The following is a 288358-nucleotide window of genomic DNA, read 5'->3' on the forward strand; positions in this document are numbered from 1 at the left end:
TATAAAAAATAATTATTTTTGTATCGCTTTATTCTGCGAGCTATAACTTTTTTATTTTTTTGCGGATGATGCTGTATGGTGGCTCGTTTTTTGCGGGACAAGATGACGTTTTCAGCGGTACCATGGATATTTATATGCGTCTTTTTGATCGCGCGTTATTGCACTTTTTGTTGGGTGGTATGATAATAAATCATTATTTTTTGCTTCGTTTTTTATTTTTATTTTTTAAGGGGTTCGCTAAAGGGGTTAACTAATGGGACAGTTTTATAGGGCAGGTCGTTACGGACGCGGCGATACCAAATATGTGTACTTTTATTGTTTTGTTTTTTTTTATTTTCAAAAAATGGATTTATTGGGGAATATTTTTTTTTTTTTTAACTAATTTATTTAGCGATTTTTTTTAAATTATTTTTAACACTTTTTTTTTTTTTTTTTTTACTTTATTACCTTGTCCCAGGTGGGACATCACTGTCCTGTGACAGATCGCTGATCTGTCACATCACAGATCACTGTGACAGATCAGCGATCTGTCACAGGCACTGCTGCAGACTTCCTCATGCCTGCGCTTTGCAGGCACTGAGGAAGCCAGCTTCCTCAGGCCCCCGAAGGCCCCCGTCGCCATCTTGGATTCGGGGGCCTGGAGGAAGGGAGTCCCCCGCAGCAGCGCTGCACATTGCGCTGCCGTGGGGGGCTCAGGGAAGCACGGAGGGAGCCCCCTCCCTGCCGATGCTTCCCTTTAACCCCCGGTACACCGCGATCGCGTTTGATCGCGGTGTGCAAGGGGTTAACGTGTCGGGGGCGGTCCGTGACCGCCCCTGACACATTGTGCCGGGTGTCAGCTATGATAATTAGCTGACACTCGGCCGCGATCAGCGGCGCTCACCACGTGGGCGCCGCTGATCGCGATGACGTAATATTCCGTCCATGGTAATTAGGTCCATGGTCACATGGACGGAATATTACGTCAATTGTAGGTAAGGGGTTAAAGCTTCTTGCTACCGGGCACAAAAAAATTCTCACGTCCTTGTAGATAGCTTCTTCTTAGTTACTCATCTTTTTATAGTCTTTTTCTTTGTCCGTGGTTTTCTTATAAAAAAATCGGGCAGGCGGTCTCGGAGCGATCACGAGAGGTTCTCCTTCAGGCTGGCTTACTTTGATCGGTTTCACGTGTGGCCACACGCGTTTCTTTTATTTTTTCTCTTCCTCTTCCCACCTCCAAGCCCTCATCTGCAGCCTCTTCCGGTGGATCTTCTGGAGGCAGCTCTCCGGAGCTGCTCCTCCTGGCTGGCAATCGCCACTTGTAAGAAAAAGTCCTACTGAGAGCTGGAAGAGTCGGGAAGAAGTTCCACAGACGATCTCTTATCAAGCTGAGGTTGAAGGTTTATTCAGAGATACACAGCAAAACAGATACAGAATAACAGAGGAGTTGGAATATGCGGGCAAAAACAGGAATTCAGACGGGCAGAGATTTGCTAGGAGGTCTAGCGGTGATAAGGCTCTGTGCCCTGGCCATGGTGAGGCACAGTGGCATGATGGCGATGGAATGGCCCCGATCGACAGTAACAGGGGCTTCTTATACATTATCAGAACAAAGAAAGCTGCATTTTGCCGCAAAGGGCGTTAACATTATAATTCTAAGGAGTTTTCATGGTAATCTACAGAAACGTGGTTTAGAACAGAGAATATAATGACATAATATGAAGATATTAATTAACATTTCTTCAAGCAACACTAAAACCCATAAGTCATTGGTATCTATGGCTACTGTCTTAAAATCTTATCATTGTCTCCAGTCTAGGTCCATAAATTCTTACATCCTGACATTTTAACTACTCTACACTTCGCTACCACACTATCACGTATAAGCATACTGGCCATATATTTGGTGACCTGTGATCCTATTGATTGATCCAATCTTCCTCTACGCACATCGGCTGAGGTTGCTAGGAGACATGATCTCATTTTCCATCCTCCATTTAATACATTTTATCAGCTCTTTTGTAAAAGTTGAATCTTCTCTAACTTTCAACAAAATGGCTGCTAGAGACAACATGGCCGCTCAGTATATTATGACTGACCATTCTCTTACACGGGGGTCCCTTTTTAGGATCTGCAAGGCATAATCTGACATGTGGGCCAATGTTCCCGGTGTCAATGATGCACTGCGAGTGCTGGTTGGAGGAGCACTTTCTGGCAAATCCACATCCCTCCAGTCACGCACAAACCCTGTACCAGACCTTGCCACGCCAACATTTTCACTTGCCCCACGAGATGCATCCTCCTCCCCTAAGTAATCATCCCCATCATCCTCCTCCTCCTCTTCTTCCTCCACCTCGTCCAGGAGAGGTCCCTGAGCAGACAATGGCTGAATGTCATCAAGGATTCCCTCCTCCTCTTCCTCCTCATCAACATTGGCTGCAGAAGCCTGCTCCTTAAGGTGCGTCAAAGTTTGCATGAGCAGACACATAAATGGGATGCTCATGCTTAGGATGGCGTCGTCTGCACTTACCAGCCGTGTGCATTCCTCAAAACACTGAAGGACTTTACAGAGGTCTTTCAGCTTCGACCACTGCACACCGGTCAACTCCATGTCTGCTCTCAAAGTGCCTGGCCGTGTATCCTCCCACAAATGCATTATGGCCTGCCTCTGCTCGCACAGTCGCTCCACCATGTGCAGGGTGGAGTTCCACCTTGTTGCAATGTCGATAATGAGGCGGTGGTTGGGAAGGTGGAGCAATCGCTGCAGCTTCTGCATACGAACGGAGTGTACAGGCGACCGGCGGATGTGCGCGCACAGTCTTCGCACCTTCTGGAGCAGGGCTGTTAACTCCGCATAATTTTTGAGGAAGCACTGCACCACCAGGTTCAAGGTGTGAGCCAAGCAAGGTATGTGGCTGAGTTTTGAAAGGGCTATGGCTGCCACAAAATTACGGCCGTTATCACTAACTACCTTGCCTGCCTCAAGATGTACACTGCCCAGCCATGACTCAGTTTGTCGCTGAAAGTACTCGGCCAGCACCTCGGCGGTGTGTCTGTTGCCCAAACACATCATCTGCAACACAGCCTGTTGACGCTTTCCACTAGCTGCTCGATAGGGGGACACCTCGTGTGCAACAGTGGCAGCTGCAGATGGAGTGCTCGTACGACTGCGCTCTGTGGACGAGCTTTCACTTCTGGAGGAGGAGGAGGAGGGTCGAACGCCTACAGCCAACTGTTTACTATACCGTGGGCTAGGCAGCACTGTCCCACCACCGCTGTCCCCTGTGGACCCTGCATCCACCACATTAACCCAGTGCGCAGTGATGGACACGTAACGGCCCTGGCCATGCCGACTGGACCATGCATCAGTTGTGAGGTGCACCTTTCCGCTCACTGACTGCTTGAGTGCATGGACAATGCGGTCTTTCACATGATGGTGGAGGGCTGGGATGGCTTTGCGAGAGAAGTGGCGACTGGGTAGGTCATAGCGTGGTACTGCATAGGCCATGAGTTCGCGGAAAGCTGCGCTTTCCACCAACCGAAAGGGCATCATCTCAAACGAGATTAGTTTGGCAATGTGGGCGTTCAAACCCAGTGTACGCGGATGAGAGACTGAGTACTTTCTTGACCTACTCATAGTGTCTGGGAGGGTGAGCTGGACTTGAGAGCTGCATATGGTGGAAGAAGCGGTGGACAGGGCGGACTGAGAGAGGGTTGATGATGGTGATGGAGTTGGTGTTCTTTCTGATGGCCTAGAATCAGTCTTTCGTTGATATAACAGTGGGATTCCCTGACTGCTGTGGCCTTGCAACGACACCTCAACATTTGCTGCTGTGCTAACCGGTGGGCTTACAGTGGGGGAAACAATGTAGCGTTGCTGACTACCTTCGTTGTGATCAGTTGCACATGAGGTTTGGTGTTGTGTCCACGCTTGCAAGTGCATGCTGGTTAAATGTCTAAGCATGCAACTGGTATTCAAATTTTTCAGATTTTTCCCTCGGCTAAAGGTCTTTGCGCACTTCTTACAGATAACCTTGGCCTGATCATTAGGGTTTTGTTCAAAAAAGTGCCACACTGCACTCTTTCTACTATGGAAGACATTTTGCGTCCTTGCACGCTGTGCTATTTTGACCGTCTGGCCAAGCAGTCCAGCAACTTTTCGGCTTTTTGTAACCCGTTTTTGGACTGCTCCGTGCCTGCCAGATAACAGCTGTTGCGATGTCGATGCCTGCGGCGGATGCTCCTCCTCCTCTTCTGAGCTATTGGCAGCGGCACCCTCTTCCCCCAATGGATGCCAATCTGGGTCAACACCTGGGTCATCCATCACCTCCTCTTCAATGTCATGTGCACCTTCCTCTGTGTCACCGTGTATGGTGGTATAGTGTGCGGGAAGGGGCACCTGAGTCTCATCAGGGTCAGAATCTGGCTCTGTACACTGCGAGGACAATGTAGTGCTCTGAGTGAATGTACCAGCAGAATCATCCATCAGCGGCTGTGCATCAGTGCACTCCATGTCAGATTCATCTTGGCCTGGGTAATTCACCATTTCACTTGATAATCCAGGCATGGTATGTGAAAACAGCTCCATGGAGTAATCAGTAGTATGGCCTGCATCATCCTTCAATCTTGGTTGGGGTGAAGGACACAAGGAAAGGTGTGGTTCATGAACATAAGCCTCCAATGACGACTCAGTGCTTTTACTTTTTACAACTGAAGAAGAGGAGGCGATAGAGCTGGAGGCTGAGTCAGCAATGTAAGACAAAACTTTTTCCTGATGCTCTGGCTTTAAAAGCGGTTTGCCAACTCCTAGAAAACTAAGCCTTCGAAGCCTTATGGAGCCAGACGATGACGCAGGCTCAACACCTCCTGCATTCAGTCCTATTTTGCTCTTGCCACTACCATAAGATCCACCACCAACACCATCATTACCAGCTGCCAACCCCCGCCCAATTCCATGGCCTCTTCCACCAGCCTTCCTCATTTTTGGTAAAAATGTAGACAAAATCCAACAAACTATATAGTAATGTAAAACAAGGTGCAAGGTGTCTATAGGACAGGGGAGATTTTGAATTTCTGCTCACACTAGTGGACACTGGACACTTTTGGATTGTGTGAGGCCCAATGAATATCTGAGCGCTATGTGACAGGCTCGATGGCACATCTGTGACCAAAGTGACTAGAGGATAAGTGAGATTTTGAATTTCAGCAGACACTTGTGGACACTGGACACTTTTGGATTGTGTGAGGCCCAATGAATATCTGAGCGCTATGTGACAGGCTCGATGGCACAGCTGTGACCAAAGTGACTAGAGGATAAGTGAGATTTTGAATTTCAGCAGACACTTGTGGACACTGGACACTTTTGGATTGTGTGAGGCCCAATGAATATCTGAACGCTATGTGACAGGCTCGATGGCACAGCTGTGACCAAAGTGACTAGAGGATAAGGGAGATTTTGAATTTCTGCAGACACTCGTGGACACTGGACACTTTTGGATTGTGTGAGGCCCACTGAATATCTGAGCGCTATGTCACAGGCTCGATGGCACAGCTGTGACAAAAGTGACTAGAGGATAAGGGAGATTTTGAATTTCTGCAGACACTTGTGGACACTGGACGCTTTTGGATTGTGTGAGGCCCACTGATATCTGAGCGCTATGTGACAGGCTCGATGGCACAGCTGTGACAAAAGTGACTAGAGGATAAGGGAGATTTTGAATTTCTGCAGACACTTGTGGACACTGGACACTTTTGGATTGTGTGAGGCCCACTGATATCTGAGCGCTATGTCACAGGCTCGATGGCACAGCTGTGACAAAAGTGACTAGAGGATAAGGGAGATTGGATTGCTTTTAAAAAAGCAGTTTGCAGAGCAGTGGGTAAACAGCAATGCCAGCCTGTCAGGAAGCCTTAAAAGGCAGCCCAACAACCAACACCACTGATACACCACAATATAGCCTCCCCTTGCACTGCACACACAGTGACTGGTGTGTTGTGCAGGCCAAATTGCTAGCAGCAGAAGCAGTTTTTTGTCTTCTTCCCTGCATAACGCTCTCCCTACAGAATCAGCAGCAACCTCTCCCTATACTATGATCGGCAGAAGTAAGATGGCGGTCGGCGTGCACGCCCTTTTATACCCCCTGTGACGCCCACCAAAGCAAGCCAATCACTTGCATGCCCTTCTGAAAGATGGTGGTGACCCGTGCCTATGTCATCACGTTGCCCACAGTGTCCGTGGATCCTGATTGGCTGAAAAAGAGCGCAAAATAAACTTTTGAAACGCGACTTTGGCACGTAAGTCGCCGACCTCGTGGCCGACCTCATCCTAGGGTCGGGTTTCGTTTCATGAAACCCGACTTTGCCAAAAGTCGTCGACTTTTGAAATTTTTCCACCCGTTTCGCTCATCCCTAGTCTGAACTCGTTTCATAGGCAGTATACTCACTTAGGGGAGGTTCAAGTTAAATCCAGAGATATAGATGTAGTACATACAGGGTTACTAGAGATAGATCTAGCAGTACCTTCATCAGGAGGGGATAAAGAGAGAATTAAAAAGCCCCTGTATATAGATTAATGTGGGATATTATGGGATAGCTGTTTGAATATAGGGAAAAGAAAAAGGGTCTGTATAAAGATAAAATGTGAACTATTTGTATAAAGTTTGTGTTTGAAAAAAAGCTTTATTATACCACAGTGCATAGTGCTACGAAATAGAATAATTAAATTAAGTATAGAGATTTTAATTTGAAAATATTATTGTATGTAAAAAACAGGAGAAGATCCAAAAAAATAAAGATGAGAGGAGTTCGATCATACTGGTGTGTATGTGAAATTGAAAGCATTATAGCTGCCTGAGAACAAACTCCATGCGGCGCTTTCTCCAGGAGTATTGTCATCATGGGCGCACGTGAGAAAGGAATCCGGCACGTACACACTTCTGGAGTATGCAAAGTGGGGTTATGGGAGTTCATGCCCTGAGGAGAACGGCCCAAAAATAGAAGTGCGTAAGGTCTGTTTCACACTTCCGTTTGTCTCCATCAGTCAAGATCCGCCGTTTTGCAAAAAATCCTTGGCGGATCCGTTTTTTTCCCCATAGACTTGCATTACTCTCTCCTTCTATCTCTTTCTCTCTCCTTTAAAATTGTGATATGTGAAACAGGCCTAATGGAAAGGAATGTAGCTGGGGATTTAATGTTATTAAAGAGGTGAGTGTAAAGAGTTTTATTACTTAAAAAAAGGGAATGTTAATATATCTAAAATGGGAATGACATTGTAACTTATTTAGTTTGTAATGCAGAAGAATGTTTGCGCTACCATTATTCAGCACCACCATATCTGTGTGAGCAATCACATCATTATACATAAAACCTAGTTTTGAATGACAGATAAAATGCATAAAATTAGTAAAATATATTTCCCAAAATGGATATATATATATTTTCAAATGAAGTGAGAGTATGAAAAAACTAAACGAGTTATCATTTCCTTTAAATGGAAGGTAAAAAAGGAGCATGGGAAAAAAAGGGAGGGGGGAACAAAAAATAACTAAAAAGGTCAGATATCTCATTAAGACCAAAGGGTTTAAAAGTATATTCAGTCTATAAAGCCAATAGATTTATTTTCTGTTTAGTTGCTGAATATGATTATTTACTCTGTAAGGCCTCTTTCACACATCAATTTTTTAGAATCAGTCACCATCCGTCAAAGTGTGCAAAAAACGGATTCAGCGCAGATTGTAAAAAACTGATGCACCGGATCCTGCGCCCATAGGCTTCCATTATAGCCAGCGATGGACGGCGCTGGATCCGTCGCTGTCCGACTTTTCGACGTACACATAAAACGTTCCTTTGTCCGTTGTCTCCGGCTGACAGACAAAGAATTTCCAACGGATGAATCGTGTGGTCATCCGTCGCAATCCGTCGCTAATACAAGTCTATGAGAAAAAAACAAGTCCAGCAGCATCAGTTGCTGGATCCGTTTTGTTCAAAAAATGACGGATTGTGACTGATGGCAATAAAAATGACGTGTGAAAGAGGCCTTAGGAATGTGCAAAACCTTATAGTCCTTGTTGTTAAATAATGCACGATGGTGTCATAAACCATGTGGCTGGAAAACTTTTGAAATATTCGTTCTGTGGGTTTTCAGCCTTCTATGCAGTTGTTGAATTGTTTTACTCTGTTTTCCATTTGTAAACACCATTGCGGGGACTATGAATAATTAGGCTGGTTTCACATTAGCATTTTTATTGTGTGCATCCATGCGCGTGCGTCATGTGCACTTATGTTTAACGCATGGTCTAGCGTTTTGTATGTGTTAGGTGGGCACCACAATATTTGACACATGAATAACTTAGCTGGGTGCAGCACAGTGCCAAAGATACCAAAGAAAAAAAAAAGAGAAAAAGAAGCACAGAAAAAGCGCACTCACAGCCAGATGTGGATATGCAAAAAGGACTTTTATTGATCAAACAAATGCCAGGAAGGCCGAATACATGATAAAAACAATTAAAAAACACCAAAATGGAGAAGGTGGGCAGGTGAAATAAGAGCTTGCATATGTAAATAAAGCATACAAGACATGATATAACAGATAACATTAAATCTCAACAATGCTCTTTTCTCCCAGCAAGTGTGAAAGTTGATATATTGAATTACTTAATTTATTTATTTGTCTCTTATCTCCAAAAGAAAGAAGGTCCAAACTATAGCCAATATATAATATATGATTTCACAATAAAGTGAACAATTATGTCAGGTGGACCTGAATCTTAATACACAAGAGGCATTGTGCCTGATACACATATGTGGGTGAAAAGAGACAATGTCAATTTACTAGAGTTGAGCGAAACGGGTCGAAAAAATTCAAAAGTCGCCGACTTTTGGCAAAGTCGGGTTTCATGAAACGAAACCCGACCCTAGGATGAGGTCGGCCACGAGGTCGGCGACTTACGCGCCAAAGTCGGGTTTCAAAAGTTTGTTTTGCGCTCTTTTTCAGCCAATCAGGATCCACGGACACTGTGGGCAACGTGATGACATAGGCACGGGTCACCACCATCTTTCAGAAGGGCATGCAAGTGATTGGCTTGCTTTGGTGGGCGTCACAGGGGGTATAAAAGGGCGTGCACGCCGACCGCCATCTTACTTCTGCCGATCTTAGTATAGGGAGAGGTTGCTGCTGATTCTGTAGGGAGAGCGTTAGGCAGGGAAGAAGACAAAAAACTGCTTCTGCTGCTAGCGATTTGGCCTGCACAACACACCAGTCACTGTGTGTGCAGTGCAAGGGGAGGCTATATAGTGGTGTATCAGTGGTGTTGGTTGTTGGGCTGCCTTTTAAGGCTTCCTGACAGGCTGGCATTGCTGTTTACCCACTGCTCCACAAACTGCTTTTTTAAAAGCAATCCCAATTTTTTTTTTTTGCCCTGCTGAGAAGAAAAAAAACCTGCTTCTGCTGCTAGCAATTTGGCCTGCACAACAGACCAGTCACTGTGTGTGCAGTGCAAGGGGAGGCTATATAGTGGTGTATCAGTGGTGTTGGTTGTTGGGCTGCCTTATAAGGCTTCCTGACAGGCTGGCATTGCTGTTTACCCACTGCTCCGCAAACTGCTTTTTTAAAAGCAATCCAATCTCCCTTATCCTCTAGTCACTTTTGTCACAGCTGTGTCATCGAGCCTGTCACATAGCGCTCAGATATCAGTGGGCCTCACACAATCCAAAAGTGTCCACTGTCCACAAGTGTGTGCAGAAATTCAAAATCTCCCTTATCCTCTAGTCACTTTTGTCACAGCAGTGCTATCGAGCCTGTCACATAGCGCTCAGATATCAGTGGGCCTCACACAATCCAAAAGTGTCCAGTGTCCAAAAGTGTGTGCAGAGATTCAAAATCTCCCTAATCCTCTAGTCACTTTTGTCACAGCAGTGCCATCGAGCCTGTCACATAGCGCTCAGATATCAGTGGGCCTCACACAATCCAAAAGTGTCCACTGTCCACAAGTGTGTGCAGAAATTCAAAATCTCCCTTATCCTCTAGTCACTTTTGTCACAGCAGTGCCATCGAGCCTGTCACATAGCGCTCAGATATCAGTGGGCCTCACACAATCCAAAAGTGTCCAGTGTCCAAAAGTGTGTGCAGAGATTCAAAATCTCCCTTATCCTCTAGTCACTTTTGTCACAGCAGTGCCATCGAGCCTGTCACATAGCGCTCAGATATCAGTGGGCCTCACACAATCCAAAAGTGTCCACTGTCCACAAGTGTGTGCAGAAATTCAAAATCTCCCTTATCCTCTAGTCACTTTTGTCACAGCAGTGCCATCGAGCCTGTCACATAGCGCTCAGATATCAGTGGGCCTCACACAATCCAAAAGTGTCCAGTGTCCAAAAGTGTGTGCAGAGATTCAAAATCTCCCTTATCCTCTAGTCACTTTTGTCACAGCAGTGCCATCGAGCCTGTCACATAGCGCTCAGATATCAGTGGGCCTCACACAATCCAAAAGTGTCCAGTGTCCAAAAGTGTGTGCAGAGATTCAAAACCTCCCTTATCCTCTAGTCACTTTTGTCACAGCAATGCCATCGAGCCTGTCACATAGCGCTCAGATATCAGTGGGCCTCACACAATCCAAAAGTGTCCACTGTCCACAAGTGTGTGCAGAAATTCAAAATCTCCCTTATCCTCTAGTCACTTTTGTCACAGCAGTGCCATCGAGCCTGTCACATAGCGCTCAGATATCAGTGGGCCTCACACAATCCAAAAGTGTCCAGTGTCCAAAAGTGTGTGCAGAGATTCAAAATCTCCCTTATCCTCTAGTCACTTTTGTCACAGCAGTGCCATCGAGCCTGTCACATAGCGCTCAGATATCAGTGGGCCTCACACAATCCAAAAGTGTCCACTGTCCACAAGTGTGTGCAGAAATTCAAAATCTCCCTTATCCTCTAGTCACTTTTGTCACAGTAGTGCCATCGAGCCTGTCACATAGCGCTCAGATATCAGTGGGCCTCACACAATCCAAAAGTGTCCAGTGTCCAAAAGTGTGTGCAGAGATTCAAAATCTCCCTTATCCTCTAGTCACTTTTGTCACAGCAGTGCCATCGAGCCTGTCACATAGCGCTCAGATATCAGTGGGCCTCACACAATCCAAAAGTGTCCACTGTCCACAAGTATGTGCAGAAATTCAAAATCTCCCTTATCCTCTAGTCACTTTTGTCACAGCTGTGCCATCGAGCCTGTCACATAGCGCTCAGATATCAGTGGGCCTCACACAATCCAAAAGTGTCCAGTGTCCAAAAGTGTGTGCAGAAATTCAAAATCTCCCCTGTCCTATAGACACCTTGTACCTTGTTTTACATTACTATATAGTTTGTTGGATTTTGTCTACATTTCTACTAAAAATGAGGAAGGCTGGTGGAAGAGGCCGTGGAATTGGGCGGGGGTTGGCAGCTGGTAATGATGGTGTTGGTGGTGGATCTGATGGTAGTGGCAAGAGCAAAATAGGACCGAATGCAGGAGGTGCTGACCCTGCGTCATCGTCTGGCTACATAAGGCCTCGAGCGTTTAGTTTTCTAGGAGTTGGCAAACCGCTTTTAAAGGCAGAGCATCAGGAAAAAGTTTTGTCTTACATTGCTGACTCAGCCTCCAGCTCTATCGCCTCCTCTTCTTCAGTTGTAAAAAGTAAAAGCACTGAGTCGTCATTGGAGGCTCATGTTCATGAACCACACCTTTCCTTGTGTCCTTCACCCCAACCAAGATTGAAGGATGACGCAGGCCATACTACTGATTACTCCATGGAGCTGTTTTCACATACCATGCCTGGATTATCAAGTGAAATGGTGAATTTCCCAGGCCAAGATGAATCTGACATGGAGTGCACTGATGCACAGCCGCTGATGGATGATTCTGCTGGTACATTCACTCAGAGCACTACATTGTCCTCGCAGTGTACAGAGCTAGATTCTGACCCTGATGAGACTCAGGTGCCCCTTCCCGCACACTATACCACCATACACGGTGACACAGAGGAAGGTGCACATGACATAGAAGAGGAGGTGATGGATGACCCAGTTGTTGACCCAGATTGGCATCCATTGGGGGAAGAGGGTGCTGCTTCCAATAGCTCAGATGAGGATCATCCACAGCAGACATCGACATCACAACAGCTGTTATCTGGCAGGCCCGGAGCACTCCAAAGACAGGTTCCAAACATCAAAAGAGTTGCTGGACAGCTTGTCCAGAGGGTCAAAAGATCACAGCGTGCTAGGCCGCAAAATGTCTGCCAAAGTAGGAAGAGTGCAGTGTGGCACTTTTTTGAACAAAATCCTCATGATCAGGCCAAGGTTGTCTGTAAGAAGTGCGCAAAGACCTTTAGCCGAGGGAAAAATCTGAAAAATTTGAATACCAGTTGCATGCTTAGACATTTAACCAGCATGCACTTGCAAGCGTGGACACAACACCAAACCTCAAGTGCCACATGTGCAACTGATCACAACGAAGGTAGTCAGCAACGCTACATTGTTTCCCCCACTGTAAGCCCACCGGTTAGCACAGCAGCAAATGTTGAGGTGTCGTTGCAAGGCCACAGCAGTCAGGGAATCCCACTGTTATATCAACGAAAGACTGATTCTAGGCCATCAGAAAGAACACCAACTCCATCACCATCATCAACCCTCTCTCAGTCCGCCCTGTCCACCGCTACTTCCACCATATGCAGCTCTCAAGTCCAGCTCACCCTCCCAGACACTATGAGTAGGTCAAGAAAGTACTCAGTCTCTCATCCGCGTACAATGGGTTTGAACGCCCACATTGCCAAACTAATCTCGTTTGAGATGATGCCCTTTCGGTTGGTGGAAAGCACAGCTTTCCGCGAACTCATGGCCTATGCAGTACCACGCTATGACCTACCCAGTCGCCACTTCTTCTCTCGCAAAGCCATCCCAGCCCTCCACCATCATGTGAAAGACCGCATTGTCCATGCACTCAAGCAGTCAGTGAGCGGAAAGGTGCACCTCACAACTGATGCATGGTCCAGTCGCCATGGCCAGGGCCGTTACGTGTCCATCACTGCGCACTGGGTTAATGTGGTGGATGCAGGGTCCACAGGGGACAGCGGTGGTGGGACAGTGCTGCCTAGCCCACGGTATAGTAAACAGTTGGCTCTAGGCGTTCGACCCTCCTCCTCCTCCTCCTCCTCCTCCAGAAGCGAAAGCTCGTCCACAGAGCGCAGTCGTACGAGCACTCCATCTGCAGCTGCCACTGTTGCACACGATGTGTCCCCCTATCGAGCAGCTAGTGGAAAGCGTCAGCAGGCTTTGTTGCAGATGATGTGTTTGGGCGACAGACACACCGCCAAGGTGCTGGCCGAGTACTTGAAGCGACAAACTGAGTCATGGCTGGGCAGTGTACATCTTGAGGCAGGCAAGGTAGTTAGTGATAACGGGCGTAATTTTGTGGCAGCCATAGCCCTTTCAAAACTCAGCCCCATACCTTGCTTGGCTCACACCTTGAACCTGGTGGTGCAGTGCTTCCTCAAAAATTATCCGGAGTTAACAGCCCTGCTCCAGAAGGTGCGAAGACTGTGCGCGCACATCCGCCGGTCGCCTGTACACTCCGTTCGTATGCAGAAGCTGCAGCGATTGCTCCACCTTCCCAACCACCGCCTCATTATCGACATTGCAACAAGGTGGAACTCCACCCTGCACATGGTGTAGCGACTGTGCGAGCAGAGGCAGGCCATAATGCATTTGTGGGAGGATACACGGCCAGGCACTTTGAGAGCAGACATGGAGTTGACAGGTGTGCAGTGGTTGAAGCTGAAAGACTTTTGTAAAGACCTTCAGTGTTTTGAGGAATGCACATGGCTGGTAAGCGCAGACGACGCCATCCTAAGCATGAGCATCCCACTTATGCGTCTGCTCATGCAAACTTTGACGCACCTTAAGGAGCAGGCGTCTGCAGCCAATGTTGATGAGGACGAAGAGGAGGAGGGAATCCTTGATGACATTCAGCCATTGTCTGCTCAGGGACCTCTCCTGGACGAGGTGGAGGAAGAAGAGGAGGAGGAGGATGATGATGGGGATGATTACTTAGGGGAGGAGGATGCATCTCGTGGGGCAAGTGAAAATGTTGGCGTGGCAAGATCTGGTACAGGGTTTGTGCGTGACTGGAGGGATGTGGATTTGCCAGAAAGTGCTCCTCCACCCAGCACTCGCAGTGCATCATTGACACCGGGAACATTGGCCCACATGTCAGATTATGCCTTGCGGATCCTAAAAAGGGACCCCCGCATTGCCAAAATGATGAACGATGACGACTACTGGTTGGCCAGCATCCTGGATCCACGCTATAAAGGCAAATTACAAAACATCATGCCACAGGAGAACCTTGACCTAATATTGGCTAATAAACAAGCAACTCTGGTAAATCGGTTGCTTGAGGCATTCCCAGCACACAGCAGCGGTGATGGTTCTCACACGAGCCGTACGGGCCGGGGGCAGCTTGGCAGAGGTGTTGGTGGTGCACACAGCAGAAGTGGCGTTGGAGACAGGGGTTTCATGACAATGTTGTGGACTGATTTTTCAAATACCGCTCACACAACTGGTAATACTGCATCGATGGAAAGTGACAGGAGACAGCAGTTGTCAACTATGGTTACAAACTACTTTTCCTCCCATATCGATGTTCTCCCACACAGGTCATTCCCCTTTGACTATTGGGCCGCTAAACTGGACACCTGGCCTGAATTGGCACAATATGCCTTACAGGAGCTCGCTTGCCCAGCTGCAAGTGTGCTATCGGAAAGAGTCTTCAGTGCAGCTGGATCAATCCTGACAGAAAAAAGGACCCGTCTGTCAACCCAAAATGTGGATGATCTAACCTTCATTAAAATGAACCACGCATGGGTTTCCAAGGATTTTGTCCCACCTTCCCCTGATGACACATAGGGTGACAGAAAAATGGCTTGCTTTGGTCCACCTCTTCCTGGTACTTCACCTATTTCGCCTTTTGCATCAGCTGAATGTCCAACATCAACATATGCCACTTTCTAAAACTCCCTAACTGTGCTGCCTCCCCCCCCATGGCCGGGGTCACCACCTAGCGCACGACACCGTGCGAGTGCCGTTGCCCTGGACAGGTGGGTAGGCCGACTCTTCGGCGCGGGCACTGGCACAGGGTCCCTCATAGTGCAATCAAGTGTCTCTGACGGTGGTGGTGCACACCCGCCGTCAGACACACCGCTGTACTATGAGGGGCCCAGTGCCAGTACCGACGCCCACGAGTGGGCCCCCCTTGCTTGGGCAGGGCCCCAGCATTTGCAATCTTTACCTCTCCCTGCTCCTCCGCTGTGTAATCTGGGCCGTCAAATCCATACTGTGCCTGACACCGTCTGAGCCTGCCTCCTGAGACATATATTTTAAATGTGTACGCTATCCATACATGTTATCCGGGGATACGGTACCCTTTCTAACCTTTGTGCAATCACGTGCAATCCATACTGGGCCTAACACCGTCTGAGCCTGCCTCCTGAGACATATATTTTGAATGTGTACGCTATCCATACATGTTATCTGGGGATACGGTACCCTTTCTAACCTTTGTGCAATCACGTGCAATCCATACTGGGCCTAACACCGTCTGAGCCTGCCTCCTGAGACATATATTTTGAATGTGTACTCTATCCATACATGTTATCTGGGGATACGGTACCCTTTCTAACCTTTGTGCAATCACGTGCAATCCATACTGGGCCTAACACCGTCTGAGCCTGCCTCCTGAGACATATATTTTGAATGTGTACGCTATCCATACATGTTATCTGGGGATACCGTACCCTTTCTAACCTTTGTGCAATCACGTGCAATTTATACTGGGCCTAACACCGTCTGAGCCTGCCTCCTGAGACATATATTTTGAATGTGTACGCTATCCATACATGTTATCTGGGGATACGGTACCCTTTCTAACCTTTGTGCAATCACGTGCAATCCATACTGGGCCTAACACCGTCTGAGCCTGCATCCTGAGACATATATTTTGAATGTGTACGCTATCCATACATGTTATCTGGGGATACGGTACCCTTTCTAACCTTTGTGCAATCACGTGCAATCCATACTGGGCCTGACACCATCTGAGCCTGCCTCCTGAGACATATATTTTGAATGTGTACGCTATCCATACATGTTATCCGGGGATACGGTACCCTTTCTAACCTTTGTGCAATCACGTGTAATCCATACTGGGCGTGAGAACGGCTGGCGAGCTGTTAAGCAAGCTACAGCACCTGTGGTTTGCACATGTAAGTTTTTCATTTTTTCAGGAATGACGGTTAGGCCTAATTCCGGAACTGCGGTTGACCTGCACTTACTGGGAAATCATTGTTCGCGGTAATAATTGTAATCAGTGATCCCCATCACTAACGTTGTTCAGCGGGTTATCTGCACCTGTAAGCGACAAACGCTGGCCTTTTCAGTGTAGCGCACATGCAGCCACTGACATGTAAGGGCATGACACACCAGTTATTGGCCAATCTCATGTGCCAGAGCCTCACGTGTCCCTCTAGTAAGCCGGACTCGGACCACGGGGCATGACGGAGTCTCGTTCGTTAACGGAATTAAGCTTGCAATGTGTGCATCTGTTCTGTAGCTGGCATGGTTGAGGTTTCCCAGGTGGAGTCGAATTTAACCGTAGGCTCCACTCCTGGTGGTGCCCTTCTGGACATTCCTTTAAGGTTCAGCTTTGCAACCATACTGCCCACGTAAAACAAACACTTTGCCTTCATGAACGCTGTTTGGAGGGTCATGACTCGTGGGAATAGCGCCGCCCAATCAGTTAACCTGCTAGAGAGATCCTTCGTTGCTCCCAAGCATGACATCACACTCCCTACGAAGAAGGTAATGCCACTGTGGCGACCGTACTCCTGGGGGCGACACAAGTGCACTGATGCCCAGCCACTGCTCGATGAATCTGCTGGTACATTGACCCAGACCACTACATTCCCCTCACACGCTACACGACCTGAATCTGACCCTGATGAAACTCAGGTTACCCTTCCCATATACAGTTCCATCTTACACGGTGACAAAGAGGAAGCTGCAGATGAAAGTGCAGGTTCGGCCCACCCGCCATCAGACACACCACCGTACTATCAGGGGCCCTGTGCCAGTGCCGTCGCCAACGAGTGGGCCCCCCCTGCTTGCCCAGGATCACAGCACTTGCAAAGTTGAAATACTGTGCAGTGAGATGGAAGATGGGGACGACGAGGAGTCCAGACAAGTACAGGGATTCCCTAGCGAGGAGACTTATTTGATTGTTTTCAATGTTGGGACAGCAATTTTTGGGGAGCACTATACTCTGGAGAATGATAGATGGGGCCCACCATACACTGGAACATTCCAAAGGTGGACATCAGACACTGGAGCAGCATTTACAGGGCCCATTATACACTAGAGCATTAGAAATGGGGCCCATTATGTTTGGAGCATTATTTGGGCACATAAGACAGTGGAGCTTCATCCATGGGGACCAACATATACTGTAGCATTATGTGGAGCTCATCATATACTGTTTCAAACATTATATGGGACCAATGATTCTGTATGGAGAAATAGATGGGCCTCGTCATGAGATGTAAAAAGTGAGGTATTTTTCATTGTACTATACCGCTATTTCTCTGCCGTATCGGAGCATGATGAGTTGTGGTATGTGTTAAAGGGGCGCTCTTTCGCCCAGGGCACATGAAAATCTGGAGCCAACCCTCCCCCCCACAGTCTGTAGCCAAATAACCCCCATTTTTCAGTGCGTAACTTGTATTATGAAGTTAATTAAGGTTGACAAGCTTAAGTAAGAAGAATTGATGCTTTTGGCATTCAAATGGGCACTGTTGGTGTGTTTCCTGTCCTCCTCTCACTGCCGACTTTTATTCCCCATTGACTTACATTGGGTTTCGTGTTTCGGGACGACCCCGACTTTTCCCTATAATCGGACGATCTTGCTCGACCCGACTTTTGGAAAAGTCGGGTTTCACGAAACGAAACGCGACCCTAAAAAAACAAAAGTCGCTCAACTCTAGTCATTAGCCATTCAGGTTGATCGGCGTTTGCGCGAACGCAAAGCTGCACGAGAGGTGTTGCCACCTGTTGAACAAATGTCTGAACCTATGCAATGTGATAGAGTTTTGTCCAGAGAGCAGCGTCAGGAGTTCAGAAGGCGTAATAAGTTGTGTTTTTTCTGTGGAGATGCCTCGCATATTATTTCTGTCTGTCCTAAACGAGAGAAACGCTTTGCAAACACGTTTTCTGTTGGTGGTGTTCAACCTAAGTTTCTTCTGGCTATTACTCTGATCTGCTCCCTGTCCACATTTTCCGCCAAGGCTTTTGTGGATTCGGGAGCAGCTCTAAACCTAATGGACTTGGATTTTGCTAAACGTTGTGGATTTCCGATGACACCTCTGCAGACGCCTATCCCTTTGAGGGGGATTGATGCTACTCCTTTGGCTAAAAATAAACCTCAGTTTTGGACCCAGGTGGTCATGTGGGTCGCCCCAGACCATCAAGAAAATTGCAGATTTTTGGTGTTGCATAATCTTCATGATACTATTGTTCTGGGGTTTCCCTGGTTACAAATTCATAATCCAGTTTTGGATTGGAAATCTGTGTCTGTGGTGAGTTGGGGTTGTCGGTGTGCCTTTAGTGAGGGTCCGGTGTTTTCCACCTCTCCTCAGTCACATGATGTTCCTGATTATTTGGCGGACTTTTATGATGTATTTAGTGAGAATGAGTCTGCGTCTCTGCCTCCTCATAGGAGTTATGACTGTGCAATTGAACTGAGCCCGGGGTGTAAATTTCCCAAGGGTCGGCTCTTCAATTTATCTGTACCCGAGTACGAGGCTATGCGATCCTATATCACGGAGGCGTTGGAGAAGGGTCATATTAGACCATCCTCGTCACCCTTAGGTGCCGGGTTTTTTTTTGTAGTCAAAAAGGATGGATCATTAAGACCTTGTATTGATTATCGTGCCCTCAACAAAATTACTGTTAAATATCAGTATCCGTTACCCCTGATTTCTAATCTATTCTCCAGAGTTAAAGGTGCTTGCTGGTTTACCAAGCTTGACCTCAGGGGGGCGTATAATCTTATTCGCATTAAGCATGGGGATGAATGGAAGACGGCGTTTAATACTCCGGAGGGACATTTTGAGTACCTGGTGATGCTGTTATGCGGGGCTTAGGTAAAAGGAGACAGACATACCCGGGCCCCTGCGGAGTCCCTCAAACTAGGGAAAACCCTGTCTGACCCTCAACCCAGGGTTTTTGCTAAAGGTGCAAATGCCTGAGCCTCCAGCCTCTCCTTATCTCCTGCTCAGCCCTAAGCTGAACCCTCCACCCTCCACCCAGTGAGTTGTAAAACCTCCAAAGCCCACACAGTAATGACAGACAGGGAGAACTCAAACCACACCGTGCCGCAACCACACAGGACAATACTAAAATGTGAACAGGGCAAAACAAAGCACAAATATAGGAAGGCGAAAAGGTAACAACGGATCATACGACACCAGATATGAATTTCTCTCTCCAACACCTCCTCTCCAGACCGGAACCACTTGGCACAAAACACAAGCTATAATTGGCGACGCCCACAGGCCAGCATGACTATTTAAAGACCGTGGGCGTGACCAAACATCCCACCTGATTTCCAGCTAGATTAACCCCAGATAACCTGAGTAAAATCAAGCCGGCGCCACTGAGGCTATAGTGGACGGAGATGGAACCACCGCTGCCTGCCGGACGCTGTGGTGTGAACAGCGTCCGACATGACAGATGCCTTTTGGGCTCACTAATGCCCCTTCTGTCTTCCAGTGATTCATGAACGATATTTTCCGAGATTTTGTCGATAAATTTTTGATTATCTATCTGGATGATATTTTGATCTTCTCCAAGGATTGGGATTCTCATGTGGAACATATTCGGACTGTGTTCCGGATCTTGAGGGAGAATTCCCTGTATGTCAAAGGATCTAAATGCCTTTTTGGAGTACAGAGGATTTCTTTTTTGGGATTTATTTTGTCCCCGTCAACTATTGAAATGGACCCGGCCAAGGTACAGGCCATTTACGATTGGGTTCAGCCCACTTCTTTGAAGGCCCTCCAGAAGTTTTTGGGTTTTGCTAATTTTTATCGGAAATTTATAGCAAAATTTTCTAGTATTGCCAAGCCATTGACTGATTTGACTAAGAAGGGTGCTGATGTGTTAAATTGGTCTCCGGAGGCTGTTTCTTCCTTTCAGGAGCTGAAGCGAAGATTCACCTCCGCCCCAGTTTTGCGGCAACCTGATGTCTCACTTCCGTTCCAGGTAGAGGTGGATGCTTCTGAGATTGGTGCAGGAGCTGTTTTGTCCCAAAAGGATCCTGTAACATCTAAAATGAATCCCTGTGCTTTCTTTTCCCGAAAGTTCTCTCCATCTGAACGTAACTATGATGTGGGGAATCGGGAACTGTTGGCCAGGAAATGGGCATTTGAGGAGTGGAGACATTGGTTGGAGGGAGCTAAGCATCAAGTCGTGGTCCTCACTGACCACAAGAATTTGATTTACCTAGAGTCGGCTAAGCGCTTGAACCCTAGACAGGCTAGGTGGGCCTTGTTTTTTACACGTTTTGATTTTGTGGTTTCTTTTCTTCCTGGAACTAAGAATGTCAAGGCTGATGCCCTCTCTAGGAGCTTCTTTGCTGATTCTCCTGTGGTGACCAAGCCTGCTACCATCTTAGGCGATGGGGTAGTTCTTTCTGCCATCTCGCCCGATTTGAGACGTGCTCTGGAAGAGTTCCAGGAGGACAAACCTGAGCGTTGTCCCAGTGGAAAGTTGTATGTTCCTGACCAGTGGAAGAAGAGAGTGATGTCTGAAGTTCGTTGCTCTGCTTTGGCTGGTCATCCAGGTATTTTTGGTACTAGAGATCTGGTGAGTCGGTCTTTTTGGTGGCCCTCCTTGTCTCGTGATGTCAGGAATTTTGTGCAGTCCTGTGGGACGTGCTCCCGGTCTAAATCGTGTTCTCGCTCTAGTGGGTTGTTGATGCCTTTGCCTGTCCCCAAGAGGCCATGGATCCATATTTCAATGGATTTCATCTCTGATATGCCTGTCTCTCAAAGGATGACTGTTATTTGGGTGATTTGTGATAGGTTCTCTAAGATGGTTCATCTTGTACCACTGCCTAAGTTGCCGTCTTCCTCTGAGTTGGTGCCCCTGTTTTTGCAACAGGTGGTTCGCTTGCACAGGATTCCTGAGAACATTATCTGACAGAGGAGTTCAGTTTGTGTCTAGATTTTGGAGAACTTTCTGTTCCAAGCTGGGATTTCAGTTGTCCTTCTCCTCTGATTTTCACCCTCAGACCAATGGGCAGACAGAGAGAACAAACCAGACCTTGGAGTCGTATTTGAGATGTTTTATTTCCGCTGATCAGGATGATTGGGTTTCATTTTTGCCCTTGGCCGAATTTGCTTTACAGTAAATAATAGAGCTAGTTCTGCCACTTTGATGTCACCTTTTTTTTGCAACTTTGGGTTTCATCCTCGATTTTCTTCAGGGCAGGTGGAGCCCTCTGCCTGCCCAGGTGTTGACACTGTGGTGGAGAGAATGCACCAGATCTGGGACCAAGTGGTGGATAAGTTCTCTCTCTCCCAGAAAAGGCCCAGCGGTTTTCCAACCGACATAGGACCATTGGTCCCCAGTTTAAGGTTGGTGATATGGTGTGGTTATCATCAAAAAATATTGCTATGAAGGTGGCTTCTCCTAAGTTTAAGCCTAGATTTATTGGACCTTACAAGATTTTGGAGATTATTAATCCGGTCTCTTTTCGTTTGGCTCTTCCTGTCACATTTAAAATCCATAATGTGTTCCATAAATCTTTGTTGAAGAGGTTTGTTGAACCTGTTGTTCCGGGGGTGGCACCTCCAGACCCTGTATTGGTTGAAGATAACATGGAATATGAGGTAGAGAAAGTACTGGATTCCCGTCTGGCTAGACGGAGACTCCAGTATTTGGTTAAGTGGAAGGGTTATGGTCAGGAGGATAATTCCTGGGTCTCTGCCTCTGATATTCATGCCAAAAGATTGGAGCGTGCCTTTCATCTGGCTCACCCTGATCGCCCTGGTGGCGTGGTTGAGGGTTCGGTGACCCCTCCTCAAGGGGGAGGTACTGTTGTGAGTTCATTTTCCCCTTCACTACTGAGGCCCGAGGAACTCCCTCTTCTGGTAAAGAAAGGTAGTGAGCCTGATTATCAAACACCTGAGCCTAATGATGATGACTGGCTGAGTGGAGTTACTGACTGGATATAAGGCTGCCAACCCCCTTCTGCCCTGCGGGTGATTTCTCTGTGGGATCCTTGGAGACCAGTCTGAATTCCTGCTCTTCTAAAGCTAAGTTTTCTGCTCGGCCTTTTGCATTTGTGCTTTGACTTTGTTTTGCTTTGTTTTTCTGGATTTCTGCCATTCCCTGCTGGGGTGAGCTGAATTCCTTTAGCTCTGTCTTCTGAAAATACCTGAGTGCTGATTTAGTTTTTGAAGCCTAGCTGCTTCAGAGTCTTTTTCCATATCAGCTTGTTGGCTTATGTCTTTGATAGGGTTTTGGCAGATTGCAGACAGCAACCTTCCTTTCCTGTTCTGTTTAGTTAGCTTGGGCCCCATCGTTTGCTCAGCCTATCTTTCTATCTTGCTTCACCGTCATTATATGTTGGGGGCTGCCTTTTACTTTGGTGTCTGCTCTGGGGCAGTTTAGATTTCCTTTTTTGTCTTTAGGCTATTTAGCTCTCCGGCTGTGATCGAGGGGTCTAGGGCACCGTAGGAACCCCCCACGGCTACGGCTAGTTGTGTTGATAGGTTCAGGGGTCTGCAATCTGATAGTTGCCAAGTTCTCTGGTTTTCTGGACGTAGCTTCTATTTTTGTGTCTGCCTCCTACGGTGACTCAATCATAACAGGAGACACACTGTAGCTCTCTGGAATCTGGGTAATTATGCCTAAACACCTGTTATACCGCATGTACTATATAGCCAGGATTTGGCAATATATTCCTTTATTCTGTATTTTACTATTATCTGTTTAAACCACAATTCTTGTAATGTTATTTCTGGGTCTCTCTGGTACAGTCACTTTTATGATGATATCCTCAAATCATTTATTAATAACTATCTATGTCTGCAGGAGACACCAGAGATAACCATCAAAAATGGGAGAAATTCAGCGAGGAAGCTTGTGGATAATTATTAAAACTTTTAATTTAGCAATATAAAATATGCTCCAAACAATCTTGATGGCAATATGATGCAACAAGGAGGACTTATACCTACGCGTTTCGACAAAGAGTCTTAATCATGGTCTACTTGCTGTCTGAACAGTCTGGCATATAACTGAAAGTCAGGTAATAGACGTTGGCATACATGTGTGTGGTATCCAATTAGGGAACATCAAATGCCATACAAAAATAAAGACAAATGCTTGTCCAAAATAGAAATACAAAAAAAATTATTAAAATCAGATACTAAGCATAGCAAGTAAAAACAAACCCATTTGCATGTAAAAATATCATTAATATTGAAGAATGAGATCTTTCCTTAAATTCAACCCAACAGGAGATCTGGATTCTAACATAAATATCCAAAAGGATTCTCTATTAAGCAGTTTCCATTTATGGTCTCCACCATGTATGGGTTTATACTCTTTTTTGATCCCTGAAAATCTTAAACTACAGACTTCTCCCCTATTGATCCTAGAAAAATGTTTAGAAACCACAGAGCAATTAACCACCTGGGGATTAACCGTCTGAGATAAATGCCTGCGGATCCACGTTTTTAATTTCCGTGTCATGCAACTCACATACTGAACTTTACATGTGGCACATTCTACTACGTACCTAAGGTTGGTGCTTTTTTTAATCAGCAAAGTACCCCACATTCCCTACCACCCCCCCATCCCGTTCCCTGGTCCAATGCTGTTATACCAAAATAGAAACAAAGCATACATAGATAAGGCACACATCCTAAGGCGCATAGTATGATAATGTACACATTTTAGCTACAAATCTCATGTCATCACTAAGAATTTATTTTTACACCAGAGATAAACTTCCGCACCTTCCAGCATTACTCTCTTCGGTTTGTTTCCTGACTAGCTGTCTGTCTGCACTTTACTGATTAAGGGTTTGCCGATCACATCAATATAACTTTGCTTATACACTGATTCGTCTATATATTCATCTGTATACTTTTAATAACCCATTCCCTTTTCAGTGTGCAATCTCTGACACAAAACATACAGAAATTATGGTATTTCACGCTTGCTCAGTGTTAGTTTTTCTTGTATGGTTTGTAAGCATCTCGGCAATTTTAATTGTTTCTATTGGTTTTTGTATCAATAAAATTGAATATTTATATTACTTTTATATTACAATTTGCAGCCTGGAGGACCTTTCTTTCTTCATAGCCTTTGATATTAGTTAAAGAAACATTGATTTCATCCATTCACTTCATTTTCACCTTCATCCATATTACATAGTTCACTTCACAATGTCTTGTTTCGCTAATATTTTGCTCCAGCAATCATAATTCCACTTATCATACTCTCACATAGATTTCTCCACACATTCACATACAGGTCATTATTTATTTGGCCCTACACTTTCAAAAATCCAGGCTCTCATTTTTTTTTTTAATTTTTCTTTATTTTATGTTAGCCTTTAATGCACCCATCAACTATTCATCACTGCACCTCATCGGGTTCACAGTATGAGTTTTAGGACACCTTTGAAGAATTGAGACAAAATGCGGGTTGTACCCTGTTTATTTCCCCATCTTTTTGGCAGGCACTGCACTGGTTAAGCAGGGTGCCTCTGGCGGCGGCGCCGCCCTTTTCCTTTTTCCTTCATGGTGGTGGCGTGCTTCTGCCTGCCCATCCTTTTGGAGTAATGGGGGGGGGAATTTTCATGGGTATGGGGGCCAATAGGATCAGGAAGGGGATGGCACAGCCCCTTCCTGTGGGTATAAAATACACGTACACAGCCAGCCCTCCCTCTTCCCCCGGATATCTAGGGTCCTGGAGGTGCTTGTGTCAGGCTGGTTTCACACTTGCGTTTTTTTTCGCGGTATTTTAGGGCTAAAAAATGCATGCGTTTTTTTCCTATACTTTGCATGGGATGCGCTTATGTGCGCATACACATGCGTTTGTATGCGTTTTTCCGCGCATGCGTTTTTTTGCGGTATGCGCTCGGGCGCACAAAATGCATCCTGTTGCATTTTTTGGGCGTCCGACTTGCCTCAAAAAAACGCATGCGCACGCAATGCGTTTTTTTACAGCAAGACTCCCATTATAAGTCTATGGGTGCGCATATGTGCGCATTGGCATGCTTATGTATGCGTTTTTTTGCGCATGCATTTTTTTTTTTACCATTAGTTGGACAATGGAATTTAGGGGTTTGGGTTAGAGTTAGGGTTAGTTAAGGGGGTTTAGGGCTAGGGTTAGGGTTAGCTAGGGTTTAGGGTTAGGGTTAGGGTTAGTATGGTTTGGTTAAGGGTTAGGGTTAGGGTCAGGGTTAGGGTCAGGGTTAGGGTCAAGGTTAGGGTTAGGGTCAGGGTCAGGGTTAGGGTTAGTAAAGTCATGGTTTGGGTTAGTGTGAGGGGCCACCTAATGTTGGAAAAAAACGCAAACGCGGTAAAAACGCACTAAAACCGCATACAAACGCATAAAAACGCTGCGTTTTTTTCATGCATGCTCATAAAAATGCTTGAAAAAAACGCAGCATTTGTATGCATTTGTATGCGTTTTTTCAATGCGTTTTTTTGCGGGAAAAACGCGCTGCAAAAAAAATCAAGTGTGAAATTAGCCTCAAGCACTGTCTGGAGGAAGATATGGCAGACCCTCTCATTGATGCCCTGTGTTTGTGGGTGGAGCAAGAAAGCGAGCCTTGGTTACATGCGGTAGTTATGGGGCTCAGCGGTCACCTTGCCACCTCTCAGTCACCTGTTTCCCCGATACTGCCCGGCTCCGTTTCGTGTGATTCGCCGGCTGAGCTGCCCGCCGTGTCGCTGTATTAGGTAAAGCCAGCGGCGGTGGGTCAGCGAGGAGGCAGGCAGTCTGCACGGCGATCCCACCCTCCTGCGCGGCTCCGGGATGCTTCGCCGACGGCGTCGCTCGGCGAGGAGGAAGTCCCCACCCCCTAACTTCTGGTCTCATGGTCGGACGCACGGGGCGGCAGCTGCACAGAGGAGCGGTTCGCTCCAGGCAGTCGCGGCTCCACTTCAGCTCCCTGGGCCTCCCAGTCAGCCTCCGCCGGTGCCCAGTGTTACCGCGGCCACCCGCCGTTGATTTTACTAGAGCCCAGCAATTCGGTGGGGATCGCCATGAGGGGTAGGCAGAACTCATCATCGGCTGGTTCTGCGGAGGAGCCTATTGCCTCACAGCCAGGCCTGGCACAGGATGGGGATCAGCGTAATGTTCCCTCTATACAGGCGCAAGTTAATTCTGCTGGCGCCAATCAGCCTCCAATGCCCTCTGCAGAGAGTCTTGCTCCGCATAGTGCGGGGCTTGCCCCATCACCGCATGTAGGTAGCATGGCACAGGCACATGGGCAGTCTGACCTGTTATGATTGAGTCACCGTAGGAGGCAAAAATAGAAATGCTAGCTAAGTCCAGAAAACCAGAGAAGTTGGCAACTATCAGATTGCAGACCCCTGAACCTATCAACACAACTAGCAGTAGCCGTGGGGGGTTCCTACAATGACCTAGACCCCTCGATCACAGCCGGAGAGCTAAATAGCCTAAAGACAGAAAAGGAAATCTAAACTGCCCCAGAGCCGACCCCAAAGCAAAAGGCAGCCCCCAACATATAATGACGGTGAAGCAAGATGAAAAAACACTTACACAGACAGAAAGACAGGCTGAGCAAAGACGGGGCCCAAAAACTACCTAGATAGGAACGGATAGGAAGGCTGCTGTCTGCAATCTGCCAAAACCCTATCAGAGACAAAAGCCAATAAGCTGATATAAAAATGGCCCTGAAGCAACTAAGCTTCAAAAACTAAATCAGCACTCAGGAACTTTCAGAAGACAGAGCTAACGGAACACTGCACACTCCAGCAGGGAGTGGCAGAATCCAAAAAGCAAGAAAAACAAAAACAAATCTTAGATGCAAAAAGGCAAAACAGAAAACTTAGCTTTAGGAGAGCAGGAATCAGACTGGTGTCCAAGAGTCCACAGAGAAATCACCCGCAGGGCAGAAAGGGCATAGGCTGCCTTAAATCCAGTCAGTGACTCCACTCAGCCAATCGTCTTCATTAGTCCCAGGTGCCTGATAATCAGGCTCACTACCTTCCTTCACTAGAATAGGGAGTTCACCAGGCCTCAGTGACGGAGGGGAAAATGAACTCACAACACTGACCTTTATTTGGCCCCTGCTACTGCAGGGGCGGCCACGAGCAGGGAAGCCTCAGTGGCTCCTGCCTTGGTTGATCATTCTCACAGGAGTAGACAGGACAAGCGTAGATTCTACAGATCCTCCTCCTCCTACTCTTCATTCCCCCAGTCCCGCCGTGGTCATCACGCGCCAGATCGGCGTCATAAGAGATCTAAACATTCAGGCCATGGGGCCTCATCCCATAGACATGGTCAATCTCGGTGCTCGAGGCATGGCTCTCCATTTTCAGTATCGGAGGTGTCCGGCGAGTCTGAGAGACCCGAGCATGTTCATCGTCCTCCTCTTGAATGCAGGGAGTTGAGGACTCAATCAAGGACTTCCAGCCTGGTCGAGCCAAGGGCACCCCCAGAGGCTACAAGTCATGGCAATTTCCAGGCGGCTTATACTGGAGCTGGAGTTCCTCCATCTTTGGGAGTCCCTTCTCCGGCAATGGATTTGGGTGAGTGTTCCTTGTCTGGGTTGCAAAATATGGACTGTGCTGCTATTGTCTCGGCGCTGAGGGCGTTGGTCGGGCAGTTATCTGATCCTACCGGTATGGGGAAGGAAGGTAATAGAGCCGATTCCTCGCTAGCGGGAGTACATAAGGGCGCCATGTTTTGCAGGGTGAGTGTACTTGGGTCACACGTGGATGAGGAGACAAAAAATAAAATTTGGAACAACGATTATATTGATATTTGGTCATTGATCTCAGTGGATCAACACACGGTCGATAAGGAAAGGAGACCCGCTGAGAGGTTTTCAGACCGAGTACACCAAAAAGTGGCGAAAACCATGAATAACTAGTTACAGGCATTTGCTGTTTTGAGTTGCATTATGGGGCAGAGGCATCCAAACAGTTGTTCAGAATTGTTTATATACCAGGATATGATTTACAATTCATACAAGGCGCACGGTGGGTCCGCTTGGTGGCGGTACGACGAAGAATTTAGGAGACGGTTGGCTTTACACCCAGAAATAGGTTGGGGCGTGAAAGCGACTGAGGTTTGGTTGCGCCTTATGATGACACAAAAACAATACCCCTTTCCAGCAGCGACTACTGGACTAAACTTGACAGGCCCGAATTCAGTGGTCGTACGTAGACCCGGCGCCTGTTGGTTGTTTAATGAGGGACATTGTCGACTTTACGGCCTCTGCAAATTCAAACATGAATGTTCTGCATGCGGAGGTTCCCACCCAGCAGCCAAGTGCACCGTCCAGTTGGAAAGCTGCCAGTTAAGTCGCAGCAAAATGAGCGGAAGGACATCGGTGAGCGTGGTCGTGATGGGACTGTGGCTAAACCTGTACACTAACAAGGATGCAGCTGGTCAATTGCGTTTTGGGTTTTCAGATGGGTTTTTCATTCTGTTTACATTGCAAAGTTCCCCGAGTTTTCCATCTAATTTAAAATCTGCTCGTGAGCATCCTGAGGTTCTTATAGCTAAAATCCAGAAGGAAGTAGCGCTTGGCAGGATGGCCGGCCCCTTTTTATTTCCGCCATTTCAGATTTTCAGAGTGTCGCCTTTAGGCGTTGTTCCAAAAAAAGACCTGGGTTCGTTTCGCCTGATTTACCATTTATCTCATCCTAAGGGGTTTTCGGTCAATGATGGGATTTCATCTGAGGATACGTCAGTGTCTTATGCATCTTTTGATAGGGCGGTTGCATTGGTCAGAGAGGCGGGTGAAGGGGCCTTGCTGGCTAAATCAGACATTGATTCTGTTTTCCGCTTGTTACCGGTGCATCCGGATTGCTTTCATCTTTTAGGTTGTCAGGTGCAGGGTGAGTACTACTATATGTGCCTCCCCATGGGATGTTCCATCTCTTGTTATTATTTTGAGCTTTTCAGAGTGGGTGGTGAGATGGGAATCCGGAAACAGATCCGTGACGCATTACTTAGACAATTTCCTTTTTGTTGGTGCTCAGGATTCGGATTTATGTCTCAAATTGCTTACAACGTTTACATCAGTTGCACAGGAATTTGGCGTGCCTCTGTCACCGGAGAAGACCATCAGGCCGGTTCAGAATTTATCGTTTTTAGGCATTGAGATTGATACGGTAGAAATGGTTTACCATTTGCCCAGTAAAAAGATTCAAAAATTGGTTGTGTTGATTGAAGGGTTCATGGCGGTTCGGAAGGTTACCCTTTTACAGATGCAATCGCTGTTGGGCTTGTTGGTCTTTGCGAGTAGAGTCATGCCAGTGGGCAGGGTTTTTTCCCGGCGGTAGTCGTTGACTACCCAAGGCATGTCTAGTTCACACCACAGGGTGCGGATTACAAGGGCCATGAAGGCAGATTTGGAGGTGTGGTTGGCCTTTTTGCAGTCGTTGAATGGATAAACTTGTTTCATGTTGCCTCATCGTACGATGAAGGATTTGGAATTGTTTACGGCAGGGGACTCTGTCACTGGTTTTCTTGCAGTTTTTGGAAATCACGTGTGTCGGGATTCTTGGCCAGAGTTTTGGTGTCGATCGGGTTGGTGTCACGATGCGATCCTGTGTGAGATTTTCACGGTTGTCGTTTTGTTCGAATTGTGGGGCGATTGGTTGTGCAGTGATGACAATTTTAAAAATTTTGCAAAACGAAAATGAAACCCTTACATTGGAGGAACAATTGCATTCAAATGACATTAGTATCATCAAATTTGTAAAATATTCAAAGTTCCCCCTCTTTTTCAAAAGATTTTTCGTCTTTTAATTTTAATCTTTAAAGAAAATAACAAAAAGTGGTATTTTATTCACATCTAGAACATTCTGGAATATTTTAAAATATTTTGGAACTTAGTATTATCTTTTCATTTTCAGTGCAAAGCTTCAAGTTTTACGATCAAGAAGTGCATTCAGAAAAGGTCTTCTAGAAATTCCAGCAATAGTGTAAAAGCAAACAGGTCTATCTGGACGAGGAATATGCCCTCCTATTGTCAACATAAAAGATAATAATGCAAAATTGCATGTCCTTTTTTGGCAGAAAAATACCATTTTTGCCTTATTTCATTTGAATGAAAGGGGGAACTTTTTTTTAAAAAACAAAAAAAAGCAATACTTATTCTTAAATAACCCATAAAAGTTCCTCCATTGCACATGGTTTCATAAAATTTTTTTTTTTGTCATTACACTAGTGTGCAATCAGTAAATTCACTTGCAGACGTCTAATTTAGGAGTGTCGCATTGTATCAACCACATGTCGTCCAAATCTTTGCCGGTGTTGAGCCTGCTTCGGAGACGCACGTTATGTCTGAAGTTCAATATTTGGCTTCGGCTCAGTTATTGCAGGAACTCGATACGGCTCAGTTATTGCAGGAACTCGGTACCTCAATGTTTAATTCCCTCCTCCATTCTGATTCACAGGCTTTCGCAGATATTTTTCCCAATGCCCCCCCAGTGGTCTTCCTTTGCCCGTTGCTCCTGTGGGATGTGGTTGCGAGCAGCTGATGTCGCTCGCCCGTTCTTCAGTGTCTCCATCAACTTGGCAAGCTTACGGTAAGGCTTGGGAAGAATGGTGTCTGTTGGTGGGTCGCAGACTGGTTCAGGTTTGTGAGCATTCGCAGTTACAAGTTACGATAGAATATCTATGTCAGCTGAACAATAAAGGTTTGTCGGGTACATCAGTACAGCAGCGGTTGTCGGGTTTGGCTTTTCATTTTCAGCTGTTGGGTTGGGCGGATGTTACTAAATCCTTTATTATTAGGCAGGCCGTTAAAGGGTGGAGGAGGATTCAGCCTAGCAATGAGTGTAGGCGCCCCATTTCCCTTGTTTTACTTGGGCGCATCATAGCCTGTACGGAAAATGTGTAGTTCTTCTTTTGAATCGGCTCTCATATCTGCGGCGTTTGGTTTGGCATTTTTTGGGGCTGTAAGAATTAGTGAGTTGGTTCCGCAGTTGAAATTTAGCTTGAGGCGTGGCTTGCTACTTGAGGATGTGGTTTTTCTGGAAGCAGCGGTTCGTGTCCGGATTCGAAGGTCGAAGACTGCTCCATTGGGTCGTGGTACGTGGGTTTTGTTGCATGCTTCGAACCCCCCGACATGCCCGATCGCGTTACTTACTGCTTATGCGGCTGTTAGGCAAGGGAGCAGTTTTTTCTTAACTCATGCAGATTTTTCACCTTTAGCTAGGTACCAATTTCAGGTCATATTTAACAATTGCTTATCGGGTGTGGGAGTTGCGGCTGGTGACTATGGTACTCATTCATTCCGCATTGGAGCTGCCACCGAGGCTGCTAAGGCAGGTTTGCCTGATGCTGAAGTACAGAGGATAGGGAGGTGGCGTTCAGTGTGCTTTGCTCTATATATTCGGCCGGATTTGTTATACTAACGTTTTATTTTACCCACAGATGCAGTTAGACCGACGGTCTGGTTGCTTGGACACTCGTATATGTTTTGGGCAGCGCAACGGGCCGAGTGCTGTCCAGGTGGGAGGCACCTGGGTTTTCGTGATGTGACCTTTATGTGGCGGGGCATCTGGGGCTTGCGATGGCCACAAGTCTTACCGGAAGTGGTGACCATCTCAAGAGGAGCCTGGGGACCGGTAATATTGGTCTTAGATGCGGGGGGAAATGACCTGTGTTCGTACAAGGTTGCGGAGCTCATAACCATTATGCGGGCGGATATTGAGCGCTTTCATAGTTTTTTTCTGAAGTTGGTTCTGGTCTGGTTCAAAATTGTTGTGAGGGCAGTGTGGCAAGGATCCAGAGACGGGATGGCCGTCGGACGCACTAGGAGGACAATTAACGCCCGCATTTCGAAGTTCGTGCGTGAGAGATTTGGAGTGGTCAGACACAGGCAATTGGAAGGGGAGAACGCGGCCCTATTAAGGCCAGATGGGGTGCATTTGAATGATATTGGGCTCGATATCTTTTTATCTGGGTTTCAAGATTGGGTAGAGCAAGCATTACTATTGATGGGTGGGGGTCGGAGTCCTGTTTGAGAACAGGATCCTCCGTGGCGGTGAAAGGATGAAAGACATAAGGTTACGGCTCGCTGGCTGACTTGCCTGTGAATATGCAGCAGGGCATTAGGCGGTGAGTGCGTTTTAAAAAAAGTTAAGTGCCATTCAAATGGCTTTTAAAAAATAAAAAAAAAAAGCATTTAATAAAAGCTGTGACCAACCTTCACCCATCATTTGGTATCAGAGTCTGTTTTGTTGCGGTTGGTGGGGTGGGTAGCGTGGGGTTAGCCCTTAGGTCACCGCAGTCTAAGTTATTTGTACTTCATTACTGATAACTGTCTGTGATGTTAAGAACTGCTCATAGAGATCAGATGCCATACATACAGGACAGGTGGTGACTTACATCAAGTTGCAGGCTCGGACTGGCCCATAGGGGATTTCCCCGGTAGGCCTCTGTGCAGATCTGGGCAACCAACACCATTTTATGGGCAGTACTTGGTATAATTCACTTGATTCACTCTGTATAGAAAAAAGCAGCATCTCATTATTCATTAACCAAACCACCCAGTTTATTATTATATAGAGACATAGGTAAATTTTAACAAGGGTAGTGTAAAATTTATATGCAGGTGAAAAGTGGGCCCTCCAAGGTCAATGTTACTGGTGGGCCCTTGGCACTCCAGTCCGACATTGTCTAGTTGAGTTGCTAACTTGTTAGACCTCTTCTGCTAGTTCTGTTTTCCCTCCTCTTCGATTTTCTTTCATTTTTTCTAATCTTTCATCATTGCTATTACAGCTCTGGAACTGCCCAAACTTGTCTGAAATGTCTCTTTAGATTTAGAACACAATTCTGCGTGACGAGAAGAATACAGCAACCCTAACCCCTAATGAGATATTTGGAATTTTATTAAAAAAAGTCAGAAAAGTAAAATAAAATTTGCTGCATACTAAAAGAGTTAACTTCATATAAGAGCTTGTAGCAATCATTAGAGCAATGATGAGGAAGCCTTAGACTAATATAATATCTCCACTAAGATCCGACTCTGACGGTTCCAGCTCAGTCTTATGTGCAGTCAGGTGACAGCTAATGTCAGTGAATAGAACACTGCAGACATGACTAACACTGTAGTCAGCACGTGTGAAAAAAAGTTTCCAGCTCACCGCTTCTGCATCTTGGTAATGCCTGGAGCACGGACCTGCTGTGTCAGGGCATGGGAAATCCAAATGAAGAAAAATGTCCAGCTCAACAGCGTAGTGAAAAGCAGAGTTTTTTATTCACTACAAACACATTCCATAGAGAGGATAAAACATCAGCACGACACCTTACACATCGTCGGATTGACGCGTTTCTGGAGACCAATCTCCCTTGATCCAGCCTTGGAGCCTGAAGGGGGTCAGGAGACCCCTTACATGAGGTCTGCTATGGGTTACATCTTGAACCAGACTCTCCATGGAACCTTCCAGAACCCTGCCTTGTCTAGACATACACTAGAGGTAGCTCCTCCCATTGACCCATGGTGACAGAGTCACTGACCAATAGGATAACTCTCAATTCTTGTGTCAGACTTCACATTGTGAGAATAATATAAATCATGACTATATGAGATTAGTGAGTAATGGATTCATTTAAACCATATAACAGTAAAAGGATAACGTAGGGGTGAGTTGAGGTGTACAAAAGCTACTCACGTTCCATGGTTACTTAAAGGGACATACCCAGTCTGGACTGGGTCACTACATACTCCCCCTCTTAAAGTGAGCCGTCCTCGGCGATTGTGCGAGTAGAGGGCTACTAAGAAAGGAAGGCAAAGTACATGCAATGCTAAGTAATGACAAGGCAAAAATATTCAGACACATGGAATAAATAACTGTAAAACATGACGGTGGTGTCAATGTGGAATAGAGTCTCTTTCCGCAGTATACACTGCTCAAAAAAAATAAAAGGGATCAATTAAACAGAATCTAACTCCAAGTAAATCAAACTTCTGTGAAATCAATCTGTCCACTTAGGAAGCAACAGTGATTGACAATCAATTTCACATGCTGTTGTGCAAAAGGAATAGACAACGGATGGAAAATATTGGCAATTATCAAGACACACTCAATAAAGGAGCGGTTCTGCAGGTGGGGACCACAGACGACATCTCAGTACCAATGCTTTCTGGCTGATGTTTTGGTCACGTTTGAAAGTTGGTTGCGCTTTCACATTCATGGTAGCATGAGACGGACTCTACAACCCACACAAGTGGCTCAGGTAGTGCAGCTCATCCAGGATGGCACATCAATGCAAGCTGTGGCAAGAAGGTTTGCTGTGTCTGTCAGCGTAGTGTCCAGAGGCTGGAGGCGCTACCAGGAGACAGGCCAGTGCAAAAGGAGACGTGGAGGGGGCATTATGAGGGCAACAACCCAGCAGCAGGACAAACAGGAGGAGCACTGCCAGAGCCCTGCAAAATAACCACCAGCAGGCCACAAATGTGCATGTGTGTGCACAAATGATTAGAAACCAACTCCATGAGGATGGTCTGAGTGCCCGATGTCCACAAATGGGGGTTGTGCTCACAGCCCAAAACCATGCAGGATGCTTGGCATTTGCCACAGAAGACAGATTGGCAAATTCGCCACTGGTGCACTGTGCTCTTCACAGATGAAAGCAGGTTCACAATGAGCACATGTGACAGACATGACAGAGTCTGGAGACGCTGTGGAGAGCAATCTGCTGCCTGCAACATCCTTCAGCATGACCGATTTGGCAGTGGGTCAGTAACGGTGTGGGGTGGCATTTCTTTGGAGGGCCACACGGCCATCCATGTGCTCACCAGAGGTAGCCTGACTGCCATTAGGTACTGAGATGAGATCCTCAGACCCCTTGTGAAACCATATGCTGGTGCGGTTGGCCCTGGGTTCCTCCTAATGCAGTCCCTCGGTCCTGTTTCCGGGTCATTATGTGCCCAGCTGGAGAATTTGACATCCCCACCTGCTGAGAGGGCAGCACAGACTCCTTGTGATCAGTTCCAACAGTGTGCGGCTCTGCAGGTGGAGGGGAATTCACAGCAACTTTAGACTTTTCCATGCTGCAATAAGAGCTTAGTTGAACGGAGATTTATGGAAGTTACAAGCTTGTAGATGTCTCCTTTTGGTCAGTAGAAAACAGTAGAAGTTGCCTTGGGGTCCAGAATGAATTCAGTCAGGATGAGGTTAACATTTCTTTTTACTGTCTGTTCTCAGCACACATGCTCTGAGATAAAATCCAAAGACACTTTTTTTTCCTTTCTTCATTGTACTGAGCTTTCTGCAGCAGTCCTGCCTACTGGGGGCAGGATTAGGCCGGGGTCACACTGTCGAGGAATACGGACGAGTGAGAGGCGTTAAAAGCACGCATTACACACGGACCAATGATTCTCTATGGGGCAGCTCCCAACAGACGTATATTTCTCGTCCGTATTCTACAGTCCGTGCCAATCGCAGCATGCTGCGATTGTCAGCATACTACGCCCGTAATACGCCAATGCAAGTCTATGGGTGCGCAAAAAATACGGATTACACACGGACCACACATGTGACTTGCGAGAAATACGCACCCGGTGTCTTTTAGCAAAGCCGGCAATTCAGTGCGCTATACAGTAAACTCACACTGACAGTTTTAATAAAGAAACGAAGGAGTAGATATATACACATAGAATACACACTATACTGTATATATAAAAAATAGGGTAATGACAATTTTTAAAATTTTGCAAAACGAAAATGAAACCCCTTACATTGGAGGAACAATTGCATTCAAATGACATTAGTATCATCAAATTTGTAAAATATTCAAAAAAGTTCCCCCTCTTTTTCAAAAGATTTTTCGTCTTTTAATTTTAATCTTTAAAGAAAATATCTTTCTAAGTTGTAACAAAAAGAGGTATTTTATTCACATCTAGAACATTCTGGAATATTTTAAAATATTTTGGAACTTAGTATTATCTTTTCATTTTCAGTGCAAAGCTTCAAGTTTTACGATCAAGAAGTGCATTCAGAAAATGTCTTCTAGAAATTCCAGCAACAGTGTAAAAGCAAACAGGTCTATCTGGACGAGGAATCTGCCCTCCTATTGTCAACATAAAAGATAATAATGCAAAATTGCATGTCCTTTTTTGGCAGAAAAATACCATTTTTGCCTTATTTCATTTGAATGAAAGGGGGAACTTTTTTTAAAAAACAAAAAAAAGCAATAGTTATCCTTAAATAACCCATAAAAGTTCCTCCATTGCACATGGTTTCATAAAAATTTTTTTTCTCGTTATATATATATATATATATATATATATATATATATATATATATACACACACACACACACACACACACACGTCATTGTGACAAACATTATATATATATATTTTTTTATTCGGACTCCCATGACAGCACCACGAGAGAGGGGATCCGCCCTTTAGGAACAGGAAACCTACGGATACAAAAGGGCGGCACCTCTCCCACACATCAGTTGGTTTCCAGTTCCTGAGGGGACGGGATCCTACAGAAGACCGGATCCCAGGCCGGCCGGCCGATACAGGTAGCGAGGGGGGTCTCCTACCTCGGCCTGGTGCGGAACTCCTGGAAGACGCCACGGTGGCCCAGGATGGGTGGCACGGCGGTGGCGTATGCAGCAGGGAGCGGCGTCCGGAGGAGGTCCGTCTCCAGGGTAAGGTCGCCGCCGGTGAGTATGCCCCCCCGGGGGCTCCCGGCTCCGGCGGCGCAAGTGCGGTAGTAACGGGGGCCGGCGCGGCTGCGGGGTGCTGAAACCGGTGAGCGCTGAATTCCGGAGCGCCCGGGCGTCCCGCGTGACTTCCGGTCACGTCGGGGTCGCGGTGACGTCAGGGGGCGGGCGGAGGATGCGCTTCCGGGTCGGCGGCGCCACTGCGCAGGCGCGAGAAACCAAGATGGCGGCGCCCATCGTAAACGCCGATAAGCGTCGGCTCTCCGGCCAGGTGCGGCGCCAGCTGGGGAAGGGAGACCTATTAAGGGGGGAGGGGCGCGGCAGGAATACTGCTGTCCGGAGGAGGAGTATATAGGCAGGACCCTGGCAGGGTGCCTTGCCTTGGCCACATTATTGCGAGCAGTAATGGAGAGCGATCAGGAGCAGCAACAGCAGCGGCAGCAGCAACAAGCATCACTGCCGCCCCTGGATGACCTTCGGCAGGTCAAGCAGAAAAAGAAAGAGTCCCGTGACAGTAAGGAACGTGCGGGACGAAATGACCAATCCAGTCATAAAAGCTCCTCTAGGCAGACAGGAGCATCGACTGAGAAGAATCCCCCTCATTCTCCGGTACTTGATTGTGGCACTGGTAAGTGATCTTCGTGAAAGTTCACTCAGTGACGGGACCCCCCTTCTGTGTTTTATTCTAGGGGAAGAAGGCTACAAGTAAAACTAAACACAGGGAACGCGCACTCTGTGCATGCCCATTACCAGACTCATGCCCCAAAAAATTGTGCCCCCCCTGTATTCAGCAGACAGTGGCGGAAGAGTCGCCCGCGGTAGCGGTGAGTTTAAGGGACATAGTCAGGGCAGAGATGAAGGAAACCCTAAAGTCTTTGTCCCAGCTGGAAAGTCTAAGGGGCGGGGTCCCGGTGGAGTCCGATTCCTCGGCAGAATGGAGGAGAAGTAGAGACTCCCAGGCTTCATCTCCCTCGTCCTCCTCAGGAGAAGAGGACTCTGGGCGGTTTTGCTTGCCACTTGACCGAGTAGACAAGCTGGTCAAAGCAGTCAGAGGGACAATGGAAGTAGAGGAGCCTAAGCCCCAGTTATCCATGCAGGATGTCATGTTCGGGGGGCTGGAGCAGAGGAAGCGTAGAGTCTTCCCATTAAAATCAGAAAATCCAGGATCTGATCCACAGAGAGTGGAAAAAACTGGATAAAAGAGGGTCGCTACCACCAGCCCTCAAATGCAGATATCCCTTCGACGATCCGGCAGTGAATACTTGGGACAAGGCCCCCAAATTAGATGCAGCAATTGCGAAGGCATCGAAAAGATCCTCGCTATCCTTTGAGGACATGGGATCCCTTAAAGATCCCCTAGACAGGAAGGCAGATACCTTCCTTAAGAATACCTGGGAAATGGCTGCCGGGTCCTTAAGACCAGCAGTGGCATCAACATGCACGGCCAGGTCCATGATGGTCTGGTTGGACCAGTTGGAGTCGCAATTAAAACAGGGTACGTCGAGGCAAACAATTCTTGGGGCCCTACCAACAATCCAAGAGGGAGCAGCCTTCCTAGCAGATGCCTCGGCGGATGCAGTAAGAATGGCCGCCAGGGCAGCAGGTCTCTCTAATGCGGCTCGTAGAGCCCTGTGGCTAAAGTGCTGGCAGGGAGACATTCAGTCCAGGGCGAAGCTCTGTACTATTCCGTGTGAGGGTGAATATTTGTTCGGCGCAGTCCTGGACGAACTGCTTGAGAAGGCTGGGGACGACAAGAAAAAATTCCCAAATCTCTGGTCTGCGTCCTACCGACGTCCATTTGGTAGAAGGAGATTCGGTCAGGGGAGAAGGCACAATTCTTCGCCTATTAGAGACCGTCCCAGATGGGAAGATAGAAGGAGAAGAGGTATGGGCTACATGTTCAGACGCTCGTCGAGAGATCGAAAGAGACAGAATCAATGACTAATAATTCCCGTGGGGGGTAGACTGTCATCCTTCCTCCCGGCATGGTTACAGATTACAAATAGTGACTGGGTGCGCAAGGTAATATCCACCGGGCTTAGATTGGAGTTTACCCAGGTCCCGCGGGATACCTTTAAACCAACTCCTTTAAGATCTTCACCCCTCGAACAAGCAGCTTTAGAAGCAGAGGTCTTGAGCCTATGCCAGAAAAACGTCCTGATAGAGGTTCCAGAATCTGAGAGAGGAAGAGGGTTCTACTCTCCCTTATTCCTAATCCAAAAACCTGATACAACATTTAGAACGATTATTAATTTACGTTTCCTTAATGAGTTTTTGGTTAATCGTACTTTTAAGATAGAGTCCATCAATACAACAATAAAAATATTGTTTAAAGGGTGTTTTATGGCAGTCATAGATTTGAAAGATGCGTACTATCATGTACCTATCCATGCAGATTTCCAGCAGTACCTGAGAGTGGCGGTTTCAGTAGACGGCGCAGTCCATCATTATCAGTATAGAGCCCTTCCCTTTGGTCTCTCAGCAGCGCCCCAGGTATTTACAAAAATAGTGGCCGAAGTTATGGCTCATTTACGGGAAGTTGACATGTTAATTGTTCCATATTTAGATGATTTTTTGATTGTGGGAAAATCGGTGGGCCATTGTATATCCCAGATAGAAAGAGCTAAGTCCAGGTTAGAAAACCTCGGATGGATATTAAACTACGAGAAATCCCGACTCCAGCCCTTAAAGATACAGAAGTTTCTAGGCTTACTATTAAATTCAGAAACTCAGCAATGTCTGTTGCCATTCGATAAATTGCAAAAGATACAGCAGCAGGTTCTTCGGGCGATTGATAATCCTTCTATGACCCTGAGACAGGCCATGTCCCTGTTAGGTTCTCTAACCTCATGCATCCCAGCAGTCAGGTGGGCACAATTCCATACTAGAGCCCTTCAGAAGGACATCCTGGTTAATAGCAGGGCTTTGGAAGGCTCCTTACAGGGTCGAGTGTTGCTAAGCCCCTCAGCTGTTACATCGCTTAGATGGTGGCTCGATGACGAGAACCTAGCCTCAGGGGTGCCCTGGATAACGCAGATAACCCGTATTATAACCACAGACGATAGTCCCTTCAGTTGGGGGGCCCATATGGGGGACATAGTGGTACAGGGACATTGGGATTCTGATGCTGAGATCTCATCCAACCAGAGAGAGCTATTGGCGATAGAGCGGGCAGTCAAAAAACTCATTATGTACCTACAGGGCTATCACGTGAGGATACTCTGACAACCAGGTAGACCACCAAGGTGGAACCCGCTCCGACGCCCTGATGCGGATAACAGAACGTCTCCTTCAGATAGCAGAGGAAAGTTTTCTATCTTTAACGGCGCTCCACATCAGAGGAAAGGACAACGTGAAGGCAGACTTTCTAAGCCGCAAGGCTCTAAAGCAAGGAGAATGGGCTTTGAACAGGGATATTTACCACCAGATTGTCCGCAGATGAGGTCAGCCAGAGGTAGACCTCTTTGCCACCAGAGAAAACAGGAAAGAAAAATCGTTCTGCTCTCTGAATCCAAGGGAAAATCCACTGGCAGTGGATGCCCTCCTGATAAGATGGAACTTTTCTCTGGCATACGCCTTCCCGCCATTAAATCTTCTACCTCTGGTAGTAAGGAAGATCAGGGAAGATCGGGCAAGAGTCATATTAATTGCCCCCTTTTGGCCCAGGAGGACCTGGTTCGCATGGTTGAGGACCATATCGGTATGCGATCCCTGGGTACTGCCGAACCTTCCGGATCTCCTCTACCAGGGCCAGACAGCCACCTACAGGTAGCAGGGCTCCATTTGACAGCGTGGTGTTTGAGAGGACACTATTAAAGGATAGAGGGTTCTCCAAGAATTTAATTGATACCCTCCTAAAAAGCAGGAAACTAACTACCACTAACATCTATGCTAGGACCTGGAAGCGATTCCTGTCCACCTTTCAGTTTGATGTCAGAGACGGAATTCCCTCGAAACATATTCTGAAATTTCTCCAGAAGGGTCTCGAATTGGGTCTCTCCACAAGTACATTAAAAGTACAGGTTTCAGCCTTAGGAGCCTTGTTTGCATGTGATATTGCCAATAACTATTGGGTAGCAAGGTTCATCAAAGCGGCGGCTAGATCGAGACCCATACACAAGGACAGATGTGTGCCTTGGGACTTAAACTTAGTCCTTACAGCCATGACAGAAAGCCCGTTTGAACCTTTGGATTCTGCCTCATTAAAGATTATATCTCTTAAGGCAGCATTTCTGGTAGCGATAACATCCGCACGTAGAGTGAGCGACATACAGGCACTTTCCAGATTGCCCCCTTACACAGAGTTCTTACAGGATAGACTAATCCTAAGGCCAGATCCAGCATACCTTCCCAAGGTAGCATCACAATTTCACAGGACACAAGAGATAGTTCTGCCTTCCTTCCTCCCTAATCCGACCAACCCTAAGGAGCAAAAACTTCAGGCATTAGATATTAGGAGATGCTTACTTAAATATTTAGCAGCCACGGATCCATGGAAGAAGGAGAATGCATTATTCCTATCCTTCCAAGGTCCCAGGAAAGGTTGTAGGGTATCGAAATGCACATTAGCAAGGTGGATTAGGGAGGCTATCTCTCTTGCCTACACAGCAGGTGGAGGTCCGGCTCCGCAGAACCTGAGGGCGCATTCCACTCGTGCCATGGCATCATCTTGGGCAGAAAGATCTGGAGTGTCAATTGATCAGATATGTAAGGCGGCCACCTGGTCATCTCCTTCCACCTTTTTTAACCACTACCGGTTAGACATGGGTGCCTCCTCAGATCTCACCTTTGGGCTAAGGGTACTGCAGGCTGTAGTCCCTCCCTAAGTTAGTTTACATCTCTGTAATTCTCTCGTGGTGCTGTCATGGGAGTCCGAATAAAGTATTAAGTTACGTACCGGTAACGGTATTTTTCGGAAGCCCATGACAGCACCCTTAGTTCCCTCCCTTGTTCACATATAGGGGTGCACTCCTTTAGAAGATTGTCTACAATTTACTGTATGTGGGAGATGGTATAAAAATATTTCTGGTAAATAGGGCAGATAGGTTGTATATATTATATGTTGTGTACTAACCATGGTAGCCTCTCAAGCTCTGTAATCCAACTGATGTGTGGGAGAGGTGCCACCCTTTTGTATCTGTAGGTTTCCTGTTCCTAAACGGCGGATCCCCTCTCTCGTGGTGCTGTCATGGGCTTCCGAAAAATACCGTTACCGGTACGTAACTTAATACTATATATGCATTCTATGTGTCTATATCTATTCTTTCGTTTCTGTTAGAAACCCTGTCATAGGGCTCCATTATATGTCCATTTTGCAAGCCTGCGAGAAAATCTCAGCATACGGATGCCACATGGATTCCATACGGATGCTGACATGCGCAAAATACGCAACCACACCTTGCTTACGGATGACCTACAGAGCACTATTTAGGGGTCATTCATCCGTATTACGCCTGTAAACTACGGACCGTATTTTGCGTCGTTTAGTGTGACCCCGGCCTCACAACTCTTCACTGAAGAGGGGCGCCACCTCCTGGCAGGAGATTGACAGCATATACTAGTCTATGCAAGTGGGAGGGGCCAATTTTGGCACCATTTCCAAAGCTCCGCCCACCATGGAGCCATCTTTGCAGTATATTACAGTACAGTTCAATACACAGTGTTAAATGAACGGCTCCCCCTCTTGAATAAAGCACTGCTATGGCTGAGAATCTGCACTTATCTTTGCTCCACAGGCAGCAGCAGCACTGCATATACCAGGAAACAGTCTTTAGAAATATTCACTGGCAAGATAGGGGTTAATGAGCAGTTCTGAGCCTTGTAGTGCCACAATAGTAGAAAGGCACAGAGGAATATATCCTGTTTGTGACACCACATTATGCAGCAGCCCTGGTATGGGGCCATTCCGTTCACTGTTAGCCACCCCCCATGCAGTGTCCACAGCCGATTGAATAACCACAGACAACAGGTCTCAGGGATAACAGCTGCTTTACTTCAGCAGAACGGGGAGATATAACATGGAAGTAGTAGTTTACAGTTCACGTGGGGAATCCACGGCCAATACAGTTCAGGATTAACCCCTGAGTGCTGCGATCGCATTGTTCGGGGGGGGGGACCCTCTCCCTCTGCCTCAGGTCTGCGTCTCCATGATGTAATCGCGGGGCCCGTCCTGTGCCATGTTGACCCGCTGGTTGTCATGGCAACCTCTGGGTCATTCAGCTATGGAAAGCCTCTGAGACCATGCTCATAGCATGGTCTCAGAAGCTTTCTGCACAGGTATAATGCATTGCGTTCCAGTGTTATAACCTCATAAAGGGACAGTGGTCCGATTTCAAAATTAAGACCTGGTCCTAAGGCTGGGGTCACACTAACCGACGCAAAATACGGTCTGCAGTTTACAGGCGTAATATGGATTTTGTGTATGTCAGCATCCGTATGCAGTCCGTATGGCGAGATTTTCTCGCCGCCTTGCAAAATGGACATAGAAAAACCCTGTCATAGGGCTCCATTTTAACAGAAACAAAATAGATATAGACACATAGAATGCATATATATATATATATATATATATATATACACACACACAGTATATACACACACATATATATATATATATACAGTGGGGAAAAAAGTATTTAGTCAGTCAGCAATAGTGCAAGTTCCACCACTTAAAAAGATGAGAGGCGTCTGTAATTTACATCATAGGTAGACCTCAACTATGGGAGACAAACTGAGAAAAAAAATCCAGAAAATCACATTGTCTGGTTTTTTTTCATTTTATTTGCATATTATGGTGGAAAATAAGTATTTGGTCAGAAACAAGCAATCAAGATTTCTGGCTCTCACAGACCTGTAACTTCTTCTTTAAGAGTCTCCTCTTTCCTCCACTCATTACCTGTAGTAATGGCACCTGTTTAAACTTGTTATCAGTATAAAAAGACACCTGTGCACACCCTCAAACAGTCTGACTCCAAACTCCACTATGGTGAAGACCAAAGAGCTGTCAAAGGACACCAGAAACAAAATTGTAGCCCTGCACCAGGCTGGGAAGACTGAATCTGCAATAGCCAACCAGCTTGGAGTGAAGAAATCAACTGTGGGAGCAATAATTAGAAAATGGAAGACATACAAGACCACTGATAATCTCCCTCGATCTGGTGCTCCACGCAAAATCCCACCCCGTGGGGTCAGAATGATCACAAGAACGGTGAGCAAAAATCCCAGAACCACGCGGGGGGACCTAGTGAATGAACTGCAGAGAGCTGGGACCAATGTAACAAGGCCTACCATAAGTAACACACTACGCCACCATGGACTCAGATCCTGCAGTGCCAGACGTGTCCCACTGCTTAAGCCTGTACAGGTCCGGGCCCGTCTGAAGTTTGCTAGAGAGCATTTGGATGATCCAGAGGAGTTTTGGGAGAATGTCCTATGGTCTGATGAAACCAAACTGGAACTGTTTGGTAGAAACACAACTTGTCGTGTTTGGAGGAAAAAGAATACTGAGTTGCATCCATCAAACACCATACCTACTGTAAAGCATGGTGGTGGAAACATCATGCTTTGGGGCTGTTTCTCTGCAAAGGGGCCAGGACGACTGATCCGGGTACATGAAAGAATGAATGGGGCCATGTATCGTGAGATTTTGAGTGCAAACCTCCTTCCATCAGCAAGGGCATTGAAGATGAAAAGTGGCTGGGTCTTTCAACATGACAATGATCCAAAGCACACCGCCAGGGCAACGAAGGAGTGGCTTCGTAAGAAGCATTTCAAGGTCCTGGAGTGGCCTAGCCAGTCTCCAGATCTCAACCCTATAGAAAACCTTTGGAGGGAGTTGAAAGTCCGTGTTGCCAAGCGAAAAGCCAAAAACATCACTGCTCTAGAGGAGATCTGCATGGAGGAATGGGCCAACATACCAACAACAGTGTGTGGCAACCTTGTGAAGACTTACAGAAAACTTTTGACCTCTGTCATTGCCAACAAAGGATATATCACAAAGTATTGAGATGAAATTTTGTTTCTGACCAAATACTTATTTTCCACCATAATATGCAAATAAAATGAAAAAAAAACAGACAATGTGATTTTCTGGATTTTTTTTTCTCAGTTTGTCTCCCATAGTTGAGGTCTACCTATGATGTAAATTACAGACGCCTCTCATCTTTTTAAGTGGTGGAACTTGCACTATTGCTGACTGACTAAATACTTTTTTTCCCCACTGTATATATATATATATACACACACACACACAAGTCATTGAGATAAATATATATATTCATATTAGCTGAAGAGCCCGGCGCTGCCCGGGCATAATAACTAACTGTGGTTAGTTACAACAAATTATCCTCCATCCCATAGTCCCGTCCCATATAAACTTCATACATATCCTCCATCCCATAGTCGAGTGCCCATATACCCATCACACATCCTCCATCCCATAGTCCCATGCCCATATACCCATCATACATATTCTCCATCCCATAGTCCCATGCCCATATACCCATCATACATATTCGCCATCCCATAGTTGAGTGCCCATATACCCATCATACATATTCGCCATCCCATAGTCCAATGCCCATATACATATCCGCCATCCCATAGTCCTGTGCCCATATGCCCATCATACATATTCTCCATCCCATAGTCCAGTGCCCATATACCCGTCATACACATCCTCCATCCCATAGTCAACCATTATGACATCATAATGAGCGGCGGCAGGGCTTGCAACCTATGATGACATCAGCGTCGCCATGGCAACCTTTGTGACATAATGAGGGGCGGGGCTTGATATGCACACACTGCTTCCCCAGTATGCAAATAGGGGCATTATGACATCGTAATGAGGGGCGGGGCTTGACGCACACACACTTTTTCCCCAGTATGTAGATGGGGCAAAATTGTTTGGTGAGTTAGTGAACGTGCGGGGTTAAAATTTTGCCTCACGTGCGACTGTGCCAAATTTTGTGGCTGTAGCTGCGACGGTGTGGATGCCTATCCCGGACATACACACATACATACACACTTTGAGCTTTATATATTAGACTAGCTGGACAGCCCGGCGCTGCCCGGGCATAGTAACTAACTGTGGTTAGTTATAGCAAATTATAATTATCCTCCATCCCATAGTCCCGTGCCCATATACCCATCATACATATCCACCATCCCATAGTCCCATGCCCATATACCCATCACACATCCTCCGTCCCATAGTCCCATGCCATATACCCATCATACATATTCGCCATCCCATGCCCATATACCCATCACACATCCTCCATCCCATAGTCCCGTGCCCATATACCCATCACACATATCCTCCATCCCATAGTCCCGTGCCCATATACCCATCACACATCCTCCACCCCATAGGCCCGGGTTAATCTAACAAAGGGTTAATGTCACCTTACAATCGAGTGGTGACATTAACCCTCTGTTAGATTAACCCACTAACCACCACTATAGGGCAATGGGAAGCCCAGACATTTATTAACAACGAATTAACCCCTTAAAACAACAACTACAACTCCCAAATTTTGCACATAAACCCTCATCTAATTATTAGTCAGGGACATCTAAAAAAACATGAAATTAAATGCTTTAGGCTAGTTTCACACTTGCTTTTTTTTGCAGCGCGTTTTTCCCGCAAAAAAACGCATTGAAAAAACGCATACAAAAGCATACAACTGCTGCGATTTTTTCAAGCATTTTTATGAGCATGCATGAAAAAAACGCAGCGTTTTTAAGCGTTTGTATGCGTTTTTAGTGCATTTTTACCGCGTTTGCGTTTTTTTCCAACATTTTTAGGTGGCCCCTCACACTACCCAAACCATGACTTTACTAACCCTAACCCTGACCCTAACCCTAACCCTAACCCTGACCCTAACCCTAACCCTAACCCTGACCCTAACCCTTAACCAAATCATACTTAACCCTAACCCAAACCCTAAACCCTAACTAACCCTAACCCTAACCCTGACCCTAACCCTAACCCTAACCCTGACCCTAACCCTAACCCTAACCCTGACCCTAACCCTTAACAAAACCATACTTAACCCTAACCCTGACCCTAACCCTAACCCTAACCCTAACCCTGACCCTAACCCTTAACCAAACCATACTTAACCCTAATCCTGACCCTAACCCTGACCCTAATCCTTAACAAAACCATACTTAACCCTAACCCTGACCCTAACCCTAACCCTGACCCTAACCCTAACCCTAACCCTGACCCTAACCCTAACCCTAACCCTAACCCTGACCCTAACCCTTAACAAAACCATACTTAACCCTAATCCTGACCCTAACCCTGACCCTAACCCTTAACCAAACCATACTTAACCCTAACCCTGACCCAAAACCCAACCCTAACCCTGACCCTGACCCTAACCCTAACCCTAAACCCCCTTAACTAACCCTAACTCTAACCCAAACCCCTAAATTCCATGGTTAAAAAAAAAAACGCATATGCAAAAAAACGCTTACATGAGCATGCCAGTGCGCACATATGCGCATCCATAGGCTATAATGGCCATTTTTAGCGCAAAACGTGCGCATATGTGCGCATGCGCTTTTTTGCAGGGCCAAAAAATGCAACATGATGCGTCTGGAAAATCCAATCGCACACCCCAAAAAAACGCAGCGCATGAAAATCGCATACATGCGCTTACAAGCGCGCAGGTATGCGCACCCATGTTAAATATAGGGGAAAAAACGCATGCGCAGGTTAGCGTTTTTTTCCAGCGCTAAAAAACGCAAATGTGAAACCAGCCTTACTGAATGTAAACCATGTGTCATTTCATGTCGGGTTGGGGAATGATTTGATAGAAGCCGACAATCTAATTAGCGGCTATTCTGCTATGAAGAACTCTGTGAAATATATATATATATATTTGTCACAATGACATGTGTGTGTATATATATATATATATATATATATATATGTGTATTCTATGTGTATATATCTATTCTTTTGTTTCTTTATTAAACCTGTCAGTGTGAGTTTACTGTATAGTGCACTGAATTGCCGGCTTTGCTAAGAGACACCGGGTGCGTATTTCTCGCAAGTCACATGTGTGTTCCGTGTGTAATCCATATTTTTTGCGCACCCATAGACTTGCATTGGCGTACTACGGGCGTAGTACGCTGACAATCACAGCATGCTGCGATTGGCACAGACCGTAGAATACGGATGAGAAATATACGTCTGTTGGGAGCTGCCCCATAGAGAATCATTGGTCCGTGTGTAATGCGTGCTTTTAGCGCCTCTCACTCGTCCGTATTCCTCGCCAGTGTGACCTTAACCTACAAAATGGCTTGGTCCTTAAGGAGCTAACCTCACAACTCCTGAGGCAAAATAGAGAACAGTGCAGGAGCCCTAGCCAGAAAGAGCAGAAATTGTGAGCCTGAATTGTTCCTTCCCCTACAGGTAGACTGAAAGTTATGAATTCCTCTGGAATTCCTGTTATGAGGCAGGGCGTGTCTCGACTGCTCTGTATAGAATCTCTGTACTGAATCTAGGTAGGTATTCAGTCAGAGGAGCGCTGCCTGAGGAGTACACCAAGTCTAAACTCTGCAATGTATGAAGCTTTACTAAAACCATGGGGGGGAGCGAAGAAGACGGAATGTTAGACCATGAGACCGTGAGCAACAAAGAGAAATCTGGTGAGGATGGCAGGATATTTTATATTAATTATTATCAGTCCTGTTACTATAATCTCACAGTCCCCAGACCTAGAGGCGGACACTGACAGTGAAGGACTTGTGTCTGGGCCCCTCCATCAAGCGCCATCCACATAAATATTTACATTAAGAACAATATAAAAAGATATGCACATGCCGATTTAAGAATTACTCACATATACATAGTAGACACATGCAGAAAAGAAATATACCGTATTTATTATGCACACAGTGACATTTTTGTGATACACTTGTTAACATCACATAAGCTATTTTTTTTTTCCGCTCACCCATTCATATCTGTAACAGTCACAGCTTTTATTTGTGTATTGTTCGCCCTGTAAGACTTGCTTTTAGTGACCACTACTATGTGTTTATCCCTATGTTAACACCCTGCCTAAGACCAGGTGCAAACACTGAGCATTTGGCAATTTGTTATATATCAGTATTTGTAATTCAAGACCAGGAATGGGTGAAGTGGTGATTAGTGATGGGCGACCACTAAAATGCTCAGTGCTCGCCGAGTACACCGAGTAGCTGCGGGCACGTTCGCTCTTCACTAGTGGTGATTGGTTTCTATTATACGTTTCCTCTGATTGTTCCTCTACTGGTTTTGTTTTACAAATACTGATGCAAAATACTCACCAAATACTGAACGTGTGAACGTGGCCTAACAAGCCCTATGCACGGTATAAGTAATTTCAGTGTATGAAAAAAAAAAAATTCTAAAAATCCGTTTCCATTTTGCTAATTAGTTTCAGATTAATTAGGGGAGGCATTGGTTTCCCTAGAATAGTTACTCCGCTAATCATGTTACAGCGACCCTTTAGAAGCAGCACCATATATAAGTGCTTTTTTTCTTTAGTTCTAATGGGGTAAAAAAGGGTTATTTGAATGTTTGTATTAATGAAACTTAAATAAAAAAAAAAAAGCTCACTTGTACTATACATTGTAATGCTGGAGTATTGTAATATATAGACAAATTATATTCTATAAAGCCAGACCATGGACTGATCTTCATAGGAGGACAAAGGTGGAAGCCATAGGGGCGTTTAGTAGGCCCATGGCTGCCATCACAACCCAGTGATACCCTGCAATCAACAGCAATATTTAAAATGGTAAGACAGCAGTGATCAGGGCACGGTACGGCTGCTGCTTTACAGGCAAATGCTGGCTGTGTAATGAAGGCTGCATCTGCCGGACAGGGACGGACACTGACAGCTTGGGGACCCTGTGCAAGAAATGTGTGAGCCCCCCTCCTTTTGTAGTGACAAAGATATAATTTTACTTACTGCCCTCTCTTGTCCTTTACATATCGGATTCTTGTTATTTTTAGCACCTGCCTTTATTTCATTGCGTCCGCTCTTATTAGATATAAATGACGGCTGATGGAGCATGGGAAAGCTTCTTTTCTGATGAAGGCGACTGGTGGACTGATCTTCTAGTCACCGACTGCTCCATCAGCGGTCATTTTATATCTAACAAGAGAGGACTATGTAATAAAGAGGGCACTGTGAATAACAAAAATAGCAAGAATATGTAAGGAACGGTGCTATATATAACAAGAGATAATACTTAGGGATGAGCGAGCATTATTGTGGGTATTCGGTACTCGGCAAGTAATGAAGTACTCGCGGCACTCGGAACATAGCTAGTATTTCACTACTTGCCTCGCACTATTCGGATCTCCCGACCAGCATTTGCCAATCACAGAAATGCCGCAGTCTTCTTGGTTGTGGGCGGCATTACTATGATTGCCTGGCCGCCCAGCATCATACATGAGTCATAGCCTGGCTCTAAGCCCTGCCGCCGCCATTTTCTGCACATTGCATGCAGAACACAGGTAGTGCAGGGAGAGTGAGCAGCTGCTAGGGAGAGTTGTGTTTGTTTGTGTAAATCGTCCAGAAATTCTCTGTAAAACCCAAAAGCTCTTTTCAGAGCTGAATGTATAAGGTCAGGGACTGAGTAGTGACCGTTTTCCCAGCTATTTTTGGGGTCACATTTACCCCTGCAGGGCACTTTTTTTTGTGCTGTTGCGGTGCTGTGTTCACGGTACTGCACAATTGACACGCAGCCAGCACCGCTGTCTTGTGTGGTGACTGGGGTCCGTAATCTCGCCTTAAACCTCAGGGCAATTTTTTAGTGGCAGCATCGCTGTCTTGTGTGGTGGCTGGGGTGCGTAATCTCGCCTTAAACCTCAGGGCAATATTTTTGTGCTGTTGCGGTGCTGTTTGTAAAACACAAAGCAGTACTAGGCTGTAGTGCTACCTTCCACAAAGCACCAACTGCTCCTTGTTCCCCAATATCTGCATCTGAACACCTGCAACTATGGCAGAAAAATCCAAAATTCCTAAAAAGGCTGTTGTGAAGGGACAGGGACGTGGACGTGGGGTCATTGGTGCCCAACAAGGCACAGAGTCTGGGAGATCGAAGAAGGTTGATGCATCTAGGTTTCTGGCGAAATTTCCCGGTCTAGAACATAAACAGGTCTGGAAGTCAGAAGAACAAGAGCAGACACTGTCTTGGATGGCTGATAAGGCCTCAATGAAATTTTCTAGCAGCAGTGGCACCCAATTGTCCATGACAAAACAGTCTCCTGTCCTTACAGAGACCGCTGGGTCATCCTATTCTCAACCTGTTCCTAGTTCATCACCTCATCAGGAGTCACAGGAAACATTTGACCCCAACCTTGGCCACTCTGAGGATCTGTTTGGTCCATTTCCTTTCGTTGCCTCTGGTCTCTCACTGCGTGACATTGAAGAGGAACGTGAGGGGGTATCGTCTGTTGAGGATTGACAAATATTTGAAACCTCACGGTCAGAAGAAAGCCACTTTCATCCACGTGATATACCGGGTGAAGAGGTGGAGGCTGATGGTGATGACACACATTTGCCATCTGGCCAGTCACAAATATCAACACGGAAGGAGGATGACATGGACGACGAGGTGGTTGATGATGAGACCACCGATCCGACCTGGACCGTTGGCACGCATAGCCAGCACAGCAGCACAGAGGAAGAAGGTGGATACATAGCACCAACAAAGGCACCAAGGGCTACTGGTTTGAGCAGAGTGCGAAGTGTGTCAACTGTTGCCAAGAGCAATCCCTCTGTGCCCCAAGTCAAGGCAAGGGTGCGTTCAGCCGCTGTCTGGAAATTTTTTTCCGATAGTCCTTCTGAACCATCTGTTGTCATCTGTAGCATCTGTCATACGAAGCTGAGCAGAGGCCAGGGTAAAGGCAACCAAAGCACCGCCAGTATGCAGAAACACATGGCAGGCAAGCACTCTAGTCATTGGCTGAACAACAGGGTACCAAATTGGTGTCTGCGGGTCAAACCACTGCCATATCGCCTGTGGTACATCCTTCCCAATCTGCTGGGCAGGAAGCAGGTGATCATCATACCTCTTGCTCACAAGCTGCGGTTGCACAGACACAGGACACAACAAGCTCATCCACTTGTTTGTCCCAGGAAAGCGTCCAATTGTCCGTGCCACAGATGTATGAAAGGACGCGTAAATATCAAGCCACGCACCCACAAGCACAAATACTGAACGCGCACATTGCCAAGTTGCTAGCCATGGAGATGTTGCCGTTTAGGCTTGTGGGGACACAGTCTTTCCGTGATCTTTTGGCTGTGGCTGCCCCAGGATACTCGGTTCCCAGCCAGCACTATTTTTCCCCAGTGTGCTGTCCCCGCGTTACACCAGCACATCTTAAACAATCTAAAGCATGCTCTCACCAACTCTGTAACTGGGAAGGTCCACCTTACAACAGACACGTGGACAAGTACTTGTGGCCAGGGACGATACATCTGTCACGGTACACTGGCTCAACCTGGTGGAGGGTGGGACAAAGTCTCAAACTGGACCATCACATATCCTACCCACGCCATGAATAGTGGACTCAACCTCAATCAGGGTTTCCGCCTCATCATATACGTCCAGTCTCCCCTCTTCCTCCTCCTCCGCCTCGTCATCCTATGCTGAATTACCCTTCACATCACTCCCAAGTTGGGAGCTGTGCAGTAGTGCATCGGCAAAGCGGCAAAATGCTCTGCTGAAGCTGATCTGCTTAGGTGAAACACCACACACTGCAGCACAGCTGTGCCAAGGACTAAAACAACAGACCGATCAGTGGCTCTCCCCACTGCAACTCCAACCCAGTCTGGTTGTCTGCTACAATGGGCGTAACCTGGTGGTGGCTTTAAAGCTCGGGAAGCTGGTACATGTGCCATGCATGGCTCACGTGCTGAACCTGGTGGTGCAGAAATTTATAAAAACATGCCCTGACTTTTCGTACCTATACTGCCGTTCAAAAGTTTGGGGTCACCTAGACAATTTTGTGTTTTCCATGAAAACTCATACTTTTATTAATCAAATGAGTTGCCAAAAGAATTTAAAATCTAGTCCAAACATTGACAAGGTTCAAAAAAAAGATTTTTATTTGAAATAATAATTTTCTCCTTCAAACTTTGCTTTCGTCAAAGAATGCTCCCTTTGCAGCAATTCCAGCATTGCAGACCTTTGGCATTCTAGCAGTTAATTTGTTGAGGTAATCTGCAGACATTTCACCCCATGCTTCGAGAAGCCCCTCCCACATGTTGGTTTGGCTTGATGGGAACTTTTTGCTCCCACAACAGCTCAATGGGGTTGAGATCTGGTGACTGCGCTGGCCACTCCATTACAGATAGAACACCAGCTGCCTGCTTCCTGCCTAAATAGTTCTTGCATAATTTGGAGGTGTGCTTTGGGTCAGTGTCCTATTGTAGTATGAAATTGGCTCCAATCAAGCGCTGTCCACAGGGTCTGGCATGGCGTTGCAAAATGGAGTGATAGCCTTCCTTATTCAAAATCCCTTTTACCTTGTACAAATCTCTCACTTTACCAGCACCAAAGCAACCCCAGACCATTACATTACCTCTCTTCGCCCTTTCCCCAGAGCATTACCTCCCCACCACACACACACTCAGTGACTCACACTTCCGTTCCCCACACTTCCGTTCCCCACAGCAGCATAACTTTCTTCTCCTCGCAGTGAACTTTTTGAATTACACATTCGCACAGAGAGACTGAGGACGTGTTCCTGCGGCTCCTCTGTCATTTTCTACTGTAGGCAGCGGAGAAGCAAGAACGATCCCGGCCTGGCATGTCCCTTATAATGAGGGCAATCTGGCCATTGGCCTCTCAGAGCCTCGGGTCAGATTTCTCTCATTATTAATCGCCCTGCAAGCTTGAAAATGAAAAGTTCAAAAGATTGTTACCCTTTTAATCAGTGTATGTCTGATATAGTCAGTGACACTGAGTAAGGATCTCTTCTCCCTGAGCTCGGTGTCTCCTCTGTACTCTGCTCAGACAGGAGAGGTCACAGATCCTCCATAATATCATGGATCTGATCTACATGAAGAGGACAAATCTCCAGATCAGGACTGACACATTGTACCCAGCAGGAGCTGACGCTTTGTTTCCCACTTTATAACATGTTTCCCCTCTCCACATACTGTGGTAACACTGAAGGATCAGTGATAGTCACTGGCAAAGATCCAACATCACCATCATAGCCAAGATCCTCTCCACATAACTAAGCTACACCCCACAACTAAAGCCCCCGTTACACACTGCGATATTGCTAGCAATATCGCTGTAAAGTCACCGATTTTGTGACGTTACAGCGATATTACTAGCGATATCGCTGCATGTGATACTTATCTCCGACCGGCTCCCCCGCTGGTTATCGCTGATCGCGCGAGAAGCTGCTGGACCATTCCTCGTCGATCACTTCCTGCGGCGCTTCCTGCTGTGAAGACGAGAGACGCGTGGAACCGGGCTGGAGGACACAGGATCGCCGCGTCTGACAGGTATGTAGCGACCCCCGTCCCCAGCGATGTCGCTGGTGAGATCTGCCTGTGTGGCAGCTTACTAGCGACCATCTAGCGATCCACCAGCGATCCTGACCGCGTCATATCGCTGGTCAGGATCGCTGCTGCATCGCTAGGTGTAACGGTACCCTAAGATTCTCCCCACCCCTCACTTGTTTACCAGTTATATATTGATCCCGCCTGATTTTCTGCCTCCTGCAATAATTGCTGCAGACAATGGATTCTTTATCTCCTGTTCACCTTTATCAGTCATTTCTAGCTATTGTAACTTTACCATTGGAAATGATCTGATGAACACAAATCTGTCATTCATACCCTGATATTTATTACTATTATTCCTCATTAATCTTTATTGCTGCTTTCTACATTAGAATATTTTCATATATGCTTTTATTTTTTTTTTTAGCTACTCCACAACGTATTACAAGAAAGAAGCTTACAACTTTGTTCGAAAAGAATAAAGCAGGTAATAATATGTGATACACTTATCCGCTCTTTATACGCTATTGAATTCACACAATAATTATAACCAAAACCCAGGATGATCTTCCCCAGACAAGACTTTATAATTGTGAGCTAAGCCTCTATCCTTTCGCTCCCCATCCATATGAGGCTGGTTTGGCACATGGGGAGGCAGGACATTAGTGACAGGGACCAGCTGTATTTCGGTGCCTCATGATGTGGTTGGCGGCTTCTGTGCTCTTATGTTTCTTGTATCTGTAACATTTGTAGTAATATTGGATTTCATGTGCTCAGTAGTCGCAGTGTGCGGACACATCTGTGTGTAGATGATGGCGGTCACTTCACTACTTACAACTAGAGTTGAGCGACTTTGGTCGGATCGGGTTTCGTGAAACCCGAATGAAACAAAATAAGTTTCAGATGAAACTCGTCCGACTAGAGCAAAACAAAGTCGGAGTTTCGTCCGAAACCCGACCCCAATGCAAGTCAATGGGAAATAAAAGTCGGATGAAACTCCGACTTTTTTTGCTCTAGTCGGACGAGTTTCATCTGAAACTTATTTTGTTTCATTCGGGTTTCACGAAACCCGATCCGACCAAAGTCGCTCAACTCTACTTACAACCAGTGAGTGGATCCAAATACAGGAGGAGCGGCCTCATAATCTCTGGTATATTAAGCTGGAGTCACACATAGCGACTTACCAGCGATCCCGACAACGATATCAACGTGTCAGGATCGCTGGTAAGTCGCTATGTGATCGCTGGTGAGCTGTCAAACAGACAGCTTCACCAGCGATCAGCACCAGCGATGCCGAGCGCGCGGCATCGCTGTGTTCGTTAGTGCTGATGCCATATTCATGTCAAAAATAGAATTAAAATAAAAAATAGTTATTCTCACCTTCCGACGTCCCGCGCAGCATTCCCGCCTCTCTCCACGCTCCGGTCCCAGTAATCCTTTGCGAGAATTACCGCGATGACGTCCGTTCTCGCAGGATCACGAAGTCTCGCGGTCATTCTTGCAAAGGATTACTGGGACCGGGAGCGTGGAGAGAGGCGGGATGGCTGCGTGGGACGTCAGAAGGTGAGAACAACAATATTTTTTTTTTTTTTTTATTATTTTACAGCTGATCGCTGGTCTCCCGCCTGTCACATGCAGCGATGCGTGCTGGCCAGCGGGAGATCAGCGACGAAAAATATGTCCAGAGGTTTCTAGCAGCGATCAGCGATACCGGCAGGGAGGCCGGTCGCTGATCGCTGTCACACACAGCGATCTCACTGGTGAGATCACTGTTGTGTCACAAAAGTTGTGACTCAGCAGAGATCTCGCTAGTGAGATCTCTATGTGTGACGGGGCCCTAACTCATACCTGTATTTCCAGTGCTGACAATCTCCATATTCATTTCATGGCGCTTTACATGTGGCTGAGGGAATGCAGAGACATTAGTGTATGATGAGCTTGTGTTAGTCGCTTGTCTAATGATCCCTGGTACGTAGGAGTTAGGCTGTGGAGAAATTTGATCTGCTGCTGACCCTAAGGAGAGAAACATGGCCGAATCTCGCATGTTAACCCCTTCATGACTGGAGCTTTTTTCAATTTTTCGTTTTTCACTCCTCTCCTTCCCAGAGCCATAACTTTTTTATATTTCCATCAATATGGCCATGTGAGGGCTTATTTTTTGCAGGACGTGTTGTACTTTTGAATGACATCATTGGTTTTCGCATGTTGTGTACTCCAAAACGGGAAAAAATTCCAAGTGAGGTTAAAATGCAAAAAAAAAGCGCAATCCCACACTTGTTTTTTGTTTGGCTTTTTTGCTAGGTTCATTAAATACTAAAAATTCCCTGCCATTATGATTCTCCAGATCATTACAAGTTCATAGACATCAAACATGTCTATGTCCTCTTTTATCTAAGTGGTGAAAAATAATTCCAAAGTTTTGCTAAAAAAAAAAAAAAGGGCGCAATTTTCTGAGACCCGCAGTGTCTCCATGTTTCGTGATCTGGGGTCGGGTGAGGGCTTATTTTTTGTGTGCCGGACTGACGCTTTTAATGATACCACTTTTGTGCAAATGTTCTTTTGATCGCCTGTTATTGCATTTTAATGCAATGTCGCGGCAATAATACGTAATTCTGGCATTTTGAATTTTATTCTCGCTACTCCATTTAGCGATCGGGTTAATCCTTTTTATTGATAGATCGGGCGATTCTGAACGCGGCAATGCCCAATATGTGTGATTTTTTTTATTATTATTGTTTTATTTTGATTGGGGTGATTTGAATTTTTTTTTTTAATTTTTAAACACTTTTTTTTTTTACTTTTGGCATGCTTCAATAGCCTCCATAGGAAGCTAAAAGCATGCACAACCCGATCAGCTCTGCTACATATGGGTGATGAACAGATTGCCCATATGTAGCAATGTGCCGGTGACAACCATAGAGGTCTCTATGAGACCCCTGGTTGTCAAGGCAACGTGTTGCCGACCCCCGATCAGGTGACGGGGGTCGGCGATGCGCTCACTTCCGGTCCGGTGGCCGGAAATGCTATGTAAATGCTCGCTGTCAGCGTTTGACAGCGGGATTTAACTTGCTAATAGGCGCGAGCGGATCGTGATTCCACTCGCGCCAATTGCAGGCACAGGTCAGCCATTTAGGCTGTGTGCACACGCTGCGGATTTTGCTGCGGTTCCGCAGCGGTTTTGGCCGCTGCGGACCCCCGGCAGCAGTTTTTGCTGCGGTGTACAGTACCATGATTCCCTATGGGAATCAAAAACCGCAGTGCAGATGGTGCGGAATTTTCCGCGCGGATTATCTGCGGTTTTCAATCCGCAGAAAGAATTGACATGTCAATTCTTTCTGCGGATTCCCCTGCGGTTTGCCATCTCCTCCATTGAGGAGATGAAAAACCGCAGGGCAATCCGCAGGTAAAACCGCAGGTATTTTGACCTGCGGTTTCACCTGCGGATTTTATAAAATCCGCGCGGATGAATCCGCACCTAATCCGCAGCGTGTGCACACAGCCTTATAACAACTGACATGTCGCGGCTTTGAGGTGGGCTCACCTCCGGAGCCCACCTCAAAGCAGGGGAGTCTGACCACTGACGTACTATCCTGTCAGCGGTCAGAAAGGGGTTAATACCCGGCACTGCCGCTGGCATTCAGAAGCGGAGCGTGCGGCTGTATGTCTTTCTATGCAGCTGCACGCTCTGATTGGAGTGCCGGGTATTGACATGTGAGACTCGGCCCTGTTTCTCGCATGTGTGATCCTGGACCAAGATTCTGAATGGTGGGCACTGATCTCATTAAGGAAAGTGCCCCTGACTGGGTGTGCCTTTCCTACCCTCCCCTTACCCCTGATTGGTTCGGGCATGACAGCTGCCCTTCCATGATTTAATGAAGGTGAGATTTAAGTATGGGGAGCCAATTGGGATAAAGAAGGGATTAGCACAGCCCCTTCCTATGTACATAAAATCCTGGGATTTTAGCAGCCCTTCCTCTTCCTCCGTTCACTGCGGTCCTGGAAGTGCTTTTCCCACCCTCCCTCCCCTTTTTGTTACAAATTTGCTGATGTTATGTTATTTCGTTCTCTTATTCGTAGTTATTACAAGTCACGGCGTTGGAGAAGTTATTGCACGAAGCTACGGCTTGCCGGCTGACTTGCCTGCGTCTATGGAGCGGGGCATTGAGCGGCTAGCGCGTTTTAAGAAAGCTAAGTGCCTGTTTACAAAAGGTTGTTAAATTTTATAAAAGAAGTTTAATAAAGCTGTGACCGACTTTCACCCATCATTTGTTTTCAGTGTCTTTAATAGTGGTTAAGAGGGGCTGAGGAAATGCGTTAAGGGGTTACCTTCCCCTCCTTTTAGGTCAACACAGTCTTATACAAGAATCAGTTACTGCCCGTCACTGCCCCCTGCTGGTCCGTCCTGTAGTTACTGTGGTGCAGCAATCCTTCATGAGTCATATACAGTAATTATAGTCACTTGTTTGCTGTTTTATAAGATGAATCCGGCTCAGCTTCTTTATTCTGTTTGGTCTGTGATATTGCATTTTTCAGTGTTCACAAACTGAATGATATATCCGGCACTTCTCTTGGTTTCTGTCCTATTCATATCCACACATAAGGTATCGTCAGATGTAACTACTCATATACTGACATTTACCTGTCATTTATATCACAGCGAATGACATAGAATAATAATATTACAGGGTAATCAGTCATTTACAAATGCTCCAAATTAGTTCTGTTTTTAAGTTAAAAGCAAAACAAAACAAAAAAGCACAAAGCAAAATACACATAAGAGGTTAATGTCAGGAAGGGGAGAACCAAGAGAGAACCGACAGATACAACATCGAATAATTCAGTATCAGATTCCTCAAAAATTTCAGCAATGAAGAAGAATAAATAATTCCCCTCATAATCCCAATACTGCAGTCTTCCATTTCATAAGAGTCACGCTCCGCTGTAACAATGTCATCATACAGGAACTGGCCGTGGATTCTCCTATAAGAATAGTTGCTATTTCTGCAGTGAATTGCAGTTTTATATCTCATGTTACAGTTTATTCACATGTGGCAGATTTGTTTCAGAAATGTCTCCCTCTATCACATTCATCTGAATGGAGCGTCCAGAAAATTACGAGCTGTAAATCAATCACAATTGCTGTTTGTAAAGTCAGCCATCCTTAGGAGAATAATATTAGATACATTTGCTGTGCAATAACCAGTGACTGTGAAAAAAGCAAAATATTCCCGTAATAACAGTCTAAACGATCACCTACACTCACATCTTCTTAAAATTACTGCTTCACTGATCCAGTAGTATAAAAAACACAACAGAAAAAAATATTAAAACGGCAAAAAGAACTATCCGCTGCGCTCCCAGGCAACATGTTTCAGACCTGCATGATTATTTGAGACCAGAAAAAAAACACAGGAATGGCAAGTTGATACAGAGTGCAAGAGTGCCCGCACTGAGAAAAGATAAAATCTAACCAATAAAAATAATACCATAGACACTTAAAAAGTCAGGAACTGCCCAGAAAAATCATAAAATAATAAAAAAATATATATATATTTTTATTGATTAGATTTTGTCTTGTCAGTGCGGGCACTCTTGCACTCTGTATCAACTTGCCATTCACTTTAATAAAGGCCTTTGTTTTATAATATCCCATCCTTTTTTGTTCCTTTTATCTCATTATATTTCACATGTCCTGTGTTTTTCTTTTGGTCTCAATTCCAAATGGTTTCCCATTCAAATCTCTGGACGTAGACGCCTACACTGTTTTAAGTATGTCCTGGATGTCGCATTACTTATGTCACCGCTCAGCAGTGTATCCAGATGTAGCAGAATTGGGGTTCGTTATGGGACATATGGGTTACAAGAGGACAGGTGAGGAATACTTTTATTGTTTATTTTGATCTTAATAAATGGGTAAAAGAAATTTGTTGGGGAAGTGCTTTGTTCAGTTTGCTTTTGCATTTGCTTTTTTTCTGTCTGTAGTAATGGGGATGTCTTACAGATGCCTATCCATTATTAACCTCTGGGCTTGATGTCAGCTGACATTACAAAACTGACATCAACCCCAAAATATTACCCCACTAGACAATGCACCAGGACAAGTGGGAAGAGTCGAGGCTAAGTTCCAGAATTGGTGCATTGAATAGATGTTTTTAGTCTGGGTGGGGGCCAATATCCTTTGCTTATACTCAGCCTATTAATATCAGCCCGCAGCCATCTGTTTAGCCTTTGATGGTTATTAAATACAGGGGGGACCCCCACATCTTTTTTCAATTTTTTTTTTAACATACTGCGCCAGCCAATCACAGCCATGCCAATACTTCAACAACCCTTCAACAAGCTTTGTTCGGGCTGCCGAAACTGAACAGTAACACGGACTTCAGAGAGAAGTCCACATTCCGGGTCATTGCATGGACGCTAGGTGTCTGGTACGGACCTCAAACTTTACCGTTAGAGTTCACCCATCATTAACAATGCCCAACTGTCTCTTCTATCCAAAGGTTTAAATTTTGCACTCTAATTTGTATAATACTATTTGTGATGTGAATAGGTTCACCAGGTCTTTGTCAGTAAAAAATCATTTTTTTCATGAAGATTCTCCAATTCTCATTCATGTTTCTCTGCTGGTGAGCAGACTCGATTGTGTGATCAAAGCATCAGCATCAATTTATTTGTTTTGGAACTGGAATCCAAACATAATAATACCACTATTAGCCAATCTGAACATTTTATCAGAACAAAAATCTCATTTCTATCCTATTAACTCCAGGTCAAATACCATAGACAGATTCCAGGAATTAGTACAGCAAGACCCCGTAGTTACATAGATCAACTAATCGCAATAATATGAGTAATGCGCCACCAGAGGAGAGGAAAACTATTCTTTTAATAGAAAATTACGGTACCAGGACATGACAATTCGTTCTGTAGACAGGGGGATCTGCTGTTATTCCAGGTTATTCTAAATACTTCACTATATATCAAATTAAATAAATCGATATTAACCCCTTCACCCCCAAGGGTGGTTTGCACGTTCATGACCGGGCCAATTTTTACAATTCTGACCACTGTCTCTTTATGAGGTAATAACTCTGGAACGCTTCCATGGATCCCGGTGATTCTGACATTGTTTTCTCGTGTCATATTGTACTTCATGTTAGTGGTAAAATTTCAAACAACTTGCGTTTATTTGTGGAAAAAAAATGGAAATTTGATGAAAATTTTGCAATATTCCAACTTTGAATTTTTATGCCCTTAAATCACAGAGATACGGCACACAAAAAACTTGATAAGTAACATTTCCCACATGTTTACGTTACATCAGCACAATTTTGGAACCAAAATTTTTTTTTGTTAGAAAGTTATAAGGGTTAAAAATTGACCAGAAATTTCTCATTTTTGCAACACCATTTTATTTTTACGGACCACATCACATTTGAAGCCACTTTGAGGGGTCTATATGATAGAAAATACCCAAAAGTGACACCATTCCAAAAACTGCACCCCTCAAGGTGCTCAAAACCACATTCAAGAAGTTTATTAACCCTTTAGGCTATGTGTACACTTTGCAGATTCACCTGTGTTTTTTTCCGCGCGGAACCGCAGGTAAAGTGACCTGCAGTTTGGTCTGCGGTTTTGCCTTGCGGTTTCACACCTCTACTATGTTAAAGGTGTGAAACCACCCAAACAATTGACATGCTGCGGTTTGTAAACCGCGCGGAAAAAAAACGCACCGTCAGCACATCGTTTTTGAAAACCCATAGGGTTTCATTGTACTGTACTTGGTCTGCCGAACTGCTGCATTTCCACAGGGCCAAAACCGCTGCGGAAACGCAGCAGAATCCGCACCATGTGCACATAGCCTTAAGTGCGCTACAGGAGTTTTTTGAATATTTAAAAAAAAAAAAAAAATGAACATCTAACTTTTTTTCACAAAAAATATTTCAGGTTCAATTTTTTTTATTTTACCAAGGGTAACAGGAGAAATTGGACAGCAAAAGTTATTGTGCAATTTGTCCTGAGTACGCAGATACCTGATATGTGGGGGGAACCACTGTTTCGGCGCATGAGAGCTCAGAAGGGAAGGAGCACCGTTTGACTTTTTCAATGCAAAATTGGCTGGAATTCAGATCGGACGCCATGTCACGTTTGGAGAGCCCCTGATGTACCTAAACAGTGGAAACCCCCCCAAGTGCCCCCATTTTGGAAACTAGACCCCCCCAAGGAACTTATCTAGATATGTGGTGAGAACTTTGAACCCACAAGGGCTTCACAGAAGTTTATAACGTACAGCGGTACAATTATAAAATCATATTTTTTCCCACAAAAATTATCTTTTCACCCCTAATTTTTATTTTCCCAAGGGTAACAGGACCCTAAAAGTTATTGTGTAATTTGTCCTGAGTACGCTGATACCCCACATGTGGGGGTAAACCACTATTTGGGCGCATGGCAGAGCTCGGAAGCAGCGCCATTTGACGTTTTTGGCTGGAATTGAGATCGGACACCATGTCACGATTGGAAAACCCCTGATGTACCAAAACAGTGGAAACCCCCCACAAGTGACCCCATTTTGGAAACTAGACCCCCCAAGGAACTTATCTAGATATGTGGTGAGCACTTTGAACCCCCCAGTGCTTCACAGAAGTTTATAACGCCCGGGCGTGAAAATAAAAAATTCGTATTTTTTCCACAAACATTATCTTTTAGTCACCAATTTTTTTTATTTTCCCAAGGGTAACAGGAGAAATTGGACCCCAAAAGTTGTTGTCCAATTTGTCCTGAGTACGCTGATACCCCATATGTGGGAGAAAACTACTGTATGAGCACACGTCGGGGCTTGGAAGGGAAGGAGCACCATTTGACTTTTTCAACTCAGAATTGGCTGGAATTGAGATCAGACGCCATGTTGCATTTGGAGAGCCCCTGATGTGCCCAAACAGTGCAGACCCCCCAATTCTAACTCCAACCCGAACACCAACACACCCCTAACCCTAATCCTAGCCCTAACCCTAGCCCTAACCCTAGCCCTACCCTAATGGGAAAATGGAAGTAAATACATTTTTTTTATTTTATTATTTTTCCCTAACTAAGGGGGTGATAACGGGGGGTTTGATTTACTATTTATGGCGGTTTTTATGTTTGGCAGCTGTCGCACGCTAAAAGACGCTTTTTATTGTAAAAATAGTTTTTGCATCACCATATATTGAGAGCTATAATTTTTCTGTATTTTGACCCACAGAGTCATGTGAGGTCTTATTTTTTGCGGGACAAGTTGACGTTTTTATTGGTACCATTTTCAGGCACGTGACTTTTTTTGATCGCTTTTTATTCCGATTTTTGGGACGCAGAATGAACAAAAACCAGCGTTTCATGAATTTCTTTTGGGGGGGTGCGTTTACACCGTTCTGCGTGCGGTAAAATTGATAAAGCGGTTTTATTCTTCGGGTCAGTACGTTTACAGCGATACCTCATTTAGGTTTTTTTTATGTTTTGTCGGTTTTATGCAATGAAAACTATTTTATATATTTTTGCATCGCTTTATTCTGCGAGCTACAACTTTTTTATTTTTTCGCTGATGAGCCGCCATACAGCATCGTTTTTTGCGGGACAAGATGACGTTTTCAGCGGTACCATGGATATTTATATGCGTCTTTTTGATCGCGCGTTATTGCACTTTTTGTTTGGCGGTATGATAATAAGTTATTATTTTTTGCTTCTTTTTTTATTTTTTTTAAGGGGTTCGCTAAAGGGGTTAACTAATGGGAAAGTTATGGACGCGGCGATACCTAATATGTGTACTTTTATGGTTTTTCTTTTTATTTCCAAAAAATGGATTTATTGGGGGAATGTTTTTTTTTTTCTAATTTATTTGGCGATTTTTTTAAAATTATTTTAACACTTTTTTTTAACTTTATTACATAGTCCCAGGTGGGACATCACTGTCCTGTGACAGATCGCTGATCTGTCACATCACAGGCACTGCTGCAGACTTCCTCATGCCTGCGCTTTGCAGGCACTGAGGAAGTCAGCTCCCTGCAGGCCTCCGAAGGCCCCCGTCGCCATATTGGATTTGGGGGCCTGCAGGGAAGGAGCCCCCCGCAGCAGCGCTGCACATTGCGCTGCCGTGGGGGGCTCAGGGAAGCACGGAGGGAGCCCCCTCCCTGCCGATGCTTCCCTTTAACCCCCGGTACACCGCGATCATGTTTGATCGCGGTGTGCAAGGGGTTAACGTGTCGGGGCGGTCCGTGACCGCCCCTGACACATTGTGCTGTGTGTCAGCTGTGATAATCAGCTGACACCCGGCCGCGATCAGCGGCGCTCACCACGTGGGCGCCGCTGATCGCGCTAGACGTACTATTCCGTCCATGGGCATAGGGGCCCGGGTCCCATGGACGGGATAGTACGTCTGATGTCAGAAAGGGGTTAAATGATTGTGTTACATATAGAAAGTTACCTATGGATCCCACATGTGCTTTTCAGGACAAACTGAAAACTCTTTAACCCCTTTCCTACATTAGACGTACTATTCTGTCCATGTGACCTGGGACCTAAGTCCCAAGGAAGGAATAGTACGTCTAGCGCGATCAGCTGCGCTCACGGGGGGAGCGCAGCTGATCGCGGCCGGGTGTCAGCTGATTATCACAGCTGACACCTGACATTATGTGTCATGGCCAGTCACTGATCGCCCTGACACGTTAACTGGCACACCGTGATCAAACATGATTGCGGTGTACCGGGGGGCATAGGAGAGAAGCGCGCAGGGAGGGGGCTCCCTCGGTGCATCTCTAAGACCCCCGCAGCAGCGCGATGTGCAGCGCTGCTGCGGGGGTATCCTTCCCTGTAGGTCCCCAGATCCAATATGGCGCCGGGGACCTTCGGGGGCCTGCAGGGAGCCGGCTTCCTCATGCCTGCAAAGCGCAGGCATGAGGAAGCCTTCTGTACTGCCTGTGACAGATCGCTGATCTGTCACAGAGATCTGTGATGTGACAGATCAGCGATCTGTCACATAACAGTGATGTCCCCCTTGGGACATTGTAATAAAGTTAAAAAAAAGTGTAAAAATAATTTAAATAAAATGGCTAAATTAAAAAATAGCGTAAAACAAACAAAAAAACCCACCACATTCCCTAATAAATTCGTTTTTTGAAAAAAAACAATAAAAGTACACATATTTGGTATTGCCGCGTCCGTAACGACCCGCCCTATAAAACTGTCCCACCAGTTAACCCCTTAATTGAACCCCGTAAAAAATAAATATAAAAAATGAAGCAAAAAACAATGGTTTATTATCATACCGCCGAACAAAAAGTGCAATCACGCGCGATCAAAAAGACGGATATAAATAAACATGATATCGCTGAAAACATCATCTTGTCCCGCAAAAAACAAGTCACCATACAGCATCATCAGCGAAAAAATAAAAAGTTATAGGCAGTGATGCAAAAATAATTATTTTTTATAAAAAATTGTTTTCATTGCATAAAAGCGCCAAAACATAAAAATACGATGTAAATGAGGTATCGCTGTAACCGTACTGACCCGAAGAATAAAACCGCTTTATCAATTTTACTGCATGCAGAACAGTGTAAACGCACCCCCCCAAAAGAAATTCATGAAACGCTGGTTTTTGTTCATTCTGCGGCCCAAAAATCGGAATAAACAGTGATCAAAAAATGTCACGTGCCCGAAAATAGTAACAATAAAAACGTCAACTCGTCCCGCAAAAAATAATACCTCACATGACTCAGTGGGTCAAAATATGGAAAAATTATAGCTCTTAATACGTGGTGATGCAGAAACTATTTTTACAATAAAAAGCGTCTTTTAGTGTGTGACAGCTGCCAAACATAAAAACCGCCATAAATAGTAAATCAAACCCCCCGTTATCACCCCCTTAGTTAGGGAAAAATAAAAAAATTATTTATTTCCATTTTCCCATTAGGGTTAGGGTTGGAGTTAGAATTGGGGGATTTCCGCTGTTTTGGTACATCAGGGGTTTTCCAATCGCGACATGGCGTCCGATCTCAAATCCAGCCAAAAAAGTCAAATGGCGCTGCTTCCCTTCCGAGCTCTGCCATGCACCCAAATAGTGGTTTACCCCCACATATGGGGTATCAGCGTACTCAGGACAAATTGCACAATAACTTTTGGGGTCCTCTTACTCTTGGGAAAATAAAAATTGGGGGTGAAAAGATCATTTTTGTGGAAAAAATATGATTTTTTAATTGTACGGCTGTACGTTATAAACTTCTATGAAGCCCTTGGGGGTTCAAAGTGCTCAACACATATCTAGAGAAGTTCCTTGGGGGGTCTAGTTTCCAAAATGGGGTCCACTGTTTAGGCACATCAGTTCTTCAAACTTGACATGGCGTCCGATGTGAATTCCAGCCAATTTTGCAGTGAAAAAGTCAATCGGCGCTCCTTCCCTTCCGAGCTCTGCCACGCGCCCAAACAGTGGTTCCCCCCCACATATCAGGTATTGGCGTACTCAGGACAAATTGCACAATAACTTTTGCAGTCCAATTTCTCCTGTTACCCTTGTTAAAATAAAAAAATTGAACCTGAAATAATTTTTTTTGAGAAAAAAAGTTAAATGTTTATTTTTTTTTTAAACATTTAAAAAATTCCTGTGAAGCACCTGAAGGGTTAATAAACTTCTTGAATGTGGTTTTGAGCACCTTGAGGGGTGCAGTTTTTGGAATGGTGTCACTTTTGGGTATTTTCTATCATATAGACCCCTCAAAGTGACTTCAAATGTGATGTGGTCCTAAAAATAAAATGGTGTTGTAAAAATGAGAAATCGCTGGTCAACTTTTAACCCTTATAACTTCCTAACAAAAAAAAATTTTGGTTCCAAAATTGTGCTGATGTAAAGTAAACATGTGGGAAATGTTAGTTATCAAGTTTATTGTGTGCCGTATCTCTGTGATTTAAGGGCATAAAAATTCAAAGATGGAAAATTGTGAAATTTTCAAAATTTTCGCCAAATTTCCATTTTTTTCACAAATAAACACAAGTTATATGAATGAAATTTTACCACTATCATGAAGTACAATATGTCACGAGAAAACATTGTCAGAATCAACGGGATCCATGGAAGCATTCCAGAGTTATCACCTCATAAAGGGACAGTGGTCAGAATTGTAAAAATTGGCCCGGGCGTTAATGTGCAAACCACCTTTGGTAGTAAAGGGGTTAATGAGCTTTTGTCTATCTATCTATATATATATAAAAATGAAAGTATGTATGTGTGTATCGGCCATGCCCACTCCATATAGCCCCAAACAATCACTAAGCAAGTGTGTGTATTAGCCACGCCCACTCCACGTAACCCCAACCAATCACTGAGCATCTTTCATTTCACCACAGCTGTTTAAAAGAAACTGTAAGATTCTCAGTCTTTTTTTACATGTTTTTGAAATTCAGTTTTTTCCATCGGCCATTTTACCGTCACATTTAGCGATGCACCAGCGATCCCGACCAGCGATACGACCCGGTCAGGATCGCTGGTGCATCGCTAAGTGGTCGCTAGTGAGCTGCCAAATAGGCAGATCTCACCAGCGACGTAGCAGCGGTCGGCGGTCGTTACTTACCTGTCAGACGTGACGATGATGACATCTTCCGCCTGCGTCCACACTTCGCTCGTCGGCGCCAGCGGGAAGCAGTCGACAAGAAACGGCCCAGGACGTTCTCGTGTGATCAGCGATAACCAGCGGGGGAGCGGTCGGAGGTAAGTATCAGACATTGCGATATCACTAGCAATATCGCCGCTGCGTCATAAAATCGGTGATCCTTAGGCTGTGTGCCCACGTAGCGATTTTTAAGCGTTTTTGCCGCGATTTTTGGCACGAAAACGCTGCGAAAACGTTTAAAAATCGTGTACAGAACGCCCCCCATGCATTCCTATGGCATTCCGCACATGCTGTGCTAATGCTGCGCTTTTTTCCGCGGCGGAATCGCATCGCGGAAAAAAATCGCAGCATGCTCATTCTTTTGTGTGGAATCGCAAAGAATTGCCGCGATTCCACACCCATAGGAATGCATGAGAATCGCTTACTTCCCGCATGTGGCTGTGCCCACCATACGGGAAGTTAAGCGTCTCATGTGCGGTTGGTACCCACGGTGTGGAGGAGAGGAGACTGTCCTCCAGGCCCTGGGTACCATACCCCTGTAAAAAAAAGAATAAAAAATAAAAAAATCGGGGTATATTTACCTTCCGGCGTCCCGCGCTGCATTCCCGGCCTCAGCGTTCCCAGTAATGCCTTGCGCAAGGTCCTGTAATGACGTGGTCTCGCGAGATCGCTATAGCAACGCAAGACTACGTCATCACAGGTCTCGCAAGGCATTATTGGGAACGCTGAGGCCCGGGATGGCAGCGCGGGACGCCGGAAGGTAAATATACCCCGATTTTTTTTTTAGCATTTTAACATTCTATCTTTTACTATTGATGCCGCATAGGCGGCCTCAATAGTAAAAACCTGGTCACACTTGTCAAACACTATGTTTGACGAGTGTGACCAACCTGTCAATCACTTTCCAAGCGATGCTTCAAATCGCTTGGAAAGTGCTTGAATATCGCACGCGAAAATCGCGATCATAATCGCGGTGAAATCGCGCGGAAAAAGCCGCGTGATTTCTGGGAAGGAGTCCGGTTTTTAGTGAGCGTTTTAAAACGCTACGTGGGCACATAGCCTTAAGCGATATCGCTAGCGATCTCGTTTAGTGTGTCGGGGCCTTAAGCCAAAAGGGTTCACACAGTTTGCAGATACAGAGGCAGGAGACACAGCAAGCCAGAGTAAACATTAAGCACAGCAGAACTTCCACAACAGGTTCATTGTCTCTGTTACTTCACTTGCAACTGTGGATTTATCAGGCAGCAGGTTTCCAGTGTCCACAAGTGTTCAAAAGTTCCTCAGCAGGAAATGGCTGGAGTACCAAGTCCAAGACTTTCAGGAGCCAGGTCACAGGCTAACTGCAGACTTGATTCTGAAGCACTGATTGCTCAGCTGAGGCTGCTTAAGAGGCAAGAGGGAGAGAATCAGGGTGGGAACATGAAAGCTAGAAACTCCATATTAACTGAGGGCAAGATAGCTGCAGCAGGACAGAAAGCAAAATGGCCGACGTAAAAAAACTGAATTTCAAAAACATGTCAAAAAAGAACCTTACAGAAACTGAGCTGTGATTGGTTGCTATGAGCAACAGTTTTCCTTGTAGACAGTTGTGGTAACTGAGGCCTATTATTCTTATCATTTCTATGGTGTTATCTTCCTTCTGTAAAGCTGGAAATAACACAATTTATTACTGTGATGACACAGACCACCCTCTGCCACAGACTCCAGGGGGAGCCCAGAAACCGGAACTTCTCTTTGTCTGGCATGAAGCATCTCATTAACTTAAACCTTCAAACACAGATTAAAAAAAGAAACACAAGACAAATTTCTCCAACCCAGGTATCATTTTAATCAGTGTAACAGTGCCAACCTGACAATGTTGGCTCTGACGGGATGATGTGGGATATAAGGGGTAGTAGTCCGGTGGCTCTGGCTGACGGGATGATGTGGGATATTAGGAGTAGTAGTCCGGTAGCTCTGGCTGACGGGATGATGTGGGATATTAGGGGTAGTAGTCTGGTGGCTCTGGCTGATGGGATGATGTGGGATATTAGGGGTAGTTGTCTGGTGGCTCTGGCTGATGCAATGATGTGGGATATTAGGGGTAGTTGTCTGGTGGCTCTGGCTGACGGAATGATGTGAGATATTAGGGCTAGTAGTCCAGTGGCTCTGGCTGACGGGATGATGTGGGATATTAGGGGTAGTTGTCCGTTGGCTCTGACAGGATGATATGGGATATTAGGGGTAGTAGTCCGGTGGCTCTGGCTGACGGGATGATGTGGGATATTAGGAGTAGTAGTCCGGTAGCTCTGGCTGACGGGATGATGTGGGATATTAGGGGTAGTAGTCCGGTGGCTCTGGCTGATGGGATGATGTGGGATATTAGGAGTAGTAGTCCGGTGGCTCTGGCTGACGGGATAATGTGGGATATTAGTGGTAGTAGTCCGGTGGCTCTGGCTGATGGGATGATGTGGGTTATTAGGGGTAGTTGTCTGGTGGCTCTGGCTGACTGGAGGATGATGTGGGATATTAGGAGTAGTAGTCCGGTGGCTCTGGCTGACGGAATGATGTGGGATATTAAGGGTAGTAGTGCGGTGGCTCTGGCTGATGGGATGATGTGGGATATTAGGGGTAGTTGTCTGGTGGCTCTGGCTGACTGGAGGATGATGTGGGATATTAGGAGTAGTAGTCCGGTGGCTCTGGCTGACGGGATGATGTGGGATATTAGTGGTAGTAGTCCGGTGGCTCTGGCTGACGGGATGATGTGGGATATTAGTGGTAGTAGTCCGGTGGCTCTGGCTGATGGGATGATGTGGGTTATTAGGGGTAGTTGTCTGGTGGCTCTGGCTGACTGGAGGATGATGTGGGATATTAGGGGTAGTAGTCCGGTGGCTCTGGCTGACGGAATGATGTGGGATATTAGTGGTAGTCCGGTGGCTCTGGCTGATGGGATGATGTGGGATATTAGTGGTAGTCCGGTGGCTCTGGCTGATGGGATGATGTGGGATATTAGGGGTAGTAATCCGGTGGCTCTGGCTGACGGGATGATGTGGGAGATTAGTGGTAGTGCGATGGCTCTGGCTGATGGGATGATGTGAGATATTAGGGGTAGTAGTGCGGTGGCTCTGGCTGATGGGAGGATGTGGGATATTAGGGGTAGTAGTGCGATGGCTCTGGCTGATGGGATGATGTGGGATATTATAGTGAATGTGGAGTGGGCGGGGCTATACACTCAGCTTTATATTTATAGATATAATCATTATAATTTGTTATAACTTACCGTAGTTAGTTACTATGCCTGGGCAGCGCCGGGCTCTTCAGCTAATTTGAATATATTTTTGTTTATAATCCTGTTGTACCGATTTTTCATTCTATCCTTAATCTTTGTAAGGACTGATTCCTGTCACCCATGAGACCTATTGTGACTGAAATTGGTTTGTTAAATGAAAATTTCTGCCAGTGTGTGGACGACTCTCTCCTCCAATCTTTGATACCCCATTGTCCTGGATTTCTACAGAATAGTAAACAAGTTTTAAAAATAATGGCGTAAATCCCATGGAAAACAGAATATTCTTGGCTAAGTTGTGATATTGAATCTTTACATTCCTGCATACCACACCACATGGGTCTTAACCCCCTCACGTCTTGTCATCGGCCGTGTCCCTGCTTTTTTTGATGTGGACTCCGGCGCTGAGCCCATATGACATCTGATCCGATCAGCTGTCGTGTGCCTCTTAACAGCCACTGGTGGATCCGAGATCAACCCACGGTTGTTATTAAGGTGAATGCTGCAGTCTATTACTGACAGCGGTATTTAAAACGCGCCAGCTGGAAGTGCATTACATGTCCAGCCCATCGTCGCCCTGCAATGACATGAGGGGCACCGATGACAGCAGCCAGGGATCTGCAGAAGACCTCTGTGTCTGTCATTGTGATTTTCACATGAACACCGGCCCATAGCCAATGTTCATATGAGATTGTGATTTTTGTTGAAGCCCTGCTATGTATAGCGCAATTGATCAGATAATCGCAGCTTCAAGTCTCCAAAGGGGACTATTGACGCAAGCAGACATTCCCCAATTACATATTGCGCAAGCGGTGTCAGTGCCTGTACCAGACCCCCCTCCTCCCGTCAATACCCGTGCTGCCCGCCCGCACATAATGATGGCGGTGGAAGCGTTTGCTGACACTCCCTACTCCACTAACGGGTAGAGGAGAGGCTCCGACTGTCAGCACTAGCAATGATAAAGCAGGAAGGAGCATCAGCTGACTCTTCCACTTCCATCATTCTGCATCGGAGTCTAAAGTCTCAGTGCTGCGGGCACAATATTTTCATTATCGTGAGCCGGGAAGTGCCTTATACTATGTGGAGTATTATGAGGGGCACATTATATTATATGGAAGGTTATGAGGGGCCATTATAATATTTGGAGGGCTATGTGGGGGGTCATTATACTGTATCCAAGCTATTATACAGTGTGAAGGTTTGTGTGGAGTCCATCATACTGTTTGAAGGGCTAGTACGAGCCATTACACAGAGTGGAAAGGTGTGGGGGCCATTATACTATATGTAGGCCCATTATACTGCATGGAGGGCTGTGTGGGGGTCACAGTTCAGGATCATACTGTGTTGCGGTCACCATACTTTGCCTTGGCAGACGAGATGGAGTACAGCAGGGTCATCATACTGTGTGTGTGGAGGGTACGTTGGAGGAATTCACCAAGGGGTATAATACTGCGTTTGGGGGGCACTTTTGTTGGCATCATACTTTATGTGGGCAATGAAAGAGGAATCTAGGACATCTTCAGGAGGAAAATTACTATGTAAAGGCTGGAAAGTTGTGAGATCTGCTCTTCTGTAACCCCGACAATTATTACATTTTTTTTTTTTTTTTTTTTTTGGGGGGGGGCAATCTGAACTTCTGCTATGTGGTCCCATGCTTGCTATGTATGCCCCTGGGTACAGGATGTGGGTTGGGGTCGTGCTTCAAGGAATGGAGATGGCCAGTGTGGTGAGCACACCATAAACCCAGTGACTCGCATATTGAGCACTTATGGGCTAGCGGGAAATACCGGTGACCCCCGCTAGGGCCGGTGTAACGATCAGGGGTATTTATAGAGACTACAACGAGGACAGACCTAGTACTGAGAGTGACGCCCATGAAGTTGAAACATAAAGGCATTAACAGTCATTTAATTGCTTGATAACTAGTGCGAAAAAGAGACAGTAAGCCACATTACTTTTTAATCCTCCCTACAATAGAAACCAACCACACAGACTCCTGTTTCTAAAAGGGCACCCACCCAGACTAAATTCATCCTCATAAATAAAGATAATAACCCCCTTTCTCACAATCATGTGTCTCCGTCACTTAGTACCTTGGGGGGTCTAATACAGTGCCTTGCGAAAGTATTCGGCCCCCTGGACTTTTCAACCTTTTCCCACATATCATGCTTCAAACATAAAGATACCAAATGTAAATTTTTGGTGAAGAATCAACAACAAGCGGGACACAATTGTGAAGTTGAATGAAATGTATTGGTTATTTTATTTTTTTTGTGGAAACTCAAAAACTGAAAAGTGGGGCGTGCAATATTATTTGGCCCCTTTACTTTCAGTGCAGCAAACTCACTCCAGAAGTTCATTGTGGATCTCTGAATGATCTAATGTGGTCCTAAATGACTAATGATGATAAATATAATCCACCTGTGTGTAATCAAGTCTCCGTATAAATGCACCTGCTCTGTGATAGTCTCAGGGTTCTGTTTGATGCACAGAGAGCATCATGAAGATCAAGGAATACAACAGGCAGGTCCGTGATACTGTTGTGGAGAAGTTTAAAGCTGGACTTGGATACAAAATGATTTCCAAAACTTTAAACATCCCAAGGAGCACTGTGCAAGTGATCATATTGAAATGGAAGGAGTATCCTACCACTGCAAATCTACCAAGACCCGGCCGTCCCTCTAAACTTTCATCTCAAACAAGGAGAAGACTGATCAGAGATGCAGCCAAGAGGCCCATGATCACTCTGGATGAACTGCAGAGATCTACAGCTGAGGTGGGACAGTCTGTCCATAGGACAACAATCAGTCGTACACTGCACAAATCTGGCCTTTATGGAAGAGTGGCAAGAAAAAAGCCATTTCTCAAAGATATCCATAAAAAGTGTCATTTAAAGTTTGCAACAAGCCACCTGGGAGACACACCAAACATGTGGAAGAAGGTGCTCTGGTCAAACCAAAATCGAACTTTTTGGCAACAATGCCAAACGATATGTTTGGCGTAAAGGCAACACCGCTCATCACCCTGAACACACCATCCCCACTGTCAAACATGGTGGTGGCAGCATCATGGTTTTGGCCTGCTTTTCTTCAGCAGGTACAGGGAAGATGGTTAAAATTGATGGGAAGATGGATGGAGCCAAATACAGGACCATTCTTGAAGAAAACCTGTTGGAGTCTGCAAAAGACCTGAGACTGGGACGGAGATTTGTCTTCCAACAAGACAATGATCCCAAACATAAAGCTAACTCTACAATGGAATGGTTCACAAATAAACGTATCCAAGTGTTAGAATGGCCAAGTCAAAGTCCAGACCTGAATCTGTGGAAAGAGCTGAAAACTGCTGTTCACAAACGATCTCCATCCAACCTCACTGAGCTCGAGCTGTTTGCCAAGGAAGAATGGGCAAGAATTTCAGTCTCTCGATGTACAAAACTGATAGAGACATACCCCAAGCTACTTGCAGCTGTAGTCGCAGCAAAAGGTGGCGCAACAAAGTATTAAGTTAAAGGGGCCGAATAATATTGCACGCCCCACTTTTCAGTTTTTGAATTTCCACAAAAATTTAAATTAACCAATAAATTTCGTTCAACTTCACAATTGTGTCCCACTTGTTGTTGATTCTTTACCAAAAATTTACATTTGGTATCTTTATGCTTGAAGCAAAATATGTGGGAAAAGGTTGAAAAGTTCCAGAGTGCCGAATACTTTCGCAAGGCAATGTACTTATGCTGCAGTTCAGAGAATAGACAAAAGAAGTAATATGGTTGCAGTACCAAGAATGACCACTAGATGCTGGAGCAGAAGACAAAAATGTGATCTAGAGCAGTGGTCCCCAACATTTCTGACCTTGAGAGCCACATCCAGCTCCCACCCCCTTCAAAGTACCATCAACCAACGCCCCCATTACAGCTATAATGATAACCAAAGCTTTTCCACAGAAATCACTCCAAAGCAGTACACTCAGATCCAGGGGTTCCCACAATCCCCCCATTCAGTATTCTCTCATCAAGGACTCCCATCACACTGTCACAGCCAGCTTTGAGCACCTCCTCTAACAGGTAGTACCATCCTCCAGCGTACCATACCGAAAACATCTCTAAACCCCTAAGACCAGTATATGTGCATCCATATCTGCACTTCTGTGCAGGGCTACTCACAAAATTCACCATTTTGAGATGTGCTCCTCATACCTGTTTGCTAGACCTGGAGCTAATGCACCAAGCTGGTAGATAGTCGCGAGCCACAATTCCTGGGACCACGAGCCACATGTGGCTCCTGAGCTACAGGTTGGGGACCCCTGATCTAGGGAATTAAGAAAAGATTGCACAATATCTTCCGGCTCAGCATTTCTCCCACCTGAGACACTTTGAAATCTTTTACTTGTAGGCGAGACAAGTATTATCCTGCAGGGCCAGGAGCAGCCGGCGGCATCATCACCCAATGTCTCCAAAGTGTAAAGATCGGCCATCATTAGTGATAGGAGAGAGAAGTTCTCTGCACACAGCACACGGCCCCTGACATGTCGCCTCCTCAGTGACGTCTGGAGATTCTGCTCCGCAGTTGTCGGGGTGTTACATTGGGTCATTGTGTTCTCTTCTCTTATTGATCCACAAGTGACAATCGGTCTCCACATTGTGTCTCCTGCAGAGCGTCACCGGACTGTTGGTTTGATATCAGTGATAATCGTATTGATAGCGGCTCTCATCATTGTCGGGACTCGTAAGTATCAATATTTTATAACCTAAAGCTAAAATAATGTGACTATTTGGGGTCTTCACTTTACCATTTAAAGAGACTTTTTACATGATGGAGAAACCTAATTGGGGGGAATCAAAGCAAAATGTGCAGAAAATCTGTCCGAAATTGTGTAAAAAATATTGGTGTCCTTGCTGTGAACAAGATCTATTCTGTATTGTAGACATTTTTGCTCCAAACTAAACCATTTACAAAAGTGAGTAAAAATAGTCTGTGTAACTAGCGCTGTACATTACACATTTATTAGAGTTGAGCGATACCATCCGATACTTCAAAGTATCGTATCGGATGGTATCGGCCGATCTTTAAAAAAAGTATCGGTATCGCCGATTCCGATACCGGAAGTCCCATTCAAGTCTATGGGACTTCCGGTATCGGAATAAGAAAAACCCTTTCCTGCCCTTGTACAGCCTCTCTGGGGTCTGTACGGGCCTTTCGGGGGGCTGTGCCGGCCTGCCAGGGGGTCTGTGCAGGCTCCGGTGGTCTGTGCCGGCCTGCCGGTGGTCTGTGCAGGCTCCGGGGGGCTGTGCCGGCCTGCCGGGGGGCTGTGCCGGCCTGCCGGGGGGCTGTGCCGGCCTGCCAGGGGGTCTGTGCAGGCTCCGGTGGTCTGTGCCGGCCTGCCGGTGGTCTGTGCAGGCTCCGGGGGGCTGTGCCGGCCTGCCGGGGGGCTGTGCCGGCCTGCCGGGGGGCTGTGCCGGCCTGCCGGTGGTCTGTGCAGGCTCCGGGGGTCTGTGCAGGCATCGTCCGATGGGACTACAAGTCCCATCTGGCGATGCCTGCTACCATGACAGTGATTGACACATTAGCCAATGATGGGACAGTAGTAGTCCCATCATCCGGCTAATGTGTTAAATGTAAAAAAAAAAAAAAAAAAAAAAATTACATGCTACATTCATACTACATACTACATACATGCTACATTCATACTACATACTACATACATGCTACATTCATACTACATGCAACATACATACTACATATATACTACATGCATGCTACATATATACTACATGCATGCTACATACATACTACATGATACATACTACATATATACTACATGCATGCTACATACATACTACATATATACTACATGCATGCTACATACATACTACATGCTACATGCATGCTACATACATACTACATGCTACATGCATGCTACATACATACTACATACATGCTACATATATACTACATACATACTACATATATACTACATGCATGCTACATATATACTACATGCATGCTACATATATACTACATGCATGCTACATACATACTACATATATACTACATGCATGCTACATATATACTACATGCATGCTACATACATACTACATATATACTACATGCATGCTACATACATACTACATGCTACATGCATGCTACATATATACTACATACATGCTACATATATACTACATACATACTACATATATACTACATGCATGCTACATACATACTACATATATACTACATGCATGCTACATACATACTACATGCTACATGCATGCTACATACATACTACATACATGCTACATATATACTACATACATACTACATATATACTACATACATACCACATACATACTACATGCATGCTACATATATACTACATGCATGCTACATACATACTACATATATACTACATGCATGCTACATACATACTACATGCTACATGCATGCTACATACATACTACATGCTACATACATACCACATATATACTACATACATACAATACATTCATACAATACATACATAGACATACAGTACATATAACATAGAGTAACATACTTACCAATACTTGTCACATTGTTCCCCGAAGCCATTGTCGTCTACGGAATAAATATTAACATAACAAACCACAAAAATACTCACCCACGATCCGAAGCAGTCCACGAGTGTGTCCCACGACGATCTTGGGTAGAGAACTGCAGCATCAGCTGATGCTGCCGTTCTCTACGGGCTGCAGGAATCCAATGACGGAAGGTAGGTATCCTTCCGCACTGTATTCCTCCGCCACTTAAAAAAAAAAAAAGTCCCTAGTCTCACTTTATGCCATTGCTGTGTGGGAATTTCCCACACAGCAATGGCATAAAGTGAGACTAGGGACTTTTTTTTTTTTAAGTGGCGGAGGAATACAGTGCGGAAGGATACCTACCTTCCGTCATTGGATTCCTGCAGCCCGTAGAGAACGGCAGCATCATCTGATGCTGCAGTTCTCTACCCAAGATCGTCGTGGGACACACTCGTGGACTGCTTCGGATCGTGGGTGAGTATTTTTGTGGTTTGTTATGTTAATATTTATTCCGGAAAGACAATGGCTTCGGGGAACAATGTGACAAGTATTGGTAAGTATGTTACTCTATGTTATATGTACTGTATGTCTATGTATGTATTGTATGAATGTATTGTATGTATGTAGTATATATGTGGTATGTATGTAGCATGTAGTATGTATGTAGTATGTATGTAGCATGCATGTAGCATGTAGTATGTATGTAGCATGCATGTAGTATATATGTAGTATGTATGTAGCATGCATGTAGTATATATGTAGCATGTATGTAGTATGTATGTGGTATGTATGTAGCATGTAGTATATATGTAGCATGCATGTAGTATATATGTAGTATGTATGTAGTATGTATGTAGCATGTATGTAGTATATATGTAGTATGTATGTAGTATATATGTAGCATGTATGTAGTATATATGTAGTATGTATGTAGTATATATGTAGCATGCATGTAGTATATATGTAGTATGTATGTAGTATATATGTAGCATGCATGTAGTATATATGTAGTATGTATGTAGTATATATGTAGCATGTATGTAGTATGTATGTAGCATGCATGTAGCATGTAGTATGTATGTAGCATGCATGTAGTATATATGTAGTATGTATGTAGCATGCATGTAGTATATATGTAGCATGCATGTAGTATGTATGTGGTATGTATGTAGCATGTAGTATATATGTAGCATGCATGTAGTATGTATGTAGTATGTATGTAGTATGTATGTAGCATGCAGTATGTATGTAGTATGTATGTAGTATATATGTAGTATGTATGTAGCATGCATGTAGTATGTATGTAGTATGTATGTAGTATGTATGTAGTATATATGTAGTATGTATGTAGCATGTAGTATGTATGTAGTATTTTTTTTTTTTTTTTTTTTTTTTTTAACATTTAACACATTAGCCGGATGATGGGACTACTACTGTCCCATCATTGGCTAATGTGTCAATCACTGTCATGGTAGCAGGCATCGCCCGATGGGACTTGTAGTCCCATCGGACGATGCTTGCACAGACCCCCGGACTTCAGCACAGCCCCCCGGCAGGCCGGCACAGCCCCCCGGCAGGCCGGTACAGACCCCCACAGGGTGCACAGCCCCCCGGCAGGCCGGCACAGCCCCCCGGCAGGCCGGCAGAGACCCCGGGCAGTCCACACAGCCCCCCGGCAGGCCGGCACAGCCCCCCGGCAGGCCGGCAGAGACCCCCGGAAGGCCCGAAATGACGGCGCATCATGATGCGCACACACCGCGCATCATGATGACGTCAGGCCGTCAATCAACTGAACTTCCGATTCCGATGCCGAATTCCGATATTGAAAAAATATCGGAAGTCGGTATCGGAATTCCGATACAGCAAGTATCGGCCGATACCCGATACTTGCGGTATCGGAATGCTCAACACTACTGATCAGTGCCGATATTCTGCCTCTAATCTTGGTGCAACGTGACCCGACTAAGAGGGGAAGTGAAAAAGAAAGTGTCGCACATGTCCAGCAGGGGTCTAATTACTGATTGAAGGGCCCAAGATTTCACCTCTCCCCAAACTATTTATATGCCCGTGTAGCTATTGCAGAAACAAGTCCAGCGAAACCTTTACACGGCCGGACCCTTCCTCCATTACTGAGAAATCAGGCTTTGAATTTATATGCAAATGAGTGAAGAGCTATGGTAGACCTGAAGCCTCTGTCACCCCATCTCTATTCCCCGCCCAGTGCTGCCTCCTCCTTCTTTGACTGACGTCTCTTTTGCCTGAAGTAAAGCCCCCGTCACACATAGTGATCTCGCTAGCGAGATCGCTGCTGAGTCACAAGTTTTGTGACGCAACAGCAATCTCACCAGCGAGATCGCTGTGTGTGACACTTACCAGTGACCGGCCCCCCTGCCGGTATCGCTGATCGTCCTGGAATGGCCAGGACATTTTTTTGATCGCTGGTCTCCCGCTGGCCAGAACGCATCGCTGCGTGTGACAGGCGGGAGACCAGCGATCAGCGAGCTGCCGCTGGCAACTAAGGCAAACATCGGGCTTCTAAATGGCGCACGCCGCTTGGAAACCTGATGTGTACCTTGGTTACCAGCTCCCTGCACCAGCGCGCTGGTAACTAAGGTAGACAGTGGGTAACTAAGCGACGTGCATCGCTAGTTACCCACGTGTCGCTGGTGCTGATCGCTGGTGAAGCTGCCTGTTTGGCAGCTCACCAGCGATCATGTAGCGACACACCAGCGATGCTGACAAGGTAATATCGTTGTCGGGTTCACTGGTGCGTCGCTATGTGTGACGGGGCCCTAACACAGCTTAGAGACTGTCAGTGACACAGGAGTAGGTATTGCTGGGCGAGGAATAGAGCTGGGGTGACGGAGGCTTCAGATCTACAAATAGTTCTTCAGTTTCACTTACATATGAATTCAAACCCTGATTCCTCAGTAATGGAGGAGCGGACCGGCGGCCATGGAAAGGATTTGCTGGACTTGAGTTTGATAGATGTTCATGCGCATATACAGTGGGGAAAAAAAGTATTTAGTCAGTCAGCAATAGTGCAAGTTCCACCACTTAAAAAGATGAGAGGCGTCTGTAATTTACATCATAGGTAGACCTCAACTATGGGAGACAAACTGAGAAAAAAAAATCCAGAAAATCACATTGTCTGTTTTTTTTCCATTTTATTTGCATATTATGGTGGAAAATAAGTATTTGGTCAGAAACAAGCAATCAAGATTTCTGGCTCTCACAGACCTGTAACTTCTTCTTTAAGAGTCTCCTCTTTCCTCCACTCATTACCTGTAGTAATGGCACCTGTTTAAACTTGTTATCAGTATAAAAAGACACCTGTGCACACCCTCAAACAGTCTGACTCCAAACTCCACTATGGTGAAGACCAAAGAGCTGTCAAAGGACACCAGAAACAAAATTGTAGCCCTGCACCAGGCTGGGAAGACTGAATCTGCAATAGCCAACCAGCTTGGAGTGAAGAAATCAACTGTGGGAGCAATAATTAGAAAATGGAAGACATACAAGACCACTGATAATCTCCCTCGATCTGGTGCTCCACGCAAAATCCCACCCCGTGGGGTCAGAATGATCACAAGAACGGTGAGCAAAAATCCCAGAACCACGCGGGGAGGACCTAGTGAATGAACTGCAGAGAGCTGGGACCAATGTAACAAGGCCTACCATAAGTAACACACTACGCCACCATGGACTCAGATCCTGCAGTGCCAGACGTGTCCCACTGCTTAAGCCTGTACATGTCCGGGCCCGTCTGAAGTTTGCTAGAGAGCATTTGGATGATCCAGAGGAGTTTTGGGAGAATGTCCTATGGTCTGATGAAAACAAACTGGAACTGTTTGGTAGAAACACAACTTGTCGTGTTTGGAGGAAAAAGAATACTGAGTTGCATCCATCAAACACCATACCTACTGTAAAGCAGGGTGGTGGAAACATCATGCTTTGGGGCTGTTTCTCTGCAAAGGGGCCAGGACGACTGATCCGGGTACATGAAAGAATGAATGGGGCCATGTATCGTGAGATTTTGAGTGCAAACCTCCTTCCATCAGCAAGGGCATTGAAGATGAAACGTGGCTGGGTCTTTCAACATGACAATGATCCAAAGCACACCGCCAGGGCAACGAAGGAGTGGCTTCGTAAGAAGCATTTCAAGGTCCTGGAGTGGCCTAGCCAGTCTCCAGATCTCAACCCTATAGAAAACCTTTGGAGGGAGTTGAAAGTCCGTGTTGCCAAGCGAAAAGCCAAAAACATCACTGCTCTAGAGGAGATCTGCATGGAGGAATGGGCCAACATACCAACAACAGTGTGTGGCAACCTTGTGAAGACTTACAGAAAACGTTTGACCTCTGTCATTGCCAACAAAGGATATATCACAAAGTATTGAGATGAAATTTTGTTTCTGACCAAATACTTATTTTCCACCATAATATGCAAATAAAATGAAAAAAAAACAGACAATGTGATTTTCTGGATTTTTTTTTCTCAGTTTGTCTCCCATAGTTGAGGTCTACCTATGATGTAAATTACAGGCGCCTCTCATCTTTTTAAGTGGTGGAACTTGCACTATTGCTGACTGACTAAATACTTTTTTTCCCCACCGTAAATAGTTTGCGGTGAAATCCTGCTGACAGTTTCCCTTTAACTCTAAGACAATATTATTGCCTATTTCCCATCTTTATATACATTTGTCAAGCAAAATGCACCAGAAAAATTCTGAGTGAAATGTATGAAGGACGGCGCTATTCTTCAGATTAATAAATCTTATATTGTTGTGGTGCAGAAACACTACAGAAAGGTCACACCAAATTCATTAACTCCTGCTCATCTTTTTCAGTGAAAACTGACTGACATGAGGGGTTACTGATGTATATTTTTATTTGTGGCATAGTAATCCCTGTATCTCCTGACCCAAACTCATCAGTCTCATAGGGTTATATGAAGCTGTTCAATTTAGGTCTGGAATCCAGTCAGTTCTGACATTGTGATCTGTACTTGGGCTGTGAATGTCGGACAGGTGAAGCAAAACTCAGCAGGTTTTCTTCTCACAATTAGTTTATTGATATAAAATGTTATGGGGGCATTATTTTCTATTTGAAGTTCTGCAGCAGCTGAGGTGTGTAACATGAGGTTCTGCAGCAGCTGATGTGTGTAACATGAGGTTCTGCAGCAGCTGAGGTGTGTAACATGAGGTTCTGCAGCAGCTGAGGTTTGTAACATGAGGTTCTGCAGCAGATGAGGTGTGTAACATGAGGTTCTGCAGCAGATGAGGTGTGTAACATGAGGTTCTGCAGCAGCTGATGTGTGTAACATGAGGTTCTGCAGCAGCTGATGTGTGTAACATGAGGATCTGCAGCAGCTGAGGTGTGTAACATGAGGTTCTGCAGCAGCTGAGGTGTGTAACATGAGGTTCTGCAGCAGCTGAGGTGTGTAACATGAGGTTCTGCAGCAGCTGAGGTGTGTAACATGAGGTTCTGCAGTAGATGAGGTGTGTAACATGAGGTTCTGCAGCAGCTGAGGTGTGTAACATGAGGTTCTGCAGCAGCTGAGGTGTGTAACATGAGGTTCTGCAGCAGATGAGGTGTGTAACATGAGGTTCTGCAGCAGATGAGGTGTGTAACGTGAGGTTCTGCAGCAGATGCTGTGTTTAACATGAGGTTCTGCAGCAGCTGAGGTGTGTAATGACTCGCCCCCAGAGGCCGTAGTGTACTTGGTGCCGGGCGTGTTGATTTCAATGGGAGATGTCATAGTGGCAGTGACCCGGTCCGTGGCCTCAGGTGGTCAATGTAAAAGGGGTAGAGTGATGGGGATAAAGTTATTGAGATGATTCGTGACACCACCTGTGGTTTCTGGTCAGTTTGACCAGTGCTGCAGGGCTGCTTCTCTGGGACAGATGGTGTGGTGCAGCAATGATGTTCAAGCTCCCCACAGGTGGAGCTGTAGTCCAAGGGCAGTAGCAATAGGTGTTGAGGTAGATTGTGCAGTGTTAGGCACAGAGATGTAGCAGTGCTGAGTGGGTTGGTGCAGGAAGGCAATGAGACAGATGAATGCAGTTCCAGTTCTTTTACGCACATTCTTGGCACAGACAGGTGCCCGCTTCAATGCTGCGGTCTCCAGATCAGGGGCTCAGCCAACTCACAGGCAGATGGTATTAACCTTTCTAGCACTCCCTTTCGTGTGCCTGTTCTGATCGTCTCTTTTCTAGCGCTTATCTGAGGTACTTGCAGTACTGAGTCACACTCAAGTTCCTCCTACTTGTTGTTACTCAAACTCCACTCGCATGACAGGCGGCTGAAGCCTGCTTCGGGGACTCCATCCGTCATGTCCCGGCTCACACTTAGGTTGCCGCCATGTCTTCAAGTCTTTTGTGGGAATAGAGTGGTCACAGCTCCTATTCCTCTAGTTTCTGCTGCAGGAACATTAGTTTCACAAACAGCCTCGGAGACCGGACTCCGGCCATGCGCTTCAAACTTGAGGAAGGGCTATGCTCTGACCCTAGTCCTTAGTTCTCTTCCCTTACATTCCGCACTAATCTTTCTTCCTTTTGAAGAATCAGGCTTTCTATTGCTCTTTCCCGTGCCAGTAGCTCCAGGTCACTGAAGTCTGCTGCAGCACCTCCTTCACTCCATCCCTCTCTGGGGATCTTCTCTCACAGACTGACTACTTCCTAACATTCTCCCCCTCTGTTATGCAGTCTAAGCTCCACCCACCTCCCAGCACTCTTCGTGTTCCAAGCAGGGAGCCACAAAGGTTGCTCTGCTACACTACTGTGTTTGTGCTGGATGAGAGTGGTGGAGTCTGGTCAGGTGTTCCATCTTACCTGGAAAGTGGGATACCACATCTCAGGAGGAGGTGCAGTACCCCTGTGGCGACTGAACCCTCAGGGGCGCCACATTAACATGAGGTTCTGAAGCAGATGATTTGGTAACATGACGTTCTGCAGCAGCTGAGATGTGCAGAGTGTTCAGCAGAAGCAGAGACCAGTACTATAGAGCATTACTGGTCAGATGGTGGTAGAGTTTCTTTATTGATTCAGTATATGTAGTCAGAGGCGTATCTAGGCTTCCTGGCACCCGGGGCAAGAATTTGGTTCGGCGCCCCCCCCCCACACCAAGTACATTTGCGACTTGCACACTTAGCCATGTACCCACGAGCTGCTCTCCCTAATGCTCTCAATGTTCAAAAAAAAACTGAAAGCAGGATGAGAAGCTCGTTGTCAAGTATGAAAATCGCATATGAGTGAAGTGTCCGTGTGATGACTACTGGAACCTGCAGAGCTGAATCCTGACATTGCAGGCTTCTGAATTCTCACAACTAATGCACTGCACACTTTTAGGATTCTCCCTTGCCGATGTACAGTCATGTCAGCACAAGTATGTGATTTATATACTTCTGGCCACATTCCGACTAGACGTGCCCGGCCTCGCCCCGTTCATTTTCATTGAGTGAGGCCACACATGTCTAGTCAGCATGTGATCACATGTATGTAAATTACCGGCATGAGAGAATCCTGACAGCGTTCAGTGAGCACTGTGAGAATTCAGAAGTCTGCAGTCACGTAGAATGACTGCAGACTCCGTACAAACCTGGACAACCCCTTTAATGTTCCTAACAAATAAAAACATGAGAATAAGTCAGTATCACATATAACATTTACATCCAAGTACCTTATAGATGACATCTCTGGAGTCGTTCTCCTTTTCTTCTTCTTGTCCAGACCCCATGATGAGTTTTCTCATCCACAGCGGCCTCTGCAGACTTCCATCTTCTCCGGTCTTCTGCACCACTTCTCCACACGATGCCCTTAAAGATAGAAGTGTCATTATAATGCTCCTGAATAAAAATGTCTGCAATATACTGTCGCCTCACACTATTCCCCTCCCTCCTCATACTGTCTCCTCTAACATCCCACCTGTTCACCATACTGTCTCATCATATATTTACCCCCTCACTCTCTATACTGTCTGCTCACACATACCCCTGACTCCCCATACTGTGTCCACATACATTAACCCATTCGCTCCCCATACTGTCTGCACCCAACCCCCATACTGTTTCCTCATACATACTCTGTGTCCTCAAATCTCCCCACACATATTAAATCCCCCATCCCCACTCCGAATCGCTCACACACATTAAATAACCCCCATCCACACTTCAAATCCCTCACACACATTAAGTAACCCCCATCCCCACTCCAAATCCCCCACACATTAAATAACCCCCATCCCCACTCCCAAATCCCCCCACACATTATGTACCCCCCACTCCAAATCCCCCACACATTATCCCCATCCCCACTCATTAACCCCCATCCCCACTCCAAAACACCCACACATTAAATAACCCCCATCCCCATTCCCAAATCCCCCCCACACATTATGTACCCCCCACTCCAAATCCCCCACATATTAACCCCTTCCCCGCTCATTAACCCCCCCAAACAATAACCCCATCCCCACTCTTTAACCCCCCCGCACAGTAACCCCATCCCCACTCTTTAACCCCCCCACACAGTAACCCCCATCCCCACTCATTAACCCCACTACACATTAACCCCATCCCCACTCATTAACCCCCCACACATTAACCCCCATCCCCACTCATTAACCCCCACACATTAACCCCATCCCCACTCTTTAACCCCCCCACACATTAACCCCCATCCCCACTCATTAACCCCACTACACATTAACCTCATCTCCACTCTTTAACCCCCCACACATTAACACCCATCCCCACTCATTATCCCCCCACTCATTAACCCCACCCCCACTCTTTAACCCCCATCCCCACTCATCAACCCCACTACACATTAACCCCATCCCCACTCTTTAACCCCCCACACATTAACCCCCATCCCCACTCATTAACCCCACTACACATTAACCCCATCCCCACTCTTTAACTCTCCCACGCATTAACCCCATCCCCACTCATTAACCCCACTACACATTAACCCCCCCACTCATTATCCCCGATCACCACACATTAATACCACCCCATCTCCCATCTTCGGTGGTTTCTTCAGCTCCACATTGGAGCACACTTACCACCAGCGCTGAGCGTTCACTCTGGGCGCCGGGAAGTGACGTCAGCAGCGTGATCACATGACATGTCACGCTGTTGACGTCGCTCTGGCCCGGCGGTCAGAGCTGCAATTGTACTGGCGTCTATACAGACACCAGTACAATTGTTCCCTGAGAGCCGGCACGCGCACCTTCTCTGCGCCTGCTGTCAGCTTAACAGCTGACACAGAGAACCGCCGACTCTCAGGCCAATGGGGGCGGGAACAGTCTCTCTAGGAACTTTGGTGACGGCCCCCATGGTTCTGGCCCGGATACATAGCGGGGACTCCTCCTCTTATACTCCCCCACCCTGTATTCTCGCCAGTCCTCGGGTGAGGGCATGGGAAGGCCTGCACCGGTGTCTCGAGACGAAAGCTTCCTTTTCCATATGAACTGATTCTGTTCATAGCGTTCGGGGGGTTTGCCAGCTGTTGACCGCTCGGAGCATCTGAGTTCGACTGTGATGGAGTCTTCTGGGGTGGTGGTATGTGGGGGGTCGGTCGGACCTTGTGGGTAGACTGGGTCCGCTGTAATATTATTCGTTGAAGTGTACGTTTGTAGTACTGAGAGATCTTACTCGTCGACCTCTTCCCAGACTGCTGGCAGAGGTTCTGAGACTTGAGGAGTGGCCTCGGGCCGTATAGGGTCGGTGGAAGTGCAGGGTCATAACATGTTACAGTGTACGGTACGGGTAGGGAGACCCCCATCTTTTTCAAGTTGTATTTCGTACACTGGCCTGTCGGGACTTATTCAGCGTAACACTCAATATGGACTCTCTTCCCAGCGAAGTTCCTGCTTGTTCTGAGGGCGCTGATCTTGTACGAGTACCCGATCCCCGGCCCGGAGGTCAATGGGATGAGGCAGAGTCCACCCTGGATGTTTCAGGTCTTGGAGTTTTGTGGGGATGATTTGGTGTAGGGTTTGTAGCCGATGCTGGTGGTTCCAGACCCATGACGAGACCTCTGTCGAAGGTTGTTGTTCTTCCGGATTTAATTTGACTTCCGTGATCCCCTTGCCTTCCCAGCCAAATAGCAGTGAGTAAGGGGTGTAACCAGTGACCCGGTGTACCTGGTTGTTATAAACCCACACTAGTTCAGGGATGTACTCTGGCCAACAGGCCTTCCGGTCGCTCTCCTGGGTGAGTAACATTTGGATTAGCGTCCGATTAAATCGTTCGCAGGCCACATTCCCCTATAGGTGGTATGGAGTGGTCCGGGATTTATCGATACCATATAGACGGTGTAGTTCTTCCATGACTTTTCCCAGGAAACACACCCCCTGATTTGAATGTATCCGTTGGGGGAAGCCATACACTTGGATAAAGTTTTTGCAAATCGTATAGGCGGCCGACTCCGCAGTTTGATCTTGGGTTGGGGTTACCACGGCGAACTTGGTGAAATGGTCCACCATAAGGAGACAATGTTCATACCCGTGGTGCGTGGGGCCAATGGTCAAATAGTCAATCATCAAGAGTTTGAGGGGTGCTGATGTTACTATTGTCTGTACTGGGGCCCGCTGTGCGGGTGGTTTACCTAGCTCGCATAGACGGCATGCCCGGCAAGCTTCTTCCACTGCAGTCTGCAAACGAGGATGGTAAGCCATTTGCTGTAACCACTGAAAAGTCTTTTGAGCCCCAAAATCAGCCCCTTTTTCATGGGCCTCTCGAGCTAGTCCGCTCAGCTGAGCTCCTGGTACGACTACTTGCCAAGCTGTTGCTGATGTCGTCCGCGATACTGCCTTGCGGTACAATAGTCCCTTTCTGATTACTAATTTCTCCCATTGGCGTAGCATTAATAACGTGTCCTGAGTCAAGGTCTGCCTCTGGGAGACATTAGGTATTTTGCCGGTGGTCACCCATTGGCGCAGGAGTCCAGTCTCAACAGCTTCTTGCTGTTGCTGGATCCATTTGTCCCGGGATTGTTCCAACATGCCCCTGAGGAGTCCTACATGGGATTGTTCTTGGGTGGTGGCTGTGAGTCCTGCAGGGGCCAGAGCGAACGGTGTCTCCTCTCCTTCCAATTTGTCATATCGACTTTGCCCTGGGGTTGTATGCCGAATCCTGGAGAGGGCATCAGCATGTACATTCTCCGCTCCCCTTTTATAGATGATCTTGTACTTGAACTTGGCCATCCGGGCCACCCATCATTGCTCCAGAGCCCCCAATTTGGTATTTTCGAGTTGGGCCAGCGGATTGTTGTCGGTCCGTACCACCACCTCGGAGCCCGCCAGGTACTCTGTGAACCGCTCCGTCATAGCCCACACTACTGAGAGGAATTTGAACTTAAAGGAGCTGTAATTGTCGGGATTTCATTCAGAGACGTGGAGTGATCGACTGCTGTAAGCGATCACTCTTTCCCGGCCATCTTGGACTTGTGACAATACAGCTCCTAGCCGTGTAGGCTCCCGTCAGTGTGCAGTATGAACGACTGCGAGAAATCCGCATACGCTAACACCGGGGTGTCCAAGAGTGCGGCTTTGAGGTCTCGGAAGGCCTCTTCCTGTGGTTCGCACCACTGAATCTTCCATCCATTCGCTCTGGCAGGGGCCCCTTTCAGCAGGTCTTGCAGGGCTCGGGCGCGTCGTGCAAAGTTCTTTACGAAGCGACGGTAATATCCAGCCAGACCCAGGAAGGCTCGTACATATTTTACCGTCTCGGGAGTAGGCCACCCTTGGATGGCGGAGACCTTTTCCATGGATGGTCTCACGCCTTCGGCGGAGATGGTATGCCCCAGGTATTCGATCTGTGTACGAAATAGGTGGCATTTCTGGGGATTTACCTTCAACCCGTACTTCAGCAACCACCCGAGTACCTGTCCCAACCGCCACAGATGGTCCTTTAATGTGGCGACATAGATGATGTCGTCCAGGTATATCAGTGTGGCCTCGAAGTTGAGATCTCCCAGACACCACTCCATCAGCCGTTGGAAGGTTCCAGGGGCGTTGGCCAGCCCGAACAGCATACAGTTAAATTCAAACAGCCCCATGGGGAGGATGAACGCAGTCTTGGCAAGGTCTTCCTCTGACATTGGCACCTGCCAGTACCCGCTGGCCAGATAGAAAGTCGAGAAGTATGTCGCTTTCCCTAGGGCGGATAGGGACTTCTCTATGCGGGGCAGCGGGTACGAGTCTTTGATGGTACAAGCGTTCAATTTTCGATAGTCCACACAGAACCACAAGGTGCCATCCTTCTTATGGACCAACACGATGGGGGCCGCCTAGGGACTCTGGCTTTCCCAGATTACTCCTTTCTGCAGCATTTGGCCCAGTAACGTTTTCACCTCCTGATATAGTTGTGGGGGAATCTGTCGATATCTCTCCCTGATGGGAGCCGTTCCTGCCATGGGAATGCCAGAGTCATCCTCATGGTTGGCAAATACCTCCTGATACTGTCCCAGAAGCATTTCTACCTGGAGAATTTGGGCCGGGGTAAGGCCAGAGAGTTCGTCTTGCATTCTTTCCTGGATGGCTCGGCCCTTTTCTTCGGTTGAGGACTCAGTGGTCTGAAGAGACTGGATAGACACCGCCCAAGGGTCCCCCGCCTGCACTTTTAGTTGGAACGCAGGGGTTGGTAGCACTTCTTCCAAAGGCCTCACCAGCTTCGCCATTTTGGCCCGAGGCTTCAGGACGATGTCTTGGTCTTCTAGGTTGACGCAGGACGGTCCCCCTCCGCACAGTGGCCAGGGTGCGGGCCACCAGAACTCCAGGGTGTAGGTGCTCTGAGAAGAATGGCTCCACCAGAATTTCCTCTCCCTCCAAGGGCACTGGGGGCCACACAGGTAAGGCCACTATGGTGTGCCCGAACGGCAGCACGAGTGGAGGAGCCGCCGGTACAATCACCTTCCCCAGTACCTCGCCCTCCTGGCAGTCCTGGAGTACTCGCGCCCCCCGCACCAACTGCTGGATGACCTGTCCTTGGGGTGTGTGGGAGCCCCACTGGTTAAGAGTCTCTTGCGTGGGCTCGTTGAGGAGTAGATTGCCGAACTCCCGCAGTATGTTCATACCCAGGGTGACCGGATGCTTGTTGTTTGTGCCTCCCTGGGTCAAGATCACTCCCCGGCAGCCGAGGGATTTGCCACATAGCGAAGTCTGCATCCAGACTACACCGACGACAGGAATCGGTAGCTGGTTGGCGGCTACTAACTTTATTACAGACCCCTACTGAGGTCTCACTGCCTCGGGAAAATGCTGTCAAAAATAAGTCTCTGGCATGGTCGTTACTTGCGACCCAGTATCTACTAGGCATTGTACGGCACGGCCTTTGACCTCTGCCCATACCACTGGAAACTTTGCGATCAGATCTTCGGGACTTCCCCACCCCATGTCGTGGTTTCTGGCTCCGAGCGGCGTCCCCCCAGCTCAGAGCCCACTAGTTTAATGGCCGCCGGGGTGGGTATCTCACACGCCGTGGACACTCCAGGGCGAAGTGGCCGAGTACTCCATATTCATAACACTCCCGGGGTCACGAGTGTTATTGTGGGGCCCCCAGGGCCCCGGACCTGCAGGCCACTCACTGGTGGCCTCGGCCCTTCTCTTCACCTCGGCCAGCTCTCCCCTGATGCTCTTCAGCTCCTATTTCATTTCTTCCACCCATTGGGGTTCTACAATGGCGTTCACGGAGACCTCCGTGCTCCGGACCTTCCACACGGGGACCGTCAGCCCCTGTTCCTGCTCCCGTGCACGTGCCTGGCTCCCCACCTCGGAGAAAGCCATATGCGGGTTTACCCGGACTTGTTCTCGTAATGCCTGCTTAGTCAGAGGGTCTCAAAGTCCGGTCACTAACAGGTCACGTAGGGTGATGTCGATGTGTCCCACACCCACGCCGTCCTTCCGCTCAGTGGCCGTGTATAATTCCTGAAGGACGTTCATGTACTGAGTGACCGTCTCCATCCTCCCCTTGCATTCGTCGGATCCCCATGGGTCACCTCCAATATCTGTAAGACCCTAACAAAGGTGTTGCGTTGTCCTGGGGGTCTCAACATTACAGAATCCCGGGCCTCCCCATCCAAGGACATAAGGGCCACCTCTGCTTCTAAGTCGGGGGGTCATCGGATGCATAATGAAGAGCCCTCGCATCCGCTCTGTCCAGCTCCACAGGATGGTGTTGGTGCCGGAAAACCAGGGCAGGTTGCTCAGCATAGCCCCAAGGATATACTAGACCGGGGCCATTGTTGTCGGTCGAGTCCACGGCCCCGCCATGGTCTGCTCGGAGACTGCATACTGCCGACTGTAGTACGCCAAATGTAGTACTCGCAGGGACGAAGAATGCAGTGTCAAGGCGCGAGTCGGTTTGAACATTAAGAAGTAACTTTGATATATGAAGACACCTATAGGGGCTATCTAGAGCAACCAAACAAGATAACAGTAATTGTCCTCGCAGGGATCAACACAAGAATACACTGATAATGCAAACACGACTAATCCGGCAAAGACCGGTGACTATAGGACCGCAGTATGGCCGACTACGGGTGTCCACGGGCAGTTTCGGGTAGGCCGCGACCATGGGCTGGAGTGAGCCGGTGGCGGCCACGGGCGGCAGGGGAAAGGCCGCAACCGCGGGCTGGAGTCGGGCGGTGGCGACTGCGTGCAGGCGGTCAGTGTTCCTCTGCTGGACGGCTTGGTGCCATCTCCCTTCTGCCCACAGTGAGTCCCCCTTCTGTCTCGCCTGTTGATGCTCTTATCTCTTGTCTCTGGTGCAGGCTCTTGCTCTGGCTCCCTCTAGCTTCCTCGCTTCTCCTCCCCTGCTGCGTCGACTCCCTCCTGCTGGCGTCCTCAGCCCCTTTTATAGTAACTCCTCCCCCAACCTTTCTAGAAGTCTCTGAGGTCCGTCTCCTAATTGTGTCCCCCGTGAACAGTCTCTCTAGGAACCTTGGTGACGGCCCCCTGGGTTCCGGCCTGGATACACAGCGGGGACTCCTCTTCCTACATACTGTATATATAACTAATATTTCAAAGGTGTAAATGTCATGCATGTAACTAAATATCCAATACTTTTCTGTTTAGGTCCCACATCCTGTGACCGGAATAAAGAGGTCGGTGAACACCGGACCATTACCCCTGCAGCAGGTGAGTAGATATCTCGGTGTCTCCCATGTTCTCTTACGTCGGCCATCTCTGTGCTATACTGCAGCTTTCCGGGGTCCTCAGAGGTTACACTGTAATCAGAAACACAGCGAATAATCCAGATCTGTAAGATATCAGAGGGGGAAATATCCCACAGCCCCGATATCCATCATATAATACACTGATAACAGCTCGTCTGATCATTGTATCCTCATCTACAGATACGAGTCCTGGGAGACGAGATCTGTGCGGTGTAATATCAGTATTGTGTCATCTGTCATCTCACAGGGAATATTTGATATATTTAGTTTTGTTTTCATGTAATTTCCTGTTGACCAAAATCTGCAAGAAAATAAAGTGATCAGCAGAAACCCAGAAATGTCAGTGGATCTTGTGATCTCCGGAGACCCCAGAGATCTCCAGTGCGAAAACCGGAATTATTATTGTATAATGGACGATATGAAGATCAAAACCTTTTATTCCAAATATAAATTGGTGAATTTGTGTAAATCACGATGTGTTTATTGTACAGAAATAACTGATATCAAGATCGAGAAATCTGCTCCATGTGAGGATTATTGGATCTGGTACAGGGGAAAGTGTTATTACTTCTCTACAGAACGTGACACCTGGAGAAACAGTGAGAAATTCTGTATCTCACATAATTCATCACTGGCGATTATAGAAAGTAAAGAGGAACTGGTGAGAAACTGATAATGTACAGAAGAGACGTGTAATATACATATGGGATTATATAATAACTGTATAATAATAATCATATATCCATATTATTTCAGGATTTTCTGTTCCGGTATAAGGATTTAGGCTATCACTGGATCGGTATAAGACGTACTGATGATGATACAGCCTGGATCTGGACTGATGGATCATCATATAATGAAAGATTGTAAGTCCTCACATGACAGATAATTATAATGTACAATATGTAGATGAACTATTATTTGTCTATCAGTTCTCAGGGTGTAACGGGCGCCCGGATGGTTGCTGTGGCGAGGGGCTTTAACACTTCCACACCCGGACGCTCCGTCACTAACAAATTAGAGTGTTCTTCTTGTGACATACTATGTGTGTGCGGTGCTGTTCCCACCGGCTGCCCCGGGATCTTCTCAGTCTGTGGCACCTCAGGTCCTTGTACGTACACGCAAAGATGGTTAGAGTCCTGGTACTTTTCTAAATATACTTTACTGGGTTCAGATTTCTTCAAGGATAATTACAGTCCAACCATTCTCCTTGTACATCAGTTTCTCTTCTCCTGTACTCTCCCAGGTCTGTCCCGTTTGCTTCCCGTCCTGCATCCTGGTGTCCAAGCCCGAAGCTTCCCGAATCTTCCGACTAGCTATCTCCAAGTGCCACTTGCAACTATTGTACGGACCGTAGATCCCTGAACGCTGCGGGAGGTGACCCATGATACTATCAAAAGATTCGTTCCAGATGCCTTTCCTATTTCTTCCTAACTGAAGCACACTTCTCCAGACCTTCCCATGCTTCTCACTGAACTCTCTTCCCATGTAACTTCCTGAACTCCACCCACAAGACCCCCATTGGTCCTCTATATTTAACTATTACTATCCCCTATTTATACACTAGAGTGCCCCCTAGTGTCCCGAATGCTACAAACCCCATACTATCCTACAGTCTAGGCCTAACTACTCGACTAACTGTCCCTATCTTTTAATCCTTATCAAATGATCTTTACATACATAACATGGTATGGTACACATACACAACGCACCAGAAGGAGGAGGGTGTGACCCGACTTGTCACCCCTTTACAAGGGCATTAAAGTGGAACTCTGCTTTTAGCAAACTCCTGATATGCCATGGGAAAATCTTTAATTAATTGGGGCCTGTGAGCTGAGAGTCCTCCCTTCATCCCTAAGTCCTCCTTCACACATAGGTGTTTCCTGTACGTCTGGCTTCTGTTTTTTTCATGGATACCACATGTACTGATACCACATGGGGCTGCTCCCAGATCTGCATTTTTCTTCTGGCAGCATGGATAACAAGGGCCAATACATGTCTATGGATGAGTGAAAAACACGTACAGCACACAAATGGCATCCATTTAAGTATAGGAGAAGCTTTGTAATTTCTCTTTTTAAATCCATACCGGAAAAACACTGATGACACTGATGGTAAAAATGGAAACATGGATGACACACTGATAGCACACTGATCCAACACTGATGACTCCAGTACTGTCTTTTCACATATGTGTTTATACGTGGACATGTGAAGGAGGCCTAAAACAGAGAGGCAGAAGTCCATAGCTGGGCTTTGTTTCCTTTCTAGACTGAAAACTGCCTGAATAGAAAGTCCTCATACGTGTCATTTTTTTCTGGTACCGGAGATATCAGTGTCTGTGTGTGCGTGTGTCCGTGTGTAATGCAGCACACATGTGGCAACCGTCTGCCGCTCGAGTGCCAAATCAGTACTACATGGATGGATGGCAGGGGAGAAGCGCTACAGTAAGTGCTGTTCCCTGGCGGGTGCTGAACGCGGCTCTCATCATTCAGTGATCAGAGCGAGCAGGGGAGAATAATGAGAGTTATAAAAAAGTCAGAACGATGACAGCAGGTGTGGGCTTTTGGGACAATTACTCCCATCAACCTACACCTGCCACCGCTAAGAACAGTGACCGGAAGAGTGGATGATGAGGGTATTCCTCACCCACTGCCTGCGCTAACTAAACAAATGAATGAAAAGCTCGACGTGGGTTACCTCCTATTTTTGATAACCAGCCAGGCAAAACTCACAGCTGGGGGCTGCAACCCTCAGCTGTCAGCTTCAGCAAGTCTAGTTATCAAGAATAGAGGGGTCCCAATGTTTTTTTAATTGTCTAAATAATTTTAAAAAACGGCATGGGGTCCCCCTCATTTTTGACATCCAGCCTTGCTAAAGCTCATAACTGGGGGCTGGTATTCTGAGGCTGGTAAGGGGCCATTGGTTTTGGTCCTGCCAGCCTAAAAATAGCAGCCCACAGCTGTCCAGAGAAGGCACATCTATTAGATGAGCCACTTCTGGCGCTTTGCCCAGCTCTTCCCACTTGCCTTGTAGTGGTGGCAACTGAGGTTCATATTTGTGGGGTTGATATCACCTTTATATTGTCAGATGACATCAAGCCCGTGGATTAGTAATTGAGACTGGAGAGGCGTCTATAAGACACCTATCCATTACTAATCCTATAGTTATATGGTAAATAAAGACACAGCCAGAATAAAGTCCTTTATTAGAAATAAAACAAAACATAGTTTTCCGTTTTTATTTAAACGCCTAATTCCCCTGAAGCCCTCGGTCTCCTGTAATAAAAATAAAATAATAAAACAACCATATACCATACCTGTCTGTCGTTCTGTCCCACATTGTAATCCATGACTGGGGGCTAAATAGTTTTCAACATGGACGGTGCCAAGAAGTGACCATTCATGGTGAGAACCACTGGTGAATGAGCTGCTGCGAGCACAGCATCTTTGACAAGCAGTGACATCATCAAGGTTACCAGCCAGGCTGAACTGCAGTGACCTCAGGACCGTGGGAAAATGGCAGTGATGAGGTTCCCGCATTTCAAGCTAGTGTCTTCACAGCAGATCACCGTGATAAATTTTTCACGGTAATCTGCTGTGAAGACACAGAGCTTGAACTGCGGTGACCTCATCACTAGCATTTTCCCACTGTCCTGATATCACCGCAGTTCAGCCAGGCTGGGAACGCAACCTCAGTAACATCAGCTAGTCACTGCTCTCGCAACAGTTCATTTCCCAGTGGTTTTCAGCCTGGATGATCGCATCTTGGCACCATCCAGGTTGATAACCAATTCTCCCCCAGACATGGATTAAGGAGTGGGACAGAACAACAGACAGGTAAGGTATATGGTTGTGACTATGGGGTTAGTAATGGCGGTGTCTCATTGAGGCCTCTCCATTACTAACCTCAGGGCTTAATGTAACCGGGCAATACAAAGATGACATCATCCCCCCCCCAACTGTCACCCCACTTGCCACCACTACAGGTCAAGTGGGAAGAGTCGGGCAAAGCGCCAGAATTGGCGCATCTAATCGATGCCCCTTTTCTGAGCAGTTGCAGGCTGCTATTTTTAGGCTGGGGGTATCAATGGCCTCTTACCAGCCTGAGAATACCAGCCCCCAGCTGTGAGCTTTAGTAAGGCTGGTTGTCAAAAATGGGGGGAACCCATGCTGTTATTTTTAATTGTTTATTTAAATAAATGCAAAAACATCATGGGGACCCCTCTATTCTTGATAACTAGCCTTGCTGAAGCTAAGGGTTGCATCCTCCAGCTGTAAGTTTTGCCTGGCTTGTTATAAAAAATAAGGGGGAACCCACATCGGGTTTTTCACTCATCTATTTCGTTATAGCGCAGGCGTTGGGTGAGGAATACCCTCATCCTCAGCTCCTCCTGTCACTCTTCTTAGTGGCAGCAGGTGTAGGTTAACGGGAGTAATAGTGCCAAAAGCCTACAACTGCTGTCAATGTTCGGACTTGAATATAACTCTCATCATTCTCCCCTGCTCGTGCCGATCGCTGGCAGAACAGTGGAGAATGATGAGAGCCACGTTCAGCACCTGCCGCCGGGAAACAGCACTTACTGTAGCACTTCTTCCCCGGAGCCAATGCATGTCACACAGATGACATCAGTGTGTGCTCACTGTTTGCATGTGTGCGGGACGTTTTGCGGTCCGTGCTGATAGTAAAAAAGGAACATGTCAGCGTGTTTCCACGGACCCTGTATCCATGGGCAAAACACGCTGACATGTTCCTTTTTTACCATCAGCACGGGCCGCAAAACGTCCCGCACACATGCACACGGTGTGCACAGAACCATTAATTTGAATGGGTCTACATGTGTCAGTGTCTCCGGTACGTATGATGAAAACTGTTACCACACGTACCGGAGATACGGATGTGTGAAAGAGGCCTAATCAGAGCAAAGCATCACATGACCGAGCACCTCTGTCCCTTTTAAACAATCCACACAGATAAAAACTTCTGACATTCCTAAGATTTGGTAAAACTTGAAGGTTGACAATTATGATAAATATTAGTGATGACTGAATTTACAGAAATTTGCAGTTCTCACAAATTTGCTTACCTGTTGCAACCCTCTATTCCATCCTTTGCAATGCACCCTCCATACTCTTCTTTTTTCATCACTTGGCATCCTCTTCTGACATCTTCACACTGTGTATAGGGATTGTGGCGCCTGGTAGGCCTCATGATGTCAAGATTTGTATTGCTTAAAGCCTACTTGGTGTCAGAATCCTCACCACAGAGAAAAGATGTCAGAAAAAGATGTTGTGCAATGAAGAGCAGAGCTCGTGGAGCAACAGACGAAGGCTGTGGTGGCAAAATAGGTGAGCGGCGAGGTGAGAATGATCTTTTTTCACTCCTCGATAAGCCCTCAACAAATCAGCAAAATGGCAGATAGTCGCAGAGCACGGAGCATGTCACTGATGTGGCAGCATGTGTCCTAATAAATGAAAGACCCGACCGAAAGGAAGAGAGTGGAAAGAAGATGGATGAGCCGAGGACAGAAGAAGCCGAAGAAGAAGCACAGGCAGACAGATTGTGGGACAGGTACTGGGACATCAAGGAGAGCTGCCTGCAATAATTATTTTAAGCCCATTCTGGCTAATTCAATTTAAATCACATTTATTTGATTCACATTGAATTTTCCCCTTGAAATTATCCCAAGTCGAATGTTGGAAGTTTCATTGAACTCTACTTACTCTATTGCAGCAAATAAGAGAAACATTATATTAAAAAAAAGTTATAATGTAATATTTCCCAATATACATTCTCTACTGACTGCTCATAATTTATAAGATATCTGCTTCAAGTAATTCATTGTGAACATTCGCCTATTATTTCTGAGGATAAAAATATTTCTGTTTATCAGCACATAGGAGCCGCACTAAATAGAAGACACAGCACTGATACTAAGGGCTCGCTCACATCGGTGTATAAAAAAATTGCTCCAATGTTCATCAAGAAAAGTTGGATGAGTGTCAGGCGTATGTAATTTTATATGTCATGCAAGTGCTTTTTGAGTGTGCATTTTCTTTTGTTTTCTCACCTAGCATCTATATAACATGCATATGCAGATAGCATGCAAAGCTTGTTTAACATCATCTTTTGCATACTATAAGGCTGTGTGCACACGTGCGGATTTTTAGCATTTTTGCCGCATTTTTTCGCCGCGAAAACGCTAAAACTCCACAGCCCATTGAAGTCAATGGCATTCCGCAATGCTGCGCTAATGCTACGTATTTTTCCGTGGCCGAATCGCATCGTGGAAAAATACACAGCATGCTCTTTCTTTTTGCGGAATCGCGGCGATTCCGCACATATAGGAATGCGTTGTTCCGCTTACTTTCTGCATGTGGCTATGCCCACCATGCGCAAAGTAAGCGGAAAATGTGCGGATGGTACCCACGGTCTGGAGGAGGAGACTGTCCTCCAGGCCCTGGGTACCATATCCCTGTTAAAAAAAGGTTTAAAATAAAAAATTGTGATATTCTCACCTTCCGGCGTCCCCGCTTGTCAGCCACGCTCCTGGCATCATCCGGTTCCAGTGATGCCTTGCGACAAAGACATGTGATGACGTAGCGGTCTCGCCAGACCGCTACGTCATCTGGGGTCATTGTCGCAAGGCATCATTGGGAACGAGAGTCACCGGGAGCATCACGAGGATCGGGAAGGCTGCGGGGGAAGCCGGAAGGTGAGAATATCACGATTTTTTTTATTATTATTATTTTTAACATTATATCTTTTACTATTGATGCCGCATAGGCAGCCTCAATAGTAAAATGTTGGTCACACTCGTCAAACACTATGTTTGACGAGTGTGACCAACCTGTCAATCAGTTTTCTAAGCGATGCTACAGATCGCTTGGAAAATTCTAGTATTCTGCAAGCTAATTAGGCTTGCAAACGCTATTTTTTCAAGGGAATTCCTCATGCGGATTTCCCGCGGATTTCCCGCAGCAGGGAGTTGCAGAATTGCCGTGGAAATTTCCGTGGCAATTCTGCAACATGTACACATAGCCTCATGCTCTATGTAACTTAAAGCTAGATACAAAACTAATAAAGCAATCTTACAGTATATAAATATATAGATAGATGAGTGAAAGGTATTAGATATATAATATTTATTGTTGAGCTTTATACTCTTGCATAACCAAAAACAAAAATAAATAAATGAAAAAAAACTACATTTGGTTTTATGAAACCAGCAAAGGTAAAGCAAACAGCTGTGAGTTAATATTATCAGGCTGGGAAGGTTCATTGCTATTGGGCCCTTCCCAGCCTAAAAATAGCACTGCACAGCTGCCCCAGATGTGGAACATGACATTAGATGCTCGAATTCTGCCTTTTGCCCTTGGCAATCGGGGTAATGGAGTTTAGTGTTGATATTAGCTGTGAATTATCAAAAATCACAGCTCCCATCAAGCCATGAAATTAGTAACAGAAAGTCACTTATCTGACACCACTATTACTAAGCCAATATTAAAAAAAAAAAAAATGCTTTATTTGCATATTAAAAAAATAAAACCTATTCAGGTCCGGCATAGTCCAGGGAATCCAACATTGTCCACAAATGGAAACCTGAAAAACCTAAAAAGAGAGAAATGAACGTCCTGCTCTTCTCAAGACGTTCCTAAATTCTGTCGTATAAAGCCTTTGGAGCCTCGCTACAAGGCTCCATACGCTGTAGCAGCAGCCACTCCCGGCTCACGCTGTGCTCCACGAGACCCGGTGGCTCTGAAGAATAGTAATATCAGTAATGATAATGCTCAGAGCAGCCGGGTCTCAGCGTAACCATCTATCTATACTGAGGGTTCTGACTGTAAACGTCCTGTACTTGGCTAATGTAATTTCTTAGCTCCTTTGAGATGTGTGCATAAAAATCAGATGGAATACGGATGGATCATCTGTACATCGTCTGATTTTCACGGACTGCATGCCATCCGCTTTTTTTTCTTGCACTCATTGACTTGCATTGCTGAATTTTGTACGATATACAGTACGCAGCCATAGGCAAAATGCTGTGATTATTTTCTTCAGCCCAATAACAGCTGAGGAAACACCCGCAGAGCAGCACTGACTCATTGAATAACATTGGTGCGAATGCAATCTGATTTTTTTTCACCTTTCACCCTTCTGATTTATACGCAAGCGTGTGTGAGCCCTAAGAGCTCATTCAGATGAGCATAGAATTGATCCGTATGATGTCTGAGCGCCACAGTCCCCACAAGTGAAGCGCTCTGACCCATTATATCCAGTGTGCAGTGCACATGGCCAATTTTACATGCAGACCAATGGTTTAATAATACTAATGCATGTGTTGTAAATCCTGTGCTGTCACACATGCACAATGTGGACGATCACATGAAACTGCACATGAACCCAGTGGCAAGTGTAATTCACATCTGTAATTTGTGGATGAAACTCCACCATTTTTTTTTAAACTGATTCAATATGTAGAAAAAAAATCACAGATCCGCTCTGCCCCATAGTATAACTTTTAAGGCTGTGTGCTCATGATCAGGAAATAGCAGCGGTTTGGATGCAGCCGGATTTTCACTGCGCTCTAATAACTAATGTGGGTGACAGCCAGGGCTGTAGTCATGGCCCGCAAAGGTGTCTGCTTTAGTGTGCCCTGGCCACACGCACCACATACACAAAGTCCCACAGACTCACTTGCCTGTTTCTCAGGGTCCTCACTGAGACCCAGAGACTCTTCTTTCAATTTAGAACTTAAAGAGACAATGTTCAGTTCCAACTTTAAACAAAGAGATTTACATTTTTCCATACACAGCACGTCCAGATCAGTTACAGCATTGACATGGGATTCAACACAATTCACATCCTTCACTTTCCCTGTGCTCCTCCTCACATCTCCAGGTGTTATTTCCGGTCGTACTGTCTCGCTCAGGATCACAGCATCCCCCCTGTCTGGCTTGACTATTTTTAGGAGTTCCCCTGTCCGTTTTGCCCCAGACAAAAGGGCATCTGCCCATGTAGTAAGCTGTCACATCCTGGAGTGACCTGTGTTTCTATTCTGCTGTGACTTCTGCTGCAGGTTTTCCTATAGCTTCCAGCCACTATAGGCCCTGGACGACTGGGCTATTCCTCTTTAATGTTATGGAGTCCAGCTGACCTGTACTGGCTCCGTGGCCATTCTCTCCACTATCCCACAACTTCCCCGGATTACCCGCAGCTGGCCTGTCCTACAGTAACTATTTACGGTGCTCTAACTACTGAGCTAAAATGTGCCCCCTCTAGTGGACCTAACAGGCAACTGCGCTTTCCCTAGAATACAATATATAGTACATGTATTATCAGCATTATAAGGCAACAATATATATGCTGATAAATAATATATACACATTTCGGACTGGGACGTATTTGAGGAACAGCGGAGTCCCTGTGACCCCCTACATGTGCTCAGTGAAACACGCAGATTTACTGCATCTAATGAATGACTATGGCTGAAATTACATAGCGTGTCCGCTGTAGATAATTGACATGCTGCACAGGTGAGCTGCATTCAAAACGTGGGCATGCCCCCTTACAAGCCATGTATCTGTGTGATCTTCAAGAGTCTACAACAGATTATTTTGTTAGATTAAATGACGGCAAGCGGAGATCTTGAAAGAATGTAGAATTGATACAGAAAGTATATTGTAAAATTGTATGTGTTTTTCTGAAAATGTGATACCTATGTGCTAATAGTAAAATAGTTAACAACGAGAAATAACTTATCAAACACAATGCAAAGTTGGTGATGTGGTTATGTGATAAAACCACGCTGATCTGATATTTCTCTCCTGTTTTTCCAGGTTCAAGATCAGAAGAACGTCACAGGAAAACAATGAACGTGTTTATCTCAATTCTGAAAATGTTAGGAGTGACAGAGGATATTTTAATTTCAAATGGATATGTAACAAGAAATAATGGAGTAGTCCTGTCAAAATATTCTGATAGCCTCCAAATATACAATGGGACAAGGCAGGGTTGCCCACTGTCCCCACTGCTTTTTGTAATGGCAATGGAGCATCTCTCACAAGCTGTCCAGCAATGCTCTGAGGTGGAAGGCATACAGATTCAAGGCATCCACTATAAAACAGCGGCTTTCGCTGATGACCTATTGCTGGTATTATCTAAACTGCTGACAGGAATACCTGCTATAATGGGAATTCTGGACAGCTGTGGCAGACTCTCCAACTTTAAAATGAATGAGACTAAATCAGAGGTGTTGGGCCTGGGCTTGCCCAAAAGTACCGTGGACAAACTCAAACTTAATTTTCCCTTTGCCGCCTGGCAAGCTAGAAGTTTAATGTATTTGGGCATCAAATTAAGTGCATCTGACAGAGATCTCTTTGATCTCAATCTCAAACCCCTATTAGATTCAATGAACGCTTGCATCCGTTCATGGAAAAATACGATTTTATCCTGGATAGGAAGGAAAAATATCTTAACAAGCCTAATTCTACCAAAATGTATTTCCATTTTTCCTATTCAAATTCCCATATCACTTCTGGCAAAAGTACATTCTCTGTTTTTCAAATATATATGGCAGAAGCGCAAACTTCGTATAAATACTAAAACTCTCACCTTACCGAAAGATATGGGTGGGATGGGGGCGCCGGACATAGTAAAATACTACCAGGCTGCTCACCTAGCCAGAACAGTTGATTGGATCAGGGGCTCAGTGGATAAACAATGGCTTAGAATAGAAGAATCAATGTCTCCATCGCCTTTACGATCTATCTTACTAGGTCACACTAATGACCCAATACCAATGCCATCTGGCTGCAGAAATATTCATACGATGGCTACAAATAAAATTTGGAAAAAGTCATGTAATGCTCAGGCTCCCCCTCTCTCACCATTGACTAAAGTCACTGATTTATTAGAAACCCCATCCCATCAAGCTGCAATAATCCCGATTGAGGAGCTCTTCGAGGATGGAACTCTCCTCCCCCTACAAAAAATGCATAAATACCAGGGCTATTCTCCTATGTCAACGAAAACACTCGATTGACCTTGATAGATCTTTAACACCCTATGAAATCTTATGTGCCAAAACAAAAGCGCCCACTAAAGATCTCTCAACAATCTATCACTCTTTACTTAAGATTGATGTACCTCTAAAACGGGCATATCTATGGGTACCGTTACACTTTGCGATGCACCAGCGATCCCGAATACGATATGGATCGCTGGTGCATCGTTAAGTGGTCGCTAGTGAGTTGCCACACAGGCAGATCTCACCAGCGACATAGCAGGGGTCGGGGGTTGCTACTTACCTGTCAGACGTGGCGATCCTTACGTCCTCCCGCCCGCGTCCACGCGTCACTCGTCGGCGCCACAGGAAGCTCAGCATGAAGCGCCCAACGAGAAATGATCCAGGACGTTCTCGCGCGACCAGCGATAATCAGCGGGGGAGCCGGTCGGAGGTAAGCCTCAGACATAGCGATATCGCTAGCAATATCACTGCTACGTCACAAAATCGGTGACTTTACAGCGATATTGCTAGCGATATCGCTATGTGTAGCGGGGGCTTAACTCAATGGGAAAAAGACATGGGTACCTCTTTTTCTGAAACACAAATTAAGCCTTCCTATAGGAACTCCCACGGTCCCTCACATTGTGTACTAATTCAGGAGAATTCATATAAAATTATCACTAGGGGGTATATTACTCCCAATCAGATTCATAGATGCACCATGCCACAGCGACAACTTATTGGAGGTGTGGAGAGAATGACGGCAGCTATATCCACATCTGGTGGTCCTGTCAGATCCTTCAGCCTTTTTGGGAGGAGGTACTGCAATTATAAAAGTGCTGGGCAAACATGCCATCTTGAAACCAGAAAATATTCTACTAAACCTTCCACTATGGCAGAACAATAAAGATGCTACTAAACTAGCACAATATATCCTAGCAGCTGAGAAATCCTTGATCCCAATTAATTGGAACTCCTCAGCCCCACCCACTACACAGCAACTCTACTCTAAAATTGAACAAATTTTCCACGTAGAAGAATTAGCAGCAAGAGTAAACCACAGCTCTGTCAATTTTAATAACATTTGGAAACGCTGGACCCACTTTAGGACCTAATCGTCCTTCTATTTCGCAATTACGACATAACTCTTTACTAAATGCATATCCCAAGGTGCTGCTCCTGCTCCTCCCCCCCTCCTCAACTTCTCCCCCCTTCCACTTCTTTCTCCCAGTTTCTCTTTGGCCTATCTATCTCTATAACTCACTTGTTTGAAGTGTTTGAGTTTTGTATACAAAAATTGCTTCTGTAAATTTCGCCGGATGTACTTATTGATGCTCTTATTAATGTTGTATGCAATCCCTGAAGCTAGGAGACTGGGTCTTGGTGAAAAAGTTTGTAAGGAGAACACTCAATCCCAGATTTGATGGTCCTTTCCAAGTGCTGCTGACAGCACCAACCTCTGTTAAATTTGAATCCAAGCATCGCGTTGTTAGAAAGCTCCCATACTAGAAGATACACCCAAGCCAGAATGATGCTGTGGATGCCCTACCTGCCCGAATGAATGACCTACCTGATGAAGAATACACACCACTGAATACACATACTATTGACTAAGAGACTATGATTACAATGCCATGAACCCCCATTAGGGACAGATCTCCTGACCGCCCATTTGCGAAAGTCTGTACGGAGGGGGGTGTATGCACTAGGCATGCGTCAGCCCACTGGCAGCATAAAAGAGTTCCAGCGCTTTGGGACAGGAGGTTAGGATTAGGGCAAGTGATATCTAAGGGGGGATTGTGATGGAAATATATATGTATTTCATGTAGATCTCACTTGCATGTATACTCCTATATACTCATATATATACTCACAGCTGATATATACTATAATCAATTGCTTAGAATTACCCCATAAAACCAGACAAGTGCAAACCAGACAGCTCCTTGGTACTTTCCAAGATAAGAAAAGAGGAACAACACCAGATGTGCTAAAGTGATGAGTAGATGTCTCAACTTTGTCCTGGTTTCAAGAAAAGCTAGTTGCATTTTAGTTGCTTAAGTAGCTTAATCAGCATCTTGCCATGCATTAATCATGATATATTCCATATATTTAGATAGCCAATAACAGTGAAGCTTGACAATATGGTAATTAACTAGCCACCCCTTTCTATACGTAATTATAAAACCATGTTTGTACAGTAAACCATCAGAGTATTGATGGAATGTTATGCTGTCACCTTGAGTGTACAGTGTCATTCTTTGAGCACTCAAAATACACCGTTTAATTGGGAACAGCCGCCGCACACACAGAGATAGATTTATCCTAACCAAATTTCCATAACATCTGGTGCCCAACGTGGGGCAGTGGACGAAATGCACGGGGACCCTGCTGACCGGAGAGACGGGGGTGTCGGCCACGGCCTTGACTCACGGGACGAAGACTGCGCAGCTCCATAAGTAAGGTATGAAAATCTTGTCATCTTACCTGAATGTCTGCTGTGCCCAGTCCGGGTCTATACCTTTTGCCTGAGAAAGTGCTAGCTGCAGTGTAGTGTAGAATTTTTTGAGGAACCAAAACTGAGCTGTATCTGTGATTGTGCTGTGAGCTACCTGTTTTTAGAGACGTTACTTTAGTGAGTATAGATACACCAACAGAGAAAAAGGGGAATTGTGTGTATATGTCTGACTGCGTCTGAGCACAGACAGAAGTGTCAGAAGTTTTTAATCAACCGTTTTTGAATTTTTTGATCAACCTTTTTTTGAAGTTTTTGGAATAGACACAGTTGGTGAACAGGAAGGTTAAGTATGTGAAGAATTTTAGATGGTTGATTTAAGCATGTGAATTTACAGGCAAGGCAGCCTTCAGGCTGCGGAATGGCACAATGTATTGAAAGGAAAAAGGAAAGTCAGTTGAAGCTAAGTTGCTAACTGTGTGGTATAGAGTATCAGTAGACTTGCATCATTTAGGAGGTTCAGAAAGTTATGTGAACAGACCAGGAAGTGATTTGTATGTGTATAAGATGGGAAAAGGTTTTAAGTTATCAGCGCCTCCCCCATATGGGAACGGGAGATATTGGACATGTGCAGTCTGCCCCTGACAGAGTCCATGGTATAGGAAATTTTGCACAGTGTGTAGCACTGCCTGCTTCTCACTACAAGGAGAAGGCACCATTGTTCCAACCATGCCCTCTCAAGCTGCACAGGGGAGGAATTCCCTCCTCCTTTTCTTCGCTCCTTTCTCCTCCTTCACACCTCTCTCCTCCTCTGTCACTCCTTCCTCCTCTGTCACACCTCTCTCCTCCTCTGTCACTCCTTCCTCCTCTTTCACACCTCTCTCCTCCTTTTTCTCTGCTACTCCTCTCTCCTCCTTCACATCTATCCTCCTCCATCACTCCTTTCTCCTCTTTCTTCACACCCATTTCACACCTCTCTCCTCCTGCTTCTCTGTCACTCCCTTCTCATTCTTTTTCACACCTCCTTTCTCCTCCTCCTTTTCTTCCTTACCAACTGGGCCAATGCCCAATCCAAACAATATGGTGTCCCTGTATCCAGTGCCTGTGGCATAGGGCACCTTCTCTGTCCCAAGCACCGTACAACCAGTGCCAGTTATGGTATCGGGAGAAGAAAGTGAAAATCTCCCTGCACATAGTGCTGCAGGTAGCCCCCACATACAGCAGAGCACAGCGCGGGGTACAAGGAGGGGAGATGCAGCAGCTGCGGCAGCTGAAAATGAGGAACCTTAGTACCAGACAGAGCTGACAACATTTACACCATCATGGAACTTTAAGGGTGTGTGCACATGTTACAGAATCTGCTGCGGAATTTTCCACGTGGATTTGTCTAAGTCCGCAGGTCGCAGGTAAATCTACGGTTTATCTGCGGATTTTCTGCAGATTAGCCTGCGGTTTTCCCCTGCGGTTTGACACCTGTCATGGAGCAGGTGCCAAACTGCTGCAGAATCTGCACAAAGAAGTGACATGCGCGGATTTATAAGGGTACTGTACAACTCAGCAGAAACTGCTACGGTCTGCAGGGCGAATTCCACTGCGGATCCGCAGCAGAATCCGCAACGTGTGCACACACCCTAATCCTAATCCAATGCAGCCTCAGGGTGGGGGGACATCCTCACACAAAGAGGCAACCTCTAAGTCCAAATATCACAGCTTCTCTGATGAAGATGAAGAGGGAATATCATACATGCGGCCCAGTGCTAGGGAAAGAAACCCACAGGCACCAAGAAGGCAGGAGCAGATAGTGGCATCACCCTTATACTATGTGCCCTTCACCCCTAGTCAGGTGACCAGTATTCTGAATAATCTTCCAGACCCAGAGATGCATTCTATGCCATTTTACCGAAGAATGCAGCAGAACCAGTGAACATATGCTGCAACCTGGATTGATCTCTTGGCCATAAAGGAAATAAAAGCAGGTGATACATTCTGGCCAATCATGAAGGAACACTTCAAGCTTCCAGCAGAATAAGATATGCACACCAGGGAGTCAGGATCAAATCTAAAAGAGCAGCTCAGACAGTGGGCCAAAGGCAGACAGGCCGGACAAGCTCTAAGCCTACGTGACATGAGCCAAGACGACAGAGTATGTGGAGAAGCTTCATGGAAGAATAATGCAAGTTTTCCAAGATTCAAGTTTCACTATTCATGATCAGATACACAGACAAATGTTGGCACAGGCCTTTGTGCATGGATTGAGAGAACCAATCAGGAAACTACTTATAGTAGCCAGGCCTGAGTACAGGTCAATAGCAATGGACACCTGCTCACAGTGGCCAAAGGGATTGAATCCCAACCAGGAGTGCGGAAGACAGCCCCCCTTATGGTGGCCACTAATGTGGAAGAGCAACCAGCCTGCAGAGACAGGAGAAATGTCAAGTGTTACAACTGTGGCAAATTTGGCCATTTCCGGAACCAGTGCAGAGCACCCCCGCAACCCAGGATATTGCTTAGAGGAGCAGGCCAAGTAAGAAACACAGAAAGCAGTGAAGAACCCCGTCCATAGGACAGGGACAAGCCAGGTCCGCAAGGCACCACGTTCCTAACATGCAAAACCCCATCGGTGGGACCAATACCCCAAATTACCCTGAAATGTGATGGGGTTGTCAGATTTTTTCCTTGTGGACACAGGTGCAGCCAAATATGTGATGAGACATGTGGAATTTCCTGACCCCACCTGCTTGTCAGAAACCTCTGTGTGGGGATTGATGGTCAAGTCAGACATTCCCAGCTTACAAAGCCTCTGAGCGTGTGGACACAGCCAGGACACTCCATCCTGTCCCAGTTTGTGGTGTCAAGGACCCGCCAACTCAATTTGCTAGGAGCAGGCCTACTGCAGAAGCTGAAGGCGACCATAGTGTTCCAGGAAGATGGGACCATGACACTTTCTCCACCCTTGACCCAAGACGAATCAATCATGCTGGCAGCCCTACAGGAGCAAGCCTACCCAAGGAGGTGCTGGGACATATTACCAGAAAGCCTATGGTCCAAGGGACCCCAGGATGGGGGGAGACTTCAAGTTGCACCAGTGTGGGTGTCACTCAAGTCTGGAACCCTGTATCTTTGTAAGGCCCAGTATCCTCTGTCCATCACCCAGCTGTCTCTGACCAACTGAAGGTCTAAGTAAACCCGCTGTTCGAGAAACGGCCTAAGAACTTTGGCATTGGCCAGTGTATTCAACCCAAGAGGGCCCTTACCCGCTTCGTGAAATGGCCATGCTACATGCGGCTCCAGCGCCAGAGGTCCATCTTGTACAAGCATCTGAAGGTGCCGCCTGCAGTCAACCAGTTCACCCAGGCCCTGGACTGGCAGACAGCCACTCAGCTCTTAAAACTGGCGTACAAATACTGAGACTGGAGAGCTGGAGAAAAAGAAATGGCTTCTGGCCCGTGCTGAGCAGAAAGCAGCTGGTAAAGGAGACGTCCCAACAAAGAGACTCCCTGTGATCAGAGCAGGTGTTAACCGCCTTGGTGGAGAACAAGAAAGCCCAGCTGGTCGTCATCTGTCATGATGTGGATCCCAGTAAATGGCTTGTTTTCCTGCCAGCTCTGTGCCAGAAGATGGGAGTCCCCCACTGCATAGTAAAGAGCAAGGCCAGACTGGGCCGCCTCGTCCATAGGAATTATTATGCAATCCCTGCTTTTCCCGGTCAAGAAGAAGACTGTAAAAGGAGAACCAGCCAAGTTAAGAATAGTGCATGACTTGAGGGCCGTGAACAAGGCTACGGTATTTGAAACCCCAATTGTGCCAGATCCACACACTCTGCTCTCAAATGTGCCAGCCACAGCAGCAGTGTTCACAGTGGTCGATTTGGCCAATGCTTTCTTCAGTGTTCCCCTTCACCTGGACAACCAGTACCTGTTTGCCTTCACGCACCAGGAGGTGCAGTACACATGGACAGTGATGCCCCAGGAGGCCCAGAACAGCCCTTCACAGTTCACCAGAGCAATGTCCTCCACCCTCGTCAACTGGATTGCAGAACAGCTGACATTAATACCTGCACAGCCCCTTCCTTGTCTCTTCTACTCTACTTGGTGCAGCAGCAATTCAAGGTCTCGAAAAACAAAGTCCAGTGGTGTCAAAAGCGAGTTCCGTTCCTGGGACACTGCATTGCCCGCCAGACAAAACACCTAACAGATGACCAGAAGACCACTGTGGAGAAGATGGATCCCCCAACCACTCCAAAGGAGCTGCAGGCCTTCCTTAGCCTAGTTTCATATTGCAGAACTTGGATCCCTGATGCCTTGGTCTTAAGGCAGCCTTCAACTTATTCAGGAAACGGAAAGACTCCATAGTCTCAGTGCCAGCACTAGGCCTCCCTGACTACGAGAAGCCATTCCGTTTTTACCTAATGGAAAAAGGTCATGCTACTGGTGTCCTGACACAGATCCACGGAGGAAAACAGAGACCTCTAGGCTACTTCCCAGGCCGCCTGGATCCAGTTGCAAGGGGGGCACCCTCCTGCATGAGGGCAGTGTTTGCAGCACACGCCCTCCTGGACAAGACTGCTGACATCATGCAACAGGAAGCAGCAGGATTAACCTGAGTTGGATGAGCCACTGACCAACCCAGGGTTGATTCTCTACGTAGATGGCTCCAGATTTGCAGATGATGAAGGAAGATTTCACACGGGATGTGCAGTGACCAGCAATCAAGAAATCCTATGGTCCAGAAGACTGTCGCCTAGCTTGTCAGCCCAAGAAGCGGAACTGATAACACTGATGAAGGCCTGCCAGATGGCAAAACTGCAAACATATATACTGATTCCAGGTACTTGCATGGAATAGCACACAACTTTGGACCCATCTGGGCTGTGAGGGACTTCATCACAGCAAGCGGGACAACTGTGAAGCATCATAGAGCTATCAGGGACCTGTTGGATGCACTCCAGCTTCCAAAAGTGGTGACAGTGTTAAAGGTCAACGCACATGGAAAACTGAACACAGTTGAGGCACTGGGCAATAACATGGCGGACATGGCAGCCAAAGGAAGACAATATAGAGAGGTGGGAGAGGTCGTAGAGCCGGATGGCTACTACATAATGACTCAGGACAAGAAACCTGACAAAATGACATCCTGGGATCTGTTCAAGAAGTTGCAGGACCAGGCTCCGAAGGAGAAGAAGGAAAGCTGGATGCAGAAGGGAGTAACACAAGAAGAAGGAAGGGTATACGAAATGGACTCCAAACCCTGTCCACCTCGAAGCATTGGACTACAAACCCTGTCTATCTCAAAACATGTACCCAATGGTGGTTCAATGGGCACACGGGCCCATGCACAGATCAAAGACACAGATGAATGATCTCATCGGTGCTTACTGGTTCGCTCCAGGGATTTCCACCCTAACAGCCACATTTACCAGCAGCTGTTTGACCTGCATCAAATGCAACCTTTGACGAGTGGAAAAAGTTCCCCCACATCTGGCCAGACCACTGTACCCCTTCCAGAGGAGCCAGATAGACCAAATCCAGATGCTGCCAAGTGAAGAATTTGAGTATGCCCTAGTGGTCGTGTTCTCCGGATGGCCAGAAGCTTTCCCAGTGAGGAACCACGCAGTGAAGACTACTGCAGAGAAGCTACTCGCAGAGAAGCTACTCTCAGAAATAGTGTGCAGATACGGGGTTCCAGAAGTGATAGAGAGTGATCAGGACCCGCATTCACAACAAACTTGACGCGAGAGATCTGGTCAGCAGTAGGAACAGATTTAGGCATACACACTCCCTACCACCCCCAAAGTAGCAGGGGAGATGGAAAGACTAAATGGGACACTTAGGCAGCTTTCAACATCCTGTTCTTAAGAGACAAACTATGGCATTAGACACTCCAAATCGCACTGTTTAGTGTAAGGCACACACACTCCCAGAGGCCCAGAAAAGCTGTCACCAATGAAATTTTGTTTGGGTCTAGTCCTAGGTTAGGGGTATTCTTCCCTCAGCAGTTGACTATGCAATATGATACATTGTCTGCTTATGCAATTGAACTCACCAAGAAACTTGCTAATGTCCATTGTCGAGTTTTTTCTTCATTGCCAGATCCAGATTCGGTACCTTGTATGTACTCCTTGAAGCCAGGAGACTGGGTGTTGGTGAAAACGTTTGTAAGGAGAACGCTCAATCCCAGATTTGATGGTCCTTTCCAAGTGCTGCTGACAACATCAACTTCTGTGAAACTTGAATCCACGCATCGCAATGCAAGAAAGCTCCAATACCAGAAGATACACCCAAGCCAGAATGATGCTATGAATGCCCTACCTGACCAAATAAAGGACCTACCTGATGAAGACTAAACACCACTGAATACACACACTATTGACTAAGAGACTATGATTGCAATGCCATGAACCCCCAATAGGGACAGATCTCCTGACCGCCCATTTGCGAAAATGTGTACGGAGGTGGGTGTATGCACTAGGCATGCATCAGCCACCTGGCAGCATAAAAGAGTTCCAGCGCTTTGTGACAGAAGGTTAGGATTAGGGCAAGTGATATCTAAGGGGGCATTGTGATGGAAATATATATGTATTTCATGTAGATCTCACTCGCATGTGAACTCCTATATACTCATATATACATACTATAATTAATTGCTTAGAATGACCACATAAAAACAGACAGCTCCTTGGTACTTTCCAAGATAAGAAAAGAGGAACAACACCAGATGTGCTAAAGTGATGAGTAGATGTCTCAACTTTGTCCTGGTTTCAAGAAAAGCTAGCTACACTTTAATTGCTTAAGTAGCTTAATCAGCATCTTGCCATGCATTAATCATGATATATTCCATATATTTAGATAGCCAATAACCTTGAAGCTTGACAATATGGTAATTAACTAACCACCCCTTTCTATACATAAAACCATGTATGTACAATAAACCATCAGAATATTGATGGAATATTATGATGTCACCATGAGTGTACAGTGTCATTCTTTGAGCGCTCAAAATACTCCATTTAATTGGGAACGGCCGCAGCACACACAGGGATAGATTTATCCTAACCAAATTTCCATTCTCAAGCACTGTTTGTTACATTTAAATCTTTTCAATAAAAAGAACATTGAAAGAATGAAAATATTCTGATAACCTCTATTTTTCATTAGCAATAGCAAAGACAGAAAAAAGTTCCAGCACCAGGCGTCTCTTCATTAAAATCTTCAATATTTTATCTTCATGTCAAGAATAAAAAATCATGCGGGAACGCAGCCCCTAATGACTGACGCGTTTCGAACAAAGCTCATAGGCATATGAACAATACATAAAAAAGCATCTGGTGTGGTGGGGGAGATACATTGATGATGTCATAATTATATGGCATGGCTCCATAGATGTGTCCCCCCACATTCCCCTGTCTGATTTCATCAAATATTTGAATGGATGTCAAGCAAACATTAGATTTACCTTTGAAGTCCATGGTGAAGAGGCTCCCTATCTGGATGTTGTCCTGACAGGTAATGCTGAGTTGGGCATTATTCACACCACCCTATTTAGGAAACCAATAAGTGGTAATTCCATTTTACATGCAGAAAGCTGTCATCCCCCGCATGTGATACGGAATTTGCCCATAGGGGAGTTGGTAAGGGCTAAAAGACTGTGTTCCACAGATCAGGCATTAACCAGAGAAAATCAAAGGATTGAAAGGAGGTTAAAAAAAACGGGTTTCAAAAAATGGATGCTGCAAAGGGCAGATATTTTGATAAAAGAGAGAACTAGAGAGTCCTTACTTGGTGACAAAAACCATGTAGACAGGGTTAATGCACAGAATATACCTACATTTTCAACCACCTATGGTGTGGACTATAATAATATTGTTGCACTGATGCATACGTTTTTGCCCATTCTCTACCAGGATGCGGTTGTGGCCAAAATCTTGAAAAAAGGCAATCATTGTGTTCCCAGATATGCCAGAACACTAGGAAATATTTTATTCCCAAGTCTTTTGTCAGTACGGAAAGGAGACTTACATGGTTGATTCAAAAAGGGTGTTACAAGGGGGAGGTTAAAAAAGTGCACCCTGTGTGGGCATAAGGAAAGTACAAATGAATTTTGTAATAATATGAGCAACAAGAAATATTTGATTAAAGCATTTGTTAATTGCAACACCACACATGTTTATATGGCGATGTGTGTGGTGTGCAATAAGTACTACATAGGGTGCACTGTGAGACCCCTTAAGAGAAGAATTGGTGAACATATTACAGCTGCCAAGCCTGATAGTACTATCAATCGAAGGGGATTGTCAGGACTTTCCAAACATTTTCGGGAGCATCATAATGTTCCCTTAAGGTTAAAGGCATAGAGAAAGTCGGGAAGCCGGTCCGGGGCGGGAACTGGGAGCGCACACTGATGTGTTGCGAGGCCTACTGAATATTAGAGTTGGGAGCTAGATCAAGACTAAATTATCGCAGCTACATTAGCTATTTTCATTAATAGTGAACGTCCAATGAGATATTGAAGCTTTCTGCCATAAAATTACAAAGTTTTTATTTACAGTGCCTTGCAAAAGTATTCGGCCCCCTGGAAATTTTCAACCTTTTCCCACATATCACGTTTCAAACATAAAGATACCAAATATAAATTTTTGGTGAAAAATCAACAACAAGTGGAACAGAATTGTGAAGTTGAATGAAATGTATTGGTTATTTTACATATTTGTGGAAATTAAAATACAGAAAAGTGGGGCGTGCAATATTATTCAGCCCCTTTACTTTCAGTGAAGCAAACTCACTCCAGGAGTTCATTGTGGATCTCTGAATGATCCAATGTTGTCCTAAATGACTAATGATGATAAATATAATCCACCTGTGTGTAATCAAGTCTCCGTATAAATGCACCTGCTCTGTGATAGTCTCAGGGTTCTGTTTGATGCACAGAGAACATCATGAAGACCAAGGAACACAACAGGCAGGTCCGTGATACTGTTGTGGAGAAGTTTAAAGCCGAATTTGGATACAAAATGATTTTCAAAACTTTAAACATCCCAAAGAGCACTGTGCAAGCGATCATATTGAAATGGAAGGAGTATCATACCACTGCAAGCCTACCAAGACCCGGACGTCCCTCTAAAAGTTCATCTCAAACAAGGAGAAGACTGATCAGAGATACAGCCAAGAGGCCCATGATCACTCTGGATGAACTGCAGAGATCTACAGCTGAGGTGGGACAATCTGTCCATAGGACAACAATCAGTCGTACACTGCACAAATCTGGCCTTTATGGAAGAGTGGCAAGAAGAAAGCCATTTCTCAAAGATATCTATAAAATGTGTCGCTTAAAGTTTGCAACAAGCCACCTGGGAGACACACCAAACATGTGGAAGAAGGTGCTCTGGTCAGATGAAACCAAAATCGAACTTTTTGGCAACAATGCCAAACAATATGTTTGTCGTAAAAGCTCATCACCCTGAACACACCATCCCCACTGTCAAACATGGTGGTGGCAGCATCATGGTTTGGGCCTGCTTTTTTTCAGCAGGGACAGGGAAGATGGTTAAAATTGATGGGAAGATGGATGGAGCCAAATACAGGACCATTCTTGAAGAAAACCTGTTGGAGTCTGCAAAAGACCTGAGACTGGGACGGAGATTTGTCTTCCAACAAGACAATAATCTCAAACATAAAGCAAAATCTACAATGGAATGGTTCACAACTAAACGTATCCAGGTGCTGGAATGGCCAAGTCAAAGTCCAGACCTGAAACCAATCGAGAATCTGTGGAAAGAGCTGAAAACTGCTGTTCACAAACGATCTCCATCCAACCTCACTGAGCTTGAGCTGTTTGCCAAGGAAGAATGGGCAAGAATTTCAGTCTCTCGATGTACAAAACTGATAGAGACATACCCCAAGCGACTTGCAGCTGTAATTGCAGCAAAAGGTGGCGCAACAAAGTATTAAGTTAAAGGGGCCGAATAATATTGCACGCCCCACTTTTCAGTTTTTGCATTTCCACAAAAATGTAAAATATTCAATAAATTTCGTTCAACTTCACAATTGTGTCCCACTTGTTGATTCTTCACCAAAAATTTATTTGGTATCTTTATGTTTGAAGCATGATATGTGGGAAAAGGTTGAAAAGTTCCAGGGGGCTGAATACTTCCGCAAGGCACTGTATATACCAACATAAAAGAATCATAAAATGAAATACATATCCAATATGCTATTGAAAGGAACATATGTCTTATATGAAACGGTAATCCATAAGGAATTCAGATAGTATTATGCACTGAGTATGCAATAAAATGCAAATATCATGACATGTACACAAGGGTCCAAAGAGAGTAAACAATAAGACTGTTTATGTGATAAACTCATATAGCATGGGTTAGGGCGTGGCCAGCATATGTAACTTGCACAATGCCTGTATACATTAGTCCTAGGAACTAACAAATATGCTGCCTCAATATCCCCTATATAATAATGCCAATATGCAATAGTAGATCTACATGTGGAATGGTCAGCATTACATATAAAGTGCAACAGTGCATAAATACCCAGGTCTTAAGAGCTATGAGAAAAGCTGGCCCCACATCACAAAACAGCCCATTTCAAAGTGCAGTAAAAGTTGAAAAGAGCATATGACCTTATCCAAATAGCTTGAATTCCAGACGCGCATTTCACATTAGCTTCGTCCCTGGGTGTTAGTGAGTGTGATACCATGTCTATTGCTTCCTTATATATCCTGTTCCTGCCATGATATTACGTTATAGAAACGCCCCTGTACAGAAGTGCCGTGCCGTGACTCCTGGCGTGCTTACCCGAGTGGGTGAATGTGCACGGTGATCAGCCAGGACCGTGCCCCACCGTGCACATTCACCCACTTGGGTAAGCACCTTTATATACTTTGTACCCTGCCTGCACTATGTCCCGCACAGTAGTAAGGGAGTAGCGACTTTTTTCTTCTCTTTCCCAATAATGTCTACTTACTATCCTTTTGAATGGCCCTACTGATTATATGGTAATTTTTGCCTGTGGCTTTAACAACCTTTTTAAAGTATTACTGTGGTATCTCACCGACGCTTGGCATTCACACTGTTGCTTGACCTTGCTGTCCATGCGCTGGTGTGATCTATTTTAGAAAATTTATTATGCATATATTGTTGTGGACTGCTTAGGGTTTGGTGCTTGTAATTTTTGTGCAATGTGATCTAGTCCAGATTTTTTTGGATCCTCACCTATACTTCACTTTTGGTATTACTTTGATTAATTTTTTATGTTTTTCGTGTTTTGTTTTTTTATGTATGTCATTGATTGTGCAATAAAATATACACATTTTCTATCTTAATTTGTATTATTATTGAGGGTATTATGCTCCTTTATTTTTGTAATTTTATTTAATCTGAAATATTTGGATTATCATGTGGGTGTAATAGGCACATAGTAAGTCAGTCAGGGGGAGACAAGTGAAGTCAGGGGGAAACATATTTATTAGCTGGTTAATATGAGAACAAATATAGTTTTGTATTCACTTTTTGGCAATAATAAAATGCAAAATAAAAGAAAAAAAAATGGGTTGAAGTAACAAAAAGTCGAAGTATACGAATTATGCCTAAGTATACAGAAGAAGAGAAAGCAAGAAGACCACTATAGGTTTGTGTTTCTTCTTTCTAGTGTAATTATTTGACTAGAAATACATGATAATCTTTCAATCATTTGTTATAGAGAAAATTATTGTACCGGTAGCTTGAGGAGAGGAGCCAAACATTTCAGGACCCAAATCTAATTTTGACTCTACAGCCAACAAGAGGTTGAGTTTATTCCCAATGTCCAATTTTGGTGTAACGGTGGACAATGTAATAAAATGCAAAGTGCCGAGCAGTGTGTTTGTTGTAAAGATATGCATAATGCTACTTTGATCATGGAAGAGGAACCTACATTGTCATGTATCACCGAACACAGCAGATTTTCTGAATTATATACCAACCATGAGCAGTTAAAAATCTGCGAAATATACAGAAACTTGGGGAATGATCACCCCCTTCCAAAGGAGAATAGGTAATAATACTTTATGATTCCTGCAAAAGACAAATAATATGTTTTGTGTATATACTCAACATTAGAGTTGAGCGAAACGGGTCGAAAAAATTCAAAAGTCGCCGACTTTTGGCAAAGTCGGGTTTCATGAAACGAAACCCGACCCTAGGATGAGGTCGGCCACGAGGTCGGCGACTTACGCGCCAAAGTCGCGTTTCAAAAGTTTGTTTTGCGCTCTTTTTCAGCCAATCAGGATCCACGGACACTGTGGGCAACGTGATGACCTAGGCACGGGTCACCACCATCTTTCAGAAGGGCATGCAAGTGATTGGCTTGCTTTGGTGGGCGTCACAGGGGGTATAAAAGGGCGTGCACGCCGACCGCCATCTTACTTCTGCCGATCTTAGTATAGGGAGAGGTTGCTGCTGATTCTGTAGGGAGAGCGTTAGGCAGGGAAGAAGACAAAAAAACTGCTTCTGCTGCTAGCGATTTGGCCTGCACAACACACAAGTCACTGTGTGTGCAGTGCAAGGGGAGGCTATATTGTGGTGTATCAGTGGTGTTGGTTGTTGGGCTGCCTTTTAAGGCTTCCTGACACGCTGGCATTGCTGTTTACCCACTGCTCCACAAACTGCTTTTTTAAAAGCAATCCAATCTCCCTTATCCTCTCGTCACTTTGGTCACAGGCAGCTGTGCCATCGAGCGTGTCACATAGCGCTCAGATATCAGTGGGCCTCACACAATCCACAAGTGTCCAGTGTCCAAAAGTGTACGCAGAGATTCAAAATCTCCATTATCCTCTCGTCACTTTGGTCACAGGCAGCTGTGCCATCGAGCGTGTCACATAGCGCTCAGATATCAGTGGGCCTCACACAATCCACAAGTGTCCAGTGTCCAAAAGTGTACGCAGAGATTCAAAATCTCCATTATCCTCTTGTCACTTTGGTCACAGGCAGCTGTGCCATCGAGCGTGTCACATAGCGCTCAGATATCAGTGGGCCTCACACAATCCACAAGTGTCCAGTGTCCAAAAGTGTACGCAGAGATTCAAAATCTCCATTATCCTCTCGTCACTTTGGTCACAGGCAGCTGTGCCATCGAGCGTGTCACATAGCGCTCAGATATCAGTGGGCCTCACACAATCCACAAGTGTCCAGTGTCCAAAAGTGTACGCAGAGATTCAAAATCTCCATTATCCTCTCGTCACTTTGGTCACAGGCAGCTGTGCCATCGAGCGTGTCACATAGCGCTCAGATATCAGTGGGCCTCACACAATCCACAAGTGTCCAGTGTCCAAAAGTGTACGCAGAGATTCAAAATCTCCATTATCCTCTCGTCACTTTGGTCACAGGCAGCTGTGCCATCGAGCGTGTCACATAGCGCTCAGATATCAGTGGGCCTCACACAATCCACAAGTGTCCAGTGTCCAAAAGTGTACGCAGAGATTCAAAATCTCCATTATCCTCTCGTCACTTTGGTCACAGGCAGCTGTGCCATCGAGCGTGTCAAATAGCGCTCAGATATCAGTGGGCCTCACACAATCCACAAGTGTCCAGTGTCCAAAAGTGTACGCAGAGATTCAAAATCTCCATTATCCTCTCGTCACTTTGGTCACAGGCAGCTGTGCCATCGAACGTGTCACATAGCGCTCAGATATCAGTGGGCCTCACACAATCCACAAGTGTCCAGTGTCCAAAAGTGTACGCAGAGATTCAAAATCTCCATTATCCTCTCGTCACTTTGGTCACAGGCAGCTGTGCCATCGAGCGTGTCACATAGCGCTCAGATATCAGTGGGCCTCACACAATCCACAAGTGTCCAGTGTCCAAAAGTGTACGCAGAGATTCAAAATCTCCATTATCCTCTCGTCACTTTGGTCACAGGCAGCTGTGCCATCGAGCGTGTCACATAGCGCTCAGATATCAGTGGGCCTCACACAATCCACAAGTGTCCAGTGTCCAAAAGTGTACGCAGAGATTCAAAATCTCCATTATCCTCTCGTCACTTTGGTCACAGGCAGCTGTGCCATCGAGCGTGTCACATAGCGCTCAGATATCAGCGGGCCTCACACAATCCACAAGTGTCCAGTGTCCAAAAGTGTACGCAGAGATTCAAAATCTCCATTATCCTCTCGTCACTTTGGTCACAGGCAGCTGTGCCATCGAGCGTGTCACATAGCGCTCAGATATCAGTGGGCCTCACACAATCCACAAGTGTCCAGTGTCCAAAAGTGTACGCAGAGATTCAAAATCTCCATTATCCTCTCGTCACTTTGGTCACAGGCAGCTGTGCCATCGAGCATGTCACATAGCGCTCAGATATCAGTGGGCCTCACACAATCCAAAAGTGTCCACTGTCCACAAGTGTGTGAAGAAATTCTAAATCTCCCCTGTCCTATAGACACCTTGTACCTTGTTTTACATTACTATATAGCTTGTTGGATTTTGTCTACATTTCTACCAAAAATGAGGAAGGCTGGTGGAAGAGGCCGTGGAATTGGGCGGGGGTTGGCAGCTGGTAATGATGGTGTTGGTGGTGGATCTGATGGTAGTGGCAAGAGCAAAATAGGACCGAATGCAGGAGGTGCTGACCCTGCGTCATCGTCTGGCTACATAAGGCCTCGAACGCTTAGTTTTCTAGGAGTTGGCAAACCGCTTTTAAAGGCAGAGCATCAGGAAAAAGTTTTGTCTTACATTGCTGACTCAGCCTCCAGCTCTATCGCCTCCTCTTCTTCAGTTGTAAAAAGTAAAAGCACTGAGTCGTCATTGGAGGCTCATGTTCATGAACCACACCTTTCCTTGTGTCCTTCACCCCAACCAAGATTGAAGGATGACGCAGGCCATACTACTGATTACTCCATGGAGCTGTTTTCACATACCATGCCTGGATTATCAAGTCAAATGGTGAATTACCCAGGCCAAGATGAATCTGACATGGAGTGCACTGATGCACAGCCGCTGATGGATGATTCTGCTGGTACATTCACTCAGAGCACTACATTGTCCTCGCAGTGTACAGAGCCAGATTTTGACCCTGATGAGACTCAGGTGCCCCTTCCCGCACACTATACCACCATACACGGTGACACAGAGAAAGGTGCACATGACATAGAAGAGGAGGTGATGGATGACCCAGTTGTTGACCCAGATTGGCATCCATTGGGGGAAGAGGGTGCTGCTTCCAATAGCTCAGATGAGGAGCATCCACAGCAGACATCGACATCGCAACAGCTGTTATCTGGCAGGCCTGGAGCTCTCCAAAGACAGGTTCCAAACATCAAAAGAGTTGCTGGACAGCTTGTCCAGAGGGTCAAAAGATCACAGCGTGCAAGGCCGCAAAATGTCTGCCAAAGTAGGAAGAGTGCAGTGTGGCACTTTTTTGAACAAAATCCTCATGATCAGGCCAAGGTTATCTGTAAGAAGTGCGCAAAGACCTTTAGCCGAGGGAAAAATCTGAAAAATTTGAATACCAGTTGCATGCTTAGACATTTAACCAGTATGCACTTGCAAGCGTGGACACAACACCAAACCTCAAGTGCCACATGTGCAACTGATCACAACGAAGGTAGTCAGCAACGCTACATTGTTTCCCCCACTGTAAGCCCACCGGTTAGCACAGCAGCAAATGTTGAGGTGTCGTTGCAAGGCCACAGCAGTCAGGGAATCCCACTGTTATATCAACGAAAGACTGATTCTAGGCCATCAGAAAGAACACCAACTCCATCACCATCATCAACCCTCTCTCAGTCCGCCCTGTCCACCGCTACTTCCACCATATGCAGCTCTCAAGTCCAGCTCACCCTCCCAGACACTATGAGTAGGTCAAGAAAGTACTCAGTCTCTAATCCGCGTACACTGGGTTTGAACACCCACATTGCCAAACTAATCTCGTTTGAGATGATGCCCTTTCGGTTGGTGGAAAGCACAGCTTTCCGCGAACTCATGGCCTATGCAGTACCACGCTATGACCTACCCAGTTGCCACTTCTTCTCTCGCAAAGCCATCCCAGCCCTCCACCATCATGTGAAAGACCGCATTGTCCATGCACTCAAGCAGTCAGTGAGCGGAAAGGTGCACCTCACAACTGATGCATGGTCCAGTCGGCATGGCCAGGGCCGTTACGTGTCCATCACTGCGCACTGGGTTAATGTGGTGGATGCAGGGTCCACAGGGGACAGCGGTGGTGGGACAGTGCTGCCTAGCCCACGGTATAGGAAACAGTTGGCTGTAGGCGTTCGACCCTCCTCCTCCTCCTCCTCCAGAAGCGAAAGCTCGTCCACAGAGCGCAGTCGTACGAGCACTCCATCTGCAGCTGCCACTGTTGCACACGATGTGTCCCCCTATCGAGCAGCTAGTGGAAAGCGTCAGCAGGCTGTGTTGCAGATGATGTGTTTGGGCGACAGACACACCGCCGAGGTGCTGGCCGAGTACTTGAAGCGACAAACTGAGTCATGGCTGGGCAGTGTACATCTTGAGGCAGGCAAGGTAGTTAGTGATAACAGCCGTAATTTTGTGGCAGCCATAGCCCTTTCAAAACTCAGCCACATACCTTGCTTGGCTCACAACTTGAACCTGGTGGTGCAGTGCTTCCTCAAAAATTATCCGGAGTTAACAGCCCTGCTCCAGAAGGTGCGAAGACTGTGCGCGCACATCCGCCGGTCGCCTGTACACTCCGTTCGTATGCAGAAGCTGCAGCGATTGCTCCACCTTCCCAACCACCGCCTCATTATCGACATTGCAACAAGGTGGAACTCCACCCTGCACATGGTGGAGCGGCTGTGCGAGCAGAGGCAGGCCATAATGCATTTGTGGGAGGATACACGGCCAGGCACTTTGAGAGCAGACATGGAGTTGACAGGCGTGCAGTGGTCGAAGCTGAAAGACCTTTGTAAAGTCCTTCAGTGTTTTGAGGAATGCACACGGCTGGTAAGCGCAGACGACGCCATCCTAAGAATGAGCATCCCACTTATGCGTCTGCTCATGCAAACTTTGACGCACCTTAAGGAGCAGGCGTCTGCAGCCAATGTTGATGAGGAGGAAGAGGAGGAGGGAATCCTTGATGACATTCAGCCATTGTCTGCTCAGGGACCTCTACTGGACGAGGTGGAGGAAGAAGAGGAGGAGGAGGATGATGGGGATGATTACTTAGGGGAGGAGGATGCATCTCGTGGGGCAAGTGAAAATGTTGGCTTGGCAAGGTCTGGTACAGGGTTTGTGCGTGACTGGAGGGATGTGGATTTGCCAGAAAGTGCTCCTCCACCCAGCACTCGCAGTGCATCATTGACACCGGGAACATTGGCCCACATGTCAGATTATGCCTTGCGGATCCTAAAAAGGGACCCCCGCATTGCCAAAATGATGAACGATGACGACTACTGGTTGGCCAGCATCCTGGATCCACGCTATAAAGGCAAATTACAAAACATCATGCCACAGGAGAACCTTGACCTAATATTGGCTAATAAACAAGCAACTCTGGTAAATCGGTTGCTTGAGGCATTCCCAGCACACAGCAGCGGTGATGGTTCTCACACGAGCCGTACGGGCTGGGGGCAGCTTGGCAGAGGTGTTCGTGGTGCACACAGCAGAAGTGGCGTTGGAGACAGGGGTTTCATGACAATGTTGTGGACTGATTTTTCAAATACCGCTCACACAACTGGTAATACTGCATCGATGGAAAGTGACAGGAGACAGCAGTTGTCAACTATGGTTACAAACTACTTTTCCTCCCATATCGATGTTCTCCCACACAGGTCATTCCCCTTTGACTATTGGGCCGCTAAACTGGACACCTGGCCTGAATTGGCCCAATATGCCTTACAGGAGCTCGCTTGCCCAGCTGCAAGTGTGCTATCGGAAAGAGTCTTCAGTGCAGCTGGATCAATCCTGACAGAAAAAAGGACCCGTCTGTCAACCCAAAATGTGGATGATCTAACCTTCATTAAAATGAACCACGCATGGGTTTCCAAGGATTTTGTCCCACCTTCCCCTGATGACACATAGGGTGACAGAAAAATGGCTTGCTTTGGTCCACCTCTTCCTGGTACTTCACCTATTTCGCCTTTTGCATCAGCTGAATGTCCAACATCAACATATGCCACTTTCTAAAACTCCCTAACTGTGCTGCCTCCCCCCCATGGCCGGGGTAACCACCTAGCGCACGACACCGTGCGAGTGCCGTTGCCCTGGACAGGTGGGTAGGCCGACTCTTGGGCGCGGGCACTGGCACAGGGTACCTCATAGTGCAATCAAGTGTCTCTGACGGTGGTGGTGCACACCCACCGTCAGACACACCGCTGTACTATGAGGGGCCCAGTGCCAGTACCGACGCCCACGAGTGGGCCCCCCTTGCTTGGAATTTTGCAATCTTTTGCAATCTTTTGCAATCTTTACCTCTCCCTGCTCCTCCGCTGTGTAATCTGGGCCGTCAAATCCATACTGTGCCTGACACCGTCTGAGCCTGCCTCCTGAGACATATATTTTGAATGTGTACGCTATCCATACATGTTATCCAGGGATACGGTACCCTTTCTAACCTTTGTGCAATGACGTGCAATCCATACTGGGCCTAACACCGTCTGAGCCTGCCTCATGCTGTATAGACATATATTTTGAATGTGTACGCTATCCATACATGTTATCCAGGGATACGGTACCCTTTCTAACCTTTGTGCAATCACGTGCAATCCATACTGGGCCTAACACCGTCTGAGCCTGCCTCATGCTGTATAGACATATATTTTGAATGTGTACGCTATCCATACATGTTATCCGGGGATACGGTACCCTTTCTAACCTTTGTGCAATCACGTGCAATCCATACTGGGCCTAACACCGTCTGAGCCTGCCTCATGCTGTATAGACATATATTTTGAATGTGTACGCTATCCATACATGTTATCCGGGGATACGGTACCCTTTCTAACCTTTGTGCAATGACGTGCAATCCATACTGGGCCTAACACCGTCTGAGCCTGCCTCATGCTGTATAGACATATATTTTGAATGTGTACGCTATCCATACATGTTATCCAGGGATACGATACCCTTTCTAACCTTTGTGCAATCACGTGCAATCCATACTGGGCCTAACACCGTCTGAGCCTGCCTCATGCTGTATAGACATATATTTTGAATGTGTACGCTATCCATACATGTTATCCGGGGATACGGTACCCTTTCTAACCTTTGTGCAATGACGTGCAATCCATACTGGGCCTAACACCGTCTGAGCCTGCCTCATGCTGTATAGACATATATTTTGAATGTGTACGCTATCCATACATGTTATCCAGGGATACGGTACCCTTTCTAACCTTTGTCCAATCACGTGCAATCCATACTGGGCGTGAGAACGGCTGGCGAGCTGTTAAGCAAGCTACAGCACCTGTCCAGACAAGTACAGGGATTCCCTAGCGAGGAGACTTATTTGATTGTTTTCAATGTTGGGACAGCAATTTTTGGGGAGCACTATACTCTGGAGAATGATAGATGGGGCCCACCATACACTGGAACATTCCAAAGGTGGACATCAGACACTGGAGCAGCATTTACAGGGCCCATTATACACTAGAGCATTAGAAATGGGGCCCATTATGTTTGGAGCATTATTTGGGCCCATAAGACAGTGGAGCTTCATCCATGGGGACCAACATATACTGTAGCATTATGTGGAGCTCATCATATACTGTTTCAAACATTATATGGGACCAATGATTCTGTATGGAGAAATAGATGGGCCTCGTCATGAGATGTAAAAAGTGAGGTATTTTTCATTGTACTATACCGCTATTTATCTGCCGTATCGGAGCATGATGAGTTGTGGTATGTGTTAAAGGGGCGCTCTTTCGCCCAGGGCACATGAAAACCTGCAGCCAGCCCTCCCCCCCACAACTTTAGCCAAATAACCCCCATTTTTCAGTGCGTAACTTATATTATGAAGTTAATTAAGGTTGACAAGCTTAAGTAAGAAGAATTGATGCTTTTGGCATTCAAATGGGCACTGTAGGTGTGTTTCCTGTCCTCCTCTCACTGCCGACTTTTATTCCCCATTGACTTACATTGGGTTTCGTGTTTCGGGACGACCCCGACTTTTCCCTATAATCGGACGATCCCCAAAAGTCGGGTTTCACGAAACGAAACGCGACCCTAAAAAACCAAAAGTCGCTCAACTCTACTCAACATATATATATTTTCCAGAACTTATAGGAAGGCTGCTTACAGAATGTTTACAGTGTGGGTGCATGGTTATTTGGGACCGAAGAAACAAAGACCTATTCTTTCATGTGCGGTGAAAAAAATCAGAGAATTTTTCCCTGAGCCATCGGGAAAGTACATGGGCTTTCACCATGTTTCAGACAACTGTGCCTCCGATACGGCAGACGGCTAAATACGTAAAATGCTTATTCTTGCTTTTGTAATTTAACATCTTATTTCAAGAATGTTAAAGTTCTAAAATTTTGATAAACCTAACTATGTAAATACAACAGATTGTATTTCAGATATTAATGTAACAATTATAATAAAATGTTTCACAATGATAATTCTGGTTGTGTGTAAAATGTAGAAATACACATCTAGTGCAGGACACTTCAGGTTTCTCGTTTAGCTTTTATGTTATCCGTATTTTTCTTGTTTTTTTTTCTATATTGCCGTAAATAGCATCAATAGCACAAAATAGAAATGCAAAGTAAAGAATAACTGTATTTTAGTAACAAATGTTTTACATCTACAATGAAAGATGTTTATTTTTTTACATAACGAGACATGTGAGCTTTTACTCTCATTTTCTTGCATGGACGTTGCTCTTTGGTCCATGTTTCGAGGCAACATGTCTGATCATGAACGTCAGTTGTGTTCCAGTTCATTTCTGCAGAATTTCAGAACATCCACAAACATGCTATTCAAATATCTGTAACACATTTCCATGTACTGTACTTTCTTTACTTGCCATTTCTTGCTCATCTTTGAGTAGTGTTTATAGGATCAGTGACTGTCGGAGTTTGGATTCACTTTTTTAACTGTAGCTTGGGAACGTTCTCGATTGTTGTTATGTGCCAAAATTGCCAGCTTTGTTTTTGCCTCCATTCCATCAAAACAAAAGTGAATTCTTTTAGTTTGGTATTTTAACATGAAACTGTGGAACACCTCTAATATACCCGTGTGGCAGTACTTTGGCAAATGAGTAAAATCGTTTATGAGTTCTTTTGCATTTACAATTTTCACAATCTCCTGAAATGCTGCAGATGATGGTGACATCCAAAGTTGTTGATGTTCCTCTTCAGCATGTAAGGGTACCGTTACACTTAGCGATGCACCAGCGATCCCGACAACTATATGGATCGCTGGTGCATCGCTAAGTGGTCGCTAGTGAGCTGCCACACAGGCAGATCTCACCAGCGACATCGCTGGGGTCGGGGGTCGCTACTTACCTTATGCGGCGATCCTTACGTCCTCCCGCCCGTGTCCACGCGTCGCTCGTCGGCACCACAGGAAGCGCCCGACGAGAAATTATCCAGGACCTTCTCGCGCGATCAGCGATAATCAGCGGGGGAGCCGGTCGGAGGTAAGTATCACATGTAGCGATATCGCTAGCAATATCGCTGCTACGTCACAAAATCGATGACTTTACAGCGATATTGCTAGCGATAATAATAATATTTGGTGATCACTTTGTGTTACTAATGTACCCTCAAATTGATGCTTATTTTGAATGTGATACAACAGTGACAGCCATTGTTCATGCAGAAGATCAACATTTCCTCTGGAAGTACTACAGCAGTACCAAAAATGATTTCTTATTGCAGTTATCCATTTGGCTATATCCCCACAACTGCGCTTATTACTTGCGGCAATTAATTTGGACTGAATAGACTTCGCATAGTGCCACACATCAAACTCTTGTATTATCTCAGAATATTCTTCACGCATTACTTTTTGGACACCTACATGACGATCTATTGTAATGACATGAACATTTAGACCATCGTCCATTACTCTATTTATGCATGCATGAAATGCCTGTTTTTCCATGGCTACAGAAGAACCACTTTGGGTTAATTGAATAGTTTCAATTCTCAGTCTATGAGGAAAGAGGTAGACACGAAAGGTGGGTGGTAACAGTTGCCCTGATTGTATGGACCAGCCATAATGTTAAGTGTGTGACAGTACAGACACAGAGGGCTAATGGATGCATAAAGCATGTGGGAACATGATGCGGGAAATCTGGTTATGGTAAAACTTTTGGCTGTGCCACACAGGGATAGATTAGGTTAATGTGTTGAGGCGATAGGCCAGTCTGAATAAATGTGTTTTCAGGGCACGCTTAAAATTGTGGGGATTGGGGACTAATCGTATTGACCTGGGAAGTGCATTCCAAAGAATTGGCGCGGCACGTGTAAAGTCTTGGAGACGGGAGTGGGAGGTTCTGATTATTGAGGATGCTAACCTCAGGTCATCAGCAGAACGGAGGGCGCGGGTAGGGTGGTATACTGAAACAAGGGAGGAGATGTAGGGTGGTGCTGAGCCATGGAGGGCTTTGTGGGTGAGGGTAATAAGTTTATACTGAATTCTGGAGTGGATGGGTAGCCAGTGTAATGACTGGCACAAGGTAGAGGCATCGGTGTAACGATTGGTGAGGAATATGATCCTGGCTGCAGCATTCAAGACAGATTGGAGAGGGGAGAGTTTGGTAAGAGGGAGACCGATTAGAAGAGAGTTACAATAGTCGAGACGAGAATGAATAAGAGAAACAGTAAGAGTTTTTGCAGAGTCAAAAGTAAGAAAAGGTCGAATTCTAGAAATGTTTTTGAGGTGCAGATGATAAGAGCGAGCCAGTGATCGAATGTGGGGGGCAAAGGAAAGCTCGGAATCAAGTATGACCCCCAGACAGCGGGCATGTTGCTGGGGAGTAATAGTGGAGCCACACACAGAAATAGCAATGTCGGGTATAGGTACATTAGTAGAGGGAGGAAACACCAGGAGTTCAGTCTTTGACAGGTTCAGTTTCAGATATAGTGAGGACATGATATTAGACACAGCGATTAGACAATCGCCGGTGTTTTCTAGAAAGGCTGGCGTGATGTCAGGAGAAGAAGCGTATAATTGGGTGTCATCAGCATAGAGATGGTACTGGAAACCAAATCTACTGATTGTTTGACCAATAGGGGCAGTGTACAAGGAGAAGAGGAGGGGGCCTAGAACCGATCCTTGGGGGACCCCAACAGTAAGGGGAAGGTGAGAGGAGGAGGAACCGGCAAAAGATACAGTAAAGGAGCGGTCGGAGAGATAGGAGGAGAACCAGGAGAGAACGGTGTCCTTGAGGCCAATGGAACAGAGCATAGTGAGGAGGAGCTGATGATCCACAGTGTCGAATGCTGCAGAGAGATCCAAGAGAATTAGCATGGAGTAATGACCATTTGATTTAGCTGTTAGCAGATCATTAGAGACTTTAGTGAGGGCAGTTTCAGTGGAGTGTAAAGAGCGGAAACCGGATTGGAGAGGGTCGAGAACAGAGTTTTCTGAGAGATAGCGGATAAGACGGGAGTGGACCAGGCGTTCCAGGAGTTTAGAAATGAAGGGAAGATTAGAGACAGGTCTATAGTTAGCGGCACAGTTTTGGTCGAGGGATGGTTTTTTATGTAGTGGATGTATGATGGCATGCTTAAATGAGGAGGGAAAATACTAGAAGAGAGAGAGAGGTTAAATATTTTAGTTAGGTGAGGGGTGACAGCAGGGGAATGGACTGGAGGAGATGCGAAGGAAATGGGTCACTGGTGCAAGTAGTTGGGCGAGAAGATGCAAGGAGCCTGCTTACTTCTTCTTCTGTGACTGGTTCAAAATCAGAGAGTGAGCTAGATGCAGTGGGGGAGGGAGGACAGTGCATGGTATGAGGTGATTGGGAGATAATTTCCTGTCGAATCTGGTCAATTTTTTCTTTGAAGTAATTGGCCAGATCGTCAGCTCGGAGCTCCGTGGTTGGGGCCTGTACTCTTGGATTGAGTAGAGAATGAAAAGTGTCAAAGAGACGTTTCGGGTTATTGGACAGTGAGGTGATGAGGGTGTTGAAATAGGTTTGTTTGGAGAGGTGAAGGGCAGTGTTGTATGTTCTAAGTATAAACTTAAAATGGATGAAATCTTCGTGTAGATTGGATTTTCTCCACAGACGTTCGGCGCATCTGGAGCACCGCTGCAGGAAACGTGTTTGCACCGTGTGCCAGGGTTGTCGCCGTCTGCGTTGTGGTGTTCTATTTATAGGGGGTGCAAATTCATCCAGGGCACTTTGAAGTGTTTCATTGTAATGCTTCAATGCAGAATCAGGACATGAGAGGGAGGAGATAGGGGCCAATGAAGACTGCAAGTTCTTCATAAGTTTCTGGGTGTTAATGGCCTGTATGTTTCTATAAGTCTGGACAGTGGGGGTGACCTGAGCAGCCTGGCAGTTCTTGATAGAGAATGAAAGAAGATTGTGGTCAGACAGCGGGAGACGGGAGTTTGCAAAATCATCCACTGCACAAAGCCGAGAGAAGACCAAGTCGAGGGAGTTTCCGTCTTCATGCGTTGGAGAATTAGTAAGCTGCGAAAGGCCAAACGAGGAGGTTAGACATAAAAGGTGAGTAGCAGATGGTGAGAGGGGAAGAGCAATGGGGATGTTGAAATCTCCCATGATGAGGGTAGGGATGTCACAGGAGAGAAAATGTGGAAGCCAAGTGGCAAAATGATCCAGGAACTGATGGGAGGGGCCGGGAGGACGATACACCACCGCCACTCGCATGGAGAAGGGGGCGTAGAGTCTGACTGCATGGACCTCAAAAGAAGGGAAGACAAGTGAGGGTACTTGAGGGATAACCTAAAAGGTACATTTTGGTGATAGGAGCAGACCAACGCCTCCACCAGCTCTACTGTCTGATCTTGGGGTATGAGAGAAGTGTAGCCCCCGTATGAAAGAGCAGCAGCAGCGGTAGTGTCTGACTGCTGGATCCAGGTTTCAGTAAGAGCCAGGAGGTTAAGAGAATTAGAAAGGAAGAAGTCATGGATGAAGGAGAGTTTGTTACACACTGAGCGAGAATTCCAAAGTGCACAATTAAGAGAGACAGATGGCAGGCAGGGAATATTAATAAGATTAGAGGGGTTTCCAAGTGTAGCAGTCGGGGGGTTTGACTTTCTATAACATGGGGGACCAGGGTTGGGAGCAATGTCTCCTGCGACTAGGAGGAGGATAGAAAGAGTGAGCAGATGGTTAAGTGATTTGTGAGAGCGTCTCTGATGTTGAATGGTGGGACTGACTGGATCTGTGCAATTTAACAATGTGAAAAGAGAGTGAGTGCTATACATAGGGGAGGAAAGGAGCGAGGGGCCGATATGGATGGAGTGTAGAGAGTTAATGCCAGGGCGGTGGATGTGTGTGAATGCAGCGGCCAGAATAAAAATTACACATTTGCATATGGTATATATTTGTTGTACTCCTAATGTACAGGGAGTAGATGTATATAAATGTCTTACCTGTCTCCTGTCCTGTCTAACTGCCATGTTATAACTGCCAGTAGTACTTTGATACATGTACTTCGATTACATGTGCATAAATGCCACCCCTGCATAAATGCTCCCCCTAGCTAGGTCTGAATATATAGGAGGTTAAGGCTAAGTTTTTTTTTGTTTTTTTTGTTGGCTCTCTCTCTTCTCGTTAATCAATCACACTAAATTGAGACACCAGGACCCAATAAAATGTTGTGGTCAAATAAACACATGTCCAGCACTACATGGATCATAAAGCACTTTGAAAAGTTTCTTGACCTCACAACATAAGGGGACAAGCAGAGTAAGTTGAAAAAACTATATACCAGATCTAAGCTTGCAGAGTTGAAAACACAGAGATAGCATTCAGGATTAACTGCTTGCTGACATTGAATGGAGACACAGGAGTGGATTCAGAGCAGAGACTGGAAAAGCTGGTTACCAGATCTAAGCTTGCAGAGTTGAAAACACAGAGATAGCATTCAGGATTAACTGCTTGCTGACATTGAATGGAGACACAGGAGTGGATTCAGAGCAGAGATTGGAAAAGCTGGTTACCAGATCTAAGCTTGCAGAGTTGAAAACACAGAGATAGCATTCAGGATTAACTGCTTGCTGACATTGAATGGAGACACAGGAGTGGATTCAGAGCAGAGATTGGAAAAGCTGGTTACCTGTATGAAGAGAATAGAGATGCGTGTCACATTCATCCATGTTATAACTGCCAGTAGTACTTTGATACATGTACTTCGATTACATGTGCATAAATGCCACCTCTGCAAATGCACCCATGCCACCTTTCTTTACGATGACACTCACCTTCCTTCCATCCATAGATTCTGTCAGTTGCTTGATCTGTTTACAATCAACATTGCATGCAGCAGCCACCACAGCCTCCCAGACACTGTTCGGAGAGGTGTAATGTTTTCCCTCCCTGTAGATCTCACATTTTATGAGGGACCACAGGTGCTCTATGGGGTTCAGATCAGGTGAACAAGGGGCCATGTGATTATTTTTTCTTCTTTTAGACCTTTACTGGCCAGCCACGCTGTGGAGTATTTGGATGCATGTGATGGAGCATTTTCTTGCATGAAAATCATGTTTTTCTTGAACGATATTGACTTCTTCCTGTACCACTGCTTGAAGAAGGTGTTTTCCAGAAACTGGCAGTAGGTCTGGGAGTTGAGCTTCACTCCATCATCAACCCGAAAATGTCCCACAAGTTCATCTTTGATGATACCAGCCCATACCAGTACCCCACCTCCACCTTGCAGGCATATGAGTCGGAGTGGAGCTCTCTGCCCTTTACTGATCCAGCCTCGGGCCCATCCATCTGGCCCATCAAGAGTCACTCTCATTTCATCAGTCCATAAAACCTTAGAAAAATCTGTCCTAAGATATTTCTTGGCCCAGTCTTGACGTTTTATCTTATGTTTCTTGTTCAGAGGTGGTCGTTTTTCAGCCTTCCTTAGCTTGGCAATGTCCCTGAGTGTGGCACACCTTGTGCTTTTTGATACTCCAGTAATGTTGCAGCTATGAAATATGGCAAAACTGGTGGCAAATGGCATCTTGGCAGCTTGACGCTTGATTTTCCTCAATTCATGGGCAGTTATTTTGTGCCTTTTTTTTATCAAGACGCTTCTTGCGACCCTGTTGGATATTTGCCATGAAATGCTTGATTGTTCGGTGATCACGCTTCAAAAGTTTGGCAATTTCAAGACTGCTGCATCCCTCTGCAAGACATCTCACAATTTTTGACTTTTTAGAGTCTGTCAAATCTCTCTTCTGACCCATTTTGCCAAAGGAAAGGAAGTTGCCTAATAATTAAGCACACCTTATATAGGGAGTTGATATCATTAGACCACATGACTCCTCAATACAGAGATGCAAATCACCTGATTTACATAATTGGCAGTTGGCTTTCAAGCCTATACAGCTTGGAGAAGGACAACATGAGAAAAAAGGATGATGAGATCAAAATACTCATTTGCTTAATAATTCTGCACATAGTGTAGAATTTTTTTTTGGCAGCGGAAGTAGGTTGTTTTTGAGAAAAACTGAAATGCAATTGTGGAAAAAAAATTTCAATTTTTTAAAATTTGTTCCCGTAAAAAATATAGAGGCCGCACAAAGCAGGTTACATTCCAACATTGGTTGACTATGCCATTCAAAATCATGACCATTTGTACAAAAGGCGCGTGCAGACAGAAGTGTTCCTTTAATAAATTTTTCATTGTTATGTTTCTACCACAAAAGCAACGGACTTTACATAAAAGGACATCCAAACAGGAGTCAAAGACTATATTTTTTTCCATTAATATGTTTTGGTCAGTGCAACTGTTAACATTTTCGTAACGTGATGCATCGACAATGGTACTTTCATTGTTAGGGTCATATTCAGTATCAAATGCTTTCACTTACATTAGCAGAGGCAATTGGACTGATTTCTAAAGAGTTAGCCAATCCTTTAAAACTGCACTCAGAATTTTTTTTTTTCATTGGTGTTGAAAATCATAAAGGATAAAAATGATCCAATTGTATTGTAGCTTGGTTTTCAGCAACGTCATTTGTATCAGGAAACTGATTTCCACTGTCAATAGTAACAATATTGGTATTAGTTGATGCATAGTTTCTAGGTATTTTAGTATTAGTCCCACAATGTAGAACCTTACATGGTACTGTATTTGTTGAAGCATTCATTTGGAAGACAATTTTTCATACTCCTTGTGTTACTTGCTTTACAGACAGAGGGTTATATCTGGATGTAGGTTTTTTTTTTCCTTTTAGTTCAACAGTTGTGTCCATATGTCCAGATGTAGATGTTATAGAAGTATATGTCATGTTTTTGTTTACAGAAAAGTAGTTGTGTTCTTCAAACACTCTACGTACTTTACATGGCGGTTGAAGTGTGCTATTATTTGTAAAAATATTGGGAACTGCAGAATCCCTTAGGCGTCAAAGCTTTTTTTTCCCGATACAGAAATGTAACAATCTTCCTCAAAGTGTTTTGAACACATTCTGAATTTGTCGTATGTAGTGATGAGCGAACATGCTCGGTAATGCTCGTTACTCGCCCGAGTATCACTATTCTCGCAGAATTTCCGTTATTGCTCGGCGGAAATTTGGGTCCTTTCCCTGCATGTTTGGCGCTCTTTAGAGAGCCAATCAACATGCAGGGATTGTCTGCCACGCACTGTAATGCTGCAGCCATCTTTGTTGTGGTATGACAGTGATTGGCAGGCCGCACATCATCATCTGGTCTATAAAAGACCTGCTGCCGCCATGCTCAGCACATTCAGCTCCAGACTCAGATAGTGTAGGAAGAGCTGCTGCCAAGATAGGGTCAGATTTGGGGGTTTATTAGTTAGTGTGGATCTACCATCATAGAATCCACAAATCCAGCTAAACCAACAGTCCTTCTAAGGACTAATTACGGAGTGTATAGATTGCAGTGCTAGGTAGGCAGGGAGTGTATGTGGCTCTATACATATCAGTGCAAGGCATGCATGAACTGTATGTGTGTATATAGATATCATTGTATACATCAAGAGGGTCCATTCCATTACTGTTTGCTGCTGCTGCTCCCTTTTACATATATACCTAGCTCCAGGTATCAGTGGCTAGGAATAATTTTTTTTTGCATCTTAATCCTGATTATTATTTTATTACAAAGCAATCCAGAGCCCTCTTTTTTCTCCATTTGCTTGTTGACACTGCAGACTACAGCCAGATCCTTTTACTGGTACAGCGTGAAAATCCAGCAATTGTAAACGGGTTTGCCCATCCCACCCATCACATCTGAGTGCGTAGAAAATTCTGGCATTTTTTGTGGTACTGTAGTATCTTTTGGAGAGCCTTGTACAATTTTTTTACACCATTTTGCTTCCCAAAAAATATTTAGCTGCCAAAAAAAATTAGCTACAGTTCAGATATTTAACACTGTGTATGTCCGCCACACGGATCACATATCATTGCGCTAAAAATTGTACCATTTCAGGCCATCAAAGAATTTTTTTGTTGTGTCATAGCCTACTTATTGACACAATTTTGGTTGCAAAAAAAATACAGGCCACATATTTAACAGTATGCTATCTCCGTCAGATGCCTCATCGATCTGTGGGCTACAAATTTGGTCATTTCAGGCCTACATTCACCTTTTTTTGCTGTGTCTTACCGTAATTCTATACAGTATTTTTCTGTGAAAAAAACAAAAATACAGGTGACATATTGAACAGTGTGATATCTCTGTCAAAGGCCTCTTCTATCTGTGGGCTAAAAATTGTGGCATTTGAGGGCTCCATTCAACTGTTTTTGCTGTGTCTTACCCTAATTCTATACAGTATTTTTCTGTAAAAAAAACAAAAATGCAGGCTACATATTGAACAGTGTGGTATCTCTGTCAGACATCTCCTCTATATCTGGGCTGCAAATTTGGGCATTTCATGTCTACATTCAACTTTTTTTTTGCTGTGTCTTGCCGTACTACTATACAGTATTTTTCTGTAAAAAAACAAAAATGCAGGCCACATACTGAACAGTGTGATATCTCTGTCAAAGGCCTCTTCTATCTGTGGGCTAAAAATTGTGGCATTTGAGGGCTCCATTCAACTGTTTTTGCTGTGTCTTACCCTCCCTAATTATTGACACCAGTTTGCTAAAAAAAAAAAATTGTTTACTACAGGGTAGATATTTTAAACTGTGGTTTTCCCGCACACGGATCACATATAAGTTTTCTTCAAATTGAGCCATTTGTAGTGAATGTGGAAAATATTGTAGTCCATTTAAAATGGGCAAGGTGCGTGGCAAGGGACGGGTAACTGGACGTGATGGTCCATGCAGAGGCCGAGGCCGTGGGCAAGCTGAAGTTGGGCCACAACAACACCCACATCTGTTCTCTCGACCTTCCTGTCACCAATTTCTAGGGGACCGCAGCAGGACAGCACTATTGAAACCAGAGCACTGTAAAAAGGTTATTGGTTGGATGGCGGATAATGCTTCCAGTCACTTTTCCACCAGCGCCCTGTCTTCCACACGGTCAAGTCTGAGTAGCCGTGAGTCTGGACTGCATATTCCTCACCCTGATCCTCCTTCCCCCCACCATGCCAAGTGCCCAGAGACAACTGATCACACACTTGGACACTCCGAAGAGCTGTTCACTTTTCCATTTATAAATTCTCGCCCGTTCCACTTGAAGCGGGCCAAGATAAGATTGCATGTAGCGATGCACAAATATTTGAGCAGCCACGGGCACATGAAGTTGACGGTGGGAACATGTCACAAGAGGTGGACGATGATGAGACACAATTGCCAGAAACTCAGGAGGAGGACAAGGGTGTGGAAGTGGAAGATGAGGTGGTGGATGATATAGCAACTGACCCAACCTGGCAGGAGGACATGCAGAGGGAGGACAGCAGCACACTGGGGGGAAGGCGTAGCACCCCAACAGGCAGGAAGAAGCAGTGTGGTGGCTGCAGACAGAAGGCAGGCAACCGTTCCATGTAACACCATCATGACAGATGCCAGTCCAACTGTTAGGTCTTCCAGAGTCTGGTTGTTTTTTAAAGACTCTACCGATAACCCCAAACAGGGCATTTGCACCACCTGCCAAGCCCACATCAGCAAAACTAACAGCCTTACCACCAGCAGCATGATCAGGCACATGGCAGCAAAGAACCTGATTTTGTGGGCCCAACCCCATTCTCCAGGAACAGTGTTTGCAGGTGACACCACTGTTTCTTCCATTGATGTGCAGGCAAGCCAATCCCCTATCCATGGTGCATTTGAAGATGCCTCCTGCTCTGCACCTGTCATTGCCCACACTCAACTAACACCATCATCTAGCACGTCCTTGTCCCAGTGCAGCCTTAAGTTGTCCATACTCCAGTCATTGGAACGCAATCGGAAATATGCAGTCAACTCCACACAGACCACAGTACTAAATTCACACATTTCTCGTCTGCTTGCGCTCAAAGTGTTGCCTTTTAGGCTCATGGAGGCAGAAGCTTTCCGCAACCTGATGGCGGCGGCCGTCCCAAAGTACTCGGTCGCCAGCCGCCACTATTTCTGCCGATGTGCCGTCCAGGCATTACACAAGCACGTGCTCCACAACATTACTCGTATCCTCAACAATGCTGTTACTGGGAAAGTCCCCTAACCATGGACATATGGGCAAGTGCTTGTGGGTAGGGACGGTACATCTCACTGACGGCACACTGGGTTAACATAGTGGAAGCAGGGACCCAGTCACACCTTGGGATGGAACACCTCCTCCCGACGCTGAGGATTGCGGGCCCTACGTCAATCAGGGTTGCCCCCACAGTCTACAGCTCCTCCACCTCCTCTTCAGCCTCCATCTCAGAAATGAGCACATCAGTCAAAAGCTGGACACACTGCAGCACTGCCTCAGCCAAGCGGCAATAGGCTGTGCTGAACTTAATATGCTTAGAGTAAAAACCGCACAATGCTGAAGAGTTGTGGACAGCTCTGAAAGAGCAGTCAGATCTGTGGCTGACATGGCTGAACCTACAGCCAGGCATGGTCATCTGTGATAATGGCCGAATCCCTGGTGGCAGCTTTGAGGCGAGGCGAGTTTAACCTCGTTGTTCAACTGTTTCTCAAAAGCTACCCAGAGCTGCCGGATCTGCTTGTGAAAGTACGCCGCCTGTGTGCCCATTTTAGAAACTCAGCTAGAGCTTCAGCCGCCCTTGCTGTGCTTCAGCAGCATTTGCAGCGTCCAACTCACCGACTGGTGTGTGATGTCCCCACGCATTGGAACTCTACACTGCAGATGTTGGAATGGATTTGTGAGCAGAAGAGGGCAGTTGTTGACTACCAGCATCAGCAAGGCTGTCGTTATTCAAGTCAGGTCAGGTCCACATATAAGACCTCAGGAGTGAACATGGATGTCAGACATATGTGTACTGATATAGAAAAAAAATCCCTGAATGAGCATGTATGAATGAATCATCATACATCATTTTGTGTCAAGAGATTGTTACCTTTCCAGTTCTTGTCGGAGATCTCGGACAGATGCGTTATAGATATTTCAATCTACATCTGAGACTGAATGAATTGAGTAATGATATAGCTCGTGTTATATGTGGCATGACATTGGAAAGTTTCCTGTATGCATTTGGCCAGAAAAGGGCAAGGCTTGGTTACTCACATTATACAGATATCTGCTCTTACAGTGAAATCCCGTGATTTAAGGGTTTTGTAGAAATTGATTTTGATTAGGTCTAAGAGCTGCTGCATTCTGTTACTGTGTGAAGGACACTAAATTTCTAAAATTCTGATGGGGGGGTGAATGATGCCGCTGCGTGGATTCTCTGTGGTTCTGTCCTTGGTGTAATGCTCACTAGGAGATTTGTGCATTTTAAAGTAACAGGGCATTTCAGAATAAAGGTGAGCTGTCTGACGAATAAGTTGAAGCCATGGCAACTTTTTCTGTGTGTGCAGTCAGGGTCCCCCAATGGAATTCAGAACCGCTATGCAGATTGTAAAAGACCGAGAAGAAAGGAAGCAATAAAAGATGTGGGACCAATAGGCAAAAATGCTAGAGTGTGAATGTTTGGATGTACAAAAAAGGCACAGACAAGGGAAGAAAATAGCAAGTGAATAAATTATGTTTGAGAATGTGCAGCAGTACGGAAGTAAGGTGTATTATGAATGTTTTGATTGACAAAGTTTAACCAGAGACCCAGACAAAACAGCTGATGGACTTGTAAACACTGTGGTCAGATTCAGACAAACCCAGACTGAATAGCTACTTGTGTGACCTGTGCTACCGACTTAAGCGAGTTGTGCTAAATCCTGTCCAGACAAGATCATATGTAGTGACATAAGAAGCTGACATAATAGTGTGGTTAGTGGGTAGTGGGGACATTGACCTTTGGGGAGTAAGCTGACAGTAGACACCAGACGACCAACCACATCAGGACCTAGAAGGGTGACTAGAGTAAGAAAGATGCAGGAGTGTTGTCCCTGGAGCCCCTCTGACCAGCTAGCTATGCTGAAGCTGCTGCCTGACCCTGAAAACCAACCTTTCCCATTTTAGAGACAAGTAAAGGAAATACAGTGGACATATAAGTGTGCCTGGGCAGACCTAGAGAGCTTGGTGAGGCAGGTGACGCACTAGGACATATAATTAAGACACACACAGATGTGACAAAGAATCAGGCTTGGGGCATGGATGATAAATCTGCACGGTCTGGGGAGACATACTGTGAGTCACTAAGACAATGGGCTACAGTGGAACAATCAGAGCAGTCCGTACTCCTGACTAATGTGACACAGCAAAAAGGAGAGAGTGTAGAGATGTACTTTGGACGGATACAGCTGAAATGGGCAGACATGGGGTACAGTCGCATAAACCCACTTGATGTTAGAATACTGGTGAATGCATTCATTGACGGTATGAACAAAGACTTACGAGACGCAGTACAGACGCCAGACCTGAATGGAGACATGTAGATCCGAAAAGACCTCCTTGAGGTAGCTAAAGAAGTTGAGCAAACAAGGACAATAAGACGACCTGTCATGTATGCTGGAGCACAAGGAAAAAAGTGGAGACGTAATAAGGGACCTAAGGACATAGAAACAGTGAGGTGCTGGAATTGTGGTACTTACAAAACTTATTGTTAGTGACAATACCCCTATGAATTTACTGGGAGCAGATGTGCTGAGTGCGATCCCGACCACCATACAGTACTCTTCTGAGGGTATTACAGTCACAAGTCCCCTCTCAGATAAACATTTGTGTAAGATTGCGGCAATGGTGTATATGACAAAAGTGGTGAAACCAACACCTGACACCAAAATGCCTGAGGATGAGGAAATGGGACAAGTGCCAGACACTGTTTGGGCAAGGGGAAAAACTGATGTGGGTCGGCTGCCCATTCCCCCCGTCATGATTAAAATGAAAGAAGGAACCACTCCTCCTTGTTTAAAGCAATACCCCTTGAGCCTAGCCAAATCAATTGCCCCGAGCAGAGATATTAGAGAGTATGCTAAGGCAGGGGTTCTGGTGCAAAGAAACCCCCCCTGGACTGCAAAGATCTTCCCCCTGCGACACCACTTTGTATCCCATTAGGAAAAAAAAAGGACTCAAGGGTTTGCTGACACTTACAGAAAGGTTCATGACTTAAGGGCTATTAATGATGATACAGTGAGTGTGACCTCAATCCTCCCTAACACACACACACAATACTGTCACAGATCCCAGTAATGTCAAAATTTTTCACAGTCATTGATTTAGCAGGTGCATTCTTCTCTGTACCCCTGCACCCTGACTGTCAGTGTCTTTTATCCTTTACTCATAAAGGTGAACAATATTGTTGGACAGTCCTCCCACAAAGGGGGAAAGAAATCCCCTGCCATCTATTCAGCTGCAATGGCAGGGATCCTTGAGTAGTGGCAATCACCTCATCCGCTGATTGTACTATTACAGTACGTGGATGACCCTAAGGGTTGCAAGGTCTCACGTGACAAATTACAGTATTACAAACAAAAGGTGACATTTGTTGGGACATTATATTGCCGAAGGTACCAGACACCTGACAGGAAACAGGCAATTCAAGATCTCCCTCTACCCAGGTCACATCAGCATCTATGCACTTTCCTAGGTTTAGTGACCTACAGTAGGCCTTGGATAAGGTCCGCTTCACAAATATTCCAACCACTTTATGACTGCTTGTCATCAGACCCGGGACCTCACACAAAATACAATTGATTGTGTCTGTGCGGTAGGAGCAGCTGCACTATTACTAGGAAAGGCATGTGAGATCACACTGACGTTTCTTTTGACAATCTATTCCCCACATGACATCCATGCCATACTCGTACAAGTTCAACCAAAACAAAAACATCTGTCTATGGCCAGACAGCTCCGACTTGAGTGTGCTCTACTAATTCCTGAGTATGTCACCCTCAAAAGATGTAACGTTCTGAATCCTGCCACCCTCCTGCCTGTGGATTCAGAAAAGGGGGAATTGGTGACCGTATTAGTGAGTGAGGAAGGATACTTTGACATGACACATGAACATGTCTGCATAGAACTGATGAGTCAGGAGACAGTTGGGTTTGCACACGTTCATGAAAAACCTGTTCCTAATGCAGACTTTGAGTTTCTTTTTTGTAGATGGCCCCAGATACCACCAGGATGGACGATTCTACACTGGATATGCAGTAGTATCCTCACATGAGGTAATCCGAGCGGAACCACTCTCTCCTCACATGTCGGCGCAGGAGGCAGAGTTGAAGGCACTCACTGAGGCGTGTAGAGCCGCTGCAGGTAAAGTCGCTAATATTTTCACAGATTCGAAGCCCATTAAAAATGCAGAGCTGGTGAAACAATTGATGGAGGCATTGATGTTACCAGTCCAGGTTGGCATTGTCAAGGTAAAAGCACACACAAAGGTGACTCCGTGGAGGTAGAGGGCAATAGAACGAGGCTGCTAAAGTAGCACAAGGCGGCCTAGAGAGAGCAGTGGACGGTGGCAGGGAGTCAGGGTATTCCAGCCACATTGGGTCTAGATGTCCTGAAATCCCTCCGGCAAAAGGCTGCCCAAACAGAGAAGGTACACCGGGGGAGACTGGGAGCTGAGCTGAACTCAAATGGAGTATGGGAGAATAAGGATAAAATGTGCCCACCAAAGTCCCTGTTCCCAATCATGGCGCAAGCAGCACATGGCCCCACTCACACCTCAAATAGTCACATGTGTGCCATGGTAGATGCCTTCTGGATCGCTCCTGGTTTCAGTTACGCAGCCGCGAAACTTGTACAATCACGCCTCATCTGTGCACAGCACAACCCAGGTAAAACAGTAAAAGTCCCTAAGAAAGCGACACCTAGGCCTCTCTACCCGTTTCAGAGACTGCAGATTGACGACATACAGCTACCAAGATAGGAGTGTATGCAAATATCCTAGTATGTGTAGATCTCTTCTCTGGTTGGCCGGAAGCCTATCCGGTAAAATGTGCAAATGCTAAAATGACTACAGACAAACTGATGAAAGAACTGATCTGCAGGTATGGTGTCCCAGAAGCCACAGAAACAGATAGGGGTACACACTTCATGGGAGAAATAATGAGGGAAGTCATGCAGGCCCCGGGTGTACAGCAAACATTTCATACACCATATAGGCCACAAAGTAGTGGGAAAGTGGAAAGACTAAATGGGACACTTAAACTGAAAATTCAAAAGGCCATGGCAGACACAGGAAAGAGCTGGGTGGAGTGCTTGCCTCTTGCACTCTTTTCAGTCAGACACACTCCAAATAGAAACACAGGCTTGTCTCCTTCTGAAGTCCTGTTGGTAGTGCACCAAAGACTGGTCTGTACTTCCCACAGGTGCTACAAATGCAACACAGTGCTATGACAGCCTACGTCCAGGCCTTGCAGGAAAGACTTAATGTGGTGCATAAACATGTGTTCTCATCCATTCCAGATCCTAATGCCAGTGCAGATGTGCATCAGCTGAATCCAGGTGATTGGGTGGTTATACGCAGACACGTGAGAAGGAGCCTGGACCCATGATTTGACGGCCCCTTCCAAGTCCAGCTGACCACATCCACTTCAGTAAAACTTGAGGGAAAGCCCACCTGGATCCACGCCAGTCACTGCAAGAAGGTCCTGTCAACAGCAGAATGACTGTACTCCTCATCACCTTGCTGGCAGTGACAGGATTACTGCACTCTACAGAGACACAGGACAAACTCTTAAATGCTGATTGGGACAACAAACTTATTCGGCATCATGCTCTTCTTATAAAGGACATGGAAGGACAGAAACCGAAGGACTGTTGGATCTGTACACACAGCCCTGTATCTGCGAGGACTATGCCGTACTTAGCCTTACCTCTGGAGCCATGGGAGGTATTAACCCCACACTGCATACACAATGAGACTTGGACTCAATCTAGGTGTGCCCCGTGATATATCTGCCTCATTGGCTATAATCGGATGGGCCGCTAATCCCTGGTTTCAGTTTAATATAACGCGGCCTAAGGTACAAATGTGGTGGCGGGAATATGACTCAGATGTCGGAAATATGGTCGCCAGGAGGAGGACTGAAATCCCTCACTCAGACCCCATTCCCAATGATGGACTGTGGTTCAGTCTTCAACACACTGGAGCAGACACCTGTGGTGAGGACAATAATTGCTTCCGCATATACACTCGCGATCAAACACAGGTTAATGAGACGGTGTACCAGGATGGTGTTGAAGGCTGTAGAGCATCTACGGGTAAAATAATAAGGAAAGAAAGGGGTAAATGTACATCTGGTATAAGGGGAAAACAAATGAATAATACTTGGTGTGCCCATAAGCCTATGTCAGGACTTTTGAGTTTATACCAATGTATACAGACCCCTGGTCACGTTTGTGTTCTCCCTGATGGAGTATTCTTGGTTTGCGGACATCGTGCCTACAGGTGGGTGAGCCCGGACATAAGAGGGGTCTGCACTCTTGCCAAACTAACGCCAGCCACTTTCATAGTTCCTCATAGTAAAATAGACACAGCAGCAGTTCCAATTCACACTTTGTATAGAAGGGCTGCAGATAATAAGCCCCGGCCAAATGGTAGGCCGCATCTAATAGAAATGGGGATAACAAATAAAATATTCAGTAGTATGCTAATATACCCCTTCATAACCCAAATGTGGGATAAATTAGTGGAAGCTACCGACTACCTGGACGATCAGATTTTCGAGATTCTTGAAGTTCTTAATGAAACTAATACAATACAGAGACAATTAATCATAGTTACTAACCAACATACTATAGTACTAGATTACCTGACAGCAAAAGAAGGAGGAATGTGTCAGATAATTGGTCCCACCTGTTGTAATTATATCGACCCTGCTGGCAATCTCCAGATCAGGGCCAGTATAGACAAAATAGGTGAACTTAGAGACCAATGGTTAAAGCAACACAGTGCAACCAGAGACTCCTGGTGAGGTAACACATTCTCTTTCCTAAATACAGCAAATTGGTTTAATGGCTTAGCAGGATGAATTTTTGGCATTTTGCAGACTTGTATGCAAATTTTGTTGTTTTGCATATTGGTTTATGTAGCCGTAAAAGTGCTAATATATGTATTACTTAGGCTACTGAATAATGTATGTGTGGAAAAAAAATCTAAGGCTGAACCTTCTGTAGTGTATCATAGACCCCAGGTAGCCATTGCTGATGGGGAAAGTGAGTGTCCACACTGAGGGTGGATGGGTGAAGCAGGTAGGAAGCCCCCTTATGGGTACTAGATCCATGAGACAGTAGCTCCTTTGTGGACATCAGCTGACCCTGTGGCAAAGGTTATACCATTTACAAAATGTGCCCATAAGCCTATGTTGGGACTTTTGAATTCATACCAATGTATACAGACCCCTGGTCACATTTGTGTTCTCCCCGAATGAGTGTTCTTTGTTTGTGGAGATCGTGCCTACAGGTGGGTGAGCCAAGACATAAGGGGGTTTTCACTCTTGCCAAACTGACACCAGCCACTTTCATAGTTCCTCATAGTAAAATAGACACAGCAGCAGTTCCAATTCACACCTTGTATAGAAGGGCTGCAGACAATAAGCCCCGTCCAAATGGTAGGCCGCATCTAGTAGAAATGGGGATAACAAATAAAATATTCAGTAGTATGCTAATATACCCCTTCATAACGCAAAATGTGGGATAAATTAGTGGAAGCTACTGACTACCTGGATGATCAGATTTTCCAGATTCTTGAAGTTCTTAATGAAACTAATACAATACAGAGACAATTAATCAGTTACTAACCAACATACTATAGTACTAGATTACCTGACAACAAAAGAAGGAGGAATATGACAAATAATTGGCCTCACCTGTTGCAACTACAGCGACCGTGCTGGCAATCCCCAGATCAGGGTCAGTATAGACAAAGTAGGTGAACTTAGAGACCAATGGTTAAAGCAACACAGTGCAAACAGAGACTCCTGGTGGGGTAACACATTCTCTCTTTTTTTTTTTTTCTAAATCCAGCAAATTGGGTTAATGGCCTAGCAGGATGGATTTTTGGCATTGTACAGACTTGTATGCAAATTTTGTTGTTTTGCTTGTTGTTTTATGTAGCAGTAAAAGTGCTAATATATGTATTACCTAAGCTATTGATTAATGTATGTATTGAAAAAGAATCTAAGGCTGAACCTTCTGTAGTGTATCATAGACCCCAGATAGCCATTGCTGATGGGGAAAGTGAGTGTCCACACTGAGGGTGGATGGGTGAAGCAGGTAGGAAGCCCCTTATGGGTACTAGACCCATGAGACAGTAGCTCCTTTGTGGACATCAGCTGACCCCGTGGCAAAGGTTATACCATTTACAAAAGGGGGAAATTGATATAGAAGGGTTAATGGTTTGCCTTTAATTCTTTAATTGCCTTTTTCCTTTCATTGCTAGAATTTATTCTCATGACGCAGGAGTCTGTCAGTCTCCTCTTCAAGGAGACTATACTTGTTATATATGTTCTCAATAGGCAGCCACAAAATGTTCTGGGTACATGGTAAATTAGGAATGACCCTGGGTAACGGTGGGGGCTACATGAGCTGCATAGAGTTACATTTGTTGTAAATGGTATAAAATATTGCCTTGTGTTTTCAGTAGATCAGATAAAGTTATTTGCCCACGACCTGTGTGCAGTCTCCTTTGTCTCCAAGTGCGCTTGTAAATTAAGGGCGTAAACTCATAAACTCCTAATTTGACCTCACTGGTGATCTGGCATGCCTGACTTTGGGTCAGAATGAAAACAGCTACAACAGTACCATCCTACAAAACTTTGAGTACTCCACCAACATGGTGAGCGGCGATGACGCCATAATTAGCATCACCATCCCGCTTCTCTGCATTCTGAAAAGCTCTATGCTCACAATGAAAGAGGATGCATTGCAGGTGGAGCACGAGGACATGGAGCAAGGAACCATACAGGGTGATTAGACACTGCCCAGCCTCATGTCATCGCAACGTGGATTGGTTGACAATGAGGAAGAGGAGGAGGAAGAACAGGAGCTATAGACGGTACTACAAGCACAACTGTCATACCGTCTGTTCAGCGTGGATGGCCTGAGGACAGGGAGGAGGAGGAGTACAGCTTGGTCAGTCGTCCTGTTGGTGAGGACATGGAAGTCTAGCCTGTTAGCAGTCTGGCACGCATGGCTGACTTTTTGTTGTGCTGCCTTTTCCGTGACCCTTGCATTATGAAAATTTTCGGTGACACTCATTACTGGTTGGTGACACTTCTAAACTTTCAATCTCCTTTTCCAGAGGCAGACAAGTCTACTAAAATGGTGCAGTACCAGAGGGCCCTTGTTGCGGAATTATTAAAAAAAATTCCCAACTGAAAATGCTGGCGGCAGACGTCACAGTTCGTTGGACAACCAAGGAGTACAGGCGAGAGGCCAGCACAGGCAGGGGAACACTGGCAAAGTTCTGGGAGAGTTTTCTCAGACCCTCCCATCGCCCTGACCGAGAGGCGCAGGGTACTGTCACAAGGAGTGAAAAGTTTTGGAAAATGCTGAGGGAGTACCTTGCTGACCGTACCAAAGTCCTACGTGATTCCTCGGTGCATTTTAATTACTGGGTATTCAAGCTGGACATGTGTCATGAATTGGCTCTCTCTAGGCTTTGGAGGTCCTGGCCTGCCCTGCCGCTAGTGTTTTGTCAGAGGGGGTTTTTAGTGCCGCTGGTGAAATTATCACAGATAAGCGCATCCGCCTGTCAACTGAAAATGCTAACAGGCTGACTCTTATAAAAATGAACAAGGGCTGGATTGGGCCAGACTTTTCTACACCACCGAATGAGAACAGTGAAACATAACCTTCAATACAGTGTCTTTTTTTGGGAGTTGTATTCCCATGCATCTCTTCACACCCACACATGGGTATACGCTTCCTGATTTTGGCTATTTGATGTTATCCCCCTCCTTCTCCTCATTCTCCTAATCCACCACCACTACAACACAAGGGTGAATGTGTTCCGTGATGCTACAGCCAATCTAGTTTTTTGCATGGGTGTTTATGATGCCCGTAAAAAAAAAAAGTTGATGTGTACCCCCCAGGGGAAAATGTTTGTCAGCCCATACACTTAGTATATGGGTATTCCAAGTATAGGAGATGTGCTCCTTTAAATTGGGAAAAGATTCATAGGAGGACATCATCCACGTCTCTTCAGACCAGGGGCGGACACAGTCTGTAGTGGGCCCCTGTGCAAGAAATTTTTTGGGCCCCCCCTACTAGCAGCAGATCCGGCAGACTTCCGCACCTCTGCCGCCTAACGGGCGACTTGTGGCACCGATCCGGCATGCCCCATTCATTCTCTACTGGGCTTGCGGCCGGCTGCGGCAAGTGTAGTTGTGCTAGATCCGCGTTACATGGTGCCACTAAAATATACAGCGGATACGCTGCGTTTTTTAGAGCAGGAAAATCTATACCATGTCAATTTTTGCTGCGGATTTTCCCAACCGTAAATGTACTGTATATCTAATATTGAGGCTATACAGGGCTGGATATAATATCTGTAGAGTGCTGCCGGGCTGTATTTATTATTTGCAAGATGCAGCCTCCAAATTATATATACAGGCCGGCACAGCCTCCAAATAACATGTATAGCCCACTAGTCCAGCATTGCCTCTAGTTGTTAATATATACAGCCCAGCACAGCCTCCAAATAAAATATGGTATACAGCCCAGCATAGCCTTCAGTTAATATATACAGCCCAGAACAGCATCCAAATAACATATACAGCCCAGCATAGCCTCCATTTAATATATACAGTCCAGCAACAGCCTTCAGGTAATATATACAGCCCACCACAGCCTCCAGGTGATATATACAGCCCAGCATAGCCTCCACTCCAGGTAATATATATAGTCTAGCATAGCTTTAAGGTAATATATACAGCCCAGCATAGCCTTCAAGTAATATATACAGCCCAAAACACCCCCGTTTCCCTGTTTCTTAATGCTCTCCCCCATATGCGGTCTACTTTTGGCACGGTGCTTCTCGCCCTATGTGGCCCCCCCAGTTTATGCTGCTTCTCCCCATGTGGCCCCCCAGTTTATGCTGCTTCTCCCCCTATGTGGTCCGCCTGATTCATGTTTCCCCCCCCATGAGCCGCCCCATTCATGAGCAGCCAAGCATCTCCCCCAGGGGCCCCTCATTCATGAGCAGCCAAGGCCATGCTTCTCCCCAGGCCAGGGGCCCCCCATTCATGAGCAGCCAGGCCATGCTTCAAGTTCTCCCCAGGCCAGGGCCCACCATTCATGAGCAGCCAGGCCATACTTCTCCCCAGGCCAGGGGCCCCCCATTCATGAGCAGCCATGCTTCTCCCCAGGGGCCCCCCATTCATGAGCAGCCAAGGCCATGCTTCCCTTCTCCCCAGGCCAGGGGCCCCCCATTCATGAGCAGCCAGGGGCCATCATGCTTCAGTTCTCCCCCAGGACGGAGCCCCCCAAAATCATGCCTGTCATGTTCAGTTCAACATCTCCCCCACCCCAGGAGACCCCCAAAATCATGCCTGCGCCTCGGTCCCAGTCCCTCAGTCCTGCTCAGCTCTGTTAGTACTCTTACCTCAAGCAGGCAGCGCAGGCCAGACCAAGAGGATCCATCCATTCCACACTGTCCAGTCTACACACTCCGCACATTCATGAGCTGCTGCAGCACATGGGCAGGGGCACGGCACAAGTGAGTGACTCAGACACAGACAGACACATCACACACCGACCTGCGGCTGCACTGCAGCCACCGTCCGGCCGGCACCACAGGCACAGTGAGTGACAGTCAGTCTGTGTCTGTCTCCTCCTCTCCTCCCACACAGCGGCAGCGCAGCATGACGCTGGCCGCTGATCTGATATCATCACCTCAGCCAGAGGCGTAGCTAGGGTTTTGGTTCAGGGGGGGCGAAACTTCAGTGTGGGCCCCTAACTAGGTAACTTTGATTACAACTCGGTGACGCCCCCTAATAGTGGATGTAGGAGATGACTGCGCTGTACTGAAAATAATCCCTATATAAAGACCAATATTGATATTACCGCCATATGGTCAGTGGTAAATACCAGTCCTACAAAACATATGTGATTACTGCACAGTTTTAGTTGGTGTCTTACCGCTGATGATCTTTGTGATGGAATCGTTCACTTTTCATGCCTTTTCCATGTGGCCCAGACCGACATGACAACTACTCCAGCCACGACAGAGAATATAACAACGACACCTTTCACTTCTCATATTCCAGCCCCATCACCATCTATCCCTAACCTGCACAAACCCCACATCCTGCTGATACCCCAATGCTGAGCCGCTGCTACGGTATGTGTCCCTATAACTGCACCTGATACCGCAATACTGAGCCGTTGTTGCCGTGTCCCTATTACTGCACCTGACACCCCAATGCTGAGCCGCTGCTGCCATATGTGTCCCTAGTACTGCACCTGACACCCAGGTACTGAGCCTCTGCGGTATGTGACCCTATTACTGCACCTGATACCCCAATGCTGAGCTGCTGCTGCCGTATGTGCCCCTATTACTGCACCTGATACCCCAATACTGAGCTGCTGCTGCCGTATGTGACACTATTACTGCACCTGATACCCCAATACTGAGCCACTGCAGCCATATGTGACCCTATTACTGCACCTGATACCCCAATACTGAGCCACTGCTGCCGTATGTGACCCTATTACTGCACCTGATACCCCAATGCTGAGTCGCTGCTGCCGTATGTGTCCTTATTACTGCACCTGATTGCCCAATACTGAGCCACTGTTGCCGTATGTGTCCCTATTGCTACACCTGATACCCCAATGCTGAGCCGCTGCTGCCATATGTGTCCCTATTACTACACCTGATACCCCAATACTGAGCTGCTGCTGCCGTATGTGTCCCTATTACTGCACCTGATACCCCAATGCTGAGCCACTGCTGCCGTATGTGACCCTGTTATGAATGAGTCACCGAAGGAGGAAAAAACAAAAATACAAGCTAAGTCCAGAAAACCGGAGAGGTTGGTAGCTATCGGATTGCAGACCCCTGATCCTATCACAACAACTAACAGTAGCCGTGGGGGGTTCCTACGATGCCCTAGACCCCTCGATCACAGCCGGAGAACTAAATAGGCCTAAAGAAAGAAAGGGGAAATCTAAACTGCCCCAGAGCAGACCCCAAAGCAATAGGCAGCCCCCAACATATAATGACGGTGAAGCAAGATGAAAACACTAACACAGATAGAAAGATAGGTTGAGCAAACGATGGGGCCCAAGCTAACTAAAAAGGACAGGATAGAAAAGCTGCTGTCTGTAATCCGTAAAAAACCCTACCAAAAAATGTCCCAACCGTCTGATAGGAAAAACAGGCCCTGAAGTCGCTAGGACTTCAAAATGACTATATCAGCACTCAGGTAAATTCTGAAGACAAAGCAAAGAGCCAAACTGATCAGAGACAAAAATGGAACTCAGCACACCCCCGACCTGGGATGGCTGAACTCCAAAAAACAAAGTAAACAAAACAAAACTAATAAGTTCAATAGCAGAGCAAAAACTTATCTTTGGGAAGCAGGAATCAGACTGGTCTCCAAGAATCCAGCAGAGAAATCACCAGCGACTCAGAAGGGCGTCGGTTGCCTTATATCCAGTCAGAAGTTCCTGTTACCCAGTCATCATCTACCAGCTCCGGTGTTTGGTAATCAGCCTCACTACCTTCCTTCACCAGAAGAGGGAGTTCATCAGACATCGACGGTGAAGGGGAAAATGAACTCACAACATGACCCTATTACTGCACCTGATACCCCAATACTGAGCCGCTGCTGCCGTATGTGTCCCTATTACTGCCCCTGATACCCCAATACTGAGCCGCTGCTGCCGTATGTGTCCCTATTACTACACCTGATACCCCAATGCTGAGCCGCTGCTGCTGTATGTGTCCCTATTACTGCACCTGATTCCCCAATACTGAGCCGCTGCTGCTGTATGTGTCCCTATTACTGCACCTGATACCCCAATGCTGAGCCGCTGCTGCCGTATGTGTCCCTATTACTTCACCTGATACCCCAATACTGAGCCACTGCTGCCGTATGTGCCCCTATTACTGCACCTGATACCCCAATACTGAGACGCTGCTGCTGTATGTGCCCCTATTACTGCACCTGATACCCCAATACTGAGCCACTGCTGCCGTATGTGTCCCTATTACTGCACCTGATTACCCAATACTGAGCCGCTGCTGCCATATGTGTCCCTGTTGCTACACCTGATACCCGAAGGCTGAGCCGCTGCTGCCGTATGTGTCCCTATTACTGTACCTGATTCCCCAATACTGAGCCGCTGCTGCCGTATGTGTCCCCATTACTGCACCTGATACCCCAATGCTGAGACACTGCTGCCGTATGTGTCCCTATTACGGCACCTGATACCCCAATACTGAACCGCTGCTGCCATATGTGCCCCTATTACTGCACCTGATACCCCAATACTGAGCCGCTGCTGCCGTATGTGCCCCTATTACTGCACCTGATACCCCAATACTGAGCCGCTGCTGCCGTATGTGTCCCTATTACTACACCTGATACCCCAATACTGAGCCGCTGCTGCCGTATGTGTCCCTATTACTACACCTGATACCCCAATACTGAGCCGCTGCTGCCGTATGTGTCCATTACCGCACTTGATACCCCAATACTGAGCCGCTGCTGCCGTATGTGTCCCTATTACTACACCTAATACCCCAGTGCTGAGCCGCTGCTGCCGTATGTGTCCCTATTACAGCACTTGATACCCCAATACTGAGCCGCTGCTGCCGTATGTGCCCCTATTACTGCACCTGATACTCCAATGCTGAACCGCTGCTGCCATATGTGTCCCTATTACTGCACCTGATACCCCAATGCTAAGCCGCTGCTGCCGTATGTGTCCCTATTACTGCACCTGATACCCCAAAGCTGAGCCGGGGCTGCCGTATGTGTCCCTATTACTGCACCTGATACCCCAATACTGAGCCGCTGCTGCCATATGTGTCCCTATTACACCTGATACCCCAATGCTGAGCCACTGCTGTATGTGTCCCTATTACTGCACTTGATACCCCAATGCTGACCCATGGCTGCCATATGTGTCCCTATTACTGCACCTGATACCCCAATGCTGAGCCTCTGCTGCAGTCTGTGTCTCTATTACTGCACCTGATACCCCCTATACACACACGGCTCTGCTCCACACCCCCTATACACACACGGCTCCGCTCCGTACACCTTGTACACACGCTGTTCTGCTCCGTGCACCTTGTACACATGAAACTGTGCTCCGTGCACCTTGTACACACGCAGCTCTGCTCCGTACACCTTGTACACACCTGGCTCTGCTCTGTACACCTTGTACACACCTGGCTCCACTCTGTACACCTTGTACACACGCAGCTCCGCTCCGCACACCCCGTACACACGGCTCCACTCCATACACCTTGTACACATACGGCTCAGCTCCGTACACCTTGCACACATGGCTCTGCTCCGTACACCTTGCACACACGGCTCCACTCCGTACACCCTGTACACACACGGCTAGCTCCATACACCTTGAATTTTTGCATGCGCTTGCGCATGCAGGTGATATGTTGCGCACACAAACGCTAATGTGAACATAGCCTAAGGTTGTTAAATGTTAAAATGACATTTCCCAGTGAATGCATTTGTATTAGTTGAAAGCAATGCTAAAGTTGAAAAACGCATCAAAAATGCTACATGTGAATATAGTCCAAGTGGTGGAGGAACATTTTTTTGGGGGGTTATTTCTTTTGCCTTACATACAAATTATTACCCTGGAAAGGATGTTCCTTAAAGGGTATCTGTCACCTGAATTTGGTCGTCTATTTAAATGCCTTCTGTCCTGTCCGATGGGCGTTGTTTCTTATCCATTCCTTCTCCCCATCCTTGGCCGCCGTCCGCAATATTTTCTGGAATTTGAGTAGGAGTCCTCCATAGTCCGTGCATGCGCAATGCAATCTTGCCTCGCGCATGCGGAGTATGCTTTGCCCAACTGCGGGCAAAGCCTAAAAGCATTACTGCACATGCGCCAGTTAACTATGTCCCGGAACACAGCAAAATACTTCCAGGACATAGTTAACCGGTGCATGCGCAGTAATGCTTTTAGGCTTTTCTTGCAGTTGGGCAAAGCATACGCGTGGACTATGATGGACACCTACTCAAATTCCAAAAAATATTGCGGAGGGCAGCCAAGGATGGGGAGGAGGAATGGATATGAAACATCGCCCATCGGACCGGACAGACGGCATTTAAATAGCCTGCCAAATTTAGGTGACAGATTCCTTTTAACATATTTCCCTGGAAAATCCATTTTGGTTTTGTTTTTGTATGTTTTAGCGTGCTCCTGTAAAAGTGGCATAACACTCTGACAACATTCGTCACAGCAGTGACCTAGGAGTCAGAAATGCTTCCAGGGGCAATCCTCATGATGTTTCCGTGTCATTTGAGCAGTGTTTCCATCGATTTCAGATGTTTTTAGACCCTTAAAGGACCCCTGGGGGGATCACTGCAAAAATGCTCGGTTTTCCCATAGACTTATATTGGTCTCATTACTAGGGTCGAGTACCCGAGTATTCCAATTTGCTCGACCTGAATAACAAGCACCCGAGCATTTTAGTGCTCGCTCATCACTAGTCGTGTGTCTTCCCAGCAACTGTGTCAATGTTATTAATTTGTCCTGTCTACTGCAGCCACAGTTTTATTCTTTCCATGAAATATGGAAACTCACGCAATATTGTTTCTTCAGACGACTTCTTCTTGGTATTACTACCACAATTCTTAACAATGCAGGGTGGCATATTTGTTAAATTTAAAAAAAAAAAAAAAATTTCAATAATTATGTCTCTCTATCCCCATCAGACTCCATATGTCTCTCTCCCCATCACGCTCCATATGTCTCACTCATCATACTACATGTGTCTCTCTCCCCATTACACTCCAAGTTTCTCATCCCTGCTATTCTATATGTATCTCTCTCCCCATCACGCTCCATGTGTCTAACTCATCATACTACATGTGAGTCTCTCTCTCCCATCAGTCTCTCTCAGCCATACTAAATGTATCTCTCACCCCCCTCCACAAGCTCCTTCTTATCTTTCTGAGGGATGAGTCACAGACAGCTCCTGCCTCCTGCTCTTCTCCCACAGTTTACTCCTGTCAATCTAGGATCTGTTCTGCTGGAAACAGTAAGGCTGGGTTCACACGTGGCGTTTTTGCGGCTGTTTTAACCGCGCGATTTTGCCGCGAAAACGCGAAAAATAAGCATCCCATGCATTCCTATGGGATTCCGCAATGCTGTGCTAATGCTGCGTTTTTTACCGCGGCGGAATCGCTTCTCGGTAAAAACCGCAGCATGCTCATTAATTTGCGGAATCGCGGCGATCCCGCACCCATAGGAATGCATTGTTCCGCTTACTTCCCGCATGTGGCTGTGCACAACATGCGGAAAGTAAGCAGAACATTTGCGGATGGTACCCACGGTCCGGAGGAGAGGAGACTATCCTCCGGGCTTTGGGTACCATATCCCTGTAAAAAAAAGAATTTAAAAATAAAAAATATTGCTATTCTCACCCTCCGGCGTCCCGCGCAGCCTTCCCGCTTCTCTTCACGCTCCCGTTCCCAGTAATCCTTTGCGAAAATGCCCGCGATGGCGTCTGATCTCGCGGGATCGCGAAGTCTCGCGGTCATTCGCGCGACGTCATCGCGAATGACCGCGAGACGTCGCGATCTCGCGAGAACTGACGTCATCGCGGGCATTTTCGCAAAGGACTACTGGGAACGGATGCGCGGGACGTCGGAGGGTAAGAATAACACCGTTTTTTATTTTTTTTTACATTTTATCTTTTACTACTGATGCTGCATAGGCGGCCTCAGTAGTAAAAAGTTGGTCACACTCGTCAAACACTATGTTTGACGAGTGTGACCAACTTGTCAATCAGTTCTCCAAGCGATGCTACAGATCGCTTGGAGAACGCTAGTATTTTGCAAGCTAATTACGCTTGCAAAATGCTAGTTTTTCCGCGGGAAAATCGCGGGAATTTAAAATGCGATTTTCCCGCGGCCTGGAATTCCGGAATTCTCGCGGTAATTTCCGCGAGAGTTCCGGTACGTGTGCACTTAGCCTAATGCTTCTGCTAGCAGATCCTAATGACAGGAGACAAAGCAGCCAAGGGCTCCATGAAAATGGCAGCAGAACACTCCCACTACTGTGAATTGTGCAGCCAACAGAGGCATCACAGCTCTATTAGGATGGAATCAGTCTGTTATCTCCTATGACCATGGGCTGCCCTATTATGACACTGAAAGTGTTGTGCTGCCACTGTGAAAGCAAGATGTCAGCCCCAGTGCCTGCTTTAAACTCCTATAACACATGAAATATGTTTCAAATGGAATCAAAACTTAGTTATGCTACATTACATTGATTTATTAATGATCTACAAACGCGGTACCTTCCCTTTAACTTGTGCACGTGACCTTACGGCTGCATGTTCACTGTGACTTTATGGTGAGTTTTTAAAGCGGCATTTTTTAGAAAAAATGCAAGTTACCCATTTTACGAAATGGGTGCAGAAATGGTGCAGAAAATCTTCAACATTAAATACTCACCAAAAGCTCATTGTGGAAACGTAGCCTCATAGTCTTTGACTTTTTTGATGTAGAGGAGACTGGGCTACAAGGTCACTTGCACACATTCAGTACTGTATATACTTGTGTTTATGCCTAATTTTTCAGCACATTTTTGTGCTGAAAATGCCCCCCTCAATTTATACATGATTCATTGATCCAGAAGCCGGTGGAGGAGATGGAGCGGTGGAACAGTGGGTCACAGAGGCAGGATCCGTCAGCTGTGGCTAAAGCCTATGCCGCTGCTAAAGAGAAATGAATATTCATTTCTCTGTAATAATGCACAGTGACAGCTGCAGCCGCTAGGTTCCAGCACACATCCTACTTACCCTGCCTGTGCGCCCTCGCTGCATCTCATTCGGTCCGGCACCAGCAGCTCTTCCTGCCGATTGATCACGTGGCCCCGCTCATTAAGGTAATGAATATTCACACCTCTCCACTCCCATAGGCGTGGAGTGAAAATTCATTACTTTAATGATCAGGGCCACGTGAACGCTCGGCAGGAAGAGCTACTGGCCCCACAACCAGATGAAGCGAGGGCGCGCAGGCAGGTAAATAGGATTTTTTTTTTTATAAGAACCATGCATGCAAGGATAGGGGAAAGAAGCCATGCATACAAGGACAGCGACGGGGGAGCCATGCATACCAGGATGGGGATGAGGGTACAATGCATACCCGGCTTATACTCGAGTCAGTACGTTTACCCAGTTTTTCATGGAAAAATTAGGTGCCTCGGCTTATACACGGGTCGACTTATACTCGAGTATATATGGAATTTGGTGCGATTTTTACATCAGTATTTGTAAGTCAAAACCAGGAGTGGGGAAAAAATGCAGAAGTGGTGATGTGTTTCTATCATACTTTTCCTCTGTTCCACTCCTGGTTTTGGCTTACCAAATACTCAACATGTTCATGTGACCCAACGATTTGCATGGGTTCAACAGTGAAAAACGTTAATGCTTCATTCTTGGAAAGGAAACTACAGATGACAAACCTTCCTGTTTACGTTGATGCAGATAAGAAAACTGATGGTCAGCGACATGGCACCTTTCCTGAGAAATAGGTAGTGGATGATGAACCATCATTTATTTTATGGTACCAGAAACACCTAAACAAAACTGACAGCGATAAGCAGGGTCACCCCACTGGAAAATTGTAGCCCCTCGCTGTATTTGGGATTTGTAATTCTGCTGCCTAGATGCAGTCAGATTTAGTCAGAACTATCATACAACAAACCTTACACAGCAAATAAAGAATGCACCGAGAAAAAATACAAGACAATCAGGTCAAGGAGAAAGATCAAGCCTGATGGTCACCTTAGAGCAGGGAAATAATGAAGACTACACTGTAGATGAAACCTATAGATTATGCACAAAGTCTGAAACATAATTTATAGCTTTCACAGAAGGTAACAATCTTTTTGCCTTCTATTTTTACCTCACTTTCAGGTCACACAGTTTAGAAGTGGTTTTCTCACCTCTTTGTTTTCTGAAATGAAGCTTATCTCCTTAGTATTATGTGGTCAGAATAAAAACCAGAAATGTTTGCAAATTTATTAAAAATGAAAAACTGAGTCTGCGCCGGCTGCTTCCATTCATTCTACAGTAGTTTACAGTCGGGACTGGCTGTGTTAGCATCGCTCTGCCTGTAAACTTATTAAGCCCCCGAGATGGATTTACGCCGTGGGACGTGAGTGAGCGCCAGACAGGTAATGTATATTGTTGCTTTATTATTTTGACCTTTTTTTTTCACAGGAGAACGAAAGCTTCGCAAAGGAAATAGCAGTGTAATAAAGATTTAAAAAATGTGTGTGTGCATGGTGACTCAGTGGATAGCACTGCAGCCTTGCATCGCTGGGGTCCTGGGTTCAAATCCCACCAAGGACAACATCCCCGAGATGGATTTACGCCGTGGGATGTGACTGAGCGCCAGGCAGGTAATGTATATTGTTGCTTTATTATTTTCACCGGTGTTTGTATGTTCTCTCCATGTTTGCGTCGGTTTCCTCCGGGCACGCCGGTTTCCTCCCACATTCCAAAGACATACTGATAGGGAATTTAGATTGTGAGCCCCATCGGGGACAGTGATGATAATGTGTGCAAAACTGTAAAGCGCTGCGGAATATGTTAGCGCTATATAAAAATAAAGATTATTATTATTCTTTCATTAAAATACTTTATTCTTATTGTGTGTTTATTTAACCCTTTACTTACTATAGGATTAGTAATGGATAGCAGTCTTATTGACACCTCTCCATTACTAATCTCTAGTATCTATACATAAAAAAATGTATAGTCACATTTATTGTTGTCACTTTAACTACACTGTACATGCTGTAAAACATACAGGTTTTTTCACTTTCTCATTCCTACCAAATATTAGAATAAAATGTTAACTTATCAATATTATTTTAGGCACCTTAAAATGGTCCCAATAAAATGTCCCACATAAAAAAGCACAGTAAAAAATAAATACACAGAAAAAAAGGTAACGTCATTTATAATACATGACATACATGACAAATGCACTGAAAACAAAACTCAAAAAAGCAATACCAGGACGTCACTGGCTGACCTGAGGTGAACTAATGAGCGTGGGAAAAAAAGCAGAAACTTTCCCAAGGTAATTAATCTCCACGCAGCCAGGGAGGCTGCGCAGAGATGAAATAATTCATTCTGGCAGTGGTTTACATGGGGCTGGTCGCATTAGCACTGTTCCCTGTGTAAACCACTTAACCCTTTCTGATAAATTGCAGTGGGGTCCTGACTGAGCAGCGGAGAGATAATGATATGATTGCTTTTTTGTTTTCTTTTTGTTACAGGTCGATGGTTTATTTTTGGATTACCAGAGCAATAAATCTTGTCAAAAACTTGGTGTCTCTATTTCATTAAAATAATTTTTAATTAATGTCTGTGTGTGTTTTTAACCGTTTAATACTTTAGGGTTAACAATGGATAAGTGTCTAATTGACTCCTCTCCATCGTTAATCGGCTTAATGTCACCATCCAATTGCAAGATGACATTAACCCATTAGCCACTGCTACAGGGCAATGAGAATAGAGAGGATAAGTGCCAGAAAGGCACCTTTTTTGGGGTGTCTGGGGGCAGACTTTTGTAGCTGGGGGGGCAAAAACAATGGTCTCTCAAGGATATTAAAATCTGCCCTCACTCACCTCACCTGCTTTACCTCTCTGGTTGTGATTTTGCCGCGGGAGCACACGCAATTTTTCCCAACGAATTAACCCCTTAATTTAACACCTAGACATCCCAAATTTTACACACAAACCCTAATTTAATTATTAGTCAGGGACATAGAAAAAAATACAAGAAATGAAATGGTTTACCATGTGTCATTTCATGTTGGGTTGGGGAATGATTTTGCAGAAGTCGGCAATTGATTTTGTGGCTATTCTACTATGTAGAACTCTATGAAATATAAGTATATATATATATATATATATATGTGTGTGTGTGTCTCAATGACATGTATATATATATATATATTTTCTATGTGTATAGATCTATTCTATTGATTCTTTATTAAACCTGTCAATGTGATTTTACTGCATCGCGCACTGAATTGCCGGCTTTCCTAAAGGACACCGGATGCGTATTTCTCGTAAGTCACACGTGTGGTCCACGTGTAATGCTTTGTTTTTGTGCACCCATAGACTTGCATTGGCGTATTGCGGCTGGAATAAGCTGACATATGCAGCATGCTGCGATTGGCACGGACCGTAAAATATGCGCGAGAAATACACGGCTGATGGGAGCAAACCCATAGAGAATCATTGGTCCGTGTGCAATGCGTAGTTTTTACACCTCTCACTCGTCTGTATTTCTCTCTAGTGTGACGCCGGCCGCAGCAAGGTTTAACAGCCTATCTGGCAGTGTAAAGCTGACAGGTCTCATGCATTGCAATACATGTGTATTAATAAATGCGGAAAATATTGACTTAAATATTACCAGTAACATGAAGTACAATATGTCAAGAAAAAAGAGTCTCAGAATCAGTGGGATCTGTTGAAGCGTTCCCGAGTTGTTACCATAAAAAGCAACGCTGGTCAGAATTGAAAAAAATTGGCTTGGTCATGAAGGTGAAAACAGGCTTCAGGTGAAGGGGTTAAAAGTTTGATCTCTCAAGTTTCTGATCTGAGGACAGCATGTGATAGAGGAGGAGACATTTAGTGATAAAATGTAGTTTTCTATAGTTTGAGTTTGTATTTTTAAATAGCTAAATGATAAGTGCAGATAGGAGACTTGACATCTGCTTTTAAAAGAAAATATCAAGGGTTATTCCCCTCTGGGAGATTTATGGACTATAGAAGTGGGTCCCATAGCGGAAGATTCATTTACTTCTTGTTATGCCATAAATGCCTGTACTGGACATTTTATTAATATACCATATGGATAACAGTATCAATATTGGTAATAATAATAGTAACAATACTCAGAATATTAATACAAAGAAGATAGATCTTATAGCTTATGATTCTCATCCGGGGGGTTCTCATCGCTGGGGACGGACACGTATTCGGCAGTGCTGTCTTCTTTATTCTTTACCATATTAGATCTTACAGTGTTTTAGTATAATGTTTGTATTGTATTTTCTCTGTGATGAAGAAGCCAAAAAGGATGTGACGAGTGGAGCGCACAGATTACATACAGCACAGGGAAACGCCTGCAGGAAGGTGACACGTTACTGTAAATCACAGCTCTTTTCTGGGATATCAAACCTTTGTTCCTTTAGTAACTACATTGTATTATGTAAGCAAACTATTTACATGAACTGCCGACGACTTCACTCTTTCTTTAGATGGAAATCCCCATCTCCGTAAACACCTGACAGAAGATTGGCTTAGCTATGAATAGGATATAGCTCTGGAATCAGCATAGTCTTAGTCATAGTCTTCATGACGCAGATATAATTAAAGGGACCTGTCTGATCAGATAACATAGTAACATAGTGACATAGTAACATAGTTATTAAGGTTGAAGGGAGGCTTTAAGTCCATCTAGTTCAACCCATATCCTGTCCTAACTTGCCCTAACATGTTGATCCAGAGGAAGGCAAAAGACCCCATGTGGCAAACAGTAAGCTTCACATTGGGGAAAAAAATTCCTTCCCGACTCCACATACGGCAATCAGACTAGCTCCCTGGATCAACGCAATATTAAGGAAACTAGTGTATATACCCTGTAATATTATACTTTTCAAGAAAGGCATCCAGTCCCTTCTTAAATTTTAGTAGGGAATCACTCATTGCAACATCATATGGCAGAGAGTTCCATAGTCTCACTGCTCTTACAGTAAAGAATCCACATCTGTGAGTATGCTTAAACCTTCTTTCCTCCAGACGTAGAGGATGCCCCCTTGTCCCCGTCACAGGTCTAAGAGTAAAAAGATCATTAGAAAGGTCTTATATTTATACATTGTAATAAGATCACCCCTAAGCCTTCGATTCTCCAAACTAAATAACCCCAGGTGTAATAACCTGTCTTGGTATTGCACACCCCCTAGTTCCCTAATAACCTTGGTCGCTCTTCTCTGCACCCGCTCCAGTTCAGCTATGTCTTTCTTATACACCGGAGACCAGAACTGATCACAGTATTCTAAGTGTGGTCGCACTAGTGACTTATATAGAGGTAAAATTATGTTCTCCTCATGAGCATCTATGCCTCTTTTAATGCATCCCATTATTTTATTTGCCTTTGCAGCAGCTGCCTGACACTGGCCACTAAATGTGAGTTTGTCCTCCACCCATACACCCAGGTCTTTTTCAGTAACTGTTTTGCTCAGTGTTTTACAATTAAGCACATAATTATACATCTTGTTCGTTCTACCCAAGTGCTCATTTGCCATTTATCAGCCCAAGCTTCTAGTTTACATAAATCCTCCTGTAATATAAAATTGTCCTCCTCTGTATTGATTACCCTGCAGAGTTGTGTCATCTGCAAATATTGAAATTCTACTCTCTATGCCCCCTACAAGGTCATTAATAAATATGTTAAAAAGAAGCGGGCCCAAAACTGACCCCTGTGGTACCCCACTGCTAACCGTGACCCAGTCCGAGTGTGCGCCATTAATAACCACCCTTTGTTTCCTATCCCTGAGCCAGCTCTTAACCCACCTACACATATTTTCCCCTATCCCCATTGTTCTCACTTTATGTATCAACCTTTTGTGTGGCACCGTATCAAAGGCTTTTGAAAAGTCCATGTACACCACGTCCACTGCATTCCCTTGGTCCAGTCCGGAACTTACCTCTTCATAAAAGCTTATCAGATTAGTCTGACAGGAACGGTCCCTTGTAAACCCATGTTGATATTGGGTCATAAGGTTATTCTTCTCCAGATAACGCTATTAACTTGCACATATGGGGTTAATCTGTGGGTTAATTGTGTTATAAGGTGCCCGGTTGCTGTACTGAAAGTGTGGCACCCTGGAGAAAAATGAACTTTATTCTTCCTAGGAGACGCCGGCTTTCAGTTATAAAGAAGTGGCTTTAGTCACCGCTCAGTACACAGTGAGTGACGTATGTAAGCACACTCTGACTGACAGCCGGCTCTGCAATGATACACTGCACTCCAAGCTGTCAGTGTAAGCTGACAGCCGTCGTTCTCAGACTTATGTGACTGAAAGCTCCTGGAAAAAATAATGTTCATTTTCTCCCAGGTGCTGCACTTTCAGTGCAATGGCCAAGTACCTCTCTAAGGCCGGGGTCACACTTGCGAGTGGGATGCGAGAAACTCACGCAACTCTCTCGCAACAATACCCGACACTGCCACCGGCACTCGGGACTGGAGTAGAAATGCATGTAGCAGCACACTCCGGTCCCGAGTGCCGGCGGCAGTGCCGGGTATTGATGCAAGAAACTTGCATGACTTTCTTGCTTCACACTCACAAGTGTGACCCTGGCCTAATGCTATTAACCTACAGATGAATCCCTATTCAAGCAGGTTAAGGCCGGGGTCACACTTGCGAGTGTGATGCGAGAACATCGCACAAATCTCTCGCATCAACACTCGGCACTGCCGCCGGCACTCTAATTTTCAGAAAAATAAAATTTATTCATATCCCAGGCCAGGAATTTGCAAACGAAAACACACTCATGCAAGTGTATGCAGCCCGTTCTCCTGTAACTCAAGCTGCTCTGACACACTTTCAGGTGTAGTGAGTGAAGAACTTTCACTTGCAGAAAAAGTTGACAGGACTTGAATAGAAAGTCAGAGCTATGGCAAAAATATAGATAATATGACCTCTACACCAGGGTTCCCCAACTCCAGTCCTCAAGGCCCACCAACAGATCATGTTTTGAGGATTTCCTTTGTATTGCTCAGGTGATGCAATTATCACCTGAGCAATACTAAGGAAATCCTGAAAACATGATTTGTTGGTGGGCCTTGAGGACTGGAGTTGGGGAACCCTGCTCTAGATAATAAAAATTGCCCAGCAGAAAATTGTTGTGCCCTCTGTGAGTGCCCTTGAAAGTAATAATGCCCCTTAAGTGACCATTTAACATTTACCCCTTCACAAACTTGGGATTTTCTGTTTTTTGATTTTTGCTCCCCTTCTTCTCAGAGCCATAACTTTTTTATTTCATGCCATGTTGGAGTAAATACGATGTTTTGATGACGTCTTATTGCAATGTTATGGCAACCAAAAAAAATTAATTCTGGTGTTTTGATTTTTTTACTCGTTATACCATTTATTGTTCAGATTGTTTTTATATATGGATAGAATGGACATTTCTGAACGCAGCGATACCAAATATATGTTTTTTTCTATTAGTATTGTTTTATTTTGAATGGGGCAAAGGGGGGGTGTTTTGAGCTTTTTGTATTTTTTTATTTTTTAAATATTTTTAAAAATATTTTTTACTGGCTTCAATAGTCTTCTTAGGAGACTTGAAGCTGCGATCATCTTATCGCTTGTGCTACACATAGAAGAGCTTCAGCCCTGCTATGTGTAGCAGAAATCATCACCTCCTAAGAACGCCACAAAAAAGTAATATTTGCCAAAAAATTTAAAAATCAATTATAAATATATACACTCACTTTAACCCTGTATCATGGCATGTCAGATGGCACAGACAGTGCTCTGATATAGGCCAGGGTCAGACATGCAAGAAACTCGCACGAGTCTCGCATGTCAACACCTGGCACTGCCGCCTGCACTCAGGACCGGAGTGTGTGGCTGCATAGAAATACATGCAACTGAGCGCTCCTGTCCGAGTGCCGGCGGCAGTGCCGGGTATTGACATGCGAGACTCGTGTGAGTTTCTCACATGTCTGACCCCGGCCATAGGCTGAGCGAAGCAGTGATATCAGAGCACCATCTGCGCCTGGACTCAGACGTCCTGAGTGTGCCCTATGCTGCATGAATACAGTTGTTTTTCTGGGTAACGGAACAAGATTCTAATAAATGACAGGAACTATTTTTGTGGGGAACTAAGTCCCCTGTAAGTATTTGTAGTCAGTTTACAATGCTACTTGGGACTGCTAGACTCTTTAGGGCTCATACTCACTGGTGCGAAAATCGGATTGCACTCTGACCAATGTTAGGCAATGTGTGACATCTCATTTGCGATTTTTTTCTCCGCCAAAATCGTACTGAGAAAAAAAATCGCAGAATGCTGCGATTTTCAGGTGAAAATCGCCAATGCAAGTCAATGGGTGTGATAAAATATCTGACAGCACTCGCACCGTGCGAGTGCTGCCCGAATTACAGTATACGCACCGGTGTCCTTTGAAAAAAGCCAACAATTCATATGCGACTTCTGTACAATCACACTGACAGGTTAGAATAGAAAAGATAGAATAGATATATACACATGCAATACATAGATATATATGTGTGTGTCACTGACATGTATTTATCTATTATGTATTCTATGTGTATACATCTATTCTCTTTTGAGCTGTCAGTGTGATTATAGCCGCATATGAAATGTCAGCTTATCTATCTATCTATCTATCTATCTATCTAATATAAATACATATATACAGTACATGTCAGTGACACATATATATATATATATATATATATTTATATTAGATAGATAGATAGATAGATAGATAGATAGATAGATAGATAATAGATAGGAGAAAAGCCGGTAATTCATATGCGGCTATACAGTAACATCACACTGACATGTTCTAATACAAAATATATAATACATGCATACACATAGAATAGGTGTATCTATATATACATATATATTTGGAAAATCACAATGCCAGCTCACAAAACACTAGATATAAACACATGGAATACAGACATATATATATACACATGTCAGTGACACACACATATATATATAAAAAGTGGCCAGGTCATTAAGGTCAAAATAGGATGGGTCATAAAGGAGTTAACGCAAAATGCCTTAATAGAATAAACTGGGTTTTCCACATCACACCTTGTTATAAAATCACTTTTATCACCCTACATTTCTGAAGTTGTATAATTTAACCCCTTACTGCTAATATGGGCCTTTGGGAACTGACAATATTTTTCTTTTTAATTTTGTATCCCAAAAATCTGAACTTTTATATTTTCCTATGAATGTATCTGTAGAAGGGCTTGTATTTATTTGGCATGAGTTTTATGGGTTTTATGAGTTCATGGTCCTCTCACCGCCCCTATCCTGGTAAGCATGGTCCCCGAACCCCCCTATCCTGGTATGCATGGACCCCTCACCCCCCTATCCTGGTATGCATGGTCCCCTCACCCCCTATCCTGGTATACATGGTCCCCTCACCCCCCTTTCCTGGTATGCATGGTCCCCTCACCCCCTAATCCTGGTATGCATGGTCCCCTCACCCCCCCATCCTGGTATGCATGGTCCCCTCACCCCCCTATCCTGGTATGCATGGTCCCCTCACCCCCTAATCCTGGTATGCATGGTCCCCTCACCCCCCCATCCTGGTATGCATGGTCCCCTCACCCCCCTATCCTGGTATGCATGGTCCTCTCATCCCCCTATCCTGGTATGTATGGTCCCCGAACCCCCCTATCCTGGTATGCATGGTCCCCGAACCCCCCTATCCTGGTATGCATGGTCCCCTCACCCCCCTATCCTGGTATGCATGGTCCCCTCACCCCCTATCCTGGTATACATGGTCCCCTCACCCCCCTTTCCTGGTATGCATGGTCCCCTCACCCCCTAATCCTGGTATGCATGGTCCCCTCACCCCCCCCATCCTGGTATGCATGGTCCCCTCACCCCCCTATCCTGGTATGCATGGTCCCCTCACCCCCTAATCCTGGTATGCATGGTCCCCTCACCCCCCCATCCTGGTATGCATGGTCCCCTCACCCCCCTATCCTGGTATGCATGGTCCTCTCATCCCCCTATCCTGGTATGTATGGTCCCCGAACCCCCCTATCCTGGTATGCATGGTCCCCTCATCCCCCCAATCCTGGTATGCATGGTCCCCTCACCCCCTATCCTGATATGTATGGTCCCCCTCACCCCTAATATACTGCATACATACAAAAAAAAAACATTTATGCTCACCTTTCTTCCCTGTGCTACAGCACTGTCACGTTCTGCCGAAGGCCGGGGGAGGAGTGTGGGGGGAGGAGTGTGGCGCATGCCCATACCACGCTGTCCGGCTCCATATTGTTGAAGACACACTGCAAATGTGTCTTCAGTAAAATGGCGCCGGATAGCGCTATGCGCATGTGCGATTCCGACACCACGCACCCTGCCCCGGTCTCTGACGCTCCTCTCGGTCAGGTAAGTATGTAATCCCCCGCCCCACCGGCTGAGCCAATGAGCGGTGTCACGCGGGATTTGAATCCCCCGCCAAGCCTCAGCCGGAGGGCGGCTCAGCCAATGAGCGGAGCCGTGCGGCTTGGCGGGGGATTCAAATCCTGCGTGGCAACACTCATTGGCTCAGCTGGTGGGGCGGGGGATTTGAATCCTGCGCCGCTCATTGAATCCCAGCCACCATATCGGAATACCTATAACTTGGGTGTTCCAATATGGCGGTACCGCTTTTGTCATAGCTTCCGGTCGCGGTGCATTGTGGAAGCGACACGAGCGCCGGAAGTGTGTGACAGAGTTTATTGGTAATTATATATTAGATTTTTACTACTTTAAAAATTAAATTTTTTTGTAGCCATTTTCTTATAGCCAAAACTGTATTATTTTTCGTTGTGACTGATAAGGTTTCGTTCTAATTTTTTAGGTGACCTAAAAACTGTAATTCTGGCATTATTTTTATTTTTTTTTAGGCGTTCATCATTTTGGCCAAATATCATTTTGTAGTTCAAGTAGTTATAGACGCAACAACCTGAACTATAGTTGTTTTTTTTTTTTTCAGAAAATAAAGCAATGTTATCGAAGAACAGAACAACGGTTTTTGATGTTTTTTAACATTTTTTTTATATCTTATAATAACATTTTGTTAAACTTTTTTCTTCTATCTTAGGGGTCAATCTGCCAAAACCGGTGTTATATTTTCAGTGTATTGTGCCCGTCAACTAAGCTCTGCTTTTGTCATCTAGTGGTGGTTTCTAGTAACATCTCAGGGGTAAAACTCACGGAATCGGAGTTATCTCCATTCCCAGCAGTTGCAGCTAGGAAAAAGCTGTGTTATGAAGACCCATTAACTACCACCTATGACGTACTGTACATTTTTGTCATGGATTGTTTTGAGGGTTAACACGTAGACAAGAGTGGTGCTAGTTTTGGAAAATCGCAAATCCTTTTTCGGTGATTTTGAACAATTCGTTTAGCTTGGTGTCGGGTTTTGCATGATCATTTCTACTCCAAGAATTATAAAGATGATTTCAGCTCCGTAACCCAGATCTGCAAATTAATTTGTAAACTTTCAGCCATTGTGCCATGACCAATTATGGCCCTTTGCGACAAGCCCTCGGGGCCTGGTCAATACTTTATGGGAAAATTGGGCAACAAAGGAATATTTGTAAGATCCCTTCATAAGATAAAGCTATGACTGTGTAATTTAGCGTTTCGGTTCAATGAGCAGGAAAGATTGTGTTGGCTTCTGTATACCATTTGCAAAATTTATGACCATTTAATGCAGACGTGACTCCTAGGATCCCATGCAAAATCTGAAAAAGGGCCCCAGCCACCATGCGATATGTATAATAGTGGTTATAGATGAACGGATTGATTGGCAGAGGAGTTGAATTTCCTGAAATTCGAGGTTTCACGTGATTTTGAACATTGTGAGATTCGATTTGTGGTTCACAAAAAAAAATGCCTGGCACCATTTCCCACAGCGGGATAATGTAATTTTGCATGGCCGCACGACCTCCCCATAACGTCCTGCAGCTGTGTCATCTTATGGATTATCACACCTCTGGGCTATTATAGATCAGCGGTCTCCAGTGCAGCACAGTTTATACAGTATGTCAGAGTAGTTATCCATCTCCAGAGTTAGTGGGTAAGTTTCTCTCTCCTGTAGTGTGTAACCTCTTATGGTCAGTGGGATCCTCTCTCTCTCCTGTGGAGTGTAAGCTCTTATGGTCAGGGGGGTCATCTCTCTCCTGTGGAGTGTAAACTCTTATGGTCAGTGGGGTCCCCTCTCTCTCTCTCCTGTAGAGTGTAAGCTCTTATGGTCAGTTGGGTTCTCGCTCTCTCCTGTAGAGAGTAAACTATTATGGTCAGTGGGGTCCTCTCTCTCCTCTATTCTGTAACCTCTTATGGACAGTAGAGTCCCCCCCCCTCTCTCTCTTTCTCTCTTCTGTAGAGTGTAAGCTCTTATGGACAGAGAGGTCCTGTCTCGCTCTTCTTCCTTTATTGAAATTCATGTGAATTTATTTTCCAAAAAGCAAATTTGGGGGCAAAATTCGGCAAAATCGGCAAATTTGAATTTTAAAACATTTGCTCATCTCTAATAGTGGTCTATGGGAACCGGGCCTTTGTGCCTTGACTGATAACAGGTCAAGTTTCAGTTGTAACTAGAGATGAGCGAATCTGTTCGGATTCGGTTCCGAACACGATTGGCATCAAATATTGTTTTTGCAATATTTGTTGAACACAGCCGAATGTCATTAGAGTCAATAGGAGTAGAAATTACTGAATATGTTCGGAACCGATCATCAAACATACATTCGGCACGAATAGTGTTCGAATACGGCACGAATATATCAAAATCAGATTCGGGGACAAAAACCAAACAAATTCGCGCATCTCTTGTAGTAACATTACAAGGATTTTTTTCCGAGTTCTCCATTTTCTTGGTGCTATTTAAGTAAGTATAATAACTACACCTCTAAAAAAAACGGTAATGTGATATCACAAGGAAGAGAATTGAACTTTGGGTATAATCTACTTGTCAACATGCTGTGCATTGCCTCGAGACGGGAACTGTCAACAGAGCATTTCAATCATCCATCCACCAAGTGAGAAACCTGTTGAAAGAGTAAAGTATCCCGGAAATATACAAAAGAAATCAAAATACTTATTGACTGTCACCATGTTTATTGATTGGCACCAACTCATTTCCACATGGCTAGACACAAATCATGACTACCGACATCAGTCTGTTGTGTTGTTAGAGTTCATAGTCTCAATCACCTGTTTCAGACTTACAAATAAAAGTCAAAAACAAAATCTCTCGGGAGTGTAGGAGGAAACCCACCAAATAGGTGGAGAACATGCAAACTTATCCAGGACCTTTGTGCTGTAAAGTTACTGTTGTAGCTATTAGGCAACCTAAAATTCTTGTTAGAGGAGACCATGCGGGTTGAAGTATTCTCTCTTTCAGCAGTCTCCTCAAAATGGTGTTCATGTTGAAAAGAGGGGTCAAAGCTGCATGGACAACAAAGCATAAAGTCAAAGGGTCGTCTGCAGTATTCAGATGAACATGGGTTCTTCCCTTTCCTAAGCAACTGCTTAATCCTAATGTACCGTCCAAGCAGTGTCAATCAAGTATTACACAGTTTTCTTTGAAGTCAGTGGGCTGCACATGTAATTCATAGTGTTGAGTAAAATGATTTTCAGAACCCTGGTCCAGCGGCCATGTTGGCAGTCCATAACCATTGGACCAGAACCCTGCAAACCTCCTCTTACCCACTGTTACTCCTTAGTGCCTCTTATGAGTATTTGTTCCAATGTGATGCCATAAACAAGGATGACCTCGCAGTGGACCTACTAATCAGAATAAGAGGACCCGAGGATGCCAGCAGGTCGGAGAAGATTTGAATGTTTCTGGTTTGGCAGTCACAGACTAATGAAGTGATCACTGGACCAGGAAATCTTTTTTGCTCAACTTTAGTAAATCATGAAGGTGTTTTGTCCAACAAAGAGAAGTGAAGACTCTAGGGCGGGAGGACACCCACTATTAACTCAGAAACCCCTAGTATATATATAGTTCTTATAGTGCCTCAGATAAAATAAAAAAAAAAAATATTCACCATCTGCGCTGGCCTTCAGGCACTTGGGTGACATTCTTATGCCTTGTGAATGCTGCAGCCTATCAATGACTGCTGATTAGACACAGGGGTGACACTTTAATCGGACATCCGAGGGAAATGTGGGTACTGCAACCCATGAGCCACCTCAAATAGGCTGCAGAACTAATTTGGCATAGGAATATCACCGTGCTCTGGAAGAACTGGCTCCGACATCATTGGCACAGGGCTGGAGTGGAATTTGAGTATAAGTTCTTTTTATTTTCTGTAGGAAACTTTTGTATTTAAGAGGAGATTGTGTAAGGGGAAGCCGAGATATACCTGATGAGTTCTTGCAGAAGGTCACATTAGTGGAGAAAGCGTGCCATCTGCTTGCCAGGTGAAAAGAGACTTAAGGTATTGTCACACTTAGCGATGTACCAGCGATCCCGACCAGCGATATGACGCGGTCAGGATCGCTGGTACATCGCTAAGTGGTCGCTAGTGAGCTGCCACACAGGCAGATCTCACTAGCGACATCGCTGGGGACGGAGGTCGCTACTTACCTGTCACACCGGGCGATCCTGCGTCCTCCCGCCCGGCTCCACGCGTCGCTCGTCGTCACAGCAGGAAGCGCCGCAGGAAGCTGAAGACGAGAAACAGTCCTGAATGTTCTCGCGCGATCAACGATAACCAGCGGGGGAGCCGGTCGTAGGTAAGTATCACACAGAGATATCGCTAGCAATATCGCTATAACGTCACAAGTTATAGCGATATTGCTAGCGATATCGCTTAGTGTGACATGCCCTTTAACCAATTTGCTCTGGAAGATTTGTAGTGGGAGCTACTTCGGGTGCTCAACCTGATCAGGTGACCGGCAGCCCAGTGTCTCTGATTATGAAAGGCCTGCACACCACACGGCAGGCAGATTTGGCACCAGAGAAGAGAGCGGAGAAGGCGCACTCCAGGGATGTCCTCGAGGCCAGTGTGACAGTCTTCAGCAGGAAGTCTACGCCACCAAGTTGTCGGTCACCGCTTGTAAATGCCCAGATTACGTTTAGGAGGACTCTGAATTCCGCCTGCGCTGGTGAGGACCAGGATCCGCACTCCATGTTAGTCAAGCCTCAGGGACCAGACACTGCCTATCAAGAGCGGAGGCCTAGTCCTTTCTGCAGCAAGTCCAAGAGACTTCTGACAACAGTCAAACCGAGAAGATCCACAAGGAGACTATGACAGGAGAGGCACGCCTGCGATTGCGGAGAGACAGCACGAGTGAGCAGTGTCGTCACTTCCAGTTATAACTAATGGTATCGAGGTTGCCTGGGACTAGGGCAACAGGTTGGGAGGGGGCCGGTTGGTGCATGGTAGGCTCAATGCACTTTAATAAGCTACGTCAGAGAGAGACTTGTGGCCTAGCGGGAAAACCCTGTGACCCCCGCTAGGGCCATAGTTGCAGAGAGAACCTACGCAGTGACTCCCCTGAATGGGAGCACCACCTTTGTTAAGGGAACATTAATTACAATTAACGCTATATAGTGAAAGACTTCACATTCCAAGATTATTGTTATTTGTTTCGTTGTTGACTTGCTTTATCACTAATTGTTCAGAATTACTTTAAATTATTATTGCATCACTGACTGCTCCTGCCTTGCGTTATCTGTGCGTTGCATCTGGACACCTGCATTACAATTGTACAAGAAGTGGGAAACCCCTTTAAGCTTGGGGTGCTTAAAGTATTTACAGAGAAAGTTCTACTCAACTAAATGTTCCTCTCTACCTGTGTCATCCCTCTTTCCAGGACAATTGGGAATATACTACATTGTATCACCTTACCAGGAAGAAGCTAAATATGGTAAATGCTCTCTCACGTCATCATCATCATAAACTAATGAACATGAAAATCTAGTTTTACCTTTATACACCTGTCAAGTCATTGAGTGAGTCAGAAGACTTTCCCTCCGCAGTACAATGTACAGTACACCTGGGCATGCCAGACACAAATCACTCTTTAGCTCAGAGGATTGCTGCAGGAAATATCAATATATCAACGTTACAGCGGAATATCGTTAAAAGAAAACTATGAGGGTCCATCAAAATGATGGACTTTCTGAAATTGATGTCATGATGGGCAGAGGAAGATCTGGTAAGAATCACAGGATATTTTAAATCATATTTTTTTCATTATTATTATTGTTATTTATTTTAACACCATTTATTCCATGGCGCTTTACATGTGAATAGGAGTATACATAATAAAAACAAGTACAGCAATCTTAAACAGTACAAGTCACGACTGGTACAGGAGGAGAGAGGACCCTGCCCGCGAGGCTCACATTCTACAAATTATTATATTGACTATTATTAACAGTCATGTTACTATAATTATCTCATATAGATGTTACCTGAATATTCTTTTAAATAATCTGATATATAGTATGTATATCGCTGAGCTCGGTGTCTCCTCTGCACGCTGCCGCACTCAGACAGGAGACGTCACAGATCCCCCATAATATCATGGATCTGATCTACATGAAGAGGAGAAACCTCCAGACCAGGACTGACACATTGTACACAGCAGGAGCTGACACTCTCTGTCACTTTACTTCTAAGTTTCCCCCAGTGCCGTAACTATAAACTTCGGGGCCCTGGGGGCAAAACTTCATAGTGGGGCCCCTCAACATTTCAATTACTAGAGGTTGTGCAGAACATGGTGAAGCCTGCTACACATTGTTGTATACAACACACAGGCTTCACCACGCAAGACCTTTAATAGATTTTGTTTATGATGCAAGTTTTAGAAGTTAAATATTCAGTGAATAGGTTTGGAAAATTAATTAGGTGAATAATAATTCCAAATATTGGACAATTTTCAAATAACTGTATATGTTTATTAAATATTAAGTAGTTTTAAACAGTATATATTTAAACTTTGTTCAGTTAAACGTAACATTACTTAAACATTACCAATTTGTTCAGTTTTAAACAGCAGCTACTTAAACATTTGTTTCCTAACTTTCATAGAAGCGAATTCATCAATCACTTTGTCAAAGTTGATCTGTTGAGCTCGATCATTCTCAATTGAAAGTAAAGCTAAGCTGCTGAGTAGAGTTGAGCGAAATGGGTCGAAAAATTTCAAAAGTCGCCGACTTTTGGCAAAGTCGGGTTTCATGAAACGAAACCCGACCCTAGGATGAGGTTGGCCACGAGGTCGGCGACTTACGCGCCAAAGTCGCGTTTCAAAAGTTTGTTTTGCGCTCTTTACAGCCAATCAGGATCCACGGACACTGTGGGCAACGTGATGACATAGGCAGGGGTCACCACCATCTTTAAGAAGGGCATGCAAGTGATTGGCTTGCTTTGGTGGGCGTCACAGGGGGTGTAAAAGGGCGTGCACGCCGACCACCATCTTACTTCTGCCGATCTTAGCATAGGGAGAGGTTGCTGCTGATTCTGTAGGGAGAGCGTTAGGCAGGGAAGAAGAAAAAAAAACTGCTTCTGCTGCTAGCGACTTTGACTGTACAACACACCAGTCACTGTGTGTGCAGTGCAAGGGGAGGCTATATCTTGGTGGATCAGCGGTGTTGGTTGTTAGGCTGCCTTCTAAGGCTTCCTGACGGCTGCATTGCTGTTTACCCACTGCTCTGCAAACTGCTTTCAATCTCAATTTTTTTTTTTGTCCTGCTGAGGTACTGAGCGTGCATTTTTTCACACCATACAGCGGTGCACGCTCCTCTCAGTACCGTGTAACGGCTGTTATCACAGCCACAGTGAAGCTATCTGTGTGCCACTCTGTGAGAATAAGTCGAGGACATGTTCCGTTCTTACAGACCTGCACCTTCTAGTTTTGTCTAGCTTTCAAACAGTTAAATATATTTGCTGTTTGATCACATTCAAAACTATAGAGAGACAGTGTGTGTCAGTCCGTATACTTAAAAAACACGAAGCTTGACAATTTTACGTACACCGGACAGCCGTGTACGTGCACGCTCCTCTCAGTACCGTGTAACGGCTGTTATCACAGCCACAGTGAAGCTATCTGTGTGTCACTCTGTGAGAATAAGTCGAGGACATGTTCCGTTCTTAAAGACCTGCACCTTCTAGTTTTGTCTAGCTTTCAAACAGTTAAATATATTTGCTGTTTGATCACATTCAAAACTATAGAGAGACAGCGTGTGTCAGTCCGTATACTTAAAAAACACGGAGCTTGACAATTTTACGTACACCGGACAGCCGTGTACGTGCACGCTCCTCTCAGTACCGTGTAACGGCTGTTATCACGGCCACAGTGAAGCTATCTGTGTGTCACTGTGGAAGAATAAGTGGAGGACTTGTTCCGTTCTTACAGACCTACACTCTAGGGAGATTTCTATTCTGCCCAATTCTATATACACCTTGTAGTTTGTGATACACTAGCCAATTTCTGCCTGTGACATAGCGCTGTGATATTCAGTGGGCCTCACACAATCCAAAAATGTCCAGTGTCCACTAGTGTGTGCAGAAATTCAAAATCTCCATGATCCTGTAGTCACTTTTTTCAAACCTGTGCCATCGAGCCTGTGACATAGCGCTCTGATATTCAGTGGGCCTCACACAATCCATAAGTGTCCAGTGTCCACAAGTGTGTGCAGAAATTCAAAATCTCCCTTATCCTGTAGTCACTTTTTTCACACCTGTGCCATCGAGCCTGTGACATAGCGCTCTGATATTCAGTGGGCCTCACACAAACCATAAGTGTCCAGTGTCCACAAGTGTGTGCAGAAATTCAAAATCTCCCTTATCCTGTAGTCACTTTTTTCACACCTGTGCCATCGAGCCTGTGACATAGCGCTCTGATATTCAGTGGGCCTCACACAATCCATAAGTGTCCAGTGTCCACAAGTGTGTGCAGAAATTCAAAATCTCCCCTGTCCTATAGACACCTTGTACCTTGTTTTACATTACTATATAGTTTGTTGGATTTTGTCTACATTTCTACCAAAAATGAGGAAGGCTGGTGGAAGAGGCCGTGGAATTGGGCGGGGGTTGGCAGCTGGTAATGATGGTGTTGGTGGTGGATCTGATGGTAGTGGCAAAAGCAAAATAGGACCGAACGCAGGAGGTGTTGAGCCTGCGTCATCGTCTGGCTCCACAAGGCCTCGAAGGCTTACTTTTCTAGGAGTTGGCAAACCGCTTTTAAAGCCAGAGCTGCAGGAAAAAGTTTTGGCTTACATTGCTGACTCAGCCTCCAGCTCTATCGCCTCCTCTTCTGAAGTTGTAAAAAGTAAAAGCACTGAGTCGTCATTGGAGGCTCATGTTCATGAACCACACCTTTCCTTGTGTCCTTCACCCCAACCAAGATTGAAGGATGACGCAGGCCATACTACTGATTACTCCATGGAGCTGTTTTCACATACAGTGGGGCAAAAAAGTATTTAGTCAGTCAGCAATAGTGCAAGTTCCACCACTTAAAAAGATGAGAGGCGTCTGTAATTTACATCATAGGTAGACCTCAACTATGGGAGACAAACTGAGAAAAAAAAATCCAGAAAATCACATTGTCTGTTTTTTTTTCATTTTATTTGCATATTATGGTGGAAAACAGGTATTTGGTCAGAAACAAAATTTCATCTCAATACTTTGTGATATATCCTTTGTTGGCAATGACAGAGGTCAAACGTTTTCTGTAAGTCTTCACAAGGTTGCCACACACTGTTGTTGGTATGTTGGCCCATTCCTCCATGCAGATCTCCTCTAGAGCAGTGATGTTTTTGGCTTTTCGCTTGGCAACACGGACTTTCAACTCCCTCCAAAGGTTTTCTATAGGGTTGAGATCTGGAGACTGGCTAGGCCACTCCAGGACCTTGAAATGCTTCTTACGAAGCCACTCCTTCGTTGCCCTGGCGGTGTGCTTTGGATCATTGTCATGTTGAAAGACCCAGCCACGTTTCATCTTCAATGCCCTTGCTGATGGAAGGAGGTTTGCACTCAAAATCTCACGATACATGGTCCCATTCATTCTTTCATGTACCCGCATCAGTCGTCCTGGCCCCTTTGCAGAGAAACAGCCCCAAAGCATGATGTTTCCACCACCATGCTTTTGGTGTTTGATGGATGCAACTCAGTATTCTTTTTCCTCCAAACACGACAAGTTGTGTTTCTACCAAACAGTTCCAGTTTGGTTTCATCAGACCATAGGACATTCTCCCAAAACTCCTCTGGATCATCCAAATGCTCTCTAGCAAACTTCAGACGGGCCCGGACATGTACAGGCTTAAGCAGTGGGACACGTCTGGCACTGCAGGATCTGAATCCATGGTGGCGTAGTGTGTTACTTATGGTAGGCCTTGTTACATTGGTCCCAGCTCTCTGCAGTTCATTCACTAGGTCCCCCCGCGTGGTTCTGGGATTTTTGCTCACCGTTCTTGTGATCATTCTGACCCCACGGGGTGGGATTTTGCGTGGAGCACCAGAGCGAGGGAGATTATCAGTGGTCTTGTATGTCTTCCATTTTCTAATTATTGCTCCCACAGTTGATTTCTTCACTCCAAGCTGGTTGGCTATTGCAGATTCAGTCTTCCCAGCCTGGTGCAGGGCTACAATTTTGTTTCTGGTGTCCTTTGACAGCTCTTTGGTCTTCACCATAGTGGAGTTTGGAGTCAGACTGTTTGAGGGTGTGCACAGGTGTCTTTTTATACTGATAACAAGTTTAAACAGGTGCCATTACTACAGGTAATGAGTGGAGGAAAGAGGAGACTCTTAAAGAAGAAGTTACAGGTCTGTGAGAGCCAGAAATCTTGATTGCTTGTTTCTGACCAAATACTTATTTTCCACCATAATATGCAAATAAAATGAAAAAAAAACAGACAATGTGATTTTCTGGATTTTTTTTTCTCAGTTTGTCTCCCATAGTTGAGGTCTACCTATGATGTAAATTACAGACGCCTCTCATATTTTTAAGTGGTGGAACTTGCACTATTGCTGACTGACTAAATACTTTTTTGCCCCACTGTACCATGCCTGGATTATCAAGTGAAATGGTGATTTACCCAGGCCAAGATGAATCTGACATGGAGTGCACTGATGCACAGCCGCTGATGGATGATTCTGCTGGTACATTCACTCAGAGCACTACATTGTCCTCGCAGTGTACAGAGCCAGATTCTGACCCTGATGAGACTCAGGTGCCCCTTCCCGCACACTATACCACCATACACGGTGACACAGAGGAAGGTGACATGACATTGAAGAGGAGGTGATGGATGACCCAGTTGTTGACCCAGATTGGCATCCATTGGGGGAAGAGGGTGCTGCTTCCAATAGCTCAGATGAGGAGCATCCACAGCAGACATCGACATCGCAACAGCTGTTATCTGGCAGGCACGGAGCACTCCAAAGACAGGTTCCAAAAATCAAAAGAGTTGCTGGACAGCTTGTCCAGAGGGTCAAAATATCACAGCGTGCTAGGCCGCAAAATGTCTGCCAAAGTAGGAAGAGTGCAGTGTGGCACTTTTTTGAACAAAATCCTCATGATCAGGCCAAGGTTATCTGTAAGAAGTGCGCAAAGACCTTTAGCCGAGGGAAAAATCTGAAAAATTTGAATACCAGTTGCATGCTTAGACATTTAACCACCATGCACTTGCAAGCGTGGACACAACACCAAACCTCAAGTACCACATGTGCAACTGATCACAAAGAAGGTAGTCAGCAATGCTACATTGTTTCCCCCACTGTAAGCCCACCGGTCAGCACAGCAGCAAATGTTGAGGTGTCGTTGCAAGGCCACAGCAGTCAGGGAATCCCACTGTTATATCAACGAAATACTGAATCTAGGCCATCAGAAAGAACACCAACTCCATCACCATCATCAACCCTCTCTCAGTCCGCTCTGTCCACCGCTACTTCCACCATATGCAGCTCTCAAGTCCAGCTCACCCTCCCAGACATTATGAGTAGGTCAAGAAAGTACTCAGTCTCTCATCCGCGTACACTGGGTTTGAACGCCCACATTGCCAAACTAATCTCATTTGAGATGATGCCCTATCGGTTGGTGGAAAGCGCAGCTTTCCGCGAACTCATGGCCTATGCAGTACCACGCTATGACCTACCCAGTCGCCACTTCTTCTCTCGCAAAACCATCCCAGCCCTCCACCATCATGTGAAAGACCGCATTGTCCATGCACTCAAGCAGTCAGTGAGTGGAAAGGTGCACCTCACAACTGATGCATGGTCCAGTCGGCATGGCCAGGGCCGTTATGTGTCCATCACTGCGCACTGGGTTAATGTGGTGGATGCAAGGTCCACAGGGGACAGCGGTGGTGGGACAGTGCTGCCTAGCCCACGGTATAGGAAACAGTTGGCTGTAGGCGTTCGACCCTCCTCCTCCTCCTCCAGAAGCGAAAGCTCGTCCACAGAGCGCAGTCGTACGAGCACTCCATCTGCAGCTGCCACTGTTGCACACGAGGTGTCCCCCTATTGAGCAGCTAGTGGAAAGCGTCAGCAGGCTGTGTTGCAGATGATGTGTTTGGGCGACAGACACACCGCCGAGGTGCTGGCCGAGTACTTTCAGTGACAAACTGAGTCATGGCTGGGCAGTGTACATCTTGAGGCAGGCAAGGTAGTTAGTGATAACGGCCGTAATTTTGTGGCAGCCATAGCCCTTTCAAAACTCAGCCACATACCTTGCTTGGCTCACACCTTGAACCTGGTGGTGCAGTACTTCCTCAATAATTATCCGGAGTTAACAGCCCTGCTCCAGAAGGTGCGAAGACTGTGCGCGCACATCCGCCGGTCGCCTGTACACACAATTCGTATGCAGAAGCTGCAGCGATTGCTCCACCTTCCCAACCCCCGCCTCATTATCGACATTGCAACAAGGTGGAACTCCACCCTGCACATGGTTGAGCGGCTGTGCGAGCAGAGGCAGGCCATAATGCATTTGTGGGAGGATACACGGCCAGGCACTTTGAGAGCAGACATGGAGTTGACAGGTGTGCAGTGGTCGAAGCTGAAAGACCTCTGTAAAGTCCTTCAGTGTTTTGAGGAATGCACACGGCTGGTAAGCGCAGACGACGCCATCCTAAGCATGAGCATCCCACTTATGCGTCTGCTCATGCAAACTTTGACGCACCTTAAGGAGCAGGCGTCTGCAGCCAATGTTGACGAGGAGGGAATCCTTGATGACATTCAGCCATTATCTGCTCAGGGACCTCTCCTGGACGAGGTGGAGGAAGAAGAGGAGGAGGAGGATGATGATGGGGATGATTACTTAGGGGAGGAGGATGCATCTCGTGGGGCAAGTGAAAATGTTGGCGTGGCAAGGTCTGGTACAGGGTTTGTGCGTGACTGGAGGGATGTGGATTTGCCAGAAAGTGCTCCTCCAACCAGCACTCGCAGTGCATCATTGACACCGGGAACATTGGCCCACATGTCAGATTATGCCTTGCAGATCCTAAAAAGGGACCCCCGCATTGCCAAAATGATGAACGATGACGACTACTGGTTGGCCAGCATCCTGGATCCACGCTATAAAGGCAAATTACAAAACATCATGCCACAGGAGAACCTTGACCTAATATTGGCTAATAAACAAGCAACTCTGGTAAATCGGTTGCAAAACTCCCTAACTGTACTGCCTCCCCCCCCATGGCCGGGGTCACCACCTAGCGCACGACACCGTGCGAGTGCCGTTGCCCTGGACAGGTGGGTAGGCCGACTCTTGGGCGCGGGCACTGGCATAGGGTCCCTCATAGTGCAATCAAGTGTCTCTGACGGTGGTGGTGCACACCCGCCGTCAGACACACCGCCATACTATGAGGGGCCCAGTGCCAGTACAGACGCCCACGAGTGGGCCCCCCTTGCTTGGGCAGGGCCCCAGCATTTGCAATCTTTATCTCTCCCTGCTCCTCCGCTGTGTAGTCTGGGCCGTCAAATCCATACTGTGCCTGACACCGTCTGAGCCTGCCTCCTGATGTATAGACATATATTTTGAATGTGTACACTATGCTATCCATACATGTTATCCGGGGATACGGTACGCTTTCTCACCTTTGTGCAATCACGTGCATTCCATACTGGGCCTGAGAACGGCTGGCGAGCTGTTAAGCAAGCTACAGCACCTGTGGTTTGCACACGTAAGTTTTTCATTTTTTCAGGAATGACGGTTAGGCCTAATTCCGGAACTGCGGTTGACCTGCACTTACTGGGAAATCATCGTTCGCGGGTAATAATTGTAATCACAGATCCCCATCACTAACGTTGTTCAGTGGGTTATCTGCACCTGTAAGCGACAAACGCTGGCCTTTTCAGTGTAGCACACATGCAGCCACGGACATGTAAGGGCATGACACACCAGTTATTGGCCAATCTCATGTGCCAGAGCCTCACGTGTCCCTCTAGTAAGCTGGACTCGGACCGCGGGGCATGACGGAGTCTCGTTCGTTAACGGAATTAAGCTTGCAATGTGTGCATCTTTTCTGTAGCTGGCATGGTGGAGGTTTCCCAGGTGGAGTCGAATTAAACCGTAGGCTCCACTCCTGGTGGTGCCCTTCTGGACATTCCTTTAAGGTTCAGCTTTGCAACCATACTGCCCACGTAAAACAAACACTTTGCCTTCATGAACGCTGTTTGGAGGGTCATGACTCGTGGGAATAACGCCACCCAATCAGTTAACCTGCTAGAGAGATCCTTCGTTGCTCCCAAGCATGACATCACACTCCCTAGGAGGAAGGTAATGCCACTGTGGCGACCGTACTCCTGGGGGCGACACAAGTGCACTGATGCCCAGCCACTGCTCGATAAATCTGCTGGTACATTGACCCAGACCACTACATTCCCCTCGCATGCTACACGGCCTGAATCTGACCCTGATGAAACTCAGGTTACCCTTCCCATATACAGTTCCATCTTACACGGTGTGTACACGGTCCCAATGTTGGGACAGCAATTTTTGGGGAGCACTATACTCTGGAGAATGATAGATGGGGCCCACCATACACTGGAACATTCCAAAGGTGGACATCAGACACTGGAGCAGCATTTACAGGGCCCATTATACACTAGAGCATTAGAAATGGGGCCCATTATGTTTGGAGCATTATTTGGGCCCATAAGACAGTGGAGCTTCATCCATGGGGACCAACATATACTGTAGCATTATGTGGAGCTCATCATATACTGTTTCAAACATTATATGGGACCAATGATTCTGTATGGAGAAATAGATGGGCCTTGTCATGAGATGTAAAAAGTGAAGTATTTTTCATTGTACTATACCACTATTTCTCTGCCGTATCGGAGCATGATGAGTTGTGGTATGTGTTAAAGGAGAGCTCTTTCGCCCAGGGCACATGAAAACCTGGAGCCAGCCCTACCCCCCACAACTTTAGCCAAATAACCCCCATTTTTCAGTGCGTAACTTGTATTATGAAGTTAATTAAGGTTGACAAGCTTAAGTAAGAAGAATTGATGCTTTTGGCATTCAAATGGGCACTGTAGGTGTGTTTCCTGTCTCCTCTCACTGCCGACTTTTATTCCCCATTGACTTACATTGGGTTTCGTGTTTCGGGACGACCCCGACTTTTCCCTATAGTCGGCCGATCTTGCTCGACCCGACTTTTGGAAAAGTCGGGTTTCACGAAACGAAACTCGACCCTAAAAAACCAAAAGTCGCTCAACTCTACTGCTGAGTCTTTCTTGAGCCATATTACTTCTCAAGTAGTTTTTTATGAGTTTAAGCTTAGAGAAGGATCGTTCAGCCTTAGACACAGGAACAGTCAAATACATGATGCACGCTGTGCAAACGTCTGGGTAGCTTGATGAAAGTGAAGAATGCTCGACTATTAGGAAATCAGCAAATTCCTTAACACTTTTCATTTTTTCCAGTTGCTTTTGAAACCAATTTTTTACTGAACATAACTGTGAAGGAAAGGCTGAAGTTACATCATCTGCAATCTTAACAAAATTAACAGCTTTTTTGTGAATATCTCTTTCACTTGCACTGGCCAAAAATCAGGTTGTATTACTTCATAAGAGTCAAGAACAGCTTTCACCCCTTCAAAGCGGCGATGAAGTTGAGTACAAAGTGTGTCTACCATTGGATAGAACACAGTAACTCGGAAACAACTAATCTTTCGTCTTCACACAACTCATCAAAGTGTTTCTACACTTTCCTTACTCTGTTCTGGTGAAATGCATTTTTTATTCCCCATCGACTACACACATCTGATGCTTCAGAAACAAGTGCTTCGAACCTTTCACACATTTCGGTTATCTTTAACAATGCATTACCCAATAACTCATATGCAGACAAGAGGCCCATGGTTTCAGATGGTAAGGATTTCGATAAGAGGTTGAGAGTCTTTAAGACTTCACACTGCACAACCAAAAGTAATACAAAATCAAAACTTTCAAGTTTGTTCTTTAGCTGATGTGCTTCATTTCTTTCCTTGCTATTTTTGGAAGTCAAAGTTATGCGAGTAAGACTTTATCACGTCACAAAACCTGTGTTTCAGTGTATACACAGTGTATGTCAGCAAGCAGTTAATCTTGAATGCTATCTCTGTGTTTTCAACTCTGCAAGCTTATATCTGGTAACCAGCTTTTCCAATCTCTGCTCTGAATCCACTCCTGTGTCTCCATTCAATGTCAGCAAGCAGTTAATCCTGAATGCTATCTCTGTGTTTTCAACTCTGCAAGCTTATATCTGTTATATAGTTTTTTTCAACTTACTCTGCTTGTCCTCTTATGTTGTGAGGTCAAGAAACTTTTCAAAGTGCTTTATGATCCATGTAGTGCTGGACATGTGTTTATTTGACCACAACATTTTATTGGGTGCTGGTGTCTCAATTTAGTGTGATTGATTAACGAGAAGAGAGAGAGCAAAAAAAAAAAAAAAAAAATCCTTATCCTCCTATATATTCAGACATAGTTTGGGGAAAGCATTTATGCAGGGGGCATTTATGCACACTTTATCGAAGTACAGTTTATCAAAGTACTGGCAGTTATAACATGGCAGTTAGACAGGGCAGGAGACAGGTAAGACATTTATATACATCAACTCCCTGTACTATAGGAGTACAACAAATATATACCATATGCATTTGTGTAATTTTTATTCTGGCCGCTGCATTCACACACATCCACCGCCCTGGCATTAACTCTCTACACTCCATCCATATTGGCCCTTCGCTCCTTTCCTCTCCTATGTATAGCACCCACGCTCTTTTCACATTGTTAAATTGCACAGATCCAGTCAGTCCCCCCATTCAACATCAGAGACGCTCTCACAAATCACTTAACCATCTGCTCACTCTTTCTATCCTCCTTCTCCTCGTCGCAGGAGACATTGCTCCCAACCCTGGTCCCCCATGTTATAGAAAGTCAAACCCCCCGACTGCTACACTCAGAAACCCCTCTAATCTTATTAATATTCCCTGCATGCCATCTGTCTCTCTTAATTGTGCACTTTGGAATTCTCGCTCAGTGTGTAACAAGCTCTCCTTCATTCATGACTTATTCCTTTCTAATTCTCTTAGCCTCCTGGCTTTTACTGAAACCTGGATCCAGCAGTCAGACACTACCGCTGCTTGCTGCTGCTCTTTCAAACGGGGGGCTACACTTCTCTCATACCCCAAGATCAGACAATAGAGCAGGTGGAGGAGTTAGTCTGCTCCTATCACCAAAATGTACCTTTCAGGTTATCCCTCAAGTACCCTCACTAGTCTTCCCTTCTTTTGAGGTCCATGCCGTCAGACTCTACACCCCCTTCTCCATGCGAGTGGCGGTGGTGTATTGTCCTCCTGGCCCCTCCCATCAGTTCCTGGATCATTTTGCCACTTGGCTTCCACATTTTCTCTCCTGTGACATCCCTACCCTAATCATGGGAGATTTCAACATCCCCATTGCTCTTCCCCTCTCACCATCTGCTACTCACCTTTTATCTCTAACCTCCTCATTTGGCCTTTCGCAGCTTACTAATTCTCCAACGCATGAAGACGGAAACTCCCTCGACTTGGTCTTCTCTCGGCTTTGTGTAGTGGATGATTTTGCAAACTCCCCTCTCCCGCTCTCTGACCGCAATCTTCTTTCATTCTCTATAAAGAACTGCCAGGCTGCTCAGGTCACCCCCACTGTCCAGACTTATAGAAACATACAGGCCATTAACACCCAGAAACTTATAAAGAACTTGCAGTCTTCATTGGCCCCTATCTCCTCCTTCTCATGTCCTGATTCTGCATTGAAGCATTACAATGAAACACTTCAAAGTGCCCTGGATGAATTTGCACCCCCTATAAATAGAACACCACAACGCAGATGGCGATAACCCTGGCACACGGTGCAAACACGTTTCCTGCAGCGGTGCTCCAGGTGCGCCGAACGTCTATGGAGAAAATCCAATCTACACGAAGACTTCATCCATTTTAAGTTTATGCTTAGAACATACAACACTGCCCTTCACCTCTCCAAACAAGCCTATTTCAACACCCTCATCACCTCACTGTCCAATAACCCGAAACGTCTCTTTGACACTTTTCATTCTCTACTCAATCCAAGAGTACAGGCCCCAACCACGGAGCTCCAAGCTGACGATCTGGCCAATTACTTCAAAGAAAAAATTGACCAGATTCGACAGGAAATTATCTCCCAATCACCTCATACCATGCACTGTCCTCCCTCCCCCACTGCATCTAACTCACTCTCTGATTTTGAACCAGTCACAGAAGAAGAAGTAAGCAGGCTCCTTGCATCTTCTCGCCCAACTACTTGCACCAGTGACCCATTTCCGTCACATCTCCTCCAGTCCCTTTCCCCTGCTGTCACCCCTCACCTAACTAAAATATTTAACCTCTCTCTCTCTTCTGGTATTTTTCCCTCCTCATTTAAGCATGCCATCATACATCCACTACTTAAAAAACCATCCCTCGACCAAAACTGTGCCGCTAACTATAGACCTGTCTCTAATCTTCCCTTCATCTCTAAACTCCTGGAACGCCTGGTCCACTCCCGTCTTATCCGCTATCTCTCAGAAAACTCTCTTCTCGACCCTCTCCAATCCGGTTTCCGCTCTTTACACTCCACTGAAACTGCCCTCACTAAAGTCTCTAATGATCTGCTAACAGCTAAATCAAATGGTCATTACTCCATGCTAATTCTCTTGGATCTCTCTGCAGCATTCGACACTGTGGATCATCAGCTCCTCCTCACTATGCTCCGTTCCATTGGCCTCAAGGACACCGTTCTCTCCTGGTTCTCCTCCTATCTCTCCGACCGCTCCTTTACTGTATCTTTTGCCGGTTCCTCCTCCTCTCATCTTCCCCTTACTGTTGGGGTCCCCCAAGGATCGGTTCTAGGCCCCCTCCTCTTCTCCTTGTACACTGCCCCTATTGGTCAAACAATCAGTAGATTTGGTTTCCAGTACCATCTCTATGCTGATGACACCCAATTATACGCTTCTTCTCCTGACATCACGCCAGCCTTTCTAGAAAACACCGGCGATTGTCTAATCGCTGTGTCTAATATCATGTCCTCACTATATCTGAAACTGAACCTGTCAAAGACTGAACTCCTGGTGTTTCCTCCCGCTACTAATGTACCTATTTCCGACATTGCTATTTCTGTGTGTGGTTCCACTATTACTCCCCAGCAACATGCCCGCTGTCTTGGGGTCATACTTGATTCCGAGCTTTCCTTTGCCCCCCACATTCGATCACTGGCTCGCTCTTGTCATCTGCACCTCAAAAACATTTCTAGAATTCGACCTTTTCTTACTTTTGACTCTGCAATAACTCTTACTGTTTCTCTTATTCATTCTCGTCTCGACTATTGTAACTCTCTTCTAATCGGTCTCCCTCTTACCAAACTCTCCCCTCTCCAGTCTGTCTTGAATGCTGCAGCCAGGATCATATTTCTCACCAATCAATATACCGATGCCTCTACCTTGTGCCAGTCATTACACTGGCTACCCATCCACTCCAGAATTCAGTATAAACTTATTACCCTCACAAAGCCCTCCATGGCTCAGCACCACCCTACATCTCCTCCCTTGTTTCAGTATGCCACCCTACCCGCGCCCTCCGTTCTGCTGATGACCTGAGGTTGGTATCCTCAATAGTCAGAACCTCCCACTCCCGTCTCCAAGACTTTACACGTGCCACGCCAATTCTTTGGAATGCACTTCCCAGGTCAATATGATTAGTTCCCAATCCCCACAATTTTAAGCGTGTCCTGAAAACACATTTATTCAGACTGGCCTATCGCCTCAACACATTAAGGCCTCTTTCACACATCAGGTTTTCGCCGTCAGGCGCGATCCGGCGCTTTTGACAGAAACCGGATCCGGCGAAATGCAATGCTGGATCCGGTTTCCCCCCCATTGACTTGCATTAGAGCCAGATCGAGCCGGATGGCCATGCGTTTCATCCGATTTTCGCCGGATCCAGCAATGTGACGCGATCCGGCGTCTGGAAAAAACGGCTACTGTAACGTTTTTTGTCTCCGGCGAAAAAGCCGGACACGCCGGATCCGGCGTGTCCGGCTTTTTCATACAATGAAAGCCTATGAGCGCCGCAATGCGCCTGATCCGGCGACAGCCGGATCCGGTGGCCGGATCCGGTTTTTTTGGTCTGAGCATGCTCAGTAGCTCTGCCCACAAGACATATATAAAAGCAAGACAGTGGGACCCTCAGCCACACCCAACATGCCACCCAAGCCAAGAACCAGGAGCAGGAGAAGGCAGGAGACATCTGCAGCAGCACCATCAGCACCACCACCCCCCAAATGGAGCAGCATGCTGAACAACGAGAGGGGAGTCCAGCAGCAGATAAGAGACGGTAATTATCAAATCCCCCATTCCTCCAAACTGGGGCTATTGAATATCAAGATATTCATTGGCCCTTTGTTTCTCTTTATTCAACAGCCGCCCAATAGATGCAGCAGCAGCAGCAGCAATGGCAGCAGCTGGAACACCACCCACAGGCATGGAGTGTGGCCACCAGGAAGACAGCACATCATCTTCTGGGAGCCCTCCATCGCATCGTCAGCGTTTGACGGTAAGTTTTTATTTCCAAAATCCATCATCTCTGTAATATATGTCTATTCATTGCCTTTTATTTCAAAACAGGATTCACAAGATGAAGAGGAGCTCCCAGAAGAAGAAGGAAGGGGTGGACAGACACTTGGAGTGGGCTCACAATTGGTAAGTTTTTTGCATCAAACGCAGAAACACAACATCACACTACACACAACACATAGAAAACAATGTTCTGCAGACCACACACAGCAAACAAATGCCTACATCCAAAGACATAACATTTTTTGTTTTCTTCTCTAGTCTTCCCAATCTGGTGCTCGGCCAAGAGGTCCTCGCAGTGCCTCCCGGGGTCGTCGGCGACAGCAACGCGGCGGTCACCAGCGTATAAGTATAAATATTTTTGCTTTGTTTTTTTGCACTTTTTATTTCATTTCTTTTGTGGAGGCTAATTATGTTATTTTTGTCTTTTTCTTTAACAGCCTTCACAGCGTGCTCCCGACTCTGACGGTGAGGATGGAGGACTCGATGTGGACCACCTCATCGATCTCGTCAGAGAAAGGGAGCCGCTCTGGAATATGGCTGACCGCCGCCATGCTGACCTTATCATTACCCGACGACTCTGGGAGGAAATCTGTTCGCTCCTTGTGGACCGCTGGGAGGACCTCGAAGCTCGGGCCCAGATTAAAGAGCGTAAGTATATACAGTACCGGTTGCTTGATTTAAACCAGTGTTTCCCGAACTCCAGTCCTCGTGGTCCCCACGGATCATGTGTTCAGGATTTCTATTTACTTTGGAAATCCTGAAAACATGACCCCTGGGGACCATGAGGACTGGAGTTTGGGAAACACTGATGTTGTATACTAACCACTTTGTCCTTTCTCGTTTCAGGGGAGAGAATTGTGAAGCGGTGGCGGTCTGTGAGGGATCGTTTCAAGAAGGAGTTCAATAAAGAGATGCGGGCCCCGAGTGGATGTGGAGGACGCAGGAGCAAGTACAAGTACGCACGAGCCCTGTCGTTCCTCCGGGAAACAATGCTCACCAGAAGGTAAATATTACACACCACATGTGACAAAAAAATGTTTAGATGTAACTTTTTTTTTTCAGCCAGGGCCATACCATGTCACTATTTTAATTGTTTTTTTTTCTCTTTATTCCACAGCACGGTGAGCAGCACTCGGGAGCCTGCACAATTGGACCCTTCTGAGGCGATCCCTGAGGAGACCGGCACCGAGGGACACTTCGACCGCCCCGGTACATCTGCACCTTCCCAGCCTTCCCACACATTCGACCCATCTGTACCATCCACCAGCACAGGAGCATCGTGGCCGCCTACATTACATGAAGCTGCTGGTGAGGAGATCGCTTTCCCTTTACCCCACCCTTCTGCCCCTGCCACCTCTAGTACACCTGCGGGTACTGGGCGGCAGCGGCAGAGGGGTCAGGAAAAGAGTTATGCGCCAGAGTTCTTGCATCTGAATGCATCTTTCCAGAACTGTCTAAAAGTCTTGTCAGAGCAAATCTCCGCAGGCTTTCAGCAGATCAACTCCAGCATTCTGGAGGTGAAGACACTTCTGCAAACCATGCATTCAGAAGCAAGATCTTCGCCAAACCACACCTTTTTCAGGTCTGTTGTGGAGCGCATGGCAACACTATCTCCTACCCAGCAGATGCATGTAATGCATTCGTGCCACGGTGCTCTACAGCATGTTACCTCCCAACCTCCACCTCCCACCACTGTAGTTCCTCCACCTGCACCCCCTCCAGCCACTTTCCATCCTCCCCCTCCTATTACATCTGCACCCCCTCCAGCCACTTTCCATCCTCCCCCTCCTATTACATACCAGCAACCTCACCAGTACCAGCAACCTCCCCAGTACCAGCAACCTCACCAGTACCAGACATCTCCCCACTTCCAGCAACCTGCCCCGTACCAAACTCCTTCCCCGTACCAAACTCCTTCCCCGTACCAAACTCCTTCCCCATACAACTTTCCATCAACATCATCTGCTCCTACAGTCCCTGCCCAACCCTCCACTCCACCGCCCACCACCTCTTCTGCCTCCCACATGTCCACCCATTCTGTAGCTTTTTCCACACCATCACCTCTAACTGTTCCTTCCCCACCACGATCCCAGTCCTCTCTCCACACTCCCATTGTCGAAGTGTCCCGCAGCCCCTCCAGCAGTATTTCCACCCCACACTACACCGAGTTATAATGTTTTTTTTGTAATAAAAATGCCCATTTGGTTGGTTTCAAACCTTTATTAAAAAAGTTTTTTTAACTTTAAAAACAGTTTACACAAAAAAAAATATTTTAAATAAAAGTTAAATTATTGTTTACACTGGTTGTCTGTCATTTCTTTCTGCGGCGAAATATGTTTAAAAAAAAGGTTAAATACAGGGTCTTTAAAAGGTAAAAAGGTATTCAAAACCAGGTATATAACTGTGGGTAAATTTTAGCTTTTTGCCACAGTTGTGTTCCTGGTTGTGTTTGAAGCAAAGTATTTCACCTGAAAAGTTGTGTTTATTGTTGGTGATTTCCTAACAATGTACACAACTTTTGTTAAAAGGTGAAATACTTTGCATAAAACACAACCAGGTACACACCTGTGGCCTAAAGCTAAAAATAGAGACCATGACAAGATAGCCAACTTTGGTTGGCAAAGGTATATACTGTTGGTACAGAAGGTACACAAGTTTGGTTAGGGCACAAATCTTTCACACTCTGTCATCCTGCCAGTGTACTCTGCCTTGAGGTGACATAAAGTATAGTGCAAAATTGTCCCTCATTACTGAAACCGTCACAGAACTTCTAGTGGTAATGTCATGGTAATCTTGCAAGGTGGTTTCTTCAGAGGTGTCCTCAATGGAAATGGGTTCCTTGCAGATAACAAAATTGTGGAGTACCACGCAAGCTTTGATCACCTCGTCAACAGTTTCTGTCTTGAGGTTGATCGCAGTCAATAGGACCCGCCATTTGGCTGTCAGAATACCAAAGGTACATTCAACCATTCTTCTTGCTCTTGTGAGGCGGTAATTAAAAATGCGTTTTGGTCTTGTCAATCCTCTGCTAGAGTACGGTTTCAAAAGGTGTTCTGACAGCTGGAAGGCTTCATCCCCTACACAGACAAATGGCATAGGTGGACCAGATGTTTGCGGCAGCGGTCTAGGTGGTGGGAACTGGAAGGTGTTTCCATACAGTTTACGCCCCATGGCAGACAGTTTGAAAACTTGAGAGTCATTGGAGCGGCCATAGGCCCCAATATCAACCGCAATAAATTTGTATTCCGCGTCAGCGATGGCCATGAGGACAATTGAAAAATATTTCTTGTAATTGAAATATTCCGATCCCGATCCAGCTGGCTTTACAATGCGGATATGTTTCCCGTCCACAGCGCCCAAGCAGTTGGGAAACTGACATATCTGTTGAAACTTGTCAGCAATTTCAATCCACCTCTCTGTTGTGGGCTCTGGTAAAAACTCTTCAGCTAAGGAGTCCCACAGTGCACGGCATGTGTACTTCACAATTCCAGATATGGTGGAAATCCCGAGTTTGTACTGGAAATGCAGTGACGAAAGGGATTCTCCAGTTGCAAGAAATCTGTGGGGAATTAAAAAACAATAAATTAGTTTTAAATCACAGCATTACATACCAAAACTCAGCTATAACACTTGGAGATACAAACTACCACCAACAAGATTGCAGTGAAAGTGTGCTCTGATGCGATCACATCCAATAAATGTGGCTTACCTTAAAGTCACCATCAGACGCTCTGCGGGTGAAACAGAGAAGCGGCAATAGGTGTCCGCTTTTCTTATGAGGTGTGCAATGCGCTCCACCAAGTAATCAAAATTCTCCATTTTCATCCGAACATATCCAAAAAATGTATCCGGGTTTCGTCGAAGGTCCATGCAGAGTGTAGAATAGACCCCACGCATCATTCTCTTGGCTGTGATGGGGTGGATCCACAAACGTCGTCTACGATGCCTGATGCGCTGCTGTCTCGCTCTCTCCTTCTCCAGAACAATCACCCTCAAACGATTCGCCTCCGCTATAAAATCCGCCAAATTCTTCAAAATATTTCCAATGACAACATCCATCTTCGCCAGTAACTTGCTCTTCTCTCCAACCTGCACTTTCTCCTCTACAACCTGTCAAAGAAGGGCTGTAGGAACATGCTATATATAGTTTTCCAGTAGCCAATCCCGTTCGGAAGGCCACAAGGGTCAATTTTAAAAACCGGATCCGGCGTAATCCGTCGAAAAACGGATAAAAAAACGGATGAACCGGATGAGACGGATCCGGTTTTGTCTGTCAAGAACAAGACGGATCCGGCAGAAAACCGGATCCGGCACATCAGGTTTTACAAAACATTTGCCGGATCCGGCATTCCGGCACGACGCCGGATCGTGCCTGACGCCGAAAACCTGATGTGTGAAAGTAGCCTAACCTAATCTATCCCTGTGTGGCACAGCCAAAAGTTTTACCATAACCAGATTTCCCGCATCATGTTCCCACATGCTTTATGCATCCATTAGCCCTCTGTGTCTGTACTGTCACACACCTAACATTATGGCTGGTCCATACAATCAGGGCAACTGTTACCACCCACCTTTCGTGTCTACCTCTTTCCTCATAGACTGTAAGCTTGTGAGCAGGGCCCTCACTCCTCTTGGTATTTGTTATAATCTACTGTATGTGATTACTGTTATGCTGTAATGTCTATTGTCTGTACAAATCCCCTCTGAAATGTAAAGTGCTGCGGAATATGACGGCGCTATAAAAATAAAATTTATTATTATTATTATCATGTCTGCTAGACCAACGAGTTGGATTAAGAGTTTTCAGTGATACTTTCGATTTCGAATTCAGTGAATCGGGCTGAGCCTCGATGCAGTACACTGATTTCAAATCTTGCCAGCGAACAATACTATTACCAAAAGAGCAATATATACTTTGAATTGTTTCAAAAAACTGCCTCACCTCTCGGTTCTCTTCCACAGCATCCTTCAACACTAAATTAAGGTTATGAGCAGCGCAGTGCACAAAGTATGCGTGTGGGGATTTTTCTTTAATACGCTGCTGCACTCCATTGTATGCCCCACTCTTTCAACCCCACTCCATTGTATACCCCACTCTACAACTTTCCCCTCCCCCTACACATAGAAATACATTATGGTTTCTTGTATCACACAAAGATTGCTGCTCCACTCCCTTAGATGTTTACCAGCTATATATTGAAGAGATCATTAACCCCCCCCCTGCCTGCCGTGCAACATTTCTACAGCAGGCAAATAATAACAAGACTGACAGCCTGGTTGTTTCAGTCCGTTTATCTATAATTTCTAGGTTTTGTTCCTTTAAAGAGTTTGCACCAAGTCACAGTAATACGTTATTCCTTATCAATAGATTAGGGGATAACTTATTGATTGTGGGGGTTCTACCGCTGGGCCCCCCACAGATCCCAATAACTGGATACAGTAGAGACCCGGCTGAATGTTTTGGATGTCGTGCATGTGCACCTTGGCTCTATTCATACTCTATGGGACTGTCATAAATGGCAGAACACTGTGCTTGACTATCTCCAGCAGTCTCAGAAGTTTACGGGACAGAAGCTCTTAAGGCAGATCTCCGCTCCATTCACATGGGGTTTTGCAGAGTCTAAGAGTGTGTGCACACGTTGCGGATTCTGCTGCGGATCCGCAGCGAATTTGGCCCTGCGGATCCACAGCAGATACTGCTGCGGTGTACAGTACCTTTAAAGTCTATGGAAAACGAAAAACGAAAAACGCTGTTCGGGGCGGATTCGGGGCGGATGTCGATTCTTTGTGCAGAATCCGCAGCGTTTTGACACCTGCTCCATTATAGAAATCCGCAGGTGTCAAAATGCAGGGGAAATCCGCAGGCTAAACCGCACTAAATTATCCAGAGGTAAAACGCAGGTCATTTTACCTGCGGATTTAGCCAAATCCGTGTGGAAAAATTCTCAAGATTAGTGCAAGTCAAAGCAGTAGGTTTACTATTCTATTTTCCATTTTCATCCCCAGGCTATATCACAGCAAAACTTTCTTTAATATCATAATGCCTGACTCATTGCATGTAAATATTTAAAACCTTTTAATAAAAATATTTGAACAATGAAAAAAAAACAGTAGGAAGGACCCCCTCCAGTGAATAAGTAATCATCTACCTAACCTTTTGGAAACTGCTGTGACGACTTCCAAACCAACTATTATTAATTTATCTTTTTATTACTGTTATTTACTTTTATTAAAAAATTCTTTGTTGAAATTTTATTTCTACCTGCCATTTTTTTTTACTTGCAGGCTTTCAAAAATACATACCACGGAAGCTAGTGACTCAGTGCCAGAAATGGAAACCTGGTAATTAATTTGTGATGCATAAATACCTCTATCTTTTTGTTTGTTGTGTGGGATCAATAAGAGTCTGTGCACACATTGCGGATTCTGCTGCGGTGAACAGTACCATTATAGTCAATGTAAAATAAAAAACGCTGCGCAGAATGTCAATTCTTTGTGCGGATTCCGCAGCGTTTTTACATCTATTCCATTAGAGGAATCCGCAGGTGTAAAAACGCAGACGAAATCCGCACAAAATTTGCAGAAAATCCGCAGGAAATCTGCACTAAATCCACAGGTAAAACTCAGGTCATTTCACCTGCGGATTTAGTAAAATCCGTGTGGAAAAATTTGCAGCAGAATTCGCAATGTGTGCACATACCCTCAAAAGAACCAAACCTGGAGGCTGAACTTTACTGCATTATAATGCCACATTCACACATCTATGTGACAAGCTTCTGTGCTCTTTGTTTTTTTTCTCAGACAGCACTCAGACCCATAGAGTAGAATAGATGAATTCACACAACTGTTAAAATCATGGATCCGAGAGTGAGAGCCATGAGAGACACAGAGAATGTTCTATTTATTCACACCTATACTAGAAAAGAAATACTTAATGAATAATAATTAACATGCTTGTAGTGCCAAGAACGACCTTAAAATGGCTTGGCACAAGCACAAAACCAAAAGAGAATCATAAAGAGCAGATCTGGGCAAAGTGCAGTCGGCTCATGGACTGAGACAGCCGAAGGGCTGAAAACACTAGAAAACACTAGCCTATGGGCTGCACCATGTGGTCGCCCTCTCATACAGTGGCATGTAAAAGTTTGGGCACCCCTGGTCAAAATTACTGTTATTGTGACCAGTTAAGCAAGTTGAAGATGGAATGATCTCTAAAAGGGCTCAAGTTAAAGATGACACATTTTCTCTGTATTTTAGGCCAAAAAATTATATATTGTCATTTTAAAATTACAATAAGGAAAATAGGCCAGTGCAAAAGTTTTGGCACCCTGCATAGTTAGTACAGAGTAGCACTCCCTTTTAAAAATATCACAGCTTGTAAACGCTTTTAGTAGCCAGCCAAGAGTCTTTCAATTCTTGTTTGATGGATTTTCATCCATTCTTCCTTGGAAAATTCTTCCATTTCTGTGAGATTCCTGGGTCGTCTTGCATGCACTGCTATTTTGAGGGCTAGCCACAGATTTTCAATGATGATCGAATCGGGGGACTGTGAGGGCCATTGAAAAACCTTTAGCTATCACCTTTTGATGTAGTCTATTGTGGATTTTGATGTGTGTGATCATTATCCATTTGTAGAAGCCATCCTGTTTCCAAATTCAGCCTTTTTACACATGGTGTTATGTTTGCATCAAGAATTTGTTGAAATTTCATTGAATCCATTCTTCCCTCTACCTGTGAAATGTTCCCTGTGCCATTGTCTGCAACACAACTCCAAAGCATGATTGATCCATCCCCATGCTTAATGGTTGGAGAGATGTTCTTTTCCTGAAATTCTATGCAATTTTTTCTCTGCACATAACTTTGATCATTGCGACCAAAGAGTTTTATTTTAACTTCAACAATTCACAGGACTTGTTTCTAAAATGCATTGGGCTTGTTTAGATGTTCTTTTGTATACTTCTGATGCTGAATTTTATGGTGAGGGTGCAGGAGAGGTTTTCTCCTGATGACTCTTCCATGAAGGCCATATTTGATAAGGTGTCTCTGAACAGTAGAACAATTACCACAACTCCAGAATCTGCTAAATCTTTCTGAAGGTCTTTTGCAGTCAAGTGGGGGTTGTGATATGCCTTTCTAGCAATCCTACAAGCAGCTCTCTCTGAAATTTTGCTTGGCCTTCCAGACCTTATCTTGACCTCCACTGTTCCTGTAAACTGCTATTTCTGAATTACATATTGAACTGAGGAAAGGACAACTTGAAAACGCTTTGCTATCTTCTTATAGCCTTCTCCTGCTTTGTGGGCCTCCACCATTTTCATTTTCAGAGTGCAAGGCAGCTGCTTAAAAGAACCCATGGTGGCTGTTTTTTCGCACAAGGTTAGAGGAGGCTATGTGTTTCTAAACCTGTATAATCTCCATCAGCTGGCCTTTCCTAACATTGAGGGTGAACAAGCCATATCCCTTACAGGCTAATTAAGGTCTGAAACCTTGGTCAAAGTTATCTGAGCACACAAATCTCCAAAGATGCCCAAACTTTAGCATCGGACCATTTTTCTTTTCGTAATTTTTAAAATGTGAAAAAATGACAATGTGTATTACTTTTTAGCCTAAAATACAAAACAAATGTGTCATCTTTAACTTTAGGCCTTTTAGAGATCATTTTATCTTCAACTTGCTTAACTGTTCACAATAACAGTAATTTTGACCAGGGGTGCCTAATCTTTTGCATGCCACTGTATCTAGTGCATCCTCAAGAAGCAGATAGCGGTGAATATAATGGTGGAGCAAGGAGCCACTGGGTAATCCTTCCACCATTCAGCATGTGCAGCTGAGGCAGCAGACAAGATCATATCCCTACATCGTGTCTGCTGTGGGCAACATTAGTGTGGCTCCTTGATAAAATTAATTCAAAGTAAATTATAATTAAAAGGTATCAGGGCAATCTTGCACATTTTGTTTGATTTCAGCAACTCTCTCTCGGTTTCTGTTTCCCCCCTGCTTCCTACCTCCTGTATTTTTCCACTTATAATTGGAGGAGAAAGCAAAATCATTTATTATCTTGTAATTCGATAAATACTTTCATTAGTGCCTAACGTCCCCGAGATAGGAAGGTTAACTTTTGTTGGTAATATAAGAAGATAAGGCTGAAAAAAGCAACATTTAACTTCAAATCCCTGATGCTAAAAACTTGCTCAGCAGTTATATTGATTTTCTTACAATGGTGTAATTGTCTTCTTTCTCCCATAAATATTGGTTAATCTTCACATATTGTTTCATGCAGAAGGTGTTGCTGGTTTGATATTGTTGATAATCGTACTGGTAGTGACGATAATCCTATTGGTAGTGGCAATAATCGGATTGACAATGGGCTTAATAGTTGCCAGGACGTCCGGTAAGTGTCAATCTACTATATAATCATCTAATTCTGTCTGTCTGTAACGGAAATCCCGCGTCGCTGATTGGTGGCGGCCGGTAAACATTCTCTGGGCTGCTGAGGCTGGGCCTCTCCTGACATTCTCTGGGCTGCTGTGGCAGGGCCTCTCCTGACATCCTCTGGGCTGCTGTGGCAGGGCCTCTCCTGAAATCCTCTGTTCTGCTGTGGCAGGGCCTCTCCTGACATCCTCTGTGCTGCTGTGGATGGGCCTCTCCTGACATCCCCTGTGCTGCTGTGGCAGGGCTTCTCCTGACATCCTCTGTACTGCTGTGGCTGGGTCTCTTCTGAATTCCTCTGTTCTGCTGTGGCAGGGCCTATCCTGACATCCTCTGTTCTGCTGTGGATGGGTCTCTCCTGACATCCTCTGTGCTGCTGTGGCTGGGCCTCTCCTGACATCCCCTGTGCTGCTGTGGCAGGGCCTCTCCTGACATCCTCTGTGCTGCTGTGGATGGGTCTCTCCTGTCATTCTCTGTGCTGCTGTGGATGTGCCTCTCCTGACATCCTCTGTGCTGCTGTGGCAGGGCTTCTCCTGACATCCTCTGTTCTGCTGTGGCAGGGCCTCTCCTGACATCCTCTGTGCTGCTGTGGATGTGCCTCTCCTGACATCCTCTGTGCTGCTGTGGATGGGTCTCTCCTGTCATTCTCTGTGCTGCTGTGGCTGGGCCTCTCCTGACATCCTCTGTGCTGCTGTGGATGGGTCTCTCCTGACATTCTCTGTGCTGCTGTGGCTGGGCCTCTCCTGACATTCTCTGTGCTGCTGTGGCTAGGTCTCTCCTGACATCCTCTGTGCTGCTGTGGATGTGCCTCTCCTGACATCTTCTTTACTGCTGTAGATGAGTCTCTCCTGACATTCTCTGTGCTGCTGTGGCAGGACCTCTCCTGACATTGTCTGTGCTGCTGTGGCTGGGCCTCGCCTGACATCCTCTGTGCTGCTGTGGCTGGGCCTCTCCTGACATCCTCAGTTCTGCTGTGGCTGGGTATTCCCTGACATCCTCTGTGCTGCTGTGACAGGGCCTCTCCTGACATCCTCTGTGCTGCTGTGACTAGGTCTCTCCTGGCATTCTCTGTGCTGCTGTGGATGGGCCTCTCCTGACATCCTCAGTTCTGCTGTGGCTGGGCCTTTCCTGACATCCTCTGTGCTGCTGTGACAGGGCCTCTCCTGACATCCTCTGCGCTGCTGTGACTATGTCTCTCCTGGCATTCTCTGTGCTGCTGTGGATGGGCCTCTCCTGACATCCTCAGTTCTGCTGTGGCTGGACCTTTCCTGACATCCTCTGTGCTGCTGTGGATGGGCCTCTCCTGACATCCTCTATGCTGTTGTGGTTGGGCCTCTGGGTCGCCCTCCCAGGGCTGTGGGGTACTCGGTACCAGGCCGGTATCAGTGGGATGTGTCACAGCAGCGGTGACCCGGACCGTGGCCCTGGGCGCCCAAGTAATAGGAAGATGTGAATGGTGGAATGTAGTTAGATGAATAGTTTGTGACGCCACCTGTGGAGCACGGTAAGTGAGGTGTTAAGCCGACGCTGAATGCAGATCCGCTGGGACTGATGGTATGGTGCAGCAAAGATGTAAAAGCTCCCCACAGGTGAAGCTATAGTCCCAGGGCAGTGTAGAGGTGGTTGGCACGGGGATGTAGCAGTGCCGGAAGGGTAGGAAGCAGACAAGACACAGCGGGGTGCAATTTCTGTACCTTTACTTGATAACTGCAGTCCAGGTCCTGATTACAAATGGTATTGGAGCAGGCTAGCCTGGAAGCAATTCAGGGATTCCCTCTCAGCAGATGGGCTGTGCAGTCTCCTTCCTAGCGCTTATTCGAATGAAGTACTCCCAATACTGAGTTACTCTGAAGTTCCTCCTGACAGATGTTCTCAAGAACCTCACTTGCACGGCAGACAGCTGTAGCCTATCTCGGGGACTCCTCTCTCCTGAGTCCCGGCTCACTATCCAAGCTGCTGTTGTGCCCTCAAGTCTTGGATGGGAGTAGGGCATTTACAGCCTCCTACTCCTCTGGTGTCTGTTGCAGGACCGTTAGTATCCGTACAACCGTGGAGACCAGGCTCCAGTTCATGCGCTCTCTCCAGAGATGAGCTCATCCTCTCTGCTCTATCTCAGCGCTCCTTCCACACATCTGCACACTTCACCCGCCGCAGACTAACTGACCACTCCTTCCTCTTGGCCCTCAGAGAGCACTCCTCCCCTTAATCCCGGTTCAGAGTTCCCCCTGCTGGCCTGGAGTGGAACTGTGTTGCATGCATAGATTGACTGTGAGAGAGACCCATCATTGCCTCCAAGCCTGGCATTACCCTTCCCTGGAGGAAGGCAAAGCCACTGTGGCGACCATACCCCTGGGGGCGCCACACCTCTCCTCACATCCTCTGTGCTGCTGTGGATGTACATAGCAACAAGAATTAAGCTGCAGACCTATTTTTAACTGAATCCTGGCATATATTTGACTGCCAAAGGTGTTTGATATTCTGATATATTCCCACCATAGGGTATGCTTCCACTATGCGCATTCATTGTGTGGCGCCCCTGAGGGTTCAGTCACCACAGAGGTACTGCATCTCAACCAGAGGTGTGGTATCCCCAGGGCTTTTTTTGTAAAAAAAATATTTGCCGGTACGCAATATTTGCCCCCGACCTCCTCTGTCCAGCCCCCGACCTCCTCTGTGCAGCCTCCGACCTCCTCCTTCATACTCACCCAGCTGTGCCGTTGCTGAACGTCCCTGAATCCTTCGTTGTCCAGCGCTGACAGCTTCTTCCTGCCTTCAGCGGTCACATGGTACCGCTCATTAAGCTCGTGAATATGATTCCACGCCCATGGGCGTCCATATTTATGAGCTTAATGAGAGGTACCATGTGACCGCTGAAGGCAGGAAGAAGCTGTCAGCGCTGGGACAAGGAGGATGCAGGGGAACATTCAGGGAGGCACGGGAGGGGTGAGTATGACTTCCCAGCCACCGGCTCCTGCCGCTGCTCCCCCTCCCCCGCTGAAGCACCTTCAGATTTCCGGTTTTCGTGTACCGGCGCAAAAAAAGCTCTGGGTATCCCACTTCCCAGGTAAGGGAGAGACACCCAACCACACTCAGAGCACCTGACAAGTACTTTGACACTCACCTCACACTTACACTATGGCCAGTCAGGGATTGACTTGCCCTGTTTGGATAGGAATGGGTGCTGGGAGATGGGCGGAGCTTGTAGGCTGAGTGGGAGAGCAGAAGGGGAAGTGAAGGAGATTCTCCTTAGGGGGAGGAAGTGAATGGAGGTGTTGTCCAGCAGCCCCTATGTTGGGGGAAGATGAGAACAGAAGGAAGGTTCCCTGGAAGAGGGAAGGGAATCTAGAGGCACGGGATAGGCAGAGGCCATTCGTGGGTCTCGTTCCTCGCTGATAGCCATCAGGTGGAGAAATTAGGTTGCAGAAGAGACTCGGCGCCTTAGCCTCTTTGAGTGAACTAAGGACTTAACTAGCAAAGTCGACAGCTGTGGCCACTTTAGGGGTCACAGCCACTGTCCACAATTATCTCGCCGGAAAGGCAGCAAGGAATAGAATCAAGGAAACAAATTGTGCACGTTATCCGACAGGATCCGCAGCTGCTAGCCTGGGACACTGACTGTGGTGTTGCGTAGGAGAAGGTGGGAAAAGCAACACAGTGAGATGGCCAGGAAGGGTACATATTGAGGGGAGTGCTGGAAAGGTGTACTCTATCCGTCTGGGAAGTTTGCTGGACTCCCTGACCTGAAGGACGCAGCACCAAGTTGGCACCTGCATGCAACTGAACTGTGAGTAAACTAACAGAACTGCACTCAGCTGTGTCATTGCCTTCTTCCTGCGCCAACCCACTCAGCACTGCTACATCTCAGTGCCTAACACTACATCATCTACCTCTACACCTATTACTACTGCCTTGGGACTAAAGCTCTACCTGTGGGGAGCTATTACATCTTTGATGCCTTATACCCTCTGTCCCAGAGGATCTGCACCGCTGTGTTGGCTTAACACCTTCATTGCCGAGCACCACTGGTGGCGTCACGTATCATCTACCTATAAACTTTATTCAGCTACATTTCACCCCTTTTGCATGAACGCCCAGGGCCATGGACCGGGCCACCGCCACCGTGACACATCCCTCTGAGACACCGGCCCGGTACAAAGTAACCCCACAGCTCTGGGGGCGATCCAATTGTGCTTTGGACGGAGCGGAAACCCCGCTCCTCCCAAAGCCCCCCCTTCTGTTCGTACATTGATTTCAGAAGTGTTCATTGTTCATTGGCCGCCGGATGCTTATTCAAACACATAGTTGAGACGAGATTTCATAAAATCCCCTCCACTATGCTGTAACATCTGGACGCTGTGGATTGAACGCTGAGGCTCTAAGCAGCGTTCAATCCGCAGCTAATCCGGATGTGATCCGGCCCGTGGAAACATACCCATACAGTATTTTTTGGACTATAAAACACACTTTTTCTCCCCAGGAAAAATGGGGGTGCGTCCTATAACCCGAATGTAGTTTACGGGGGCATGGGAGCCGCTGCGTTGGAGCAGGGTCCCAGGAAGCAGGGTCACTCCAGCAGATAGCCATAGGCTAGAAGGAGTGGTTGTTCGGCGGTGGGAGGCTGCACCCCCTCCTACCAGCCCAGGGCCCGCATTTCCCCATCTTCCTGCTGCAGCAACCCTGCCTCCTGGGACCCCGCTCGACTGCAGCTGCCCCATGGGTAATATGTAAAATACGGCACTTTCCACAACACTATAACATAAAACATTATAAACTAATTTCTCAATGTCTATACCACAGGTATGAGGCATACAGGTAAGACTGGTTTAACCATTCTATTACTTGTATGCCCATAGTAATAGATAAAGATCATCCAGGGGGTGACAGATTTCCTTAAGGGTATGTGCACACATTGCGGATTCTGCTGCGGATCCACAGCGGATTTGGCCCTGCAGATCCGCAAGCAATATACAGTACCATGCTAGCCAATGGAATTTCAAAACCACAGTGCACATGCTGCGGATTTTTCAGCGCGGATTTCCTGCGGTTTTAAATCCGCAGCATGTCAATTCTTTCTGCGGATTCCGCAGCAGTTTGACACCTGTTCCATTGTCCAGGTGTCAAACCGCAGGGGAAAACCGCTAGCAAAGAAACAGGAAAACTGCAGGTCACTTTACCTTCGGTTTTACCTGTAAATCCGCGCGGAAAAATCCGCAGATCATCCCGCACTGTGTGCACTCACCCTTAGAGTATGTGCACACGCTGCGTATTCACCAACGTATTTTTCCATGCTGATCCGCAGGTAAAACCGCAGGTAAATTGACCTGCGGTTTTACCTGCGGATTGGCCAGCAGTTTTCCCCTGCGGTTTGACACATGGACAATGGAATAGTTGGCAAACCGCAGCGTAATCCGCAGAAAGAACTGACATGTCAATTCTTTCTGCGGATTTAAAACCGCAGCTTTTCCGTAGTGAGAAAATTGCAGCATATGCACAACGGATTGTAAATCCCATAGACTTACATGGTACTGTACACTGTCTGTGGAACTGCTGCGGATCCGCAGAGACCAAATGCACATACCGTAAGTCTGTGTGCCCACGTAAGCATTTTTTTCGTGTTTTTAAAGCATTTTTCCTGGTAAAAACGCTTCAAAATCGCATAGAAGAAGCATCCCATTCATTTTAAATGAATTCCGCACTTTTTGTGCACATTGATGCGTTTTTTCCATTTTCTGTTTTTTTCGCAGTAAAAAACGCAGCATGCTCATTAATTTTGCGGAAAAGTCTGCATTTTTGTCTATTTTCCATGAGACTGAAGACGCGCAGAACAAAAACATAAAAAACGCGCGTTTTTTGTGCAAAAAACACACGGAAAAAAAACGCGCATTTTCTGGGAAGGAATCTGGTTTTCATGCAGAAATTTTCTGCAAACATGGGCACATAGCCTAAATGTTGACTCTGGCCTTGTAAAGGCAACAAAGCTGAAAAGTTGAGTTACAGAAAACAGGAAAAAGTCAGCCCATTGTGTGTGGTCCACTGATCGGTGTGCTATCTGGAACTTTTATTTTAATATATGTCTTACATCAATAAATAAACAATTTTATTCCAAATATAAATTCGTGCATTGATACAAATGATAATGTGTTCATTGTACAGATAATGGAACTGCTCCATGTGAGGATTATTGGATCTGGTACCGGGGAAAGTGTTATTACTTCTCTACAGAACGTGACACCTGGAGAAACAGCAAGAAATTCTGTAGCTCACATAATTCATCACTGGCGATTATTGAAAGTAAAGAGGAACTGGTGAGAAACTGATAATGTACAGAAGAGATGTGTAATATCCACACAAGATTATATAATAACTGTATAATAATAAAACAATAATAATAAATCCACACAGGATTATCTATATATAAAAATTAGTGCATATTGTATGTATCTATGTATGTATGTATGTGTGTGTATCAAGCCACGTCCACTCCACATAGCAACCAATCACTAAGCATCTTTCATTTCACCAGAGCTGTTTAAAAGATGAAAGCTGAGCTGTGATTGGTTGCTATGAGCAACAGTTTTCCAACTCCACAACACCTCAGCAGACACTGACCTGGTGGGAGAAATCTAGCATCCCCGGGAACATAAGCTCCCAGCTATTGTCTGCCCCTCAGAAAGGAGCAGAGAGCACATGACAGAAATGAATCACCCCCTCCTCTATTACTGCAGCACTCTATTGTTACCGTAGAAAATCGCATCATCAGCGGCCGCACACAGAGCCACACACAAACAGAGCCGTACACACAGAGAGCCGCACTTCCAGGCTACATAACAGTACATGTCCAGGAACTCCCTGTTTAGCGCCACCCAGCTTGGGACTATGAGATATAGGATGTGTGATGGGTATATGGGCACAGGACTATGGGATGGGGGATATGTATGATGGGTATATGGGCAAGGGACTATGGGATGGAGGATGTGTGATGGGTATATGGGCACGGGACTATGGGATGGAGGATGTGTATGATGGGAATATGGGCACGGAATTATGGGATGAAGGATGTGTGATGGGTATATGGGCACTGGACTATGGGATGGGGGATATGTATGATGGGTATATGGGCAAGGGACTATGGCATGGAGGATGTGTGATGGGTATATGGGCATGGGACTATGGGATGGGGGATATGTATGATGGGTATATGGGCACGGAATTATGGGATGAAGGATGTGTGATGGGTATATGGGCACGGGACTATGGGATGGAGGATGTGTATGATGGGAATATGGGCACGGAATTATGGGATGAAGGATGTGTGATGGGTATATGGGCACGGGACTATGGGATGGAGGATGTGTATGTTGGGTAGATGGGCATGGGACTATGGGATGGAGGATGTGTGATGGGTATATGGGCACGGGCCTATGGGATGGAGGATATGTATGATGGGTATATGGGCACGGGACTATGGGATAGTGGATATGTATGATGGGTATATGGGCACGGGACTATGGGATGGAGGATAATCATTATAATTTGTTATAACTAACCACAGTTAGTTACTACGCCCGGGCAACACCGGGCTCTTCAGCTAGTATATAATAAATTTATAATAATAGTATATCCACACATGATTACGGTATATAGAATAACTGTAACCTGGTTTTCTTATTGGCAGGATTTTCTGTTACGGTTTAGGGGTTCAGAAAATCAATGGATTGGTATAAAACATACGTACGCTGGTACAGGCTGGATTTGGACTAATGGAAGATCATATGATGAAAGCTTGTAAGTCACCATGGGTAAATCGCTAAATAAATTAAAAAAAAAATATTCCCTAATAAATTCATTTTTTGGAAATATAAAAAAAAACCAATAAAAGTACACATATTTAGTATCACTGTGTCCGTAACGACCCGCCCTATAAAACTGTCCCACTAGATAACCCCTTTAGTGAACCACTTAAAAAATAAAAATAAAAAAACAAAGCAAAAAAACAATGCTTTATCATCAAACCGCCGAACAAAAAGTGCAATAACGCGCAATCAAAAATTGATAAAGCGGTTTTATTCTTCGGGTCAGTATGATTACAGCGATGCCTCATTTATGTCGTTTTTATTTGTTTTGGCGCTTTTATGCAATGAAAACAATTTTATATAAAAAATAATTATTTTTGCGTCGCTTTATTCTGCGAGCTATAACTTTATTCTTTTTTGCTGATGATGCTGTGTGGCAGCTCATTTTTTGCGGGACAAGATGATGTTTTCAGCGGTACCATGTTTATTTATATCCGTCTTTTTGATTGCTTGTTATTCCACTTTTTGTTTGGCGGTATGATGATAAAGCATTTTTTTTGCCTTGTTTTTTTTAAGGGGTTCACTAAAGGGGTTATCTAGTGGGACAGTTTTATTGGGCGGGTCGTTACGGACGCGTCCGTGACCGCTCTCGGCACTTAGTGCCGGGTGTCAGCTGTGAGAATCAGCTGACACCCGGCCGCAATCAGCTGCACTCCCCCTTGAGCGCGGCTGATCGCGTATGACGTACTATTCCGTCCTTTTGAATTAAGTCCCAGGTCACATGGACGGAATAGTACATCAGATGGAAGAAAGGGGTTAAATACAATTTCCAGCTCAGGAAAGGAGGCCACACCCCGGCTTGCACAGAATGCAAAAATACAAAAAGAACAAACACAAAAATTGAGCTTGGTTTGAGTTGGTATACATGCAGCACATAAACGCATGTTCACATTGGCCATAAAACATACAAAACCTACAAGAGACAAAATGAGTAAAAACTCTGCTGTAACTAAGTAAAAAGCAAAAGTGCATTTTATAACACAGAGTTCTTAGTAATACTGTTTTTGATCAAAAATAGCATAAAGGCCATCGTACCGTCGACAAAGTGACTCTGATCAGGATGGTCCTACATTGTCTAATATTAAAAACCTTACCATGTGTCAGAGTTGACCTCAATGTGTGAATAAGGGCAGACAAAAGGACCGGGTCCTAACCAGTGGACACCAGTCTGGAGAAGCTTTTACATACAATTTCCAGCTTGCTAAGGTTTTTTATGCTATTTTTTATCAAAAACAGTATTACTAAGAACTCTGTTATTTAAATGCACTTTTGCATTTTACTTAGTTACAGCAGGGTTTTTGCTCATTTTGTCTCTTGTAGGTTTTGTATGTTTAATGGCCAATGTGAACATGTGTTTATGTGCTGCATGTATACCAACTAATGAATGACTCTAGGTAAGCACCTGTTCACACTTACAACCCCTGGCAAAAATTATGTAATCACCGACATTGGAGGATGCTCATTCAGTTGTTTAATTTTGTAGAAAAAAAGCCGATCACAGACAGGGCACAAAACTAAAGTTACTTTTTTAAACCAAGCATAGGGGAAAAGTTATGGAGTCACTCAATTTTGAGGGAAAAAATTATGGAATCATGAAAAACAAACAAACAAACAAAAAAACACTCCAACACATCACTAGTATTTTGTTGCACCACCTCTGGCTTTTATAACAGCTTGCAGACTCTGAGACATGGATCTAATGAGTGACAAACAGTACTCTTCATCAATCTGGCTCCAACTTTCTCTGATTGCTGTGGCCAGATCAGCTTTGCAGGTCGGAGCCTTGTCATGGACCATTTTCTTCAACTTTCACCAAAGATTTTCAATTGGATTGAGATCCGGACCGTTTGCAGGCCATGACATTGACCTTATGTGTCTTTTTTCAAGGAATGTTTTCACAGTTTTTGCTCTATAGCAGGAAGCATTATCATCTTGAAAAATGATTTCATCATCCCCAAACATCCTTTCAATTGATGGGATAAGAAAATGTCCAAAATATCAACATAAACTTGTGCATTTATTGAAGATGTAATGACAGCAATCTCCCCAGTGCCTTTACCTGACATGCAGCCCCATATCATCAATGACTGTGGAAGTTTGCATGTTCTCTTCAGGCAGTCATATTTATAAATCTCATTGGAACGACACCAAACAAAAGTTCCAGCATCATCACCTTGCCCAATGCAGATTCGCGATTCATTCCTGAAAATGAATTTCATCCAGTCATCCACAGTCCGTGTTTGCTTTTCCTTAGCCCAATGTAATCTAGTTTTTTTATGTTTAGGTGTTAATGATGGCTTTCCTTTAGCTTTTCTGTAGAAAAATCCCATTTCCTTTAGGCGGTTTTTTACAGTTCGGTCACAGACGTTGACTTCAGTTTCCTCCCATTTGTTACTCATTTGTCTTGTTGTGCATTTCCTGTTTTGGAGACATATTGCTTTAAGTTTCCGGTCTTGATGCTTTGATGTCTTCCTTGGTCTACCAGTATGTTTGCCTTTAACAACCTTCCCATGTTGTTTGTATTTTGTCCAGATTTTAGACACAGCTGACGGTGAACAATCAACATGTTTTGCAACATTGGGTGATGATTTACCCTCTTTTAACCCCTTTACCCCCAAGGGTGGTTTGCACTTAATGACCGGGCCAATTTTTACAATTATGACCACTGTCCCTTTATGAGGTAATAACTCTAGAACGCTTCCATGGATCCCGGTGATTCTGACAATGTTTTCTCGTGACATATTGTACTTCATGTTAGAGGTAAAATTTCATTCATATAACTTGCGTTTATTTGTGGAAAAAAAGGAAATTTGGTGAAAATTTTGAAAATTTCCCAATTTTGAATTTTTATCAATTTAAATCACAGTGATATGGCACACAAAACTTAAGTAGCATTTCCCGCATGTTTACTTTACATCAGCACAATTTTGGAAACAAATTTTTTTTTTTAGGAAGTTATAAGGGTTAAATTTGACCAGTGATTTCTCATTTTTACAACACCATTTCTTTAGGGACCATATCACATTTGAAGTCACTTTGAGGGGTCTACATGATAGAAAACACCCAAAAGTGACACCATTCTAAAAACTGCACAACTGGTGGTACTCAAAACCACATTCAAGAAGTTCATTAATCCTTCAGGTGCTTACAGGAAATTTTTGAATGTTTTAAAAAAAATGAACATTTAACTTTTTTTTTAACAAAAAAATTATTCAGGTCCAATTTTTTTTATTTTACCAAGGGTAACAGGAGAAATTGGACTGCAAAAGCTATTGTGCAATTTGTCCTGAGTACGCTGATACCTGATATGTTGGAGAAACCTACTGTATGGGCACACGTTGGGGCTCGGAAGGGAAGTAGTGACGTTTTGGAATGCAAACTTTGATGGAATGGTCTGCGGGTGTCATGTCACGTTTGGAGAGCCCCTAATGTGCCTAAACTGTGGAAACCCCACACAAGTGACCCCATTTTAGAAACTAGACCCTGGCCAAGAACTTATCTAAATGTGTGGTGAGCACTTTGAACCCCCAAATGCTTCACAGAAGTTTATAACTTAGAGCCACAAAAATAAAAGAATCATATTTTTTTCCACAAAAAATGATATTTTTGCCCCCAATTTTTTATTTTCCCAAGGGTAACAGGAGAAATTGGATCCCAAAAATTGTAAAGGGGTGATAACGGGGGGTTTGATTTACTATTTATAGCTTGTTTTTATATTTGGCAGCTGTCGCATGCTAAAAGACGCTTTTTATTGTAAAATTAGTTTTTGCATCACCACATTTTGAGAGCTATAATTTTTCTGTATTTTGACCCCACAGAGTCATGTGAGGTCTTATTTTTTGCGGGACGATTTGACGTTTTTATTGGTACCATTTTCGGGCACGTGACATTTTTTGATCACTTTTTATTCCAATTTTTGTGACGCAGAATGAACAAAAACCAGCGTTTCATGAATTTATTTAGCAGGGGCGTTTACACCATTCCGCGTGTGGTAAAATTGATAAAGTAGTTTTCTTATTCGGGTCAGTTCGATTACAGCGATACCTCATTTATATCATTTTTTATGTTTTGTAGCTTTTATACAATAAAAACCATTTTATATAAAAAAAATAGTTATTTTTGCATCGCTTTATTCTGTGAGCTATATCTTTTTTTTATTTTTTTGCTGATGACACTGTATGGCGGCTCTTTTTTTGTGGGACAAGATGATGTTTTCAGGGGTACCATGTTTATTTATAAACGTCTTTTTGATCGCACGTTATTGCACTTTTTGTTCGGCAGTATGATGATAAAGCATTTTTTTCTTTGTTTTTTTAAGGGGTTCACTAAAGGGGTTAACTAGTGGGATAGTTTTATAGGGCGAGTCGTTACGGATGCGGCGATACTAAATATGTGTACTTTTATTGTTTTCTTTTTATTTACAAAAACAGAATTTATTAGGGAATATATATTTTTTTACTTTATTATATTGTCCCATTGTGGGACAATATAATAAAGTGTCAGATCGCTGATCTGACACCTTGCTCAGCAGTGTGTCAGATCAGCGATCTGACAGGCGCTGCAGAGGCTTTCTCAGTGCTTGCTCTCAGCAGGAACTGAGGAAGCCACCTCCCTGCAGGACCCCAAAGGCCCCCGCAGCCATATTGGATCCGGGCGCCTGCAGGGAGGAGACTCTCGGAGCAGCGCGAGCACATCGTGCTGCTCAGAGGGTCTTAGGGAAGCACGCAGGGAGCCCCCCCTCCCTGCGTGATTCTACACTATGCCCCTGAGACACTGCGATCATGTTTGATTGCATGTACCAGGGGTTAATGTGTCGGGGGCGGTCCGTGACCGCCCCTGACACATAGGGCCGGTTGTCAGCTGTGATAATCAACTGACACCCGGCCACGATCAGCGGCGCTCCCCCCGTGAGTGCTGCTGATTGCGCTAATGTACTATCCAGTCCCCGGTCATACGGGCCAGGGTACCGTGGACGGGATAGTACGTCAGATGTCAGAAAGGGGTTATGAGTTTGATAATCCCCTCCTTTGTTTCAATTGACATCTCTCGTGTTGGAGCCATGATTCATGTCAGTCCACTTGGTGCAATAGCTCTCCAAGGTGTGATCACTCCTTTTTAGATGCAGACTAACAAGCAGATCTAATTTGATGCAGGTGTTAGTTTTGGGAATTAAAATTTACAGGGTGATTCCATAATTTTTTCCCTCAGAATTGAGTGACTCCATATTTTTTCCCCTATGCTTGGTTTAAAAAAGTAACCATTACTGACTACCACATTTTTTGTTCTTATTTCTTTTAGTGCTTCTTAAAGCCAGAAAGTTGCCATTTGAAATGACTTTACTTTTGTGCCATGTCTGTGATCTGCTTTTTTTCTACTAAAGTAAACAACTGAATGAACATCCTCCAAGTTCGGTGATTACATAATTTTTGCCAGGGGTTGTAGTTTTTTTCAATGTGACAGTCAGTTTTTTAAAATTTGTATTCATTAACCTTCTGACTGAGCACTCCGCCTCTTAGCCTCAGGCGTTTTTAATCACAGCAGGGCCACTACCCCTCCACAGAGATGTAGATTTCAGTCTAAAGAGAGGATTCATAGATTCCCATACAGATGAAGACTTTAGTCTAAGCGAGGATTGATTAGTTTAGGTCCTGGAAAATGAGAAACGCCTTAACGTGGCTTCCAGGTACACATAGATTGGACATTGTATGCGCTAAGCTTTCTCAATTTTCAGATTTCTAATGCAGTAATGCAATTCATTTTTCATATTTCAGATTTGCATGCTATAGCGCTACGGAGTGCTTCCTTTTTTGTTTGAGTCTGTGTGTGTGTATGTATATATATATATATATATATATATAGCTATGGTTACAGAATTACTTTTACTTGTGTTGTTGCTTAGCAAAAGATCTCATCATTAAAGTGCGTTCCCTATTTGTTAAAGTAATGACATACAGGTGCGCCTCGTAAAATTAGAATATTATCAAAAAGTTAGTTTATTTCAGTTCTTCAATACAAAAAGTGAAACTCATATTATATAGAGTCATTATAAACAGTGATCTATTTCACGCGTTTGTTTCTGTTAATGTTGATGATTATGGCTTACAGCCAATGAAAACCCAAAAGTAATTATCTCAGTAAATTAGAATACTTTATAACACCAGCTTGAAAAAGGATTTGAAAATCCAAAATGTTGTCCTACTGAAATGTATGTTCAGGAAAAGCACTCATTACTTGGTCGGGGCTCCATTGGCATCAATTACTGCATCAATGTGGAGTGCCATTGATTGTGGATACTTCACACTAGACCTTGGAAATCAAGGTCCCAGAGTCTGGAGGAAGAGTGGAGAGGCCACAATCCAAGCTGCTGGAGGTCTAGTGTGAAGTCTCCACCATCAGTGATGGTTTGGGGAGCCATGTCATCTGCTGGTGTAGGTCCACTGAGTTTTATCAAGACCAAAGTCAGCGCAGCCGTCTACCAGGAAATGTTAGAGCACTTCATGCTTCCCTCTGCCGATAAGCTTTTTGGAGATGGAAATGTCATTCTCCAGCAAGACTTGGCACCTGTCCACACTGCCAAAAGTACCAATACCTGGTGTACAAACAACAGTATCACTGTGCTTGATTGGCCAGCAAACTCGCCTGACCTTAATCCCATAGAGAATCTATGGAGCATTGTCAAGTGGAAGATGAGAGACACCAGACCCAACAATGCAGACGAGCTGAAGGCTGCTATCAAAGCAACCTGGGCTTTCATAGCCCCTCAGCAGTGCCACAGGCTGATCGCCTCCATGCTACGCCGCATTGATGCAAAAGGAGCCCCGACCCAAGTATTGAGTGCATTTACTGAACATACATTTCAGTAGACCAACATTTCAGATTTTAGTATCATTTTTCAAGCTGCTGTTATAAACCGTTGTAATTTACAGAGATAATAACCTTTGAGTTTTCATTGGCTGTAAGCCATGATCATCAACATTAACAGAAATAAACACGTGAAATAGATCGCTCCGTTTATAATGACTCTAGATAATGAGTTTCACTTTTTGTATTGAAGAAATGAAATTAACTTTTTGATGATATTCTAATTTTGTGAGATGCACCTGTATTATTAAGATATGCCATCACATTATTATAGGTGGTGGTCTGAACTCTGGGCCCTTCACTGATCCTAAGACTGAAGGACCCACTGTACTTATTTATGGAGGTTCAAATCATTGTGTCCTTTTCTTTGTTTTCCCTGCACAGCACAGTTACTAGCCACCAAACTCTGCAGGCTCTATTAACCTGGATGCAGCATGTTCCTGCACAGTTGTTGGCAGAGGTGCTGCTGTGCTGAAAAAAAAATCTTTATTCTCAGTAATGGTGAAGATTTTAGAGATCAGAACACATGTTCCAGCGATATTTCCTCAGCAATAGATCTAGTACAAATTCCTCAACAGTTTAATCACAAGTCACTGCAGAAGCTACTCACTCCTTGATGCAGCAAATCTAAAGTCGCACAGGGATCCAGCTTGTGGCTACAAGGTCCAGATGACTGGACACAGAGAATGGATCTTTCTCTGAACTATCCCAAACGGCTGTGGGCAAGTCCTGGTAATCTGGCTGGTCTACAGTTATGGTACAGTTCCGAGACTAACTCCTCTCCACTAATGCTGGGCTGCAGGGCTGCCAGCACTCAATCTGTGCTTCTGTCCTGGGTCCTTCAAGCTGTCTTCTCTATACCAGGAGGAATTGACAAAATATTTCAGTGCCCATCTAGCTCCTTCCTTCTTCTCCAGCTTGCTCAGTTGATCATTCCTTTCTTCTGCTGCTGATGATCCTCCTCCTCTTCCAGGTTGCAAAGAAGAGCAAAGGTTTTTGAGAGTTGTAGTCCAAGGCAAAGTAGCAAAAGAGGGATTAATATCTGCCACTGTGAAACCATGTTTGCTCCTAACTGCAGCAGTCTCTGTACGCCATGCTGCCCCTACCTACATACATATGCTAGATTATCAGCTTTGGTTGCTGAAGTGAAAATGGGGATTTTAATGGGGATTTGAAAGTGTTAATCATGCATTTAGAGAGTTAAATAGTAACCATTGTTTTAATATATATTTAATAAATCAATAGTACACATGAAAATAGGCAACTTTGTAATATATCTTATCAGAGACATCTGCACCTTTCTCCTCCTGGGTTGGTCCTTCATTCTCAAAATTCTCAATTCACAGGTAAAATCTGTCTTCAGTGAATATAGAATGTTATATTATTGAGATAAGAGAAGATAGTTGGTGCTAAAGTTCTATGGAGAACTGTAACATTTCAGAAGAACTTGCAGCAGAATGTCTGTCTCCGCCTCTAGCTCCTCCTCTCTCCATGGAATTTTAAAAGCACCAACTGCCATCGCCTATCCTGTAATGTAACAATCTGTCTTTACTGAATGCACATTTTACCCTTGAATTGAAAAATAGATCAGTCCAGGAGGTAAAAGAAGTAGATTTTTCTGATAAAATATATTGCAAAGATTCTTATTTTCCTGTGGACTCTTGTTTTGATTTTTATTTAATTAATCAACGGTTACTCTTCAACAGCAGTTTATAATGACACATTATTATTCTTCGTGACTTGATAAAAGCAGCTGATGTGATGATTTTCTAAACAGAATATTTTGTTTTCCAGATTTAAAATCACAAGATTGTCAGAGCATTCTGGAACAGATGAATATGCTTTTCTGAATCAACTGGATATGTAACAGGAAGTAGCGGTGTGTGCATGTTGAGATAGTTGGGGGATATCTTGAATGTAGGGCAAAAAATAGATAGCATATCATATCTACTGTATATTTTTTTACACTGATCCATTTTGGACAATTACCCACAATGACTATATTTAGTGCGTTTTTTTCTGCTGCATATTTGAATGCATAAAATTTACGGCTTCAGCAAAGTGCATGTGATTTTACAAAACTTCATGCAATATATCCAAAATTGACAGGCGCTGCAGAACTGAGATCCACAGCATGTCAATTTATGGTGTAAATATAGGAGATGAGCAAAGGTGCTCGGTGATACTTCGTTATCACTAGAGTATCATGGTTCTCAGATGAACTCGTTACTCATATTGAGAGGTGCGCTATGTAAATTGGAATCCCTGCCCCCCAAGCATGCGGGGATTGCCTGCGCGTCACTGTACTGCGGTAGCCATCTTGGTTGTGGCATAACTGTAATTGGCTGGCCGTGTGACATAATCTGGGGTTATGAAGGAACAGGTGCCGCCTGGCTCTGCTCACTGACGCCCTTGCACAGCTCTGTGACACTTCGTATTGGAGTGAGAGAGTGCTTGTCCAGGCCTGTGTATGCACAGTATAGCGAATCAGAGGCCTGTAGTGTTGATACTGATGCTGAAGCTGAGCCATCGTACTATCAGCCTTTTTAAGGGCTAATCGTTGTATCACATACAATCTGCATTTAGCCTAAAAAGGGAGAAAGCGTGGCAGGAGCAGGGAGAGTGGATGATTACAATCAATAGACAGGGATTAATGCTGTGCAAAATCTGTTGCCAAATACATAGCTGCATTTTTTGGTGGGGAGTGTGCAAAAATTGAATATATTTTGATCCATCGAGTATTACGTGATTTGTGTTACTTTTTTGTGAACAATATTTTGCTGAATTAAATTTCTTACCCATACACTATTCTGTGTTCTGAATTATTTTTTTGTACATAACACAGCGAAAAAAGCATTAAGGGGAATCTGTTACCCTTTTTTTGGTCTTTCAGCTGCCGGCATAGACATCGGGGGCTTATCTACAGCATACTGTAATGCTGTAGATAAGCCCCTGATGTAACCTGAAAGAGAATAAAAACACGTTATATTATACTCACCGAGGTGGGCTGTCCGGTCCGATGGGTGTCGCCGTCCTGTCCCAAGAGGAATGAGGGCCCTGCTCGCAAGCTTACAATCTATGAGGAAAAAAAAGGGAGACACGAAAGGTGGGTGGTAACAATTGCCCTGATTGTTTGGACCAGTCGTAATGTTAAGTGTGTAACAGTACAGACACAGAGGGCTAATGGATGCATAAAGCATGTGGGAACATGGTAAGGGGACTTGGTTATGGTAAAACTTTTGACTGTGCCACACAGGGTTAGTTAGAATAATGTGTTGAGGCGGTAGGCCAGTCTGAATAAATGCATTTTCAGGGCACACTTAAAATTGTAGAGATTGGGGACTAATCGTTTTGACCTGGGAAGTGCATTCCAAAGAATTGGCGCAGCACGTGTATAGTCTTGGAGACGGGAGTGGGAGGTTCTGATTATTGAGGATGCTATCCTCAGGTCATCAGCAGAACAGAGGGCACGGGTAGGGTGGTAGACTGAGACGAAGGAGGAGATGTAGGGTGGTGCTGAGCCATGGAGAGCTTTGTGGGTGAGGGTAAAAAGTCTGTACTGGTTTCTGGAGTGGATGGGTAGCCAGTGTAATGACTGGCACAAGGTAGAGGCATCAGTGTAACGATTGGCGAGGAATATGATCCTGGCTGCAGCATTCAAGACAGATTGGAGAGGGGAGAGTTTGGTAAGAGGGAGATTAGTAGAGAGTTACAATAGTCCAGACGAGAATGAATAAGAAAAACAGTAAGAGTTTTTGCGGAGTCAAAAGTAAGAAAAGGTCGAATTCTAGAAATGTTTTTGAGGTGCAGATAACAAGAGCGAGCCAGTGATCGGATGTGGGGGGTGAATGGAAGCTAATCTACTTTTCATCTTTTTCCACTTTTTATCATTTTTGCAGGATGCAGCTAGACCTCTTCATGTTGGCTTGGTTTTTTGTGTGATGCAGCCCGCCTGCTAATACTATGGGCGTCATTAATAGACTGTTCAGACACATTGCACCACACTTATCTGTGTGACTGATGTCCTATGAAAGCCCAATTTGTGTGCATTTTTCTCCACTAGGCCGCCAGACCATATTGGGTTACTGGCTGTTCTCATCAATGGTTTGCACCTGTGCTGCCCCAGCCTTTATCAGTGGAGGTCTGCTGCATTCTGCTAGTGCATTAGTCAGGGTTTTGGTGAGTTAACCTTTCAAATGTGGGTTTTTTTTTTAATTTTAGGGAATTTTTTTCCTTATGTGCGTCTTTTGGATCCAGGTTTCAGTAAGGGCCAGAAGGTTAAGAGAATTTGAAAGGAAGAAGTCATGGATGAAGGAGAGTTTATTACACACTCAGCAAGAATTCCAAAGGGCACAATTAAGAGAGACAGAAGGCATGCATGGAATATTAATAAGATTAGAGGGGTTTCTGAGTGCAGCAGTTGGGGGGTTGATTTTCTATAACATGGGGGACCAGGATTTGGATGTCAGGTAAAGGCACTGGGGAGATGGCTGTCATTACATCTTCAATAAATGCACAAGTTTGTGTTGATATTTTGGACATTTTCTTATCCCATCAATTGAAAGGATGTTTGGAGATGAGGAAATCATTTTTCAAGATGATAATGCATCCTGCCATAGAGCAAAAACTGTGAAAACATTCCTTGTAAAAAGACACATAAGGTCAATGTCATGACCTGCAAATGGTCCGGATCTCAAACCAATTGAAAATCTTTGGTGGAAGTTGAAGAAAATGGTCCATGGCAAGGCTCCAACCTGCAAAGCTGATCTGGCAACAGCAATCAGAGGTTGGAGCCAGATTGACGAAGAGTACTGTTTGACACTCATTAAAGTGAATCTGTCACCTGGTTTTGGTGGGCTATTTAAATGAGGTCGGTCCGATGGGCGGTGTTTTGGATTTTTGCCGCCTCCCTATCCTTGGCCGCCATCCACAGTTTTTTCATGAATAGGAGTAGGTGTCCACCATCTTTCGCGAGTGCGCTAAGCATTCTTGGCTCGCGCACGTGCAGTATGCTTTGCCCAATTGCGGGCATAGCCGAAAAGTCTTACTGCGCATGCGCCAGTTAACTAGACCCCGGAAGACAGCAAAATACTTCTGATGGCGCCAAAGAGTATATACCATACAGTTGCTAAGGTGGGGCCCTGACATGGCATACTCACCACACATGGGGATATGAACACACACACAAAATGCGCCACACTCTGCCACGTGCTTCAACACATATACCACCCTCAGCACACATTTCACCACACATACACCAACCTCGCCACATAAAAGTCAAAACACAAAAGTCACCACTCAAAACTCACCACACTGTCCCAGAGTTGTTTAAAAGATGAAAAATGAGCTGTGATTGGTCGCTATCAGCAACAGTTTTCTTTGTAGACAGTTGTGGTAACTGAGGCCTATTATTCTTATCATTTCTATGGTGTTATCATCCTTCTGTAAAGCTGGAAATAACACAATTTATTACCGTGCCAACACAGACCACCCTCTGACACAGACTGCAGGGGGAGCCCAGTAACACACAGGATAGGATTACATACATGGCTCAGCAGTCAGTATCACACAGGATAGGATTAGATACACAGCTCAGCAGTCAGTATCACACAGGATAGGATTAGATACACAGCTCAGCAGTCAGTATCACACAGGATCGGAATAGAAACACGGCTCAGCAGACAGTATCACACAGGATAGGATTAGATACGCGGCTCAGCAGTCAGTATCACACAGTATAGTATTAGATACACTGCTCAGCAGACAGTATCACACAGAATAGGATTAGATACACGGCTCAGCAGTCAGTATCACACAGGATAGGATTAGATACACGGCTCAGCAGTCAGTATCACACAGTATAGTATTAGATACATGGCTCAGCAGTCAGTATCACACAGGATAGGATTAGATACACGGCTGAGCAGTCAGTAACACACATGATAGGATTAGGTACACGGCTCAGCAGTCAGTATCACACAGGATAGAGTTAGATACACGGCTCAGCAGATGGTATCACACAGGATAGGATTAGATACACTGCTTAGCAGTCAGAAACACACGATAGGATTAGATACACAGCTCAGCATAAAGTATCACACAGGAGAGGATACTTGGGTAATCGTTTAGTTAATTTGTGTTGCAAATCTGTAGTGTTGAATATATGATGTGAAATGTTTTTATGTGCAATATAATCATTATAATTTGTTATAACTAACCACAGTTGGTTACTATGCCCAGGCAACGCCAGGCTCTTCAGCTAGTACTGTTCTAATGTGTTGAGTTCATTGATGGGGTTAATATTGTGCAAAAAAGATTGCCAAGAAAGATTACAAATGAAACATGTGGATCATGTGAAATTACCCATATGTATGAGGATGATGGTATATCACACGTAATATGGAAATCCCTGTAAGGTGATTCCAAATACAAGCCTAAAGTGCAATGATGCAAATAATGCGCTCTAAATGAGGATATGTGTGCATGGTAATTTGCTATAAAAATCCAGGGACATGCAAGTGCAACAACGACAATGGCGGTAAAGGTTAAATACCTGATATGTGATATAGTGGCAGTCCCACTAGAGCCGTGTCCTCACCCCGACAGCGCCGTTTCGCTATTGCTTCCTCAATGGGGGCATAACTACCTGGTTTTTCATGGTCCCTTATATATGTGGTCCTGAGTGACTGTAGCAGTGCATTGGAGGGCAGTGACCAACGCTTCTACACCGCTAACATATCCGCCCGAAAGTAAAAAAGTGACTTCTGGTTACCGCGCTGGAACGCAAGCTGGAGCGCAAGAGAACCAACTGCACAGGACCGGAAGTCAGGGCAGACTGAGAGCATAGGATTGCATATCCATTCAATGAAGTGCAGTGTGCAGATAGTGGAAATTATATAAACAAAGCCGGATGTTATACCACTAAAGAAACGCCATAGAATGTGAATGTGTTATACAAAATACAAGTAATGGTTATTATACCAGTAAATATATAAGTGCACATGAGAAATATATAACTGATGATATGTGAATAATAATCATATTAAATATTACACAAATTTTTTTTAAAAAAACACCATATGTAATTAATTAAATTTATAATAGTGCACAAATATAGTATGATGAGGTACATAGGGTACAATATAATAAAGTGCCAGGTGTGACAAAGTGAAATCCTTCCGCGGTGTAGAGTATAGAAATAGTAACACGAAGCATAGTCCAAAAATGCTCAAAAAATACAAAATACTCAAAAAATCTTCAAATATTTTCAAAGCCGGATTTCCACGGTGAGGTGAAACTCAGGGAAAACGCTCAATTATGGAAACTAAATAAAGAAGATAAGTAAATAAACATGAATATATAAATGACAATTTATTCTAAAACAGTAAAAGGACATAAAAATATATAGGGTTAACCACAAGAGAACTAAAAATCCGTAATAGAGAGCATGTACATGATATTGAAAAATCAAGCTCAGTTGAAGACATCAATTCATTAAAAACCCTTCCTAGACATTTCAGAATGGCCCACAATAGTAATCCTATGGGCAGGGCTTACTGCCCTGACTGGCGTATGGGGCCCGGTGGACAGAGGGGGCCAGCATCGGGCCCGGTCTCCTCTGCTCACTGGGCCCTTACCGGCAGGTAAACCGGGCCCTTAGCGCGGTGCTGCAGCAGCTAAACGTTATTGACAATGGGGCAGAGTGCAGACATGGGGGCAGAATGCTGGACACTGGGGCAGAATGCTGGACGCTGGAGCAGAATGCAGACATCGGGGCAGAATTCTGGGCGCTGGGGCAGAATGCTGGACACTGAGGCAGAATGCTGGGCGCTGGGGCAGGATGCTGGGCGCTGGGGCAGGATGCTGGGTGCTGGGACAGAATGCTGGGGCAGATTGCTGGATACTGGGGCAGAATGCAGACATGGGGGCAGAATGCTGGACGCTGGGGCAGAATGCTGGATACTGGAGCAGAATGCTAGACACTGGGGCAGAATGCTGGGCACTGGGGCAGAATGCAAGACATGGGGCAGAATGCTGGATGCTGGGGCGGAATGCTGGACGCTGGGGCGGAATGCTGGACATGGGGGCAGAATGTGACAGTGAGACACAGGAGGAGATAGAATGTGACAGTGAGACACAGGAGGGGGCAGAATGTGACAGTGAGACATAGGAGGGGGCAGAATGTGACAGTGAGACACAGGAGGGGGCAGAATGTGAGACTTGGGGCAGAATGCGAGACACAGGGCAGAATGGAGATATGGGGCATGATTGGAGAAAGATGGGGCAGGGTTGGAGACAGATCACACAGGATCATGGGGCAGGATGGATACGATGTAGACAGATGGGGCAGGATGGGGAGATCATACGGGGGAGGATGGATACTCATGAGAGCAGGATGAGAGAAAATATGGCTGGAGCCAGGAATGAGACACACGGGGTTCAGGATGGGGGATATGATTACCATAGGGGCTAATTAAGGGATATTATTGCTGCAGTGATGTATTTAATTTTTTGAGTATACTGTTTTAAATGGGGGCGGTCCTGTTACTGTGTAGAGTGATACTATGTTGCCTTTTTTTCTTCATCTGGTGTATTGCAGAAGTTGGGAAAAAATAAGTAATGTGTTCTGCAAGTGGAGCTCTTGATAACTGTGTTATTTCCTGCAGAGATGATCCCTGGCTGGAAGAAGTGATGGCGATCTGTGCTGGATGAAAAACAAAGATGAAGGACTTCACCTAGAGACGACACTGGTGAGTTAGTGTGTTACCTATACACTGACACTATACACTGTATACTATATACAGAGGTCCTGTGTATAATGCCACCAGTGATCACTGTGTTACCTGTACATTATATACAGAGCTCCTGTGTATAATGTCATTGATCACTGTATTACCTCTACACAGACACTGCATACTAAGTACAGATCTCCTATGCATAATGCCACTTATTGTGATAGTATTATTTTTTTTTATTAATGATCAGTATTGTAGTATTCAGTCACCATGTGGTGGTAATATGTGGTCTGGGCATGGTACGGTGGTATTTGTCCCTTGTATGTGCTATTATTTGGTCACTTTGTGGTGGTAATATGTGGTCTGGTCATGGTGTGGTGGTATTTGTCCCTTGTATGTGGTATTATAGGTCACTATTTGGTGGTAATATGTGGTCTGGACATGGTGTAGTGGTATTTGTTCCTTGCATGTGACATTATTGGTCATTTTAAAAATTGAAAAATAAATAAAATATATACCTAAATTGTATTGGATATTTTAACAAATATTTAATAGGTTACAGTAGAGTAGGTATATACAACAAAGTCTGACAACTCCACATGGGTAAATAACCATGTACAGGGCTGGATTAATATAGCCTATCATCAATATCACATAGACCCAAAAAAAAGTGATGATCAAAAGGCAGTGATCTCATTAAAAATATATTTTTTATTAGGACATTATTAAAATTCATATCGCCAAATATCTGACAAGGTGGAATTGTACAAAAACATTTGTCACTCACATAACTCATACGAAGCACAGGAACTCAAAGAGACAGTTATATCTGATTGATCAATAATCCAAAGAGATGCCGCTACATAGGCGCACACAATTAATACCAGAATAATAATATAAAAATTGGCAAATAGTGGGGAAAAAACAACTCACAAGGGTGGTTAATTTATAAATTAAATGTCCAATTGCACAACCCTCAAAGTGTAGCCTCAAGCGGTCCTAAATAGATGCCACATACATATAAGCAGCCCATACTTAACTATAGGACAAACATTTCTGTCCATAATGCTGCCACACCGCACACCATCAATAGCCCATTAATCTCCTCCTCCCCACTATACGCAAATAACAGTACAATTACCTAGGGATATGAGGGCGCAGTGTACTGTCTCCTCCCGGTCCTGTGCGTCCGCCCCGACGCGCGTTTCGGACTCCTTCTTCAAGGGGCCCTTGAAGAAGGAGTCCAAAACGCGCGTCGTTTAGCATATTTAGCATATTATTGTTCTTATGACACTGTAGACTAGAAGTCTCTGTTTCAAGGAGACTATACTTGTTATCGTATTTGATCTCAACAACATGTTCTGGGTACAATGTAAACACGGTATAACCCTGAGGGGTGGAGTATCTACATGAGCCACATAGAGTTACATTTGTTGTAAATGGTATAAAATATTGCCTTGTGCTGCATTACGTCAGATAAACTGATTTGACCATGGCTTGTGTGTGTTGAGTCTCTTTGTCTCCAAGCGCTTGCAACAGAAGGGCGAAAAACCTCCCAATCTGGACTCTCTGGTGATCTGGCATAGCTGACGCTTGGTCAGAGCAAAAAGCAGCTACAACAGTTTTTGACGCCCAACGGGGACCGTGGAAACCAGCCTATTCGGAATCCGTATGTGGGAGCTTCCTGGGAGGTTGCATATGCAGAATCCAGGCTGCAGCAGGTGAGAACATTTATTCTGACATTGATTCTGCATCTACAGCCTCTCTAAGGATACCAACATATCTCTAGGTAAGACTGTACAACACGGTTCAAAAGAACCCACATCACCAGTGAGTGGTGAGTATGTCTGTATGAGAGTTGAATAATAGAGTAATAAGATAATAATTGTCATCTGCATTATCTGTCAATCTGTTCTGGTAATATACTAATATACTAACTGGTTGTGTACTGGTGTACTGTGTAGCACAAAGCCTGGGATAGACTCTGTGCAGTGTGATTTTGGATTGGCAGTAAATCATATGAGACTGTATTTTGTATAGGGCTGTGGTTTTTGGTTGGTTTGGTTTTCATTGATTCTTGTTGTTTAAGAAGTTGGCTTTGGTGTTCTCAGAGTGTCAGTGGACATGGCTGCAGGTTAAGGTGTCAAATCCAAAGCGCAAGATAGGCAGGCTGTGTGAATCCTTTTATGTATGTCTATGAGAACCTCTGAATGAGATGAGAGAGGAGTAATTGAGTATAAGGGATTTTTGTTATCTTCTCTTTGTAAAATCAAATGACCACTGAAAAGTGAAAGAAAAAAAAATCCCTGAATGAGCATGTATGAATGAATCATCACACATCATTTTGTGTCAAGAGATTGTTACCTTTCTAGGTTTGTGGGAGATCCAGGACAGATGCATTATAGATATTTCAAATCTACATCTGAGACTGAACGAATTGAGTAATGATATAGCTCGTGTTATATGTGACATTACATTGTAAAGTTCCAGAATGCATTTGGCCAGAAAAAGGGCAAGACTCAGTTAATCTCATTATACAGTTATCTGCTCTTACAGTGAAATCCTGTGATTTTGAGTTTTCCTTGTAGAAATTGATTTTGATTAAGTCTAAAGAGCTACTGCATTGTTATTTTATGAAGGACACTACATTCTGATGGGAGGGGGGAATGATGCCGCTGTGCGATGCGATTTCTCTTCTCCTCTGCTGAGTGTCTAATAAGAGGGGGCACGGAGAGGCGTTCAAGATTCTCTGTGGGTGTCCTTGGTGAAATACTTGCTATTAGATTTGTGCATTTTAAAGCAACAGTACTTAATTGAAGTGGAATGAAATTTTGTAAGTTGAAGTTGGAAGTTGAAAGTAAAATATGGTGCCTAATTTAGAAGGAAATTCTAAGTGATCATTTGGTCATTAATGTTTTTGAACCTGCTTCTAGTTGTGTGATTGATTTGTATAGCAAATTGTGGATCAACAAAGGAGGTAGCCGACTGTATGGCTGATAAAGTAGGTCAGAGGCCTATCACACCTGGGCCTTCTTACTTTAGTCAGCGGGTTTTTTTGTTGTGGGTGAGAGGCGAGGGCAAGGAGCCCTCTGGATATACCTTGGCAGGCTCAATCTGACTTGCTATGTGTGGGCTGTAAGACAGAAGTCCAGACACACAGAAGGGCATTTCAGAAGCAAGATGAGCTGTCTAAGTTGAAGTAGCCTTCCCACAATCCATGGAGCTGGGCTGGAAGGAAAAAGGCCTATTCCTATTCTAGCCAGCTGATCTAACGGGTGAGAGGTAGAGAGCCTTCTCGTTACATCCTGTAGGTCTACCGGGTGAGAGTCAAGGAGCCTTCACGCTACACCTTGGCAGGCTCGCTCTGACTTGCTAAGTGTGGCCTGTAAGACAAAGTCACGCACACTGGGAGGGCATTTCAGAAGCAAGGTGAGCTGTCGGCAGAGAAAGGTTGAAGCCATGGGCAACTTTTTTCTGTGTACAGTCAGTGCCCCCAATGGGATCCGGGACAGCTATGCAGATTGTAAAAGACAGAGAAGAAAGGAAGCAGTAAAACAAGTGGGACCATATTGAAAAAGGCAAAAATACCAGAGTGTGAATGTTTGGATGTACAAAAAGGCATAGACAAGGGAAGAAAATAGCAAGTGAATAAATGATGTTTGAGAATGTGCAGCAGTATGAACGGTGTATTATGAATGTTTTGATTGACAAAATTTAACCAGACAAAACAGATGGATTTGTAAACACTGTGGTCAGACTCAGACAAACCCAGACTGAATAGCTACTTGTGTGACCTATGCTATTGACCTAAGCAAATTGCACTAAATCCTGTCCAGACAAGATCATATGTAGTACATAATAGTATGGTTAGTGGGTAGTGGGGACATTGACCTTTGAGGAGTAAGCTGACAGTCAGCTTCAGACGACCAAACGCATCAGGACCTAGAAGGGCAACTAGAATAAGAAAGATGCAGGTGTATTATCCCTGGAGTCCCTCTGACCAGCTAGCTTTGTTGAAGCAGTTGCCTGACCCTGAAGACCAACCATTCCCGTTTTACAGACACATAAAGGAAGTACAGCAGACATATAAGTGTACTTGGGCAGACCAAGAGAGGTTGGTGAGTTTAAAGGCAGGTAACGTACTAGGACATATAATTAAGACACACACAGATGTGGCAAAAAATCAGGCTTGGGGCATGGATGATAAATCTGCACGGTCTGGGGAGACGTACTGTGAGTCACTAAAACAGCGGGCTACAGTGGAACAATCAGAGCAGTCTGTACTCCTGACTAACGTGACACAGCAAAGAGGAGAGAGTGTAGAGATGTACTTTGGACGGTTACAGCTGGAATGGGCAGACATGGGGTACTTTTGCATAAACCCACTTGATGTTAGAATACTGGTGAATGCATTCATTGACGGTATGAACAAAGACTTACGAGATGCAGTACAGACAGCCAGACCTGAATGGAGATATGTAGATCCGAAAGACCTCCTTAAGGTAGCTGCAGAGACTTTGAAGACTTAGGCAAGAAAGTGAAAGAACTGGGAGCGCAGGTGGTCTTCTCTTCCATCCTCCCAGTGGATGGCCATGGAACAAGGAGGTGGAATAAGAATCTGCAGGTGAACAACTGGCTACGTCGATGGTGCCGTCAGCAACGATTTGGATTTCTGGATCACGGAGTGAACTACTTATACGATGGACTACTTGCTAGAGATGGGGTGCACCTTACGAAGACTGGAAAGCATGTATTTGGAAGTCACTTATTCCAAATAAAGGAGATTTAACAATTATTTTAACCCTAAGTTTCTATATAGATTTTAAGTAGATACCATAAACATAAACCAAAAAAATTCTACTTAAACAATTTTTATTATAAAACATATAATCTTTATTAGATCAAAAAAGACACCAACATTAAAATCAAAAAATATAAAAAACCCTACAAAGGAGGCAGGTCCTCATACACAGTTAGATAATATATATAATTTTAAATCCCAAAAGGGAAAAAGGAGGGATCATACAATATTATATTACATATAATCAATTTATCCCATCACTTTTAATTATACTATCAAAAAACAGTTTGTTATATGGCCAAATTTATCATTAGTATAAAGAAACATAAAGTGCATAGTGACTATGCACTTTATGTTTCTTTATACTAATGATAAATTTGGCCATATAACAAACTGTTTTTTGATAGTATAATTAAAAATGATGGGATAAATTGATTATATGTAATATAATATTGTATGATCCCTCCTTTTTCCCTTTTGGGATTTAAAATTATATATCTTGTCTAACTGTGTATGAGGACCTGCCTCCTTTGTAGGATTTTTTATATTTTTTGATTTTAATGTTGGTGTCTTTTTTGATCTAATAAAGATTATATGTTTTATAATAAAAATTGTTTAAGTAGAATTTTTTTGGTTTATGTATTTGGAAGTCGCCTTGCTACACTTGTAAGGAGAGCTTTAAACTAGAACAACATGGGAAGGGAAGCAAAAGACCAGAAAAAGCCTTACACCTGACAAATGCTATTGAGAACTCTGCTATTAGAAGTGGAAAGGAAGAACAAAGACGAAATAATCTAATTAATAAAAATATTGGAGAAAGAGAAACCAATCACAAACTAAAATGTTTCTATACTAATGCACAAAGCATGGGCAACAAACAAGGAGAATTGGAACTACTAACACAGGAAAAGAAATATGATGTCATTGGAATCACTGAAACTTGGTGGGACAATACACATGATTGGAATACAAGACTAGAACGATACAACTTATTTCCAAGAAACAGACTTGACAAACGAGGAGAGGGTGTCGCATTGTATGTTAGAAATGCGTATATCTGCACAGAGATTGAAGCTTCAGAGACTGGGAGTTCTGTGGAAACTGTTTGGGTAAGAATACAAGGACAGAACAATGGAAAGGACACCATTGTAGGCATTTACTACAGGCCGCCTGTGCAAGCTGAAGATATGGATGAACTCTTTATGCATCAAATGGCCAAGTTCTCCAAAAAATATGACATAGTTGTCATGGGAGATTTCAACTATCCAGACATCTGTTGGGAATCTCTCTCAGGCAAAACTAACAGGTCAAGGAAATTCTTATCCTCTCTTGCTGACAACTTTATCTTCCAAAAGGTAAGGGAGAAAACAAGGGGAACTGCTACCTTGGATCTAATCCTTATAAACAGGGAGGAAATGGTTGAGGAGGTAAAAGTGGCTGGGACCCTAGGAGGTAGCGACCATGCTATTTTAGAATTTTGGATAACTAGAGGCGGAAGACCTGTGAAGACTCAGACGTCAAGGTTAGATTTCAGAAAGGCAGATTTTAAGGGATTCAGAAAGAGAATTGGAGGGATCCAATGGCTGGATATCCTTAAAGACAAAAATGTCCAGGAAGGATGGGAAATCTTGAAAAATGAAATTCTCAAAGCACAGTTGTTAACAATTCCGAAAAGAGGGAAGAATAGGAAGCATTTAAGGAAACCAGGATGGATGAACACAGAACTTAAGCACATGCTAAAAAGGAAGAAAAAAATGTTTATAAAATGGAAAGAGGGAGGCATATCTAAAGAAGAATATAATGCTGTCTGCAGAACCTGCAGGGCACAAATCAGATTACTAAAGCTGAAAATGAATTGAAGCTTGCAAGAGATGTCAAAAGCAATAATAAAGGATTTTGTGGATATGTCAAAAGTAAAAGAAAAGTCAAAGATGCTATAGGATTTTTACAGGATGAAAATGATGAAATGGTAAGATAGGATGTTGAGAAGGCTGAACTTTTAAATTCCTATTTTGCATCTGTTTTCTCTCAGAAAGGAAATGTAACATCAACTGTTATTCACTGTCCTATTAAGGGAATAGAAGAATCCAGGATATCTATAAACAGAAAGATAGTGAGAAAACACTTAGCTAACCTAAATGAATTCAAGTCTCCAGGTCCAGATGAATTACACCCCAGAGTACTGAAGGAGATAGCAGAAGAAATTTTTGAACCCCTCTCCATAATCTTTGAAAATTCTTGGAGAACAGGAGAAGTGCCAGAAGACTGGAGAAGAGCAAATGTTGTTCCTATCTTCAAAAAGGGGAAGAAGGTGGACCCAGGCAACTATAGGCCAGTGAGTCTGACTTCTATACCAGGAAAGATCTTTGAACAAATTATTAAACAACATGTATGTCAATACCTGGATAAGAATGAAGTGATTTAACAGAGTCAGCATGGGTTTGTAACTAATAAGTCATGTCAGACTAACTTAATTTCCTTCTATGACGGTATCACTGATTGGGTGGATCAAGGAAATGCAGTAGATATAGTATATCTTGACTTCAGCAAAGCATTTGACAAAGTCTCTCATACAATCCTTATTGAAAAAATGACTAAGTATGGAATGGACAAGGCAACTGTTAGGTGGATTCATAACTGGCTTAGTGATCGGACCCAAAGAGTGGTCGTAAATGGCTGCATATCCAGTTGGAAGAATGTCTCAAGTGGGGTACCACAGGGCTCTGTCCTGGGCCCTGTATTGTTCAACATCTTTATCAACGATTTAGATGAAGGAATTGAGGGTAAACTGATTAAATTTGCTGATGACACAAAGCTAGGAGGGATAGCTAATACTAGAGAAGAGAGAGAGAGAAATCAAAAAGATTTAAATAAACTGGAGAAGTGGGCAGCAACTAACAGAATGGTTTTTAACAGGGAGAAATGCAAAGTACTACATCTGGGAAATAAAAATGAAAAAAGCATATACAGAATGGGAGGAATAGGGCTAAGTGACAGCACATGTGAAAAAGACTAAAAGACTTGGGTATACTAATAGATCACAGACTGAATATGAGTCAACAGTGTGATGCAGCAGCAAAAAAGGCAAATGCAATTCTAGGATGTATTAACAGAAGCATACAGTCTAGATCACGTGAAGTCATTATTTCCCTCTACTCCTCTTTGGTCAGACCTCATCTGGAATACTGTGTCCAGTTTTGGGCACCACATTTTAAAAAAGACATAAACAAACTGGAGCAAGTTCAGAAAAGAGCGACCAGAATGGTGACCGGTCTGCAAACCCTGTCTTATGAGGAAAGGTTGCAGAATTTGGGAATGTTTAGTTTGCAAAAGAGAAGACTGAGAGGAGACTTAATAGCTGTCTACAAATATCTAATGGGCTGTCATATTGTAGAAGGATCAACTTTATTCTCATTTGCACAAGGAAAGACTAGAAGCAATGGGATGAAACTGAATGGGAGGAGACACAGATTAGATATTAGAAAAAACTTTTTGACAGTTAGAGTGATCAATGAGTGGAACAGGCTGCCACGAGAAGTGGTGAGTTCTCCTTCAATGGATGTCTTCAAACAGAGGCTGGACAGACATCTGACTGGGATGATTTAGCGAATCCTGCTTTGAGCAGGGGGTTGGACCAGATGGCCCAGGAGGTCCCTTCCAACTCTACGATTCTATGATTCTATGATTCTATGATTCTAAAGCAGTTGAGCAAACAAGAATAATAAGACGACCTGTCATGTATGCTGGAACACAAGGAAAACAGTGGAGACGTAATAGGGGACCAAGGGAACTAGAAACAGTGAGGTGCTGGAATTGTGGTACTTACAAAACTTATTGTTAGTGACAATACCCCTATGAATTTACTGGGAGCAGATGTGCTGAGTGCGATCCCGGCCACCATACAGTACTCTCCTGAGGGTATTACAGTAACAAGTCCCCTCTCAGATAAACATTTGTGTAAGATTGCGGCAATGGTGTATATGAAAAAAGCAGTGAAACCAACACCTGACACCAAAATGCCTGAGGATGAGGAAATGGGACAGGTGCCAGACACTGTTTGGGCAAGGGGAAAAACTGATGTGGGTCGGCTGCCCATTCCCCCTGTCATGATTAAATTGAAAAAAGGAACCACTCCTCCTTGTTTAAAGCAATACCCCTTGAGCCTAGCAATATCAATAGCCAAATCAATGGCCCTGAGCAGAGATATTAGAGAGTATGCTAAGGCAGGAGTTCTAGTGCAAAGATCTTCCCCCTGCAACACCCCTTTGTATCCCATTAGGGAAAAAGGACTCAAGGGTTTGCTGACACTTACAGAATGGTTCATGACTTAAGGGCTATTAATGATGTTACAGAGAGTATGACCTCAATTGTCCCTAACCCACACACAATACTGTCACCGATCCCAGCAACGGCAACATGTTTCACAGTCATTGATTTTGCAAATGCATTTTTCTCTGTACCCCTGCACCCTGACTGTCAGTATATTTTATCCTTTATTCATGAAGGTAAACAATATTGTTGGACAGTCCTCCCATAAGGAGGAAAGAACTCCCCTGCCACCTATTCAGCAGCGATGGCAGGGATCCTTGAGTAGTGGCAATCACCTCATCCACTGATTGTACTATTAAAGTACGTGGATGAACTTTTGCTGTTCTGCCTGGACCAGAGGTCCTGCAGGGAAGCTACAGTTTCATTGCTATGTTTTTTTTAGCAGAAAAGGGTTGCAAGGTCTCACGTGACAAATTACAGTATTGCAAACAAAAGGTGACATTTTTGGGACATTGTATTGCCGAAGGTACCAGACACCTGACTGAAGACAGGAAACAGGCAATTCAAAATCTACCTCTACACAGGTCACATCAGCATCTACGCACTTTCCTAGGCTTAGTGACCTACTGCAGGCCTTGGATAAGGCCTGCTTCACAAATGTTGCAACCACTTTGACTGTTTGTCATCAGACCCCTATGATCTCACTCCTTTGACAATTTATTCTGTGGCGCCCCTGAGGCTCGGTCACAACAGAGGTACTGCACCTACTCCTAAGGTGTAGTGCCCCACCACCTAGGTAAGTTGGGAACTCCTTTCCACACTCCAACACTCGCACCCCACACAACAGGGTAGTTCTGCACAACCACATTGCGGCTCAGTGCTTAGAGAGTAGCAGAGCACCTCTGGTGGTTCCCTGCTTGGAACACCGGATGTGCTGGGAGGTGGGTGGAGTTGAGATCCATATAAAAGTTTGGGAAGGTTTAGAATTACAGTTCAGTCTGAGAGGTCAGTCTGACGGGAGGTCAGGCGGGAGAAGGACAGTCAGTCAGGAGAGTCTGAGGACGGGTCTGAGAGGAAGAAGATCCCTAGAAGAGGGAGAGAAGAAGGAGTGCTGCAGCTGCCTCAGTGATCTGAGCCAGCTGGCACAGGAAAGTCATAGAAGGAGAAAGACGTAGAACTGCAACCTAAGCTTCCATAAGAGAGAGAAGGAACAGTGCGGAACGAAGGAGTAGGAGAACAGAGAGGAGCTGTGGGTTGGAAGAGGAACCCTGCCTATAGGTTCTCAGCGCAAGGCCGGGGCCCGGTCCCTGAGGTTGTATGGACACTTATGGTTCTGCAGCAGACACCGGTGGTGTAGTTGGCTGTAAATGCACTACTCCCATCTAAGACTTGGGGCACAACAGCAACTGAATAGAGAGCCAGGACTCCAGAGAAGGGAGTCCCCGAGAGAGGCTACAGCTGTCTGCCATATGAGTAGAGTTGTTAGGAACATCTGACAGGAGGAACTTCAGAGTACCACGGTAGTGGAGCTCTTCACACCTTAAGGTGCAATAGAGGAGTCGTTCAGGAAAGGTACATGTTGGCGGAGTGTTGGAGAGGAGAATCCTGACTTGCCCGGGAGGTTGATTGAGTCTCTGCCCCGGAGGACACGGCACGGAGGCAGGCACCAGTGTGTACCACGGACTGTGAGTAAAGCTTTGGAACTACAAGCCCTGGTGTCCTCCATTCATTTGTGCGCTAACACCGTCAGCACCGCTACATCTGGGTACCAGCATTCCTCAGACCGCCTGCACCTATACAATGCCCTGGGGTTACATCTTCACCTGTGGGGAGCTACACCATCTATGCTGCAACACACCATCAGCCCCAGAGGATCTGCACGCAGCGTTGGCTTAACATCTTGCTTGCCAAACACCACAGGTGGCGTCACAAACTATTCCACTTCATTAACTACAAACCACCATAGATTTTGGCGCCCAGGGCCACTGACCGGGTCAACGCCGCTGTGACACCACATCCCCCTGACACCAGCCCGGTACCGAGTACCCCTCAGCCCTGGGAGGGCGACCCAATTCCCCACATGACATCCATTCCATACTCGTACAAGTTCAACCAAAACATTTGTCTATGGCCAGACAGCTCCGACTTGCATGTGCTCTACTAAATACTGAGTATGTCACCCTCAAAAGATGTAACGCTCTGAATCCAGCCACCCTCCTGCCTGTGGATTCAGAAAAGGGGGAATTGGTGACCGTATTAGCAAGTGAGGAAGAATACTTTGACATGACGCATGAACATGACTGCATAGAACTGTTCCTAATGCAGATTTTGAGGGGTTTTTTTGTAGATGGCTCCAGATACCACCAGGATTGACGATTCTACACTGGATATGCAGTAGTATCCTCACATGAGGTAATCCAAGCTGAACCACTCCCTCCTCAAATGTCTGCACAGTAAGCAGAGTTGAAGGCACTCACTGAGGCGTGTAGAGCCGCTTCAGGTAAAGTCGCTAATATTTACATTGATTCGAACTATGCATGGGGAATAGCCCATGATTATGGCCCTATCTGGAGAAGCAGAGTGTTTCTTACATCAGCCGGTAAGCCCATTAAAAATGCAGAGCTGATGAAACAATTGATGGAGGCATTGATGTTACCAGTCCAGGCCAGTCCAGGTTGGCATTGTCAAGGTAAAAGCACACACAAAAGGTGACTCCGTGGAGGTAGAGGGCAACAGAAGGGCGGACGAGGCTGCTAAAGAAGCAGCAAGGCGGCCTAGAGAGCAGTGGACGGTGGCAAGGAGTCAGCGTATTCCAGCCACACTGAGCCTAATGTCCTGAAATCTCTCCAGCAACAGGCTGCCCAAACAGAGAAGGTACACCGGGGGAGACTGGGAACTGAGCTGAACTCAAACGGAGTATGGGAGAATAAGGATAAGTTGTGCCTACCGAAGTCCCTGTTCCCGATTATGGCGTAAGCAACACATGGCCCCACTCACGCCTCAAAAAGTCACATGTGTGCCATGGTGGATGCCTTCTGGATCGCTCCTGGTTTCAGTTACGCAGCTGCGTAACTTGTACAATCATGCCTCATCTGTGCACAGCACAACCCAGGTAAAACAGTAAAAGTCCCTAAGAAAGCGACACCTAGGCCTCTCTACCCATTTCAGAGACTGCAGATTGACGACATACAGCTACCAAGATAGGAGTGTATGCAAATATCCTAGTATGTGTAGATCTCTTCTCTGGTTGGCCGGAGGCCTATCCGGTAAAATGTGCAAATGCTAAAACACAACTGCAGACAAACTGATGAAAGAACTGATCTGCAGGTATGGTGTCCCTAGAAACCATAGAAAGTGTTAGGGGTACACACTTCACGGGAGAAGTAATGAGGGAAGTCATGCAGGCCCTGGGTGTACAGCAAGCACTTCATACACCATATAGGCCACAAAGTAGTGGGAAGGTGGAAAGACTAAATGGGATACTTAAACTGAAAATTCAAAAGGCCAATGCAGACACAGGAATGAGCTGGGTAGGGTGCTTGCCTCTTGCACTCTTTTCAGTCAGACACAATCCAAATAGAAACGCAGGCTTGTCTCCTTTTAAAGTCCTGTTTGGTATTGCACCAAAGATTGGTCTGTACTTCCCACAGGTGCTACAAATGCAACACGGTTCTATGACAGCCTACGTCCAGGCCTTGCAGGAAAGACTTAATGTGGTGCATAAACATGTGTTCTCATCCATTCCAGATCCTAATGCCAGTGCAGATGTGCATCAGTTGAATCCAGGTGATTGGGTGGTTATACGCAGACACGTGAGAAGGAGCCTGGAACCACGAGTTGACGGCCTCTTCCAAGTCCAGCTGACCACATCTACCTCAGTAAAACTTGAGGGAAAGCCCACCTGGATCCACGCCAGTCACTGCAAGAAGGTCTTTTCAACAGTAGAATGACTGTACTCCTCATCACCTTGCTGGCAGTGACAGGGTTACTGCACTCTACAGAGACACAGGACAAACTCTTAAATGCTGACTGGGACAACAAACTTAGTCGGCATCATGCTCTTCTTATAAGGACATGGAAGGACAGAAACCAAAGGACTGTTGGATCTGTACACACAGCCCTGTATCTGCGAGGACTATGCCGTACTTAGCCTTACCTCTGGAGCCATGGGAGGTGTTAACCCCACACTGCATACACAATGAGACATGGACTCAATCTAGGTTTTGGGGAAAAGATGTACCCCGTGATATATCTGCCTCACTGGCTATAATCGGATGGGCCGCTAATCCCTGGTTTCAGTTTAATATAGCGTGGCCTAAAGGTACAAATGTGGTGGCGGGAATATGACTCAGACGTCGGAAATATGGTCGCCAGGAGGAGGACTGAAATCCCTCACTCAGACCCCATTCCCAATGATGGACTGTGGTACAGTCTTCAACACACTGGAGCAAATACCTGTGGTGAGGACAATAATTGATTCCGCATGTACACTCACGATCAAACACAGGTTAATGAGACGGTGTACCAGGATGGTGTTGAAGGCTGTAAAGCATCTACGGGTAAAATAATAAGGAAAGAAAGGGGTAAATGTACATCTGGTATAAGGGGAAAACACATGAATAATACGTGGTGTGCCCATAAGCCTATGTCTGGACTTTTGAGTTTATTCCAATGTATACAGACCCCTGGTCATGTTTGTGTTCTCCCTGACGGAGTATTCTTGGTTTGCGGACATCGTGCCTACAGGTGGGTGAGCCCAGACATAAGAGGGGTCTGCACTCTTGCCAAACTGACACCAGCCACTTTCATAGTTCCTCATAGTAAAATAGACACAGCAGCAGTTCCAATTCAAACTCTGTATAGAAGGGCTGCAGACAATAAGCCCCGTCCAAATGGTAGGCTGCATCTAGTAGAAATGGGGATAACAAATAAAATATTCAGTAGTATGCTAATATACCCCTTCATAACACAAATGTGGGATAAATTAGTGGAAGCTACCGACTACCTGGATGATCAGATTTTCCAGATTCTTGAAGTTCTTAATGAAACTAATACAATACAGGGACAATTAATCATAGTTACTAACCAACATACTATAGTACTAGATTACCTGACAGCAAAAGAAGGAGGAATGTGTCAAATAATTGGTCCCACCTGTTGTAATTATATCGACCCTGCTGGCAATCTCCAGATCAGGGCCAGTATAGGACAAAATTGGTGAACTTAGAGACCAATGGTTAAAACAGCACAGTGCAACCAGAGACTCCTGGTGAGGTAACACATTCTCTTTCCTAAATCCAGCAAATTGGTTTAATGGCCTTGCAGGATGCAAATTTTGCTGTTTTGCTTATTGTTTTATGTAGCCATAAAAGCGCTAATATATGTATTACTTAAGCTACTGAATAATGTATGCCTAAAAAAAAAAAAAAGAAAAGAACCTAAGGCTGAACCTTCTGTAGTGTATCATAGACCCCAGGTAGCCATTGCTGATGGGGAAAGTGAGTGTCCACACTGAGGGTGGATGGACGAAGCAGGTAGGAAGCCCCCTTATGGGTACTAGACCCATGAGACAGTAGCTCCTTTGTGGATATCAGCTGACCCTGGCAAAGGTTATACCATTTACAAAAGGGGGAAATTGATATAGAAGAGTTAATGGTTTGCTTTTATATCCCTTTAATTACCTTTAAGACTTCAAATGCCTTTAGCATATTATTGTTCTTATGACACTGTAAACTAGAAGTCTCTGTTTCAAGGAGACTATACTTGTTATCATATTTGTTCTCAACAACATGTTCTGGGTACATTGTAAACACGGTATGACCCTGAGGGGTGGAGGGGCTATATGAGCCACATAGAGCTACATTTGTTGTAAATGGTATAAAATATTGCCTTGTGCTGCATTACGTCAGATAAAGTGATTTGACCACGGCTTGTGTGTGTTGAGTCTCTTTGTCTCCAAGCGCTTGCAACAGAAGGGCGAAAAACCTCACAATCCAGACTCACTGGTGATCTGGCATAGCTGACGCTTGGTCAGAACAAAAAGCAGCTACAACAATATGGTCACTCAAACCCATTAACAAGTTTGTCAACCAATGCTAAACTGAATTCAGCTGTGATGGTCCATACCAAGTTGTAAAAACACGATTAAGTGGTCCCAGGACTCGGCGACAAAATACACAAGCCTCTGGTTCTATGAGGCCTCCTCTAATGAACACGCTTTAAGATTAATGCTCTAACTTGGGTTCTCAGGCCAGAGAGCCTTCTATATCAGGAAAGATATTTGAACAAATTATTAAACAGCATTTATGTAAGTACTTGGATAAGAATCCAGTAATTAACCAGAGCCAGCATGGGTTTATACCAAACAAGTCAAACTAATGTAATTTCTTTCTATGATGGAATCACTGACTGGGTGGATCAGGGAAATGCAGTAGATATAGTATATCTTGAATTCAGCAAAGCATTTGAAAGTATCTCATACTATCCTTATTGAAAAAATGACCAAGTATGAGATTGACAAGGCTACGGTTAGGTGAATTCATAACTGACTCAGTGATCGTACTTAAAGAGTGGTAATAAATGGATGCACATCCAATTGGAAAAGTGTTTCAAGTTCGGTACCACAAGGCTCTGTCCTAGCCCCAGGGTTGTTCAACATTTTTATAAATGATCTAGATAAGGGAACTGAAGGCAAACTCATCAAATTTGCAGACGATGCAAAACTAGGTGGGATAGCTAACACTAGACAAGACAAAGAAAGGATCCAGAAGGATCTAGACTAGCTTGAACAATGGGCAGTGACTAATAGAATGGTATTTAACAGGACGAAATTCAAGATTCTACATCTGGGCAAGAAAAACGAAAATTACATCTATAAAATGGGCAGAATAGAACAAAGCATCAGCATGTGTGAAAAAGACTTGGGTATACAAATAGATCACAGACTGCACATGAGTCAACAGTGGGATGCAGCAGCAAAAAAGGCAAACAGTACTAGGATGTATTAAGAGAAGCAGAGAGTCTAAATCATGTGAAGTAATTATGTCCCTCTACTCCTCCTTGGTCAGGCCTCATCTGGCATACTGTGTCCAGTTCTAAGCACCATATTTTAAAAAAGACTTTGAAAAACTGGAGCAAGTTCAGAGAAGAGCTACCAGGATGGTGACCAGACTGCAAAGTATGTCCTACAAGGAACGATTAAAGGATCTGTGAATGTGTGCATCTGTGTGTGTTTTTAATCCAGTTTTTTTGTGCTTATGCATGATTTGAGAGACCCCACCCCTCTCTTGTGTGATATGCACATAAGGAGCTGTCTTGCACCACGTGCCCATACCAGAAAGTGCCTGTCTTAATCCTGCTCATTTAGACACTGTTCATATGTTCAGGTTTTAAATACATTAGATAGGGACTGCTTCAATATGGGTTACCTTGACGTTGGTGAAGCAGCTTGGTATACATTTTTTTGCAAAAAAATGTATCGACTAAATACCCTGTGTTTGTTATTACCTTTTATCAGCACTTGCTGATTACTGTTATATGTCTTATTGCAAGGTATTTTTGCACATTTGTCATTCTGTGCTTTTTATTTGTGTTTCTGTGAATGTTTAGCCTGAAAAAAATATGGCTAAGAGGAAACTTAAAAGCTGGCTACTAATATCTGAAGGGTTGTCACAGTGTAGAGGGATCATTATTATTCTCATTTGCACATGTAAACACGGGAAGCAATGGAATGAAACTGAAAGAGAGAAGATACAGATTATATAGTAGAAAAACTATTTGGCAGTGAGGGTGATCAGTTAGTGGAACACGCTGCCACGAGAGGTGGTGAGTTCTCCTTCAATGGAAGTCTTCAAACAGAAGCTGGACAGACATCTGTCTGAGATGGTGTAGTGAATCCTGCATTGAGCAGGGGGTTGGACACAATGATTCTGTAGGGCCCTTCCAACTCTAACAGTCTGATTCTATGATTGTAACTCATCTGAGAGCATCATAACATAGGGAAAGAGAAGCTGAATCGCACAATGTGTCACTTAGTTTACTGGATGCAGCAGTTCTGATACAATCAGAGCTTTTAGATTTAGAATGAAGCAGAGCTGAAAAGCTATCCCCACCCACACCACAGACAAACCCTGCTCACACCACAGCTCACCCTGCCCACACAAGGCTCTCCATGTACAAAGTCCATAGACAGTAAGATGCTAATCACAGAAGAAGGCGTTGCCAGAATACTCTGACAATGTTAATCTCTTAGTGTTAAATCCTTCACAGTTAGCAAAGAACAACAGGCACTTTGAGAAGTGACACATCCCTGAAATCTGTGGCTCAGCTTCTACCTCCTGCTGTGTTCAGATTACATAGCAAAAATCTGCTGACAGATTCCCCTTAACACAGTAGGAAGTGTTGTTCAATAACATGCAGTCCCATTTTGTGTTAGCAGCAAAGACGCATGTCTGCTTTCAACCTGAAAACAACTTGTTCATATTTTTGAAATTGAAAGACTTCAAATCATCTTGTCTACTGCCACACTAAGTCAAACAAACCAAGAAGAAAATGGAGTAAATGAACCTCAACATGAGTAGGAAATAGTGTAAAAAAACCCTATTTGATTAGAAAATATATATTTTTATTGAAAACAGTCAAAAAAATAAATAGGTAACAATACAATAAAGTGTATGGGCAATAGTAGTAAAATGGTAAAGACACAAAAAATGTGACAGCACGACAGGCACCGTAAAGTCATAAATTTTAGAGTAGCAAAATTATTGCCCATAAGTAAAATGTACATACAAAGGTTAGTCATAATCCAAAGTGCAAAAGGACAGAAATAAATCTAAATAATAAACCTCAGGGTAATGATGCGATGTGGCCAGTAGATGGCCCTCCCGTGTAATTGCACATACAGAACATGATAGTAGAGATGAGGGAACCTGAACTTAGAAGTTCAGGATTCGTACCTGACAGTTAGTGTCCAGTGATAGACACCAAACATGAACTTCTCCCAGAAGTCCGTTGCAATGTTCGGAATTCTGGGGGAAGTCCATGAGAGTTCGGGACTCCATTGTTTTCATTGGGGTTCAGGTTCTGCTTCACATTTGGGTACAGCTAAGGTACCCGAACCAGATATTAGACTAAAGTTCAGATCGGTAGTCTGAACCTGAACTTTCAAGGGTCCGCTCATCCCTACTTGTTAGCACAGTATTGAAGGAAGTTGAACAATACAGGCACCAGTGGAATGAAGTAAGTTACTAATACTCGTAAAGGTGCTCATAAATAGACTAATGTAAAGAGAATGACAATATAAGATATAAAGTGATACATGCTTACCCATAAAGCACTATGTTCCTGTGTGTCAAAGGCCCCAATGCGCATTTCACTTTGTCGTCCTGTGGGGCTTGTTAAGGAGTGCCATCTAGTGGACAAACCGCATCATTACCCTTTATATTTCTTTCCGTCCTATTGCCTAAATTTGGCACAATCTTAAACTCTTAAATAAATTAATGCTGTCTTAAATCAGGCAAGATTAGTAAATCTGCCCCAATACAGTTTGTGCGCCACACTGTTTTACAAGGCCTTACAATGGTTTCCTGACCACTAATTTCCTGATTTCGAAGCAACATGTTTCTCTGAGACAGGAAGAGCAGACACTCTGCGCACTGACCGATAGACCACAGTCACTAGACTACGAAAAGGACCGGACCATTTACAGCATATGAAGACGGCTTACAGCAAAACACATGGACACACCAAGTAAGACATTTTTTTTTAAATTATCGGTATTAATAATGAGATAGTTAGCAAGGTCTGGAACAAAGCCATAAAATGCAATATTTTATTAGAGCATATGAAGATAATTTTGGGTTGTTAATTTGACCAATACAAAAGTATAGGATGTATTAATCACACAAAATATTTAAAAATAAGATAATGTATCGCATATTTTAAATTTTTTTAATGAAGTACTGTGATTTGTAGCTTTAATTCTGGGTATAAATGACTAACTATTATTGCAATACCTAAATATACTGTCAGCTTCCTGAGAAGGGTTATTATTAACTATTGCCTAGTTGTGCCCGAGGGTGAGGGCCTACGCTGACCCCCTACAGTTTGCGTACCAGCAGAGATTGGGGGTGGATGATGCGGTTGCGTCTCTGCTACATACAGTACATTCATTCTTGGACAATGATGGATCTGCTGTGCACGCCATGTTCTTTGACTTCTCATGTGCTTTCAATACCTTACAGCCGCCCTTACTACGAAATAAGTTGACTGATATGGCGGTAGATGAGATGGTGAGCTAGATAAGCGACTACCTGACGGACAGGCAGCAGTTTGTAAGGATGGGGGAGGTGGTATCTGGCAGTGTACGGAGCAGTGTGGGAGCCCCTCAGGGTACAGTGCTGTCGCCCCTCCTCTTCGCATTGTATACAGATGACTTTCAGTATAAATCTGATTTCCATCACCTCCAAAAATTCTCAGGTGACTCAGTGATTGTAGGGTCAAATAGAAAAGAAGAACAGCATCCCTTCCAGGTGATTAGAAGTTTTCAAAAACTTTATTCTGCCAAAATGCAACGTTTTGACCTCTGCAGGTCTTTGTCAAGTGATTGTAGGGGGCATTATGGGGGACCGGGGGGGAGGAGGACTATAGAAGGGTGGTTTCTGACTTTGTGGCTTGGTGCTAGACTAACTGTCTAGAACTAAATGTGAAGAAAACCAAGGAGATGGTGGTGAGTTATAGAAGGAAAAAGGGTGAGTACTTACCGATCACTATTGCTGGCCAGGAGGTGGAGATTGTTGAGAGCTATAAATATTTGGGGGTCAACCTTGACAGCAAACTCGATTGGAGGTGTCATACGGAGGTTTACAAGAAGGGAATGAGCAGACTGTACATTCTGCATGTCGTTCAATGTGTGCAGTAAAATGCTGGAAATGTTCTACCAGTCCGTTGTGGCAAGCGCCATCTTTTTTGCTATCATTTGCTTGGGCAGTAGTGTGCTAATAAGCTCAACAAACTTATCAAGAAGGCAAGTGCAGCTGTTGGCCTCCATCTCTTTTGAGGAGGTAGTGGACGATAGGATTCAGAAGAAGTGTAGGGCTGTAATGATCAATAATACACACCCACTGTACGGGCTGTTCTTGAATCAGAAGAGCACATTCAGCAGTCGTCTGATCCTACTAAGGTGCAAGAAGGAGAAATTCAGGAAATCGTTTGTGCCTACTGCTATGGGGATATATAACAATTTCCTAAGGGTGAAAGATGATAATAGCCTATGGCTGGTGCACTAATAGCAATGATCAGAGATTTAAGCACCTGCAGTTAAACAAATTTGTTTGTTTCGTAATGTGATTAGTCATGTGATGGATCTGTGTCTAGGAATTACTTTATGTAATGCTGTTTGTAATGCTGCTGCTGTAATACCATAATTTCCCTCGGGAAAGGAGTAGAACCATCTCAAGGAGGATGACAAGGAAATGGACAGCATGTGACTTAAATATGAGCGTCTGAGTAAAGGGTCTGAATACTTATGACCATGTGATATTTCAGTTAATCTTTTTTAATAAATTTGCAAAAATTTCTACATTTCTTTTTTTTTCAGTCAAGATGGGGTGCAGAGTGTACATTAATGAGAAAAAATTAACTTTTCTGAATTTACCAAATGGCTGCAATGAAAGAAAGAGTGAAAAATTTAAAGGAATCTGAATGCTTTCCAAACCCACTATGGTTATATATATATATATATATATATATATATATATATATATATATATACATATATACAGTCATGGCCAAAAGTATTGACACCCCTGCATTTCTGTCAGATAATACTCAGTTTCTTCCTGAAAATGATTGCAAACACAAATTCTTTGGTATTATTCTCTTCATTTAATTTGTCTTAAATGAAAAAACACAAAAAGAATTGTCCTAAAGCCAAATTGGATATAATTCCACACCAAACTTAAAAAAGAGGGTGGACAAAAGTATTGGCACTGTTCGAAAAATCATGTGATGCTTCTCTAATTTGTGTAATTAACAGCACCTGTAACTTACCTGTGGCACCTAACAGGTGTTGGCAATAACTAAATCACACTTGCAGCCAGTTAACATGGATTAAAGTTGACTCAACCTCTGTCCTGTGTCCTTGTGTGTACCACATTGAGCATGGAGAAAAGAAAGAAGACCAAAGAACTGTCTGAGGACTTGAGAAACCAAATTGTGAGGAAGCATGAGCAATCTCAAGGCTACAAGTCCATCTCCAAAGACCTGAATGTTCCTGTGTCTACCGTGCGCAGTGTCATCAAGAAGTTTAAAGCCCATGGCACTGTGGCTAACCTCCCAAGATGTGGCCGGAAAAGAAAAATTGACAAGAGATTTCAACGCAAGATTGTGCGGATGTTGGATAAAGAACCTCCACTAACATCCAAACAAGTTCAAGCTGCCCTGCAGTCCGAGGGTACAACGGTGTCAACCCGTACTATCCGTCGGCATCTGAATGAAAAGGGACTGTATGGTAGGAGACCCAGGAAGACTCCACTTCTTACCCCGAGACATAAAAAAGCCAGGCTGGAGTTTGCCAAAACTTACCTGAAAAAGCCTAAAACATTTTGGAAGAATGTTCTCTGGTCAGATGAGACAAAAGTAGAGCTTTTTGGGCAAAAGCATCAACATAGAGTTTACAGGAGAAAAAAGAGGCATTCAAAGAAAATTACACGGTCCCTACAGTCAAACATGGCGGAGGTTCCCTGATGTTTTGGGGTTGCTTTGCTGCCTCTGGCACTGGACTGCTTGACCGTGTGCATGGCTTTATGAAGTCAGAAGACTACCAACAAATTTTGCAGCATAATTTAGAGCCCAGTGTGAGAAAGCTGGGTCTACCTCAGAGGTCATGGGTCTTCCAGCAGGACAATAACCCAAAACACACTTCAAAAAGCACTAGAAAATGGTTTGAGAGGAAGCACTGGAGACTTCTAAGGTGGCCAGCAATGAGTCCAGACCTGAATCCCATAGAACACTTGTGGAGAGATCTAAAAATGGCAGTTTGGAGAAGGGACCCTTCAAATATCAGGGACCTGGAGTAGTTTGCCAAAGAAGAATGGTCTAAAATTCCAGCAGAGCATTGTAAGAAACTCATTGATGGTTACCGGAAGCGGTTGGTCGCAGTTATTTTGGCTAAAGGTTGTGCAATCAAGTATTAGGTTGAGGGTGCCAATACTTTTGTCCGGCCCATTTTTGGAGTTTTGTGTGAAATGATCAATGTTTTGCTTTTTGCTTCATTCTATTTTGTGTTTTTTCATTTAAGACAAATTAAATGAAGATAATAATACCAAAGAATTTGTGTTTGCAATCATTTTCAGGAAGAAACTGAATATTATCTGACAGAATTGCAGGGGTGTCAATACTTTTGGCCATGACTGTATATATAAACACACAACTATGGCAATGAGGACTCCATGTATCTCCATAGCAGGTGGCTTCCTCAAGGGTCCACATTACCATATTATGAGCTAATTTACCTGAGTGACTATGTGTAAGGGGGTGAAGCACCGAAGGAGCCGAGGGAGAGTTGCCTTCTCAGCTCCGTGCCCGGAACCATTGAGCAGGGCGGTAGGTTCCCTGGGGGACGCTTTAGGGGACTGGACTGAAGCCAGGAACAGGAAGAGGGCAGGACGGGGAGCGGGAAAACTGCGTGCGCTTTCTGCAGAGCAGCGCAGAGACCTGAGGAGAGAGGATGCTGATGCAGGAGGGGAGGGGAGACGGGTACAGCCGCTGGAGTCAGAGAGACCGCGGACACAGGTGGTGGGCAGTGAGTACGAGAAGCCTGGTACTGCACTGCCAGGAAGGCTGCTTACTCCCCTCCTTGATGAGACTTTGCCTCATAGAGCGACTGCGTACCTCGGCTAGATGCTCCTCCGCAGAGAGACCGGGTTATGTGCTGAGACGCTCCCCTGTGACTAAGGGGTGTTCAGTGACGGGACAGTGACTGGTAAAGAGAGACTGTGTAAGGCAGAGCCCCTGACCTCGGTGGGAGAACACCACTGCCGTACCAAAGTGAAGGACCTGGAACAAAGTGGGATATCGTCAGCCTCATACCTGTTGTGAGTTCATTTTCCCCTTCATTACTGAGGCCCAAGGAACTACCTCTTCTGGTAAAAGAAGGTAGTGAGCCTGATTGTCAAACACCTGAGGCTGATGATTGTGACTGGCTGAGTGGAGTTACGGACTGGATATAATGCTGCCGACGGCCTTCTGCCCTGCGGGTGATTTCTCTGTGGGATCCTTGGAGACCAGTCTGAATTCCTGCTCCTCCAAAGCTAAGTTTGCTGCTCGGCCTTTTGCTTTTGTGCTTTGACTTTGTTTTTGCTTTGTTTTTCTGGATTTCTGCCATTCCCTTCTGGGGTGTGCTGAATTCATTTAGCTCTGTCTTCTGAAAATACCTGAGTGCTGATTCAGTTTTTGAAGCCTAGCTGCTTCAGGGACTTTTTCATATCAGCTGGTTGGCTTATGTCTTTGATAGGGTTTTGGCAGATTGCAGACAGCAGCCTTCCTGTCCCTTTCCTATCTAGGTAGTTTTGGGGCCCCTCTTTGCTCAGTCTATCTTTCTGTCTGTGTTAGTATTTTCATCTTGCTTCACCGTCATTATATGTTGGGGGCTGCCTATTGCTTTGGGGTCTGCTCTGGGGCAGTTTAGATTTCCCCTTTCTTTCTTTAGGCCTATGTATTTCTCCGGCTGTGATCGAGGGTTCTAGGGCATCGTAGGAACCCCCCACGGCTACTGCTAGTTGTGTTGTTAGGTTCAGGGGTCTGCAATCTGATAGTTGCCAACTTCTCTGGTTTTCTGGACTTAGATTGTATTTCTGCTTTTGCCTCCTACGGTGACTCATTCATAACAGAATCACCCGCCGTACCGCAGATTCTAGGGTACTCAATAGCAGGAAAGAATTGTAAAAAAAAAAAAAAAAAAAAAACCTGTATATTTTCTCCTCTATATCTCTGAGGCCGTAGGGGGAATTTTTTTTTTTTCTCTCAATGGAGATAAAGCAATTGTCTGATCGTGTGGAGCAGCTCGCTGCGGAAGTGCGGGGAATTTCCGCCTACCTTGCTCATTCACATGCTGCTGAACCAAAGATTCCTACACCTGATGTATTTTTTGGGGATCGGTCTAAATTTTTGAATTTCAAAAATAATTGTAAATTAATTTTTGCCTTGAAGCCTAACTCGTCAGGGAGCTCCGCGTAGCAGGTTAAAATTGTCATCTCTTTGCTGCATGGCGATCCCCAGGATTGGGCGTTTTCTTTGAAACCAGATGATCATATTCTGACTAATGTGAATGCATTCTTTCAAGCTTTGGGGCTGTTGTATGATGAACCTAATGCCATTGATCAGGCTGAAAAGACCCTGCTGGCATTGAGCCAGGGTCGTGATTCTGCAGAATTGTACTGTCAAAAATTCCGAAAGTGGGCAGTACTTACTACCTGGAATGATAATGCCTTGGCTGCTCTCTTTCGGAAGGGGTTGTCTGAAGCCATAAAAGATACTATGGTGGGATTTCCTGTTCCCTCTGGTCTTGACGATTCTATGTCATCATTAGCCATTCAGGTTGATCGGCGTTTGCGCGAACGCAAAGCTGCACGAGAGGTGTTGCCACCTGTTGAACAAATGTCTGAACCTATGCAATGTGATAGAGTTTTTTCTAGAGAGCAGCGTCAGGAGTTCAGAAGGCATAATAAGTTGTGTTTTTTCTGTGGAGATGCCTCGCATATTATTTCTGTCTGTCCCAAACGAGAGAAACGCTTTGCACACACGTTTTCTGTTGGGGGTGTTCAACCTAAGTTTCTTCTGGCTATTACTCTGATCTGCTCCCTGTCCACATTTTCCGCCAAGGCGTTTGTGGATTCGGGAGCAGCCCTAAACCTAATGGACTTGGATTTTGCTAAACGTTGTGGATTTTCGATGACACCTCTGCAGACGCCTATCCCTTTGAGGGGAATTGATGCTACTCCTTTGGCTAAAAATAAACCCCAGTTTTGGACCCAGGTGGTAATGCGGGTCGCCCCAGACCATCAAGAAAAATGCAGATTTCTGGTGTTGCATTATCTGCATGATACTGTTGTTCTGGGGTTTCCCTGGTTACAGATTCCTAATCCAGTTTTGGATTGGAAATCTGTGTCTGTGGTGAGTTGGGGTTGTCGGTGTGCCTTTAGTGAGGCTCCGGTGTTTTCCACCTTTCCTCAGTCGCATGATGTTCCTGATTATTTGGCGGACTTTTATGATGTATTTAGTGAGAATGAGTCTGCGTCTCTGCCTCCTCATAGGAGTTATGACTGTGCAATTGAACTGAGCCCGGGGTGTAAATTTCCCAAGGGTCGGCTCTTCAATTTATCTGTACCCGAGCATGAGGCTATGCGATCCTATATTAAGGAGGCGTTGGAGAAGGGTCATATTAGACCATCCTCGTCACCCTTGGGTGCCGGTTTTTTTTTTGTAGCCAAAAAGGATGGATCATTAAGACCTTGTATTGATTATCGTGCCCTCAACAAAATTACTGTTAAATATCAGTATCCGTTACCCCTGATTTCTGATCTATTCTCCAGAGTTAAAGGTGCTTGCTGGTTTACCAAGCTTGACCTCAGGGGGGCGTATAATCTTATTCGCATTAAGCATGGGGATGAATGGAAGACGGCGTTTAATACTCCGGAGGGACATTTTGAGTACCTGGTGATGCCTTTTGGGCTCACTAATGCCACTTCTGTCTTCCAGTGCTTCATGAACAATATTTTCCGAGATTTTGACCATAAATTTTTGATTATCTATCTGGATGATATTTTGATCTTCTCCAAGGATTGGGATTGTCATGTGGAACATATTCGGACTGTGTTCCGGATCTTGAGGGAGAATTCCCTGTATGTCAAAGGATCTATATGCCTTTTTGGAATACAGAGGATTTCTTTTTTGGGATTTATTTTGTCCCCGTCAACTATTGAAATGGACCCGGCCAAGGTACAGGCCATTCACGATTGGGTTCAGCCCACTTCTTTGAAGGCCCTCCAGAAGTTTTTGGGTTTTGCTAATTTTTATCGGAAATTTATAGCAAAATTTTCTAGTATTGCCAAGCCATTGACTGATTTGACTAAAAAGGGTGCTGATGTGTTAAATTGGTCGCCGAAGGCTGTTTCTTCCTTTCAGGAGTTGAAGCGAAGATTCACCTCCGCCCCGGTTTTGCGGCAACCTGATGTCTCACTTCCATTCCAGGTAGAGGTGGATGCTTCTGAGATTGGTGCAGGAGCTGTTTTGTCCCAAAAGGATCCTGTGACATCTAAAATGAATCCCTGTGCTTTCTTTTCCCGAAAGTTCTCTCCATCTGAACGTAACTATGATGTGGGGAATAAGGAACTGTTGGCCATGAAATGGGCATTTGAGGAGTGGAGACATTGGTTGGAGGGAGCTAAACATCAAGTCGTGGTCCTCACTGACCACAAGAATTTGATTTACCTAGAGTCGGCTAAGCGCTTGAACCCTAGACAGGCTAGGTGGGCCTTGTTTTTTACACGTTTTGATTTTGTGGTTTCTTTTCTTCCTGGAACAAAGAATGTCAAGGCAGTCGCCCTCTCTAGGAGCTTCCTTGCTGATTCTCCTGTGGTGACCAAGCCTGCTACCATCTTAGGCGAAGGGGTAGTTCTTTGTGCCATCTCGCCCGATTTGAGACGTGCTCTGGAAGAGTTCCAGGAGGACAAACCTGAGCGTTGTCCCAGTGGAAAGTTGTATGTTCCTGACCAGTGGAAGAAGAGAGTGATGTCTGAAGTTCATTGCTCTGCTTTGGCTGGTCACCCAGGTATTTTTGGTACTAGAGATCTGGTGAGTCGGTTTTTTTGGTGGCCCTCCTTGTCTTGTGATGTCAGGAATTTTGTGCAGTCCTGTGGGACATGCTCCCGGTCTAAATCGTGTTCTCGCTCTAGTGGGTTGTTGATGCCTTTGCCTGTCCCCAAGAGGCCATGGACCCATATTTCAATGGATTTCATCTCTGATATGCCTGTCTCTCAGAGGATGACTGTTATTTGGGTGATTTGTGATAGGTTCTCTAAGATGGTTCATCTTGTACCACTCCCTAAGTTGCCGTCTTCCTCTGAGTTGGTGCCCCTGTTTTTACAACAGGTGGCTCGTTTGCACGGGATTCCTGAGAACATTGTATCTGACAGAGGAGTCCAGTTTGTGTCTAGATTTTGGAGAACTTTCTGTTCCAGGCTGGGAATTCAGTTGTCCTTCTCCTCTGCTTTTCACCCTCAGACCAATGGGCAGACAGAGAGAACAAACCAGACCTTGGAGTCATATTTGAGATGTTTTATTTCTGCTGATCAGGATGATTGGGTTTCATTTTTGCCCTTGGCCGAATTTGCTTTGAATAATAGAGCTAGTTCTGCCACTTTGATGTCACCTTATTTTTGTAACTTTGGGTTTCATCCTCGATTTTCTTCAGGGCAGGTGGAGCCCTCTGCCTGCCCAGGTGTTGACACTGTGGTGGAGAGAATGCACCAGATCTGGGACCAAGTGGTGGATAAGTTATCTCTCTCTCAGGAGAAGGCCCAGCGGTTTTCCAACCGACATAGGACCATTGGTCCCCAGTTTAAGGTTGGTGATATGGTGTGGTTATCATCAAAAAATATTGCTATGAAGGTTCTCCTAAGTTTAAGCCTAGATTTATTGGACCTTACAAGATTGTGGAGATTATTAATCCTGTCTCTTTTCGTTTGGCTCTTCCTGTCACATTTAAAATCCATAATGTGTTCCATAAATCTTTGTTGAAGAGGTTTGTTGAACCTGTTGTTCGGGGGGTGGCACCTCCAGACCCTGTATTGGTTGAAGGTAACATGGAGTATGAGGTAGAAAAAGTACTGGATTCCCGTCTGGCTAGACGGAGACTCCAGTATTTGGTTAAGTGGAAGGGTTATGGTCAGGAGGATAATTCCTGGGTCTCCGCCTCTGATATTCATGCCAAACGATTGGTGCGTGCCTTTCATCGGGCTCACCCTGATCGCCCTGGTGGCATAATTGAGGGTTCGGTGACCCCTCCTCAAGGGGGAGGTACTGTTGTGAGTTCATTTTCCCCTTCATGAGGAGCTGTTCCACAAAGAGAAGCTGCAGCTACCCCGAGAAGACCTCCCCTCACATGCTATAAATGCAGAGAGCCCGGTCATATCACCCAGAGGTGTCCCCAGCGGAGCCGACCATCCACTCGGCTCCCGTTAAACTAGGTGGCTCAGAGCAAGAGGGACACTGCCCGGAGCGTGAAGAGCAGAGGAGAAGTGAAAATAGTCCCACCAGCCTTGTTTCCATGTGCCCCCTGGTCTGGGCCGAAATAAACGGGCGAGCTGTGTGATGCCTGGTAGACACCGGTTCGCAAGTGACCACCATGCCCGACAGGGCTGCCACTAGGAATTTCGGGGCCCCATACTGGCAAAATTTTCGGGGCCCCCTTGAGACTCCGCCCAGGCTCCACCCAGTCCCGCCTCCACCCCTCAAACGGTCCACAGTCCCACCGATCACTCTTGGAAAAACTCCACTTCTCACTTATCACACATTAACAGTTCCCATCACCAGATCACACATATAGTCGTCAGCTTTTGCTTTGGACAAAAGATTTTTTTAAGCCGCCACCATAACAGGGTAGACACTTTTGGCCAGGTCCTACTCTACTGAAACCTATTAAATATTTATTAAAATATGCAATACGCTTTAGGTATATTTTTATTTATTTTTCAATTTTTAAAATGACCAATAATATCACATACAAGGAAAAAATACCGCTACACCATGTCCAGACCACATATTACCACCACATAGTGACCTATAATACCACATACAAGGAACAAATACCGCCACACCATGACCAGACCACATATTACTACCATAGTGACCGAATAATATCACATACAAGGAACAAAAACCACCGCACCATGACCAGACCACATATTACCACCAGATGGTGACTGAATACTACAATACTGATCATTAATAAAAAAACATAATACTGTCACCATAAGTGGCATTATACACAGGAGATCTGTATTTAGTATGCAGCGTCTGTGTACAGGTAATATATTGATCAGTGACATTATACACAGGAGCTCTGTATATAATGTACAGGTAACAGTGATCACTGGTGACATTATACACAGGAACGCTGTATATATATATAGTATACAGTGTATAGTGTCAGTGTACAGGTAACACACTAACTCACCAGTGATGTCTCTAGGTGAAGTCCTTCATCCTTGCTTTTCATTCATCCAGCACAGATCGCCATCATGTCTTTCAGCCAGGACTCATCTCTGCTGGAGATAACACGGTTATCTAGAGCTCCGCTTGCAGAACACATTACTTATTTTTTCCCAACTTCTACATTACACCACATGAAGAAAAAAAGGCGACATAGTGTCGCTCTGCACAGTAACAGGACCGCCCCCCCATTTAAAACAGTATCCTCAAAAAATTAAATACATCACTGCAGTAATAATATCGCTTAATTTGCCCCTATGGTAATAATATCCTCCATCCTGACCCCCGTCTGTTATGAATGAGTCACCGTAGGAGGCAAAAACAGAAATACTAGCTAAGTCCAGAAAACCAGAGAAGTTGGCATCTATCGGATTGCAGACCCCTGAACCAATCAACAACAACTAGCAGTAGCCGTGGGGGGTTTCTACGGTGCCCTAGACCCCTCGATCACAGCCGGAGAACTGAATAGCCTAAAGACAGAAAGGGAAATCTAAACTGCTCCAGAGCAGACCCCAAAGCAATAGGCAGCCCCCAACATATAATGACGGTGAAGCAAGATGAAAAAACACTCACACAGATAGAAAGATAGGCTGAGCAAATGATGGGGCCCAAGCTAACTAAATAGGACAGGATAGAAAAGCTGCAGTCTGCAATCCGCCAAAACCCTATCAAAACAAGAGCCAACAGGCTGATAGGGAAAAAAGCCCTGAAGACGCTAGGCTTCAAAAAGACTATATCAGTACTCAGGTATTTTCTGAAGACAGAGCAAAAAGGAATTCAGCTCACCCCAGCAGGGAATGGCAGAAATCCAGAAAAACAAGGCAAAACAAAAACAAAACACAAATGCAAAAAGCAGAGCAGAAAACGTAGCTTTTCAGGAGCAGGAATCAGACTGGTCTCCTAGAATCCCTCAGAGAGATCACCAGCAAGGCAGAAGGGCGTCGGCTGCCTTATATCCAGTCAGCAATTCCCGTCACCCAGTCATCATCATCCAGCTCAGGTGCTTGGTAATCAGCCTCACTACCTTCCTTCACCAGAAGAGGGAGTTCATCAGACCTCAATGGTGAAGGGGAAAATGAACTCACAACAGTACCTCCCCCTTGAGAAGGGGTCACCGAACCCTCATCCACGCCACCAGGGCGATCAGGGTGAGCCCCATGAAAGGCACGCACCAATCTCTTGGCATGAATATCAGAGGCAGAGACCCAGGAATTATCCTCCTGACCATAACCCTTCCACTTAACCAAATACTGGAGTCTCCGTCTAGCCAGACGGGAATCCAGTATCTTCTCTACCTCATATTCCATGTTACCTTCAACCAATACAGGGTCCGGAGGTGCCACCCCAGGAACTACTGGTTCAACAAACCTCTTCAACAAGGACTTATGAAACACATTATCGATTTTAAATGTGACAGGAAGAGCCAAACGAAAAGAGACTGGATTAATAATCTCCAAAATCTTGTAAGGTCCAATAAATCTAGGCTTAAACTTAGGAGAAGCCATCTTCATAGCGATATTTTTTGATGATAACCAAACCATATCACCAACCTTAAACTGGGGACCAATGGTCCTATGTCGGTTGTAAAACCGCTGGGCCTTTTCCTGGGAGAGAGATAACTTATCCACCACTTGGTCCCAGATCTGGTGCATTCTCTCCACCACAGTGTCAACACCTGGGCAGGCAGAAGGCTCCACCTGCCCTGAAGAAAATCGAGGATGAAACCCAAAGTTACAAAAAAAAGGTGACATCAAAGTGGCAGAATTAGCTCTATTATTTAAAGCAAATTCGGCCAAGGGCAAAAATGAAACCCTATCATCCTTATCAGCGGAAAAAAAACATCTCAAATACGACTCCAAGGTCTGGTTTGTTCTCTCTGTCTGCCCATTGGTCTGAGGGTGAAAAGCAGCGGAGAAGGACAACTGAATTCCCAGCTTGGAACAGAAAGTCCTCCAAAATCTTTGCACAAACTGAACTCCTCTGTCAGATACAATGTTCTCAGGAATCCCGTGCAAGCGAACCACCTGTTGCAAAAACAGGGGCACCAACTCAGAGGAAGATGGCAACTTAGGGAATGGTACAAGATGGACCATCTTAGAGAACCTATCACAAATCACCCAAATAACAGTCATTCTCTGAGAGACTGGCATATCAGAGATGAAATCCATTGAAATATGGGTCCATGGCCTCTTGGGGACTGGCAAAGGCATCAACAACCCACTAGAGCGAGAACAAGGTTTAGACCGGGAGCAAGTCCTACAGGACTGCACAAAATTCCTGACATCACGAGACAAGGAGGGCCACCAAAAAAACCGACTCACCAGATCTCTAGTACCAAAAATACCTGGATGACCAGCCAAAGCAGAGCAATGAACTTCAGACATCACTCTCTTCTTCCACTGGTCAGGAACATACAACTTTCCACTGGGACAACGCTCAGGTTTGTCCTCCTGGAACTCTTCCAGAGCACGTCTCAAATCGGGCGAGATGGCAGAAAGAACTACCCCTTCGCCTAAGATGGTAGCAGGCTTGGTCACCACAGGAGAATCAGCAAAGAAGCTCCTAGAGAGGGCGTCAGCCTTGACATTCTTAGTGCCAGGAAGAAAAGAGACCACAAAATCAAAACGTGTAAAAAACAAGGCCCACCTAGCCTGTCTAGGGTTCAAGCGCTTAGCCGACTCTAGGTAAATCAAATTCTTGTGGTCAGTGAGGACCACGACTTGATGCTTAGCTCCCTCCAACCAATGTCTCCACTCCTCAAATGCCCATTTCATGGCCAACAGTTCCCGATTCCCCACATCATAGTTCCGTTAAGATGGAGAGAACTTTCGGGAAAAGAAAGCACAGGGATTCATTTTAGATGTTACAGGATCCTTTTGGGACAAAACAGCTCCTGCACCAATCTCAGAAGCATCCACCTCTGCCTGGAACGGAAGTGAGACATCAGGTTATCGCAAAACCGGGGCGGAGGTGAATCTTCGCTTCAGCTCCTGAAAGGAAGAAACAGCCTCCGGAGACCAATTTAACACATCAGCACCCTTCTTAGTCAAATCAGTCAATGGCTTGGCAATACTAGAAAATTTTGCTATAAATTTCCGATAAAAATTAGCAAAACCCAAAAACTTCTGGAGGGCCTTCAAAGAAGTGGGCTGAACCCAATCGTAAATGGCCTGTACCTTGGCCGGGTCCATTTCAATAGTTGACGGGGACAAAATAAATCCCAAAAAAGAAATCCTCTGTATTCCAAAAAGGCATATAGATCCTTTGACATACAGGGAATTCTCCCTCAAGATCCGGAACACAGTCCGAATATGTTCCACATGACAATCCCAATCCTTGGAGAAGATCAAAATATCATCCAGATAGATAATCAAAAATTTATCGACAAAATCTCGGAAAATATCGTTCATGAAGCACTGGAAGACAGAAGGGGCATTAGTGAGCCCAAAAGGCATCACCAGGTACTCAAAAGGTCCCTCCGGAGTATTAAACGCCGTCTTCCATTCATCCCCATGCTTAATGCGAATAAGATTATACGCCCCCTGAGGTCAAGCTTGATAAACCAGCAAGCACCTTTAACTCTGGAGAATAGAACAGAAATCAGGGGTAACGGATACTGATATTTAATAGTAATTTTGTTGAGGGCACGATAATCAATACAAGGCCTTAATGAACCATCCTTTTTGGCCACGAAAAAAAAAACAGCACCTAAGGGTGAAGAGGATGGTCTAATATGACCCTTCTCCAATGCCTCCTTAATATAGGATTGCATAGCCTCGTGCTCGGGTACAGATAAATTGAAGAGCCGACCCTTGGGAAATTTACAACCCGGGCTCAGTTCAATTGCACAGTCATAACTCCTATGAGGAGGCAAAGACGCAGACTCATTCTCACTAAATGCATCATAAAAGTCCGCCAAATAGTCAGGAACATCATGCGACTGAGGAGAGGTGGAAAACACCAGAGCCTCACTAAGGGCACACTGACAACCCCAACTCACCACAGACACAGATTTCCAATCCAAAACTGGATTATGAATTTGCAACCAGGGAAACCCCAGAACAATGGTATCATGCAAATTATGCAACACCAAAAATTTGCAATTTTCTTGATGGTCTGGGGCGACCCACATTACCACCTGGGTCCAAAACTGAGGTTTATTTTTCGCCAAAGGAGTAGCATCAATCCTCCTCAAAGGGATAGGCGTCCGCAGAGGTGTCATCGGAAATCCACAACGTTTAGCAAAATCCAAGTCCATTAGGTTTAGAGCTGCTCCCGAATCCACAAAAGCCTTGGCGGAAAATGTGGACAGGGAGCAGATCAGAGTAATAGCCAGAAGAAACTTAGGTTGAACACCACCAACAGAAAACGTGTTTGCAAGGCGTTTCTCGCGTTTAGGACAGACAGAAATAATATGCGAGGCATCTCCACAGAAAAAACACAACTTATTACGCCTTCTGAACTCCTGACGCTGCTCTCTGGAAAAAACTCTATCACATTGCATAGGTTCAGACATCTGTTAAACAGGTGGCAACACCTCTCGTGCAGCTCTGCGTTCGCGCAAACGCCGATCAACCTGAATAGCTAAAGTCATAGAATCGTCAAGACCAGAGGGAACAGGAAATCCCACCATAGTATCTTTTACGGCTTCTGACAACCCCTTCCGAAAGAGAGCAGCCAAGGCATTATCATTCCAGGTAGTAAGTACTGCCCACTTTTGGAATTTTTGACAGTACAATTCTGCAGAATCACGACCCTGGTTCAATGCCAGCAGGGTCTTTTCAGCCTGATCAATGGCATTAGGTTCGTCATACAACAACCCCAAGGCCTGAAAGAATGCGTTCACATTAGTCAGAATAGGATCATCTGGTTTCAAAGAAAACGCCCAATCCTGGGGATCGCCACGCAGCAAAGAGATGACAATTTTAACCTGCTGTGCGGAGCTCCCTGACGAGTTAGGCTTCAAGGCAAAAAATAATTTACAATTATTTTTGAAATTCAAAAATTTAGACTGATCCCCAAAAAATACATCAGGTGTAGGAATCTTTGGTTCAGCAGCATGTGAATGAGCAAGGTAGGCGGAAATTCCCCGCACTTCCGCAGCCAGCTGCTCCACACGATCAGACAATTGCTTTATCTCCATTGAGAGAAAAAAAAATTCCCCCTACGGCCTCAGAGATATAGAGGAAAAAATATACACACTTTTTTTTTTATACAATTCTTTCCTGCAATTGAGTACCCTAGGATCTGCGGTATGGCGGGTGATTCTGTTATGATTGAGTCACCGTAGGAGGCAAAAATAGAAATGCTAGCTAAGTCCAGAAAACCAGAGAAGTTGGCAGCTATCTGATTGCAGACCCCTGAACCTATCAACACAACTAGCAGTAGCCGTGGGGGGCTCCTACGATGCCCTAGGCCCCTCGATCACAGCCGGAGGACTACATAGCCTAAAGACAGAAAGGGAAATCTAAACTGCCCCAGAGCAGACCCCAAAGCAAAAGGCAGCCCCCCACATATAATGACGGTGAAGCAAGAAGAAAGAACAAAACACAGACAGAAAGATAGACTGAGCAAAGATGGGGCCCCAGCTAGCTTAGATAGGAAAGGACAGGAAGGCTGCTGTCTGCAATCCGTGAAAAAACCCTATGAAAATAAGAGCCAACAAACTGACAGTAAAAAAGGCCCTGAAGACGCTAGGCTTCAAAAAAGGCTATGTCAGTACTCAGGAATATTCTGAAGACAGAGCAACAGGCAAAAGGAGATTCAGCTCACCCCAGCAGGGAATGGCAGAATCCAGAAAAGCAAGGAAAACAAAACACTAATGCAAAAAGGCAAAGCAGAAATCCTAGCGTTAGATGAGCAGGAATCAGACTGGTTTCCTAGAAGTCCACAGAGAAATCACCCGCAGGCCAGAAGGGCGTCGACAGCCTTATATCCAGTCACTAACTCCACTCAGCCAGTCATCATCATCAGCCCCAGGTGTTTGACAATCAGGCTCACTACCTTTCTCCACCAGAAGAGGGAGTTCCTCGGGCCTCAGTAGTGAAGGGGAAAATGAACTCACAACAAACACCCGTGTGTCTCATTCCTGGCTTTAGCCATATGTTCTCCCATCCCACCCTCATGAGTATCCATTGCGCCCCCATATGATCTCCATCGTATCCATCCTGCCCCATGATCCTGTGCGATCTGTCTCCAATCATGCCCCGTACCTCCATTCTGCCCCCATTCAGCATTCTGCCCCCATGTGCAGCATTCTGCCCCCAGTCCAGCATTCTGCCCCCATGTTCAGCATTCTGCCCCCAGTCCAGCATTCTGCCCCAGTCCAGCATTCTGCCCCCATGTCCAGCATTCTGCCCCCAGTCAAGCATTCTGCCCCATGTTCAGCATTCTGCCCCGAGTCCAGCATTCTGCCCCCATGTGCAGCATTCTGCCCCCGTGTCCAGCATTCTGCCCCCGTGTCCAGCATTCTGCCCCATGTCCAGTATTCTGCCCCATGTCCAGTATTCTGCCCCATGTTCAGCATTCTGCCCCATGTCCAGCATTCTGCCCCAGTCCAGCATTCTGCCCCAGTCCAGCATTCTGCCCCATGTCCAGTATTCTGCCCCCAGTCCAGCATTCTGCCCCATGTCCAGCATTCTGCCCCATGTCCAGTATTCTTCCCCATGTCCAGCATTCTTCCCCATGTCCAGCATTCTGCCCCATGTCCAGTATTCTGCCCCCAGTCCAGCATTCTGCCCCAGTCCAGCATTCTGCCCCATGTCTCGCATTCTTCCCCATGTCCAGCATTCTGCCCCATGTCCAGCATTCTGCCCCAGTCCAGCATTCTGCCCCATGTTCAGCATTTTACCCCATAGCCAGCATTCTGCCCCCATGTTCAGCATTCTGCCTCATGTTCAGCATTCTGCCTCTAGTCCAGCATTCTGCCCCCAGTCCAGCATTCTGCCCCATGTTCAGCACTCTGCCCCCAGTCCAGCACTCTGCCCCCGGGCCCCCTGGATCGCCGCTGTCAAAAAAAAAGTTCTCCTTACCTGGCCGCGGTCCAGCGGCGGGCAAGGCTCCCTCTGTCCCTCCATGCTGCAGCGCTCTCTAGCCGGCGACTGACACTGATGTCAGACGCAGGCTAGGTGCGCGCTGCGGCTGACGTCAGCTGCCAGCCTCCGATTGGCTGGCAGCTGTTAACTATTGACGTGCGGGCCGCCAGGCCCGCATGTCAATAGCGTTTAGCTGCCGCCCGCAGCACCGCTAGCCAGGGCCCGGTTTACCTGCCGGTAGGGGCCCGGTGAGCAGAGAGGAGACCGGGCCCAATGCGGGCCCCCTCTGCCCGCCCCATACGCCAGTCAGGGCAGTAATGCCCTGATGGCGGCCCTGATGCCCGGTATATTTTTTCGCAGACACTTCACAGAGGTGCTGCGGCCTGAATGGGGCCCAGTCATTAAACTTACAGCGGCCAATTGCCTACCCATCCCAGTCGCAGGGTTGGTGTGGCTGAACATATAAGTCTGTGGAAAAGATGTGGGAAGAAAAAGAGTAGTGTTGGTAGATGGAGAAGCCACTAGGGATCATACCGTGACCCTGGGCATGAACGTGCTTAAAGACCTCGGAAGAATACTACTCAATGAGACTCCAGACCAATTCTTACGACAGTGGAGTGACCAGACTCCACAGAAGAGGGTCTTTCAACAACTGATTCGGGCAGCACGGGTCCTGGAAATATGCAGCAGCGGAAAAGAACTAGGCAAAATCATCATCCCTGCTTCTTTGAATCGAGTGATACCCCCTGGACAGACCGTGCTTCCCCTGCCTATGCGAGCAGGAGTCCCACTAGAAGGAGCGGAGGTACAGGTGGAGCCTAGCCCAGCTGATCAATTGCCGTCACGGATACTAGTCATACAGACCTTGGCCACTGTGCAGAACGGCACCGTCCTTGTGCGTTGTGTGAACTTGGGAGAGACGAATGTGACACTGGCTCCAACAGCAGAATTGGCCCACATTCTAGGTGTACCAGACGAGCTGGTGCCCACTGAAACAGTGCAGCTGACTGCCAAGGCAGAAGACCCATGGTTGGTGACTGTAAAGGCAGAGGTCACCCCAGATCCCAGGGTGCTACAGAAGGCCGACGGATTCTAGAGCAAATGCGGGCAGAACTCTCAGAAATGCCCTCTCATCAGGTTCCCCAGATGGAGGCCTTGCTAGGGAAGTACCAGGAGGTGTTCGCAAAGGATGAAGATGATTTTGGGCGCATGATGGCCATCACCCATGAGATACCCACTGGGGACACGGCACCGATACGGGAGAGATAACGCCAGATACCCCCATAAATGTATCAGGAGGTAAAAGGAATGCTTTCAAGCAAAAAAGGAAGCACACTGTAGCGCCATAACATGAAAATATGAAAAATGAAAAATTAATTGCATTACTGCATTAGAAATATGAAAAATTGAGAAAGTTTAGCTCATAAAATGGCCAAGTTATGTGTACCTGGAAGCCACGTTAAGGCATTTCTCGTTTTCCAGGTCCCTGTCTATGCCAATCCTCACTAAGACTGAAGTCTCCATCTGAATGGGAACCTATGAAAAATCCTCTGTTTAGACTGAAGACTATATCTCTGTGGAGGGGAAGAGGCCCTGCTTTGATAAAAAACGCCTGCGGCTAAGAGGTGGAGTGCTCAGTCAGAAGGTAAATGAACACAAATTTCAAAAACTGACCGTCACATCCAAGCATAAACATTGTGTGAGCAGATGCTTAACCTAGAGTCACCAGCTCATATACATTCAAGCTAAAAAGGAAGCACACTGTACGCCATAACATGCAAATATGAAAAATGAAAAATATATTGCATTACTGAATTATAAATATGAAAAATTCCAGGTACACATAACTTGGCCATTTTCTGCGCTAAACTTTCTCAATTTTTCATATTTCTAATGCAGTAATGCAATTCATTTTTCATTTTTCATATTTGCATGTTATGGCGCTACAGTGTGCTTCCTTTTTTGCTTGATTGTATATGAGTTGGTGCCTCTAGGTTAAGCACCTGTTCACACAATGTTTATGCTTAGATGTGACGGTCAGTTTTTGAAATTTGTATTCATTTACCTTCTGACTGAGCACTCCACCTGTTAGCCGCAGGCGTTTTTAATCAAAGCAGGGCCACTTCCCCTCCACAGAGATATAGACTTCAGTCTAAACAGAGGATTTTTCATATGTTTCCACTCAGATGGAGACTTCAGTCTTAGTGAGGATTGGCATAGACAGGGACCTGGAAAACGAGAAATGTCTTAACATGGCTTCCATGGAACACATAACTCGGCCATTTTATGCGCTAAACTTTCTCAATTTTTCATATTTCTAATGCAGTAATGCAATTCATTTTTCATTTTTCATATTTACATGTTATGGCGCTACAGTGTGCTTCCTTTTTTGCTTGAATGTATATGAGTTGGTGACTCTAGGTTACGCACCTGTTCACACAATGTTTATGCTTGGATGTGACGGTCAGTTTTTGAAATTTGTATAAGGGATGCTGTCACAGATGCTGAAGAAGGGAGTGATCCGTGAGAGCCAGAGCCCGTGGGCTGCTCCCATCGTCTTGGTGCGGAAAAAGGATGGAACTTTACGTTTCTGTGTGGATTACTGCCGGCTCAACGCTTGCACAGTGCGAGATTCATATCCACTACAACGGATAGAGGAGTCCCTGACGGCATTGGGAAATGCCCGGTATTTTTCCACACTGGACCTGGCCAGCGGGGGACAGCCTTCATTCTTCCAATGGGACTATTCGAGTTTGACTGCATGCCCTTCGGGCTAGCCAATGCCCCAGAAACATTTCAGCGTCTCATGGAGCGGTGTCTGGGAGACTTGAACTTCGAAGCCACCCTTATTTACCTAGACAATATAATCATCTTTGCTCCCACCGTTGAAGAACATCTCCGGAGACTAGAGCAAGTTCTGAGTCAGCTACATAAATATGGGTTGAAGGTGAAACCCCAGAAGTGCCACCTCTTCCGAACACAAATCGATTATCTGGGGAATGTGGTCTCTCCCGAGGGAGAGAAGCCCTCGCAGGAGAAGATCGCTGCAGTGCAGGAGTGGCCGACCCCAAAAACCATGAAGGATGTGCGAGCATTCCTGGGACTCAGGGGATACTTTCTGCGCTTTGTGAAGGATTTTACCCGCATCGCAAACCCCCTCCTGGAATTGCTGAAAGGAGTGCCCTCATGTGTGATGAACAGGAACATACACTGGGGAGAGCAACAGGAGAAAGCATTCCAGGCCCTGAAGAAAGCCCTGACTGAGGCTGCGGTATTGGCCTATGCCGACTTCACGCAGCCGTTTATCTTGTACACTGCCGGAAGTCTACAAGGACTCGGGGCAGTACTCTCACAGATGCAGGATGGGAAGGAGTGTGTCATCGCATACGCCAGTCACTCCTTACATGACTCAGAAAGAAATCCGGATAATTACAGCTCATTCAAGCTGGAGTTGTTGGACCTGGTGTGGGCAATGACTGAGAAGTTTGCAGAGTATTTGGCCGGCTCGGAAGTCTCCTACAGGAGAGGAGTGGAGAATACTCATGCTGACACCCTTTCCCTAGTAGAGTACCGCCCACCAGCGCCCACACGGGATGAAGAGTTGGAGGCTATAGAGGTTCCAGAGTTTGGAGGGACTGCCAGGACAGTGGCAGCGACATGGGAAACAGTTCAAGAAAGTACACCTGAGAACTTGTTGGAACAACCCCGTGATGAGTGGGTTCGAATACAACAGGAAGATCAAGAGATAGCTCAGCTGAGATGGTGGCTCGTAGCTGAACATGTGTCCAGCCAGAGTGAGAGGACAGTCATGTCTCCTGAGATGTTACAAATGTTGCGCCAGTGGGAGCGGCTACAGTTAGGGATGGTATCTTGTACAGGAAAGTGTACCTACAACCTGAACTGAGTTTCGTTTGGCAAACGATCATCCCCTTGTCCCTGGTAGAACAGGTGGCTAAGGAAGCACATGAGAAGGAAGCACACTTTGGGACGGAAAACACATTCCAGTGGCTGCAACGGTTGTTCTATCATCCCATGAGGACCATTGTGGAGAGAGTATGTTAGCAGTGCCGGAGTTGTGAACTAGTCAAGCCGCCAGAACAGCGAGCCCCCACAGAAACAGTGAGGTCTTCTGCCCCCATTGAGTTACTGGCCATAGACTACTTGACGATTGGCCCAGCACATCAGGGCTATGAGCATTGCCTTGCGATGATTGACCACTATTCCAAATTTGCTGTGGTCACACCCACTCGGGACCAGACTGCTGAGTCAGCCGCCTATGCTATCTGTAAACATTTCATTCAAGTGTACGGGTGTCCCAAGCGAATCCATTCTGATCAAGGAGCCTGCTTCCTTGGGAAGGTGATGGAAGAGTTGCATCAGTTGTACAAAATCGATTAGTCTCGGACCACCCCTTACCATCCGCAGGGGAATGGAGCTTGTGAGAGATTCAACCGCACCATGATCCAGATGCTGAGGACACTTGAAGAAGATCAGAAAGCACGCTGGACTGAGTCCATCTCTGAATTAGTGTGGGCATACAATAATCGTAAACACAGTACCACAGGATTCACGCCCTATTCACTGTTCTTCGGCTGACTCAGGAAGGGACTGACTGAATTGGCGTTAGAGCCCGAGGAGGACTACCCACAGACGGGGGTGTACTCCTGGGTTCGAGAACATCGTCGCCGGCTACGGACCATTCAACGGCTGGTGCAGAACCTACTCCGTGGATTGGAACACCCTCAGGTTACTCCCCAGAAGAGGACAGCCCTACGACCAGGGGATCGAGTCTCAGTAAGGGAGAAGCGCCCTAACAGCAAATTGAAGTGTGGGAGAAGAGCCCGTATAGGGTGAAGCGACGGCTCGGTGGATGGGGACCCGTCTTTGAAGTTCAACCTGAAATGGGTGAAGAACTTTCCACTCGTAAACTACATCGGAATATGCTGCGTCCGTTTGTCCCGAGACCCTCCAGTGGTGCCATCTGCCCCGGCGCCCCCGGTGGCTGAAACAGGGATCGCTGCTGAAGATGAAGAAGAGCGAGACTCTCTTCCCCTTCAGGGAAACCCGGAAACAGGGCTGATGCCTGAAACCACGGAAGTAACCGAGGAAACTCCAACTTCCACTTTTCCGGTGACTGATTCCACAACCTCCACTGATCTGAGACGTTCTGATCAATCAATGGCAGGTGTGCCCCCCAGACGCTACAACCAGGACGAATTCATCTGGCAGCAAATTGTACGAGGTTTGGACGATTGTCAGCAAGAACTCCAGAAACTCTCGCCCGTGGAATGGCGAGCTCACAGAGAGGGGGAATGTAAGGGGGTGAAGCACCGAAGGAGCTGAGGGAGAGTTGCTTTCCCAGCTCCGTGCCCTGAACCATTGAGCAGGGCGGTAGGTTCCCCGGGGGACGCTTTAGGGGACTGGACTGAAGCCAGGAACAGGAAGAGGGCAGGACGGGGAGCAGGAAAACTGCGTGCACTTTCTGCAGAGCAGCACAGTGACCTGAGGAGAGATGCTGACGCAGGAGGGGAGAGCAGACGGGTACAGCCGCTGGAGTCAGAGAGACCGCAGACACAGGTAGTGGGCAGTACGAGAAGCCTGGTACTGCACTGCCAGGAAGGCTGCTGACTCCCCTCCTTGATGAGACTTTGCCCCATAGAGCGACTGCATACCTCGACTAGACGCTCCCCCGCAGAGAGGCCGGGTTATGTGCTGAGACGCTCCCCTGTGACCAAGGGGTGTTCAGTGATGGGACAGTGACTGGTAAAGAGAGACTGTGTAAGGCAGAGCCCCTGACCTCGGTGGGAGAGCACCGCTGCTGTACCAAAGAGAAGGACCTGGAGCAAAGGGGGATATCGTCAGCCTTATACCCCTTTGGCTCCTGCGTTAACCCCTTATACTCCAGCTGGACTATATTAAGAACCCCAGAGACAGAGGACAGGAAGCATCGCTGGTGCCTCGGTGCCAACGTTGGACAAGAGTGACCCCTCCAATCAAGACCCCGGAGAACTGATAAGTTTGTCTCATAGGAAAATAACTTTTCTACTGTTTGAACGCCGTATATGTCTCTCTGCTTTTTATTATAATCTGTTCACATCATATTCACTCTTATACTGTTTGTTTTATCAGTATTATCCTCTGTAAATAAACCTCCCTTTTACTGTTGTTCTGCCCGCTCCATGGTGACATATACCTCTCCTGCACGTTATTACATATGCACATGGCACTTGCCTACTGTTACCTCTGACCTCTTATATTCTTTTGATCTTGCATAATTTATGCATCATCTATTTGTATTGGTGCAATGTACTTTTTTATTTATTGAATACTATTTGACATCACTTTAGAGGAAGTGCCTATTCATACCTAAATGAGATATTGATAATTACATGGCTCTATTGGTTATCATACCAGTAATTGGGGTTGCATCTAAGTGCCAGTTTTTGGCCTAGGAAACAGGTTCTGGCAAAATGAGCGTGTTTTTAAATGTTTTTACTTGTCGTGTCTAGGTTTTTGTGTTTGTTGCATAATAAATACTTATCGTACATACTCATGTATAAGTCGACCCGTGTATAAGCTGACCGCCCTAATTTTGTCATAAAAAACTGTGAAAACTTATTTACTCGCGTATAAGCCTAGGGTGCACAGTGAGTGGCCCCAGATAATGCTGCACAGTGAGCGGCCCCTTATAATGCTGCACAGTGAGCGGCCCCAGATAATGCTGCACAGTGAGCGGCCCCAGATAATGAGGACAGTGAGTGGCCCCAGATAATGCTGCATAGTGAGTGGCCCCAGTTTTGCTGCACAGTGAGTGGCCCCAGATAATGCTGCACAGTGTGTGGCCCCAGATAATGCTGCACAGTGTGTGGCCTCAGATAATGGTGCACAGTGAGTGGCCCCAGATAACGCTGCACAGTGTGTGGCCCCAGATAATGCTGCACAGTGTGTGGCCCCAGATAATTAGGACAGTGAGTGGCCCCATCATGTTGCTGCTGCTGCTGCCAATGCCTCCGTTACAAAAAACACTGTATACTCACCTCCTGCTGCCCGCTGCTCATCAGCATTGCCGGCTCTGGAACGGGGACAGGTGAATATGGCTCCCCCCGTTCATACTCCTGCCTCCTGGCGCTCGTCTCTGCAGCCCCCTGCTTGTTCCATGTTCTCAGCACTGCTGCTCATCCTGCTTCAGCGGTCACATGGTACTGCTCATTAAAGTCATAAATATGTGCATATTCATGAGTTTAATGAGAGGTATCACATGACCGCTGAAGCAGGAAGAGAGCAGGGGACCGAGAGCATGGAACAAGCAGGGGGGCTGCAGATAGGAGCCAGGAGGGGGTGAGTATGATCTCTGACACCCCCGCTCCCCTTCCCCTGCTGACCCCCCGGTATATGACTCGCGTGTAAGCCGAGAGGGGGACTTTCAGCCCCAAAAAATGGGCTGAAAATCTCGGCTTATGCACGAGTATATACGGTATATAGTTTAAATTTAAGAAGAAAAGTGTGTCTCTCCTTTTTTATGGATTGTTTGTGTATTTGGGTCACCCTCCCAAGGCTGTGAGGTACTCGGTACCGGGCCATTGTCAGGGGGAAAGGCGTCATAGCGGCGGTGACCCGGTCCATGGCCCTGGGCGCCCAAATCAATGGTGGTTTGTGATATAGTTTATGTGATAGTTCGTGACGCCACCTGTGGTGTTTGGCAAGCAAGATGTTAAGCCAACACTGCATGCAGATCCTCTGGGGCTGATGGTGTGTTGCAGCATAGATGATGTAGCTCCCCACAGGTGAAGCTGTAACCCTAGGGCAGTGTAATAGCAATAGATGAGAATAGGCATAGGCGGTGTGAGGAATGCTGGTACCCAGATGTAACCGTGCTGACGGTGTTAGCGCACAAATGAATGGAAGACACCAGGGCTTGCAGTTCCAAAGCTTTACTCACAGTCCGTGGTACACACTGGTGCCTGCCTCCGTGCCGTGTCCTCCGGGGCAGAGACTCAATCAACCTCCTGGGCAAGTCAGGATTCTCCTCTCCAACACTCCGCCAACATGTACCTCTCCAGAACGACTACTCTATTGCGCCTTAAGGTGTGAAGAGCTCCAGTACCGTGGTACTCTGGAGTTCCTCCTGTCAGATGTTCCTAACAACTCTACTTGTATGGCAGACAGCTGTAGCCTCTCTCAGGGACTCCCTTCTCTGGACTCCTGGCTCTCTACTCAGTTGCTGTTGTGCCCCAAGTCTTAGATGGTAGTGCATTTACAGCCAAGTACTCCACCGGTGTCTGCTGCAGAACCATAAGTGTCCATACAACATCGGGGACCGGGCCCCGGCCTTGCGCTGAGAACCTATAGGCAGGGCTCCTCTTCCGACCCACAACTCCTCTCTGTTCTCTCTACTCCTCTTTCCTATGGAAGCTTAGGTTGCAGGTCTACGTCTTTCTCCTTCTGTTCCTTTCCCGTGCCAGCTGGCTCAGATCACTGAGGCAGCTGCAGCACTCCTTCTTCTCTCCCTCTTCTAGGGATCTCCTTCCTCTCGGACCCGTCCTCAGACTCTCCTGACTAACTGTCCAGACTGAACTGTAATTCTAAACCTTCCCAACCTTTTATATGGATCTCAACTCCACCCACCTCCCAGCACATCCAGTGTTCCATGCAGGGAACTACCAAAGCACTCCTAATGTCTAGGAGGAGAGAGACACCTCAATGTAGTTGTGCAGAACTACCCTGCTGTGTGGGGTGCAAGTGTTGGAGTGTGTAAAGGAGTTCCCAACTTACCTAGGTGGTGGGGCACTACACCTTAGGAGAAGGTGCAGTACCTCTGTGGTGACTGAGCCTCAAGGGCACCACATATTTGTATACATATGTATTGAAACAGGATCACTGGTAATGTATTTGAATGGAGATATGTGTCACAAATAGAGTTGAGCGACTTTTGTTTTTTTAGGGTCGCGTTTCGTTTCGTGAAACCCGACTTTTCCAAAAGTCGGGTCGAGCAAGATCGTCCGATTATAGGGAAAAGTCGGGGTCGTCCCGAAACACGAAACCCAATGTAAGTCAATGGGGAATAAAAGTCGGCAGTGAGAGGAGGACAGGAAACACACCTACAGTGCCCATTTGAATGCCAAAAGCATCAATTCTTCTTACTTAAGCTTGTCAACCTTAATTAACTTCATAATACAAGTTACGCACTGAAAAATGGGGGTTATTTGGCTAAAGTTGTGGGGGGGGGAGGGCTGGCTCCAGGTTTTCATGTGCCCTGGGCGAAAGAGCACCCCTTTAACACATACCACAACTCATCATGCTCCGATACGGCCGAGAAATAGCAGTATAGTACAATGAAAAATACCTCACTTTTTACATCTCATGACGAGGCCCATCTATTTCTCCATACAGAATCATTGGTCCCATATAATGTTTGAAACAGTATATGATGAGCTCCACATAATGCTACAGTATATGTTGGTCCCCATGGATGAAGCTCCACTGTCTTATGGGCCCAAATAATGCTCCAAACATAATGGGCCCCATTTCTAATGCTCTAGTGTATAATGGGCCCTGTAAATGCTGCTCCAGTGTCTGATGTCCACCTTTGGAATGTTCCAGTGTATGGTGGGCCCCATCTATCATTCTCCAGAGTATAGTGCTCCCCAAAAATTGCTGTCCCAACATTGAAAACAATCAAATAAGTCTCCTCGCTAGGGAATCCCTGTACTTGTCTGGATTCCTCGTCGTCCCCATCTTCCATCTCACTGCACAGTATTTCAACTTTGCAAGTGCTGTGATCCTGGGCAAGCAGGGGGGGCCCACTCGTTGGCGACGGCACTGGCACAGGGCCCCTGATAGTACGGTGGTGTGTCTGATGGCGGGTGGGCCGAACCTGCACTTTCATCTGCAGCTTCCTCTTTGTCACCGTGTAAGATGGAACTGTATATGGGAAGGGTAACCTGAGTTTCATCAGGGTCAGATTCAGGTCGTGTAGCATGCGAGGGGAATGTAGTGGTCTGGGTCAATGTACCAGCAGATTCATCGACCAGTGGCTGGGCATCAGTGCACTTGTGTCGCCCCCAGGAGTACGGTCGCCACAGTGGCATTACCTTCTTCCTAGGGATTGTGATGTCATGCTTGGGAGCAACGAAGGATCTCTCTAGCAGGTTAACTGATTGGGCGGCGTTATTCCCACGAGTCATGACCCTCCAAACAGCGTTCATGAAGGCAAAGTGTTTGTTTTACGTGGGCAGTATGGTTGCAAAGCTGAACCTTAAAGGAATGTCCAGAAGGGCACCACCAGGAGTGGAGCCTACGGTTAAATTCGACTCCACCTGGGAAACCTCAACCATGCCAGCTACAGAACAGATGCACACATTGCAAGCTTAATTCCATTAACGAACGAGACTCCGTCATGCCCCGCGGTCCGAGTCCGGCTTACTAGAGGGACACGTGAGGCTCTGGCACATGAGATTGGCCAATAACTGGTGTGTCATGCCCTTACATGTCCGTGGCTGCATGTGCGCTACACTGAAAAGGCCAGCGTTTGTCGCTTACAGGTGCAGATAACCCGCTGAACAACGTTAGTGATGGGGATCACTGATTACAATTATTACCCGCGAACAATGATTTCCCAGTAAGTGCAGGTCAACCGCAGTTCCGGAATTAGGCCTAACCGTCATTCCTGAAAAAATGAAAAACTTACGTGTGCAAACCACAGGTGCTGTAGCTTGCTTAACAGCTCGCCAGCCGTTCTCACGCCCAGTATGGATTACACGTGATTGCACAAAGGTTAGAAAGGGTACCGTATCCCCGGATAACATGTATGGATAGCGTACACATTCAAAATATATGTCTCAGGAGGCAGGCTCAGACGGTGTTAGGCCCAGTATGGATTGCACGTGATTGCACAAAGGTTAGAAAGGGTACAGTTTCCCCGGATAACATGTATGGATAGTGTACACATTCAAAATATATGTCTCAGGAGGCAGGCTCAGACAGTGTTAGGCCCAGTATGGATTGCACATGATTGCACAAAGGTTAGAAAGGGTACCGTTTACCCGGATAACATGTATGGATAGCGTACACATTCAAAATATATGTCTATACATCAGGAGGCAGGCTCAGACGGTGTCAGGCACAGTATGGATTTGACGGCTCAGACTACACAGCGGAGGAGCAGGGAGAGGTAAAGATTGCAAATGCTGGGGCCCTGCCCAAGCAAGGGGGGCCCACTCGTGGGCGTCGGTACTGGCACTGGGCCCCTCATAGTACGGCGGTGTGTCTGACGGCGGGTGTGCACCACCACCGTCAGAGACACTTGATTGCACTATGAAGGACCCTGTACCAGTGCCCGCGCCCAAGAGTCGGCCTACCCACCTGTCCAGGGCAACGGCACTCGCACGGTGTCGTGCGCTAGGTGGTGACCCCGGCCATGGGGGGGGAGGCAGCACAGTTATTGAGTTTTAGAAAGTGGCATATGTTGATGTTGGACATTCAGCTGATGCAAAAGGTGAAATAGGTCAAGTCCCAGGAAGAGGTGGACCAAAGCAAGCCATTTTTCTGTCACCCTATGTGTCATCAGAGGAAGGTGGGACAAAATCCTTGGAAACCCATGCGTGGTTCATTTTAATGAAGGTTAGATCATCCACATTTTGGGTTGACAGACGGGTCCTTTTTTCTGTCAGGATTGATCCAGCTGCACTGAAGACTCTTTCCGATAGCACACTTGCAGCTGGGCAAGCGAGCTCCTGTAAGGCATATTGTGCCAATTCAGGCCAGGTGTCCAGTTTAGCGGCCCAATAGTCAAAGGGGAATGACCTGTGTGGGAGAACATCGATATGGGAGGAAAAGTAGCTTGTAACCATAGTTGACAACTGCTGTCTCCTGTTACTTTCCATCGATGCAGTATTACCAGTTGTGTGAGCGGTACTTGAAAAATCAGTCCACAACATTGTCATGAAACCCCTGTCTCCAACGCCACTTCTGCTGTGTGCACCACGAACACCTCTGCCAAGCTGCCCCCGGCCCGCACGGCTCGTGTGAGAACCATCACCGCTGCTGTGTGCTGGGAATGCCACATCAACCCATTTACCAGAGTTGCTTGTTTATTAGCCAATAATAGGTCAAGGTTCTCCTGTGGCATGATGTTTTGTAATTTGCCTTTATAGCGTGGATCCAGGATGCTGGCCAACCAGTAGTCGTCATCGTTCATCATTTTGGCAATGCGTGGGTCCCTTTTTAGGATCTGCAAGGCATAATCTGACATGTGGGCCAATGTTCCCGGTGTCAATGATGCACTGCGAGTGCTGGTTGGAGGAGCACTTTCTGGCAAATCCACATCCCTCCAGTCACGCACAAACCCTGTACCAGACCTTGCCACGCCAACATTTTCACTTGCCCCACGAGATGCATCCTCCTCCCCTAAGTAATCATCCCCATCATCCTCCTCCTCTTCTTCCTCCACCTCGTCCAGGAGAGGTCCCTGAGCAGACAATGGCTGAATGTCATCAAGGATTCCCTCCTCCTCTTCCTCCTCATCAACATTGGCTGCAGACGCCTGCTCCTTAAGGTGCGTCAAAGTTTGCATGAGCAGACGCATAAGTGGGATGCTCATGCTTAGGATGGCGTCGTCTGCGCTTACCAGCCGTGTGCATTCCTCAAAACACTGAAGGACTTTACAGAGGTCTTTCAGCTTCGACCACTGCACACCTGTCAACTCCATGTCTGCTCTCAAAGTGCCTGGCCGTGTATCCTCCCACAAATGCATTATGGCCTGCCTCTGCTCGCACAGCCGCTCCACCATGTGCAGGGTGGAGTTCCACCTTGTTGCAATGTCGATAATGAGGCGGTGGTTGGGAAGGTGGAGCAATCGCTGCAGCTTCTGCATACGAACGGAGTGTACAGGCGACCGGCGGATGTGCGCGCACAGTCTTCGCACCTTCTGGAGCAGGGCTGTTAACTCCGGATAATTTTTGAGGAAGCACTGCACCACCAGGTTCAAGGTGTGAGCCAAGCAAGGTATATGGCTGAGTTTTGAAAGGGCTATGGCTGCCACAAAATTACGGCCGTTATCACTAACTACCTTGCCTGCCTCAAGATGTACACTGCCCAGCCATGACTCAGTTTGTCGCTTCAAGTACTCGGCCAGCACCTCGGCGGTGTGTCTGTTGCCCAAACACATCATCTGCAACACAGCCTGCTGACGCTTTCCACTAGCTGCTCGATAGGGGGACACATCGTGTGCAACAGTGGCAGCTGCAGATGGAGTGCTCGTACGACTGCGCTCTGTGGACGAGCTTTCGCTTCTGGAGGAGGAGGAGGAGGAGGGTCGAACGCCTACAGCCAACTGTTTCCTATACCGTGGGCTAGGCAGCACTGTCCCACCACCACTGTCCCCTGTGGACCCTGCATCCAACACATTAACCCAGTGCGCTGTGATGGACACGTAACGGCCCTGGCCATGCCGACTGGACCATGCATCAGTTGTGAGGTGCACCTTTCCGCTCACTGACTGCTTGAGTGCATGGACAATGCGGTCTTTCACATGATGGTGGAGGGCTGGGATGGCTTTGCGAGAGAAGAAGTGGCGACTGGATAGATCATAGCGTGGTACTGCATAGGCCATGATTTCGCGGAAAGCTGTGCTTTCCACCAACCGAAAGGGCATCATCTCAAACGAGATTAGTTTGGCAATGTGGGCGTTCAAACCCAGTGTACGCGGATGAGAGACTGAGTACTTTCTTGACCTACTCATAGTGTCTGGGAGGGTGAGCTGGACTTGAGAGCTGCATATGGTGGAAGTAGCGGTGGACAGGGCGGACTGAGAGAGGGTTGATGATGGTGATGGAGTTGGTGTTCTTTCTGATGGCCTAGAATCAGTCTTTCGTTGATATAACAGTGGGATTCCCTGACTGCTGTGGCCTTGCAACGACACCTCAACATTTGCTGCTGTGCTAACCGGTGGGCTTACAGTGGGGGAAACAATGTAGCGTTGCTGACTACCTTCGTTGTGATCAGTTGCACATGTGGCACTTGAGGTTTGGTGTTGTGTCCACGCTTGCAAGTGCATGCTGGTTAAATGTCTAAGCATGCAACTGGTATTCAAATTTTTCAGATTTTTCCCTCGGCTAAAGGTCTTTGCGCACTTCTTACAGATAACCTTGGCCTGATCATGAGGATTTTGTTCAAAAAAGTGCCACACTGCACTCTTCCTACTTTGGCAGACATTTTGTGGCCTAGCACGCTGTGATCTTTTGACCCTCTGGACAAGCTGTCCAGCAACTCTTTTGATGTTTGGAACCTGTCTTTGGAGTGCTCCGGGCCTGCCAGATAACAGCTGTTGCGATGTCGATGTCTGCTGTGGATGCTCCTCATCTGAGCTATTGGAAGCAGCACCCTCTTCCCCCAATGGATGCCAATCTGGGTCAACAACTGGGTCATCCATCACCTCCTCTTCTATGTCATGTGCACCTTCCTCTGTGTCACCGTGTATGGTGGTATAGTGTGCGGGAAGGGGCACCTGAGTCTCATCAGGGTCAGAATCTGGCTCTGTACACTGCGAGGACAATGTAGTGCTCTGAGTGAATGTACCAGCAGAATCATCCATCAGCGGCTGTGCATCAGTGCACTCCATGTCAGATTCATCTTGGCCTGGGTAATTCACCATTTCACTTGATAATCCAGGCATGGTATGTGAAAACAGCTCCATGGAGTAATCAGTAGTATGGCCTGCGTCATCCTTCAATCTTGGTTGGGGTGAAGGACACAAGGAAAGGTGTGGTTCATGAACATGAGCCTCCAATGACGACTCAGTGCTTTTACTTTTTACAACTTCAGAAGAGGAGGCGATAGAGCTGGAGGCTGAGTCAGCAATGTAAGACAAAACTTTTTCCTGATGCTCTGGCTTTAAAAGCGGTTTGCCAACTCCTAGAAAACTAAGCGTTAGAGGCCTTATGTAGCCAGACGATGACGCAGGCTCAACACCTCCTGCATTCGGTCCTATTTTGCTCTTGCCACTACCATCAGATCCACCACCAACACCATCATTACCAGCTGCCAACCCCCGCCCAATTCCATGGCCTCTTCCACCAGCCTTCCTCATTTTTGGTAGAAATGTAGACAAAATCCAACAAACTATATAGTAATGTAAAACAAGGTACAAGGTGTCTATAGGACAGGGGAGATTTTGAATTTCTGCAGACACTTGTGGACACTGGACACTTTTGGATTGTGTGAGGCCCACTGATATCTGAGCGCTATGTGACAGGCTCGATGGCACAGCTGTGACCAAAGTGACTAGAGGATAAGGGAGATTTTGAATCTCTGCACACACTTTTGGACACTGGACACTTTTGGATTGTGTGAGGCCCAATGAATATCTGAGCGCTATCTGACAGGCTCAATGGCACAGCTGTGACCAAAGTGACAAGAGGATAAGGGAGATTTTGAATCTCTGCACACACTTTTGGACACTGGACACTTTTGGATTGTGTGAGGCCCAATGAATATCTGAGCGCTATGTGACAGGCTCGATGGCACAGCTGTGACCAAAGTGACTAGAGGATAAGGGAGATTTTGAATCTCTGCACACACTTTTGGACACTGGACACTTTTGGATTGTGTGAGGCCCAATGAATATCTGAGCACTATGTGACAGGCTCGATGGCACAGCTGTGACCAAAGTGACTAGAGGATAAGGGAGATTTTGAATCTCTGCACTCACTTTTGGACACTGGACACTTTTGGATTGTGTGAGGCCCAATGAATATCTGAGCGCTATGTGACAGGCTCGATGGCACAGCTGTGACCAAAGTGACTAGAGGATAAGGGAGATTTTGAATCTCTGCACACACTTTTGGACACTGGACACTTTTGGATTGTGTGAGGCCCAATGAATATCTGAGCGTTATGTGACAGGCTCGATGGCACAGCTGTGACCAAAGTGACTAGAGGATAAGGGAGATTTTGAATCTCTGCACTCACTTTTGGACACTGGACACTTTTGGATTGTGTGAGGCCCAATGAATATCTGAGCGCTATGTGACAGGCTCGATGGCACAGCTGTGACCAAAGTGACTAGAGGATAAGGGAGATTTTGAATCTCTGCACACACTTTTGGACACTGGACACTTTTGGATTGTGTGAGGCCCAATGAATATCTGAGCGCTATGTGACAGGCTCGATGGCACAGCTGTGACCAAAGTGACTAGAGGATAAGGGAGATTGGATGCTTTTAAAAAAGCAGTTTGCAGAGCAGTGGGTAAACAGCAATGTCAGCCTGTCAGGAAGCCTTAAAAGGCAGCCCAACAACCAACACCACTGATACACCACAATATAGCCTCCCCTTGCACTGCACACACAGTGACTGGTGTGTTGTGCAAGCCAAATTGCTAGCAGCAGAAGCAGTTTTTTTTCTTCTCAGCAGGACAAGAAAAAAAAATGGGGATTGTTTTTAAAAAAGCAGTTTGCGGAGCAGTGAGTAAACAGCAATGCAGGAATGTCAGGAAGCCTTAGAAGGCAGCCCAACAACCAACACCACTGATACACCACTATATAGCCTCCCCTTGCACTGCACACACAGTGACTGGTGTGTTGTGTAGGCCAAATCGCTAGCAGCAGAAGCAGTTTTCTTGTCTTCTTCCCTGCCTAACGCTCTCCCTACAGAATCAGCAGCAACCTCTCCCTATACTGAGATCGGCAGAAGTAAGATGGCGGTCGGCGTGCACGCCCTTTTATACCCCCTGTGACCCCCACCAAAGCAAGCCAATCACTTGCATGCCCTTCTGAAAGATGGTGGTGACCCCTGCCTATGTCATCACGTTGCCCACAGTGTCCGTGGATCCTGATTGGCTGAAAAAGAGCGCAAAACAAACTTTTGAAACGCGACTTTGGCGCGTAAGTCGCCGACCTCGTGGCCGGGTTTCGTTTCATGAAACCCGACTTTGCCAAAAGTCGGTGACTTTTGAAATTTTTCGACCCGTTTCGCTCAACTCTAGTCACGAATGTTGCTGTCTTCCATGATGTGAAACCCAGAAACTTTCTCTCCAGTTTGTTACGTGGTGAGAGTTTAATCGACCATAAAGGGTTGGGTGTTTTTTTGAGTAGTTGGAAGAGATGGGCAGGACGGCCACTCACCATATCTCCTCCCCGATGGTGTGGTGCGGCAGGTCCAGCCACTGAGGTGATTTGAAAGTTCTGTGTGTTTGTAGGCAAGGAAGTCTCCAGTCTGGAGCTCAAGTGTGAGCTGAAATTTGTTGTTTATTTTCGGTTATGCCAGAAAGGGCCATTTTGTGTTACTATTTTGTTTTTGCTGCTCTATGAAGCAATAAACCAGCCACGGACTTTAACCCCAAGTGTTTCTGTGTCTCCCTCAATAACAGACAAGTGTGTAGCATTACCAGATGGTTGGGTTAGATCACATTTGGCCACTGAATCACATGCACTTTTTTCTTCAGAAATGCAATGTGTGTTTTGTATCATTGAGGAAAATAGAGTTGGAACCAGCTCAACACACCGGAAAAATTAAAAATTCACAAAGTCTTTATTGGAAATGCATTAAAATTAAAAGTAATGAAAAAATGGACATCTCAGACAACAAAGCAATAAACAGGGGTGGTGTATATAACAGGAATCAATCCAAAATTTTTGGACTGAAGAATCAAGTAGTACTGGCTCTCCTGAAATCATAGCTAGTGAATTTAAAAACCTTGAGTTTTTTTATACTGTCCATAGTAGAACAACTGCTATGCATAGGTTCCAAGATGTTATCACAAGGATTTGAGATACATACAAGATACGTTTAGCCCTTCAAAAAAATTAAATCTCACCAAAGATGAGAGTAGTACTTTGAAAAATCTTATGTCTAATAAAAATATAGTTATAAAAATGTCCGAAGTGGGCAGCTCAGTGGTTATTCTGAATGACTGATTATGCTGCAGCCATTGAGTCGCATTTACAGGACAGAAACATCTATCTACCACTTACCAGCGATCGTACCTCATTTTTTGGTGTGAAAATTAAGAAAATAATTGATGAAGGTTATTTCATAGATATTTTTTCCAAAAAAGAGGCAGAATTTTTGCATGTAATTTCTCCGGTTATTCCTATCATACACGTACTACTGAAGGCACATAAATCTTTGTCACCTATTTCTATTAGACCAATAGTCTCAGCTATTGGCTCACTCAGTGAGCACTTGGGTGCGTGGTTAGATAATGCATTACAACAACCCTTAGTACACGGAATGCTGGGTTTTTTGTAAGATTCAAGACATATGTTATGCATGCTTCATGACTTTAAGGCTATGTGCACACAGAGTTTTTGGCCTCTGCGGATTTTGTAGTTAAAACCGCAGATAAATCCACAGGACTAAAGTCTTGCGGTTTATCTGCGGTTTTGCCCTGCGGTTTTACACCTCATAATGGATGAGGTGTGAAACTGCAGCGTTTTTGGACAAAAGAATTGACATGCTGCGGATTGTAAACCGCAGCAAAACCGCACGGAAAAATCCGCAGCATGTGCACAGCGTTTTACAGTTTACCATTGAAAACAATGGTACTGTACAACGCACCTATGTGCACATACCCTAAATGGTCCCACACATATACTTGGGTAAGGCTGGTTTCACACTTGCGTTTTTTTGCGCTGTTTTTTAGCACAAAAAAAGCATGTGTTTTTCCCCTATATTTTACATGGGTGTGCATAGGTGTGTATACACATGCGTTTGTACGTGTTTGTATGCGTAAGCGTTTTTTTGCATCCTGTTGCATTTTTTGTGTGTCCAACTTGCCCCAAAAAAACGCATGCGCACGCAATGCGCTTTTTTTTACAGCAAAACACCCATTATAGTCTATGGGTGCGCATACGTGCGCATTGTAATGCGCACGTATGCGCAAAAAAAGCACCAAAACCCGCAAAAAACACACAAATGCATGATGCGTTTTTTCATGCGTTTGTGTGCGCAAAAAACGCACCGCAAAAAAACGCAAGTGTGAAAGTAGCCTAATATGTAACGTTTCTTCATTTTACACCTGTATATCCCAACACATAGCTGTTCTGGCCATTCAGCATCATCTAAATAAATATAGCTCTTACACCGCTGAACTCAAAGAATATATAAAATCTGTACTTTCATTTCTCTTTCGGCATAATTACTTTCATGTTTAATGGAAAGTTTTTCCTGCAAATCAGTGGAGTGGCGATGGGGGCTAAATTCTCACCATCCGTGGCCAATTTGACCATGGCATAGTGGGAAGAGTGCTTTATACATTCCATATACAACCGCTATTCTTTGTCTATAAAACTATACCCCAGATATAAAATTATATGATTATTGTCTGGGATGATGAAACGTCCAAAATTGCAGACTTTGTTTCCTATTTGAATAACAACCAGTTTAATTTGCAGTTCATTTTCAATTAACATCATGAAAAAATTACATTCTTGGTCTTGGAACTGACTGGTTCAGATGGATGTACTGTCGTCAGTCAAACACACAGGAAGCCCTCAGCTGGTAATACAATTTTAGATGCAGGTGATTTCCATCCTTCTCTTGTCACTAAGGGTCCCATTTGACTTAGCGACGCACCAGCGATCCCGACAACAATACGACCTGGTAGGGATCGCTGATGTGTCGCTAAATAATCGCTAGTAAGCTACCAAACAGACAGATCTCTTCAGCGACGCAGCAACGATCCAGCGATCAAACACTGCGCTGCGCACAGGCCAGCGGGACGCCAACAATGAAAAAATGGCCCAGGACATTCCTGCACGATCAGCGATATCCAACAGGGTGCCGGTTGCTGCTGCGTGTTACATGTAGCGAGATCGTTGTTGCATCACAAAATCGGTGACACATTAGCGATCTCACTAGCGATCTCGCTATGTGAGACGGGACCTTAACCCCTTTCTGACATCTGACGTACTATCCCATCCACGGTACCCGGGCCCCTATGACCTGGGACAGGATAGTACGTCATCGCGATCAGCGGCGCCCCCGGAGGGGTGGGGGGCGCCGCTGATCGTGGCCGGGTGTCAGCTGATTATCACAGCTGATACCCGGCACTATGTGTCAGGGGTGGTCACGGACCGCCCCCGGCACGTTAACCCCTGGCACACTACGATCAAACATGATCGCAGTGTACCGGAGGATCAGGGAAGCATCGGCAGGGAGGGGCTCCCTCCGTGCTTTCCTGAGACCCCAAGCGCAGCGCGATGTGCTGCCCGGAGCTGGGCATGAGCGCAGGCATGAGGAAGCCTTCTGCAGTGCCTGTCAGATCACTGATCTGTCACAGGGCTGTGTGATGTGTCAGATCAGCGATCTGACACATGACAGTGATGTCCCTCCTGGGACAATATGATAAAGTAAAAAATGTAAAAAAAAGTGTACAAATAATTTATTAAAAATCGCTAAATAAATAATAAAAAACAATATTCCCTAATAAAATTGGACCTGAAGTAATTTTTTTTGTGAAAAAAGTTAAATGTTCATTTTTTTTTTAAACATTCAAAAAATTCCTCTGAAGCACCTGAAGGGTTAATAAACTTCTTGAATGTGGTTTTGAGCACCTTGAGGGGTGCGTTTTTTAGAATGGTGTCACTTTTGGGTATTTTCTGTCATATAGACCCCTCAAAGTGACTTCAAATGTGATGTGGTCTGTAAAAATAAAATGGTGTTGCAAAAATGAGAAATCGCTGGTCAACTTTTAAACCTCATAACTTCCTAACAAAACAAAATGTTGGTTCCAAAATTGTGCTGATGTAAAGGAAACATGTGGGAAATGTTACTTATTAAGTTTTTTGTGTGCTGTATCTCTGTGATTTAAGGGCATAAAAATTCAAAGTTGGAAAATTGCGAAATTTTCAAAATTTTTGCCAAATTTCCATTTTTTCACAAACAAACGCAAGTTATATCAGTGAAATTTTACCACTAACATGAAGTACAATATGTCACGAGAAAACAATGTCAGAATCACCGGGATCCATGGAAGCGTTTCAGAGTTATTACCTCATAAAGGGACAGTGGTCAGAATTGCAAAAATTGGTCCGGTCATGAACATGCAAACCACCCTTGGGGGTAAAAGGGTTAAGGCAATTCCTGTAGGTGAATTTATCCAAGCCAAAACAAATTATAGTACCACTGAGAGCTTTCAGATTAAATCCGAAAACATCAGACGATGTTTATCTGACTGTCATTATCCAACGTGGAGTTTAAACAGAGTACGGAAAATTGCCAATAATCGGGACAGAGTTTATTTAATCAATAAAAATTCAGAACCCAAAGCCATAAAAATAATACACCAGCTTTGATTTTGACACATAGTGCATACTTTCAGTCCATCTCCCGAATAGTGCAGCGCAATTTTCCTATTTTATATGATGATCCTATTGTCATGGATATATTGCAAGATGGCGACAGGATTGAACCCAGAAAAGCAAGAACATTAGGAAACTCATTATCTCCAAGTTTGCACATTAAAGCCTCTTTCACAGAGTTCAGTTATTTGACGTCAGTCAAAATCCACCTGTTTTATAAAAAAACGGATCCGCCATTTTTTTGGCGGATGCGTTTTTTTCCCCATAGACTTGCATTAGCGGCGGATTATGACTGATGATTGTCCGTTGCATCCATTTTTTGAAGGATCCGTTTGGATTTTAGCGTCTGCTGTCTGGAGTAGACGGACAAGGGAACGTTTTTTCAGTGGTGGATCCGCTATTTTAAAGTGCGCATGGCTGGAACATTTTTTCTCTCTCTCTCTCTCTCCTTTTCCAGACCACTATTCCTTTAAATTTCAAGCACTTAGCGGCTGCAGCAGATCCGTCCAAAAAAATGGATCCGGTGCATCCATTTTTGGCACAGCCGAAATGGATCCGTTATTTCACACTTTGACGGTTTGCAACTGACCTCAAACAACTGAAGTGTGAAAGCTTTTCCGCAGTTAAAAATCCGCAGCGTGTGCACAGCAGATTATAAATCACATAGGATAACATGCTACTGTACACTGTCTGCAGAACTGCTGCAGTTCTGCTGCGGTCAAAACCGCAGCGGAACCGCAGCAAAAACCGCAGCGCGTGCACATAGCCTTGGGGTGTGTGCACACGCTGCGGATTCTGCTGCGGTTCCGCAGCAGATTTGGCCGCTGCGGATCCGCAGCAGTTTTTGCTGCGGTGTACAGTACCATAATATCCTATGGATATTAAAAACCGCAGTGCAGACGGTGCGGATTTTTCCGTGCGGTTTCTAAACCGCAGAAAGAACTGACATGTCACTTCTTTCTGCGGATTCCGCTGCGGTTTACCATCTCCTCCATTGTAGAGATGATAAACCGCAGGGCAAAACCGCAGGCTAATCCGCAGGTAAAACCGCAGGTCTTTTGACCTGCAGATTTACCTGTGGATTTTACAAAATCCGCACCCCAATCCGCAGCGTGTGCACGTACCCAAAGGCTGTTACAAAAGTGCCCGATTACCATGTAAAACTTGCAGCGTTTCTTTTAAAACTGATCATTTTTTCAACCATGACCACAGTAAGAAGTTTTTTTATAAAAAAAAATTTTTGAATTGTAACAGAGGTCACGTGGTTTATGTTATTGAGCTCATAATTTGTAATCTTAAATATGTCGGTTCCACTATCCGAAAACTGAAATCTAGAATAAGAGAACACCTCTATGATATTGAAGAATCCACAGATAGAAACATATCACACGTTTCCAGACATTTTGTGGAAAGTCACAATCACAGTATAGAAAGTTTTCATGCATATGCCATCGAACATATACCAAGCCATATTAGAGCTGGTAATCACACGGGTGCGGTACGTAGTAAAGATGCGTACTGGATTTTTTCTTATGTTCCATTAGGACTGAACCTCAGATGAGAACTGATGCTGCATTACTAGTCTCTTTTTTTTTCCTTTGAGTGCATAATCCACTACAATTTTGGGGTCTTTTTTTATATCTTTGCATTGCCATTATTGCCCTTCTTGTAATTTGTACAATTTTTTATTTCTTTATCAATGTTCTGTGATGTTTTGTTATGTCTTAATTATGTTTTCTATTGTTTTTAATCAAACATACCATGTATACATTCATGCCAACTTTTTATTTTTTTTGTGTAGTCTCACATGTGTCATGTGTTTCTGGTTTTCCTTGATTATGTGGGAGTATCTTTGTTGAGATTTGATTTTTTTGAAGTGCTAAACGTATCTTGTAGGTTTCACAAATCCTTTGTGATAACATCTTGGAACCTATTATCCATAGCAGTTGTTCTACTATGCACAGGATAAAAACTTGGGTATTTAGTGTTGAAACCTTCTACCCTGTTGGACAAAGACGCATCTTGTGTAGATGGAGGGTTTAATTCTCTCAGATTAATAAGCGCCTGTTGTTCACAGAAATCAAGGTTTTTAAATTCATTAGCTATGATTTCAGGAGAGCCAGTACTACTTGATTCTTCAGTCCAAACATGTTGGATTGATTCCTGTTATACACACCACCCCTCTTTATTGCTTTGTTGTCTGAGATGCCCATTTTTCCATCACTTTTAATTTTAAAGGATTTCCAATAAAGACTTTTTAATTTTTCCAGTGTGTTGAGCTGGTTCCAACTCTATTTTCCTCAATCAACTTCAGCACTGTGCAACAGCGGGGACGCCATGCTCCTCCCGGATTGGAGCAGCTTTTCAGGGGTGAGCTGAATTTTTTTCTTAGTATTCGTTTTGTATCATTGCCAATCTATCAATGGCACCATGAATGGTGAATGAATTTCGAAAAATAGATAATGTATACATTGAGATCTGATGCTGGCAGTGTCCTTATGTGGGGGCTGTATGAGCTGCTGGTGTCGGGGGGGGGGCTAAATTTCATTGATGGTGTCATGAATGAGCTGTTATATCGTGAGAGAGACGATGCCGCCATCACTCTGGTAGACGTGCACTTTTCCAACATAACAATGATCCAAAACACACATCTAAGGCCACTGCTGCATTTCTTAAAAACAATTTCTATCATAAAGAAATGTAAAAAATTAATAAATACATTTTAATTGCCCTAACATAATTCCAAAAAAATAAACTCATCCTGCAAAAAAAATCAGTCATGGAAAAATGTAAAAGCTATGGGTCTCGAAATGTACAATTTAAAAAGGTAATTATTTAAAAGGGTTTTCCTACAAACAAAGTTCCTACTAGCTTGTGTAATAAAGAAAAGATCCACAATTGGATGGGTTGAAAAAATGTTCCTGTGCTGAGATAAGCTTAGAAATGTGTCTGACTGTAAAGGGACATGGTCTGATTATATCACATCTCCTGGGTGGGGGGGGTGAAACTTTACAGACATTACAGCACAACATCGCAACTGATTTTTTCTGTTAGGCCGGGATCACACACAGCGAGATACGGCCGAGTCTCGCAGGTTAAAACCAAGCTCTGGCGCCGGCACTCCAGAGCGGAGCGTGCAGCCGCACAGCAATACATGGAGCTGCACGCTCCGCTCCGGAGTGCCAGAGCTTGGTTTTAACCTGCGAGACTCAGCCGTATCTCGCTGTAGTGTGACTCCGGCCTTAGGCAGAGCACTGTTAAAGAATAGGCAGGAAAATGTCTCATAGTCTGTATACGTAGATGTGGCATGATCAGACCATGTCTCCGTACGGTCAGACACAGACATCACACAGTACACAGCAGGGGACATTTATAAGATTATCTCAGCACAGGAACAATTTTTTAAATCCATCCAATTGTGGAACTTATTTTTATTTCAAGATCTATTAATTAAAATGAACTTTGAAAACCCCTTTATATAATTATCTTTTAGGATTGCACAAGTCTCATACTGGTAACGCCCCCTCTTATTTAAAATTATCTTTTGAGGCAGATTATCATGCATACATGCCCATATAGATGATAGATAGCTTAGGGGGGTTGATAATATTGACCACACTGGCTCCCAGTGGTGTAATTAGAGTCCAGTGCAAAATTTGAATCTGGACTCCCCCTCTTACATATTGGCAAGATGTATTAACTAGAGTAGAGCGAAACGGGTCGAAAAATTTCAAAAGTCGCCGACTTTTGGCAAAGTCGGGTTTCATGAAACGAAACCCGACCCTAGGATGAGGTCGGCCACGAGGTCGGCGACTTACGCGCCAAAGTCGTGTTTCAAAAGTTTGTTTTGCACTCTTTTTCAGCCAATCAGGATCCACGGACACTGTGGGCAATGTGATGACATAGGCAGGGGTCACCACCATCTTTCAGAAGGGCATGCAAGTGATTGGCTTGCTTTGGTGGGCGTCACAGGGGGTATAAAAGGGCGTGCACGCCGACCGCCATCTTACTTCTGCCGATCTCAGTATAGGGAGAGGTTGCTGCTGATTCTGTAGGGAGAGCGTTAGGCAGGGAAGAAGACAAAAAAACTGCTTCTGCTGCTAGCGATTTGGCCTGCACAACACACCAGTCACTGTGTGTGCAGTGCAAGGGGAGGCTATATAGTGGTGTATCAGTGGTGTTGGTTGTTGGGCTGCCTTCTAAGGCTTCCTGACATTCCTGCATTGCTGTTTACCCACTGCTCCGCAAACTGCTTTTTTAAAAGCAATCCCAATTTTTTTTTTTTGTCCTGCTGAGAAGAAAAAAAACTGCTTCTGCTGCTAGCAATTTGGCCTGCACAACACACCAGTCACTGTGTGTGCAGTGCAAGGGGAGGCTATATTGTGGTGTATCAGTGGTGTTGGTTGTTGGGCTGCCTTTTTTGAGGCTTCCTGACAGGCTGGCATTGCTGTTTACCCACTGCTCCGCAAACTGCTTTTTTAAAAGCAATCCAATCTCCCTTATCCTCCAGTCCCTTTTGTCACAACTGTGCCATCGAGCCTGTGACATAGCGCTCAGATAACAGTGGGCCTCACACAATCCAAAACTGTCCACAAGTGTCTGCAGAAATTCAAAATCTCCCTTATCCTCTCGTCACTTTTGTCACAGCTGTGCCATCGAGCCTGTCACATAGCGCTCAGATATCAGTGGGCCTCACACAATATAAAACTGTCCACAAGTGTCTGCAGAAATTCAAAATCTCCCTTATCCTCTCGTCACTTTTGTCACAGCTGTGCCATCGAGCCTGTGACATAGCGCTCAGATATCAGTGGGCCTCACACAATCCAAAACTGTCCACAAGTGTCTACAGAAATTCAAAATCTCCCTTATCCTCTCGTCACTTTTGTCACAGCTGTGCCATCGAGCCTGTCACATAGCGCTCAGATATCAGTGGGCCTCACACAATCCAAAACTGTCCACAAGTGTCTGCAGAAATTCAAAATCTCCCTTATCCTCTCGTCACTTTTGTCACAGCTGTGCCATCGAGCCTGTGACATAGCGCTCAGATATCAGTGGGCCTCACACAATCCAAAACTGTCCACAAGTGTCTGCAGAAATTCAAAATCTCCCTTATCCTCTCGTCACTTTTGTCACAGCTGTGCCATCGAGCCTGTCACATAGCGCTCAGATATCAGTGGGCCTCACACAATATAAAACTGTCCACAAGTGTCTGCAGAAATTCAAAATCTCCCTTATCCTCTAGTCACTTTTGTCACAGCTGTGCCATCGAGCCTGTGACATAGCGCTCAGATATCAGTGGGCCTCACACAATCCAAAACTGTCCACAAGTGTCTACAGAAATTCAAAATCTCCCTTATCCTCTCGTCACTTTTGTCACAGCTGTGCCATCGAGCCTGTCACATAGCGCTCAGATATCAGTGGGCCTCACACAATCCAAAACTGTCCACAAGTGTCTGCAGAAATTCAAAATCTCCCTTATCCTCTCGTCACTTTTGTCACAGCTGTGCCATCGAGCCTGTGACATAGCGCTCAGATATCAGTGGGCCTCACACAATCCAAAACTGTCCACAAGTGTCTGCAGAAATTCAAAATCTCCCTTATCCTCTCGTCACTTTTGTCACAGCTGTGCCATCGAGCCTGTCACATAGCGCTCAGATATCAGTGGGCCTCACACAATACAAAACTGTCCACAAGTGTCTGCAGAAATTCAAAATCTCCCTTATCCTCTCGTCACTTTTGTCACAGCTGTGCCATCGAGCCTGTGACATAGCGCTCAGATATCAGTGGGCCTCACACAATCCAAAACTGTCCACAAGTGTCTGCAGAAATTCAAAATCTCCCTTATCCTCTCGTCACTTTTGTCACAGCTGTGCCATCGAGCCTGTCACATAGCGTTCAGATATCAGTGGGCCTCACACAATCCAAAACTGTCCACAAGTGTCTGCAGAAATTCAAAATCTCCCTTATCCTCTCGTCACTTTTGTCACAGCTGTGCCATCGAGCCTGTGACATAGCGCTCAGATATCAGTGGGCCTCACACAATCCAAAACTGTCCACAAGTGTCTGCAGAAATTCAAAATCTCCCTTATCCTCTCGTCACTTTTGTCACAGCTGTGCCATCGAGCCTGTCACATAGCGCTCAGATATCAGTGGGCCTCACACAATCCAAAACTGTCCACAAGTGTCTGCAGAAATTCAAAATCTCCCTTATCCTCTCGTCACTTTTGTCACAGCTGTGCCATCGAGCCTGTGACATAGCGCTCAGATATCAGTGGGCCTCACACAATCCAAAACTGTCCACAAGTGTCTGCAGAAATTCAAAATCTCCCTTATCCTCTCGTCACTTTTGTCACAGCTGTGCCATCGAGCCTGTCACATAGCGCTCAGATATCAGTGGGCCTCACACAATCCAAAACTGTCCACAAGTGTCTGCAGAAATTCAAAATCTCCCTTATCCTCTCGTCACTTTTGTCACAGCTGTGCCATCGAGCCTGTGACATAGCACTCAGATATCAGTGGGCCTCACACAATCCAAAACTGTCCACAAGTGTCTGCAGAAATTCAAAATCTCCCTTATCCTCTCGTCACTTTTGTCACAGCTGTGCCATCGAGCCTGTCACATAGCGCTCAGATATCAGTGGGCCTCACACAATCCAAAACTGTCCACAAGTGTCTGCAGAAATTCAAAATCTCCCTTATCCTCTCGTCACTTTTGTCACAGCTGTGCCATCGAGCCTGTGACATAGCGCTCAGATATCAGTGGGCCTCACACAATCCAAAACTGTCCACAAGTGTCTGCAGAAATTCAAAATCTCCCTTATCCTCTCGTCACTTTTGTCACAGCTGTGCCATCGAGCCTGTCACATAGCGCTCAGATATCAGTGGGCCTCACACAATACAAAACTGTCCACAAGTGTCTGCAGAAATTCAAAATCTCCCTTATCCTCTCGTCACTTTTGTCACAGCTGTGCCATCGAGCCTGTGACATAGCGCTCAGATATCAGTGGGCCTCACACAATCCAAAACTGTCCACAAGTGTCTGCAGAAATTCAAAATCTCCCTTATCCTCTCGTCACTTTTGTCACAGCTGTGCCATCGAGCCTGTCACATAGCGCTCAGATATCAGTGGGCCTCACACAATCCAAAAGTGTCCACAAGTGTCTGCAGAAATTCAAAATCTCCCCTGTCCTATAGACACCTTGTACCTTGTTTTACATTACTATATAGTTTGTTGGATTTTGTCTACATTTCTACCAAAAATGAGGAAGGCTGGTGGAAGAGGCCATGGAATTGGGCGGGGGTTGGCAGCTGGTAATGATGGTGTTGGTGGTGGATCTGATGGTAGTGGCAAGAGCAAAATAGGACCGAATGCAGGAGGTGTTGAGCCTGCGTCATCGTCTGGCTACATAAGGCCTCGAACGCTTAGTTTTCTAGGAGTTGGCAAACCGCTTTTAAAGCCAGAGCATCAGGAAAAAGTTTTGTCTTACATTGCTGACTCAGCCTCCAGCTCTATCGCCTCCTCTTCTTCAGTTGTAAAAAGTAAAAGCACTGAGTCGTCATTGGAGGCTCATGTTCATGAACCACACCTTTCCTTGTGTCCTTCACCCCAACCAAGATTGAAGGATGACGCAGGCCATACTACTGATTACTCCATGGAGCTGTTTTCACATACCATGCCTGGATTATCAAGTGAAATGGTGAATTACCCAGGCCAAGATGAATCTGACATGGAGTGCACTGATGCACAGCCGCTGATGGATGATTCTGCTGGTACATTCACTCAGAGCACTACATTGTCCTCGCATTGTACAGAGCCAGATTCTGACCCTGATGAGACTCAGGTGCCCCTTCCCGCACACTATATCACCATACACGGTGACACAGAGGAAGGTGCACATGACATAGAAGAGGAGGTGATGGATGACCCAGTTGTTGACCCAGATTGGCATCCATTGGGGGAAGAGGGTGCTGCTTCCAATAGCTCAGATGAGGAGCATCCACAGCAGACATCGACATCGCAACAGCTGTTATCTGGCAGGCCCGGAGCACTCCAAAGACAGGTTCCAAACATCAAAAGAGTTGCTGGACAGCTTGTCCAGAGGGTCAAAAGATCACAGCCTGCTAGGCCGCAAAATGTCTGCCAAAGTAGGAAGAGTGCAGTGTGGCACTTTTTTGAACAAAATCCTCATGATCAGGCCAAGGTTATCTGTAAGAAGTGCGCAAAGACCTTTAGCCGAGGGAAAAATCTGAAAAATTTGAATACCAGTTGCATGCTTAGACATTTAACCAGCATGCACTTGCAAGCGTGGACACAACACCAAACCTCAAGTGCCACATGTGCAACTGATCACAACGATGGTAGTCAGCAATGCTACATTGTTTCCCCCACTGTAAGCCCACCGGTTAGCACAGCAGCAAATGTTGAGGTGTCGTTGCAAGGCCACAGCAGTCAGGGAATCCCACTGTTATATCAACGAAAGACTGATTCTAGGACATCAGAAAGAACACCAACTCCATCACCATCATCAACCCTCTCTCAGTCCGCCCTGTCCACCGCTACTTCCACCATATGCAGCTCTCAAGTCCAGCTCACCCTCCCAGACACTATGAGTAGGTCAAGAAAGTACTCAGTCTCTCATCCGCGTACACTGGGTTTGAACGCCCACATTGCCAAACTAATCTCGTTTGAGATGATGCCCTTTCGGTTGGTGGAAAGCACAGCTTTCCGCGAACTCATGGCCTATGCAGTACCACGCTATGACCTACCCAGTCGCCACTTCTTCTCTCGCAAAGCCATCCCAGCCCTCCACCATCATGTGAAAGACCGCATTGTCCATGCACTCAAGCAGTCAGTGAGCGGAAAGGTGCACCTCACAACTGATGCATGGTCCAGTTGGCATGGCCAGGGCCGTTACGTGTCCATCACTGCGCACTGGGTTAATGTGGTGGATGCAGGGTCCACAGGGGACAGTGGTGGTGGGACAGTGCTGCCTAGCCCACGGTATAGGAAACAGTTGGCTGTAGGCGTTCGACCCTCCTCCTCCTCCTCCTCCTCCTCCTCCAGAAGCGAAAGCTCGTCCACAGAGCGCAGTCGTACGAGCACTCCATCTGCAGCTGCCACTGTTGCACACGATGTGTCCCCCTATCGAGCAGCTAGTGGAAAGCGTCAGCAGGCTGTGTTGCAGATGATGTGTTTGGGTGACAGACACACCGCCGAGGTGCTGGCCGAGTACTTGAAGCGACAAACTGAGTCATGGCTGGGCAGTGTACATCTTGAGGCAGGCAAGGTAGTTAGTGATAACGGCCGTAATTTTGTGGCAGCCATAGCCCTTTCAAAACTCAGCCAAATACCTTGCTTGGCTCACACCTTGAACCTGGTGGTGCAGTGCTTCCTCAAAAATTATCCGGAGTTAACAGCCCTGCTCCAGAAGGTGCGAAGACTGTGCGCGCACATCCGCCGGTCGCCTGTACACTCCGTTCATATGCAGAAGCTGCAGCGATTGCTCCACCTTCCCAACCACCGCCTCATTATCGACATTGCAACAAGGTGGAACTCCACCCTGCACATGGTGGAGCGGCTGTGCGAGC

General features: G+C 45.4%; 1 protein-coding gene and 1 pseudogene across 4 annotated transcripts; both read left to right on the forward strand.

The window, feature by feature from the left end:
- Window positions 1–48466: 48466 nt before the first annotated feature.
- On the forward strand, window positions 48467–215174 carry LOC141056197 (C-type lectin domain family 2 member A-like). 4 transcript variants are annotated; one of them, XM_073552905.1, is made up of 10 exons: window positions 48467–48636; window positions 54937–54996; window positions 58587–58718; window positions 76058–76129; window positions 93039–93101; window positions 93631–93800; window positions 93896–94005; window positions 94386–94516; window positions 102979–106611; window positions 112692–113563. In XM_073552905.1, the coding sequence occupies exons 1-8, from the start codon at window positions 48573–48575 to the stop codon at window positions 94453–94455; spliced, it is 741 nt and encodes a 246-aa protein (XP_073409006.1). In that variant the 5' UTR covers window positions 48467–48572; the 3' UTR covers window positions 94456–94516; window positions 102979–106611; window positions 112692–113563. The 4 variants fall into 4 exon arrangements, with proteins under 4 accessions (XP_073409006.1, XP_073409004.1, XP_073409005.1 ...); XM_073552903.1 differs by lacking the exon at window positions 94386–94516 and having other exon boundaries at window positions 48474–48636; XM_073552904.1 differs by lacking the exons at window positions 93896–94005; window positions 94386–94516; window positions 102979–106611; window positions 112692–113563 and adding exons at window positions 205328–205437; window positions 214161–215174 and having other exon boundaries at window positions 48480–48636.
- LOC141056076 (large ribosomal subunit protein eL8 pseudogene) lies at window positions 103329–113563 on the forward strand (annotated as a pseudogene).
- Window positions 215175–288358: the final 73184 nt, after the last annotated feature.

This window comes from Dendrobates tinctorius, unplaced genomic scaffold (genome assembly GCF_039654945.1).
Source record: "Dendrobates tinctorius isolate UK_male_01 unplaced genomic scaffold, ASM3965494v1 ptg000196l, whole genome shotgun sequence".
Taxonomy (NCBI): Eukaryota; Metazoa; Chordata; class Amphibia; order Anura; family Dendrobatidae; genus Dendrobates; species Dendrobates tinctorius.

Excerpts from the sequence above, each read along its gene's own strand:
- LOC141056197 (XM_073552903.1), top strand. The coding sequence starts at position 48,573 with ATGGGGGGGAGCGAAGAAGACGGAATGTTAGACCATGAGACCGTGAGC. Across the intron at positions 54,997-58,586 it reads GTTCGAAAAGAATAAAGCAG|TTATTACAAGTCACGGCGTT; the intron begins GTAATAATATGT and ends TCTTATTCGTAG. Across the intron at positions 76,130-93,038 it reads TCTCATCATTGTCGGGACTC|GTCCCACATCCTGTGACCGG; the intron begins GTAAGTATCAAT and ends TTTTCTGTTTAG.